This window comes from Ictalurus furcatus, chromosome 10, assembly GCF_023375685.1.
Source record: "Ictalurus furcatus strain D&B chromosome 10, Billie_1.0, whole genome shotgun sequence".
NCBI lineage: Eukaryota > Metazoa > Chordata > Actinopteri > Siluriformes > Ictaluridae > Ictalurus > Ictalurus furcatus.
In genome coordinates this window covers 26,431,079-26,681,007 of record NC_071264.1, presented here as the reverse complement: position 1 = coordinate 26,681,007, position 249,929 = coordinate 26,431,079, and the positions used below count along the sequence as shown (strand labels likewise).

General features: G+C 40.0%; 10 protein-coding genes, 9 non-coding genes and 1 pseudogene across 26 annotated transcripts in view; 13 read left to right on the top strand and 7 right to left on the bottom strand.

Moving 5' to 3' along the window:
• LOC128613982 (sulfotransferase 6B1) overlaps positions 1 to 4,279 on the top strand; it is a 6,387-nt gene extending 2,108 nt beyond the window's left edge. The window contains exons 3-7 of the mRNA XM_053635197.1: positions 1,139 to 1,228; positions 1,560 to 1,686; positions 1,789 to 1,883; positions 2,152 to 2,308; positions 3,773 to 4,279. Coding sequence (XP_053491172.1) covers positions 1,139 to 1,228; positions 1,560 to 1,686; positions 1,789 to 1,883; positions 2,152 to 2,308; positions 3,773 to 3,900 — 597 coding nt within the window. The 3' untranslated portion in view covers positions 3,901 to 4,279. The remainder of the gene's footprint in view (positions 1 to 1,138; positions 1,229 to 1,559; positions 1,687 to 1,788; positions 1,884 to 2,151; positions 2,309 to 3,772) is intronic.
• Positions 4,280 to 7,612: 3,333 nt separating this feature from the next.
• LOC128613741 (sulfotransferase 6B1) lies at positions 7,613 to 15,555 on the top strand. Its single transcript, XM_053634804.1, has 7 exons — positions 7,613 to 8,100; positions 9,754 to 9,860; positions 12,445 to 12,534; positions 12,878 to 13,004; positions 13,107 to 13,201; positions 13,653 to 13,809; positions 14,801 to 15,555. The coding sequence occupies exons 1-7, from the start codon at positions 7,905 to 7,907 to the stop codon at positions 14,926 to 14,928; spliced, it is 900 nt and encodes a 299-aa protein (XP_053490779.1). The 5' UTR covers positions 7,613 to 7,904; the 3' UTR covers positions 14,929 to 15,555.
• Positions 15,556 to 16,588: 1,033 nt separating this feature from the next.
• LOC128613740 (zinc finger protein 143) lies at positions 16,589 to 25,297 on the top strand. Of its 2 annotated transcripts, none has more exons than XM_053634803.1 (16): positions 16,589 to 16,861; positions 17,865 to 17,965; positions 18,056 to 18,133; positions 18,240 to 18,323; positions 18,422 to 18,550; positions 19,803 to 19,996; positions 20,082 to 20,141; positions 20,211 to 20,324; positions 20,431 to 20,506; positions 22,056 to 22,181; positions 22,287 to 22,466; positions 22,565 to 22,789; positions 23,308 to 23,429; positions 23,538 to 23,660; positions 23,796 to 23,900; positions 25,057 to 25,297. In XM_053634803.1, the coding sequence occupies exons 2-16, from the start codon at positions 17,872 to 17,874 to the stop codon at positions 25,138 to 25,140; spliced, it is 1,794 nt and encodes a 597-aa protein (XP_053490778.1). In that variant the 5' UTR covers positions 16,589 to 16,861; positions 17,865 to 17,871; the 3' UTR covers positions 25,141 to 25,297. The 2 variants fall into 2 exon arrangements, with proteins under 2 accessions (XP_053490778.1, XP_053490777.1); XM_053634802.1 differs by having other exon boundaries at positions 16,592 to 16,861; positions 23,305 to 23,429.
• Positions 25,298 to 26,551: 1,254 nt separating this feature from the next.
• On the top strand, positions 26,552 to 32,589 carry LOC128613323 (wee1-like protein kinase). The gene is made up of 10 exons (XM_053633988.1): positions 26,552 to 27,329; positions 27,455 to 27,621; positions 28,309 to 28,351; positions 28,549 to 28,718; positions 29,931 to 30,199; positions 30,282 to 30,362; positions 30,442 to 30,527; positions 30,601 to 30,771; positions 31,317 to 31,462; positions 31,556 to 32,589. The coding sequence occupies exons 1-10, from the start codon at positions 27,015 to 27,017 to the stop codon at positions 31,704 to 31,706; spliced, it is 1,599 nt and encodes a 532-aa protein (XP_053489963.1). The 5' UTR covers positions 26,552 to 27,014; the 3' UTR covers positions 31,707 to 32,589.
• A 2,817-nt stretch (positions 32,590 to 35,406) lies between these two features.
• On the top strand, positions 35,407 to 40,879 carry LOC128613322 (zona pellucida sperm-binding protein 4-like). The gene is made up of 8 exons (XM_053633986.1): positions 35,407 to 35,482; positions 36,003 to 36,121; positions 36,199 to 36,400; positions 36,943 to 37,115; positions 37,198 to 37,295; positions 37,381 to 37,517; positions 37,710 to 37,887; positions 38,443 to 40,879. Exons 1-8 carry the CDS (start codon positions 35,407 to 35,409, stop codon positions 38,684 to 38,686), a joined length of 1,227 nt encoding a protein of 408 aa, XP_053489961.1. The 3' UTR covers positions 38,687 to 40,879.
• Positions 40,880 to 41,250: 371 nt separating this feature from the next.
• On the top strand, positions 41,251 to 42,355 carry LOC128614144 (tubulin beta chain-like; annotated as a pseudogene).
• A 2,857-nt stretch (positions 42,356 to 45,212) lies between these two features.
• On the bottom strand, positions 45,213 to 45,305 carry trnai-uau (transfer RNA isoleucine (anticodon UAU)). The gene is given in 2 exon segments: positions 45,213 to 45,248; positions 45,268 to 45,305. It is a non-coding gene; the product is annotated as a tRNA-Ile (tRNA).
• Positions 45,306 to 47,028: 1,723 nt separating this feature from the next.
• On the bottom strand, positions 47,029 to 47,121 carry trnai-uau (transfer RNA isoleucine (anticodon UAU)). The gene is given in 2 exon segments: positions 47,029 to 47,064; positions 47,084 to 47,121. It is a non-coding gene; the product is annotated as a tRNA-Ile (tRNA).
• Positions 47,122 to 47,430: 309 nt separating this feature from the next.
• trnai-uau (transfer RNA isoleucine (anticodon UAU)) lies at positions 47,431 to 47,523 on the bottom strand. The gene is given in 2 exon segments: positions 47,431 to 47,466; positions 47,486 to 47,523. It is a non-coding gene; the product is annotated as a tRNA-Ile (tRNA).
• Positions 47,524 to 48,222: 699 nt separating this feature from the next.
• trnai-uau (transfer RNA isoleucine (anticodon UAU)) lies at positions 48,223 to 48,315 on the bottom strand. Its single transcript is given in 2 exon segments — positions 48,223 to 48,258; positions 48,278 to 48,315. It is a non-coding gene; the product is annotated as a tRNA-Ile (tRNA).
• A 1,378-nt stretch (positions 48,316 to 49,693) lies between these two features.
• On the bottom strand, positions 49,694 to 49,786 carry trnai-uau (transfer RNA isoleucine (anticodon UAU)). Its single transcript is given in 2 exon segments — positions 49,694 to 49,729; positions 49,749 to 49,786. It is a non-coding gene; the product is annotated as a tRNA-Ile (tRNA).
• Positions 49,787 to 50,472: 686 nt separating this feature from the next.
• rxfp3.3a2 (relaxin family peptide receptor 3.3a2) lies at positions 50,473 to 52,075 on the bottom strand. Its single transcript, XM_053634801.1, has one exon. The coding sequence runs from the start codon at positions 51,843 to 51,845 to the stop codon at positions 50,727 to 50,729; it is 1,119 nt and encodes a 372-aa protein (XP_053490776.1). The 5' UTR covers positions 51,846 to 52,075; the 3' UTR covers positions 50,473 to 50,726.
• Positions 52,076 to 58,552: 6,477 nt separating this feature from the next.
• LOC128613446 (A disintegrin and metalloproteinase with thrombospondin motifs 7) lies at positions 58,553 to 140,089 on the top strand. The gene is made up of 24 exons (XM_053634197.1): positions 58,553 to 59,333; positions 61,047 to 61,405; positions 63,070 to 63,247; positions 63,439 to 63,626; positions 66,193 to 66,276; positions 66,792 to 66,916; positions 68,641 to 68,790; positions 76,015 to 76,158; positions 79,595 to 79,739; positions 84,957 to 85,049; positions 85,228 to 85,373; positions 87,445 to 87,614; positions 89,361 to 89,494; positions 91,501 to 91,621; positions 91,851 to 92,095; positions 95,312 to 95,459; positions 103,909 to 104,035; positions 104,757 to 104,970; positions 106,301 to 107,647; positions 108,245 to 108,397; positions 109,367 to 109,540; positions 110,308 to 110,454; positions 115,830 to 115,995; positions 136,581 to 140,089. Exons 1-24 carry the CDS (start codon positions 59,225 to 59,227, stop codon positions 136,727 to 136,729), a joined length of 5,016 nt encoding a protein of 1,671 aa, XP_053490172.1. The 5' UTR covers positions 58,553 to 59,224; the 3' UTR covers positions 136,730 to 140,089.
• On the top strand, positions 72,320 to 72,412 carry trnai-uau (transfer RNA isoleucine (anticodon UAU)). Its single transcript is given in 2 exon segments — positions 72,320 to 72,357; positions 72,377 to 72,412. It is a non-coding gene; the product is annotated as a tRNA-Ile (tRNA).
• Positions 73,202 to 73,294, top strand: trnai-uau (transfer RNA isoleucine (anticodon UAU)). The gene is given in 2 exon segments: positions 73,202 to 73,239; positions 73,259 to 73,294. It is a non-coding gene; the product is annotated as a tRNA-Ile (tRNA).
• Positions 74,369 to 74,461, top strand: trnai-uau (transfer RNA isoleucine (anticodon UAU)). Its single transcript is given in 2 exon segments — positions 74,369 to 74,406; positions 74,426 to 74,461. It is a non-coding gene; the product is annotated as a tRNA-Ile (tRNA).
• A 6,040-nt stretch (positions 140,090 to 146,129) lies between the features above and the next one.
• On the bottom strand, positions 146,130 to 146,222 carry trnai-uau (transfer RNA isoleucine (anticodon UAU)). Its single transcript is given in 2 exon segments — positions 146,130 to 146,165; positions 146,185 to 146,222. It is a non-coding gene; the product is annotated as a tRNA-Ile (tRNA).
• Positions 146,223 to 147,077: 855 nt separating this feature from the next.
• chrna7a (cholinergic receptor, nicotinic, alpha 7a (neuronal)) lies at positions 147,078 to 167,563 on the top strand. Its single transcript, XM_053635387.1, has 10 exons — positions 147,078 to 147,345; positions 150,611 to 150,750; positions 152,978 to 153,022; positions 154,708 to 154,817; positions 157,049 to 157,128; positions 158,302 to 158,469; positions 160,413 to 160,607; positions 163,951 to 164,037; positions 164,438 to 164,547; positions 165,775 to 167,563. Exons 1-10 carry the CDS (start codon positions 147,291 to 147,293, stop codon positions 166,258 to 166,260), a joined length of 1,476 nt encoding a protein of 491 aa, XP_053491362.1. The 5' UTR covers positions 147,078 to 147,290; the 3' UTR covers positions 166,261 to 167,563.
• A 1,598-nt stretch (positions 167,564 to 169,161) lies between these two features.
• trip4 (thyroid hormone receptor interactor 4) lies at positions 169,162 to 238,243 on the top strand. Its single transcript, XM_053634114.1, has 13 exons — positions 169,162 to 169,913; positions 172,160 to 172,326; positions 172,408 to 172,535; positions 172,620 to 172,841; positions 178,565 to 178,643; positions 178,763 to 178,880; positions 180,313 to 180,528; positions 181,141 to 181,267; positions 181,486 to 181,664; positions 183,173 to 183,297; positions 183,604 to 183,695; positions 200,960 to 201,062; positions 237,481 to 238,243. Exons 1-13 carry the CDS (start codon positions 169,834 to 169,836, stop codon positions 237,537 to 237,539), a joined length of 1,695 nt encoding a protein of 564 aa, XP_053490089.1. The 5' UTR covers positions 169,162 to 169,833; the 3' UTR covers positions 237,540 to 238,243.
• A 4,938-nt stretch (positions 238,244 to 243,181) lies between these two features.
• LOC128613426 (zinc finger protein 609) overlaps positions 243,182 to 249,929 on the top strand; it is a 72,650-nt gene continuing 65,902 nt past the window's right edge. For all 7 annotated transcript variants that reach the window (XR_008386881.1, XR_008386880.1, XR_008386879.1 and 4 more), the window contains exon 1: positions 243,182 to 244,046. The gene's annotated coding sequence lies outside the window, so the exon portion shown is untranslated. The remainder of the gene's footprint in view (positions 244,047 to 249,929) is intronic.

The following is a 249,929-nucleotide window of genomic DNA, read 5'->3' as shown; positions in this document are numbered from 1 at the left end:
TCTCAGAGTACTAACAATGAACACGTCATTAGGAATAAATAACAATTAAACAATGAACTCCAAACAAATTATAAAATTGGGAATGTTAGCTTGCTTAGTATCAAACAAAGCTAATTTTATTATTTTCACATAGCAGTTAGCATAATGTTAGCTCACTTATTAGCAAACATGCTAATTTTAGTATTTGCACGCATTGGTTAGCATAATGTTAGCTCAGACAACAGCAAACAGGAAATCTTTAAAGATTAAGGTTAAAGAACTTAGGTTAAATGAAGTGTCACTATCCTTTGTGTATTCTGCAAAAGCAGTGAAATGAAACGTTTTAGTGAAAATAGTACTAACTGCTGCACATACAACATTACTTATGGTAATACCGTTTAAAAAAGTACAGTGGCATCGGCGGTATTTTGAAGCTTTAGTATAGCGATACCTCCATAATACTGGTATACCGTGTAACCCTAGTTTGGAGATCAGGATTACTGTAAAAGGAATAAATATAAGAAAAAGAGTAATTGGTTTAGCTCTGAAGCTAAGGAAGTTGTTTGCCTTTACTGTGGCAGAAAATCAGTCAGCTGTTTAAAGTTTCGTGACTTGAAAGTATGTAGTCACAGTTAAAACAATTATTAAATACACGAGCTGTTCATGGGCACACGTGTACATAGTGTATGAATGGGTGTGTGAATGTGTATGTGATTGTGTCCTGCGATGGATTGGCACCCTGTCCAGGGTATACTCCGCCTTGTGCCCGATGCTCCCTGGGATAGGCTCCAGGTTCCCCCGTGACCCTGAAGAAGGATAAGCGCTATAGAACATGGATGGATGGATGGACAAGCTGTTCGTTTTAAGTTGTATTCCAACCTTGGAATATCGGTAATGAAATATTGTCTATTCAACACACCAAATGTCGCTTTTTCTCTACATTTGTTTTTCCTGAGAACCTTGCAAACTGATGACTTAAGCGCTAGCTAAAAATGCTTGTGTAACATCTAGCCTGGTCGCTTCCCACAGGATTACATGTAAAACATGTGCTGGTGCCAAGAATGAAAGCAGCCTTGTAGCTTTTTTCCTCTACTCTCAGGGATAAAGTGGTACCAAATTGTTTGACTTTCATTTTTTTTTCCAATGTTTGTCTTTGCAGAGTGCAGCCCAGATGCCATCCCGGCGTTTTTTTGCGACTCATTTGCATCCTGATTACATCCCTCTTTCATTTAAGACCAATAAAACAAAGGTCAGTGTGAGAGCACTTTGCAGCTTGTGACAGATCACATGACACCGCTTTCACTCTGGCATTGTTATGCTAATAGCAGTTCCACCCAATATTAAATCCTTAACTCTCAGCTTATTATAAAAGCACACTATTTTACTAACTATCATGAATTATTCAGTAACTACACAGAAACTAATACACATATGAGGTTATATCAGTGATGAATCAGCCATGTAATAGAGCCTATGGTTAGTTTTCAGATAATTTAAGCAATTCAGTTCCAGGGACCCAGGTAATGTCGTGTCTTGGATTTTGTATATTTTCTTCACCTTCACCCCCAAAATGTTTTCAGATGTTGGTGGTGTTTCGAAACCCCAAAGACACCGTCGTCTCTTATTACCATTTCATGAACAAAAACCCAGTGCTGCCCAAAGCCGAGTCCTGGGATAAATTCTTCTCTGACTTCATGTCCGGTGAAGGTGAGATAAATGCTCTAGAGCTCCTGAGTTCAATCATACTGTTTACTTTTTTAAAGATAACTGAGTATAGACGTCTCACACTGACCCCATTTTCTCACACAGTGGGCTGGGGTTCATATTTTGACCACGCCCTGGCCTGGGAGAAACACATGGACAACCCTAATGTGTTGATTGTGACCTACGAGGAGTTAAAGGAGGTAAAATAAAAGTATATATGTCTTGATCCAAGCTGGCCATTCTTGTGTTTTAGCATATCAGATGAAAAATAATTTGTGTTCAAAATTCAATTCAATATTATTTTACATATATGAAGTTCAGAGTTCACGAGTTCATATTTTCCTTATTCAATATATGTAATGTGCCTGGACTTTAAAGTAATAATGAACTACTCATATTTATCACCTGTAGCAGCAAATAATACGGAAATGCTTTACTACAACAACACTGTTTTTGAACTTTTATCAGAACCTTAATGAGGGTGTAAAGAAAATCACAGACTTCTTCAGCTTCCGTCTGACAGATGAACAGGTCATGGTGATTGCCGGAGAGAGCACATTCAGTGCCATGCAGTCAAGCTCTATATCTTCTCATGGAAAGTTTGGCAACGTCTTTTTCCGAAAAGGTAATTAAGCTGAGCATTAATGGTGGGTTTGGGGATGGGTTCATCTACAGGGTCTTGGTTCTTCTTGCAAATTAGTGACACCCACAAAACATCCTAACAGACAAACCTCACAGAGAGCTGAAAACATCAGTTGTGAAAGCCTACAGCTGGTAGGCAAGAAAACATGATTCAATGTGCCACAGTAAAGCACTGGGAGACAGCCAGGAATCAAGAGAGCAAAATTCTGGATGGGAGGGATGGCATACTCTCCCATATCTCTCCCAGCGACACTAACCATTCGTGGGTGTCTGTGAGATCATGTATGTGGAAGAGGGTGAACAGCGCATTTCTTCAAGTGTGTTACTCTGCCTTGTTATGAAGCAGTTCAAATAGATGTATAGGTTGGCTTCGCATGTTTTATAGGAAGCAGATGTTGGCCCCACCCTCCTCATGCTGTTAACGTGTTATCTAGTGGGTGGGAATTGGCAAGACCAAATTAGGGAGAAAATAGAAATAGAACATTTGATTGAAACAAACTAAAAGCCATATTAAGTTGATGTTTGGGATGGCCCAGTATGGAGGAACTGTCATGATGATCTTTTATGAACATAATCATAGTGCATTTATTATACAAAACAATGCTATTTGACACACGCATAAATATTTGGACATTGGCAAAGTTTTTTAAAAAATGTTTTAGTTGTCTACTACAGTATATTGGAGTTAGTGAATGGTCAAGTTGTACCAGAATGATGGAAAGAGAAGAGTATGGAGAAGGAAAGGAACTGCTCATGATCCCAAGCATAACACCTCATCTTATGGTGTGGGTGTGTACGGCTGCCAAACCCATTGGATTGGAACTTCAAAAATAACCAAGGACTTTTTTTAAGGCAAAGGAGTGGAATATTCTGCAGTGACCAAGTCAATCACCTGACCTGAATCCAATTGATCATGAATTTCATTTGCTGAAGGCAAGCCTGAAGGCAAAATGCCCCAAGAACAAGCAGGAACTGAATCCAGCTACAGTAAAGTTCTGGCAGAGCATCATCAGGGAGGAGACTTGATTGTAACTGACTGCAAAGAATTTGCAACCAACTATTAGAAATGACAGTTTAATTTATGATTGTTTTATGTTTGTCCAATTACATTTGGTCCCTTAAAAAGAAGGAGGCCAGTTATAAAAATTGCTGTATTATTTAATTTCAGCTCCATCATACTGTGGTAGACGGCTAAAATAACTTTGTACAAGTACTTATCTACCTGACTGTATATAATTAAATATTTCAGAGGGGTTCGAATCTGAAATATCCCTTAGCTACGCCTCTGTGATAGGCTGCTTCATGACATCATTTATTCAAATAAAGTGGTACTAGTAAAACGGGTTTTTGGTATATTACCAGTGCAGAATCAACGACCGGGTATCCAGGTATCCAGAAGCAAAGACCAGGTCTCCAAATGTTAATCTTTGCTAATTCTGTTTAACAGGTGAGGTAGGAGACTGGAAGAACCACTTCAGCGAGGCTCAGAGTAAGCAGATGGATGAAGAGTTCAAGAAGAAACTATCAGGAACCAAACTGGCAGCCAAACTTAAATACGAGCAGTACTGTCAGTGATCTGAAATAATAAACACTCTGAAATCACAACAGTGATTTTTAGGCATAAATAATTAACACATTGCACTTTGAGCTCACATACAGTATATTAATTAATTTAAACTCCAATATACTGTGGTAGATAGCTAAAATGACAATAACTCAATAGTTTGCACAGTGACTTAGGACTGTCACTGTCCTAATCTTTATGTACCTGACTGTGTATAAGATGGTTATCACATCTGGACCACTCCATGCTATATATACACCATTATCCTGATTTTTATTGTTGCTTCTTCCAGTCCAACATGGCTGACAGTGACAGATGCAGCATGTCTCAGGCATTTCTGTCTACATTTTCTACAGAAATACTCAACTCAAATAAAAAAAGACTGTAGCAGAGATGTTCATTTTTTCCAAATAAGACATTGAAATAATAATAATAGTATTTGTTAAAAATATAAAAGATATTGGCACTGCACAGACAATGAAATTTAGTGTTAATTAAATGTAGTATTATATAAATACCTCTCTTTTTTTTTTTTTTAAATCATTTTGGGTACTTACTTTTTTTTTTAAAGCCCCATTTTACTTTTACTTGATGCCTGCTAACTTAAATTTTTAATATAGGTGATATATAATTTGCATACCATTTTCTGATTAATAAAATAATCTAAACTATGAATATGTGTTATAATAAGTTTAGTAAAGTAAAAGTACAATAAAGAATCACACACCGATTTTGGTAATTAACCGAAGAATATGAGCGAACATTAACTAACAATAGCTAACGATAGATGATAGCTGTGGTAATATAAACTAGCTTGTATGATACATAACTTAACTGTCTGTCATGATACAAATTAGCTAAAGAAACACAGAATGTAGCTGATGACAGACAGATGTTTGTAGATATACTATATGTGGAAATCACACACATTTCAGATATGAGCAAAGGTTTTTTCCAAGATATGCTGTGAATATGTGACACAAGTGTGAAAAATAAAACCACATGCCATACCTGTGAAAAATTAACTTAAAAATATAATAAATGTGGTAGTTTTAGGTTATTGCTACAGATTTTCTGATACCAACACTGAAACCCATCTGATGTTGTATTCTGTATCAATCCTAACAAATGAAAACCCAGTCACGTCTCTTTCATCTGCTGAAAATCTATACCTTTCGTACAGATGGTCATTGGGAAAAGCCAACACGAACACTAAAGGGTTAACTTTGATTTGTCAGATCACACTTTGCTCACAGCTGATTGGTTCAATTTAGGTTTGAGTTCTTACCCAGAATAAAACGTGAATAAAGGTTAGCCATTGAGCATGAGTTACCATGGTGATGAAACCCAGTAAAAACCAATCCACCTTGTTGAGACCGAAAAACCAGAGGTTTGCTCAAACTAATCTCAAACTTACCTGGGTAGCCACCGAAAGCGGCTTCGTGAAACGGGCCTCAAGAGTAGATGTTCAGAGCTATTTACTGTTTAAACAATCAATCCAACAGGACACGTCTGGGTAACAAGGAACACCTGTTACATGTTCCAATATTTTTGCTTGCCTACAAATTGCGTGATCTAATACCAAATGTGCCATACCGTTTAACACATCTACATATAAATACCATGTAATAAAAGCTGAAATTCGACCCTCTCTTCTCATATTCATCTTTTGATCTCAAACCCAGATGTCTTCAGGCTACAGAAGAAAAAACAACGAATTGGCCTTGCCGTTCCTATAGTTTCAGAGGGTACTGTATATTGTGTTTTTATAGATCAGCTTTTTTAATGTGGTGAATAAAAATGAGGAGATTTTCCTTTTAAAATGTGAGTTTAAAGTCAAAAGTATTAAGTAAAAAGAAAAGCTCATAAGCAGTTACTTGAACTTTACAGTACACTCAAGTACAATATCAATATAAAAAGTCCATTAAAATGTGCATGCACACAAGAAACTTTTTTCCTCAGATGTTTTTTTTTTTTTTTTGCGTATGAGAAGCATTAAGCTGTCTAAGTGTAACTTAAAAGAATGTGAGAAATTAGGTCTCATGCATGCACGTTACTTTTTTTTTGGTGTAGTATCTCTGGAATCTGGAGGACCTACACAAGTTGGAACTTCCATGACCTCGGGCACTGAGTCAACCTTGGGTCAATTTGTAATCCAAACCAGCTTCCTTTTACCTTGTATACCACTGATTAAACTTTATGTGCATTACTAGACAGAATGTATAGCGCTGTAGACACACCCACATCTATTGTGTTGAAATTTCTGTTACCGTCATATGACACAGCAATAAGCCAGAAGAAACAAACACACTGTGGTAAAGATTACACGCAATTACCTAAACGAGTGAGTTATATAAGCATGTCTGGGTGGACGTGATGATGAAAGCAAGCTGGAACGTGGTCATGCAGGTGTCAGTGAGAAGGAGAAACGATCTTAATAGACTTAAAGCAACATTAAATGTTAAGACATAAACCAGCTTATCAATATGATGCCTTTATCTCATGCACCATCACTATCTTAATAAAATGTCCAGTGTTTAGTTCAAGAAATACTCTAACTGTTTTTCAACTTAATCTCTACCTACTGTAGCTGTAGTGTATGTTCAATTTCCATGAACAAGAAATTTATTATGTTTCTCAGTACAGAGAAGGGGGAAAAAACTCTGTTTACGTACGGATATTGAGCTTGTCGATAAGGGTTTACAATACACAGTTGAGTAATGTAAAATTCAAAATTATAGCCATTACACTGGAACAATACAACGTGTCAGGATGAGTTACACCAAAACTGTTATTATAAACTCTTAACGTTTCAACACTAAAGCAATACATTACAGAGTACAGTAGTTCCGTTCACTTTACCCTTTCCTGCAGGGTTTGTTGAATTCATACGCCTCACACATCCCACATCTACACTGGTAATATTGGCGTCTATTGGCAGTACCACAAACTCTCCCCCTGAAAAAAAAAAAGGTCATTCTTTTTAAAGGATGCATTTTACAGATGCAGAGCTTCATTTGCAAACGAAGATTCATTTATACATTTACTGATGGACTTCAACAGCTTTAAGGGAGTAAACTGGTTTTTATTGTTCTGCTCTCACTACAAGCAAATGCATTTTAATTCTTGGCTGTGGTAATCACACATGTAGTATGGATAGGATAAAAGTATTAAATAAAGTATTCCTTTAATATAATAGGGTCACAGTTTGTGCTTAATAATCCATCCATCTTCTATAACGCTTATCCTTTTCAGGGTCATGGGGAAACCTGGAGCCTATCCCAGGGAACATCAGGCACAAGGCAGGGTACACCCTGGACAGGGTGCCAATCCATCACAGGGCACACAATCACCTAAACATTCACACACTATGGACACGCCAATCAGCCTACTATGCATGTCTTTGGACTGGTGGAGGAAACCGGAGTAACCGGAGGAAACCCCACAGCACGGGGAGAACATGCAAACTCCGCACACACAGGGCCACGGTGGGAATCAAACCCCCGACCCTGGAGGTGTGAGGCAAAAGGGCTAACCACTAAGCCACCATGCGCCCTATGTGCGCCCTATGTATAAAAAATATTATATGACACTTTAAGCTTACATTAACAATAATAATAATAATAATAATAATAATAAGAGGAATAAGAAAAATAATAATAACAATTATTATTATTATTATTAGTAGTAGTAGTAGTAGTAGTATTTTTATTTTATTTATTTATTTTGTTTTATTATTATTAGTACCTAATTAGTGCCTGGACTCCTTACAATGCATACTGCATCTGAAAACCATGTAATCATGATTCTAAGATCTATGAATAGGTAACACCCAAACAACTCTCTCTCACGCGAGCCCTTCCTACACACTCACACAAGCACACGCACGCACACGCGCGCGCACACACGCGCGCACACACTCACACAGGCGCACGCACACACACACACTTCCTCTCACACCACTCTACAGGCAGCAGTAGAAGGAGAAATCAGTGCCTTCAGCAGCAAGGACAAGATGTCTGGTCAGACTTTTGAGGAAACCATAAAGTCCACCTTGGAGCATAGCATGAAAACGAAGGATGAGGAGAAGCTTTACAAGCGAAATGGGATCCTCTACTCCACGATCATGAGCCCACCGGAGAACCTGGATGCCTTGAAGGACCTGGAGGCCAGGGAGGATGATGTCATGCTGGTGGCATACCCCAAATGTGGTGAGTAAGACCTGATTTTGGATAAAATGCAACTGCAATCTCAACTGTTGCATGTTTTTTTGCTTTCTTCTCAGCTGTTTCTGCAACTCTAAAAAGTCTCATTCAGTGCTGCAGTGTAAGCAGGGCCGATCAATCCATTAGGCATCCCAGGAAGCCCCCTAGGGCATCATCCCACTGAATCCGATTAACATTTCCAAGCCACATTTCACGTTCCCCACGTCTCTTATTACCCTAGAAAAGTTTGTTCGGTTAAATTGGTTTGTTGGCGCCCCCTAGTGCCGATAAGCGGCAGTGTATGCAAGGCTGTATTAGGCCTAAGTGCACCACCACACTCATCATTGGTGGGGTTTTTCTGGGTTTCAAAAAAAATTTTTTTAAAAGTACATCACCATTGGTGTGACTGTGAAGTGTGTGTGTGTGTGTGTGTGCGAGTGTCAGTGATGATTTAGTTTTTTTACGGCATTATGGACAATAATGATCATGGCATAATTTCTGCTGCTGATGTATTAATGGCAGTAGCAATCAGGACTGTTAGTTGAAATGCAAAATGAAGCGAAAGAAACCATAGGGAGCTCAATTTCGAAAAAAGAAAGAAAAAAAGCGGCAAAGAGTGAACAAAACAAAACAAAAGTAAGTATGGACTTAAATTTGTGCCAAAACTAAAGAAATAAATATACCATTACGCAAACAAACACAATCTGCTTTGCAAAGGAAAACTCAACTCTCAAACAAACAGAAAGCGATTTCCTCGCAACTGCGTCGGCGCAGATTTTCTCACAAATGCGTCGGCGCAGATTTTCTCAGAAATGCGTCGGCGCAAATTTTCTCACAAATGCGTCGGCGCAAATTTTCTCACAAATGCAGCCAAGAAACTTCCTCTTCCAAACCAACAGATGGCGCTATCGGTCAATTTACACTAGTCTCCCGCGAGAAGCATTATAACACGCATTACATTACATCGCAGTGTTTTTAGTATTTGTGAGAAAATCGCTTTCTGTTTGTTTGAGAGTCGAGTTTTCCTTTGCAAAGCAGATTGTGTTTGTTTGTGAAATTGTATATTTATTTGTTTAATTTTGCCACATATTTAACTCCATAAGTAAGCTTATTACATTTTCTATATCATTTGTCATTTTTGTGGTGTTAAATTATTTAGATAATGGATTTACAATGAAGACCGTGATTGGTTGGTTAATGGTTAAGCACACCACAGACTGATTTTTGCTTCCATAATAAGATGCTGTTATAGATGTGCAGTATCTGAATGTTATAATTCATTATAACGTCATGTTACGTTCAGTCGACGAAGTGGGCTAGGCACTGAATGTAAGGAAAAGGGTATATAAATAATATAAATGATAAAAGGATAAGGATCAAGTTACATGGTACAGGCCATAGTTTAGAGTTCCATTGTGAAGCAATTTTAGCAGTACTAAAATTTTAGCTTGCAGTGTTGCACTTAACTGAAAAGTTCCCGGGTTTCCAGGAAGTTGTGTAACCCTCACAGTGACATGCATGTGTTCGTTCTTTGTGTCAACACAGCTGATTAATCACTGTTTACGTCTCATGTACACACACAAAAAAGAAAATGAAAGACTTAATACCAACTGCAAACAGAGTAATCTCTGAGCTCTGTTTTTTTTTTTTTTGTTCCAGGCTGTAACTGGATGGTGGGAGTGTTGAGGAAAATTATGACTACATGTGGATACACTATCCCTGACAGGCCCCCTCTGATCGAGTTCCACTCTCCAGATGCACAGAAGGTCTTGTATTGTTCCAGATTCCTCAAAGCATTCTGAGGTTAAGGGGACAAAACATCCCTTAGATACAGGACGCTTTTGTGTTCTCTTCAATTAGTATATAACATTGGGCAAACTGATATGTGGCTGCTTTCCCTATTTTTTGGAGCATCTTTTGTGCTGATATGAAAAAAACAACTGCATTCAATGTGCACTCTGTAACCATGACAACCATCTTACTGTTACATAACGAGACTTGGACAGGGAGTAAGCACAGGAGGGAAGTCTTTATTTGACACTTAAGCAGAGGACAAGGAACGGAAACACTAATCGAACTAAGGCCTGAACACTCCTTAAACTAATACATGAAGGTTCTTTAATCCAAGACATGAACCCTCCTTCAACTAAGACATGAACGTTCCTTAAACTATGGTAGGAAACACTCATCTAACTTAGGCATGGCATGAACACTCTTAACTGAGGCATGGCATGAACACTCTTAACTGAGGCATGGCATATACACTCAACTATGGCATGACATGAACACTCAACTATGGCATGGCATAAACACACAACTAGGGCATGACATGAACACTCAACTATGGCATGACATGAACACTCAACTATGGCATGGCATGACATGAACACTCAACTATGGCATGGCATGAACACTCAACTTGCTTGGCTTGGTGTTGCTTTGCTGCAACTCTTTAGCTTTGTCTCTCTTAGTCCAGTCCCGATTCGCGTGGGTAGATTCCGTTTAGTTCAAGTTAATGCCGCCCGAGGTGCGCAGCAACACGAGGCGTTTAAATAACTAACATGATTAATCTAAACCAAAGACACCTGGGTTAAATCAAGGACATCCTCAAACAGAAAGTAGAACTCGGGCAGGAAGCGAATGAAAACAAAGAGTCACGTGAGCCGCATAGCAACCGCGCCACAGTGCCATCTGCCGGCGGTGGCATAACAGAACCCCCCTCCAATGAGGTCCGGGGCCGCCATGAAAGCTGACACTCGCTGCCACGATGGGGCTGGAACGCTGGGCGCCGCCCACGACGGGGCTGGAACGCTGGGCGGAGTCCCCAGCGGGGCTGGAACTTGGAGGGACTGGATCTGGACTGGAACTTGGAGGGACTGGACCTGGACTGGAACTTGCAGGGACTGGACCTCCTGATTGGCCATCCTGGCTGTCCTGATTGGCTTGAGTGTGGTTGAGCCGAGCTGTACAATGAGGTTGTGGTTGATTGAGGGACAGGCTGGGATGATGAGAAGCTCAGATTTTGCCAGGTTGAGCTTAAGGTGATGTTCCCTCATCTAGACTGAGATGTACGACAGGCAAGCAGAGATACGTGCAGAGACAGATGGATCGTCAGGCTGGAAGGACAAACAGAGCTGGGTGTCATCAGCATAGCAGTGGTATGAGTAGCCATGAGACTCAATCACCTGCCCCAGAGATGTAGTGTAGATAGAAAAGAGCAGTGGACCCAGAACTGACCCCTGTGGAACGCCAGTTGTGAGTTTTGAATTTCAGAAATACCTCCTCTCCACGATACCTTGAAGGATCTGTCTGAGAGATAGGATTCCACCCAGCGCAGAACCGTACTGGTGATGCCCAGGCTAGAGAGAGTTGAGAAGAGGATCTGATGGTTCACAGTGTCGAAAGCAGCAGAGAGGTTGAGTACGATGAGGACAGATGATCTGGAAGTTGCTCTTGCTAGTTGTAAGGCTTCAGTGATGGAAAGCAGAGCAGTCTCCGTGGAGTGATTGCTCTTGAAGCCAGGCTGCTTGGTGTCCAGGAGGTTGTTCTGTGTGAGAAAATTGGAGAGTTGATTAAAAACGGCTGTTTCAAGAGTTTTGGAAAGAAAAGGGAGGAGGGAAACAGGTCTGTAGTTGTCAACCGCAGCAGGGTTAAGTGATGGTTTTTGAAGCAGTGGGGTAACCTAGGCCTGCTTAAATGAGGTAGGGTATGTGCCAGTAGAGAGAGATGTGTTAAAGATGTGTGTGAGTGCAGGTAATAGTGTGGGAGAGATGGACTGAAGAATTTTTCTTAGTGTTTACGTTCTAGTTTATTAAGTTCTGATAATCCTGATTTCTAGTGTGTCTACTCCTCATGTTTGTCCCTTAAGTCTGTCCCTTAAGTCTGTGTTGTCTTCAATAAAGAAGTTATATATGTACATCCGCCATCATGGGCTCTCTGAGGTCTCCCTTGTGACAGGTAGTGAGAGCATAATATTGAACATTTCGCTCGCTACGTTTTTATGATTATTATTTATTTAATTTTTTTTTACAATATTTGCCCTAGCTTGCTCTTTATACTGGATTAATTATTATCAGTAATGAAACTGAAATAAAGATTGGTTTAAATGTTGGAAATGAGGCGGTTGTTTGCCTTTATTGTCACTTTGGAGGCTGAAAATCCAGACTATTTGAGTGGCTTGTGTGACTTAAAAATTTTAAATACATGTTCTGTTTATGTTTATATTCCAACCTTGGAATATTGGCAGTCAAATATTTTCTTTTCAACATCTCCTTACATTCTCTCACTAACCAGACTCATTTTTCCACCAGCACTTTGTCCTCCATGTTAGTTTTTCTTTTTCCTTTGCAGATTGCAGCCGAGACACCATCGAGGCGATTGTTTGCGACTCATTTGCACCCTGATGACATCCCTGTTTCATTTACGACCAATAAAACAAAGGTCAGTGTGAGAGAATTTTGGAGCATGTGACAGATTACATGACTCTGCTTTCACTGTGGCGTTGTAATGGAGGCTCCACCTAACATTCAACCCTTAAGTCTCAGCTTATTATTCAGTGAATCACCTCAAAGCACATGATAACATGAATTATTCAGTAACTACTCTGAAACTAATGTACATACGCCTTTACGTGAGTGGAAAAAATTGTTTTAAGTGCATGCTTACTTTAAGATCAATATACTTCAAAAAATAAATCAAGCACTTTAGTTCAGTCAGGGACTCATGGAAATGCTGTTTCATAGATTTTGTATATTTTCTTTACCTTAACCGAAAATGTTTTCAGATGTTGGTGGTGTTTCGAAACCCCAAAGACACTGCCGTCTCTTATTACCATTTCATGAACAACAACCCAGTGCTGCCCAAAGCTGAGTCCTGGGACAAATTCTTCTCTGACTTCATGTCCGGTGAAGGTGAGATAAATGCTCTAGAGCTCCTGAGTTCGATCATACCGTTTACTTTTTTAAAGATAATTGAATATAGATGTCTCACACTGACCCCATTTTCTCACACAGTGGGCTGGGGTTCATATTTTGACCACGCCCTGGCCTGGGAGAAACACATGGATGACCCTAATGTATTGATTATGACCTATGAGGAACTAAAAGAGGTAAAAAAATAATAATAATAAAAAAAACTGGCTATGCTTGTGTTTTAGCCTATCAGGTGATAATTAATTATCATACTTACACCAGGCATTTTCAGTGATCTGAAGCTGGAGTGTAAATGAGTGGTTTACTAGTGGGCAGTGGTGGGTCAATGGTTAAGGCTCTGGGTTACTGATCTGAATGTTGGGGGTTCAAGCCCCAGCTTGATGGCTGTTTGGCCCTTGAGCAAGGCCCTTAACCCTGTTTGCTTCAGGGGTGCTGTATCATGGTTGACGTTGCACTCTGACCCCAGCTTCCTAACAAGCTGGGATATCTCACTGTGCTGTAAACAAATAAAGGCTCTTATTATAATAATGAACTTGTCTCATTTGTCCATCTATAGCATTAAATAATACAAAAAAACTTTTCTACAATAACACTATTTAAAAAGAAATTTTTTTAAACCTTTCTCAGAACCTGCTGGAAGGTGTAAAGAAAATCACAGCCTTCTTCAGCTTCCCTCTGACGGATGAACAGGTCAAGGTGATTGCCGGAGAGAGCACATTCAGTGCCATGCAGTCGAGCTCCAAAACGTCTCATGGAAAATTTGCCAGCATCATTTTCCGAAAAGGTAATTAAGCTGAGCATTAATGACGAGTTTGCATGTGTTAGAGAGCTGCTAACAGTAATTCTGCTTCATCACACCAACCCATTGTTGATTGTTTTCCTACAACAGCATGAACCAAACATCTTATTCTGTAACTATCTGCTTTATAAATTAGTCAAATCTGACTCATGGTGTAGGTCATAGTTCTTGTACTGGACCATGCTTCTTCCTGACCAGATTTTATTATTTCATCCTTACATGTTTATTTTGATAAATATCCGCTCTAAATTACTTAACACGTTCACAGCTCAATTGATTTACATTTACTGACAGCCACAAATTTATGAAAGAGTGCCTCCTAAGTGTGATCTAAGTAAATCTTCTAGTAATCCAATTGAAACATTGCAATGTGTCAGCTACCACAGACACACTACATTTTCCTCCTTTTATAGGGTGCCATTACTTTCAATCAACATAAATACTCCCAACAGAAAAGCATTCTCCCTAGCAAGAGAATCAAGAGAACAAAATTGGCCATGCTCACTTGGTAGGAGGGACGGCATACTCTCTCTCCGCTATCAATCACAGCTACACTCATAAATCACAGGTGTCTGTGAGCTTATGTAGGCAGAAGAGGGCAGATAGCGCTTTCCTCCATGTGTGTGTTATGTTGTCCTGTGATGCAGCATGAGCAGCAGTTTGAAAAAGACATGTAGTGTGGCTTCACGTGCCTCAGAGGAAGCATGTGTTTGCCCCACCCTTCCTGTGTCAGTGCGTTCGGTTGTGGATGGGAAATGGCAATTGGGTGTTTAAATGTGATTAACCAAACAAAACAAAAGAGAAATGTTCATTTGACATTTGGAACCGTTAAATATGGTGAAATACCCGCTTCACTATACCTCTGGGTTACCGGTACCGTATAAATATTTCTTTGTCACAATTTATTACCAATATAGCATCAACTGAGGACCCGATATCCACATTTTAATGTTTGCTCATTCTGTTTGTTTAACAGGTGAGGTAGGAGACTGGAAGAACCACTTCAGTGAGGCTCAGAGTAAGCAGATGGATGAAGAGTTCAAGAAGAAACTATCAGGAACCAAACTAGGAGCCAAGCTTAAATACGAGCAGTACTGTCAGTAGTCTGAAATATTCAACACTGGGGAAAAAGGACTGTTTTTTTTTAACATGTTTTTTTAACAGTGATTTTGCATAAATAATTATTACTTGGTTACTAATTATGTTTACAAAATATGAATCTTTATTACTGCTAATTAAAGGCTTTACCACTAGATGGTGCAGCAGCTCATGGCTCATGTTCATCTCTTCTTCTTAGATGCTGTCACTCAAAAAAATAAGAAAAAATCCTCTCCCCACAAATACAGTTTGTTTACAGTTCACAGCACACTCATACTCCGTTTCAGAGTAGCCTGAGAATATTAATTATTACAAAAGCCCAGAGCTATAAATTAATGTCATCATGGAGAGCCTTCCTCTTTCTGTCTCCATTCTCAAGAATGAAAAAATAAATGGATTGTGTAAAAATCGCACAGAAAAATGAATTGGGTAAAAATCACGTGAAAAATGCATTGTGAAAAATTAATTGTGGAAAATCACACATGAAAATAAATTAATCATGTAAAAATTAATGAACTGTGTAAAAATCAAGTGAAAAACGGATTGTGAAAAATCATATGAAAAATGAATTGTGTAAAATCACACATGAAAATAAATTAATCATGTAAAAATAAATGAATTGTGTAAAAATCACGTGGAAATAAATAAATTGTGTCAAATTACGTGAAAAACGGATTGTGAAAAATCACGTGAAAATGAATTGTGAAAATCACACATGAAAATAAATTATCCATCCATCCATCCATCCATCTTCTACCGCTTACTCCTTCTTCAGGGTCGCGGGGGAACCCGGAGCCTATCCCAGGGAGCATCGGGCACAAGGCGGGGTACACCCTGGACAGGGTGCCAGTCCATCGCAGGGCACACTCACATACACACTCACACACCCATTCATACACTACGGACACTTTAGACACGCCAATCAGCCTACCATGCATGTCTTTGGACTGGGGGAGGAAACTGGAGTACCCGGAGGAAACCCCCGCAGCACGGGGAGAACATGCAAACTCCGCACACACAGGGCCACGGTGGGAATCGAACCCCGGACCATGGAGGTGTGAGGCGAACGTGCTAACGAAAATAATCATGTAAAAATTAATGAATTGTGTAAAAATCACATGAAAATAAATGAATAGTAGATAATAAAATAAATAAATGTAGAATTAAAACATATAAATAAAAATTTTAAATATTCCGATATCATGACAAATTTGAATGACCGAGGAGGTTGTGGCTGGAATTTGGACTTTATTTGGAATTTAAAAAAAAAAACTAACTTCAAAAGCTCAAACTAACTTCAAGCTAGATTTAAGTTAGTTACTAAATAGTTGGTAGTAGTCACTAAATATGCACTTTCAGCTAGGAATTTTCTTTCTTACTTTAACATCAACTAAAAAGTCTGATATCATGAAAATGTTTGCAAATTTGAGCGAACGAGAACAGTGTGGTTGAAATTTGCTTCATTTCATACAAATAAAGTCGTAAGTAAAAGTACAAACGCAAACACCGCCACCAAAACTCTAACCTTAACCTCCATAACTACTCTTATAAGACAGTGAGAAAGGAAGGTTCAACTTAAGAATTAGATTTACAATTTATCTCATTTATACGAAGGAAAAAAAGGAAAAGAAATGTGCTTCTTTTTTTTGTGGTAACAGTTTGAGGAAGAACCATATATGAGTGTGATACTTATCTGTTTATTGTTTTATTACTTATGTATATTGTCCACTGGGCGTGCTTGTCCTCCGTGTGTATAGGGGGCGCTGTGTGACTCCTGAAGCGGTTAATAAGGCGCTATTAGGTGTCAAAAAGAAGAAGTTCAGTGTTTTTCCTCCCCAGTGCACGAGAGGTGGATTAATCCGAGAAACATTAGGAGCTAGAATTCGGAGCTGGATAATTTCACACATGCGTCCTGCAGTAGAGAAATATACCGTTAAAGGTTCGCATGAAATATGTTTAGGTGTTGTTGTTTTTGGTCAGAATATGGATTAAATTGGGGAGTTGTAGCTAACTGCTGTAAGGTCCTGAGCTGACCGCAAACTCCAGGTTTTGTCAGTAAAGTGCACATCAGTAACTATAGTAACCGAAGATAATGTTTTCACTGAGCTGCGGTTTAGTAGAGGAGTGATGTGGATGTAGATGTGGATGAAGCCGGTACACAGTGAGGATCTGCGCTCAGTGTTAGCTAGCTCTTAAAGTGTTTACAGCAGCAACTTACTATCTGTCTGTTTCTGTCTATCTGTCTGTCTCTCTCTTTATCTGTTCATCTCCATCCATCCATCTGTCTGTCTGTATATCTATCTATCGATCTATCTGTGTCTGTCTCTGTATCTGTCCATCTCTATCCATCTGTCTCTGTATATCTATCTATCGATCTAGCTGTGTCTGTATTTATCCATCCATCTGTCTGTATATCGATCTATCTTTGTGTATGTCTGTCTGTCTATCTGTCTGTCTATCTATCTGTATATCTATCTATCTGTCTGTATGCCTGTCTGTCTGTCTCGATCTATCTATCTATATTTCTGTCTCTGTATCTATTCAGCTATCCATCTCTGTCCATCAGTCTGTGTCTCTCTCTCTCTATCTATCTGTCTATCTGTCTGTCTGTCTCATCTATCCGTGACTGTCTATCTGTTTATCGATCTATCTAGCTATTTGTCTCTGTTTGTTATCTATCCATGTCTGTCTGTCTGTCCATCTGTCGGTCTGTCTGTTTGTCTATCTGTCTGTCCATCAGTCTCTATCTATCTATCTATCTATCCATCCATCCATCTATCTAATGATAGTGCAGCTCAACAATATTGCAATTGATTGTTTAATGAATTAAGCATACTAATTGAAATGTATCTGTCTCTATATACTATACACTTCAGTTATACCCTCTCTCTCACTCTCTCTCTTTGTATATCTCTCTCTCTCTCTCTCTCTCTCTCTCTCAGTGGGACTATGCTGCTGGCTACAGTAAACCAGGGTGGAGCAGAATTCCCACATGGGCGAGGTGATGCTCAGAACTTCACTCTGTGCCTCGGTGACATTTCAGGTCAGTAGTGAACCTTCAGGACGTTTATTCTGACCGAGTTCTGTGGCTGTGCTTTGACCTCATCAAGGTTTTTTGCTGCTTATTTCACAGACGATCAGTACGCGGATAGCTTAGAGGCTGTGACTCTCGCAGATGGCTCGACTGCATATATTCAGCATAATACTCCAGGTACTGAAGCTTGGTCAGCTTTAGGTAGCACAGCTGAAGTCAGACGCTCAGTAAAATGAACCAGAAAGTGTGTTTTAAATCCATAATGTTTTTCTCTTTGCCTAAGATGGGAGTGTACTGGAGGGGCAGGTCATCCAACTGGATGATGGTACTACTGCTTACATTCAGCATATTTCTGTACAGAATGGAGGTATGTGTGTAACACATGCTTTAAGATTTGTGTCTAAATCTGTAGTTGTTTAGCATCATTTCCTAATGCTCATACATTTCCTTCCTCCTTGTTCCTAGATGGGCCCAATGGATGGTCAGGTTCTGCTACGAGTGACGTCATGGAAGGTGAGAGCCTGAATCTGGAGGCTGGACAGGCCGTGCAGCTGGAGGATGGAAGCACTGCTTACTTACATCAAATACCAAAAGGTATTTCTCAGAGCCAGAATGTTCTTAGACGCCGAGTCAGACATTTCCTAGACAGAGTCAAAATTTTCCTCAGCAGTGAGTCAGAATTTTCCTCAGTAGTGAGTCAGAATTTTCCCAGGCTCTGAGTCAGAATTTTCCTGAGCAGTGAGTCAGAATTTTCCCAGGCTCTGAGTCAGAATTTTCCTCAGCAGTGAGTCAGAATTTTCCCAGGCTCTGAGTCAGAATTTTCCTCAGTTAGTGGGTCAGAATTTTACCAGGCTCTGAGTCAGAATTTTCCTCAGTTAGTGGGTCAGAATTTTCCCAGGCTCTGAGTCAGAATTTTCCTCAGCAGTGAGTCAGAATTTTTCCGGGCTCTGAGTCAGAATTTTCCTCAGTTAGTGGGTCAGAATTTTACCAGGCTCTGAGTCAGAATTTTCCTCAGCAGTGAGTCAGAATTTTTCCAGGCTCTGAGTCAGAATTTTTATAAAGGCAGAATTGAGTCAGAATTGTAGATGACAAGTCTGAATTTTCCTAGGCACCTGAAACAGAGTTTTCCTAGATGTTGAGTCAGAATTTACCTCGCCGCTGCGTCAGAATTTTCTCTACGCTGTGTCAGAATTTTCCTAGAGGCCGAGTTAGACTTTTTGCAACACTGAGTCAGAATTTTTCTTGACCCTGAGTCAGAGATCCCAGATTCCCAGATGCTGAGTTTGAATTTTCCTAAACACAGAGTCAGATTCTTCTTGGTGCTGAGTGAGAATTATCCTACATACTGAGTCTGAATTTTCCTTGACGTCTAGTCAGAATGTTCCTTGACGGTGAATCAGAATTTTCGTTGTTGCTGAGTCCGATATTATTTAAAAAAAAACAACAACATTTTGATCAACCTTGAGTCAGAATTTTTCCAGATGCTGAGTCCAAATTTTCCTTGAAACGGAGTAAAAAATTTTCTACACGCTGACTTTGAATTTCCTACATGGCAAGTCAGAATTTTTTTTGAGGCTCAGAGTCAGAATTGTCCTTGATGCAGATGCTGAGTCAGAATTTTCTAGACAGAAGTTTCCTTGAGAGTGAACTTTCCTCCACACTGATTCTGAATGTTGTGAGATCCTGAGTCAGACTTTTCCTATACAGAGTGAACATTTTTTATTAGACGGCGATTCAGAAATTTCAGAATTGCAAAAGTCTCACAGTGAAACTTAGCAGAAGAAGACACCGAGCAGACAAACTGTTTTCAATTATCGCAACGGCGTGATCTGTGTCCCGTTTTCAGAGGTGTATGATTCCCCTGCGCTCCAGGCAGTACAGCTAGAGGACGGCTCCACCGCCTTCATTCAGCATGCGCTGCAGATGTCGCAGCCAGATACGATTCTGGCCATCCAGGAAAGTGACACAGTGTCTGATCTGTCTCTCGAGGGAATCGCAGATCCTGGGACTGTCACTGTGCTGGAACAGTACACCGCTAAGGTAACAATTAACACATGATTGAAAATGATGAAATGAAAGAATGAATCTCTCAGTGCTCTACTGAAATGTGTCCTTGTCTTTACAGATAAAAGAAATGAAACCTTATGCAAGCACTGGCTTACTCACAAATGAAAACGTAGTACAGGTATGTGAAGTTATTTTTTTTTAAATATGAAATGTAAACATGTTTATATAAAACCTTCTCTTTCTTTAGATTGTTTTTCCGAGTCAGGATGGCCATCGCAGTGTACAGCAGCCTGAGGAGAAATCGTTTCAGTGCAGCTATGAAGGATGTGGCAAACTTTACACCACTGCATATCACCTCAAGGTGTGGGTGTGTGTGTGTGTGTGTGTGTGTGGATCTTTAATAAATAAAACGTGTCGTTCTTTAATAAATAACACATTTGAACCAAAGTCTACTTGTGTTTCATCAGGTACATGGAAGAGTACACACAGGTGACAAGCCTTACTGCTGTGACAAACCTGGCTGTGAAAAAAAGTTTGCAACAGGTAACATCCTGCAATTTTTAGGATCGTATATCCCCAGAAGTATATTCCCATTGATATTTTACATTTTATTAGTACACCTGGGTGACTTGGAACAGGAAATTGTTCCACCATGACTTTCTGTTTCACAGGGGTATAAAAATGAGGTAATACATAGGCCAACTTCCCTTGATCATTCATAACAATGGCTAAGAGCAAGGAATATAGCTGTTATGTGCAGCAAAAGGTTGTTGAGCTTCACAAAATGGGAAGTGTCTATAAGAAAATAGCACAAGCATTGAAAATGCCCATTTTCACCATCAGTACAATAATTAAGAAGTTCCAGTCAACTGGAAATGTTATGAATCAACCTGGAATTGCACGTGTGTCTATATTGTCTCAACGCACTGTGAAGAGGACGGTTCGAGTGGTTAAAAAATCTCCAAGGATCACAGCTGGAGAATTGTAGAAGTTGGTTGCGTCTTGGGGTCAGAGAGTCTCCGAAACTACAATCCGAAGTCACCTACATCACCACAAGTTGTTTGGAAGGGTTTCAAGAAAAAAGCTTCTACTCTCATCCAAAAGCAAACTCGAGCATCTTCAGTTTGCCAGACACTACTGGAACTTCAAATGGGATCGGGTTCTATGGTCAGATGAAACCAAAATAGAGGTGGTTTTGGCGCACACAGAGAGATAGCCATATGGAAAAGTACCTCGTGTCCACGGTTAAATATGGTGGTGGCTGTTTTTCTGACAGGACCTGGACATTTTGTTAGGATACATGACATCATGGACTCTATCAATATCAACAGATATTAAATGAAAATTTGACTGCCTCTGCCAGAAAGCTTCAAATGGGCCGGTGTTGGATCTTCCAGCAGGACAATGATCCAAATCATACATCAAAATCAACACAAAAATGGTTTACTGACCACAAAATCAAGGTCCTGCCATAACCATCCCAGTCCCCTGACTTGAAAACCATAGAAAACCTGTGGGCTGAACTGAAGAGGAGAGTCCTCCAGCGTGATTTGAAGGAAATTTGAAGGATCTGGAGAGATTTTGTATGGAGGAATGGTCTCGGATCCCTTGCCATGTATTCTCCAACCTCATCAGACATTATAGGAGAAGACTCAGAGCTGTTATCTTGACAAAGGGAGCTAGCACAAAGTATTGACTAAAAGGGTGCCAATAATTGTTGCATACCTATATTTAACGAAGATATATTTTTTGGATAAACCCGTGCTTTGTTTGCAATTGTTTGATATCCATGAGAGCAGAGAATGTTTGTGAATTTTTTTTTTTTAAACAAACGATCTAAAGATTAAACAACAAAGACAATTTTTCACAGCCTTCTTTGCTCATATTTACCAAGGGTGCCAATATTAGTGAAGGGCACTGTGTATATAATCAGAATCCGATCATTCCAGATGAGTTAAACGTGCTGTGAAAATTATGTGTCATTATCAGTACATTAGCAGTTTCATTTCTATTACATTAATTATACATTAATAATAATCATGTTAAAATGACAGTACAGTATGGTCAAATCTGTAAATGTGGTGTTATTTAGGTCATGGCTTGAAAAGTCACACAAGGACACACACTGGTGAAAAACCCTACTGCTGCACAGAAGTGAACTGCAGAAAATCCTTCAAGAACTCAGGAGATCTCCAAAAGCACATCCGAATCCACACTGGTACGATTATCGCATTATAATTATAATATATTCTGGCGTGTGGTTTGTTTCTGTTTCTGATATTTATATTAGATTAATGAGTGTAGCTGAACTTGGACCTTTCAGGAGAAAAGCCCTTCCTTTGTCCGTATGAAGGCTGCGGGCGGTCTTTTAGGACCTCCAACATTTGCAAGGTGCACATGCGCACGCACACCGGCGAGAAGCCGTACCACTGCTCCGAGCCAGGCTGCAACCGGGCCTTCGCCAGTGCGACCAATTACAAAAACCACACCAGGATCCACACTGGTATTCTAGCTTTTAGATTCAGATCTAAAAAACATACACCATTCTAATTCTCCCCATCAAAAAGCTTCAAATATTATTACCCGTTTTTTTGTCCTCAGGCGAAAGACCATACGTTTGCACCATTCCTGGCTGTGACAAGCGTTTCACCGAGTACTCGAGTCTGTACAAGCATCAAGTGGTTCACACGCCCTGTAAACCCTACGAGTGCAGCCACTGTGGGAAAACCTACAAGCAGATCTCCACACTGGCCCTGCACAAGCGCACAGCACACAACGACTCTGAGCCCATCGAGGAAGAGCACGAGGACTTCGAGCCTCCTATAGGTCAGCAGTATTAAACTGAATTTGTATAATGTAGAACAATTTTGACACTGCAGCGCGGAAACACTTAAATAACTACTAACCCCATTTCCAGAAAAGTTGGGATATTTTCTGAAATGCAATCTCTGCAACTGTTTGTCTAATAGAGTTATTTTTTTTATTGATTTGCCATGGCTGTCTTGATTAGCTAAATAACAGGGCCAGCATCAGCCAATCAGCTTTCACCAGTCGACAGGGCTAGCATTTAGCACTTGATGGTGCTTGGACCCCACAGTTCGCAACCCGCAGCCATATTTTGGTCGGTTTCAAAGCACAGCCTGATGGGCGTTCAAAGTGCATGTAAAGGCGTTTAAATTACACAGAGATGAGACGGACACGGTGATCGAGAGTCTGGCGTGACTTGTTCAAGATCAGTAAACAACCATCACGTAAATCCTGTATCTGTACGATAAACCTATAACAGATTTCTAAGTAAGTTGTTGTGAAAATCACTCCATTTATTTACACTCTTCACCCAGAAGCCATCGACGATCCCTGCATGAACGGTACTTCGGCAGAGAGTGTTGCACCCTGCTCAGATATGACCTCTGACCTCACAGCGCAGGAGCAGGTCACCCTGGTCACACCAGATGACGCTCATCAGGTTTGAGTTTGTATTTATTAGTCGTTTATGTTTTAAGGTAGCTTTGCTGGTTAACTGTTACGTGAGGTTCGGGTTTGTCGCTAAAGACTGCGAAACCTGTCGTTACAGGCGGCTGGCAATACAATCACCATGGTAACGCAAGATGGCAACTTGCTCACGCTCCCAGCCAGTGAGTCTGTACTGTCATCTGCTGAAGTCACCATGGTAACCGCTGATGGCACAGAGGGACAGGTGGGCGTGGTCATTCACACAAAGTAGTATTAATAACGTTCATTATGAAGTGAAAATTGATTTCCATTTTTTGTCCTCCTGATTTTATATATTATTCTAATTACCTGCTGCGTCCGGTGTGTGTATTGTCTGCAGATGACCATTGTGTCACCAGCTTCTTTACAGACCAAACAGGAAGCAATGCTTCCACACTCAGTTACCCTTCTGGCCACTTCTAACGGAAAACAAGTTGCTGTTGAGGTAAGATTACTTCACTGTTTGCTGACACCATGCATTAATGTTGTCATAGTCCATTCCATGATAAGGAGCTTCTTTATCTCTCTCTCCTTTTTTAAATTTTTTTTATATATATATATTTTATAACAGGTCATGGATTATCAAACGTTTAAGGCAAACCCCTACATGTGAATAGGGTCTTTTTTCTTTTTTTTTTCTTTTTAAAACAATACATATCACAGTTTTGCCACTGGATTGCTGATATGCTTACAGGTAGTTTTCATCCCCAACAAATGCATCCTTTTATATGCAAATGAGGGTGTTTTAAATATGCATAAACCTGCATACATTATAACATTGAGAAAATCTACTCTTTGGATGACATTAGAGTTAAAAAAAAAAAAATTCTGGAATGTCTTTTAATTTAATTATTGTTTAATCAAGAAAGTGCCGTGCACTGTTGAATAATAATAAAAAAAAACGAACATGTATTTTCACACTAGTAAATGTTGTTAATACGTTTAATAAAAGAAACTGCTATTATATCATCATGATATTTAATATTTATAGCAGGAAACTTTTCAGGGATATATAACATCATGAGTTAGTGTGCAGTGGGCGGAGCTTAACGCCTTGAACTTTCAGCTCAAGATTGGATTAAGAAACGGTGAAATAAAGAGTTTTTGTTGTTCTGTTGAGTTTTTTTGGACATTTTTTTTATTAATAAAGCTTAAGAGAAGATGCGTTATAGATGTAATTTATCCAGACACATTCTTTCTACATATAACGTCTTGTCTTGAGACGTGACATCAGTGAAGAGGACATTTTGTTTGTCCCTGCTTAAAGATTAATCATGATAACTTATTGAAGTTAGAAGTATGATGTGATCATTGATGTATTTCTCACTTAACATTAGCACCTATTTAAGGTGTGAAGTGATTTTATTTAGAGTTGAAACAGAACAGTTTTTCAATTCACACGTAATCAAGGTCATCATTAAAGCTGTTGACCTTCTAAGGCCATCCTGGGGTTCAGAAGGTGTCCACAAAAACATGTTGAGTCATGTAGGAATTGTGAAGCGGTATAGTTGATATATCTCTTCTGGTTTCATTGTGGGGTTTTTTTGTTTGTTTGTTTTGTTATTTATTATCTTCAATTTGGGACGTGTTCTTCCATGCAGCTCTGTGATCAGTTGACGCTGGAGGAAGCTCTGAGAATCGCATCAACTATACAACAAGGATCCACGGCAGAGCTGGAACATTAATTAAAATACTACAGTTTGTGTGCTAATTTAGCTCAAATGTTTAACCGTGGGTTATTTCCTAGATCTTCCTGTTTACATTCATATTTTTGATAATGTATGTATGAAAGATCAGAAAGGCTGTGTGCTTTCAAATAAAGAACTGTATTAAACACGTGAATCCGTTGCTTCTGTCGTGCAAATATGGAGATCTATTTTCAGGTGGAAGTCTATTCAAAAGTAATGTTTTGTCAGATAACAGACTGATTAGATGAAGAGAGCAGTCAAGACATGTCCGGGCGTTATTACCTAAATGAAGAAAATTTAAAAACATTTTTTTGCATTGAAACAACCTTACAACAAATAAAACTATAGACGGATTTTGATTTGTGTTTTCACGTGGCTTTATCATTGAAAAAAATGGTCAAGCAATTGATTTGTGTGGTTATTAATGACAATTTCTAGTTGCAAAAATAGTAAGAGCTTCTCTGAAATACACTTGATGAGATTTTACGCTCTCTTTATGTTTATCTTTTTGATCTCTTTCTAATTTTAGTTAAGAAAGAAAATAGGGACTTAATGAACTGATGCATAGAGCAGGGCCTGAAGAAATAAATTTATGAAGAAATAAAAAGTCAGATGCAAATTATTCATACATAAGTTTTTAAAATTAACAAGCTGCAAAACAAAAAAATTAAGATAAAAAATGAAGCAATTAATAATAAATATAATTATTTCATGTCTGAAAGAATTACACCAAATATACACATTTCCCATAATTGATTTATTTTTACTTTAATGTGTGTTTTTTTTTTTGTTTTTTGTTTTTTTTTGAATATCTGTTTAAGATATTTGTGTGTAAATGCAGTAATAAAGCAAAAGATAGTCATACACTACCGGTCAAAAGTTTAGACACACTTAGGCTATTGTTTATATTTATTTCCCCCCACATATTAAAATAATAATAAAGTCATCAAAACTTTGGAGTAACACAAAGGGAACTATGGGAAGTATGTTGTGATAAAAAAAAAAATCCAAAATAAATCAAAATAATTTAATATTTTGTCATCTTCAAAGTAGACACGCTTTTCACCTAGAATTTCCAGAAATGTATTCTTGGCGTTTTCTCGTCCGATTTCTTGAGGAATTTCCTTGAGATGATTTTTAAACAGTATTAAAGGGGTTCCCACCGACGCTGGACAGTTATTGGCTGCTTTGCGGAATATTTCGCTCCGAGTCATCCGTTTAAAACAATATTTTTTTGTAAATAAAATGTTAGTTTTCAAATGAAAGAAATGAATACGTTGGCACGTTTATATTTTTGTCTACGACACCGATTTCAAACATTTAATCACACACCTTCAGATCAAAAGCTTTTTAAGATCATGGAAACGTTTCAGTCGAGTGTCCACAAACTTTTGACCGGTAGTGTATATCTTATATTGAAGTTAAATCATTTTTGATCATGTTGCTCTGTAATACTTTTTTTTAAACCAAATATTTATACAATATTTGTAATTTATATCATTTATATATTTACAATTGAATTTATAATTGGATTGTTTTTATCCAATTGTTTTCCTGATGCCACGTCATTATGTATAATCATGTCTTTGTATAGTTGATTGTTCTCTGATGCACTATTGTGGTCACGTGATTGCCCCGCCCACTACCTGTATCCTTTTTAAAAGCACGCCGCATTTCAAATTCACCGTCAGTGCAGAGAGTGAGTACTGTAAGTATCCAGCGTGGTGAGCTTGGTGCAACATTTTTGGGGAAACACATTGTGAGGAAAGGTAGTGTTGACTTCTTGTACACTCATTTAATTTATATTCTTCTTTTCCTAAGAATGGAGGATTTTATATCTTAAATTAGACTCTTTTTTCCCCCTATTACAGATGCCCAGGATGAGACAAGTTCGCCAGCGGTTGAATTTCACTGCCCTCGATGAGGAGAGCGGCTGCAGAGGAACCGAAGACGAGCTGAGATTTTTGCCATGCCACACGACGTGTGAAGAGTTTCTCAGGAGCAGTCCTGAATGCTCAGAATATGAAAGGAACCTTGATGAAGACTTTCAGAGCTCGGTACAATCTCTTGCACTGTCCCCTGCTTACCCGAGACACGTGGAGACTCTGAGAAGTTCATCAGATATCTCACACAGAGACACGTCTCCATCACTGCAGTGTCTCACCTCCATCAGAACATCTTACAGTGTAATAAACAGCCTACATGCTACTATTCTCTGCACATATTCTGTTTGTGTGTGTGTGTGTGTGTGACATGGTTATAGCTAGGCTATTATTCATTCCTGGATATTTTCTTGGATTTTGTGTTTCAGTTGAAAAGAGATCAGTCAGTGCAGAAGAAAGAAAGCCTTCATTCATCCATCACTCCAAAATCCGAGCTAAAGAGACAGGGGATTAATATAAACCCGTTCACTCCAGACTCGCTTCTCATCCAGACTGTGAGCGCAAAGAGAAACCGCGCCGGAGTACATCAGAAAGAGTAAGTGTGCTGTGTGTTCACTTAGATTTACAGGAAACTGTAATAAAGTAGATTCACAGAGTGCAGAGCGGGGATGTCTCAAACGTTTTGCAGCCAAGGAATCCTGTAAATAAATAAAAAATAATAATAAAAACTTCAACATACACCTCATTTGTTTTTGCAAACATAGTCCAACTATTTAAATGTTAGGCACATTATTTAAAGGTGTACAATACATAAATTGTGGCTATACTCTCAGAAAAAGGAAAAAAGATTCTAATCTGTACCTTTCCTCGTCGTGCATTTAACTTGCGTACCTTTCACCTTTTGTAGCCATCTTTCACTTGGCTTCATTAAGGTCCACAATTGGACCATAATAACCTTTAAAGCTTTAAAAATGATCACTCTAGTGACAGGAAACGGTACAGGTTAGGACCATTTTTCTGAAAGTTCTGAACTTTCCATCCTTTTGTCTTTTTCCGCCCTTTTAAAAAAAAAAAAAAAAAAAGACTCTTAAACTGACTGTCCATGACTGTGGACGCTATGCATGAAAAGGTTAAGCAGCTGTTTGTCATTTATCAAACCAAAAATAATTGTAATAACTTCTTGTAAATAATGTCTTCCTTGAGAAGACTGGGAACTTTTTACTTCTACAGTATTCGCATTGATATGTAATGTAATTGTTGATTTTTACATTTTTTTTTACAGCTCATGCGAGGACTTTGAAGAGGAATTCATTCCTCCATTAAAGGTAAATGCTTTACACCAACACTAAATTTCAGCACAGTTTGTTGATTCAAACATCTGGTGATGTTATAATACATAATGTTAGATAGAAGAAATCACCAAACACTCTCGAGTCCCTCCAGGACCACCGGCTTTTCCCAAATATCTTTTGTTCTGTCTGTTATTTATTAGATTGTATCTACCTTTTTTTTTAATTTACAGAGAAAGAGCGTTGTGGTGCGTCCGACATCTCGCTATAGATCGGAATTCTACGAATTGGAGAAAATCGGCTCTGGAGAGTTTGGGGCTGTTTTCAAGTGTGTGAAAAGACTTGACGGGTGCATCTACGCCATCAAGCGCTCCAAGAGCCCATTAGCGGGTTCTGTGGATGAGTAAGTATCATTTCAGAGTTCTGTGCTCCTGGTGTGCCTGTGTTCACAAAACATTGGGAGTCTTGATCCTCATCCAAGTACACTCCTGGGCAAAAAAAACCCCAAATGGGTCAAGCCCGAATTGGCAAAATATGAAGCTTTTAATAGTCTTAAGAACAAATCATTGATCAGGAAATTAGCAAGAATTAAACAAATAGATGAAGTAATTTAGTATGCGATATCTTTCCCCTTTGATTTCTTTTCAATGTTTAAGCCTTGTGGGTAAACTTGAGGACAACGTTTTATTTTAATTTTATTTTCTACTTTATTTTCATTTTGTATGCCCAGACATGTTAGTTTGAATTTTACATCAAACATTTTAATCATTATCATGATTTTACCTTTGTGTAAAAGAAGACTTCAGTGATGTATGTTTTGGATCATTGTCCTGCTGGAAGATCCAACCACGGCCCATTTGAAGCTTTCTGGCAAAGGCGGTCAGGTTTTCATTTAATATCTGTTGATATTTGATAGAGTCCATGATGCCATGTATCCTAACAAAATGTCCAGGTCCTCTGGCATAAAAACAGACCTAAAACATTAAAGATCCACCTCCATATTTAACCGTGGACATGAGGTACTTTTCCATATGGCTACCTCTCTGTGTGTGCCAAAACCACCTCTGGTGTTTATTACCAAAAAGCTCTATTATGGTTTCATTTGACCATAGAACCCGATCCCATTTGAAGTTCCAGTAGTGTCTGGCAAACTGAAGATGCTCGAGTTTGTTTTTGGATAAGAGTAGAGGGTTTTTTCTTGAAACCCTTCCAAACAACTTGTAGTGATGTAGGTGACTTCAGATTGTATTTTTGGAGACTTTCTGACCCTAAGACGCAACTAATTTATACACTTCTCCAGCTGTGATCCTTGCAGACTTTTTTGGCCACTCAAACCGTCCTCTTCACAGTGCGTTGTAAGATCACATAGTAAGATTACATTTTAGGGAATATTTTTAACCTGAAGTGCATGTGGAATTGTCAGAATTTGTAATTAACCAATATATTATTATTAATTGCTTGTACTCAAGGCCCTATAAGTACAAAGCAGAACTGTTAGTGACGTTGGTGTATTATTAACTGGTAGTATTCTGGTAGGATATTTTCTCCACTTTTTACTGAAACCATCTTACTGAATACGCATGAATTAACCAATGAAACGCGGTTCTCCTGACAGACAAAACGCTCTACGTGAGGTATACGCCCATGCCGTCTTGGGACAGCACCCCCATGTGGTGAGGTATTACTCTGCATGGTCGGAAGATGAACACATGCTGATCCAGAATGAGTACTGCGACGGCGGAACGCTCGAGCAGCTCATCACGGAGAACCGGAGAACGCAGAAGTTCCTCTCTGAAGCTCGGTTGAAGGATTTGCTCCTGCAGGTGTCCCGGGGTTTGAAGTACATCCACTCTGCTTCTCTTGCTCATATGGACATCAAACCAAGTAGGTCAGACAGATCTAATAACGTAGTCCTGGTTTATCCGGCGTATTTTATTCTAAAGCATCATGTCCTCTCTGTTTGCAGGTAATATATTTTTATCGAGGAGAGCGGCTGTTCATCATGCAGATGTCCATGGATCAAGTGCAGATGTCGTGTACAAAATAGGTTTGTGACAAAGTATGCACTTCCTGCTGCAGTTTGCAAAATTTCTGATTATAATAACAACACTTCTTTCCTTCTTTAGGAGATCTTAGTCATGTGACTCATGTGAACAGACCAAGAGTGGAAGACAGATCCAGCAGATTTTTAGCCAATGAGATCCTGCAAGAGGTAAGACATTACTCCTCTATGCTAATTGATCTTTCTATATACACTCGATGAACTAAGCATGCCGGTCTTTCAGGACTACAGGAATCTACCTAAAGCAGATGTTTTCGCACTGGCACTCACAGTGCTAACTGCCTGTGGGGCAAAAGCGCTCCTGAGGAATGGGGAAATGTGGCACGCAATACTCAGAGGGAAACTTCCAACTGCAGCTCGGGTGCTGTCGGAAGAATTTCAACAACTTCTTAAGGTTTGTTACGTCTAGATGAGTCTCTGATAAGCATGACACATGTGAGGTTTCTTGAATTTAGCAGTTGTGAGCAGATTTCCAACACGAGACTGTGGTCAAAATGTGTCAATTAGTTTCCTATAACAGCAGGTCTGGCAGGATTATATAAATACATTAGCGTTTCTATAGTAACAGCTTCAAATCGTTGAAACGGTAAGCAGATGTTTATTTAACATTTATAAGTTAAGGAGTCTCCAGTGTCAGCACTTGTGAGACTTATTAACTTCACAAGAGAGAAAAAGAGACGCTGGTGATGGGACAGCTGTTTCTAGCTGCTTTAATGAAACTTTCACAGACATTAATTGTAACTATGAAAGGATAAAAATTACGACTTTCATTTATGATTTTTTTTTTTTTAAATACAATTGTTAGCAATTGTTGTGGTATTAGAGGAATAAAACACTTCAGGAATAATCGACTTTGGGCTAGTAACAGTAACTCTACTGTGTCACACCACCTCGTCTGCGATTATTTTCTTTTTAAATATTTGTACGTATTTATCGCAGCTCATGATTCATCCGGACCCCGTGAGCAGACCTTCGTCCTCAGCCCTGAGTAAACACGCCGTCCTCCAGCCTGCCTCCAAACTGAGTGCTGACAGCCTGCGCGAGCAGCTTCATGCACAGAAGTTCAGAAACGCACTGCTACTGAAGTAAGGGCTGCACTTATAGAGGTGTAAACTTAACCAGGCTTCGACGTGCTTTCTTAACTCACTTTGCTTGTGTGTTGTTGTTTTTTTGTCTAGAGAGCTGAAAGAGATCCAGTCGTCCACAGCAGCTGCAGAACCGAGCGTCTCTTACAGCACCGTGACCTGCTCCAGTGGAAACAAGTACGACACATCGTCCAGACTGCTCGGGAAAAAGATCAACCGCTCAGTTAGTTTAACCATGTTCTGATCCGGACCGTTTTATTTTTGGAAAAACACATACATTTGGACCCTTCAAGTTGTAAAAAGTAAATGATATCTTAGTTTACATGAAATTTATGGAAATATGTTCATAATTGTATTGCTACACCATATGGCCAAAAATTTGTGGACACCTGACTTTTAAACTCGTATGAGCTTGTTGAACGTCCCATTCCAGATTTAGTCCTCCTTTGCTGTTATAATAAGCTCCACTCTTCTGAGAAGGCTTTCCACTAGATTTTGGAGCGTGGCTGTGGGGATTTGTGTTCATTCAGCCACAAGAGCGTTAGTGAGATCAGGTATTGATGTTGGGACGTCGAGGAGGCCCTGTTTCATTTCATCCCAAAGGTGTTCAGTCTGGTTGAAGTCAGGGCTCTGTGCAGGACACTCCAATTCTTCCAGTCCAACCTTAACACAGCATGTCCTCATGGAGCTCCTCGCTTTGTGCACAGGGGGTGTCGTCATGCTGGAACAGATTTGGGCCTGCCTCTTAAGCTGCTGCATACAGAGACATGGTACACTTTGTGGCACACGTTTGGGGAAGACCCATATACAGTATGGGTGTGATGGTCAGGTGTCCACATACTTTTGGCCATGTAGATGATATATTCTTAGATATATGGTTAAAATATATGCGAGTTATCTGTATTATGTTACAGATTTTAAATGTATGAGTTTCCTGTATTACAGATTTAAACTGATGTGATTTTCATAGTGTGATGAAGAAGCACTTGAACAAATAAATTGTTGCACAACCTGCTGCTGAGTTATTATTATTATTTTGTAAAATTTGCACAGCCTGTCGATAGACACTCCTACAGTGCGACGGTAATTTTATCTGTGCATAATTGCTGCATATTTTGATTGACAGTTACAGTATAGTTTCACTGTACTGTTATTTCACATAATAATGGTCAGCTTGCACACGTCAGCACCTGTTTATCCGTTACCTTTCGAACCCCTGTGGTTGCTTTACAAAGTATGCAAAAGAAAGTAACACCAATTAAAATTTACGCTCACCGTCCACTTTATTAGGAACACCTGCACATTTAATCAGCCAATCATGTTGCAGCAGTGCAATGCATAAAATCATACAGACACATGTTCACATCAAACATCAATACAGGAGGGAAAATATGTGATCTCTGTAACTTGGCATGCCAAACGTGGCATGGTTGTTGGTGGCAGTTTGGCTGGTTCGGGTATTTCCGAAACTGCATATCTCTTTGGAATTTCACTCACAACAGTCTCCTGTATCTGCATGATGATGTTGTTGTTTGCATTGCACTGCTGCCACATGATTAGATAAGTGCATGGATGAGCAGGTGTTCCTAATAAAGTGGACGGTGAGTGTATATGGAGATACTGTGCACAGGATGAGTGGGGAAAATGGGGAAATCTTAACAGATGTCTATTACTGTACAAGACAGAGAGTGTACCTGAAGATCTTATACAATAAAGTCATTCCACTGTTCACCAGAATCTGTCACTGCCTTAACTGTGTATTATATGCCATAGTATAACACTGTATTAAATATAGTCTACTTGGTAATAAGGACTGACCACAGGTGTTCCTTGGGAAGGTGAGGATATTTCCCAAGGTCCAGAGTATACAGGGGAAAATACATTAAGCTGTCAAGAATATATACTGTCAGGGTACGTACTTATGTGCCAAAAAATATGTACTTGTGCCCCTACCTGATAGAGCGGAAATTCTTAAATAAGGTTCACTAATCCTGGCGTGTTATATATTGACTTGCTTGAGTATAGAAAATGCAGCTCATGGACCACTCCAGGGATTATTGGGCAGTAAGGCATCTTTCTATTTGGCATGTTGCTCTGCTGCCCCCATGTGGTGTAATATTGAACATTCATCACTTTTTAAAAAGAAATGTCAAAATGTATTTTAGTGTAATACATTCATTCATTCAGTCATCCTACCCCAGTGAGCCTACCCTAGGAACACTGGGTGTGAGGATAAAATACACCCTGTATTGGATGCCAGTCCAGCACAGGTCACCATGCATACACATTCACGTATCCATTCACTCCTAGAGGCAATTAAGCGTAGCCAGTCCACATACTGGCAGGTTTTTGGAGGTAGGAGAAAACCAGAGACCCTGGAGGAAACCGATGGGGAAAGATGTGAAACTGTAGACAGACAGTAAACCAAGCTCAGATTTAACTTGGGGATATAAGATCTATATATTGTATCCCCAATATATCTACATATTAAATAAAATAGCCAAAATGTTACAACTAACTCCATGGGTATCATACTACGTTTATCATGCAGAAAAAAACCTCTTATTTAGTTGTACAGTTTTTGCACCAGCTGAATTTTTCTTTGCTAAAAACCAGTTCTTCATGGATGTATAAACGTTGGGCAAGAGAGAGAGAGAGAATTTATTTAGAAATTATAGGAAATTTGTTTCCACTGTGGGTGTGTAGAAAAACAAACACAACAACACCATACATATTAACCATCGTAAACAATCACAGGCATAGAGGGGAGAAGGGAACAAAAAGAAAACATCAGGATCATACAACAAATGCCCGAGCATAAGATGGCATCACAATGGCTAATTAGCTATGTGTTTAACGCTTGTATTGCCATAGGAACAAAACTCCTACCATAGTTGGCCTTTCTGCACATGGGTAGTCTATACCTGTGGCCAGAAGGAAGGGGGTTAAAATATTGATAAAGTGGGTGGTCTGGATCATTTAAAATTTGATGTGCCTTCCGGAACATATATGAAACGACACAGTCCGATAAATTGGGGGTGGGAATACCAATAATTTTTCCTCGCTAAATTAGTTATCTTCAAGAGTTTGTTCTTATTGGTAACTGTTAGCATATGAAAAAACAAAATGGCACCATATATAAGAACCGGCTCAATAATACTTTGATACAGAAGAAGAAGCAGACTAGGCTGAACAGACAGATATTTAAGTTTACGAATAACTTGTTAGTCTCTGTTGACAGAACTTGTTAATACATAGAGTGTGCTGATTGAACCATCTCTCTGCTAATGATAATACTGGAAGGATGGGTCAGTGTTTTGGAAGAGCTAAAAACCAGTTCCTTAGTCTTTTGGATATTAAGGTGGAGAAAGTTATCACACCATGTACTAAAATGTGCTATGGAGCGTTGATAGTCCAAAAAAAGACTCATTGTCCTTATTAAGCAATGCAAGAATGTCAGTATCATCTGCCTATTTAAAGTAATGAGTGGTGGTGACTGGACTCTGACAGTCATTTGTATAGAGAAGTGAATTAAGTACACACCCCTGAGGGGCGCCAGTGTTGAGAACAGTAATGGGCGATAATGCATTGTCCACCTTTACCACTTGTGGTCTTTAGAAAGGAAATTATAAATCCACTGTACTAGTGGCGATTGAATTTGCAGACACTGTAGTTTCTTGATTAGCTGATGATGCTGAATTGACAAAAAGGCGGAGCTAAAGTCAATGAAAAGAAGTCTGGCATAATTTCCAGGAATATCCAGGTGTTGAAGAAGACCGTGGAAGAGACAAGCCACTGTATCCTCTGTACCTCTCTTTTTTTGTAGATACGTCGGGTTTTTCCACAAGAAACACTTTGGCATAGGATATACCTGTGTGTTCTGGCTCCTAGCTCCTTTGGAAGCTTCCTCGCGGTGCAATTAGAGAATTGAGATATCCTTCAAGATGGTTGACTTCGATCGATTTCCTGGTCACGGGCTGGAGGACGGAGGAGCGAAGAAACGAGAAAGCATCAATTTGTGTACTGAGAAGTCCCCTTAAGCTTCAGCCTTGTCAGTTAGGGACTGGAGCTAATTTGTGACAGGTGTACCCGATCCCAACGAGTCACCTGACTTCTTAAATACACGGGTGGCAGACAGTAGTTTCTGTATGGTGCATGGATTAGTTGGAACATGGCTGTGAAAGCAGTCTTAATTTTGCTGGCCTGCTGCATTGAGTTGGTTATGGTGCAATCTTTTAAGGATGGTAGTTTCATGACTGAGTCTTTTGATTATGTTTCCCAAAATAATGAAGACTTTAGAGAAGGCCATGTGTTTGTGCAGTCTGCAAACTCTGATCAGGAAGCTTGGCTCAGACAGCCCCAGAAGTATTCTGTCTTTTGTGGTAAAGATGCTGTCGAAGTAGTTTTGCCCTCTGGTCCTCTTTCTGAGGTGAAGGTTTTGGGTATGTCTGCTGTCTGGTTACTTTGTGTTTTTTCTTGTCTTTATCTGTTGAGCATATTGTGGAATCTTTTCTTGTATCTTTTCTGATCTTTATGCCAGGGTCAACCATTGTGGACCCGGTTCTAGAGGCAACAAAAGAATGTGGCTACTCTCTGACAAAGGAACAGGGGAACAATGTTCTTCATGTCACCTTCTCTGGCTGTCATGTCACTGTTGAGGTGGGCATTAATGTGTGCTTTGTGTCTTGTAGTGTAGAATCTATTATTTGCCACATTTCCCTTGTCTCTGTTTCCAGGAGGGTAGATATACTCTGTGGCTGCTGTACCGTAACAATCTGCAACCTGCTGAGGTTGTTGCCGTGTCCTGTGATGCTGACTCTGACATGGCCTTGCAAAAACTCAGGCTCCGTCGTTCAGATGACCAAGATGACTGTCCCCCAGCTCCAATGCCACCTATGACACCATATCAAAAGCTGCCTCAGAACTACACACGAGGGGGTGAGCAAGTAATGCTCACTTCTGTTGCTGCTTGACACCTGTATTAATTTAACTAGCTTCAACACTTGCTGTAGCTTGTCTTTATTTGAATATCCTTAATGGGTGAGCACTATTTGTCCTGCTTACTGGGCATAATTTGAATGTACCATTATATTGTGGAATTAAATGCAAGGATGTTTACTTGTAGTCTCCAAATAACAATGTGATTGTTCTGTTTATTTGTACAAGCTGCTTGTGTAACCTGTGCTTTATTTGGCTGTACAGTGCCTGTGTTGCTGCAGCATCAAGCTCATGTATGCAAATTGAAATGACATGCCTTTACATTATAGGCTGTGACATTCCTACTAGCCAAAGATTGCCCTGTGGCCCTTCTGGAACTACAGCTTCTGAGTGCATGGCCAAAGGATGCTGTGTGAATGTGACTGATTCCTCCTGTTACTACCCAATGGATAGTAGGTTGCTGTGCATTGACTCACTTGACCAACAGAAGTGCTTGTCTTGTGGTCTTACATGTGCTTTCTTTCTTCCCTCTGTCTGTTAAGGATGTACAGCTGATGGGCAGTTTGTGTTTACTATTTACTCTAATGTCACAACTATCCCTGTGAGCCCCAAAAGTTTGTATGTGGCATCCAAGAACCCCTGTAAACCTGCCCATGCTACTGATGAATTTGCCACCTTCAAGTTCTCAGTGACTGACTGTGGAACAAAGACATATGTGAGTTTTGTTGGTTTAATGCCTATATCTGATGCAGTTTGGTGAAGGCCTATCTAAGGACTTTTTTCTATATAATTCCCAGAGTATTGGCGATACCACCATTTACATGGCTGAAGTACGGCCAGCCATCAGGGCACTTAACATGAAATATGGAGTCATCACCAGAGATCACCCTGTCAGGTGGGTATTTTTGTGCTTTTGAAGCTTTTGCACATAGTTTAGCTTGTTTTTAGTTGTAATGTCATGGTTGTGCCATGTCCTTTAGGCTGATGGTTGAGTGTAGGTACTCAAAGGTGAGTCCAACAATGAGGGCAAGTACTGGCTACATGGTGATGAACCCAACTGTGCCAGCCTCTGTGAACTCTGGTGGACTACATGGTGTTCAGCTCAGGATTGCAGAAGGTATGGGTTTACTTGCAATGCTTAATTTGGTTTCCCTATATTTTGCTTGTATTTCTCACTTGTAAGTCACTTTGGATAAAAGCATCTGCTAAGTGAATAAATGTAATGTAAATGCTCAAGGAACTTTGTTCATGAAGGACTCATTGCTTGTGCAGTCTTGGCCACTGACTAACTCTTTCCTTCCACCCCCAGATGAGACCTTCTCTTCATTCTCTCCACGTGGTCATCTGCCATTGAAGGTTCTCCTGGGTAGACCATTGTACCTGGAGGTGCGATTAAATTCCCCCAAACCTGAGGCCACATTGCTTGTAAATTACTGTGTGGCCTACACGCGTTCTGCAACGAATGCCTTGGTTCTGCTCTATGAAGGGTAAGTTGGGGGGGTGTAGAGTAATGCATCATGGATGCTTTAATTGTTCTATTTGGTATGGTTCAGTGTTAAGACCTTGATTGTAAGGCCACATTGCCTTCAGTGGGAGGAGTGGGTACACATGTAAGGAAGAGAATGGGCAAGTTTTAAGCATGGAGAGGACAACTTTATGCTTGAATAGCTTTAAAAAAGGACAATGGAGGACTGGGTCTATGCTAGTGTGCATTTGTATTGATGAATGGACTTCCAACTCTTCCGTGATGCACAATTGCATGCTTTTGATCATGGTTATTGACTTGCGTTTATTCTTTTAGCAGATGCTTTTATCCAAAGTGACTTGCAAATAAGGAAGTATAAGCAAAAGCTGTTCAGTTAGTTTTGACTTGTACAAAATATTGCCTGTAGTTTGAAGGTGGCTTTTGCTTGCATCTATAATGGTGCAGTAATACAGATAAATTACACAACTGTCTATATGCAAGGAACAAATGCCACTACAAATGGCATTCCTGTCTCACCTCTATGGACCAACTGTCTGAGGACTTGCTTTCTCTGCAGGTGTCCCAACCCTGATCTTTCCTCTGCACAGTCTTCATTGCTCCGTGTGCTGGACTTGCCACAGACTCCTTACCAGCGTCGCTTTGTGGTGACTGCCTTCCAGTTCATGAATGTCACAACCCAAAAATACATCAATGAGGAGGTGCAGTATGTCTTGGAGGTTTCTTCAGCTGTCTATAACTTTGTTAAATTGTGCACTGAAATTTCCCTTCTCTCAATAGATTTACTTCATGTGCTCCACTGAAGTGTGTATGCCTTCTGAGACTCCATGTCGCAAGACATGCTTTGATGGGAAGGTATGTTGTACATTTACTTGTAATGTAGTCAAGGAAGTGTATTTCACCAAATTGGTTTGGCAACCATTGCTGTCATGAACTAGAGTGGCTAAAATAACACCACTTTACTACTTCCTAACCAAACTGGAAAAGGACACTGGTGCCTTTTCCCCATGGGTGAAATAATTATTAATCTAGCCTTTGTACCACTTATGATTGCCATAGATGCATGCCAGACTGAAAGCCTGGGCTGTATGTGCATGACTGCATTCTGCTTCTGACTTTGAACCTGCCACTCAGTGGTAATTCTGTGGTGAATGTATTGCATATGAACCCTAATACTCACTTTTTTTTTTCTTTTCTTTCTAGCCGTAACAGCTTCTTTCCAGTCAAAGGTGGACACGGCTTTCAATATTCTCACTAAAGCTTAATCTTTTTAAACCTCTCTTGTATGCCTTTTTACTTGTGTGACCTGCCCTTGATCATTTTGCCTGTTGTGGTAAAGCTTTGAGCTGCGCTTCAAGAAGTTCTACTCATGTTAAAGCTAGGCAGTTTTCTAATCTTAGACCTTTCTATGTGGCTTGTGGAGATTTGGTTTGGTTGCTTGATGCAACATTAAGACTAGAGATACACCAATTATTCAGAGTGATATCAACTGATTCTGTTAGTTCTGCTTCTTATACATTCTTTTAAATTAATGATTTAAAATTCTGAAAGAAATGAAGATAACTTTTTATTATTCTCCATTTCAACAAATTGTTTCACAGTAACTGGTCTCATAAACAGAAAAGACATTACTCAAGTTAACATTAACACAAACTAAATTATGAAGATTAAGGTAAGATTTCATAATGTTATTAATTCATATTAACTTTAGCTGACCTAAAAAAAAAAAAAAACAAACCCTGTTAGTCTCACATTCACTCACCACAAACAAAAGCATTTCTAGTTCATCACTGACATCAAACTGGTAATGTATATTTTAAAAATTATATATTAACTGGATATGAAATACTACTCTGCAAATTTTTATGTACAATATTTGTGAACTCCTCCTCAATGTAAATCTTTCAGTGGTGTACTGGTCCTTTAATTCAGTGGGGGTGGGGGGTGTCACATTACCTTTTCTGGTAATGTGGCATAATAAGATGGCGTATCACTTCAACTATGTGCTTTTTAATAACAGCAATGTAAGCCCACATGCAACAACACACATTCCTCTGACTTCCTGTGTTACCTCTCAAGTGTCCCCAGATCTACATTGCATGTGCAAACAGTTACACCACATCTCTCCCTTCTAAGTTTTCCAAAACAGTGATCATGAACATGGCTCTAATCTCAGCCCTTAAGCCATTCATTTCAGAACATTACCCCTTTTTGCTTAAAAGAAAACTGTACCTTTTTCGCAACACTTCTGGCACTTCCACAAAGTTTTTTTTTTTTTGTTTGTTTGTTTTTGAATGTCCATTTTTCAGCTTCTTTTTTTCTTTTAACTTTTTTTTCCTCTTTTCTACAAGTTTAATTGATACGGTTTCACCACTTCATGGCCGGTTCTGGTTCTGACTGTAGAGGAAGCTGGATCAGGTCCAGGTGTTTGTTTTTCAGGGGAAGACACAGCTGTGTGTGTCGGTGTAGGCATCTGAGTGTCCTGTGCGCTCATGGGTTTGTCCATGGGGATAAGGTGATGACAGTTCCACCGAACAGTCCCATGAGGCACTTCCACCAGGTATGACTGGTGTGTTGAGTGTTTCCCCCATCACAGTCCCTGTTACTTTAGCATCAGTCACCCACACTTGTTCTCACAGTGAGATGTTTCTGAGCTCGTGTGCTCGGTGACACTTGTTGGAGCATTTTAAGTCTGCACTTCATGAAACGACTAGTGCGCTGTCGGGGAACGATGGGTTCAGTAGAGATGAGAGTTGGTACAGTAGAATGGAGTTGGTGTCCCATTAGCAGTAGAGCTGGACTGAAGCCGTTGTGAAGTGGGTTGACACAATATGCCAACGAGGCCAGATACGGATCTGCAGCCTTTTTGAGGTTTTTGATAGTTTGCACTGCCCGCTCCGCCTCTCCATTGCTTTGGGGGTATCTTCGACTGCTGGTCACATGCTTGCATCATACAGATTCAGCGAAGGCTGACATGCGACTCCCTGAGAACTGCAGCCCATTATCAGTCATTAGGATCTCAGGACCCCCAGGGCGTGCAAACAGAGATTTTAGATGGGCCAAAATGTTGGTAGTTTTTGTAATGCTGAGGTTTGCTAAATCAATATACCTTGAGTAATAGTCTACTACCAGCAGCTAGGTTTTCCCCTTTAGTGTGAACAGACCCACCCCTAGTTTTTGCCAGGGTCTCTCTAGGAGGTCTGTTTGAATCAGTGGCTCCGTTTGGTTCGTACGTTCTTTAATGCATGTTCTATAGTTCAAAACAAGCTCGTTCAGTTGCTGGCTCAAACCAGGCCACCACACGCTCTGCCGTGCATGAGCTCTACGTTTTACCACACCTTGATGCCCCTTGTGCAGCTTGCTGAGGATGTCATTTCTTAGGGCTGCTGGGATGACCAGCCTTGTCCCTTTTAACAAAAGCCCGTCTTAAACTGGGAGGAAGGCTCGTTCTGCCCAGTGCAGTTTTTGAGTATCCCGACCACATCATGAGCACGTTCAGTGTTGTGCCAGCTCCTAAAGTCTGAGACACTGTGGTGGAGCCCTACAACGCCACTCTGTCTGTGCACCAACTGGTGGAGAACACTGATGAGACGTTCTGCATCGACAATGAAGCACTTTATGACATCTGTTTCCACACTTTAAAGCTCACAACTCCCACTTATGGTGATCTCAACCATCTTGTTTCTGCCACCATGAGTGGTGTAACCACCTGCCTCCGTTTTCCTGGGCAGCTCAACGCTGACCTGCAAAAACTGTCAATATGGTGCCCTTCCCTCGTCTGCAGTTTTTCATACCTGGTTTTGCCCCACTCACCAGCAGGGGGAGCCAGCAGTACCGTGCACTCACCGTGCCTGAACTAACACAATAGATGTTTGATGTCAAGAATATGACGGCGGCGTGTGATCCACGCCATGGCCGCTACCTGACTGTGGCTGCTATCTTCTGGGGCCGCATGTCTATGAAAGAGGTGGATGAGCAGATGCTCAATGTGCAAAACAGCAGCTATTTTGTGGAATGGATCCCCAACAATGTCAAAACAGCTGTATGTGACATCCCACCACGAGGGCTTAAGATGACTGCCACCTTCATTGGCAACAGCACAGCCATCCAGGAGCTGTTCAAGCGCATCTCTGAGCAGTTCACAGCCATGTTCAGGAGAAAGGCCTTCCTGCATTGGTACACAGGAGAAGGAATGGATGAGATGGCGTTCACTGAGGCAGAGAGCAACATGAATGACCTTGTGTCTGAGTACCAGCAGTACCAGGATGCCATAGCTGAAGAGGAGGGTGAGTTTGATGAATAGGCAGAACTGGAATTGGCATAATGATGTGTTAATCTTTCACATGTTCATATTTTCACAATTTCTGTCTTTCTGTTCCTTGAAATCGATGTAAAGTTCAGTTAACAGCTCCACCTTTTGTACTTTCTAATAAATGTTTAATTTGGGCAGCTTGGCTCGTTCTTTGCTCATTTTTAATTAAATCATCCAGCAACTTGGAGTTCAGTGTCCTTTTAGTTCTCATGTAGGTGCACAGAATTATGAATATTTACATTTTTTGCCTTGACTAAATTCTAACCTCAGATATGATTTTTACATAAAGCAAAAATATTCAAATAAAATTTTGTTGTGAAATTGGGTGTTAAACCAAAATGAGATCAAGTGTGTTGATTTCTTGTACTGCTTAATTGAACAAACCTGGTCACATAGTGGGGGGTGGTGGGGATCTATGTGAATACAGCAAGAAGCTTCATCAGCTATACATAATCTTTATTTCCCATAGTTTTATATAAATGTGAAGTCAGGTTCTGCCGTAGTGTGTAGAGAAATTAAGTTCAATTTTTATTTATTTAGTTTGTCCTTGATATTGTTAAATGAAAATGCTCTCTTCATTATGAATAATGATTACCCTGACCCTGTGTAGGATAAACAATTTGGAAAATGGATGTATAATTATTACTTGTAATGAGTTTGTGTTAGACATTATACATAGCAATAATACAATGATAACTTTTTTTTAATTATTATTATTATTATTATTATTATTATTATTAATTCAAATAATAGAAATTTTAAGGGGGGGGGGGGGGCAAGCTGGGTGGAAGAACATACCACCATTAAATTTAGCCTACAAATTGTAAAAACAGGAATAAAACACAAATCGATTAATTTCTTGTCAAAAATGCTCTGTAGCCTTTCAGGGCCACATGTCTTATAACAGATTGGCTATACCTAAACATGCACACTACAGTACTAACTAGTATTTTAAAATGGTATATAACCTATAGCATAATTTTTCAGAATTGTTTAGGAAGTTAGTAGGCACATTAGGTGTATTTCTCCAGCAGATGGGGCTATTGTTTTAATCTTGTACTACTACCTGAGCTTTTTTAGAGGGTCTAAAAATTAGAACGTATGAAGACTAGGCAGGAAATATAAGCCAAGACACATTCTTTATTAATGTACATTTTAAGTGTGAAATATTTTAAGAAGAGAAACAACGGTAATGTGTAACACATGGAGTCATCATAATATCTTTTAGTCATTAAGAGACATTAAATCACTGTCATAAATTGATCCGTGAATATATTTCAGTTTCATACAGGGATTACAGAAAAGTTCTCAGTTTGCAATAACATAATTTTCAGTGAAAAGTGTTAACCTTTTTTTTTTTTTGTTCATTTGTTTTGTTTTTGATAGCAGCTGTTCATGCTATGCTGGTTCAGCATTGTAGTAACTCTAGGGGGATCCGCAACATCATGGGGGACAAATGGGTCATTTATCCCAGACATGTAAATTGGGGGCCTAGGGGATCAACTGATATGGAATAAGAGTATCTGATCAAAATATGTTGGTGAAAATGTACAGTACTGTGCAAAGGTATAGGCACCCCTTTTTTTTTAGTACAAACTTTGTTGCAGATTTTTATTTTATGACTTCTTCATTATTGAGTCAGTACAAAAACATTTTAGATTTCAAAACATGAAATTAAATGAAGGGTCATCACACCAAATATTGAGTTTGTCTAATTTATTACTGTTTACTGCTCTTTATAGTATATTTATTGAAGTAGAAACATTTAATTTCATTATTTTTGAAAGCATCTTTACAGCAATTCTTTGCAAGATTTTTGCACAGTACTGTATGTTTTATTACCTGGCTGTCAGTGTTCTAGTTTAAAAAAAAAAATAACGAGTGTAATAGGAAAGATGATTGAATGGCTAGTATTCATTTAGGAGCAAGATGCTCTAATTCGGGCATAGAGCTGAGTAGCTGATGGTTAAGGGCCTTGTTCAAGGGATGGACAATGTTTCAAACATCCATGATATTTGCACTGTGAAACTTTACACTATCTCGTACAGAATCATGTCTGCTTCACCAACATTGCTTCATTATAAAATAATGAATGAAAATAAAATATAATATAAATATAATATATATAATAATAATATAATATAAAATAAAGTCTGTGCTCCAGGTAAGGCTCGAACTCACAGCCTCAGCATTGCTTCACCAGTACTGCTGTATAAGTGCCACATCTAATCCAGGGGTGTTAAACTCATTTTATTTCAGGGGCCACATACAGCCTAATTAGATGTCAATTGGGCCAGGCCAGTAAAATCATAGCATAATTACCTATAAATAACAATAAGTCCATGTTTTTCCCTTTGTTTTCATGCAAAGAAGAAGTACAAATACATTAGGAAAATATTCATATTTAATGAAATATCCTTTTACAAAACATATCATGAACAACCTCAGATTTCTTAAGACAAACATGTGCAATTTGCTTCTGATTATCATTTACATGTGTGCATTACAACTGGTCACAGTGTAATAACAAACAGCAGAAGGCGTAGTGCTACCATCTGCTGTTCAATTTGAGTCCCCGGGTTGTGCTCTGACTAAAACAGTGCTCCCCTAGCGGATAATTTAGGAATAGCATTTTATTAAAAATTTCTAGTTCGTGTCTTTTATGCATTTTTTCACTTTGAAAATTCATCCTGCGGGCCGGATTGAACTCCCTAGAGGGCCGGTTTTTAGCGTACATCTGACACCCCTGCGCTATCCGATTGCACCACTGGAGCCCTGACAGGTATTGATTCTGACTAATTGTGTGGGTTTCATCCAGGTTGTCTGGTTTCTTCCGACTTCCCAAAAATAAACTCTATATTGGTTGTAGGTGTGAAATAATGTTGTCAACAATTCTTAGTCTTAGTCCTGTGTCAAACGTCCTTGATAGTTTTTTTTAACCATATTTAGTAGAGCTTTTTCTGTTGTGGTTTTTTTTTTTTAACTCTAGCTTTAGTTGACTAAAACTCTGGACATTTTGCTCCAGGTGAGGCTTGAACTCACAACCTCGGCATTGCTTCATCTGTACTGCTGCATAAGTACCGTGCGCTGACCACTTGTGCCACTGGAGCCCTGATTTATTGTGATTCTGATGAATTGATTGGGTTTCATCCAGGTTGTCTGGTTTCCTCAGACGTACCAGAAACAAGCACTATATTCATTGTAGGTGTGAATTAATGTTAATTTTGTCAGCAATTCTTAGTCTTAGTCCTGTGTCAAATTTCCTTGATAGTTTTTATCGTATTTAGTCGACCTAATTCTGTTTTTTAGTCAAGTTTTAGTTGAATAAAAGTCTGGGCATTTTGTTATATTGTCTGTATGGTGTATTTATTGTTCTCTTTATTGAACCACATGTCTTCGGAACAACTGCATCTCATTTCCCTGCACTTTTTTACCTGCTGCTAATGGGCATGTGACAAACAAATCTCGAATCTCTCAGAATGTCATTCACACATTTGTTCACACCTAATTAAGAACATAACTGTAGATTGTGCACTAATGTTCAGAAAAGACATGGCTGTGTTTCATGTGTTTCCTCCAGGTTCTCTGCTTTCCTCTCTCCTACCAAAAACACGCAGGTAGGTAGATTCAGAGTGCTAAAATTGCCCCACAGGTGTGAAAGATTGTGTTTTATTGTGTGTCCCTGCCTCACGGCTAGAGTTCCCAGGATCCACCACAAACAGAACCAGCATAAAGTGATTAATGAACATATAATTCTTCCAACTCACAACTCAGCACACTACATCCATAATCATTAAGAGAGTTTGTGCTCTTTATATGCATATTGCAGTATAATCTGGCCACACTGAAAGTTTGCAGTGTGTGCTTAAATTCTTGCTCCAGGTGAGGCTCAAACTCACAACCTCAGCATTGCTTCACCTGTACTTCCTTATGAGTACCATGCACTGACCAATTGCACAACTGGAGCCCTGATTGTGGGTGAGGCTCATGGATTGTGTGGGTTTCATCCAGGTTGCCTGGTTTCCTCAGCTTGGGTTTCCTCAGGTTGACAGGGTACGCTGGCACGTCTTCCTGCCTCTCCTGTCACTGTTTTGTTTGTTTTAGTTTGTTTATTGAACTCATATTGTTTTAAATAACAAAAAGTTATTTAAGTCATATTGTTCTCAGTGCCCCTACGGTTACAATATGGTGGTGCCATTTTATATACTTTGGACTGTTGTTTTTACTTTGGCATGTTTTTGGCAGGTGGGAGGAAACCAGAGAACCCTGAATTGTATAGTTAGATCCTGGGACTCTGGAGCTGGTTGTGCTCTTTATATTCATATTGAAGTATGATTCTGGCTACACTGAAAGTCATGCTTTGTTAAGAGTATGGCTGTAGGCTGCTCTTAAAGTCTGTCCTCCATTACCACTCCAGGCTTGTACTTCACCTGTACTGCTGTAAGTGCCACACTCATGTCCCACTCAGTCACTTCACGCACTTTTAGTAAGTGATTTATCTTGATCAGGGCTTGTGGTGGACCAAAAACCTTTGCCTGAAACATTAGGTATGAGGTGGGGATACACTCTGGAAGCAATACACACACATTCACACCCAAGTTATTTTATTTTAGTCAATCCAGCTGCTGGCATGTTTTTGGGAGGTAGGAAGAAACTGTGGTTAATGAACATATATTTCTTCCAACTCACAAACCAGCACACTACATTCATAATCATTAAGCAAATTTGTGTTCTTTATTTGCTGTGGGGGCTGTGTTTAAAATCTGTAAATTAGTAATCTGAGTAAATTATCTTGGCACATTCACATATGGAGATGTTTGCTTTAAAAAGGTGTGCTCCAGGTGAGGCTCGAACTCACAACCTCGGCATTGCTTCACCTGTACTGCTGTATAAGTACCACACGCTGACCGATTGCGCCACTGGAGCCATAAAAGAGAGAGTATGATGAAGCCAGTGTCTCCTCCAAACAATATGTTTTCTTGACTATCAGGTCAGGAACATTCATGAATTATGTGTGACACAAAGCAAACACTGTTCTTTCATGCTTATTTTCCATATCACCACCCTCAACCCTCTCACTCCTAGCTTTTTACACATTCACATGCAAGTTATTTTATTTTAGCCAATCCAGCTGCTGGCATGTTTTTGGGAGGTAGGAAGAAACTGTGGTTTGAACTCATATATTGCAGAATAATCTGGCCACCCTGAAAGTTTGGAAGCGGTGTTTAAAACCAATGCTCCAGGTGAGGCTCGAACTCACGACCTCGGCATTGCTTCACCTGTACTGCTGTATAAGTACCACACGCTGACCGATTGCGCCACTGGAGCCCTGAATGATGATGAGGCTCATAAATTGTGTGGGTTTCATCCAGGTTGTCTGGTTTCCTCATACTGGGTTTCCTCAGGTTGACAGGGTACGCTGGCGCGTCTTCCTGCCTCTCCTGTCACCTGTTGGAGTGTTGGACTGTTGTTTTTACTTTGACATGTTTTACTCTGGCATGTTTTTGGCAGGTGGGAGGAAACCAGAGAACCCTGAATTGTATAGTTAGATCCTGGGACTCTGGAGTTGGTTGTGCTCTTTATATTCATATTGACATATGATTCTGGCTACGCTGAAAGTCATGCTTTGGTAAGAGTATGGCTGTAGGCTGCTCTTAAAGTCTGTCCTCCATTATCACTCCAGGCTTGTACTTCACCTGTACTGCTGTATAAGTACCGCACTCATGTCCCACTCTGTCACTTCATGCCCTTTTAGTAAGTGATTTATCTTGATCAGGGCTTGTGGTGGACCAAGAACCTTTTCCAGAAACACTAGGTGTGAGGTGGGGATACACCCTGGAAGCAACGCACACATGTTCACACCCAAGTTATTTTATTTTAGTCAATCCAGCTACTGGCATGTTTTTGGGACGGAACTGTGGTTATTGAACGTGTAATTCTTCCAACTCACAATCCAGCAAACTACATTCATAATCATTAAGCAAATTTGTGTTCTTTATTTGCTGTGGGGGCTGTGTTTAAAATCTGTGCTCCAGGTGAGGTTTGAACTCACAACCTCGGCATTGCTTCACCTGTACTGCTGTATAAGTACCGTGCGCTGACCGATTGCGCCAGTGGAGCCACAAGAGACAGGGTATGATGAAGCCAGTATATCCTCCAAACAATATGTTTTCGTGACTATCAGGTCAGGAACATTCATGAATTATGTGTGACACAAAACAAACACTGTTCTTTCATGCTTATTTTCCATATCACCACCCTCAACCCTCTCACTCCTAGCTTTTTACACATTCACACCCAAGTTATTTTATTTTAGCCAATCCAGCTACTGGCATGTTTTTGGGAGGTAGGAAGAAACTGTGGTTTCAACTCACATATTGCAGTATAATCTGACCACAATGAAAGTTTGGAAGCAGTGTTTAAAACCAATACTCCAGGTGATGCTCAAACTCACAACCTCAGCATTGCTTCACCTGTACTGCTGTATAAGTACCACATGCTGACTGATTACGCCACTGGAGCCACAGTCCTAACATAGCTGCTGGAGCCACCATAATCCCGACTGGGCTCTACGCAAACCGAAGATGACTGAATGAACGAACTGACATGCAATTTCAAAAAAAATTGTCATTGTTTCCAACTGCATTTTTGTTTTATTTATTCAAAGTATTTATTTTTGCTATGTTTTAGAATTTATGTTGACTCTGCCCTTTAAAAAAAAAAGTTTATTTTGATTTATTTCCTTTCTAAAGCATTTACTGCTTCTTTTATAGATTTTTCAATATAATGTATTTTAAGCAGATGTGTGTAGCCCACATAACTTTGACATGTACGTGTACGCAGGCGGTCGACGCATGCGCATTACGACAACTTGCACTACCCCTCCTGGCCTACAAGAGTCAGTACAGAGCAGTAAAGCAGGTCTTCTGGTGTGAAGGACGACAACGAAGAAGTATCAAAACAACACGAAGATCAATGCTTGGGCGATCTCTCGCCACGATTAGCACCCAGGTACAAAATCTTATACTCTTTAAGGCTAGAATTATACAAATGCGGGTACTTTCTAACCTGCACTCGTTTCCATCTTTTCCGTTTATTCTGTTTTTTCTTCGACTACTTTGAGAATCAATGGCCTTGGGTCACTGTTGCCACCTTGTGGAAGAATTAAATAGTGCAAAAGAATTAACTGCACATGTGCGGTTAGAAAAATCGGCCGGCGCGTACAGTATGCAGTACTCTGCTGACGAGGAAAATTTGCGTCACGTGTACTGTACGCTGTTCCTAAAAAGGTACGCGTAAAAAGAGAAGCATACTTTCAGCTTAACATACCAATATTTGCAAATCTTTCACCTGTAAACTCAATTTTAGCATATCTTTAGTAAGATCTTTATCCTGGTCAGGATGGATACAGGGACCATCCCACCATACACACACCTTCACACCCATGAGTAAATTATCTTGGCACATTCACATATGGAGATATTTGCTTTAAAAGGTGTGCTCCAGGTGAGGCTCGAACTCACAACCTCGGCATTGCTTCACCTGTACTGCTGTATAAGTACCGCGCGCTAACCGATTGCGCCACTAGAGCTGTCTGTCAATATTGTTGGGACAGATGGGACATATGCTGGATCCACCAGAATCCTGACTGGGCTCTATGCGATCCGAAGATGACTGAATGAATGAATTTCTTAATTACTGATCTTCTTTGTTGTTTCATTTGGTGTCGGCCAAAGTCCACCCATTATTTCATAGAATAAATTCTTGGAAACAAACTTTATTCAAATACACTTCTTTGTGAATGCTTGGAATTTTGCATCCATCCACCCATCCATTTTCCACACCGCTTATCCTGCACAAGGTCACGCTGGAGTCTGGAGTCTTTCCCAGAGAACTCTGGACACAAGGCAGGGGACAACCCTGGAGCTGTGCGACAGGAAAGGGTTTTTTCCACCTCTCTGAGGTGACAACTTGGATTTACAGAATGTCTGATTTATTCTTATTATGGGCACATGCACTAATATCAGCTGTGCATTGGCTTTACAGAGGTTTCGTCAAAATGGCATCCTGTTCTATCCATTTGGCACCGCACATGCGTGTTTGTAAACAAATGTTTATCACCATGTCTGTTCTCAGACATGCATGAATGCTGTTTCTGTCTGTCTCTTCTTCACACACACACACACACACACACACACACACACACGCAAGGGCGTTTTCATTTTAGTCATCTTTAACAAAAGAAACATGAAACCAGTGATACAAAACATTGTTTAGTATTTATTTTCTTGTATTTACATGTCAAGAGTGTTGAAACGCCTGGTGCATGTATTTAAGCGGCTCAGTTCACTATTAATGGACTTCAATTAAATTCAGCTCATACGTGTTGAAGACTGACCTTCCCCACGGGTCTCTTTTGCGCACCACCTACTCAGCTTTTCTAATCTCTCCAAATGCGCGTTATTCATACGAAGAACTGTATTTGGAGCTGATAAGATATTTCACACAGTCAAATCCCAATCAAATCGCATTTAAACGGATTCTCGGTCCACGGCACCCCCGGAGCCGCGCGCTTTCGTGCCAGCAGGCGAGGAAACTCTCCAGAACAGGTTCCTCAGCATCTTCCTGAACTCTCTTCGCATTAAGCAATACAACACCGGGTTTAAACAGCTGTTCGCGTGAGCGAGGCAAACAGTCAGCGGGAACACGTACGTGTGGATCATGTAGTACGTCTTGTCCCAGCGCACCGCGTTAAATTTCACGAGCACTCCCCACAGCGTGATGGCGTGATTCGGCATCCAGCAGATGAAGAACGAAAGGACCACGACGAGCACGGATTTGGTGACTTTTGATCGTCTCTTCGGGCGGCTGCTGTTCGCGCCGATCCTGCGGCGCACGAAGCGCAAAAGTAGCGCGTTGCAGATGGACAGCGTGATCATGGGCAAGATGAAGGCGAGCACGACTTTCTGGAGGTGATAGAGCGCGAGCCAGTGGTGGCCGTCGGGAAAGCGGAGGAGGCACAGCCTCTCACCGGCGACCACTGTCACCGTGGAGAAGGCGGCCGTGGGCGCCGTGGCGATGCTCGCGAGAACCCAGAGCGCCGCGCACACGCGCTTGACCGATGTGAACCTGCGCCGCGCGCCGCTGCTTCTCACACAGCACGCCACCGACCAGTACCGACTCACGCTCATGGCCGTGAGGAAGAACACGCTGGCGTACATGTTCATCACGGTGACGGACAGCACGATCTTGCACATGGCGTTACCGAAGGGCCAGCTGAAATCCAGCGCCGCGTCCGCAGCCCAGAACGGCAGCGTGAGCACGAACTGGAAGTCGGTCACGGCTAAGTTGACGACGAAAAAGTTGATCGCGGATCTCTTCCTCCTACTCTCCCCTAGCTTCGTCTTCATCAGGAAGAACACCAGCAGGTTGCCGACCAGACCCACGGCGCACACCGCCACGTAAACCGACGAAATGATGATCCTCAGGATAAGATTTCCGTCAGCGCTCAGGTCGATGTCCTCCAGAGTGCTGAACTTGTGCAGGTGTGTTACACTCTTGTTCGGTGTCAGCCACCCGCTGAGGTTCAAAATCTCCCCCATGCTTTCCGAGAAAAGCGCAGGTGCCTTGTGCAACCTCGCACCTTCCATTGCACGCGTAATTCACCGATTATACAACTTACATCATTTCTTCCTTTTATTTTATTTGTATTATTTCGTACCAGTGCCTCTCCGTGACTCTCAGCACAGCGTCTGACAGCTGATCTCCAGCTTTTATACAATCGCGCGCGCTCGCTGATTCCCTCCCTCAAAGCGCGTGGAGTGGGCAAACCCTTGTGATTGACAGTTCACTGTGCTAATGATTGATAAGACCGAGCTGCAAAAACCCTACTTACTCATAATGTTTGTTTATTTATTTATTTATTTATTCGTTTATGCATTCAGCATTCTTTGCTTTTCCAGCATCTTCTGCATAATTGACCCCTTTCCAACAGTGACTGTGTTGAAATCAATCTTTTCACACTGAGGACGACTGAGGGACTCGTACACAACTATTACAAAAGGGACAAACATTCAGTGATGCTCCAAAAGACAACAGGATACATTAAGAGCCAGTGGGGTGTAAATTTTTGAACAGGATACATTAAGAGCCAGGGGGGTGTAAACTTTTGAACAGGATACATTAAGAGCCAGGGGGGTGTAAACTTTTGAACAGGATTATCGGTGTTAATTGTTATTATTTTGTCTTCTGGGAACCATGTAAATATCTTGTGTAGCCTCTGCAGGGCAGTATTAAATGAAACAAATAAGACCTTTAAACAAAATAATAACAACTGTGTGTACGAGTCCCTCGGTTGTCCTCAGTGTGTAAAGATGGATCAACATCATATAGTCGCTGTTGGAAAGAGGTCAAATATGCAGAAGATGCTGGAAAAGTAAAGAATGTGCAGGACCTGGAGGACTGTTCTGAAGAACAGTGGGCAGTTTAACTGCTCAGGATAAACAAGGGACTCATGAAGAACTCTCACAGAACATAAACACAGTCGCTGATCGTCCAGGTAACGACATTATTATGTATAATCGAGTATTAAGAATCGAGCGTGTGTAAACTTTTGAACTGGTTCATTTGTGTAAATTCAGTCATTATTGTGTTTTGTGGACTCTATGTAAACATCTGTTATGTGAAATAGCTTATTCAGGGCAGTACTAAATAAAAAAAACAAAAAACAACAGAGACCCTCTTTTTTTAAATTAACATTTTGCAGATTATTTGCAGATTGCAGGATGTTGTCCAAAAGTTGGCATATACTGTATACCAATAAAATCTTTAGTGTGCTAGGTTTCACGGAACAAAAATTAGTCCAAAAGTTTGCATCTTTCTTTATGTATGTGATTCAATTTAAGCAGCAGTGGTAGCTGACGCTGGATTACTTTTGGGTTTTGTATTCAAATCCTTGCATTACCAATCTGTCACAGTTGCGCCCTGGAGTAAAACCCATAACCCTCAACTGCTCAGCTATATCCTAAATTCTCATTCGCTTTGAAGAAAAAATGTCAGGTGAGCATAACTCTTCTCTAAAAATAGTCACCCTGCCTTTTCCAGGAAATAGAAATCTTTGAAACTTTGTCTGCTCACAGCTCCAAGGTCTACGGTTCGATAGATTGCTGAATCCATCCTGAATTGTCTCTAAATGTCAACGTGTGTGTGCGTGGTGCCATCCTGTCTGGGGTGTAGTCCCACCTTACATCCAATGTCCTTGAACGTCTTTGTCTAAAGATCAGTCGTACAATAGAAATTAAAGTATTTTTCTATTGTACGTTCTAACGTACATAATTTTCAATTGAAAAAAAAAAACATCATCAACTCTACATCAAATCTTTCCTCAAGCAGGGAGCACAGCAAGTTCCTTTGTCAAGTGTATGGAGGTCATCATTTTAAAAGAAACTGCAATCTACTAAGAAATGTCCTGTAATGAAGATCACAGTGAGGAGCAATCATATGTCCATTTTTTTTCATCACACGTGTAGCATGTCATGTATGCATAGATTCTTTTATCTAGCTTTATTTATTTATTTATTTATTTATTTATTTAAATAGAAACCTCAATTACCAGGGACTAAATGTATGATGCTGATCATATGTTGTCATGAGCACTCTAGTACCTAAGGCTAGTTTGAAAGAAGTACAGATACACTTATAAGATAAGATAAGATAAGATAAGATAAAACATTATTGATCCCACACTGGGGAAATTCCCTCATTACAGCAGTTCAATTACACACACAAAAAAAAAAACAGATAAAGAATACACATTAAATAGGAATAGAATTTAAAAAAAAATGTCTATATAATAGGAATAGAAAACTAAGAATAATAATAGTAAAAATAATAGTAATGGTAATATGTACACTATGAACACCTCAATGTATGTACAGATGAATACAAATATGAGTATATACAGATGGGTACCACCGCGTTTATATACAGATGTGATAAATACAGATATATATATATAGATGTGATAAATGGATTATTGCACAGTTAACAGTAGAGGTTGAGTAACAAATAGTAATAAGTGAATAATAATAAGTTCATATTGCAGAATTATTGTGAACGTGTTGGCTGATGATGTAAAAACAACTAGCAGTGCTACATTATATTGTTTTTTTGCATCAAAGAGTCTGACTGCAGTAGGGATGAAGGACCTGCGGTAACGTTCCTTCTTACACTGACGGTGCAGCAGTCTGCTGCTGAAGGCGTTCCTCAGGGACCCCGATGTCTCATACAGGGGGTGAGAGGAATTGCCCATGTGTAGGAAAATGTCTGCATTGTTTTTGTCAGTATAAACGTAGCAATAAGACTTTGACTATTCCTCTCTCTCTCTCTCTCTCTCTCTCTCTCTCTCTCTCTCTCTCTCTCTCTCTTTATTTTTCTATACATTAATCTGTGCTTACATTCAAAATAAAAACCATGATAGTCAGGCCGAGTCACTGGACACATCTGTAAACCCTGTAAGCCAGCAAGCGATCTTCTAAAAATCAGATGGGATTGAAGCCAACCCATATGGTACCTGGCAAAATATGAAAGATGTAGTATTGAAACTAAAGGATTTAAGGACAATGAGAAACAGACATATGAGTGAAGGTCAGGTATTACATTCAAAGCACAGATTCAAGTTTGAGGATTCAAGGATTGAGTGAGTAGCAGATATAGAAGTGAAGGCCATTGCATTAGCACAGTTAATACACTTGAAGCACAGATTCAGGTCCTTTATTAAATTAATTCCAGCCAAACAATGCTGGATTCTACTAGGAAAACAGTTATTGAGGATGTGACATTAGATCTGGACACATTAACAGGCCAATAAGTGTGCACTGAAGTGTGGACGCATGCCATAAGCGGGACTGGAGTCATTTCAGCAGGATGGATGAAGAGGAGCCAGAAATATTTACAATATACAACGAAATACCGTGCAACCTTCACGAGTTGCATGTTAAAAAAAAAACAGCACTGTGGAAGAACAAGTCTGTCATTTCTACATGCTTTTCTAGCACTAGCGCTTCACAAGTTGTTCACCTTGTCGGTCATTATGCGGTCTGATGACTCGCCCATCCAGTCCTGATCAGACATGGGAGTTTGTAGCTTTTGGTTATAATTCTAACATAGTTAGTGATATCTTGAACCTATAATTGGTAGATGCATATGGGGGGGCACAGTGGCTTATTGTGGTTAGCGTGTTTGTCTTGCACCTCCAGTGTTGGGAGGTCGATTCCCTCCTCCACCTTGTGTACATGGAGCTTGCATGTTCTCCCTGTGCTTCGGGGGTTTCTTCCGGATACCCTGGTTTCCTCTTCCTGTCCAAAGACATGCCTTGTAGGCTGATTGGCATCTCTAAATTGTCCGTAGTGTGCGATTGTGCCCTGTGATGGGTTGGCACCTCTTCCAGGGTGTCCTCCGCCTTGCACCCAGAGTCTCCTGTGATAGGCTCCAGGCTTCCCGTGACCCTGTGTAGGATGAGCAGTACAGAAAATTGATGGATGGATGGTATGACAAAGATTTTTTTAAACATTTGAAAACACGTTGCCAGTGTCTTTAATGGCTCTATGAAGGTCCTACAAGAGTGTGTTTCTCTATCAAACTAAAACCCAGTTAAATAACTGTTTTCTAAGCATGTACAATCAACTGGGATGGGATTTTTTTTTTTTTTTTTTAAAGAATTTGCTTTTAAGAAACAGTTGCCTATGTATATAATGACTAGCTATATTTTCTACCAAGTCTCATTCAAATTGATAAATGTGGCTTGGAGAAACCTCCTGAAATGTCATGCACACATTGAAGTTTTATTTAACTTAAACATAAATCAGACTTAATTAAAATATATAAAGCCTAAAGTATGCTTGGGATTAAAGACCATTAATAGCAGAGAAGCGTTAGTATTATTTTGGAAATGACAAATTTAGGCATATGATCCCCAGGCTTCATGTGAATGAATGGCACTGTAGTAATGTGGTTTATCATGGAGGCTTATCATGTGTGTCTAGATTTCTTTGTCTCTTTGGGACACGGTCCTCCCACACACTCCAGTGGAGGAAAAAAAAATTTGATCATGGACTGAGAGCAGCAGAAGTAGTCAGATTGTGTTGCCAGATTTGATGGTATCCCATATTAATCTAATTGTATACCTATTGAACTGGGAAACAATGCTAGATGTTGGGATTCCTAATATGGGGAACTGTGTATTTGTTAAGTATATAATTCATATATAAATTATATACATTTTGAAATCTCTTTAAAGTATGGATTTTGTCAATGCCATTATACTGGTATGGAACCATTTTATGTGAGAAAGCAACGTATTGCACATAATTCTCACAGAAAAAGAAAAAAACCCATTACTTTTTAGTGTTCACACTGACAACAATTCATGTGATATCAACTGTCTGATATCAGTCTTCCAGAATATTTACTCATCTTTTAAGTGCTGTCATTGGTCAGTCAGTAATAAAATGCATATTCTGAATTCTCTATGGCTGCACTGAATCTACCCTTAATTATAAGCTTTATAACTATGTGTAATAAAGCTTATAATTAAGGGTAGATAAATATGTTTTTTTTATTATCTTTAGCTTAAATAATCATTTTAAACAATGCATAGCACCAGCTATTAAAACATACCGATTTCTAACAGCTAAAGTCCCACTTCTTCCGTGAGCACTTAACTAACCCCTAAAATGCCAACCCCACATTATTTAAAAAAAAAAATAAAAATAACAAAAGTAAAAAAAATGTACTCTGGCTCTTACACCTCTACTCTGTGCACTTTGCTTCTCTAGAACTCAATTAATTCAATTCAATTCAATTCAATTTTATTTGTAAAGCATTTTTTTACAATGGACGTTGTTTCAAAGCAACTTTATAGAAACATATAAACACAGGATACAGATTTTAAATGTGCAAATTTATCCCAATTGGGCAAGCCGGTGGCAACGGTGGCGAGGAAAAACTCCCTAAGATGTTAAGAGGAAGAAAACCTCGAGAGGAACCAGATTCAGAAGGGAACCCATCCTCATCTGGGTAACAATGGATAGCGTAAAATGAAGTCTGTTTGGCCTTAGAAGCAACCGTAGTCCCAGCAGTCAGGAATTGGAGTAGATGAGAGCTCCATCCAGAGGTAGGGCATCCTAAGGGATCAGGCAGGTCATTATAAATCTTGTATGGTGCACTACTTGTATTGTTCTCCACTTGATATATCGCTTTGCTTGTATTTCCTCATTTGTAAGTCACGTTGGATAAGTGTCTGCTAAATGAATAAATGTAAATATTACCAAAATAGCATACTAAAGTGTGCACCTGTATTTGTTTAAATTAACATATTATTAAAAATAATGTGGTTAGCAAAGATGCTCAGTTTCACTCAGAAACATTGGAGCTGCTTGCTATATTGTGATTGGCTCATGTGGTTTCTTTCACAATGAAAAAAATATATAATTGGTTTGGATAGATTAAAGTGCAATGTTGGAACCATTTTGCTTATGTTCAGCATTGGATTTATTCCATTTGTCTGCTTTCTTGCTTTTATTTGATGTAATTGGAATGGGAAAAGTTAGCCATTAACTAGCTAGATAGTATCTAAGTGCCTAAGTGTTAGGCTAACTGGTGTTAAAGGGGTCATATGATGCCTTTTAAACATTTTTAAAAGTTCATTATTTTGTTTATTGGGTGAAATAGAATAGATTTACATGCTTTTATGCTTAAACACATTATTTTTCACATACAGTACAATATTTCATTACCTCTATTCCCAGGCTTCATGAAACGCTCCGACTGAGTTCCGGTTTCTCCAAAGCACCACCTTCCGAAAAGGTTAGAGTGGCAGCTGACCCGCTGCATTGTGATTGGTCAAAAACCTCAAACGTGTGTCGGAAATGTAACATCCCTTACCATAATGGTGAGCTTGCAAATTCCCCAAAGAATCAAACCCCTGACCCTGGAGGTGTGAGGCGAACACGCTAACCACTAAGCCACTGTGAGCCCCCCTTTGTAACTTCGCTGATCTTATACATGCACAAACAGATACACTACACACTAAAAATAGGAAAACTTTCAGAAACATCATGTGACCCCTTTAAGTTGCTAACCTGTTAGTACTAGCTATGAGAACATTAGCCTGTTCAGTTTAAAGATAATCACTGCTCAAAATGTCAGATCACCTGCAGTTCTTTTCAGAACTATAGAAATTCAGATGAACAATTTTTCCCAAAGAGAAAGAGTTCACATCTTTCACAATACTAAGTAGCTAATGGTCTAATGGTCATTTTTCAGATTTAAGGAGATATTTTGGCATGTCATCAGTGTTTTTGGACTTGGGGAGGAAACCAGAGTATTTGCGGCAGGGAGAACACTCAAGCTCACAGAGTGGAGGTGGGAATGGGACCCTCGACTCTGAAGGTGCGAGGCAAGCGTGGTAACCACTATGCCACCGTTCCCCCCTGTTTAACTGCAATTAATTCTATAAACAACACATCACATTATACTGTAATACAATCCGTTATCGTAAACATGTTAAACTATACCGTGATATAAATTAGTGGTGATATACCGCGCAGTCGCAGTATGCTATGTTTAAATCGTGCCAATCTGGCAACCCTGACAGGGCTGGGACAAAAGCGCCTTGGGATTGGAACTGAAATTTGGCAAAGTTGCAGATAGGGATGGTTCATAGCGAATCTGGGCGGGTTTGAAATCGCTACTGGGTTGGAAATTTTGTAGATTCAATCTGGCAACCTCTGCCCCAGCCCTTGAGTCAGGACTCCCGCTGCTGGCTCTGGCTCGGGTTCCTCGGGATGGCTCGCGCTGATGAGAGCTGGAAAGTTTCGGCGTAAAGAGCGCCGCATCCTGCGCTATGGCTTCACCCAGCCTGCGTCCTCGGTTAACGCACACAGGTTTACTGCGAAATGGAAGTTGTTTAAAATGACTTTCCGTGTATGAAGAAGACGGCTTAGGTGCACGAGCTTGCTCAGATTTGAGGATGCACTGGAAGCGGGTATTTTGCGCGTTTGGGTCGGCCTTCTTACTCCCAGCTGTACTTCTGACCCTTGTAGAGAGCGCAGAACCCGATGTGCTGAGTGAAATCACAGGTGAGTTGGAGTAGCATAACAGCTTTTGACCATGAATGAATGTGTTTCTGCAGGGAATCAGTCCTGCTGTCATGCGCTGAACTGAACTGCTTCTGCAAGCGCAAAAAGCTTTTGCTGTCTTTCATAGAGTATATATGTTTTCATAGAGTATATATGTTTTCATAGAGTATATATGCTTTCATAGAGTATATATGTTTCCATAGAGTGTATATGCTTTCATAGAGTAGATATGTTTTCATAGAGTAGGCCTATGTATGCTTTCATATAGTATATATGTTTTCATACAGTATATAAGTTTTCATAGAGTAGGCCTATATATGCTTTCATAGAGTATATATGTCGTCATAGAGTATATATTCTTTCATAGAGTATATATGCTTTCATAGAGTATATATGTTTTCATAGAGTATATATTCTTTCATAGAGTATATATGTGTTCATAGAGTATATATGTTTTCATAGAGTAGGCCTATATATGTTTTCATAGAGTATATATGTTTTCATAGAGTATATATGCTTTCATAGAGTATGTTTTCATAGAGTATATATGTTTTCATAGAGTAGGCCTATATATATTTTCATAGAGTATATATGTTTTCATAGAGTATATATGTTTTCAGTTCCCTTGCAGAGATCTTGGAAAACATCAACTTTGTAATGCATAAGAAACCACTCTGCAAAAACAAACAAACAAACAAAAAAAACAACAACTATTAGTTTATTTTTGATCAGTTAATAGGCTGTGAATTCATTATGTGATGCTCCGTGCTTTCATTGATTTCTTCATAGTGCAGCTGAGTGCAAAAGTTTACACCTCGATTGCTTCTGGATGAAACAGGGTTTATAATAACGCGTAACATCTATTTTTCATAGATGTTTTTCATCTATGAAAAATAGATGTTACGCGTTATTATAAAGGATAAATTAATCGATAAATAAAGACTTTTCCAGAACTATTTTGAAGAATTAGGACAGGCAGGTTTGATCAGAAGGAAATGGGGGTGAAATCTAAAAGCAAGAGCACTCAAAACCTGTTTAGAGAGTACAAAAGAAGGAGATTACGAACGCCAAATGTTGGGCCGAAACTTTATTCACCGATGTTAATATCATATTTAGGAAGGAAGATGTCAAATTTAAAATGATTTTTGCTATGGACATCTTAGCACAGTTAGACAATGTGACCATCTTTGTCTTATCTATGGCATGAATTAATAGTCTTCATTTTTTGTCACATTTCTTTTTAAACAGCCAACCTTCCAAAGTTAAACACCTTTGAGGTCAAATGAAATGTTATAAAACTAGCGTTTGTGTGCTGTTTCCTGTCTGATGGCCTAGATCGCCACACTGTGGTTGGTTCTGGAGAGGAAACTTGCTTGTCCTCTGTTGCTCTCTGCTGGTTCATGACATCTGGGTCAAAATTAGAACAATGCTCTCAGTTGAAAGAGTTTTATATACAATGGAAGATTCTGCCTAAGCCTCCTGAGAAATGCATGAATAAACATGATGTCTTGAAGCCCCATATGCTTAGGTTGTTTTTTTTTTTTTTTAAAGTTAGCATTGTTTCAGGCAGAAATGTTTTGTTTGCGTGTAGATGAAAGCAATACCGCTGTATCGCTGGAAAATAGAACATGCATACAGTACTCATTAATTCTTACAGTAACATAAGGCGAGTTCTGTAATAACAAATCATAACCATCTGGATGTCTTCTGCAGGTAGCTCTCCTCTCCAGTACGAGATTGTTCACCCACAGAGAGTGGATTCAGATGGAGCTTTTATCTCGAACCTCGTGTCCTACCGTGTGAGTCGAGTCCGACGGAGGCAGACTGTGGACAGCATCGAAAGCCTGCCTCATGTTTTCTACCATTTACAATACAATGGCGAGGACTTGCTTTTCAACCTCACCCTGAACCCATATCTGCTAGCTCCTGGTTTTCTTACAGAACGGCGGTACGGTGGCCTCCAGAGCTCCACGTTACATTCTCCCGGCAATTCTCTGTGCTACTTCCTTGGAGAAGTTTGGAGTGAATCAGCTGCCAAAGGTCAAGCAGCTGTGAGCACCTGTGATGGCTTGGTATGCGAGCTGGATCAAATATGACAGGGTGATGTTTAATAAGGGAATAGCATACATTCTCATGTCATGAACATAGCTATGGGATTGCCCCTTGTTCCTTTAGATTTCTACAAAATAAGGAACCTAGGCAGCTCCTTCTGTAATAGAAACTATAAACCCTCATTTATCACTCATAATAACCACTTAAACCACAGTGCTGTTGAGTTCTCTATTCTGATTGGTCGAAAAATGCAGGGTGGGATTGACCAAAGGTGACTTTTACGTGAGGAGACGTTTATGTAGCATTTATGGAAGGACTCTCCAGTGTCAGTCGGTATCAGAGGTAAAATCGTAACTAAAGAGAAAGTTTTGCAGAGAGATTAAAGAGAGTTTATAGCTGATATAACGTAAGTGAGAACAGGAACTACCTGGCATTCCATAACATGAAATGTAATTATAAATGGATCAAATTTGATTATTTTCCTAAAACAGCATGCCCCATTATGTTTTATTTCGACTTACATGTACTACTGTGATATGCACCGCAAGGAAGAAAGGTTTTTAAATAGCTTATATTAATATTTTTGGACATTTCATGAAGCGGGTTCTAAAATGAGAAAGTTTTTATTATTTGTGACTTTTTATGTCATTGGAAAAAATTCATGCGGTAGCTACTTGAAAAGAACGTCCTGTTAACATCCTGAAACACTTTTCTCAGCATCATTTGTATAATCAGGTATTGATTCCTTTAGTGGTTTGATATTAAAATCAATTTTTTTTGCAGATATTGACTATTAAATCGTGAACATGTCTTGTGAGCACGTACCATAAATATCTCTTGCCTTTGCCTTTAACAACTTAGTTTTATTTTATTGGAACAACCTAAATCTAATCTAATCCTAAATCTTAATCAGACTAATTATACACATTAGGCACCACATATTTATGTTGTACAGTTAATCCTAGCACCACTTGAGTCCTTCATTTATTTATAAGCTTAATGGTTTTACCCTCCATAATGCACTCTTTTAGAGTCACATTAGAGTCATACTAAACAAGAGGACCAGTTCATAAGCTCTACAAACATCTCCATTTCCCTATTTAATTGCTCTTCGATATCACAGTAGGTGTTCCATGTGTATAAAAACCTTTGCCAGACAGTGTTTATTTACCATATAGCTACCATTTACCAAGTGCTAGCACTTTTTATTTATCTTAGGGTTAACTAGTTGACCCAACGAATGCCTTGTTAATAAAGCACTCGTTTAGAGTGTCATTAGGACTGGATAGCTTCCTTGAATACGAAGATTCAGATGTTTTTTGGAACTATTCCTTACTTTACTATACCTTTTCTAATTGTCCATTTTGTATATACATTTTTTGTTTTTATCTGTGATACTAAAAGGGATTCAACTGTAACCAAAGTAGTAAAACTTTTGACAGGCAGTGTAGCAACTTTGTGTGTTGCCTGTTTGAATGTAATGTGTAATTCTTGAGTTTATTATATGGCTTGGTTCTTTGTGAACAAGCTCAAAATAGAAACAACACTACAACCTCAGTTTCCCCCCCCCCCCCCTCGTGTCCTTTATATAGCCCGAGGGAAAGTCCAAGCAGGGAGGATATGCCTTGGATTGGTGAGGCTTGTAATTAGTGTCAGTTTGGGCTGACCTTGGCGTTTTCTGTAGACAGGGCTGTTTAAACTCTCAGAGGAGGAATTCTTCATCAGGCCGCTGGAGCAGACACACAGATCAGAAGCACCACAGGCTCATGTCATTTACAAGCGACATACTACTGAGCACAGCAGCCAGCTGGTGCAGCCTTTATACGAAGGGAAAACATCCAACGGGACCTGTGGAGTCAAAGGTGAAAGACCAGGACTACTTCAACTACTGTAGATTTATCAGTTACAACCAAATGGTATGGATTTGTAAAGTGACATCCATCCACCTGTATAGCTTCATCCATAGAGATAAGATTGCGCCGAATGCTGATAAAGCCTAAAAGTGTACTGATTAATAGTAGAGAGATACTGATTGAGATGTTTACTCTGTCAGATGTTCAGGGAAGAGCACATCGAGTAGAGAGACAGCGAGAACGCTGGGAGAAACGGCATCACCGGAGGAGACGGCGCTCCATCAGCAGGGAGAAATGGGTGGAGACTCTTGTGGTAGCCGACCCAAAAATGGTGGAGTACTATGGCAAGAACGGAGCGGAGAGCTACGTCCTAGCAGTCATGAACATTGTGAGTATATCCATAATCCGTTCATTACAACTGTTTGCAGTCGGATTTCAGACTCCCATCTCCTTTTTTTATTTTACAGTCTTAAAACTTTTCTTACTTTTATACCTGTACAAATTTGAATGGGGAATAACTTTAGACAGTGCTTACAGTCAAGTGCAAATGTTTGGATACCCTTGGGACAAAATTTAGCTGGCTTAAGGCTGGGTAAGAATAGCCCGATTTTGATTTTGTAGACAAAAATCGCAAGTTGAAAAAGAATCGGTCCTAGAACGCATACTGTGATGAGCTGAACAGCAGTGACCAAAGACAGCTGACGAAAAAGTTCTAGCAGTTTAAAAAATTTTTTTTATTAAAATCTCAAAGTGTGAGCACTGCTACGATGCTTGTCTAAAATCCACCAATAGGAGGACACCATAGGATTATGCAAAATTCACACGACCGCTACAAATATAGTAGTGGCTATGTGGAAACATAAATGAACCATGTTGTGAGGGCCTGAATGCTTTGGTACCTTTTTCCAGATGGCAGGAGGGTGAAGAGTGTATGTGAGGGGTGTGTGAGGGGTATGTGAGGGGTGTGTGGGGTCATCCACAATGCTGGTGGCTTTGTGGTTGCAGCATGTGGTGTAAATGTCTATGATGGAGGGAAGAGAGACCCTGATGATCTTCTCAGCTGTCCTCACTATCCTCTGCAGGGCTTTGTGATCTGATAAGGTGCCATTTCTGAACCAGATAGTGATTCAGCCGCTTTGGATGCTCTCAATACTTCCTCTGTAGAACGTTGTGAGGATTAGGGGTGAGAGATGGGCTTTTTTCAGCCTTCACAGAAAGTAGAGACACTGCTGGGCTTTCTTGTCTCTAGCATCCTTATTTAATTTAACTCTATTTTTCTGTGAAATGTTTTCCATGATTTGGATTGATGTCTTCATGCAAATAAATCTGTAGACCATTTTGAAATTCTTTTTAATTGCGGATAAATTATAAAGTAGACCTTCCGTTTTTGAAAATCAATCTTTCACGTGAAGCTCAGCTTCCAGACCACTTATTTTTTTAACATAACTATCCAAAAGTGCAGTTTTTGTTGGCTTTCATGACCATTTCAAGTTTTTTCCTCATGTTCCTAACACCAGAAATCTGTGAACTCTGCAGAAGGCTATGGGCTGCTCTGAGATATCTTTCCTCCTGTTGGACTGGATCCAAGTCATCTGACTTGACTATAATACAGCTGCAGACCCTTAGACACATTTACTTTTTAGACACATTTACGCTTAGGAGTTCTTTCGCCTGGCTGAGCTGCTGCTACTGAGATCCGTGTTAAAGGAAAAGACACTTGGTTGTGTTGGACAGGCTTGTTGTAAAGAGGAAACGTTCTGTTTCCGCAGTTTAATGTGAATCAGCTTTTTAAAACGATCCTTCTTCCTTTGTACGTTGTTCCTTTGAGTGTGTCTGACTGATGTGCGTTAATGTCCGACGTCTTGAGTGAGAAAGACTGATTTGACAAATGACTTTCCTCCTTTTTAGCCAAGAAGAAAAGTTGAATATTTCCCAGGTAGTTGAGGCTGAAAAGTGAACAAAGAACAAAGCCTGTATGACTTTTTTATTTGCTCTGCTATGGGTTTCTCTCTCTTTTTGTTTTTTTTTTTGCATGGAAAACCCTCCAGTCTTTGCAGCCTGGAATGTTCTTAGAGACAAGAGAGAATGAATGAGAGCTTTATATCTTGGAATAAGAGAATGACGTGACAGAGACAACAGCAAAAAATTCCTAATCTTAGATAATAGCTAGGAATTCAACAGACAGGACAGTGCATTCAGGATTTGTTTTTTGTTTTTTTTTTGCCTAATAAGTAGGCATATGTTTCCTATTACCAAAGAATTTCATATTCATTGTTTTTCTGCTGACAAACTGGAGATTATAATTTACAGGCTACAGAATCAATAGGAAATGATTATAAATAAACCCTGCTGTTTCCTGACAGCATCATCTCAACCATGTCTTTCAGACTGTGCTCGCGTTTTAGTGACCTGAGCTGAATTCAGAGTCACCCTCACATAGATGGCAGCCTGTTATCGACCAGCAGCAGACATATGCCTCCTTAGCCTCTACTGATTTCTGTGTCTTTCAGCCAATTTGCACATTTAATGAGCCTGACCCTGGTGTTAACAGATACTCTCAGGAGTATGGTTTTAAGCTCCTTAAGGGTAATTAGCTGAAATAATCATGCTTTTAGACATTGTTTACTAGCACAATGCAAATCAAACTTGACTGTGAAAGCAGCGCTCCATAGACGCCAAAGCTAAGCACCCATCCACCATCTTAGACACTCTGAGGACAAGTGGTTGATATTCTGTTATTGGAATTCATTAGTCTATTGTTAGTAACATTTTTACCTGTTATTATGACGTTAAAGTATTTTAGTTTCTTTATTGACTCACAACTTTTGACTATCTGATGCGGCAGACTTTACTCCAGACGTGTCAAAATATTCCAGCCAAAGTGTATGAAGTGCCATTTTTGCATTGATTCTTTATCTATATTTATGAGTCACTCTGCTGTTTTTTTTTTGCAGGTTGCAGGGCTGTTTCGGGACCCGAGCATTGGAAATGCCATCAATATCGTTGTTGTGCGTCTCATTCTACTAGAACAAGATGAGGTGAGCCAGCCAGTAAATCGAGAGCCAGCCAGAAAATAAAGGAGCTACTTAGTACTCGTTACTGGTGGATTTACAGTAGTGGGTACATTTAATACTACAAAATGATGTTTACTTTTCTACCATAGTGCCATCAGTATTGTGGGTTTTGTGTCTCATTCTGCTAGAACAAGGTAACGTGAGCCAGCCAGTAAATAGAGAGCCAGCCTGTAAATAAAACGTTAGCCAGTAGTGATAATTTGGATTGGATTTACAGTAGTGCGTACATTTAAAACTGCAAAATAATGGTTGTGTTTCTACATTATAATGCTGTTAGTAGTGTGATTGTGCATCTATGTTTATGGTTCAGTCACATGTTTTCCATGAGTTGTCTAGTTGCTTTTTGAGATAGTGAAAATACTTGGAGCCACAGATCTCTCTCTCGCTCTCTAGGATTTGCAGTATCAAGTGCTTTAATTGCTTTAATAGATTGATTGCTATTGTTGTTTTTTTTGTATTTCTTGTTATGTTGCAATCAGGAAGACTTGAAAATCACTCACCATGCAGACAACAGCCTCAGCAGCTTCTGCAAATGGCAAAAGCACTTGAATATAAAGGGAGACGAACATCCAGTCCATCATGATGTAGCTGTTCTACTTACAAGGTGCTTATATAAATATATCGGTATTGCGTTATAGTAACTGACATTGTTTAACAGATTAGTTGACATGCCATTAACATTAATACACCATTAGGAACATTAAGAAAGTCATTGAAAAGTCCACAATAACCAACATGAACAACACATTAATGAACATGTTTGCAACTCTTAACGGGAAGAATGTTAAAATTTACACCTGGAGACCAGAGTTCAGTAAGCTATCATCATTTACTAACATACCATAATTGGTGTTATTGCTCATTTATATGAACTTGGATATGTCAATGATTAAGTAAGCAGTCAGTGCAGGTATATTTCATTAACATTTAAATAAACATTAGTTAACACACATGCAAAGTTTGTTACTTTGTTAACATTGGTGACATTCATGGTTTGTTCATGTTAACTAATGCAGAAAATGATGTTAGTCAAGGGAACCTTAATGTAAAGCAGATGTATTTAAATTGTGGGCATAAAGACAAAAAAAAATCAATATTTAAATGATTGTATCAGACCCGCCAACCATTACTTATTTATACTTTAACATCGGAGTAAGCTAGAATGAGTTATAACTCAATAATACGCCGCAAAAAAAAAGCCGTCTACTTTTACTCATAATAAAAACAGCAGGTGAGCCAATCGATAAATAAATCAGGAATGATTGACAGTCCTGTCCCCTTCCCTGTCTCACTTCAAGAATCTTTTGGTTTGTGTTCTTGTAAGATAAGGCCTTACATTTTTTTTTTTTTTAAAGGGGAAGAAGTCTTATGTAAAGCATTACTAATATATAAATGATAAATATATAAAATTATTGGTGACTTATGAATGGAATCATGACACAGTGCATAAAAAAAGGAAAAGTGTAGTTCTATAAATAAATAAATAAATAGTTTATAATTCAGCTGCAGAATCATAACCTTAGTATTGACTGATTCAGTGATGAATGTTGCTTTGCCTTGTACCTCAATATATAGTGCAGTATTATATGACCACTGTTGTTTTTCAGCTTTTTGTGTGAAATGCGCTGTGCATGTAAAGGGTGCACCTTTTTTTCCCTTCTTTTTTTGAGATACAGTGGCAGGGGTGGACATGTCATAAATCCAGTGTGCTGCCCAGTCCCATGTTTGGTTGCTATTTATTTATTTGGAAACTAAATAATGTATGGCAGATTAGTTATCTACTTAAGTGCGTTTATATAGACTAAGGGAAACTAAATTTTGTATAAAAATTATACTCTTCTAACAAAGTTTCTAATGTTGGGCATCATGTTTATGCCCTTGACAAAAAAGTTAGCAAGAAGCTGACCAGTGTTTTGGCTGTGGTGTTCTGTCCTCACGTGTCAAGTAAAACATGGCTATCATCTTTGTTTACTTATAGCAGGAGAGTTATTAGACAGCTACTGTATTACAAGTATTACAAGTACTGAATAAAAACTTTTTTTTGTAAAAGTCAGCAACAACTACTTTTTCTGGTTGTTAAAAAATAGTCTCTAATGCATCATGTGATATACTATGATACTATGATTATATTTTCTGCCTTTCAGCAAAGTTCTGAGCTATTTCTGCTCATAAGTTGTTGCACTTGCTCTGCACAGCAGTAAGAGGAATAAAGAGAATGCCAGACTCTTCAGTGTTTGGGGAATGAAACATGGCCAGGCGGTTAGATGAGCTCTTGGAGACGTTTCTGTACTTAATATAGGCATGAGTAACACTTTCTCTTTGGCACAGGAAAGACATTTGCGCTTCTACCAACAAGCCATGTGAGACGCTGGGGCTCTCTCATGTGGCGGGAATGTGTCAACCTCATCGCAGCTGCAGCATTAACGAGGACACGGGTCTGCCGCTGGCCTTCACCGTAGCACACGAGCTGGGACATAAGTAAGTCATCCACCAACAGTGCTACTATAATCCTCAGGTTTCATCATTAATCCCTGTTCTGTTTGGGTCAGGATGAGCCGAGGTACGTTTTTAATCAAAGTGGAACAGTACTGAAAATGATTTCTTTTTTGTGCATGGCTCTATTTTTCTGAGCAAGAACATTTTTGAATACAGGTTATTTTTAGTAGAAATGGATTTGAAATGGCTGTAGCTGAACTTCAGCAAGAGTGACTTGTGAGTAGTCATATACTTATACACTGATCAGCCGTGGCATTAAAACAACCTGCATAATATTGTGTAGGTCCACCTTGTACCACCAAAACAGCTCTGATCCATCAAACCATGGACTCCACAAGACCTCTGAAGGTGTGCTGTGGTATCTGACACTAATAAGTTATCAGTAGATCCTTTAAGTCCTGTAAGTTGTGAGGTGGGGCCTCCATGGATCGGACTTGTTTGTCCAGCTCATCCCACAGATGATCATTCGGATTGAGATCTGGGGAATTTGGAGGCCGGGTCAACACCTTGAACTCTTTGTCATGTTCCTCAAACCATTCCTGAACAATTTTTGCAGTGTGTCAGGGAGCATTATCCTGCTGAAAGACGCCACAGACATTAGGGAATACCATTGCCATGAAGGTGTGTACTTGGTCTGAAACAGTGTTTAGGTAGGTGGTACGTGTCAAAGTAACATCCACATGAATGCCAGGACCCAAGGTTTCCCAGGAGAACATTGCCCAGAGCATCACACTTCCTTCCTTCTTCCCATAGTGCATCCTGGAGCCATCTCTTCCCCAGGTAAGCGACACACACACATGATGTCCACATGATGTAAAAGAAAACGTGATTCATCAGACCAGGCCACCTTCTTCTTTAGCTCCATGGTCCAGTTCTGATTCTCACATGCCCATTGTAGGTGCTTTCAGCATGGGCACTCTGACCGGTCTGTGGATACACTGCCCCATATGCAGTAATATGCACTTTTGTTAGGTACTAACCACTGCATACCAGGAACACCCCACCAGACCCAGGACCCACCCCAGGAGATGCTCTGACTCAGTTGTCTAGCCATCACAATCTAGCCCTTGTCAAAATCGCTCAGATCCTTACGCTTGCCCACTTTTCTTGCTTCAGACACATCAACTTTGAGAACTAACTGTTTGCTTGCTGCCTAATATATCCCAGCCCTTGACGGGTGCCATTGTAATGAGATAATCAATGTTACTCGCTTCACCTCTCAGTGATTTTATAGTGATTATAGGAAAGTAATCAACTTTAAGGTGGTAACAGTATCGCCGTTTTGTGTGGGCCACATTACCACTATGGTGGTGATTATTTTGTAAGAGCACATCCTTGGTGTTGTATAGTGCTTTCGCAGGGCTCCTGTGGTTCAATCGGTCAGAGCGCTGTACTTATACAGCAGTACAAGTGAAGCAATGCTGAGGTTGTGAGTTTGAGCCTCACCTGGAGCACAGATTTTAAGTTCATCTTACAACCTTAGTCATTCCAATGGTCAATTTTCAGTGTAGCTGGAATTATACTTGGAGATCATGTGTTGACTTGTGATAGATCATTGGTTGCTCAGTGGTTAAGACTGTGGTTTACTTTGTCTGAGGGTTGGTGGTTCAAGCCGCAAAACTGACATGTTGTACCTAATTTACACTTAGCTGCTCCAGGTGAACTCTATCATTTCTGACCTAACAACTTGGGCTATATGATATACTGAAGATACAACTTTACATCCTCTAACTGTTACAAAGCTCTGGCACTGGAGACTCCTTCCATAAATGTTACATAAACATCTCCTCACAGCAAACGTCACCATGTCAACAGTTAGACGTTTTTAATCCTTTTATGTGGCGCGTCCTCCATACAAGTTCAATAGAAGCATAAGCTATTACTATAGAAACAATAGCATATTAGAACAGTACATTAATATAAACCTGTGATTTGCTGTTATAACAAAAATATACAGCTTCCAACCAATCAATATCAAGAATTCAACAGTATTGTTGCATAACCAATTTTAACACCATATACCTTGTTTGATGTGGATAGCTGTTAAAAAAAGTCTTAACTCGCTAGCAGATATTAGCTTCTTTCAATCGAATAGCATGTCTGCTTCCATAAATTCTGTTTATATTATTAATGCCCTCATTCTAATACATTAACGTACACATGGACTTTGTTTCATTTAGCTGTTACCAGGGAATAGCATTAGCATAACAGAGATAAAACGATTACAGTGAAGTGTAATGTAGCAGGCCTAAAGAGATTACTGTGAAGAGTGTAAAATGTGATTATCCTGCTTTGATTATTCTCATTCGTGTACACTGAAAGTACAGTGGGCGTTGTATTGGGCCGAGCACTCTGATTAAGCATCATAAACAAGCCTGGGTTGAAGGTAATGTCAAGGGACTTTAATGAATTGCAGATTACCTGTCTGTATGCTAATGAGGAGCGGTGTAGGTATTGGTGTCGGAGTCAGTACCACCTCACCCATCACACAAACGAGGTTTTAAAAGCAAAATCGCAGCGCATCTGTATGCATGAGAAACATCGTAAAGAGATGTGGTCTTCATCAAAGATGAATGTGGTCTTCATCAAAGGAATCCTGTTATGTTTGATTATGTGTTGCGAGGCACTTTGGAGGCTCATGTGTTATTTGTTTCCCTGTAATGCCTTTGATAATTGCTTTGGGTAACACCTATTATGACTATAATTATCATGGAATTTTTTTGAAAACACAAGACATGTAAATTACAATTAATATTTGCATCAATCATAATAGTTCATCTGGAAAAAAAACTGAGCTGCATCACAGGAAACATGGCATATTGGCATCTTCTTTAAAAAAAAACAACAAATATGGCTTGTACATCTTATTAGAATACTTTCATACATGTTTACACCACGGTGCTGCTGAATTCTGAAATCTGATGAGAAGGCATTGATTTATTTTCTGTAACATTAGTGCAGAATGTAAGGTAAATTCCAGGTATATCAGTGCACACATTCTAATAACCTACGTTATTGTTTCTATAGTAACAACTTGTGCACTGACTTGCATGGCGGACGTTCCACATAAACACATTAACAAGGTGTGTATTTGTTAACGTGGTGATATTTTCTGTAAGGTGAAGTATATGTAACATTTTTGGAAGGAGTCTCCGGTGTCAGCGCTTTGTTACAGTCAGAGGTAAACGTTTGAAAGTCTTCGGGATGATGGACTACATTTTTTGTTTGTTTATCTTCAAGAGAGTGAGAAAAAAAGAGACTTGTGAGGAAAGGACTAAAAAAGTAATTAAACAGAACGACGTGCCTTTCTTTAATAAATGATTTATTGGCAATTTACTGTGGAATATGAGGAACAAAACACTTCAAGACATTCTATTATAGGAAAGTTTTTTATATTATAATCAACTTTAGTGTGGTAATAGTATCGCCGTATTATGTTGGCCACATCTTCACAGTGGTGGTGATTTTTCTGTAAGAGCACATCCTTGGTGTTGTATACTGTTTTTACATAGCTCCAGTGGCGCAATCGGTCAGCGCGCGGTACTTATACAGCAGTACAGGTGAAGCCATGCCGAGGTTGTGAGTTCAAACCTCACCTGGAGCATGGATTTTAAACACAGCCTCCAAACTTTCAGTGTGGCCAGATTATACTGCAATATGCATATAAAGAGCACAAGCTCTCTTAATGATTATGGATGGACTTTACTAGATTGTCAGTTGGAAACGGCAGTTTCTTCCTACCTCCCAAAAACATGCCAGTAGTTGTATTGGCTAAAATAAAATAACTTGGGTGTGAATGTGTGTGCATTGCTAAGTGTGAGGTGTATCCCCACTTCACACTTAGTGTTCCTGGCAAAGGTTCTTGGTCCACCACAAGCCCTGATCAAGATAAATCACTTACTAAAAGTGCGTGGTGGGACATGAGTGCGGTACTTATACAGCAGTACAGGTGAAGTACAAGCCTGGAGTGGTAATGGAGGACAGTCTTTAAGAGCAGCCTACAGCCATACTCTTACCAAAGCATGACTTTCAGTGTAGCCAGAATCATACTTCAATATGAATATAAAGAGCACAACCAGCTCCAGAGTCCCAGGCTCAACCAATACAATTCAGAATTCTCTGGTTTCCTCGCATCTGCCAAAAACATGCCAGAGTAAAAACAACAGTCCAAAGTATGTAAAATGGCACCACCACATCGTAACCGTAGGGGCACTGAGAACAATATTATTTAAAGCAATATGACTTAAATAACCAAACTAAAACAAACAAAACGGTGACAGGAGAGGCAGGAAGACGCGCCAGCGTACCCTGTCAACCTGAGGAAACCCAATCTGAGGAAACCAGACAACCTGGATGAAACCCAAACAATTCATCAGACTAACCCTCAATCAGGGCTCCAGTGGCGCAATTGGTCAGCGTGTGGTACTTATACAGCAGTACAGGTGAAGCAATGCTGAGGTTGTGAGTTCGAGCCTCACCTGGAGCATGGGTTTTAAACACCGCTTCCATTCACTGTGACCTGATTGTACTGCAATATGCATATAAAGAGCACAAACTCTCTTAATGATTATGAATGTATTGTGCTGGAAGAATTATATGTTCATTAACAACAGTTTCTTCTTACCTCCCAAAAACATGCCAGTAGCTGTATTGGCTAAAATAACTGAGGTATGAATGTGTACCTAATGTGTACCATGGCAATACTGAGCTTTTGAGTTCAAGCCTCACCTGGAGCATAGATTTTAAGAGCCGCCTACGACCACGCTCTTACTAAAGGATGACTTTCAGTGTGGCCAGAATCATACTTCAATATGAATATAAAGAGCTCAACCAATACAATTCAGGGATCTCTGATTTCCACCCACTTGCCAAAAACATGCCAGTAGCTGGATTGGCTAAAATAACAGGTATGAATGTGTACCTAATGTGTACCATACATAGAGATATGTAATGTTTATTTAATGATATTCAAGAAAACATATTGTTTGGACATGAAATAAGTTTTTAAGTTCTTTGTCCGATACCAGTCAAAGAACCAGAATATTGTTTGGAGTAGATATGAAATAAGTGTAATGTTATTAAATATTATAAAGGTATTTATATGTTTATATTACATTTACCCATACTGTCCCACTCCCAAAACAAACAAACAAAAAACCTCCCCAACTAGAGTCCCCCAGTGTATCTTGGCCATTTCCACCAGTATTAAACAATAATAAACTTATGGTCTAAATATATCTACAGTTTCCAGTGACTAAAATTTCAGCAGTTTTCAGTGACTAAAACTAGACTAAAATGCTAATGGTTTTCTTTGACTTAGATAAGACTAAAATGCCCAGACTTTTAGTCAAGTAAAACTAGACTAAAAACAGAATAAAATTGACTAAACATGCTAAAAACTATCAAGGATATTTGACACAGGACTAAGACTAAGAATTGCTGACAACATTAACATTATTTCACACCTACAATCAATATAGAGCCTGTTTCTGGGAAGTCTGAAGATACTAGACAACCTGGATGAGACCCGCACAATTAATCGGAATCACCATCAATCAGGGCTCCAGTGGCGCAATCGGTCAGCGCACGGTACTTATATAGCAGTACAGTTGAACCAATGCCGAGGTTGTGAGTTCAAGCCTCACCTGGAGCATGGATTTTAGAGTATCTTACAACCTTAGTCATTCCAATGGTCAATTTTTGGACCTAGTTTACACTTAGCTGCTCCAGGTGAACTCTATCATCTCTGACCTAACAAGTTGGGCTATATGATATACTGTTTATTTACTTGTTTTGGATTGAATTGGAGCAAAATGTATAATTAAAACTATTACATGGTTGTAAAAAAAACAAAACAATAGTAGACTATATATATATACTTAATTATGACTGCACTTTAAAAGCAAAATATATTAAAAATACGTCTAATATTTATTTAGTTCTCCTCCTATTGCCCAAGAGCCACCGGTCTAGAAGTGTAAGCCTGCTTTGTATGCACAACATAAATCTGCCACATTGCCAAACAGTGTACAACTTTTTAAACAGAACAGAAAAGGTGATCTCTTGACCCGCATCTTAAACACTTTACGAGTGCACCACTCAGGAACTGTGGGGGGGTTTTTCACATCTTTTCATGTTTTGTCTTTTCTTCTCTGGTTAGTCTCACAAGTAAAGTCCGGTCATGTCAGGTTATATAGAATATATATATAGAACATGCCTTAAGGGTGAAACATTTGTTGATCCTTGTATGAGCTTTATTTTTGCAGCTGATCAGTCATGCAGTCAAGTCATAGCCTTATACTGCAGAATGTTCACTCTACCCTGTATGTACACTACAGCTGTGTGTATAAAAGACATAGACAGTGATTGTAAATCTTCTGAGATTGAGAGACCTTTAATCATCTTTTACATTTGTACAATAATGAGACATGATGAGCCAAACATTATGTCACGCTATCCTGAGAATACAACCCCACTTGGGACAGTATGGAAAATGCAAATATATATATATATATATATATATATATATATATATATATATATATATAAAATCTCATTAATTCAGTAGTGTAAATACATGCAGTAACCTTTAAACAGCAGTACTTCAGCCTGGCATTACAGTGTGTTGCATAAGTATTCGCCCCTCGGGATATTTCCACATTTTGTGTCTACTTCTCAGTTCTTTAATTGGCAGAAACTTTATTTTTTTCAGTAGTGATATCAGGCTAAATATTTAAACTCTGACCATTTTCTTTCAAAAACCTGCTCCATAAATTTCGAGAAAAAACTCCTTATAATGTATCCTTGCTCACTTGATTATTTTGTATATGGAATAAGTATTTTGAATATATTAATGCAATTAGGAACTTTCATGTTTTTTTAAAAAACATTTTTGGCAAGATTTTTTTTGACTTCTGGGAAATATTGATTATGTGGTGCAGACTAGTGCCATAAAAGCTGAACTAAATGCTTTTTATTTTTAGCTTGTATCAATACAAAAGTCCAGGGAGGATGAATGAACACCTTATACCCAATCAGATTTTGTTTAACATTAATGAAAGGAAAGTCCAGTGTCAATGTTTGTTAGCCGTCTAACTTAAAGCTATTCTTGTTGACCATTTTATGATAAAAGTGTCTAGAATTGTATAAGGATTCCTTTATTCATTGCTCTGGCATATTGTCATCACCTAATCTGTTGTGCTGCAGCTTCGGGATTGAACACGATGGCAACAGCAATGACTGCGAGCCAATTGGGAAAAGGCCGTTTGTCATGTCTCCTCAGCTCCTGTATGGAACATCTCCACCCAACTGGTCGCGGTGCAGCCGCCAGTACATCACACGCTTTCTGGAGTGAGTATCACGCTGCCTGATTTCTCATCTCTCCCACTCTCTATAAATATCATTCTTCTCCTTAGCAATCAGTCAGATTTTCCGCTCTCTTCCATGAAGTAAAGTGCCTTTCTTCAGCTCAGATGTGGGTATAAAAATCTTGACTTGAGATGGTCTGATTACAGGGTTTCGGATAGGATGTTACACAGTAGGATGTAATTCATCTGATTGAGTTTTGGAGCATGTGGAGCAAAATGACTTTGCCAGGACTTCTTGTGTGGGTGTAAAAGCATCATCTTGAGGCGCACTGAATATGTTCTGTTTACTGTGAGTCACCCATTGGATTTGTTTTTGGGTTTATAGACAAATTTTGGCGTGGACCAAGTTAGCCTCGTCTATAATTGACTCTGCCAGAGAAGGTGCAAACAGCTCCGATTTCACCAAGCGACAACATGGCTGTGTTGTTTCTCCTGTCAGTTTTGCTCCACCAGCTGGAGTGCATTAATCATAGGTCAGCATAGGTCAGACTGGAGGAAGGTGAGATACATGAGTTAGTATTTTACACAGCAGCCAGTGACCTGGGACTGAACCAGGCTGGATCATTATACCAAAGTCATGCTGGCTGATCAGTTCACTGTTTTTGTTCACTACAGCTGGATCAGATCCTGTTTCCCACAGTCTTCAGTTTATTCACTATGGCTAGGATTTTTTTTTAGCAAAAGAAGCTGAAGTGATTATTTAGATTGTTAAGCCGGTTAATTAGTACTGAATTAGCTTGTGAATGCTTGTGTAGACAGATTTGACAGAAGCTGAGCATGTATTCATGAGCATGACTCATTAAATCACAGCGCTGTTGAATTCTCAAATCTGATTGTTCAGAAGGTGTTGATTAATTTTCTATAATAGCACCTTTAACACCTTTAATATTAATGTGCTCATTCTAATCCATTATGGTTTCTATAGTAACAGCTCATTCATGGGGTCACGTATGGCGAATGTTCGGCATAATCTAAGCGTAATAATAAACGGATTAAAAACAATTGCAAATTAAATCACTGGTTTATATTAAATGTAACTATAAATGGATACAAATGATAATGTTTAGATGTTGAACACAGTGAAATGTAACACTAACTTGCTTCATGGGCTTTATACAGAGTTCAGTTGTGTACTTTCCTATGTACTTGTATCCTTTGTACATAGGATATAATAGTGAAATTTCACACATCGCTATTCAGACTTCAGACCTAAGTATGTGCTATTCACATAGTTGAACAAGAACTCCACATGTGGGGTGGAGTTTGCCTAAAAGAGAGCCATCTCTCAGTTACACTTCTACTCAAGAAACATCTGAACTAGCCGTAACAACATCAGCTGTGAACAGGGCTTTCAAAGAGGTATACACAGGTGGTTTGATTAACTAAGTGGGGCTTCCAGAAAGTCAGCCTATAGCATGTGTGTAACCCGACTCTGATTACGTGTAACTTTCCGTGCAGGAATATTGACGTGACTTTTGGACTTAAGTCATCAACTTGGAATACTCCCCCTTTTGGTTTATTATGTTTCTATAACCGCACACCATGTTGTATCCCTTGTACATACAGATGTGTGACAAATTAAAGGAAAACCCACCAAAAAGTGTACCAAGCCACCTCGAGCCACCAGATCAGCTTGATGCTCCTTAGCTTTGATTCCACAAGTCTCTGGAACTGTACTAGAACAATGAGCAACCATTCTTCCAAAAGATATTCCCTCAGATGGTGTTTTAATGATGGTGCTAGAGAATGCTGTCTAAGATGTCGCTCCAAAATCTCACGCAGATGTTCAATTGATGAGTGTGAAGGCCATAGCATAGGGTTTACTTCATTTTGATCCTCATCAAGCCATTCAGTGAGTCCTCATAACCTATGGATGGGGGCAGATCCATCCTGGAAGTGACCACTCCCACTTCCCCCTCTAAAGGGACAAGTGGACTCAAACCATGGCATTAATTAATAAATGCTCCCTAGGGCATAACAGAGCCACTGTTTTGTTTAGTTTTTTTCCTTTAAATTGACACTCTCTATGAGAGCACGGTGCAGAATTCTTTGGAAAGCAGTCAGTACATGTGTCGTGCATTACATCATATTAATGCTCGATCAGGTGGTAAGATGCAGAGCCAGCAAGTAAGCACATTTTGAAAGATATCTAACTCACTCGAATTTCCAAGGAACTTCCAGTATAAATGAGATGATGAAGAGGCCAGGGACTTAATAAGCATTTATACTTCTGGGAATACTTGTACGCCAAATGCAAATTATCTATGGATGATTGAAGAGAGTTTATACATGGCAGCTTATTCATGATACAGTATCCAAAGCCTGTTACTCTTGACAGGCCTGAAGGCTTTCCCAGGTCTTTGGCTTCATGCCACATCCTCCCCCAGGACATGGCATTTATGATGAAATCTCCCTCCCTTCATCCTTTCTCAAATGAAAGAACAGCACAGAGTACAATGTGCTATTGTAGCTTGCTGATAAATGCTTAGAAGAGGCTGTAGTGGAGATCGGATTTACAGTAGACACTGGTGTTTAATATGTTGGTGGAATGATGGAAGATTGAAGCCCTTGGGGTCAAATTGCCAGGTGTCTGGACATGGCTCCTGCTGAAGAGCCAAAATACAGTGATGTATAGACTTGATTTGAAACCATTCCAATCTAATTTATTTATGATTTGGCTAGTCAAACACCCATTGATTAAATCTGCATGTGTTTACTGGTCTCATACGTAATGACAGAGTTTTACTCTGCCTCTGAAATGTGTATTTGGCCCTTGCTGCAGCACCGTATGGCCTTTCCAGATGATCTGATCAACATTCAGCTCAGGGAAGTCCTTCCTTCTTATTAATTTCCCAGCTGCTTCGGTCTTCATGGTATAAATATGAATTTTTCACCTATTTTCTCTTTTTTTATGAGCTGTGTTTTTTTTTTTTGCAATTTGTATTACTATAATTCTAACATTGCACCATTCCAGAGGTGGTTTTTTTTTAAATACAAGACTTTAATTAATTCTCTAACCACTCTGAATAATTTAGTTCTCATCTCTCGAAATAAAAACAAGAATCTTTTTTTTTTTTTTTTTTTTTTTTTTTTACCAACAGGAAGCAATTTATTCTTCAATTGCAAGTGCCTATGGGTTTTGAGAGCTTGCCTTGCCAACCATTAAAAAAAAAACTTTGTATGCAAATGAATGGCGTATTAATTAGTCTAAAATGAGATCACCACAAGAGAGTGAATCATGAAGACATTAATGTCTCCACTGATTAAGTTGGGTTGGAGTTTTTAAGGAAATGCAGCACCGAGTTTGTCGTATGGAGCACATACACAGCTTAGTTGTAACACAGGAGCTGGTTATAACAAATATAACCCATAGTGCTATCAATGTATGTGGATGAAGTGTGTGTTTTCCTGCTTAACAGTCGAGGCTGGGGCTGGTGTCTGGATGACCCTCCTGGCAGAAACGAGCTGGCCGCTCAGTCTGTGCTACCTGGCGTTCTCTACAGCGCCACCCACCAGTGCCGCCTCCAGTATGGCTCCAGCTCGCAGCTCTGCGATGACATGGACGTAAGACGTAGATTTTCTCTTCACTTTTCACACCCACACGGCCTCGGTGAACCCTGTGCACAGCTGCTCGATACATAACAGTCTGCTGGTGCAAAACAAAATCTGATATTCATAGTGATGGTTTTGCAGCAGAGATGTGGAACCACAATGTGCATTATACCGTATGAATTGTGGTGGACATCCTTTGAGCAGGCCTAATTGGGTGAAAAATGTAAAAACAGCAGTAATAGCCTAATCGAATTCATGCCTCGGTAGCTCTTAGCGCCATATTAATAGTTGGAAACAAGGTCCAAATTCTATGTCAGTATTTACACAGGAAAAGTTACACGTATTCAGAATAGGGTTATATAGCTTAATTTGTTTGGCTTTCCTTTCAGATTATGCACATTTCCAGGGTGGTGTGCAGCATCAGGGCAATTGCATAATTTGCAGGGGGTCCATGTTGGCAGGTTTGACCATCAATTGAAAACTCTTTATGACTATGGAGGTCCAGGTTTGTAGTCATTCAGTCAGGTTTTCTACTGTTTCGGAATCACAGACAGACACAGAGACTAATTAAAGGTGTCTGTGCTAGCTTTGGGTTCTATTGCCTTTTTTTAACATCCTGCTCACAGCGTTTGGGGCCTTTATTTGTCACATATACATTGCGGCACAATGAAATCCATTCTTGACATATCCAAGCTTGTTAGGAAGCAGGAGTTAGAGCTCAGGGTCAGCCATGATACAGCACCCCTGGAGCAGATATGGTCAAGGGCCTTGCTGGCAGCTTGGAAGTGCTGGGGCTTGAACCCCCTGACCTTCTGAGCAGCAACTGTTGAGCCACCACTGCACATGGTTTGCTGCTTAACCTTAGGACCCTAATCAGTGTGCATAAATACATTTACCTACTTTGGCGGACACTTTTATCCAAAGGACACAGTTGCATAGTTGAAGGTTAGGAGTCTTTACTCAAGGGCCAAACTGTGGCAGTTAGGTAGTGATTTAAACTCATAACCTTTTGATTAGTACGCAAGTTTTATTTACTGAGCTACATCAGGTTGAAACACAATGCTAGCTCTAGCCTGTCACACAACAGCCACCAAGGCTAGGGGCTTAAGGATGAGGGTGAAGTGCTTCCTCCCAGACACACTTGCTTTCCTTGCAACTATTGCTGATAATACACATAAACACAGGGCAGCTGAATACATTCGGAGGAAAGAGCTAACTTCCTTCTTGTAGTGCCATCTCTCCCACCCAGAGAGTAGGGCCAAATCCTAGCACTGCTAAGCTGCCATGGTTGAATGCTTGAACGAGACCCTTAACCCTCAAATTCTCAGTTGTATCCTGTCTCAATTGTAAGTCGCTTGGGATAAAATCATGAACCAAAAGAGCAAAAGTTCTCTTAAACCACTGATGGATGGCTGTGGCGTTAAAACCTCCCAGTGGTGTTGTGAACTCATTTCTGTTGCCCCATTTGGGGGCCTGATACTCTAAAATGACATGTTTGTGGGAATTACTAATTCAACCTTCAGACTGGTCAGACAGGACTTTATTGGCCTTTATCAAAAAATACTGAGGAAAATCTGTACTAAAAGTAAAAGAAAAGGCAAACGTTTGTACATGAGCTAAGTCCGAGATGATATTGTTGATCCTTTTATTAATGACACCTTCAATATATATTGTGACAGAGCAGAAGTAGCAACACATGCTAGTGGTTAAAGATGATGGGACAATTTGTTTTAGCTGGAATCAGGAAGTTTTTCTTAGCTCACTAGAGAACGACTGAGCCGTACTCATTTATCACCCATGGTGTTCCTCTAATTCAGTGTTTACTCATAACTGAGACTGAATAAACTCACAGCATGTCTTTGGCTGCAAAACCATTACTCCTTAATGGCTGCCATGACTGACAGGAGCCTGTGGATAGATTCAGATGATTTAAGACATCCTGCTGATAATTTAATACATCTTGAGCTCATTAGGAACTAGATGCACCACAGAGCTGTCTCGTGATGTGAAAATGGAAAGGGTAGAGCAGCGATACACAAGCCTGCAGATTTGGCAGGAAGAGAACTGAACCAGGACCACACACATCTCTTCTGCCTGACAGGAAGTCTCTGTATACGTTTATATAGATGACGTAATTTTCTCAGCATGATATGGTTTTTAAGATCTCCTTTTTACCTTCCCAAGCATGGTTTTAGCCAAGACCAGATTGTCTTAAAATTACAGTAGTAAAAAAAATAACAATAAACACTAATAAATCATAAACCTTTTCAGAAATCCTGAATTTATGTTAAAGCCACAAGCAGAAAATGGCTCAAATTGGGTGTTTATAATTAGGACTGATTGTGGAATTGCAAAAAAAAAAAAAAAAAAACGAAAAAAAAGGGCATCAGATCCCAGTCAGTGTTTACAACCAAGATGTTCTGAGATGTCGCACAGCATTACCGGTGTGAGCTTCACAACATGTAACAGATTTTTTGTGACAGTTGATGGCCCTGACTGATTGTGCTTTTGGCATTTAACAAGCGTCTTCCAATCATTTGTCAAAATGTCACAAACAGCATGCTCTTATCTACTCTGACCTCATTCTGAAAACTGTCTTGAGCTCAGCACCCTTATCTGAGATGTTAGGCCGTTGTAGGGTGCCAGATTATTTTATAAATTAATCGTACAGTGTCTTAGACGCCAACCCTTATCTCCTGAAGCTCAATGAAGAAATGTAGAATGTAGTTAGGTCGTCTGGTTGATGTATGCTGTCTGGTATGGATCGTGTTACAGCAGCAGTGCTAATTTGCCTCAGTTATTCCAACATAGTGCACTGACATGAAATTGTGTCACATTGACTGACAATAAGAAAAAAATTATAACATTAATTTGCATGTTGTAATATATATATTATAAGTTTTGAATTAACTAGTATAACGTTTCTAGTGTTGGAAGAAGTAGCAAATAAAATATACAGCATCACAGTTACAGTTGAACTAAGAAGCAAGTGAACAGAAGAAGCAAGTGTATGTGTCATGTCACAGCAAACCTGTGACTACACTTCCCATCCTGCACTCTATAAACATGGCCGCCATGGACTGCAATTCCCAGAACACTCACATTCATTCAATCAAGCACACCTGCATCCAACTCACAGCACTCACGACCACAGTATAAAGAGACTGTTTGACTTTGCGAAGTATTGAGTGTTATCACCGTACCAAGCGTTTGTACCCTGTTCCTCGTTTTGTTTCATGTACACAGATCTTTCTTCTTGTTTCTCATTCTTGCCTTGCGCAGTTTATGTCTGTTTGCCAATCACCTGACCCATTGCCTGTTTCTTGACCCTCTGGACTCAAATGCTAATAAGACAATGTGCTTTTCATCATGTTTTTGCAATTCATTTCCCATGTGAATGGAAATAATTTTCGTTCAAATTCAATAGGAACTTGCATCACAACAGTGAACAGTCTCTGTCAAAGTTCAAATGTAAAAGTACTGTGTGTTTGACATGTCATTTTCAGGTCATATTCTAAATGTTATAAAAAGCAATCTATTCACTTATTTAGTTCAGTTTAGCATCCTTATGTTAGGTCGACCAAAAATGAAGCGCATCTATAACCTTGCATTTGCATTTTCACTGTCAACAAGTGACTTTGTCAATCAAACGCCGTGGGCGCAACTTTGATAGGGGTATTTTGGTGAAGAACAATGTGTACAGAAGCTTTTTTTTTTTTTACAGATGTCTACAGAGGCTTATTTTATTTGCAGATATTTACAGAGGCCTATTTTTCAAGCCCATTTTCCTGGTATGTCACTCCATGTAATCCTGACAAGCCTTACAAAAAGGCCATTTGCAAAAATGGACAGAAGTCTGATGGAATAGGAGAGAGCATATTTATTGCACTGGAACACAGATTTGAGCGCTGTTATCAGAAATACAACAGTGCGTTGAAGTGCAGAGCTCGAGGGAACCTGGCACTGCTGCCTCACATAGAGAGACAGATCCTGATGTGCTATCAAGGCTGCGTCTTGAGGCCCACTTATGCAGAGAGCCCTTGCAGCTTGACAGAATGCAGCTCGGAGTGGAAAGAAGGAGCATAGCACTTCAGCGGCTATTGATTTTCTCTTGGTGTTCAGGCTGTCTTGGCAAAATGAAAGTAGGAGCTTCAGCACAATTCAGCTGCACGACTGTACTATCCATGTAACTGTACTGTATATCTGTCCATGTGAGTGGCTGGGCTATCCACAATGTACCGATTTCACTGATAAGCTCTTGTACGTGTTTAAGCTGCAGTACTGGCTGAAGTGTCTGCCATAGACGTTAGATCAATGCCTCTGGTAGAGAAACTTGTCTCATTAATAGTATAGTCTAATAAAACTTTGCTGTGTGTACAGCTCGAATAAAGCTAATGTAAACCATGTGATGCACTGGTGAGTGATGCACTTGCTACTGGCCATTAAGGAAATACTGCCTGCACCAAGAGGTGCAATGGGCACTGACAGATTTTTGGTTGTTGGAGCATAAGAACAGGAATGTTCAATAATAAACCACTAGTTTGCTATTACTTTTAGAATATGCCAGAATCGTACCTGTTAGGACACTGAAAATGAAATGTCAAACAGTTCTTGCCTTTAAATTTGACAGAAACTGTTCAGTGCTTTTCCACAAATATGCAAATACATGTTTTTCTATTGAAACTGAATTAGATTTTAAATTATGATAATGCACATTTGAATGGCAAATGCATGGTTTAATGCACATTTCCTAATGGATTGGAAAAGAGTCCAGAAAATTGCTGTGATGCTGTATATTTATAGTTAATGTATCGATAAAAGTTTAGCTGTCCATGTCTCTTCATTAATAATAGCTCTCTACCTATGTTCTACTTTCAGTAAATAGATACAAATTTTTCTGACACTATAAAAGTTGCGACTCTTTTAAAACCTGATATAGTATACAAGATAGTAATCATCTAAAACAGATACGATGTAGAAAATAATTTTTTTTTTCATTTTCAGTAAGTCGTAGAACCTCAGGTATATACATAATTCATGTATATGATTCCATTTTGCATCAACAAATGTGAACAAGTTTCTTGTCCCACACTACTACATATTCCTCACACACATTAAAGAGCATTATGAGTATTTTGTACTATCCAGGATGGATAATGTGCACACTAAGCTACTACTCCAGCAATAAGTATTGACTATTGACTCAGTATTTTTCCTTGCTTCGGGTAGGACGTCTGCAGCACTCTGTGGTGCACTGTGGCCTCCACGTGTCACTCAAAACTGGATGGAGCAGTGGATGGCACCAAGTGTGGTGAAAACAAAGTAAGCCCCTGTGTGTGTTTTCTTTTCCCAGCATGAGCCTCACTTGCTTTTTCTCTCATGATGTAAACAGATTGCTATGCTCAACAGCTGTGTTCAGGTTTTGTTGCACTTCCTCCTGCATGGTCTGTGTTGCTATGTTGGCTGACTGTGTGTGGTGGTGTTTTGTTTTTTTTGTCAGTGGTGTTTGAACGGCGATTGTGTACCAGCTGCATATCAGCCGGAGAAAGTGAACGGTGGATGGGAGCCATGGAGCGAGTGGTCACCCTGCACCAGGACATGTGGTGCAGGAGTGCAGAACTCGCACAGAGACTGTATCAATCCCACGTACGTGAGTCGCCCTCATATATGCTTTAGAATTAATTTCAGGTGGTTTAAACTGCATGTGAGCTACACATTACCAAAAGTCAAGAGTTTGGACACACTAGATATAGAATATAGATATATTTTTCTTTGTCTTATTCAACGAAAACATCATGACAAAAGCTTTTGATATGAATCTGTTTCTCTGGCAAATTTATTTTGCTGGCTTTTTTATTTCAAATTAAATTGTTTCCCCAATCAAGTAGTTTTCATTTAGAACTTTTTTGAGAACTTTAAGAAAGTTGGGCGAAGCTCCTCATGAACCTGGTTGAGTGTATAAATCTTCATAAGTAATGCTGTTTGAAATATAAAATGACAGTGACAGTTATAAAATAATTTTTAAGTTTTAAAATAATAAGTTTTTTTTTGTGCATATACTTCTACTGCAAATGTCAGGGGCACTTTCACTTTCTCACATAACACACATAACCAATAAGTATACAAATAGAAGAAATGTCTGTAAACTTTGTTTCCTTATATGGTAACACTTTACAATAACAGTATATAAATTATCATGAACTAATACCTGAATTAATACTTACTGAAATATGAACTAGTGATAAGTTAAGGCATGTACTAATCATGAACTAACGTGCGATGAAGAGGATCAACATGTAAGTTATGAAAGTAATCCAGCACCATCCAATGATATATGTGATGTTTGAAATGATGCACATTTAATTCATATTCTTTCTTCCAGAGCATGATTGATTTAATGAACCCCAACGTGTTAATTAATATGTTAACTAACAAACATGTATTGACATGTACTTAAGGTGGTCGTTATTCACTCAAGAATTTACAAGACTCACGTTGTAGTTAAAGTTAGGTCTTCATTAGTTTGTGATTAGTACTGTACATGCCTTAACTCATCATTAGTTCATATTTAAGTAAGGATTAATTCAGGTATGAGTGCTTATTAGTGTTAGTGATTGTTCATGTACTGTTATTGTGGCGGCTGTGGCTCAGGTGGTAGAGCGGGTTGTCCACTAAATGTAGGGTTGGCGGTTTGATTTCTGGCCCACATGACTCCACATGCCGAAGTGTCCTTGGGCAAGACACCGAACCCCAAGTTGCTCCCAATGGCAAGTTAGCACCTTGCATGGCAGCTCTGCTATCACTGCTGTGTGTGTGCATGGGTGAATGAGACACAGTGTAAAGCGCTTTGGATAAAAGCTCTATATAAGTGTGCCGTTTAGTTCAGTGTATTGTAAAGCGTTCCTGATTATATCATATTCGATGCATAACTTTTTCGTTTTTATGAATTAGTTTTTACCTGTTATTAAAAAAAAGGCATATACATATGTAAATATTAAAATTGCACACCATTTATTTTTTTTAAAATTGTACTTAGAAGACATAATATGTGCATGTTCACTTAAACACGACACGTTTGAGCTCAAGCTTGTGCACGTCTCCAGTAAACAATGAAGAGAGTTGTTTTTATATTGTGCTCTATGCTCTATGAGATAGACTGCATAGCATGGGAGACAGCGAGGTTAAATGGTTTGCATTTTTTCCCTAACCGGTCATTTCTTCACTGATAAGATTGTGTCTAGGCATGTGTTAATGTGTTCAAAGGTTTCTGCTGTTTTTCAGTGTAATGCATGGTAATTGCGGTGGATAGTACAATAGTATTAACATCACTTATGGCCCATTTCTCTTAATACCAGACGGCTTCCACCCAAAATCATAAGCTCCTTGAGGATCTCAAGCGTAAATTATTAAAGCTTAGAGAAACTTTGTATTTTGGGTTTTGTCTTTAAAACATGGTCCAGCTAGAGCATCTGTGGCTTTCAATAGGGAGAAAGAAATCAGTAATAACGGCATGTGTCGCATCTGTCTGGAGGTCTATTCATTCATCAAAATAAACCTGATTAAAGTGCATTCAAGTTATCACAGTCTGTTCATCTTAGGTAATGTGTGAAACAGCTCCTATTTTGTGTAGCACTCGCAGTAGTAATGTCACTTCTTTCACTGCAAGTGCAAACACAATCTCAGTACAGTGAGATCTCTTTTCTTTTGTGTCCTTCAGCCCAAAGAATGGAGGGAGATACTGCCTCGGGGAGCGCCGCAGATACAAGATCTGTAACCAAGAGCCATGCGCTCAAGGCCAACCCAGTTTCAGATCTATCCAGTGCAGCAAGTTTAACAGCATCCCGTATAAGGGCAAATTCTACCAATGGGTGCACGTCAATAACCGAAGTGAGCATTATGTTGGTACATGCATGGATTGTGCTTAATAGCTTATTGAACAGCATGAACAACACGATTTCATTATGGACATTATTGGTAGGATGGTATATCATTATATTCTGAAACCACAAACATTATGCTAATGATCTCATTTAAAAACCGCAACAACATCTGCCATTTTCTGTGAAATGTGAAGTCATATGCAGATACAATGATATATTTTTAAAAAAATCAGAGATGGTGACTCATCAAGTGTCATTTGATTCCTTAATTTGCTGACTTCTTATTGCTGACCTGTGACTTTAGATTACATGCAGAAAAATATCAGATGTCGTATAAACAAGTTTCTAATTACTAGATTGAATTATGCAGAGTGGGCCTGGATCAATTCACATAGTATTAGCATAAACCAATTATATTATGAACTATAACTGTATAACTAAAATGTGTGTGGTAGATTAGTGTAGCGGTAATGCAGCTGTTGCAGAATGATAATGACCTGTTTTTGAGCCCCAGTTCAAGTGAGAATGTGGAGTTAAATTCAATTCAGGGCTTTGAAAATACATGATCAACTCATGTTGTGTATATATAAAAACAAATTATGTTGATGTTACTCAATTCAATCACGTGGATCCGCTGTATGAATTTGAATGAGGTGAATTCAAAGAGCTTTTTTTTAATGTACTCTGGACTCAGCTTGAACTGTAGAGTTAGGGACTCTGGAATCAACTTGAACTGTAGAGTCAGGGACTCGGGACTCAATTTGAACTGTAGAGTCAGTGACTGTGGACTCAGCTTGAACTGTAGAGTCAGGGACTGTGGACTCAGCTTGAACTGTAGAGTCAGGGATTCTGGAATCAACTTGAGTTGTAGAGTCAGGGACTCGGGACTCAACTTGAACTGTAGAGTCAGGGACTCTGGAATCAACTTGAATTGTAGAGTCAGGGACTCGGGACTCAACTTGAACTGTAGAGTCAGGTACTCTGGAATCAACTTGAGTTGTAGAGTCAGGGACCCGGGACTCAACTTGAACTGTAGAGTCAGGGACTCTGTACAGTTATGGACAGTTATGGACTCTTGACTCAACTTAAACTGTAGAGTCAAGGACTCTGGACTCAACTTGAACTGTAGAGTCAAGGACTCTGGACTCAACTTGAACTGTAGAGTCTGGGACTCTGGAATCAACTTGAATTGTAGAGTCAGGGACTCGGGACTCAACTTGAACTGTAGAGTCAGGGACTCTGTACAGTTATGGACAATTATAGACTCTTGACTCAACTTAAACTGTAGAGTCAGGGACTCTGGACTCAGCTTGAATTGTAGAGTCAGGGACTCTGGACTCAACTTGAACTGTAGAGTTAGGGACTCTGGACTCAACTCAGTTCAGACCTTGTGTCTTGGACTCAGTACGACCTTGTGTCTTGGACTCAGTTTGGACCTTGTGTCTTGGACTCAGTATGACCTTGTGTCTTGGACTCAGTTTGGACCTTGTGTCTTGTGTCTTGGAACTCTGGACTCAATTTGAGCATTACGGCTTGGGATTCTGGACCCACTTCTCATAGTGGACAACCTGTGACATGACTCAAACCCATAAAAACATATGAAGTTTGTTGAAAACCATGATGTTGTACATTATGAATGATTAAATGCAAAACTTCTTTTTATTTTATTTAAAGCAGTTTAATGTTTCTGTGTGCAATGTTACAGCTTGTAACATGCAAATGTGGTACAACACAAATCTTGCCTTTTTTTCAGTAAATCCATGTGAACTGCACTGCCGCCCAGTGAACGAGTATTTCTTACATAAGATGCTGGATGCAGTAATTGATGGAACCCGGTGCTACGAGGGTAGCCAGAGTCGAGACATGTGCATTGATGGAATCTGTAAGGTCAGTCGAACCTTTGACTGGTAATTCAAGAAAAATCTCCAATCTTATCTTTGGAAACTTTCATTGCGCAAAAAGGACTGCAAGAAGCACAAGAAACAACCATTGCGAAAGAGATTTTACACTGCCTTACAAAAGCCCAGCATGGTATTATTCACAAAATTGTCTGCTTTGGTTCTGACCACACAATGTTTCATCCCATTGTGCAATTACTTTTGTTTTATTCTCACATGCTCTCAGCCTACTTATAATGTCAACACTGACATTATAAATATGTTTTATTGATTTTTTTTTTTTTATAATGCACTCAGTAATAAATTATTTTTATTTTCAAGTGACATATCTTGCCACTGCACATCTGGATAAGGGAACAATATCTTCTGCTGGTGCAGTGTGTAGTGTAAAAGACTTTGTCTGACTTGAATTCCATTTCCTTATACAGGCACTCAGACTTTTTACCATCAAGGGCTGCTTTTTTGAGAGTACAAACATGCACAAACTGCTGAGAAGTATGACTGTGGGCACTTTGAAATTCTGCTTGTATTGAAAGAGCTCTCCTGAAACTAGCTGTGAGATGTTGGCTTTCCGGTTCAGTCTGTCAAGTGCAATGTGCATATTCTGACAAGAATATATAGTCAGCTTCAGAATTAATGGCACCATTGGTATATTGTGTAAAGGTTATATTCTGGAATTATTTCCTCTTTATTGCCTTTAGGATGCCCAGATGCCCATAAGCCAGGGATTCAACAAGTGACAATACCAAGATGTCTGAATTTCAGTTATAATTTAAATAAGAATTTCCCTAATCCAAACTGTAGACATATAATAAGTTTATATTATGCTTCAATAAGATGAGCCAACTATAGAATACCTGTCTGAAAGTGTTAGTGTTATATTGTGCATGCTGGATGTAGTGCTAGTTCAATCTTCCCAATTAGATAAACCATGGTTACCTAATTTAGGCTGCAACTGGACACAGTATAAAGTTTTGGCCTTTACAAGACCAAGCTGTCAAGACAATTATAGAAAAATAACAACTTCTACGTAGAATGATAGCTAAATAAGTAACATTACATCTTCCAAACCGAGTGCCCACTCTTAGCTATTTGCTTTCTTGCCAAAATGATGTTACTTTAATGGTATTAGCATTACTTTACCTTATTTATGGCTTAGCCTAGAGAATGTAGCATCCCAAGTGAAGCATGTGCTCATTTATATTTTCCTTTTTCCTACCCTGTTTCACTAGATTATATAGAGGTGACAAAAATATGAGGTGACACAATAATTTGTGTAATAGTATCCAAAACTTTCAACCATGAGTTTGTCCATAACTAACATTAGCAATGTTTGCAAGTCAGCTTGCTAACAGCTAGTAAACTAGCTCACCTTTGCCACAATGAAACAAGTAGCATTTGAGTATCTTTCAGAGTCTTGATTTGCATTGTCATGTTTTTGGAAATATATTTAACCCAACCTGTCAAATTATACCACAATCAAAAATATATTGTTCATGAATAACATTAGTTAAGTTAGCTAACTGTATATCTTAGCATGGATGTTCTTGCAGATAAACCTTTCTGGGTATCATTTCGTTCTCGTCCTTTTAATACAAAAGTACTGAGAAATTCAGTTCTAAATAAATAAATTTAAAAAAACGTGCCTTTAGCCTTTTATTTAAACAACAGGACCATTTAATAAATACAATTCCATATGAAAATCTGTCATCAGAATCAGCCACTCAGAAGGAATTAACCATTACATTTTTGAGTTCATGGTCATTATCTTTCAGTATTGCTATATCGTCATGGTTCTAAGACACCAGAGATCCTATATAAACTGTGCATATAAACAAGTTTTTTTTCAAGGTAAAAGTAAAAATCAAATGCAAATAGTAGAAGTCTGCACAAAGTCATATTTATAGCATTTTAAAATGATTGCATAGCAAGTGATAGTGGTTTCTAAATACTCCGTATAAACTTGCTTTAAAATGATTGACCTGTGTGTTGTAGAGTATTGGCTGTGATTATGAGATCGACTCCGATGCAATTGAGGATCATTGTGGAGTTTGTCATGGCAACGGATCCACTTGTGAAACCGTGAAGAAGACATTTGAGGAGAGTGAAGGCCTGGGTATGGCAAGAATTTTAAATCATTAAAATCTCACTAACGGCCTTTTGAATTGAACATAACATAAATCCTCAAATTGTAAGAATATGGAATTTCTGTTAGTATCCTGTATGTCATGATACAATTCCTGTACGATCTCTGTCTCTGTTTTTAGAGAACAGACTTTTAGTACTGAGGTTAAGTTTTAATAATAAATTGTGTGTGTGTGCGTGTGCGGGTGTGTTTGGCGCAGGCTATGTAGACATTGGCTTAATTCCAGAAGGAGCACGGGACATTCGCATCGAGGAGGTGGCTGAATCTGGGAACTTTCTGGCTTTACGCAGCAACAACCCAGAAAAGTATTTTCTGAATGGTGATTGGACAATCCAGTGGACCGGAGAGTACAAGGCAGCAGGGACGGTGTTCATGTACGAGAGAACAGGCCAGTTGGAGAACCTGACTTCCCCCGGACCAACTATGGAGCCTGTGTGGATTCAGGTACTCAGATCTTCTGAAAAAAAAATGCAAACATTTTTTGATCAAATAACAGGTGTTTTGATTTACACTCACTGAGCATTTTATTAAACAAATACTGGGTGGGGCTCTCAAAACAGCCTCAATTCTTCATGACATGGATTCCACAAGATGTTGGAAACATTCCTTTGTGATTCTGGTCCATGTTGACGAATGAATCCTACAATTCCTGCAGCTTTTTCAGGTGCACTTTCACCCTGCGAATCTCCCGTTCTACCACATCCCAAAGGTGTTCTATCGGATTCTGATCCGGTGACTGGGAAGACCACTGAAGAACACTGTACTCTCTGTCATGTTCCTGAAACCAGTTTGAGATGATTTGCTTTGTGACATGGTGCATTATCATGATTCAAGTAGCCATTAGAAGATGGTAAATTGTGGACATGAAGGGATGCACATGGTCAGCACTCATTCAAGCAATGATTAATTGGTATTAATGCACCCAAACTGTGCCATGAAACATTCCCCCACACCATTACACAACCTCCACAGCCTGGACTGTTGACACAAGGCACGTTAGGGTCAAGGATTTGTGCTTTGGCGCCAGATTCTGACCCGGCCATCCGTGTGCCTCAGCAAAAATCAAGATTTATCAGACCAGGCTACGTTTTTCCAGTCTTACCTGACCAGTATTGGTGAGCCTGTGCCCAATGCAGCCTCAGCTTTTTGTTCTTGGCTGACAGAAGTAGAACCTGACATGATCTTCTGCTGTTGTAGCCCATCCACCTCAAGGTTCTATGTGATGTGCATTCTGAGATGCTTTTCTGCTCACCACAATTGGTTATCTGAATTACTGTAGCATTTTCTGTCGCCTCGAACCAGTCCGGCCATTCTCCGTTGACTTCTCTCATCATTAAGGCGTTTCCATCCACAAAACTGCCGCTCACTGGATGTTTTTTCTTTATTGCACCATTCTGAGTAAATGCAAGAGACTGTTGTGCAGTAAAATCCCAGAACATCAGCAGTTATAGAAATATTCATACCAGCCGTTCAGGCACCAACTATCACGCCAAGGTTAAAATCACTGAGATAATACTTTTTCTCCATTCAGATAGTTGATGTAAACATTACCTGAAGTTGCTGGCTCATATCTGCATGATTTTATACATTGCACTGCTGCTACATGATGTGCTGATTAGAAAATTGCTTGAATGACGAAGTGTACAAGTGTTCCTAATAAAGTGCTCAGTGAGTGTATAAAAGAATGAGATGGAGCGCATTGATGTAAATACTTTATACTTTTATCTAAACTCTATTTACTGCATAAATGATCTTTTAGAAAGAAGTACATCCATTATTTTTTTAATATTATATAATCTTTTAAAAGATTATATTTTTTAAATGTCTACTGTGAACTGTGCAATATTCCATTTGTCACTTACCTGTATATAAACAAGGTGTTACTCATCTGTATATATTCATATTCGTATTCATCTGTACATACATTGAGGTGTTCATAGTGTACATATTAACATTATTATTATTTTTTTTACTACTATTATTCTTATTTTTCTATTCCTAGTATATATATATATATATATATATATATATATATATATATATATATAATATATATATATATATAGATAGATAGATAGATATTTTTTTTCTATTCTATTCCTATTCAATTAGTATTATTTCTTATCTGTTTTTTTTGTGTAATTGAGCTGCTGTAACGAGGGAATTTCCCCAATGTGGGATCAATCAAGTTTTATCTTATCTTATCTTATCTTAAATATTAAATCATGTATCTCGTAAAGCTTATCAGCCTTTAAGGGAGGAAAATCCACGATGTAAAATATGCACTAGTAATGTGAATATTAATGTGCGTTTTTAATTATTCTATGGAGTCTTATTTTGCTAAAATACTATGAAAGCTTGTATTGGGATACACATTGGGGTTTTCTAGCAAGTTAAGTCTTGTTCTGATTTAAGTAAAGGAAAAACATGAGCAAGACACGTAAAAGTAGGGTTGATATCATTTTAACATTTTTTTTATTATTATTTTTGTTCATATACAGCTTGTTTACTCCATGGAATAGAAAAAAAAGTTGACCACATTTTTGGATTTTATTGTTTCATAGGCAGCTGCTTCTTATAAACAAATATAGATATTGTGGAGTATATAGAGTGTGGAGTAGAAGCCTGCAATGCATATACGATTTATGATTCATCTCTGTATGATCCGTGCCTCCTTCACCTTCACAGTGTGCAGTGTTTCTTAGCACTGAACATGATTGATAATATTTTTATCTTTCATCAATGACTGAACTCCCACTGCTTTAGATGTATTTGAAGGCTCTGGGAATTTTTTCTCTTGTCATAATCACTGATGTTTTTTTTGTTGTTGTTGTTGTTGTTGTTGTTGTTTGTTTGGCACCATGCAAGATATTCTGAGAATCTCCAAAACAGTATGAGTAATCTTAGTAGATTTCTATCTTCAGAACGTTAAACAATTCTGAGTTATAGGGAAAAGATATAAGTGTCAAAAGAGGTCTTTAATTTAAGCCAGACTGCTGTGTTCCAGCCACATGAAAGTGCAGACAGGATTCATTAGCGCTGCAGGCCAGACCGGGGGAGATGAGCAGGGACCATGTCTTAAAGGGCTTCTTCACACAGAGGAGGTATCCGCAAAAGCTTGGCAAGCAGCCTGTGTGTGTGGGAGAGAGTGTCTTTGTCTGACATATGAGCCCTGACACCACAGTAATTATCCCTGCTTCTTCTGTACGTGCTCAGGGATCCTGAGTGCTTCAGATTAGCTTCCCTCCTGTGCTTTCAAACAATTAATGGGCTTTTGAGATCCCAGCATGCTGGAGTGGTTTGTTTTGAACATCTTGTGTGACGTTTTTAATCTCTGGTCAAGATTGCGCCTTTTTGCTGTCTGAAGAAAATGGCATGCACTCGAACAACTGCTGTAAACACCAGGCATTCCTGTGGCTTCATAATCTATTTGTCACTCACTTTGACTTGAATTACAGTTTTCACTCAGGGGCATGAGGCTGTGGTAGCGTCAGCTCGGAGCAGGATCGTCTCCCAGTCCTCCTCCGCACCGTGTGGAGGAACAGGAATGCCTGGTGTTTACATTGACCTGGTTTTGTGTTGTATTGAGGCCTGTGTTTGTTTGTGCTTGCATATGTTTTGGCTTGACGCACAATGTAATCTTGCGTCTCTGTTCTCCAGCTGCTCTTTCAGGAGACTAACCCAGGCGTGAGGTACCAGTACACCATCAGTAGAGATGTGCTGACTGAGTCCAGCAACAGAAGCCCTGTCTCTGATTTCCAGTGGAAGCGTGGAGCATGGACCGAGTGCAGTGCCACATGTGGAACAGGTCAAATATTTAAGCCATTGTTCTCATGCAACCAGACTTACACAGGAATATTATATTCAGAGTTGCTCCTAGTATTGATCATAAGCATTACTCAGACAGTTATATACTATTTGTGCACAGAGTCGATGACTAAAGCTCACTTCGATGTTCATGAGGAAGTTCTGTGTATTCAGACACAGTTTATGTACACACTTAAATCGATTTTCTAGATGGCCCAATCAGATGAATAAAATCCCCTGTGTGTAGTTCACATCTCCAAGGCTGCCAGATTTTTATTGAGCGTTGCTGTCTGAGACGTTTTTTTTTTTTTTCCATTAGTGTATATACTACCACCTTTAAACATAAACACTTGTCTTCGAGCCCCAAAATGATCAAGAATAGTAAATGGCGACTGAAGAAGCAGATAAAGGTAATGACAATTAAATAAGAAAAGAAAGAATAATATGACGATGTATAACATAACATTAAAACCACCTGCTTAATATCGTGTAGGTTCCTCTTGTTCCGCCAAAACAGCTCTGACTCATCGCAGCCTGGACTCCACCAGACCTCTGTAGGTGTGCTGTGGTATCTGGCACAAAGACATTAGCAGTAGATCCTTTAAGTCTTGGAAGTTGTGAGGTGGGGCCTCCGTGGATCGGACTTCTTTGTCCAACACTTCCCACAGATGCTCAATCGGATTAAGAGCTGGGGATTTTGGAGGCCGGGTCAACTCCTTGAACTCTTTGTCATGTTCTGACACAATTTTTGCAGTGTGTCAGGGAGCATTATCCTGCTGAAAGAGGCCGTTGACATTAGGGAATACTGTTGCCATGAAGGATTGTACTTGGTCTGCAGCAATGTTTAGGTAGGTGGTACGTGTCAAAGTAACATCCACATGAATGCCAGGACCCAATGTTTCCCAGCAGAACATTGCCCAGAGCATCACACTGCCTCTGCCGGCTTGCCTTCTTCCCATAGTACATCCTGGTGCCATCTCTTCCTCAGGTAAGCGACGCACACACACCCGGCCATCCACGTGATTTAAAAAAAAAAACGTGATTCATCGGACCAGGCCACCACTTTTCATTGCTCCATGGTCCAGTTCTGATGCTCACGTGCCCATTGTAGGCAGTGGACTGCATGGGCACTCTGACCGAACTGCGGCTACGTAGCCCCATAGACAGTAAGCTGTGATGCACTGTATTCTCTGGCACCTTTCCATCAGAGCCAGCATTAACTTTTTCAGCAGTGTGTGCTACAGTAGCTCTTCTGTGGGATTGGACCAGACGGGCTAGCCTTCGCTTCCCACATGCATCAGTGAGTCTTGGGCGTCCATGACCCTGTCACCAGTTCACAGGTTGTCCTTCCTTGGACCACTTTTGGTAGGGACTAACCACTGCATACTGGGAACACCCCACAAGAACTTTATGCTCTTCTTTTAATATGTGTTGTTGAGGTTTGGTGAATGAGTGTTGTGTTCATCATTTCTGTAGTGAAGTTTGGAAAAAAAAAAAAGGTCCTGATGTGAAAGCAGAATGAATCTCAAATAAAAGAATAACAAAAGAATGGATAAGAGTAATGCATGAACTCTTGTGATGTTTGAATCAATACACAAGAAAATGCGACATGATTTCCTGTTGTTTCGGAGACGTCATTGATTTGACTTGTTAGTTTAGTCTGAATAAATTTAATTGGATGCAGATGTCTCGCTGTGGCGAGACGTGACAGTAGCCACAACTGGATGTGATTCAATTTAAGCCACCAGTGGCATGTCTTTTATTTATTTATTTGTTAATTTTATTCCATTTCATTCCCAGCATCAAACAGACTGGTGCTTAATTGGGAGAGACTCATCAGACAAGAGGATTGACAAGCTGGATGATCAGACCGCTGTTGAATGATTAGCAGGAAATTGAGTTTGAGTGGTTGAACAAATGAGAAATAGGGGAGAAAAATATGGGAGAAAAAGCTGCGCTGGTATTTTATAAGCTAATTAACACCTGATTTTTTTTGTAGCTGCAGTACTGAGGATTTTTTGGTTGAAAATGAAACAAAAATCATTCTTGTGTCAGGGGAGTTTGACAATGACAATGACAATGCTTTGACATTAATTAAAAGTCAGAGCTGTCCGGTTTGATTTGGAAGAAGATTTCATTATGCATATGTAATGCTCCATCATGGATACATCCCACATCATCGTATTTCATCCTTAGAAAGAATTCAGACTTCACACAGAGCTAGTGGTAACAAGCTAGCCAGCTGATTTTACCTAGATAAGTGAAAGGCAGTCTAAACTGAATTGGACAAAAAGCCTCAGCATACTTAATACAGAGACAATGTTTGGATGGCTTCCACAAAACATGATGTAATTGCAAACAAGACGGACATTGTGTGAAGGTTTCGTTAACCTTCTCACGCACCTGGGAGAACTCCACGGAAGGCTGTGGTTCACGACCAAGACTCTGATTGGTTGTTACAAACAATGTCAGCCCAACCAGTTCAATCCAAAATGGATGTCTTTTGAGGTTTTTTTTTCCTTCAGAATTTCTGAAATTGTCATGAAATTTCACCAGTGCCACGTGCAGTACTGGATCATTCATACTTAATAAACAACGGAGCGGCTGTGGTTCAGGTGGTAGAGCGGGTTGCCCACTAATCATAGGGTTGGCGGTTCGATTCCTGGCCCATGTGACTCCACATGCTGAAGTGTCCTTGGGCTAGACATTGATCCCCAAGTTGCTCCCGATGGCAAGTTAGCGCCTTGCATGGCAGGTCTGCTACCATTGGTGTGTGTGAGTGCGTATGGGTGAATGAGAACCAGTGTAAAGCGCTTTGGATCAAAGCGCTATATAAGTGCGAGCTTATATATATATGCAAGCTTGTAATCTCTTCATGGTGGTTTTTGGTCATCTTTGCAGATTCTGTTTCCACATTAAATATGCTGAATCTTTAAATGTATGCTTACACCTCAAGGTCAAGGATCAAGATGCCCATCAGGGTGCAGACCAACCTTTTCCCTTTCTTGTGTTGTAACTAGCTAGCAAACGTTAGCTGGATAGCTTGGTCAATTCTATCAGAACGCACTTCTAGACTCTAAAACCCCAGCTACTATATCCAGCCAGTTGCCATTTTAGATAAAAAAGTAATTTGTGACTACACCACACCACACTGTCGTTAATTATTTTCCTATAACAGCATGCCCTATCAATTTTTATCTCTCACTTCTAACATCAACTGCTATAAAATGGAAAACTTGCAGTAAAAATACAAATTAATCTCTGGGGAATATTTTTAAAGAATATTACACTATCTATATTATATACTATATTACATCTGTCTACACTGTGGCTTGAGCTTTAATTAGTACCTGACAAGAACAGCATGCTATTTCCTCCTGTTTTTTTGAAGACTACTGCTGTTATACCCGGCTGCTAATCATGTCCTTCAGCTCCTTATTTACACACACAGCAGTGGCCTCACGTGTCAAGTGGTGGACACTTGAGCATCTTCAAAAGAGGTTTAAAGTGGTCCAGCTAGTATATACTGTAGATTATGTGTTGAGTGTGCCTGGCTTGTGTCTTATTAATCATATAAGTCATATAACAAGCAATCAGTGTTGATATTACGTAAGTGACACTTCACTCAATGGTGGGTCATCTTCACATCATGAGATGTGAAACTCAGGTGTTATGTATTTGGTCAGTCAAGACAAGTTTGATGTTGAAATGTTGCCTCGCTTGTTTTTCACCGAAAAATCATAATAATCCGCGTGTATTATTGGCTAATTAATATCTTGCAGAACTTTATACTAAAATCATCAAAGCTTGTCTCGCTTCTCTCACTTCATATCCTTTTAACATACACAGCCTTTTGTTCTTTATATATTAAGTTTCTGTTATCTATAATTCAGTAATTCCCTACTGGATAAATCTTCTCATTAGTAGTGTGCTGAACTTATTAAGTCTGATCTTACTGCACAAGAAATAATGCAGAAAATGGCCACTTCTCTAGTCTGATTAAAAGCACTATAGGGACATGTTCTTGTAAACCAGATGAAAATGAAAAAGTACGAATCAGTGGTTCAGTGTTCTCAGAAATAGGATTATTTACTCCTTTGGATTCTCAATGGGGTGTCAATGGGGATTCATCGGCCGTCATGGAAACTCATGCGATACACATGAGGTTCTGAGGTGCATTCATGGGAACGTATGGAGTACATACAGTATAGGACCCAATGAAAATTTGTAGTATTCCCACTTAGCCTGCCGAGGATGACACGTAAAGCCTAGACTCACATGGAGCTACAGTATGTGACACAACCCTATATCCTTCTCAGAAAACACTTAAAATGTCACGAAAGACCAATTAAAATCTATTATTTATCTTATAAACCTTTTCCTATGAGACTCATAACACATTCCGCATCTGACAGAAGAATGTACTGTGGTATTTCACATTAATGGTTAACCCATAAAATAAATAAATCAGACCATATTGCAATGGGTAACCCATAAAGATCCAATTGAACTCTTTAAAATCTCTTATGCCATAGCACTGTTGAATTCTCGGCTCTGTATGGTCAGAAAATGTTGATTAATTTTCCATAACGGCAGCTATGACAATAGGCTTATAGGGGCTTTTCGATTTCTCTTTAACCTGAGCTACATTTTTTTAAAAAATCTTATTAACTTAAGAGAGACAAAAGAGTGGCTGCTGATGGAGCGACTGTTTATAATTGTTACAAAGTATGTGATTCCAGAAACAACGTAACTATAAATGGATAAAAAAAAAAAGTATGTGTTGCTCTTTAATAAATAAACAGTGTTTAGCATTAGTAAATTTCTGTGCTATAAGAGTAATAAAACACTTTGGGATATTTTGTTATAGGAAAATAATTAAGTTTGGTGTGGTTATCATAACTCTTTCATTGATTATTTGACAATAACAGCTTGTCCTGGAGTGTCTATATTAAGCATAGAGCATGTCAAAGTACTTTTAAAGTAAGAACAACCTTCGTATGTACTGTATACATGATAAATAAGGAATGAAACATGACAGGGCGTGCTGTTAGAGGAAAGCAATCCACAAGGTTAACCCCCTAAAGTGGATTCTTTTCCTTTAACAAAACATTGGTTTATTGTCTTTACACATCAGCAATTTTCCAGTAAGAAAAATGAGCTTATTTTTTTAATGAACAAAATGAAGCGCTTTTTATCTATTTATAGTTACGTTTAATGTTGTCTGTGAAACAAGTTAGTTCCTATTATCCTGTAGCTATAACCAGTTGTTCCCTCTCCAACCTCTGTTTCTTCTCTCTCTTAAAGTTAATAAGACAAAAAAAAAATTGTCATGTTACTAAGAAACCGGGAAGCATAAACTTTTCTGTCCTGCTGTTTTGAAGACATTCTCATTGTTGGAAACTTACTGACTATTACAAAAAGCCTCTTTCCGTAAATGTTAAATAAACCTCTCTATTCAAAATCTTCACCACTTTTAATGACGCTACATTTTTTGTTGTTAAATAACAGCAAATTTTTATACTTTTTTTTTCGATTAACCTTTTTAAAAATTTTGTAGCTCGTCCGCCCTACAAGTCTTTGTGAATGAATTGTTACTGTACGAAGGATAATGTATAGGAACTAGTACAAACCTGTCATTTGAATTACAGACTGTACTGCTGTCAAGGCCATACTGTTATAGAGTTGAGGCATCATAAGTGATATAAGTTTTTATTCACTTTGCAAAAACATATTTTTGGTAGTAGTTGGCATATCAGGGTTTTTTTTTTAATAGTAATGTGTATTGTGTCCATATATAATAGATGCTACAAACCTTTACGCTCTAAATATGCAAAGGCATGTGTGGTAGTTTTCAGTCCAACATTCTGCACAGTTTAATGTTTTCCTGGTTCTACTTCACCTCAATGCAGAATGAGACATGTTAGTGTAAAGCACTGTAGACTGTGGGCTGGTCAGAAACTTGAGCTGAAAACCCATTACTTTATCATACATCTATTCTGGCCTTTGGGAAAAGGCCATTTTCCTGTTCAGGACATAATCACTCTTTTTCTTCTGCAGTCTTGGAAACTTTATGAGTTGCTGAAACAGAAAAATGACATAATTCTTTTGTGTTTGATGTCCTCAGTAAGTCCATAATAGGTTACAAATAATATTATGAGCATTTTATGAATCATATTGTACAAGATTTTAAAGCATGAACGTACATACATTTAATACCGAATGTCCACACACACTTGCATATGGGCTATGGGAAAAAGGTCTGTTGTTGTTCATTGGAAGTTTCAATCAAAAGGTCTCTTTCTCTGAAAGAAGCCACTTCTTGACCATGTTCATTCCAGAGAATCCAGATGAAACCCTGGTTTGGGCCCCTTACTTCCATGGAAGGGAAATTGTAATGCTACAGCATACAAAGACATCCTAGACAATTGTGTGCTTCCAATATTGTGGCAACAGTTTGGGGAAGAACCACATGGTCAGTGTCCACATACTTTTGGCTGTGCAACTTTCAGAAAAGTTTCCAAATAAATCGCTTTTTGAAAATCTAGGACCCTTAACTCTCAGAGGAAGCCTTGAGGAGCCATTTTTACCAATTTAGATAGATAGATAGACAGACAGATAGATAGACAGACAGACAGACAGACAGACAGATAGACAGATAGATAGACAGATAGATAGATAGATAGTTAGTTAGTTAGTTCATCTGTCCTCACTGTGGGTGTGTAGAAAAACATAAACACAACAACACCATACATATTAACCATGAAAATAGTCATATACATAGAGGGGAGAAGGGAACAAAAAGAAAACATCCGGATCATACAAATGCCCGAGCATAAGATGGCATCAAAATGGCTGATTAGCTATGTGTTTAACGCTTGTATTGCCATAGGAACAAAACTCCTACCATAGCTGGCCTTTCTACACATGGGTAGTCTATACCTGTGGCCAGAAGGAAGGGGGTTGAAATATTGATAAAGTGGGTGGTCTGGATCATTTAAAATTTTCTGTGCCTTCCGGAGCATATATGAAATGACACAGTCCGATAAATTAGGGGTGGGAATACCAATAATTTTTCTCGCTAAATTAGTTATCTTCAAGAGTTTGTTCTACCAGATTGGATGATTTTTTAAAAAAGTTTTGTTTTGCCATTGTTTACCTACCTAGCAGCAGTCTTGTGATTCCTGTGGACTGCATTACGATTTTTCTAGTCTTGAATTTGCTCTTAAATTCTTTCAGACTCTCTGTTGAGAGTTTATCATGTCTCATTTCTGCCGAAGTAATTTTGTCTGTCAGATGAATTATGAGACTTCACAGTATTCAGCTCTATTTTAATGTAGGAGGTTGGCTTCTGGTGCTGCTTTCTTGAACTCACTGTTTAATTCACTAGCCGGATGACTTTCACTGTTCATCACTCAAGTCGTGTATGACTGTCCTCCATAGGGCCAGCTTTTGGTGGTTCTGCAGATGATGGTAGTGGCTGATCTGTGACTCACATGTTCTAGAGCACTGGTTCTTCACTTTTTTGTGAGTGCAAACTTGGACTTGGTTAGAGGATGCGAGGTGGTCCTGTCATGACTCAGTACGGCTGAGGAGAAGACACAAACTGTTTTTGACCATAATACTGGCCGTATACTTGTTTTTCAGGTACAACAGCGATGAAAAAACAGCCTCACAGTGATAAGTCAATGTGAATGGGAGTTTTTTTTTTCAATGTCATGTCACCACGTTCTCGGTATTCTGCATGCGCGGATATCCAAAAATCCACCAGTGGCTTCACTGTGAACCTCTGTGTACAATCATTTAAAAAAAAAGTTTTCCCGCGACCCTCCTGTTACCGCTTTCCGACCCCCCTGGGGGATTGTGACCCCCAGCTAAAAGACTCGCTGTTCTAGAGCAATGTGTAGATGTACGAGTGGTTGATGTGGCTGAAAGTTGGGTCTTGCTAGTTTTTCGTTCCTTACGGAGCAGCCACATTTTCTATGTGGATGTCTTGTTCATGTAGCGTCGCTCCCTGTTGGATGGATTTCTTCCAGGCTAGAGGCAACTTATTCCCATTGCTTCAGGTGGTGTATGAGGTTGTTTTATGTTCTCATGGACATAGCTGTCCTTCCTTTAAGTCATGGTACAGATCACATCAATGCATGCTGACACTACTTCATGAGACCTACTATAGCAAAACAATCTCTGAGATTCTTACGGTCCACCTGTCTCGGCTGGATTCTTCAGACTGCACTCGTCTTTAGGGTATAGACTTTACAGCTCTACTGCTGATAAATGCTACATTGCTCATTATCTAAAGCTCTATTGGGCATTCAGAATATGATTTACCAGACTATCCAGACTAAATGCATTCATGGAACCACAGAACAGCATTTATCAGACAAACCATGATTTTGAAAGCTTTATTTACTGCCGTTCACATTACAGAAAAATTGGATTTGTTCCAGGTGTCAAGAGACAGGTTGTGCATTGTGTCGAGCGGACGTTTGGAATTGTGGAGAAGCATTACTGTGACGCGTCCACTCAGCCAGACGAGAATCGAGTAACCTGCAATGCTGGATTATGCCTGGCCACGTGAGTACACTCATGTCCACAGATGGTACCTTTGTTCTTTCTCTGTCTTTATCTTCTAACAGTATCTTTAAATTGAAAGAGGGGGGAAAAAATCATTACACAATGATTAAAATTTTTCACTCAGTTGAAGTTGGAAACTACTCGGTGTTTCTTACAAAACTTATTAACATCCGCAAAAAGAATCCACATTGCACTCAGTCTCCAGCAACTATAATGTTGCGTTGACCAAATATGAGGTTACACATATGTAACATCCATTCCGATATAAAAGATGCAGTAATGTCAGCCAATGCAGGAAGAATTTCCATGCTGGCATTCTCCCCAGGGAAAGCGTCACCCCAAAACTACTAATTTTGGGGTGCCAATAATCAGTGTTTTTCAGAAAATATTGCACTAATTATGAATATAAATAGTGTCTTAAAATTAAACTATACAGTAACTCAATCCTGTATGTTTTAAGCCCAAAATATCACTCGTTGCATGTTCTATTCATTTTCCCTCATTTTTCATCTACATTAGTAATTCTGGAGTGTACGCTTGGAGTGTATAATATCATAACCAAGCATAAAGATGAGCAGATGAGCATCTTTGGCTGACAAAATTCCAATCATGAGCTCAGAAACTTAACCACTGCCCTACTTCTCATGATGCTTAGAAGCAGCGGATGGATTTTAAGGTTTCTCTTGGCTCAACAGGGTTTCGAATTGCTCTGATATTGCAGATGGTGGACTGGAGAATGGCAGAAGTGCTCAACAAGCTGTGGGGGATCAGGCCTGGCCAAGAGAACAGTGATGTGTATTCGGAGTTTAGGAATGGATAAACACGAAGCCCTTCTGCCATCTGAATGCCAGCACTTGCCTAGGCCTGAGCCAATCTCCCACTGCAACACACACATTTCCTGTCCTGCTGACTGGACTACAGGAAACTGGTCAGAGGTAAGATTTCATCTGGTGTAGGGAGGTGTGATAGGTTTTCTGGAATTAGATTGAGTTTTCGCTCTATGCCAAGTGGTGTTCTTGAGCGGTGCAACAGCCATCCTTGGCCAAGAGAGTCCAAGAGAGCAAAATTGGCTGTGCTTTCTTGGTGGGAGGGGGGGCATACTTTCTCCCCTGTAAATCACATTGAAATTAGCCAATCATGGGCGTTTGTGAGTTCATGTATGCGGAAAAGGGTAGGTAGCGCTTTCCTGTGACTGTGATGCAACAGTTCTAAAAGATGTTTTTTGGCTGGCTTCAATTGACTTGAAGGAAGTACATGTTAGTCTTTTTAGTGGATGGAAATTGGCCAAGACCAAATTAAGGGGGTGAATGCAACAAATCTGACAGTATTTACATGCATGTCATGAGGCAATCAGTAATTCAATTTCTTTTCGTAATTACTCATTGCAGAGGTATGTAGAGTAGCCAAAAATATGTTATTGAAGTTGTTCAGCCACATAGCATGCAGAAATATAGATTTTTGTTTAACACCATGCTCAAACACAGTTGGGCTATTTATGTTCTCTACACATGGTATAACATAATGGCATTTTTCTAACCACATAGTTCATTATATGCCCATAGAATGACCTTTGGTATTTAGATACAGAAAAAAGTAGTCGTCATAATGAATCATGATTGTGATCACATTGAATATTCTGTATCCTTTAAACACACTTCAGCCTGTATTCCCTACAACTGTAGCGCAATGATCAAAATCCCTCCTATCTGGTGTCACGCAGAACAGGATGGGTTCCCTTTCGAGTCCGGTTCTTCTCAAGGTTTCTTCCGCATGCTGTCACAATGAGCCTTTTTTGCCACTGTCTGGATTTTTGCGTGGATTTTAGTGTAAAAATATGCTCTTCACATAAAATCGAATGATCTGAATAAAAAAGGGATGAACATAAACTAATGTAATGAAGTCAAAGTACACTTTTTAAAGCAACCTTTAAAGTACTTTTAATGGCCAAGCTGAATTTCTACAACACAAAAGCAGAGAAGGATCAGTTTGAGAGGAACAGTCTGATTGCAATTTGAGGAATCAGCCTAAAGCACAATTTTTTACAAAGCACCCACTGTTTTACTTCAGCATCCCCTGACCCTCTTTTATTATATCCATGACTATGAGTGACATTTAGCTGTATGCTTCGCTCCCACAAATGAATTTACTCGGGTCAAAAAGCTATTTTGAATAGGAAATAACTTTAGATCCTTTAGATCCATGAGTGAAATAGTATTAGTCCCTTGACTGTTATTTGACTGATCTCAGTGTGTCTGTGATCTGCAGTGCTCTGTGAGCTGCTCGACTGGCGTGCAGACACGTGAGGTGACGTGTAGTTGGAACACCATGGTTGACTGTGATCCTCGAGCCAAGCCTGCTTCTTTCAAGTCATGCAACGTTCAAGATTGCCCCACAAACACGGAGAGTGACTGGTCTGGAAGTGGCTCGTCGAGCAGAGAAGTTTTCAACGAGATAAACCCGATACTTAAACACAACCACTTACCAAAAACAGCCAAGGAAACAACAAAAGTTCAGCCACGAGGAGGTGATACTCTCAACAGCATAATCGAGGGCGACTTCTCGTTTCACAATAAAATTGAAACGGACATGTCAATCAAAAACCACGTTGTAGTGGATGACTTTTACTATGATTACAACTTCATAAAGTTTCACGAGGATCTCTCATATGATTTCGACGGGGCATCAGATTACTCAGGAATTCATTTGAAGCAGGAACCCAAACCCAGTCTTAACACAGTTTACAGGGAAGGAGCAAATCCTTCCACAGCTACCTCATTTGCAAGCCATACTATGGTCCCACCAACTGCCTCCACTTCCGAGAGCCCTTGTTTTGATCAACCGGATGAGAGCGTCTCAGAAGAAGATCTAGTTCTTTCAGAGGACTACTTGCTACCTGTTGGTACAACAGCCAAGCCACGCTCTACCATCACCCGATTCTCTCAGAAATGGAAGGACTTAGAGGTCCCAACTCAGGACTTTGACACTATACAGAGCCTGTTACCAACGGATGAGGTACCAGCTGAGGGAATTCTAACATCAGATGATGCCATATCAAACATTAATACAAGATCTGAGCCTGATAATGATTATTACAGAGAGATTCAGACAGACAATAATGCAACTGAGATGCCTGGAAGTCAAAAATACAATAAGGATGTGACAAAAAGTGATGGAGAGGGTGAGGACTTGCTTGGTCAAGGGGGTACAAACCAACAGGAAGAGCCAACATGGCAAGATCTCCATGCTCATGAGGATACATATAAGTGGAATATGGTTCAGACTGTGTTACCACTAAGTACAACCGTGGAACCATTGACTTCCCGATTGAATGTTGACATTGGTACAAAGGTTGAAACGCCCATGGAACCAGGTTCAAACCTAGTGTACAGGAGGATCACAACTCCGGCCCCTTTGCCTGCCTGGACAGAGATCAGTTACAATAAGTTCACTGCTCCTTCATTGCCATGGTTCAAAGAATACACATCCCCTGTTCCCTCAGCGTATCCATCTCAAGGTCCTAACAGTCAGCCTCAAGCCACCACTGAGCCTGTTATAGTCCCCCTCCTCCCATCTGCCTCAAATGCCTTCTGGATCACCAGCAACTGGAGCTCTGTGAGTAGTCCATCCCTTCATAATTTTGGACCTGAAATGCTGAGTATCTAAACTTGAAAATATCCTAACTCATAAGGAGATAAGTGAACTATTCATATTATTCTAATCCCAGTTATTGTCATAATGGACTACAGGCCATGTCTATGTAAGGAATAAAACATGACAGGTATTATAAGAATACATAACACAGTTACTGATTATTTTCAACATCAACACATCCAAAAATGTTTTGCTCATTTCATACCATAGCCATTTTATGTATTTAGGGAAGACATGTTGTACTTTTCATTCATTTATAGTTATGGTTAATGCTGTGAAACAAAGTCAGTCATTCCCTGACTTTCTCTTGGTGTTAATAAGCTTGCTTGTTACCGCAGTCTCCTCTATCATTAGACTTACCTCTGTTACAACGTGTTATAAGCTCTGACACTAGAGACTCCTTTGTTAAATAAAGTTTGCCTTCTGACCAATCAGAATCGAGAATTCAGCAAGGCTGTAGTACTTCCTATAGATCATGCAAATACTTGAAGGAAGGCCATATGGTTTTGCATTACGTCATCTTATTTAGGATTTACCCACAATGCTCTTGTGTTGCAGTGTTCCACCAGCTGTGGGCTTGGTGCCATTTGGAGGTCGGTGCACTGCAGCACCGGGAATGACTCTGACTGTGATATGGCGAAGAGGCCATTACCGGCGCGACGCTGCCACCTCAGGCCATGTGCCATATGGAAGGCAGGAGAGTGGAGCAAGGTGAGGTTACGTACAAGTATAGTGCATTTCTGAACCACAGCGATGTCTGATAATGCTGTGCGGATTGTGATCCTCCTGTAATAAATGGAGTTTCTGTCCATCTGGTTTATATAAATTTGAATACTTAAAAAAATGATGCAGGTGATCTTGTATTATGTGTTTTTAATATACAAATTTACATAAACCAGATGGACAGAAACTCCATTTATTACAGCAGGATCACAATCCGTACAGCATTATCAAACATCGCTGTGGTTCAGAAATAAATAAATAAATAGTTGGGGGGGGTTTAATTGCTGCTAAATTACTGATTTACCAACAAAGCCAGCATGGCACCAAGGCACAGATAGATAATGATGACACGTATTATTGCATCTTGTCACACCCTATTTAGTGTGTTTGCATCACTTGACTGAAACACAAAACGATTTGCTTTTTTGCTGCCATTCCATAAATATAACTACAATTTGTGAAACCCTAGAATGAAAACATACCTACAGACACTAGAACAGAATCTGTCAACTGTCAGTGGATCAGAGACATTTCAAAAGGCATATCACAAGCCAATTTGGCACAAATTGATTACCCTAGTGTGTTCACCTGTTCTGTGTCTCGCCTTGATTAGTTTGGTTATTTCTGTGCTCTTTGTTTCTGTTACAAATTGTGAATTCTTAATGTACTTTTTGAATTCTGTGGTTCTGTGAGTTCTGGTTCTGACTCTCACTTCTTGTTTGTGTGCTGATTTATAGATGATCCTGTGTTAAGCCTGCCTGATTGTATTTTGATCAATACTATAGATACTGATTGCGATTTTTGGATTCACCACACTGCACCGATGTGTTGCTCATGAAACCATCATACCAATTTATACCATCTACTAGAAATCCTTACAGAAGCAATACTGTGAAGACCTGACCGAGAATAGAGCCTATTTGATTGCAAAAAGAATATGTTGTCTTATATTGACAGTGCTCGAAGAACTGTGGAGGAGGCCTGAAGGTGCGAGAGATCCAGTGTTACGACATGCGGGATCAGAGGCCACTGAGGCCTTTCCACTGCCAGGCCACTTCTCTGAGACCTCTCACCCACCTGTCCTGCAACATCCAGCTCTGTCTAGACTGGTACACCTCCTCATGGGGACAGGTGAGACATAATTCTTGCCCCTTTTCAAGTCAAGTCTTTTCCCATCTCCCTTCTGCTGTCCACCAAAAGTACTTCTCTGAGGCGGGTAATGCTTAAAATAACAGTCAAGTCAGGAGCAGGTAGATATCCACCTTATTCTTTGCCTAAGTTTGTGACACGATGTTGAATAACATATCTGTGATGATGTTTAATGAGTAATTGTTAGTGCAGGAAGATAATAGAGCTAATTTCCATCCCAAGATTAAGTCTATGTCAATTTGAGCAGAGGAAATGAGGTTAATGCTGAGAACCACTGTTTGTGCTCATACCCCACAGGTATCATATAATTATTTAACTAGGTCATTATTTTATATTTAAAGCATTTGGCAGGCACCGTTATCCGGAGCAACGTACATTTATCTCTGTTATAGAACCAAGCAGTTGGGGGGCCGTGCTCAAGGGCCCAGCAGTGACAGTGCTGTGATTTGAACTCATGACCTTCCAATTAGGAGGCCAACATCTTAACCACTGAACTACAACCACCATGTTATTATTAATTATCATGCACACTCTAACCAAGGACATGGGTTAACAAGGGGGGAAAAAAGGTCAAATTTGCTTTCAGGTTGTCTAATCTAACTTGTATATAAGCTTGCTCAACACTGGAGATTGTACAATGTGTCATTGTACATCATTTGCAATGCTCAGATCTTAAATCTACACCTGTTTCTGCACATCATTGATGAATAAAGGCCACGCCCTCCTGCTGCTTTGTTTGTTCCCACAAGTGTTCAGAGCTGTGTGGTGGAGGAGAGCAGCAGAGAATGGTCACGTGTCCTGAAGAAGGGAATTGTGATGAGGCACAGAGGCCGAGTTCAATTCAGCAATGCAACACCCAGCCCTGTGCACAGTGGGTCACTGGCTCCTGGGGTCAGGTGAGCATCATGTCACCACTCTATTATGTATTTGCTTTTTGCAGCTGCTGGTTTTAAAGACACATTAGAGAATCAGATCAAGGTTCTGCACTGTTTCTAGGTCTCTATTTAAATCAAAGCAAATGTATGATATTGACCATGTTAAGTGCTTTGTACGGAAGGTCAGATTTTCCTCATGTCTAATCTCTTCTATCGAAGCATGTGTTCAAACGACACGCCGAAGGATTTGATCTAAAATGGATCGTAATGCTGTGGATAAGTCCATGCCAGCCCGAGTGCACACAAAAGGGGGACGTACCAAATACTAACAAACTCTGAAATTCATGTAAATAGTTCAAAGATTCACTTTTCAGTCAAGTTGTTGTCAAAAATATAATTTGGAATAAAAGTTGTTGTAGAAAAGAATGCGACATAGAGACATTTTCACTAGTGGTCATTTTCACTGGGTGGGTTGCACCAATAAGGCTTAAGCTTAGATCTAGATTAAATCAAGGTTTATCTAATAATTCTGTTGCACCAAACTTTAAAACTTGTTTAAAATAAGCAGGCTTACATTTAAAACCATCATGTTAATCCTGGATTTAATTTCACAATAAACCTGGATTAACTATAATCTTGTTGCTCCATCACTGTAAACTCAGATTTTAAATTTTTTGTATTAGAATTTTTAAATTTTCTCAGCCTGTATCGGTTATGCGAATGAGCGGTTAATAATGGCGAATTAGAATTTTTTTTTTTTTTCATTCAAAGTTTAAAGTTCACGACCCCTTTGTAGTCACTCCAGAGGAAGTGAAAGAGTTACAGTGTTGCTGTGTAGTTACACTGGAGAATTCATATATTTCCACGTTTATGAAATCTGCACGCACTGCCGCGATGTTGTCAACGGCGAATCCGTCATGATGGAGAAAATGAATCGTAGATGGACGTTTTAATCGCAGGTTAGAATTCTAATCCCCGATTTGTTCATCTGTGTTTAAAATTAATTTCCACCAAGGGAAAGTCTTCAGGACAGAGGGTTTTGTGCATTGTGGTTTCTCTATAACATGACAGGATGCATTTTGCCTTTTTTTTTTTTTTTTGTCTTATTAACTTCAAGAGAGCGAAAAAAGATATAAGTTTAAGAGAATGAAGTTATAACAGGAACTAACTTGTTATGTGGATGTTCCATAACATTACATGTAACTTTGAAGAGATAAAAAGTATTAGGTCCCATTCTTTAATAAAGGTTCTGTTCTATAAGAGGAAAAAAAAAATGCTGTTATTAGAAAGTAATCAACTTTGTGGTGGTAATAGTAGCATTGCTTTTGGTGTCGTTGATTATTTATTAGAAGAGCACACCTATCATTGCTTATAGAAGCACTTTTAGAATGTATGTTAATTCGCTTTAAACTAGAGATTTAGTAACGCAGTCTTACCAGGACAGCCGAGTCAAGTTACATGTTTACAGAGCTGTTAAGTCTGGAATAAGAAACATTCGATTTTGTGGTGAAACCAAAACCAGAGTTTACTGAAGAGATGACAGCGCAGACAAACCAAGACCATCCCAGCTATAGTACACAAGCACATCTACCTCACTATGTTCCAGGCAGCTTTGCTAACCTGAAACGAACAATGTTTGATTTGTAGTCGTGTATTTTTATTTGAAATGTGCTTAATTATGAACGAATGACTGGAAATTGTTTGACCATTTCTGTTGAGTCTATAGAGCCTGCCGTTATGTGATTAGCTGTCATGTGATTAGCAGTTAGCGCTAGGCATCAAGGCTTTAAGCACTAGGCATCTACAGTAGGCAATTGTGATTTAATTGAGCCAGTGTGATAAACTGATGCGAATTACAAACTGACAACTACCTAGCAATCTTTTGATAGCTTTCAGGACCTAATGTTATTCAACTCCTTCTAGTTAGAAATGTAGCTGCGGTTTTTTTCTTCAAACTTTTTCATTAAGTCCAAAGTCTTGTAACAAATATTCAATTTACAAGTTGATCGGTATTACAGGAAAAAAAACCAACAAAAAAAAACGTTCTGTTCATGTTTGTGTGTGTGTGTACTGCTTTTAACAATCGGTTTTTGTGAATACCTGGAACGTGCTGGAAAAATATGTCAGTTTCACTTCAGAATATCTGAACAAATCCTGTATTTAGTATCTGGAAACCAGGTCCAGTTTCTACTGACTCAACTGATACCAAACTCGGATCAGGTTTACGAGGTGTTCAATTTCGAGGTGTTCTTGTTTGAGTTTCAGTCTGGATTCTGTCCAAACATCTTAAACACTTGCAAAATTTTACGCTTGAAATATTTGAAACACATTTAAATGTTTCTTAATTGTGTGTTTGTGGAAATTATGGTTTTTGATTCTGAGCTCTAGTAATTCTAGCACGTACAACACTGAGCTAAAGCCCAGGATTTCAACCAAGGCATGAGGATGAAATGTTTTGCAGTGAAACCCGTAGACCTTCCGATTTGCCCTTTCTGAATGTATGGAAGCTTTTCCATTTGCTCTGGGCAACACTGTTTTTGCATGTTCATTTGCATTCCCCAAATACTTTTACCTGGGTATGACTGTTCTTCTGATTCTTCAGATTGGCAATGTTTTCCCCAAAGATGCTATCAAGGTGGAGGAGTTTGTCCATCGTCAACTCTGCTAGCTACTTTAGCTAGTTGCTATTCTACACATAGCATAACCTTTACCTTTACATTTATTTTAGTGTAGACGTGTGGCCAAAAGATTCATGTATTTTTATTATTTTAAAATCACGACTTGTTTCACTGTTTTACTTCTTTTAAAATCAGAGGATAGAGATCTGTGGATTAATGTACAATCATTTAAAGGGAGAATCAAGATGCATTTAAGAATGTGTATGTTTTTTTGTTTGTTTTTTTTTGTTTTTTTTAAATCCCTAAATTCAAACTTGTTTTTCTGCTTGCACACCCTTCAACAATACAACTCGGCATGTTGACTGAGTCAGAGGCATGGAAAACATTGCTCCTTACTAAAGTAGTAAATAGTGTGGGAGATGAGAGTCTGGCGCTCTGAGTCTGGCGGATTGTTCCATCTGGAATTAAATGCTGTAGTGTCTTTTAGTAATTGTTTATTGGACTGGACAGTTATTCCCAAGACTGTTGACCTTCTTTTAAGGAAGTTGTTGAAACACTGTCTGAATTCCAAAAAAAAAAAAAGGGCGTACTGTAGATAGAAAATCTGTTAGTTGGTAAATTCCCATAAATAAACACTGGACTTGAATGATAATGCAACATGATGTGTAAATTGCTGCTAAATCTCAGAGACTTACCCACCATCCCACCATAATTCCATGACGTACTTCAGCCTTCTGTTATGTAAACAGACTTGTAAAACCCTCAGTGCTGAATGAACAATTAGTGTTATGTGGCAGGCGTCTAGACTTTAAATCTACACTGTAGGCATATTCAGAGAGTTCACTGATAGAGTTAGAGTTATAGAGTCGTTCCAGTCCTTGACAGATAGCTTACATAACTTTTACCCCATTTCCCTGGAGAGGTTATGAAAGAAGCGGAGCATTTCTGTGCCATGGATCAGTAGAGAACTCGTCTTTATGAGTGTGTGCAGTCTGGCTTAATGTCTTTGTAGTTTAGCAGTTTGAAGATGCCATTAGTGGCTTAATGACTTTCTGATTCATGGTGCCTTCTCAATAGATTTTCCTCATCTATGTGGACTTTCTAACTCTAATAGCACTGCCTTTGGCCATGTCCTCCTTTCTGCATACATTTTATCTGCTTCGTGTTTATGCAAGTCAAGTCAAGTCAAGTGGGTTTTTATTGTCATGCCTCTATATCTTGTATACATTGGAACGAAATGGCGTTTCTTCAGGACCATGGTGCAACACAGAACAGTACGCAAGACTACATAAAGTGCAAATACACAACAGTGTGAGACGAGTGCAAAACAATAAATGCACAGAGCAAAACAATAAATACACAGGATAGTAAATACACAGGACAATAGATATAGATGCACGTGGACTTGTTTATAAATGAATTAGCTGCATAAGCTTCCAGTGTGCTGCCCAGTCCTTAATGACCAGGTGGTAGTGGTAGTAATTACGTATAATGAGCTAGTTAGCTAGATACAAATGAGTACAAGATCTTGTAGCATAGTGGTGATGTAGCACATTGTGTTTGTCCCCTTGATAAACAGTCAGCAAGTCACTGACGAATGTTTTAGATGGCCATGGGTGACAGTGGCAAAGAAGATCTCAGGAAAGCAGAAAGCAGGAAAAATGAGCAAGTGTCCCATCATGTGGACGGCCGGGTGCATGTGCGTCGCTTACCTGGGGAACAGATGGCACCAGGATGCAGTAAGCGAAGAAGGCAAGCCAGCGCAGGCAGTGTGATGCTCTGGGCAATGTTCTGCTGGGAAACCTTGGGTCCTGGCATTCACGTGGATGTTATTTTGACACGTACCACCTACCTAAACGTTTTTGCAGACCAAGTACACCCTTTCACAACAGTACACCCTAATGGCAGTGGACTCTTTTAACAGCATAATGCATCCTGCCACACTGCACAAATTGTTCAGGAACGGTTTGAGGAACATGACAAAAAGTTCAAGGTGTTGACTCGACCTCCAAATTCCCCAGATCACAATCGGATCATGCATCTGTGGGACGTGCTGGACAAACAAAAGTCCGATCCATGGAGGCCCCACCTCACAACTTAGAGGACGTAAAGGATCTACTGCTCACGTTTTGGTGCCAGATACCACAGCACACCTTCAGTGGTCTTGTGGAGTCGATGAGTCCGAGCTGTTTTGATGGCACAAGGAGGACCTACACAATATTAAGCAGGTGGATCTAATGTTATGGCTGATCAGTGTATATTTACTTATATGACCATTTTGTACCAAGTTCAGTTTGTTCAGTACAAACATCTGGCACAAATACACAGTGTGGCATAAGAGCTGTATTTCAAGCTTTGCAAAAAATACTGAGGCAGAGAGATGCTCTGAAGTCAAATCTGAGCAATCAAGTTTGGTGAGTCATGGTGGGTGTTGATTACACTCTGTAACAAAACCAGGCTTTAATTCAGAGAGCTGCGTTTAATCCCTCTCCATGTCATCGTCCCTCTGGAGATTTCCGTGCTCCGGCTTCTATCATGCGGTGAGTACACACACCATTCAGCACGAACCAGGTTGCATAGTTGCATAGATACGCTGTGTGTGTGTGTGGGAACTTCAGCTTTTAATTAGACCTGCTCTTTGATCAGTGCAAAATCCTCCCTCAGGGAAACTTGTCATGTGGATATATTTTATGTAACAATCATTTTCGATGCTTAAAAATATTATTAATAGATCCATGCAAATTGGTTAACAATAAAGTGTGTGCTGTGTTTTGGCAGTGCTCAGTGTCCTGCGGTGGAGGCGTACAGCACCGTCTGGTCAAGTGTGTGAACACACAGGCAGAGGAGGAAGAGGAGAAGGACAAGGAAGCCCAGTGTGATCACGAGCCCTGGCCAGAGAACACCCGCCAGTGTAACCTTCAGGACTGCGATAGCGCCTCGTCTGGTGAGCGATGCACTGTATTATCAGCTAGCTATAAAATCATTACACCCAACTCAGTACATTCAGTCAATGCTATTATGGGTCTTTTTATATTAATAACAGTTAGAAATGTTATTGTGTTCACGGGTACTTTAATGAAGTAGCACGCATATATTTATTTTTTGCATACCTCATTTCCCTTCTATGTTTTTTAATACCTACGGAGGTTACAGTTTCCAGAAGTTATCACTGATCCATATTTCCGTTGAAGCAAAATACCTCCATGCAGCTTTCATTTACATTTAAAGCAGGCGGTAATAATACAGTGACATACCGTGGTCTACTTTTACCTAACCGCTCTGTGTGAAATGATTGCATTTTAATGGAATGCAAATCATCAGACAGCGGAGCAAAAACCAATTTAGCAAATCAGGAAATAGCTGAACTGTTTCTAATATAATTCAGTTCATTTACACTGTTTCAATACAGCACTCATTACGCTGATGGAATTTTTATTAGAAAGTTGAACGTTACAATGATTACAATCAACAAAGTTTCTGAGTCTACAGAAAGCTTTTAAGGTAAATGAAAGGCCGTTGGGCCGTTAGGATAAATGTCTGGTGCTGCACTTGGCCCACAGTCATCTCAGGCTGTCATCACAGGCAGTGGGCAAACCTTGGAGTGCTTTGAAAAGTCGTACTGTATTTTGTTTTGCGTACTCTGGAAGGCTTTTAACGTTATACGGACACACAAACTGCTTCTAGCTTTTTTCCTCCTGTTATCTGTAAATGCCATCTGAAGCTACTTTGACAAATACCTGTGACATCACCAGACGCTGGGATCCTTCCTTGTATTTCCTCTTGACTGCAGCTGTCATCATTTCCTGCTTGTTCTTGGGGTGTTTTACGTGCAGTTTTGTCTACAGCAAGTGCTTATTTGGAGTCGGGTCAGGTGATTGACTTGGCCATTACAGAACGTTCCACTACTTTGACTTAAAAACGTTTATCGACGTATATGTCGGGTCATCGTTCATCTGCACTGTGAAGCACCGCTTAATGAGTTCTGATGCATTTTGGCTTAAGCAGATAATATAGCCCTATACATTTCCGAATACGTCTGGGTGCTTATGTCAGCAGTCACATCAGCTATAAATACAAGGGAACTAGTTCCACTGGTAGCCATACATTCCCATGCTATGAGATAAGGCGGTATGCTTTTGATCATGAGCCGTTCATTCATCATCTAGATAAAGATGGGTTCCCTTTTGAGTTTGGTTCTTCCTTATATCATCTCAGATATAAGATGTGTTTGACTACATCTGGTCTTGTTTCTGAGGCTTACCAATGATTTACATCTTGTACTTATGCACATCTGTACATAGGTACAGCTTGCACATCTTGAACTTATACAAGATTTACATCTTCCATCCATCTTCTATACCACTTATCCTTTTCAGGGTCACGGGGAACCTGGAGCCTATCCCAGGGAGCATCAAGGCTGTCCACACTCTGGACAGGGTGCCAGTCCATCGCAGGGCACAATCACATATACACTCACGCATCCATTCATACACTACGGACACTTTAGACATGCCAATCAGCCTACCGTGCATGTCTTTGGACTGGGGGAGGAAGCCGGAGTAAACCCCCGCAGGAGAACATGCAAACTCCACACACACAGGGCTACGGTGGGACTCGAACCCCCGACCCTGGAGGTATGAGGCGAACGTGCTAACCACTAATTTAGCCCAATTTACATCTTGTACTTGTACCGCATATGCTTACCTCCTGAAGGGTGTTCTTGATCTGGCCAATTTGTGTGACCCTGGTGTTCCTGAGCTCACTAGTACGTTTCTTTCTTTTTAAAAAAAATACCATACCTAATGTTTTTGTTATCTCTCAGATGGGTTTGTTTAGATGTTTCAGCCTAATGATGGCTTGCTTCACTGGTAGCGACAGTTTTGGCCTTTGAAATGCAAATGCCACACTTGAAATCAACTCTAGATCTTTTATCTGCTTACTTGTAAGTGAAATAATGAGAGAATAACACAGACCTGGCCATGGCACAGCCGAGTAGTTCCCAGAGTTGTCCAATTACTTTTGGTCCCTTAAAAAACGAAGGGGACCACATATGAAAAGTGCACCACTTAATCAATTTGGATGTAAATACCCTTAAATTAAAGCTGAAAGTCTTAAGTTCCGCTTCACTATACTGTGGTAGACAGCTAAAATAACTAACTTGGTCAATGTGTAAATATTTATGGGCCAGACTGTATAGGTTTTCCCAGGCTGCCACACACACACACAGACATTGTAGCCATTTATAGTAACAATTTATACAGAACCGATGCGTTCCATTTTGCCTTTGGTTTAATTAAATAATCTGTCTCAGCTGTCGCTGATTCATGTGGTGTTTTCACTCTTCGGTGAGTCAATAGCTATAATGGACACTGCTGTGTGAGCCCAAAACACTGCTCGTCATATACTCCGAGACGGTCATGGGGAAAAAAGTCATTCAGAAATCTGAAAAGAATCTGCAACCCTTTCACAGGTTCACAGAATAGAAGCAAGTCCAAGCGGCCAGTTTATGATTTGGGACTCCTTGCTACAGCTATACAGGAGAAAACTATGCTTTTGGCTTTTTTTTTTTATCTAAAGCCAAAACCAAACATGAACAAAATTCACCCAGTGGAAAGGGCAATTCACTGAACAGGAAAGTGCACTGGAGATGAAAGATGCTGTTTTTTTACTTTTACTTTTTGGCAACTTTACGTGAACTTTGACCTGTGAGTTCAAAAAACTGTCTATAGAAAACAACAGGGTGACTATTTTTCATTTCTGTGTCGACAGACAGGTGGCTCAATCATAAAAATGTAGCTTACATCTGCTGTACGTCAGCATTTAAAACTTCATATCACATAGGCGTACTTTATCATTTTCTTTTTCATTTATCGACCTATGGGGGCACGGTTAGCACGTTTGACTTGCACTTCCAGGGTTGGGGGTTCGAATCCCGCATCTGCCCTGTGTGCCCGTGTTCTCCCTGTGTTTCGGGGGTTTCATCTGTGCACTCCAGTTTCCTCCACCAGTCCAAAGATATGCGTTGTAGTCTGATTGGCATTTCTAAATTGTCTGTAGTGTGTGTGTGTGTGTGTGTGTGATTGTGCCGTGCAATGGGCTGGAACCTAATCCAGGGTGTCCACTGCCTTGTGCGCAGAGTTCCCTGGGATACCCTCCAGTCTCTCCCTCAACCTTGTGTAGGATAAGCGGTATGGAAAATGGATGGATATTGATCTATATTGTGTTCCTATGTTATTTGATTTGTTTGTTTTCTTTTCATTCAAGTAATAAAAGTGGATTCCTGTTCTTGGCTGAGAGGAGCTGAACCTCAAGGTTGAATGTGTTTTGCATGCTTTTCTACTCGTCACAGTTGTAAAGAGCGGTTATTTGAGTACTGTAGACTTCCTGTCAGCTCAAACCAGTTTGCCCATTCTCCCCTGACCTTTCTCATCAACAAGGTGTTTCCACAAGCAAAACCACCGCTCACTGTATGTATGTTGTTTTTTGACACCTTTCTATGTAAAGGTTGTGTGTGGAAAAACCCAGCAGTTTCAGAAATACTCACCCCCTCCCCGTTTATGTTTGTTGTGAATATGAACTGATGCTCTTAGTCTATATCTGCATGCTTTGCACTTGTATATGTATTGAGCTCCTGCCTCATGATTGGCTGATTGGATAATCACATGAATGAGCTGACCAGTGTTCTTAATAAAGGGTCCATGAGCATATACTTCTCATTCATACTTAATTATTATGTGCGACATTGGGCATGGAGAGCACTTGGACTTTTCAAGCACTTACAGTATGTTCATTTTGTAACTACTGTTTAAAATAAGCTTATACACTCCTCTGCTCGTTGCTTATAGACCCAAATATTTCAGTTCAACACCACATATCTGATCAGTTATGCTGTTGGCATCCCATCCACTGAAATGCTCTAGGGGTTTTTGTGGTAAAATTCAGTTGTTGTTTTTTTCATTCCTGCTAGGAGTTTCTTGTTAACAAAGTTGGCACTTTTGTAAATAATACAAATCCCTGCTGCATTCCTCTACCAGACACCATCAGCAAGTGTGCCTCACAACATGCAGATGTCTCGACATGGCTGTTATTCCTGCAAGCCCTGAGAAAAATTGGTTTGTCTCTGTGTGATAGAGCTGTGATGCTGTGTGTGTATATATACTTTACGTTCCACACAAGCTTTGCGTAAGATCAGTAATCAGTGCCTATTCATGTGATAATTCTCCAGGGTTCATTTTAAACTGATTATTATCATTTTTTCTATCCCCCCCAAAATGTTTACTTTCTAAAATTAATTTTGATATTTACTGTGCAGATCTTTCTAGTAAAGTGATGGTAGTAAGTAGCATTATTTTTCATTGGTTGCCATGGTAATGAGTCTTTATTGGTTATATATACACATTAGAGCACAGTGAAATTCTTCTCTTCACCTACCCCAGCATGGGGTCAGCCATGATACAGCATACAGAGAGGGTTAAGGGCCTTGTTCAAGGGCCCAACAGTAGCAGCTTGGTAGTTCTGGGGCTTGAACCCCCAACCTTCCAATCAGTGACCCAGAACCATAACCGCTAAGCCACTACTTCCCCATGTTTGTCCATTCATAACTGTTTCTCCCACCAGACTTGAACAAATCATTGGCTGAGATGATATCTGTATAAAAAGAAATCCAACTGATAAACTAAATGAGAGATGATCAAATAAATGATTAAATGAATATTATAGAGCTCGAATTTAAAGTTCTGTTTTTTAATACCGTTGCTGTTGCGCCTTCTTTGTCTCCGTCGCTTCGTTTGAATCAATAAACGAATCATTTTGCTATTCTTTAACATACAGCGGAGGTCCTGTGTAGAGTGTAATGTCTTAAACAGTTTTGATCACACTTGTACAGCTGGGCCACAGATTTCAGTTTTAACTTGGCAGCATTGTTTATATTTTCCATAGGAATGCTGAATGATTAATTAGAACCACCTAAGAAATCAGTCTCCATTATCTTTCCTCATTGCCACAGAGATGATTACTTCAGGTGGCAAAGACAGACAGGTGGTCAGGCAAAAATCCCAAATCAGCCCAGATCAAAAACCATGAACGAGAACGCTGAGACAAAGGTTTGGTACATCAGATGTAAAAACCCAGGGCTGAGTAGATACTTCTCAAAAAAAAAACTGAGCATATGGTAATTGAGTCCAGGCGTGTGTACCAGATCAGTAATCTGGTGGCTGTGGATGTGACATTAAACGAGATGTTTGGGTGTTTGTAGTACGTGGCAGACATATTTTTAGGCCACGTGATGGAGTTCGACGCTGACAGATTTTTTGCACACCACTGCCATTTCAGTTATTTTTCTGGCTGTGTTTAGACTTGCTCAGAAACGTTATATCTCCTGACATCTGATTATTTCATAGTAAACATAAAGAATGACTCGTTCTGGCTCCAGAGTTGCACTTACTGAAACCTGTAATTAGGCAACCATTTAAGCGGCCTAATTTTTGCAGCACAAACGTGCATTTAAACAGACAGTTAAACCCAGTATTCAAGAAGTGACTTGTAACATCCTATAACAGCTCAACGTCCGGTTGATTTTTCTTTTAAATATACAAACGGTTGACAGATGAAAAGAAAATGGCGGCTCATGTCATGCTGTGATTGACATTTATTTATATTGCTGGCCATGATTTGGAATACAAACTTCACAATCAATACAATGTTTTTTTTTCTGACTGATTGCATTTATCATATGCAGAAACAGTCCTGATGGGTGTGGCCTCTTCCGGAATACCCCCCCATCCATATGGCACGATGGTTTACTGTATGTTTTTGATGAGGATGAAAATGATGCAACTCATACAGTATTTTATGGCATTCACACTTAGCAGATCTCAGTTCAAATGAACACTTATGAGGGATTTTGGAGCGACGTGTTAGACAGTGCTGTCCACCACCACCATCATCAAAACACCAACTGAAGGAATATTTTTAAAGGAATGCTCTTCATCACTGCAGTAGGAGAATTGGATATCTCCTATTGACAAATAAACAAAAAAAAAATCATCATGATTATGTTTTTAAGAGTATTTTTAATGGTCAAAATGTTAGGAACAGTGAAAAAAAAATCTAAATACTGCAAATTAAATAGCACAGCAGACATTTTAAGCGAATATTTTTGAAGTGTCCAAAACCTTCACCCCAAAAAGGCTGCAAAAACCAAGGCAGTGGTGGCTTGGTGGTTAAGGCTCTGGATTACTGATCAGAAGGTCGTGGGTTCAAGCCCTAGCACTGCCAAGCTGCCACTGTTGGGTCCTTAAGCAAGGCCCTTAACCCTCTCTGCTCCAGCAGTGCTGAATCATGGCTGACCCTGTGTGATGACCCCAGCTTCCTCACATGCTGGAGTATGTGAAGAAAAGAGTTTCACAGTGCTGTAATGTGATTAATAAGGACTCGTTATCATATGTCACACTTGCTGAGGAATCACTATTTCGAACATTTACTCACACCTTGCGTTTAGGCCATTTTGAATGAAGTATCATCATTACGTGCAAGCTGTACAGCCTCACATCCTTTATAGATAGTGAAGGAAACACTTCCATAAAATATATTCACAGGAGCTTTGTAGTATTGTCTAATTTCCTGAAGTGATGCATACCCATTGTTTCATGCATCTGCCCGGAAGCCTGTTTCCTTTCCTTTTGTTAATACTCGATGAGTGTATACACTTTTTTTTTTTTTTTTTTTTTTTTTCTTTTACACTTTTTTCTGATAAAGACGGTGTTTTTCCCCTATGGCTATTAAAAGCACTGTTTTTCTCTTATTCGATAACAGTCGTCAAGCTGGACGTATACTTAAGAAGCCACATCTTGACGCTGTGATCTTTCTAATTTACATCTTATATTCAGCACACAATTTCTATCTAAGGTTTTACAGAAATATATTACCCACCAGCTCTGTTCATTTTTTATTTATTTATTTATTTTAAATCAGGAATAAAAGACTTGTGGTCATGCTGTTATAGGAAAATAATGTACAACATTATAGATTATAGGAAATACTATGTACAACAATGTGGTGTGATGCAAACCGACATGAAGTAGAACTCATAACAGTTCATATACTGTATAACCTTGGGCTTTTATTTAGGAGTTGTTATATCAATATTAATGTGTTTGGCATCTGCAATTTTGGAGCTTATTTTGTGTTTCAAACGGAGTAGAGTGATGCAATAACGATTCCTTTGAGAGATGCCGGCCTGTACTTGTCACACACTTCACGGAAACCGACCCTACAGTGAAGGGCTATCTCTGGAATGACAAATAGTCACTGTTCACTTCCTAACAATGTTTTTGTCAGTGCTATTTGAGTAATAGCCTCCTTAGAGGATCCAGATTACATTCTGATGTTGATGTAGATTTTTTTTATTATTTTAAAATTTATTTTCTTACCTTATCAATCTCATAAGGCACCAATCTGCCCTTTCCAGCCTATTTCAATTTTAATGTCCAGTTCTGATGGGAAACGTAATACAAGGCCAAGAATAAACACAAGGGGAACTTCATATATCCTGCTGGTTCGGCCTTTCCTACAGGATGTGTGTGAGAGGGTGTATGTTTGGGGGGGAGGGGGATGGGTGGATGGGGTGCACAAGAGCTGCAGATAAATGACCTGTGTGGATGGCTGAGGGTCAAAGGACTTTGTTGTGGAATAAATGATGCAAATGCAGGAAGTGTGTTGTGTGTTTATGTGCATTTTAAGTGAAAATCTCGTTCACACACTCCAGTACTTTCCTACATCCACAGCTATCATTCTCCTTCCTGCAAGGACAGGAGGATTCAAAGGTATACTATTCTGTCAAAAGACAAATATCATCTACCTTGTACAATTATCTTTGTTTTTTTCCCTCATCACATTTGAATGAAGCATTAGCATAAAGCCCTTGTGCATCTAATATGGACCCTTCTTTCTTTCTTTCTTTCTTTCTTTCCTTCTTTGGTAATACTTCACATCAGAGAGTGTTTAATGGTACAGTGTCATAGTTTCAACATTTACAACACTACACAAGTACTCTGGACATTCTTAAAAAGAAAAACACCGAAACGTGTGAAAAGTTTGTAATTGTCGCAAAGCAAGGAATAAAACACTTGTTCTAGAAAAATCATCAACAAGTTACTGTTACCCCAAAGTTGATGGTTTTCCTATTACACCACTTCCTGAGTTGTATTACTCTTATACTGCAGAGTTCACCAAAGCTGCACATTTTTATTGATTAATGGACATTATGCAGTATCTTCCTTTTTATCCATTTATATTTGAATGAAAACAAGTTCGTTTCTGTTGTCTTTTACACTGACCAGCCATAACATTAAAACCACTGACAGGTGAAGTTGATTATCTCGTTAAAAGGCGTGGGATACATTAGGCAGCAAGTGAACAGTCAGTTCTTGAAGTTGATGTGTTGGAAGCAGGAAAAATGGGCAAGTGTAAGGATCTGAAAGACTTGACAATATCTGACAAGGACCAAATTGTGATGTCTAGACGACTGGGTCTGAGCATCTCCAAAACGGGAGGTCTTGTGGGGTGTTCCCAGTATGCAGTGGTTAATACCTACCAAAAGTGGTCCAAGGAAGGACAACTGGAGAACCTGTGACAGGGTCATGGACGCCCAAGACTCATTGATGCTTGTCGAGAGCTCGCACTAGCCCGTCTGGTCCGATCCCAAAGGAGAGCTACTAGAGGGCAAATTGCTGAAAAATTTAATACTGGCTATGATAGTAAGGTGTCAGATCACACAGTGCAACATGGCTTATTGTGTACCGGGCAGTGTAGCCACAGACCGGTCAGTGTGCCCATCCTGTCCACCTCCAATGGGCACGTGAGCATCAGAACTGGACCATGGAGCAATGGAAGAAGGTGGCCTGGTCTGATGAATCACGTTCTCTGTTACATCATGTGGACGGCCGGGTGCATGTGCATCATCAGGGGTATAACCCAGCCTGGGCATTATGGGCTGTAGCCCTGAAGATTTTTTCTTTAGCCCTAACTAATTCTGTACTGGGAAACGAAGACGGCAGTGTTATAATCTTCAGTGCACGGAGTGTTGTATTTTATCTTCAGTGAGCTGAGGCAAGACTAATCAGACAGGGTTTACAGGAAATACTCGTGTCTTATTGGCTGACAGGTCTCAAGTCTGCCAAACGCTAGCTCAGTCAGTCAGTGTGAGTGGAACATGCATATACACCGAGCTACACAAGATTCAGCAGGTGGATTTAATGTTATGGCTGATCGGTGTATGTTGTTACATCTATAAAGAGTCATTGCCTCATCATCCTCTCTTTATTCTCTCTCTCTCTCTCTTTCTTGAATTTAAGACAAAACAAACACAGCTTAGGTTACAGTTTTCGTCCACTAACGTTATCGCTGATGCAAACGGTAGATATATTATAGTTGCTGGTACTCTAATGCAAAGACAGGTATTGTATACGCTCCCAACTTAGATGAATTTTTTAAATTTTTTTATTTTATTTTATTTTATTTTATTATTATTTTTATATATATATAAATGGCATCCCTTTATTGTATACTTTATGGAGTTACAGACACTTCCCACTTAAATTTTTGTGCCTGTTCTTGGGTTTTATAATATTTATATAACCAGCGACAGTTATTGAGTAGCCATGAGGGGGCGGGGGTGGGTGGTTTTTTTTTGTTTGTTTGTTTGTTTGTTTGTTTTTTTCTTCTTCTCAATGAAATATTTGGGAAAGGGAAGGGAGGAGAGAAGAGAAAAAGTAAATGAATCTTATGAAAATGAATAAATAAATTAAACGAGAAAAATAAACACAGCTTGCCATATTCCAGAGAAACCTCAAAGCACAAAGACCTCTGTCATGGGGAAAATGTACTGTTACTTTTATATAAATACGCGGGAAAACAGACTGATGAGTAAGCAGGACAGGCTCGAAATGCACGCACAGAGGCACAGACGAGATTCAGCTAGAGGAGATTAACTAACAGTACAAGTACGTATACACTAAAGTAAATGAGGCTAATGAGGGACAGATGAGGAGGTCAGATGATGGAAATCTTTGTTTTTCCTTTTCTTTCCTTATGCTTTATTCCTGTATTGTTTTTTCTTTCTTTCTGTGCCTGCTCTTTTTCTTTTTACTGACTTTCTTTCTTTCCTTTTTTCTTTCTTTCTTTCTTTCTTTCTTTCTTGGTCATTCATGCCTGTTCTCTATTTTTCTTTCAATCTTTCTTTCTTTCTTTCTTGGTCATTCTCTCCTGTTCTCTATTTTTCTTTCTTTCTTTCTTTCTTTCTTTCTTTCTTTCTTTCTTGGCCATTCTCTCATGTTGTCTATTTTTCTTCCTTTCTTTCTTTCTTGTTCATTTTTGCTATTTCTTTCTTTCTTTTCATCCTGTTTTCCCTTTCCTTTCTTTGTTTTATTCCTGTCTTCTTCTTTCTCTCTGTCAAGCCTGCACATTACTTTTTTCCTTTTCTTCCTTTTATTTAGTATCTTTCATGTATTTCTTTCTTTCGTTCGTTCGTTCTCGGTTTATTTCCTCGCTTTCCTTTCTTTTTGCAGTCTTGCTAATTTTTTTTTTATTTCCCTTCCTTTTTATCTTTTTCTTTCCTTTTGTTTTATGTCTCTTCTTTTTCTCTCTGCCATGCCTGCTTTTTTCTTTCTTTCCCTTTCTAAGTTTCATTTCTTATTTTTCATGTCTTTCTTTCTTTCCTTCTTTCTTTCTTTCTTTCTTTCCTTCTTTCTTTCTTTCTTTCTTTCACAATGTCTATTCCTTTCAAAAAGTTCAGTTTGGTTTTGTTGTTTAATATCGAAGGCTTCAAAACACTCAGCAAGCAATGAAGGTTTTTATGTATTAGTTAAAAAAAATAATAAATACTTTTTTTTTTTTAAAGGAAGATAGTTCAAGAAAAGAAGTTACTCTAGACTGAAAGGACTAACTCAATATCGAGTTTTGGTTCTTAACAGATGATAATGATCACTTTATAGTCGGCGCTTCAGTGTGTTATGTTTAATAACTATTAGAATTTTATAAATGCATGGTATCACAGGAATAAAGATGAAAGAATGTGGTATGGGAATAGGGATATTGAGGCATATCTCACTTTCATAAAAGAATGGCATTTTCAAGCAGCTACAGATTTGTTTCAGTTTTTAATGTCCTCCTGCTAAAAAAACACACATTTCCATCCGTCGGTGTGTATGCGGCTCTTGTTGAGACTTTACGATTAATCCACTTCTTTCATATCTCCACATCTGCGGACTTTCATCAGCATCCTGTACTGAAATAGATCTGACAGCTCACAATAGATCGGTCCCAGCCGCAGGAGGCCACGTCCCAGAGTGTGTGTCACTGGGCAGGAAGGGGTGAATCGTGGGAGCTCGATATAGCTGTGACCCCGACCCTGACCCCGACCCCGACCCCTCCTCTCTGTCAGCGTGTGTGTAGTGCATGACCTGGCAACATGGGAAAATTACACCGAGTTTCAAGTCTTGACATGAATGAATCCTTCTGTCGGCGGCGTTAGAAGTTACACATGGAGGAACTCTTTAACTATAAATAAGCCTTAATGACTTTCTAAAGATGTTTTTTTTTCCTCTGGAAATATAACACCTCTGGAAAACAGCTGTCTATTTTTGATTGAAAAGAGAAATACATATTACATACATATTAATACATTCTTCCATTTGTATTTATCTATACCCCCTTTAGAGTGCGTAGATGAACATTTCTGAACTTGTCTTTTCTCAGCGTTCTACATTTCATCAGCATTCCTACTCTACTGTCTCCTACATCAGTTATTCAAATGCAGCACAAACCATGACCTCTGTGATTTCTACAAACCTCCAGACATGCAGCCCGCTCTGCTCCTGCTTCTGTTCCTGCTTCTGTTCCTGACGTATTACTGCGTTTTTAACTCCGGCCGTCAGTTCCACAACTCTTTCAGAACTACCATTTATATTCCTTCTTTCTTTCTTTCCTGCTCATTCTCGCTCTTTCTTTTTCTTTCTCTTTCTGTTTTTTTTTTCATTTTATTTCTTTTTTATTCCTTCTTTCCTTTTACTTTCTTTCTTTCCTGTTCATTCTTGTTCTTTATTTTTCTCTCTTCCTGTTTTTACCTTTTCTTTCTTTCTTTCTTTCTTCCTTTCTCTTTTTCTTTTTACTTTGTTTTTTTCTTTTTTCTTTCTTTCTTTCTTGTTCATTCTTGTTCTTTATTTTTCTCATGTTTTTTTCCTTTTCTTTCTTTTTTCTCTCTTTCTTCGTTTCTATTTATTTTCTTTTTACTTTGTTTTTCTTTCTTTCTTTCTTTCTTGTTCATTCTTGTTCTTTAGTTTTCTCATGTTTTTTTCCTTTTCTTTCTTTTTTCTCTCTCTTTCTTCGTTTCTATTTATTTTCTTTTTACTTTGTTTTTCTTTCTTTCTTTCTTTCTTGTTCATTCTTGTTCTTTAGTTTTCTCATGTTTTTTTCCTTTTCTTTCTTTTTTCTCTCTCTTTCTTCGTTTCTATTTATTTTCTTTTTACTTTGTTTTTCTTTCTTGTTCATTCTTGTTCTTTATTTTTATTTCTCTTCCTGTTTTTCCTTTTCTTTCTCTCTCTCATTATTTTTCTTTACTTTTTGTTTTCCCTTTTCTTTCTTGTTCTTTATTTTTCTTTCTCTTCCTGTTTTCCTTTTCTTCCCTTTTCTTTCTTTCTCTCATTATTTTTCTTTTTACTGTGCTTTTCCTTTCTTTCATTCGTTCTTGTTCATTCTTGTTCTTTATTTTTCTCTCTTCCTGTTTTTTTTTCTTTTTCTTTCTTTTTTTCTCTCTCTCTTTCTTCCTTTCTATTTATTTTCTTTTTACTTTCTGTTTTTCTTCTCTTTTTTTTTTTTCCTTTCCTTACACAACACTTTAAAGCATACTGTTATAGAACAATAGTCAACAGCAGGGTGGAGTTACGCAGCACATCACAGAGCAGTGTTACTGTCTATACCCTGAGTGGACGATTATTTTTCAAAAACAAGATCAGGCAGCGGTTAACAATGAATAATATTGTAACCCGAACTGCTGGCCATCTCTGTGTCAGAAATAAAAAGGAATGATGGGGTGTGGTGTTATAGGGAAATACAACAGCGCTGTAATAAGTGGAATATCCTGAGCTTTGCAGGGATTTTGAGACACTTGATTGAAAAATAAATCCCTGCTCAGAGAAAAATTCACCTTATCAACAATGACATGAACATAAACAGGAACTTTTGTGTATTTGTTGATACGGTGAAGTTTTTGGTGAGGAGATGATGTTTATTTAGCATGTTTGGAAGAAGACTCCAGTGCCAGTGTCTTAATAACTTCAAAAGAAAGAGACCGGTATAAGAGGAATAAAACACGTCTGAATGTGCGGTTCTAGGAAAATAATCGCCGACACGGTGCTGCGATGCAGCCTGATGCAAAGCGTAATTACTGTTACTGTGTTTTATTTCTTACTTAACTTCCATACATGCAAAGCTGATGCGTTTTGTTCCGAATTTCCTTCCTCGTGTACATTTTTGTAGATTTTATCTTTACTAATTCCTCTTTACATCTCAGCTTTATCGCTGGTAGCAAATTGCTTGCTTGTCATTATCAGTAAATCCCCCTCATTAAAATATTGGCATACTTTCATCTACAGAGCAATTACCAGTCTAATCTTGCATTATCACTGCTTTCCATCTCGGCTAGTTATAGGGTCACTATCATGAAGCCTGAACTTGCGATGATGCTCCATGACTATCAGAACTTTTTTCATTTTTCTTTCTTTTTTTTTTATTTTATTTTTTTTACTGAAGACAGGTTACTATTTCTCTCAAACTTTTTAAGTTGCACTTGAATGTGCTTGTATTCTTAGTATTTATGCTTTACAGGAATATGTCAGGCCAGGTCTCTTCCACAAAAGACCTCTGGATGTAGTGCTAAATGTACAGATTAAACAAACACAACCTTCTTTTTTTCTTCCGAGCGCTTTGCCAGAAACCGCCAGTGTAGTGAGCTGAGGTGGAATGCAGTTCACTTCAGGTCTTGCAGCTGGAGTTTGGCCCTCTTTGTGTAGCGAGGTCACTGCTGAGGGTCCAGCAAACTTCTAGACTGTTTCAGTCTGCGTAATACATCAGTTTGCAAACCTTACCCAGAATTGTCATGCGTTTCAGAAGAAAGTGTTGCAATCCCCGCTCTCTGCTGTCTCTGAGGTTTTTTCCTTTCTGATCATTTAGATTCTAATACAGATACTACATCATCCTGCATGCAGGTAGAACGTGGAGATTCACCTCCAACACATTCCACCTACTGAAATCAGTTCAAACTGGTGCTATGATGATAAAAATGTGTAGGATTTTATGTGAAAAGATTCCTTTCAGGAGTTATATTGTATGGAATAACCTGAAATTGTGCCAGAAAGGGTGTGTATTGTTATGAAAAATAAGCAACGGCTCGGTGGTGTTATGTGTCCTACGTAAAGTGGAGTTATTGTTGCTGTTGATTGTTTTATTACAGCATGCTCTGAAGTGTTTTATTCCTCTTAAACTACAGCAATTTGCCAGAGCTAGAGCTTTTTAAATTCTTTAAAGAACAATGTGTCATACTTTCTCTCCATTTATAATTACACTTCCAGTTAAATATCCTGTTATCGCTTACATTATAACAGCTATAGACATTCTCTCGTCTTCAGTTTCAGAACTCCTTGTACCTCGAGTTTCAGACCATGCCTTAGTGTAGGACAGCTCTTGTGCTTCACATTTCTGCAGAAAAAAGGTCTTTTTTTTTACGCGTAATGCCCTTCAAAATGATTTCTTTAAGACGTCCTCTCACAGCTGAAGCATCGAATGTTCTTTTTCTTTCTTTCTTGGTCATTCTTGCTCTTTCTTTTTCCGTCTCTTCTGTTTTTCCTTTTCGTTCCTTTTTATTCCTTTCTTTCTGTCCTTTTCTTTCTTTCTTGGTCATTCTTGTGCTTTCTTTTTTCTTTCTCTTCCTGTTTTTCTTTTTCTTTCCTTTTTATTTCTTTCTTTCTATCTATCTTGGCCATTCTTGCTCTTTTTTCTTCCTGTTTTTCCTTTTCTTTCTTTCTTTCTTTTTTCTATTTCTATTTCCTTTCTTACTGTCATTCTTGCTTTTTCTTTCTTTCTTATCATCCTGTTTTTTCCTTTCCTTGTTTTATTGTTGTCTTCTTTATTCTGTCTGTCATGCCAGCTATAACAGCTATAAACAGATATTCTCTCACCAGCCCCTCTCTCTCTCTCTCTCTCTCTCTCTCTCTCTGTGTGTGTGAAGGTTAATGACATTTTGTCCTTTTACAACAAAAGAAAACCCAGAAAGCAGAAAGACCTCTATCCTCAAGAAATTCCCATCGCAGAAAACTAAAAGTTACAGCTTTTCTGATACTGGAGACTCCTTCCATAAATGCTCAATAGAACGTCACCATATCAACAGTTACACATGTGTGTAAGCTGTTACTATAAGAAACAACAACATTTCATATCACATTTCTATGATAGAAAATTCATAATTCAACAGCACTGTGGTAAGAAACCATATTTTTGCTGTTTCCTCAGTGGGTTCATGAATAACAAATGGAAAAGATTTCTTTAATTTTACAATTTCACATCCACTGATAATTCTGTCACACCACTAAGAAAGTAATGAAGATTCAAAAACCCTGTGCCCTCGTCTGTCCTGCTCTGCAAGGGACACACACACACATAACGTGTTATTCCTTTTTATTTATCTCCAGGTGTAGAGAACCTTCAGTTTTACATGTTACACATGTATTAACACAGGAACATACCTGAGGCATAAACTGACTTTTAATTTCTGCATATATATATATATATATATAAAATGAGACAGAGAGTAGGTTCCTCTTGTGTCGCCAAAGCAGCTCTGACCCATCTCAGCATGGACTCCACAAGACCTCTGAAGGTGTGCTGTGGTATCTGGCACCTAGATGTTAGCAGCAGGTCCTTTAAGTCCTGTAAGTTGTGAGGTGGGACCTCCATGGATTGGACTTGTTTGTCCAGCACATCCCACAGACGCTTGATCGGATTGAGATCTGGGGAATTTGGAGGCCGGGTCAACACCTTGAACTCTTTGTCATGTTCATCAAATGATTCCTGCACAATTTTTACAGTGTGTCCGGGCGCATTATCCTGCTGAAAGACACCACTGAGATTAGGGAATACTGTTGCCATGAAGGTGTGTACTTGGTCTGCAGCAATGTTTAGGTAGGTGGTACGTGTCAAAGTAACATCCACATAAATGGCGGGACATAAGGTTTCCCAGCAGAACATTGCCCAGAGTGTCACACTGCCTCAGCTGACTTCCCTTCTTCCCATAGTACATCCTGGTGCCATCTCTTCCCCAGGTAAGCGAGGCGCACACACGGCCGTTCTCATGATATAAAAGAAACTGTGATTCATCAGACCAGGCCACCTTCTTCCATTGCTCCATGGTCCGGTTCTGGCATTCACGTCAGAGTGAGCCTGGTGCCGATTCACCAGTTGTCCTTCCTTGGACCACTTTTGGTAGGTACTAACCACTGCATACAGGAACACCCCACAAGACCTGCCGTTTTGGAGATGCCCTGACCCAGTCGTCTAACCATCACAATTTGGCCCTAGTCAAAGTCTCTCACATCCTTACGCTTGCCCAGTTTTCCTGCTTCCAACATATCAACTGTTATAGGGTGGTTGTGTACACACTCTGCCAACACACCTATATTTTCAAACACCATGTAAAAGTGAATTTTGCATAATAGGTCCCCTTTAAATGAAAAGTGTTTTTTACCTTGCAGTTGAGAAATTTTACTTCTCTTGTATGTGTGTGTGTGTGGGAGTTTCTGAAAATTGAAAAATTGAATGTGCTTTGATGAAATGTTCATGAAATGAACTTTTGTGTATTGCTGCATGTTTGTATAGAGAGATGTGAAGCCGTTTAGAATTTTTTAAAGGTTTGAAAGGAGAGTGAATAATGTTTGACAGCAACTGAAAAAAAATTTAAAAAACTGTAATAAAAGCTGAGGGTTAATGACTGCCTTCCATTCATGGTATGGTGAAAAGAACACAAGGAAACAAAGTAAAGGGAGGTCAGTAGCTCCTTTTGCTTTCAGGAGGCAAATTGTTTTGCTGCTGTTGTCCTCAACGTCCTTGACCTGTCAGCCATCTTCAGCAATCACACGTTCACAAATCAACTCTCCTGTCCTCATGAGCCTTGGGAACATGGCACATCATGGTGGTGGTTTGCTTCTTACCTGATCATATCAAGTGACATGGAGGGGATCCTCCACAGGTGTCCCACAAGGCTCAGTGCTGGGTCCTCTTCTGTTCTCCCTCTATACCTCTCTCTCACTCTCTTAATGAGGTTATATCCTCATGTGGATTTTTTCATACACCTGCTATGCGGATGACACGCAACTCGTCGCCTCTTTTCCACCCTCAGTGACTTATGCTTTTGCTTGAAAATCAGCATGTCTGGAAGACATCTCGTCCTGGATGGCAGCTCAGCAGCTGAAACTGTATCGCAGCAATACTGATCTGCTGTGTAACCCTGGAGATAGTCCCACATCAAGATCTTTGACTCTCCCTTGACAACTCTCAGATCACACCCTCTGATAGTGGGGGTAATTTGGACAAACAACTTTGCTTCTCTATTTACATTTCTAAGCTCAAATGATCATGCAGGTTTTTCCATTACAACATCAGGAGGATCCATCCTTTCCTGTCCACAAGTGCTTTTTCAGTCTCTTGTCATTTTGAGATGGGACTACTGCAACTCGCTCCCTACAGGTCTGACTGCACGCAGGATCTGTCTCTTGCAAAATATCCAGAAGACGGCTGCTGCCTGAATCAAATTTAAAACACTCATGCTTGCCTACAATTTCATTTAATATTTAACCATCAGACCCTTGCATCTGATCCAGAATGAATTTGATTTCAAGACTTGTTTTCCAGGGGCACGGTGGCTTAGAGATTAGCACGGTTGCCTCGCATCTCCGGGGTCCGATTCCCATCTCCGCCATATGTGTGCGGAGTTTGCATGTTCTCCCCGTGCTTCGGGGGTTTTCTCCCCCAGTCCAAATGTACTGTAGGCTGATTGGCATCTCTAAATTGTCCATAGTGTGTGTGATTGTGGACTATGATCGATTATCACCCAGTCCAAGGGTGGCCCCTGCCTTGTGCCTCAAGTTCCCTGGGATAGGCTCCAGGCTCCCCTTGACCCTGTGTAGGATAAGTGGTACAGAAAATGGATGGATGGATGACTTGTTTTCCACCTCTTCAAGTTCTCCTGCATCACTCCACTGCTGTGTTCCCTCCTCTGGCTTCCTGTAGCTGCCCGCATTAGATTTAAACCACTCGCGTATACCTACATAGCCAAAAACAGCCCAGCAGCCGTATACCCAGTACAAGAAAGCCATCCATTAAGACTTTTCTCTGTCCTGACATCCAGGTGATAGAATGAACTTCCCCTGGCTGTCCAAACAGTTTAGTCACTGGTGGGTTTCAGATGAAGGTGCAATTTGTGCGAATTTGCAGTTATGTGACAGGCACTTTTCAGAAGAGTGTTTTATCAGCTTGGCTGTTCAATGCCAGAGTGTCATTACCTCAGACTAACCGAAAACAAAATTCTGTCTTTGTACACCTTTGGCGTTTCTCCAGCAGTAAAGGTCGGTAATATCGTTTGATCAAATACAGTACTATTAAAATGAATTCTAAGCCTACCATTCAGGCATCATCAGCAACGCTTGTTGAAGTTGACGTCAGCTCAAACATGTATGGCATAACTCGCACATTAAAAATGAAAAAAAAAAATAATAATAAAATAAAAAAAACACATGGCATATTATTGTTTATGATATGGGCCTGGTTCAAGTGGACAGGCATGTTTTGGACCGGTCCCACCGGACCCTTCAGCCGAAGCCCAAGCCTGGTGAACGACCACGAGCTATTGTGTGCAGATTCCACTATCACAGTGACTGTGTTGACATTTTAGGCCGTGCGAGAGAGCTCCAGCGGATTAAAGTGAGGGATTTGACCATCTCCGTTTTCCCTGACTACACAGCCAAGACAGCCCGGGCTCGGGCCGCATTTAACGAGGTTCGGCGTCAACTTCGTGGTATTGAGGGCGCTCGCTATGGAATACTTCACCCAGCTCGGCTTCGCATTACATATAACGGTGTTCAGAAGGACTTTATTTCAGCGGAGGAAGCAGGAGACTATGTTAATCTCTTGATATCGGGGTGAACTGCATCATCTACACAGCGGAGTCTTTATCGCTCTTCTATTATTTTTATTTTTTGCCCTCGGCCTTCCAGCTCTACAGAATTCGGATTTTTATTGAAGATATTGTCGTTGCATTACTCCACCTAGATTTTGTGGACTCACTCCTCTTAAAATTTACTTCTGTATTAATGTGCTTCTCTGTTTTGATGCTCTGACCGGGTTAGAGTTTCTGTTTATTTAATTTTATTAGTGTTATCTCCTCGGCTTTACGTGCTACACTGTTATATTATTTGTTACAAGTCTTTAAAAGGTAAGGACATTTATATTTATTATTGTGTGCAGACTGTTTATCAGTCTTGGTAATTTTGTTGGTTAGTTCCGCTTACTCTCCGAGTTGTTTTCACATTGTGGACAACGTTCGGTTTTTGTAGGATACACTGTCTCATTTGTTTATGGAGACTTTGGGTGTGGGGGTGTTTGGAGGATTGTGAGAGTAAGCAGAACATGCCAATGCTTTGAAAGATGTGAATTGGAACAGAGTAATGTTATTTAATTGCGAATCTGTTTTTAGAGGATTTAAACCTAACATGGTGAACAAATTATATTATAGAATTCAGGCAATTTTACTGGGGTTATCTCATACAGTGTAGCAAGTAATGATCTGGAAAGACCTTTGTAATATCACAGTCTAAAACTGGATTTAAAGAGAAGCAAATTAGTAAATGAATCACATGTAAATGAGTCATACGTAAATGAATCACATGAAAATGTAACACTTGAAATTAATCTCATGAATATGAATCTCATGAAAATGAATCACGTGTAAATGAATCACATGTAAATGAATCACATGTAAAAGAATCACATGTAAATGAATCACATGTAAATGAACCATATGAAAATGAATAAATAAATTAAAGACAAGTGGACAGGCATGGGTGAAGATAGTGGTGGTGAGAAATCATCCACTGTTCAAAAAAGGTTTGTTAAACTCTTTGATGTTCTTCATATTTATTTAAGCTGCTGTCAGATTTGGTCGGGGTGGCTGTTGTGGAAATCAGCCAAGCACTTCAACACGTCATCATTCTGACTTCCTGTTCCAAAAGGAAATATTTTAACATAGGGAATCAAAACACAGCTCGCAAGCCATTACATGGTGACTTGATCATCGGCAGTGCAGTGACCTGATTGACTTATTCTAGGTCTTATAATCATGGTAGCCATATTTATAGTTATTTTTTCAGCAGCAGTGCTGTACTCAGCAGTACTCAATCGGATTCTAACCGTTTCCTTTGTGTTTTCCAGGTGAGGAGTGTTTACGCGATCGTCTGACGTTCCGCTTCTGCCAGAAGCTCCAGTGGATCGGCCAATGTCACCAACCTACTGTTCGATCACAGTGCTGCAAAACCTGTGAGCATGGAGGCCGTGGTAATGAGCGAGCCACCCGCCGCTGAGACAGGAGGAGGATCTGGGAGAACTTTTTTACACATGGGGAATATTGACTTTCTTTTTAGAAAAAAAAAACACACACACACACTCCTACACACACCGAATCTTGGACAAGCCTTGACAAAAGCTTTGTTTCCTCTGACCTGCAGAATCCTGCAGAGGTACCAAGGCTTTATCCTTGATTCTGTAGCAGTAAATCAAGACTACGTAGATGTTGTAGCACTTGTCTGAGTTTTTAGCCTTAATGAAGCACCTCAGATGAATAACACAGTGTTTAGTAGCATTGATTAACTAATTCTAGACATTCAAATTCACATTAGCATATTGAAAACCTTCATAGACAGCAGACATGGAGGATTTCACATACCACCGGGATACTGAGTAAAGATAAGGAAGTGCCGAATTTGCATCGTCATCTATCCTGTAGCAATAATTCACTCGTTCTTCGATCTTTTTAGATTAATTCATCTTTATTTTCAGTTGAACATACATAACCCAAGCAATAGCAAGTAATTATGCCATTTTTTCCCACTATCTTATTGTTTTTTTACTCATAAACTTACAATAAGGACATTCATGAATTTCTGTCTAGCATTCTAGATAAGCATGTAGTTCTGTTTCATTAAACTTCTTTCTTATAAGATGAGCTGCAAGCTCAAACAATGCTTTCTACTGATCGCAGCTATTATCTAATCAATGTATAAACCTAGAGGAAGTGTAAAGAAAAAGTGCTGCCGAAAAAACAACTGGTGCTATGGGCCGCTTCACGGCCCAAACTCAAATCAGGGGTTTGTGGGCCGGTGTCTTCGTCTACTTGAAAAAAAAGGATCTGATATGACTGTGTGTTAAAAAGCATTCAGTTTTACATTGGTACTAAATATCAATTGGGAAAATGATGCCTATGCGAATTGTATGTCATTGCATTGTTTTGGGAAATTAGTTCTAAATGTTAAAAGAGCATTAGTGTGTTTTTGGTCTTGAAAGTCACATTTGTGAAATTTGCAATCCTCAGGTGAATTTATCCATCCTTGCATCCATCTTCTATAGCACTTATCCTACAGGGTTGCAGGGAACCTGGAGCCTATCCCAGGGAGCATTGGGCAGGGTGCCAATCCATCATCGCAGGGCACACTCACACACCCACTCATACACTGATTGGACATGCCAATCAGCCTACCAATGTCCAACGTCTTTGGACTGGGGGAGGAAACCGGAGTGCCCAGACGAAACCCCCGTGCTTCAGGGGTTTCGTCCGGGTACACGCAAACTCCGCAGCAGCAGGAATCGAACCCCCAACCCAGGAGGTGTGAGGCGATCGTGCAAACCACTAAGCCATAGTGTGCCCAGGTGAATTTATCATCCCACTTTTTTTACATTGCAGTATTATTTATGTATTGTATAGTATGCATCAGTTAGATAGGAAAGCTTGACATTATCTCACCACGTACAAGCCTATTTCAAAACAGTCAGATCTTTAAGGCAAGACACTACAGGTAGAAATGAACGTTTCGGTCATGCCAATCATTTTCCAGATTTCTGAATAAATTGTATAAAATGTGCACTCTTAAACTGTGGTAATACAAATGTCAAAACAACCGAAAAATGTTTATTTCACTGTTTCAGTCCGCTCCACCATGTCTGATCGGAAACTTATCTGCCTTACCTTAACAAAGGCCTTAAGCTCCACCCACTCCACAATTACGTTGTCATATATCCTAGAAAAGCTTGTTTCCTCATATGTCATTTGATGATATTAACCTTAGGAAATCACACTTGTTTGTGTGCAAATACATGAAATCACATTTATTTATTAATGTCTTTCCCCTCGAAATATTTTTTTTTTTCCTATATTCAGAACCAAAAATAACTCGCATTCATATAAATGTACTTGTTCCCCTAATTAAAAACTTATTACGGAGGATTTTCCCCAGATGTTCATAACTGTTGGATTTTGTAAGTGATTTATATGTAATTTTATACTGAAAATGGCATTAAAGGAACAATTTTAAATCAATACATTGTACTTTTTTTATATAATAATAAATAAATGATATTACAACAAACTGTTATGTAAAAGCCCCACTGAAGAGTGTGTTCATAATGAAATGAACGTTTTAATATTAACATCATCCAAAGACAAGATTTTGGGTTTTATAAACTATGCAAATGTATATGTGTATTTAATTAGATTAAGCCTCATTTTCATAAATACATGCAAAGTGTTGAATATAATCTAATACAAAATATTTTAAAAATACTTGTAAGCACGAAACTACATCTATTGTTTGTAATAATCATCATCATCATCATCTTAATAATAATAATAATAATAATAATAATACTTATGAACTATTCATCTGTAGTGTCTTGCCTTTGTGGTAATTTCATGGTAATTATGTTTTTTTATTATTATTATTATATTGTATTTGCAGCACTCACACCTCTGATGCTATTCACAGAGGCTGCAATAAGCTTTTTTTTTTTGTCTTTGATCCTTATGTCTGTTGGGATTGGGTTTTGTTTGTTTGTTTGTTTGTTTTTCCTCTCAGCTTTTAATCATCATTATGCTTGATGCATAATTACCACACATTTGCTAAGATTTAGTTGTACTCTTCTGGGAGTCTTTGAGACCAGAACTTGTCATAACCAGTGAGAACAATTAACACACACACACACACACACACACACACAAAAAAAAATAATTATACATGTATACACCAAAGAACTGTCTTGAATACTATCTATAATTGATCATTATAGCTCTGCTTTACTGTAGTATTTTTATATCTTTAAATTGGAACGTGTCATGGTATAGTTCACATTTTTTGCGTGATATTTTCATACGAACTCATGGCCTTATCAGCTTCAAAGTGTTTTTGCTCATGCTGTTCCAGACCTCAGATCCCCTAAAGAGAGAAGTCTGGCCTTAAGGAAAAACCACTAATGATGTTTCCTTTAGAGATAGAACTGCTCAGTGCTGTGACTTACATCTCAGCTTATGTTATGCTCATGAATTTGAATCAACATGTACTGAAGTAAGACATATTCATCTTGGACTTGTATTATTGGCATCGGGATATAACGTGTTTTTTTTAATTATTATTATTTTTAAATCTGGTTATTAAAGAACCTACCTGGTTAATAAATGTCTTAAAACTGACCTGTAAATGATGCAAATCTTTCCTTTTTTCTTGATACACATTAGATGTTGTATTTTGACCATTTTGCCATCGTCCGTTTTCTTTTTATTTGGAGGTGGTACAAAAACTCATGACTCCTTTTGTTTCCTTTTGTGCATTTTGAGCCAAAAATGTTTCATTTAACAGTTAATAAAATCAACAACTTTGGAACTTTACTTTGGCAATTTACTCTTTTCTCTTTCCTTCTAAATGCGTAGTATATCACCAATTTATTTTAAAAAAATATTATTAATAATAATAATAATAATAAGTTGAAAATGCTATACTCACCAAATACAAGTCAGCAAAAATTGGTGGCTTGGCAGTTGAGGCTCTGGGTTACTGATCAGAAGGGTGGGGGTTCAAGCCCAGGCACTGCCAAGCTGCCACTGTTGGGCCCTTGAGCAAGGCCCGTAACCCTCTCTGCTCCAGGGGTGCTGTGTTATGGCTGACCCTGCGCTCTGACCCCAACTTCCTAACATGCTGGGGTATGTGAAGAAAAAAGAATTTCACTGTGCTGTAATGTGTATGTGATTAATAAAGACTCATTATCCATTCAATCTAAACCCACTGCACCACTGTTAGGAGGTAGTCAAATTGCACTGTGGGTATTGTAGGACACAGTTAACTAAAGTGAGATGAAAGAAGTTTAAAATTAAAAAAAAAAGTCAAATAAACCTTGGACAGAATTGAAAATCACAGCTTAAGTATAAAGATTAATATGCAAGCATTTCAGGGTGGATTTCCTTTCTTTAGGATTTCCCCCAGAGAGGCAACCGTAAGCTGCGGGTCAGGATTCTGGATTTCTCTCAAAGGGTTTCTGTCATGCATCCCTTCCAAACAATTTTTTAAACTAAGCTGTGTTTAGTGATATTTGTGATTTTTAAATCTCCAATTTCCTTAACAGTGCACATTCAGTACATGAGACAACAGTGAACTAAAGGGGAACGTGTATCTTGTTTTTGTGTGTTATAAAAGATCAGTTGTTCATTTATCACCATGAATTCATTTCACCATGAATTCTGCTAGAGGCTTCAAGGTCTGGAGAAGTGAAACAGCGCCACCTTGTGGAAAACTATAGCTGTTTTTGTCACAATTGCTTCAGAGAAGGATTTTTGTTGTTGTATTTCTGGCTCTGAGTTTGCAGCTCATTATGACATTGCTTAGGGGGTTGTATTATTTTTCATCTGTCTGTCAGGGTGTTCAAGCATTCCAGCTGTTTGGACAAGATAGTTGAAAAAAATTAAATGAACTAAAATGTCTTTCATTAGTAGTCAAACGCTATTAAATGTGAAATTGTGAATCATATCCCTCATATTTAAAGCATATATACACAGAATTTTTGTACTGAATAACCCAAACCCCTGATATATACATATAATATATAATATATATACAAAGTCAGGTCCATTAGTATTTGAACAACATTAGTAACAACATTTTTGTAATTTTGCCCTCTGTATGCTGCCACCATAGATTTGAAACTAAACAATCAAGATGGGATTGAAGTGTAGACATTCAGCTTTAATTCAAGGGGTTTAGCAACAATATTGCATTAACCGTTTAGGAATTACAGCCTTTTACTTTTTACAGAGTCCCTCCAGTTTCACAGGCTCAAACGTAATCGGACAAACCAACATAATCATAAATATTAGGATTGTTTTTATACTTGGATGCAAATCCTTTGCAGTCAATGACTGCCTGAAATCTGGAACCCATGGACATCATCAAATGCTGAGTTTCCTGCCTCGAGACGCTTTGCCAGGCCTTTACTGCAGCCGTGTTCGGTTGCTGCTTGTTTGTGGGTCTTTCTGCCTTCAGTTTTGTCTTCAGTAAGTGAAAAGCATGCTCAAGTAGGTTAAAGTCTTTGCACAGGTTGTGGGTCATTATCCATCTGTACTGTGGAGCACTGTCCAATCAGTTTTGCAGCATTTGACTGAATCTGAATAGAAATTATAGCTCTATACACTTCAGAATTCATCCTGCTATGTCTATCAGCAGTCACATGATCAATAAACATCCAGTGACCCGGTTCCATTGGCAGCCGTACTTGCCCATGCCATAACACTGCCTCCACCATGTTTTTCAGATGATGTGGTATGCTTTGGAACACGAGACCTTCTTTACCTTCTCCATACTCTTCTCTTCACATCATTCTGGTACAAGTTTTTTTTTTGTTTTTTTTTTAGCAAAGTCTAATCTGGCCTTTCTGTTCTTGAATGTTACCAGTGGTTTGCATCTTGAGGTAAATCATCTGTATTTACATCCCTGAAGGCGTCCCTTGATTGTATACTTAGACAATGATACGCCTATCTCCTCCAGAGTGTTCTTGACTTGGATAGATGTTGTGAATGGGTTTTTCTTCAACAAGGAAAGAAATCTGAGGTCATCTACTTTAGTTGTCTTCTGTGGTCTTCCAGGCCTTTTATTGTTGCTGAGCTCGCCAGTGCATTCCTTCTTTTTAAGAATGTACCAAATTGTTGATTTGGCCACTCCTAAAGTTTCTGCTGTTTCCCTGATAGGTCTGTTTTGTTTTTTCAGCCTAACGATGGCTTCCTTCACTTGCATCGACACCTCTTTGGATCTCATATTGAGAGTTCCCATGAACAGCTATCAAGTGCAAATTCAACACTTGGAATCAACTCCAGAACTTTTATCTCCTTAATTTGTCGTGAAATAACCAGGAAACAGGAAATGCCTGGCCTTGAAACTGCTTATCAGTCAACTGTCTGATTACTTTTGAGCCTGTAAAAATTGAGGGACTGTAATAAATGGCTGTAATTCCTAAACAGTTAATACAAAATTATTGTTAAACCCCTATATTACTACAATTACGGACTGTAGCACGTGTGCTACTATCCAAACTGTATTGCTCCCTTCTACTCTGTCCATCAGTGGAATGGAATTTGGGTGGTGTTCATTCTCAGCACAGCAGTGACACTGACATTGTAGTTAGTGTGTGTGTGTGTGTGTGTGTGTGTGTGTCTGGTATGAGTGTATCAGGAGCAACATCATTGAGTATCTGCCATAAAAGTCCCTGTGAAAGCTGTTACTGAAAGAAATGATAACATTATAACATATTGTCTTTTTCATTTTAAAAAATCTGCCAGGTACTGCACATCAAGACATTTTTAATTTCATAATTTGTTTTGAGACAGTGTAATCCATTCATGGCTTCCTTTGTTTCCTCAGCCACCAGATGGCACATTGTATTTGAAATGCAGCAAGACATTTAGCTGCTCCATTACACAGTGCCTGTGCAGAGTTATGAGGCAGAACCTGGCTGAGTTTATAGATGATAAAGTCAAAAGCATCAGATTTCATAAATAAATCCTGCTGCAAGGTCCAGTAAACAACACTAAGTAATAAGTAATGCAATATCTAGCACTAGGGCTATCTGACATCTGGCTGCAGAAGGGATTTGTCTAGCTTTACAAGCTTGCATAAGATATGTATTGGGAAATTGCTGTGTGTCACATTATATTGACAGTAAGATGGAGGGTTACGCTTACAATCTCTTAGTCAGAGGAGACGATCAATAATGGACGTCATGCGCAATACGACTCAGGGTGAAACATTGACCATGCCTGTGCATTTATAAACCGTGTCTTTGCATATTCATTCAAAGATCGAGCTAGAGTTTGCTACTTTTGCTGGCGTTACTGTTTAACTTCATGCAAGCTCTAGATTTTATTAACCCCATTATGCTCAACTGTTGATACTGTAATTTATACCTTATTAAATAGTTTATTAATTTATTCAATGAATACATAGAATAGAATAGAAAAGAATAGACGATAAAGGCTATAGAATAGAATAGAGAATAGAATAGAAGAAACATGCATAAGATTACTTCAGAATACATGATAAAGGCATCAGAACAGAATAGAATGACGTAGAATAGAATGGACGATAAAGGCATGAGATGGCATCAGAATAGAATAGATGATAAAGGCATTAGAATAGAATTGAATTGACTAGAATAGAATAGATGATGCAGGCATGAGATGAATAGAATAGAGTAGAATAGAATAGAATGCATCTATAGATGATAAAGGCATCAGAATAGAACAGAATAGATTATAAAGGCATCAGAATAGAACAGAATAGATGATAAAGGCATCAGAATAGAATAGAATAGAATAGAGTAGAATAGAATTGATGATAAAGGCATCAGAATAAAAAAGATAGTAAAGGCAACAGATGACCTCAGAATAGAATAGAATAGAATAGAATAGAATAGAACAGAATAGATGATAAAGGCATGAGATGAATAGAATAGAGTAGAATAGAATAGAATGCATCTATAGATGATAAAGGCATCAGAATAGAATAGAATTGAATAGAATAGAATAGATGATAAAGGCATTAGATGGCATCAGAATAGAATAGAATAGAATAAAATAGAATAGAGTAGAATAGACTTGATGATAAAGGCATCAGAATAAAAAAGATGGTAACAGATGACCTCAGAATAGAATAGAATAGAACAGAATAGAATAGAATAGATGATAAAGGTGAGATGAATAGAATAGAGTAGAATAGAATAGAATGCATCTATAGATGTTAAAGGCATCAGAATAGAATAGATGATAAAGGCATTATTGCATCAGAATAGAATAGAATAGAGTAGAATAGTATTGATGATAAAGGCATCAGATTAAAAAAGATGGTAAAGGCAACAGATGACCTCAGAATAGAATAGAATAGAATAGAACAGAATAGAATAGATGATAAAGGCATCAGAACAGAGTAGAATAGAATAGAACAGAATGATAAGAAAAAAATCTGACATGATTTAAATGTATGACAAAAACACATTTTTAAAATGTTTAAAATAAAGACAATATATTTTACACTTGATGTCCCCTACCTAATCTGCGTATACAATTCAAAATATTAAACAGATTTGATGATGATGATGCTGATGCTGATGATGATCCCCAGTGTGTTTTATAGAATGATATGAAAGCAATCTAAAACCTTCCCCATCTCTTTCCCCTAAACATAAACCGTGAGTGTTCGTCCCTATGTGTTTTTCCTGCAGCTGTTCTCAGGTGGTGATATATGCTGAGTGTTCGGTCCATCTGGTGCTGTGAGAGTGATTATTACTTGGCTTTCTGTAGGGCCCTGTAAACACCTCACTGTGCTGAAACGTGCGCTCTCATTCTCCAGGTTCACACGACTCGATACACAGCTTTAGCTGAGGAAGGCCAGTCCGTGCAGTCAGGCTGGAGGCCAAGTCTCTGCCTCGCTCTCAATCACACAGCACATGAGTTGCAAGAGCTCCAACAGCATCACTGTAAAACACACTGGGAGAGCAGCAAAACACTGAGCTAGGACTTTTAGTTTCCTCTATTCATATAGGATACTCCTGAATATAAGCGTTCTTAATGGGATTGTCATCGTGGGATTCAGGATGCACTCGTTTACACAAAAATCTCTAACTGTGTAGATACACTAAAATTGTGTGAACCAAAGGACCGCGAATACTAGTAATTAAAGAGTTATTGAAGCTGCTGCGTGACGTGAATATGAATTAAAATCAAGTGATTTCTTGTACGCACTGTTGGGGAAAATGGTCCTTTAATGGGTTTTTGGATGCATAGTGGTTCTAGATCTCTACAGGGGTTCAACGTGGAAACTTATCTGAAAGGGAAACGAGAATACAACAAACCTAAAAAGTATACGAGACTTAACCTGTTTTAATAAGAGCATAGCTATGCCAATCATAAAATTACCCAAAATAAAATATCCATCCATCTATCCATCTTCTATACCGCTTATCCTTCCTTCAGGGTCACAGGGAAACCTGGAGCCTATCCCAGGGAGCATGGGGCACAAGGTGGGGTACACCTTGGACAGGGTGCCAATCACATACACATTCACACACCCATTCATACACTACGGACACTTTGGACATGCCAATCAGCCTACCATGCATGTCTTTGGACTGGGGGAGGACAAAATAAAATATATATAAGTGTATTTGTTTGCATGATATGACATCAGTATAGAATGGAAGACAAATAACCAATATACAGTAATAAATTAGAGTACATGAGATGAAATCAGACTCAAAGAGAAAAAATTAGAATAGACATAGATACAGGCTTGCTCAGGGAGCCAAGAGAGGCAGCTTGGCAGTGCTGGGGCTTCAACACCCCCCCTCCTTTTGATCAGTAAACCTGTAGTGTTGAAAATCCATGCTACTGCCCAAAATCCATGCTCCAGGTGAGGTTTGAACTCACAACCTCGGCATTGCTTCACTCGTACTGCTGTATAAGTACCGTGCGCTAACCGATTGCGCCACTGGAGCTGCATGCTCATGGAGTGTATCCCTGCTCAGTTGAAGTTGATACAATAAACTTGCAGGACATAATATTCAGAAGATCAGAGAGTCTTTACAATGAGCTCTGAGAGATTAAATAGTCTCAGGTGGGTGATAAGGTAATACGGATTCTATACTTTTATATCAATCAGCATAATGTCCTCTTTGGGGGATTTAATTGAAATGGGGTCCGTTTTGGAAACTAATCATGGTTTCAAACAGGATTCCTTAAATAAATGAAAAACAATAGTGGAATTCATAGGGAACCAAAAAGAGAAGAGTAGTTTTATAAAATTCTACATAAACAGTGCACATTAAAGGAAAACTCCTCCCTGAAACATATAAAAATGTATTGATATATCCCTGATGTTTTTTATTGATTCTGGTGTTAATTACATTTACAGAAATTGGCAGACACCCTCATCCAGAGTGAACATTTATCCAACCAGAATGTTTATCATGCAACGATGCAGTTGCAGCACTGGGATTTGAACTCATAACCATCTAATCAGAAGGCCAACAGCTTACCCACTGAGCTACAACTGCCCTTAAGCAAGGCCTTTAACCCTCTCTGCAGCCAAGGATGCTGTATCATGGCAGACCCTGTGCTCTGACCCCAACCTCCTACATGCCGAGGTATGTGAAGAAAAGAATTTCACTGTGCGTATGTAGGTGTGACAAATAAAGTCTCATTATCCGTCACAAAAAGGGGAGGAGCCGGATCCTAACCGAGAAAGATAGGGTAGTGCTGGGTTGCCAGATTGAAAATTTTAGATAGTTTGCTTTGTATAAATCACACTGGAATAAAAGACAAAAATCCCCAGTAAATCAGACCTAAATCTCAACGGGCCAATCTGTCCCTGTTTATATTGAATTTTGGGGGATTTAAATTGATACTGGAGGTAAGAGCTCCAATCTGGCAACCGCATAGGCTTCTATCTCTCCTTACACACCGCATACACACCGCATTTACGAGCATTTCCACCCCTGTAGCAGAAGCGGGTCCGACTCGGGATATTTCCCAGTCCTGATTTCTGTCTTATTTTCCAGGATAAAATGGGAATTTTCGGTTTTGCGCTTTGTTTAGCAGTCACTGCATGTTTGTGGAGGGGTGAGTAATCAAACGCATGTTGGATTAAATATTACACAGCAGGGTGAAAAAAAATAAAAATAAAAAAAGGGCATATTAACACTACATAATGAAACTGTTTAATCCATTAATGCATGAAGGTGTCTGATGTTGCAGTCTTTATTTAGCTCTGAACTGCACACTAATGCAATCTCAATCAGAGATTTTTTATTCTTCTTTTATTCTCCAAACACTCCAAAACTTTGGACTGAAACGTATTTTGTGCTCCTGTAGTAGATTTGAGTCTTATTTGTTATATCTGATGATAAGAGTACTTCTATGGCTGTATTACAGGCTTGCTGTTTCATTAAGCTTCAGGCCACTTATGAAGAAGCACTTAAGGCTGATTGAATTGTTTCTGCATTAACTTTAGCTGGCAAATTCAATGATCATTTGTTTGTTTGTTTGTTTGTTTGTTTTATTGAAGACAATTGTCTATGTGTCCAGTGAACATTTGCATTAATTTTCTGTCCTGTTTAATTTCATCAGGACGTGTACATCATAAGTGTAGGCACTAATGTACACTATGTAGGCTACTGTATTTAATGAAAAATGATCAAATGTATACAAAACTATAACCCCAAGTATATGAGAAAATGAACACACAAGCCTCCGAGATCTGATCTGAAGGAGTCGGTGTAAGAAAAGTTAGAATAGATACAGTATGTCGATCAAATGGGATAAGATGTCAGAATCACCAAAAAAGCTTGTAAATGTAAGCTCCATTTAAATGGGGTGTGCTAACTTTTGCACTTGACTGTATAAGTGTGTGTGAGCGTATGAAAATCATGAATCGGTTTTATGCTATATTGTGATATAATATTAACGTGAGTGCATTCTTAGACTCTTCAAATGCTGCGTTGGTTTCGTATCAAATCCATACGTGCCTCCAGAGAGCTCAAAACTGCTATGTTTTCATCACAGCTCACTAAAAAAGAATATATATATATATATATATTTTTTTTATCCTGGACATGTCTTTGACATTTCAGTCTACTTTGTTGGTGTATAAAAAGATTTAAGCTTGAAATGTTACAATTACGGATTGAAGTTGATTTTACGCTTGCAGTATTTCCAGCTTTGTTAAATACAGTATATGTGAATTGCCTTTAAATTGTTGTGAAGAAATATAGAACAGAATGTTTGCTCTCATTTGCTTGCATTTATTGCGTTTCTCCTCGGTGGAAGATTCTGTTTTAGGTCTTTAATCACAACATAGAATTTATTTTTTCCTCCTGAGGGATTGTGGATGGTACTCCATTCCGTTTTTGTTCATCTGACTAACCTTAAATTTAATTTGCAATTACAGCTGATGCTTTCTCTCCATATACGGAGCCTGCGCTTCTCTCAACGCATCACATCTATCTTACCATCTCTGGATGAATCACATAATGCATTAAAAGGCTTGATCTCATAGCCTCACAGATGGTTGGGAGCGAAAGTTGATTATGAATGGTTAAACTCTTCTGGGAATAATACCTGACACAAAGCAAGTCTTCATCTCGCCAGTATTTTGACTACAAATGTCCCCTTGTGTAAAAGAACTCATGAGAACCACATGGCCTCTTGAACTTTTGCTGAGAAAAAAGAGGGAATATTTAATTACAGGTGCATTTAGATGGGAAAACAAGTTTTGCAGAGTATTGTTGATGTGTGACAGTGCATCACAGATTTTTGATAAGCCTTAATGGGATTTTGTCGTGATTTGCCTTTTCAGTAACACTCAGGGTGTGCTGTTATAGGAAAATAATCAACGATGGAGTGGTGTGATGTGGCTTGATGTGAAGCAGTTAATAAAACAGTGCGTCCCTAAGTGTTTTATTCCTCTTAGACCACAGCAGTTTGCTTCACATAATGAACGACATGTTGCACTTTTAACCATTTATCGTTACATTTCATTTTGTGGAATGTCTGTGAAACAAGTTATTTCCTGTTGTCATGTAATCCACGTCATGGGGGTTTAGGACGGATGCAAGTGCAGTTAAAGACTTTTATTAGAGCGAGACAGGCATACAAATCCAAAACGTAAGACAACAGCGTGGTCAGAAACATGTAAAAGGTCAGGCAATCGGCAAACGGGCATAAACAGGGCATGGCAAAACACAAAACGAGAAACAAAGTCAATAAACATGAATCGAGAACGAGAACTATGAACGACCGCTTGGTAAAGAGATAAACTCAATACTACGCAAAGTGCTACGAGACATGAGAGGTTTAAATGATAAACGTAATCATGGGTTAAACACAGGACAGCTGAAACCAACGATGACACACGTTCGGGAAACAACCAATGACAAAACATGGGCGGAGACAGAATATAGCCATAACAAAAGCACGTGTCCAAGGTAAACAAAGTCAGTGTCATTGAAGACCGAAAAGCGTGCGTTCGCTAAGAGTTCGCGCACGAGCTTGCGCTTCGGTTTTCCGAGCACGCTGTAATACTGCAGCGGTGACTCAAGGGGAAATCGTGACACCTGTTATCACTCACATTATCGCAGCTATAAAACAGTCATTCCCTAACCAGCCTCTCTTTTTTCCTCTCTGTTGATGATAAAATAACATTTTTAATGCAGCTTGTTGTGTTACCGAGAAACCCCAACGTACAAAGTTATCTTTCCTGAAGACTTTCTCATGGCGGAAAACTTACCGTTACAAAAATATGACACTGGAGACTCCTTCTATAAATAAATAAATCTCCTCACAGAAAACTTTACAATATTAACAACTATTCCATATATATAATAGCAAATATTACTACAGAAATGATAATATTAGAATGAGCACATCAATGTAAACCTGCGACTGGAGTTACATAGCTGCGAGAGCTGAAAAATTCATCAAAAGCACTGAATTGGACAAAAACATTGATCCCAAATACAAAGGTCATTTAACTGGTTAAAAAGTGGAAAGTGATGTTTATCTGCATCTGTTGAAGTTTACTTTTAGAGATCAGTGTGTTTATGTGACAGCTGGTAGTAAATTATCAGACTCCAAGACTGATAGAGCTTCAAGCCCTGAAACCGAGCAGAAAGTCACTGATTAGAGTTTCGAATCGATACGCTTACATCCGAATGAGCTGCTCAAGCTGTTCGAGTTGATTTGCAAGCACTTCTCATTTGCTTCCCGATGCTGAAGACTTTCACTGCGTGCACACGTGCAGCCCAGATTGCTTCTCTCAGGTCGAAAGAGCTCTCTCAGGTCGAAAGAGTTTCACTTCGTTAACTGATTAACTCTGTCGTCCTTACAGCGTCCATTCAAGGAGAGCATCAGAGGAGGCTGTATCGAGACCTCATGAAGGATTACAACCCTCTAGAGAGACCCGTGTTTAACGACACCCAGACGCTCACCGTAAACTTCAGCTTCAGCTTGATGCAGATCATGGATGTGGTAAGAGAAGTTGGAAAGGATCAAATTCATGCCGTTAGGGTGGAGTTGAGGTATAAGTGTCAGGCTGTACCTTGTACATGGAGTAAAAGTCTACTGACGGCTTTACTTGTAACATATTCATACATCAACGTGTCATGTGAATTGGGTTATAATACGGTTCAGTAACGAATAAGGAGCTATGCAGGGACTGAGCAGGAATGAATGATTAGCGCTATATCAACGCGTACCTCGCTATTGTTAACTACTAATGAATACTCAGTAATTACTCCGTAAGTAATAATGGTTTGGAACTCCATTATGAACTAAGCAATAGTTACTGAGACATATATCTCCCGGAGAGCTATTAGCTCTTTTAAATTACTATTGATTCATTCCTAATCACATCAGCTCCTCAAATGCTATCTTATCTAGCTAAATATTGAAAAACTACTCCAACACTTCAATAAGTAAAGGTCAACACAGCCCTTATTCACCAACGTCGTTTACCTTTACTTTAGATGCATAATTGTAATATCATTACAAATACCACGCCGCTAACAAATCAGCTAACCTTAGTCTAAATATTAGTGTGTGGTGGGCGTTCTGGTGCACTACAGCTGCCGTCGCATCATCCAGGTGGATGCTACACACTAGTGGTGGTTGGGTGGGGGGGGTTGAGGAGACCCCCCCCACCCAACCCCCATACTATGTAAAATGCTTTGAGTGTCTGGAAAAGCGCTATATAAATGTAACTGTAAACGTAGACCAAATATTATGTTATGTAAATTGGTAGCTAGAAGTGGTCACAAATGGTAGCCTTTATAATTGTGTTGTGTTGTTATTGTGCGATAGAAGCAGACCTACAGGATGAGGAATTAGCAATGGCTAAATTGGGTGCGAATATGTACAGTACTGTGCAAAAGTTTTAGGCACATGCAAAGAAATGCTGTAGGGCAAAGATGCCTTCAAAAATAATTAAATGAAATGTTTGTACATTTTAAAAAATAGATACGGTAAAGAGCAGTAAACAGTAATAAATGAAACAAAGTCAGTATTTTGTGTGACAGAAAAAATCAAATTAAAATAGTAGTCTCAGGTAGATTTTCTACGGTGTTATTAGGAAATGAGCTGTAAGTGTTAATGAGCATCTTGCAGGACCAGTCACGGTTCTTCTGGAGACTTTGACTGTCGCACTCGCTTCTTATTTTTGCAGCAAAACCCAGCAGCCTTCATTGTGTTTTTTGCCTGAAGCGTGTCCCTTACGTAATATACTGCTTTCTTTACTGACCTACAAACATTTTGTGCTAACAAAGTTTGTACTAAAAAAAAAAATAGGGTGCCTAAAACGTTTGCACAGTACTGTACGTTTAATAGCATCTAAAAGATTTGTTAATGTCTTTCGAGTATGTAGAAGGAATGACTTGATTATATACAAGTGTCAACATAAAGAACACGCTTTCTAAATCGTTCTGCATAATTTAGATCATGTCCTGTATAGTACAAAGCTGAGATTCTGAGATTGTTATGTCACAAATATTACAACTAAGATTATAAAATGACCAAAACTTTTACCCCTAGAACTATCTTGCTAAGCTAGCTAGATTAACTAGCTATGTATGACAGATAATGGAGTGTTGTTTGTTATGGAAATGTTACATTTTGACAGGTTCGACTGCTGTTAATTAAATCCCTGAGAAAACGATGAAGCAATTCAGACTGATATTGGTTCAGTGATAGTTTATTAGCGTCCCCATGTCCACTAGTACGTCCTTTCATGGCCACCAGTGACAGTCTACTAGTGGTTAGCTAGCAATTTAGTTATATTAGGGTATTTGGGATGGTGGTAAGGAGGGTCTTGCTTTTTTAATGATCCCTCCATTTCACAGTGAAGGTTTGTCTAATAGTGTATCTGACCTTGGACTGAATTTTAAGCCTACACCGCAGGCTTATCAGATTCAGCGTCCAGATTCAGCAAAAACATCAGTGCGTTTAGAGTTTAAAACTAACCTTGTCTGATTGTTTAAGCGATAAGAAACCTGATGTATTGCACATCCCTTTTTCCTAACCATAAAAGAGACCTGGACTGTAGGGATCATAATCTGTAAAAGATTTTAAGCTTGTTATAAAAGGTTGTGTTCTTTAATATACCATCTTTTTTTTTGTTGTTTTTTTTTTGTTTGTTTTTTGTCTAATGGATATCATTGATTTTCTTTGTTTCACAATTTTATTCTTCTCTCCATGTGCACAGGATGAGAAGAATCAAGTTCTCACAACAAATATATGGCTACAGCTGGTGAGATGAATTCTTTTACACTTCATGTCGCAGGACGCACCTACAGCTCTCTCTTTTTTTTTAAAACACGCCACATCGCATGTCTTCGGAGGACAATAAGAACTTTGTCAGCAATATATAAAGTTACCTTTTTATGGACTATGGAAGGCACTCTCAAGAGAGGGCTTTAGAGAGAGAGAAGAAAAGGAGGAATATAGAAGATAAAAAATATTCAACTAATCATAAAATAACAACAAATGAAAACTAAACACAGTTTGACAACAGAATAGGAAGGAATACGGGGGAGACATTTTTTTCAAAAGAGAAGAAAAACAAACCAATACAATGGGGAGGAAAGTTCTAGCGAGTGAAAGAGAATGAATAGAAAAAAAATGTATGTTACATGCAAAAGTGAGCGTTCATACACACCCTACATTTGCGTAATTAATCGGGACACTTTTTGTGTACGCTAAAATGTTCAGGTATCTGGAAGTTTCTCCAATTTCATTTTTAAATTGTGAAATTGATGCCCACTGTCACGTAAAGGAGGCGCGGACAGAAGCAAGTGCAGGCTATGAACTTTAATCCAAAAACAACAAGTCCAAAGGGTAATTCCAAATTCCACAACATTAAATACCACAACACTGAATACTGCTGTACCAGCCTGCTGTGCAACTAAACACTCTATTGGTTTAAATTCTACGTGATTAGTGCATTCGATTAGAAATGAAAAGATGTCTAAAATGTAAAAAAATAAAAATAATAATAATAAACAAGTTGCTATTAACATTTCACAGCACTACCTCAAGCTGTTTACTTCCTCACCATGAGACGTGCAGTACAGTGCACGCTATGTTCTCTATCCATCAACCTGAAGTGTTTCGGATCCCCGGTGTAAGAAACAAACCAGGCTTGTGGATGGCTTTGACCTTTATCCGAGCACACGGCGTAATTTTCTGCCTGTGCTTCTATAATTGCATTTGGATGTGCACTTTTAAAACCTCACATGCATCTTCTTTAAGGGACACTATAATACAGTTTAGAGCCTAACGAGAAAGAGTGTGCTTTATGGACTTGCTCGTCATGTTTATAGTTCTGTTAGACAAAGTTTTTGCATTAGTTACTGCTGGTTAGTTCTGAATGATACTGACAGGCTACACGTAAAGAATAAAACACCACATGATGTGATGTTATAAGAAAATAATGATGGGGTGGTGTGATGCAGGCCAGTACAAAGCAGATTACTGTTACCACCCCAAAATGTCATATAGTATATAATTCAAATATAAAAGAGTATATAATTCCTATAATCAAACACAAAAAGTTTAAATAAAGGACAATGCATCCTACTTCATACTTCTTTATCTGGTTATCGTTACATTTAGTTATATTTTATAGCAGCTATAATGTGCATTATACTCTGTACTTATGATGTCATATATATTAATTATTGTGCTTTATTTTATACTTATTATTATTATTATTTTCTCTTATCTGTGAATGCTTTTATTTCTATTATTTGCCTATTTTACCATTTTATTTTGTCAATTTTTTTTGAGCTGCATTTTAAATATTAAATGTACGTACTCTATATATGCAAACAAAAGTTTTATTAATATAACTGTCATTTTCCTACATTAATATGATATTCATTATGTTTCAGTTCAGCATTCGGAAGATATATTTGTGTTGTTGTTCTTTAACAGTACTGGTTCGATCATTACCTTAAATGGAACGTCTCCGAATATCCCGGCGTGACGAGCGTCCGATTTCCTGATAGCCAGATTTGGAAGCCTGACATCTTGCTTTATAACAGGTCTGTAAAACATGTCGGTCTTTGCAATCCCAGAAGTCCTGACCTTTATCTTTATCTGTTTATCTGAAAGAGTTGAATGGTGTTTGACTGGAGGCCGACCTCACAGAATGGTGTCAGGGTTTATAATGTTGCTGGGAAATGAGCTGGAAAGAAGTGCAAGGACACAAAGTCTCTGCGCCGTGGTGAAGAAAACAAGGAATTAGCCTCATTTGTCAATGTCTTTTGAAAGGAATCCTCCCCAGAGGAGCTGATTATGTTTTGTTGTATTCCTGCGCACCATGTGGAAATTAATTTTTCAAGGATGAACTCGCCTTCACCTTGTCCTCTATGCTGAAGCGTTCAGCAATTAATAAAAATGAGAGTAACTGCAATGCCCAAGGTAGCAGGATGAGTAACAAGATCACACTTCATATTACTTATACAGGATTATACAGTCGAGTGCAAATGGTTTTTTCATCCTGTATGATTTTTGAATATTGAAAAAAAAAATTATCCACCAAAATGTATGCTTCCAAAAAGATCAAAGCCGTTCTAGTATTTATAATGAACGAACACACTTACAATGAGTGAAACTTCACAACTAGATGAAGGAACATAGGGAGAATGTCAAGACGAATTGATCGAGGGAGGAACACAGAACAGGTGCACACAATAGGTAACAAGACCAATGACAAGACAGGACCAAAATACAGAATACAGTGTGAGAGCAATGCATGGTTCGGTTCAAACAATGACAGTATGTATGGGTGGGCATCATAACGGCAGTGAAAAATAAATCCATAATATCTCCGAGACAGTCTATTACTGCATCGATGCGGCGTGGCATGGATGCAGTCAGCCTGTGGCACTGCTGAAGTGTTCTGGAAGCCCAGGTCGCTTTGATAGCGGCCTTCAGCTCGTCTGTATTGTTGGGTCTGGTGTCTCTCATAGATTCTCTATGGGGTTCAGGTCAGGCGAGTCGGCTGGCCAGTCAAGCACAGTAACGCCACGGTCAGCAACCCAGTTACTAGTAGTTTTGGCACTGTGGGCAGGTGTAGAGTCCTGCTGGAAAAGGAAATCAGCGTCTCCATAAAGCTCGTCATTAGACGGAAGCATGAAGTTCTCTAAAATCTCCTGGTAGACGCTGCATCGACTCTCCACTTGAGAAAACACAGTGTTCCAACACCGGCAGATGACATGGCAACCCAAATCATCACTGACTGTGGAAACTTCACACTGGACTTCAAGCAACTTGGATTCTGTTCCTCTCCACTCTTCCTCCAGACTCTGGAACCTTGATTTCCAAATGAAATGCAACATTTACTTTCATCTTCCCCATGACTGTGGTTGTGTACTGAACCAGACTGGGAGATTAAAGGCTCAGGAAACCTTTGCAGGTGTTTTGAGTTAATTATCTGATTAGAGCTCTTCTTAGGTCAACCTTTCCAAGGATATAAATATAATGAGCTCCAAGGATATAAATACATAAATATAAAGTTTCATTTTTGGCATCCACATCAGATTATTTGCTCTTAACAAATCTCTTAAAATGGATGATTTTGAATTTTTATAGGACCAAGTACCATTAACATTTGCAAGAAAAATACACAGAATTGTATTAAGAAGCGAGAAGCGAGGCTGGGGCTGATTTCTTTCTAGCCCAGTCTGTAGATTCATGCAGTCTGGGACAGTCGTGTCAGGTGAGTACACAGAATGACACGTTCCCCTGGATTTGATCCCCATTTGGGCTGATATTTTTCAGCCTGCTTTGCTGGCACATCTGTAATACAGTTATGCGTGTAATGAACGAAAATGAGGTGAATTATTTATTCTTTAATATATTTTTTTCCCCAAAATGCATTTGGAGTCTAAACACACATTGTCAAATCAGATTACTCATTACACAAAAGGACAGATGACAGAACTGTGAGTTCAGTCGGGGGGTTTTTTTGGTTTGTTTGTTTGTTTGTTTTTAATGAAGTTTACTTTATGTTTCGGAAGAAACTGTAGGGCATTACGGACAAAAAAATTAACAATCACGAATGCAGCTGTCTGTTTGTCTTTAATTGTGTGTGTGAGATAGTTTGTACCAGTATTATGTCATTGTGATATAATGCGTTGCACAACCCTAATAGTTGTTGGTCTACTGATAGATATTAGAATTTAGAGCCTCCTGACTAATATCACAAATAGTCTTTACTGCTAATAAGTTACTTATTGTGCTAATAACACACTCTTTGTGTGTTCCACAGTGCTGATGAGCGATTTGACGCCACCTTTCACACCAACGTGCTAGTCAGCCCCAACGGCGCCTGCCAATACTTACCACCAGGTACTGTAAAGCTTTATTTAACTTTCATTATAGATCACTTCTAAAATCTAGAAAGTTATGAGGTGTGACTGCAATGAGTAGATTGCAGATAAGCGTGAAAGCACGGCACTAAAGGATTTGTTCATGGAATTTGACGGATCAGCGTTGATCTCTCACACAGCTCTGCAGCAGATCCTGATTGATCGTGACGTTACTATATCACTCCGTGTGAGAGAAGACCTGTCTTCTCGCTTGCTTTGCTCTTCCATGCCACTTGGACCAAGTTGAACTCAGCGCTCCTGAAGATAAATCAATGTGTGCAAGAATTCATGAATCAGAAATGAGTTATTTTGTTAATTATGTGATAGCAAATGGCCTTCTCATGTATGTATGGGCTTTTTCAGAGATCCCTGCTTTAAAACAGAAAGAGGTTGGAGTCTGAGCAAGGTGGGATTTATGCGTGTTTTCCCACCATCAATAAATTGAATTTACGACCATCTCTGGTCTGGTTTAACTCATGTTTGTGATATTTCTCCTCTCTGTAAATCCCCGGGAGTTCTCTGCATCTGTGTTAATTGAATCATCACTTATTTTCCCCTCGTGATAAAACTCACACTATATTATACAGTATATTAACTCATATTTACTTATATTACTTATTTTATCACTTATACAAATTTGCATTTAAAGGGGCGGTTTGTATTTTTTTTAGAGCCTGTGAGGTGAATTGCAGTTGAACTGAAAATATCTACTATCCCTTCATGCCAAACCACCACACCCAAGTCTGCATGGATTATGAAGGGCGGTGGTAATTTCAGGGCCGGAAAAATGTAAACAGGAGCTTCAAACAAACAACTTCTTACTAACCAGATCCATTATATCCATTGGCGATACTGAAAAATCATTGTTTCTTTGAAATTTTATTAGGTTACTGCAATTCTAGATACATTTCCATCTAGATAAAATGTAGCTTTTTATTTGTACCTGAAAGCTGTAATAATTAAACCACAGATTAGCAATTTCTATGACATTTATACATAAACAACGAATAATTCTTGGACAATTCTTTACAAATACAGATCGATACTTAAAAGTTAGCATTTTTTTGGGCCTTCAGATTCGAGATTGGTTCAGTTAGGTGGCCTGTTGTTAAGCAAGAGTTCTTCTGCAGTCACCTTGCATCCATGTTCACAGGCATCTTTAAGAGCACATGCCACATCGACGTGCGCTGGTTTCCCTTTGATGTTCAGCGGTGTGACCTGAAGTTCGGCTCATGGACGTACGGCGGCTGGTCTCTGGACCTGCAGATGATTGAGGCTGACATCACAGACTACATAGCCAATGGGGAATGGGACCTTGTAGGTAAGTTGATAAATCTGTATCAGCATTTACATTTTACTAAAAATGCAACAATAAAAATGGGTAGCGCATTTGCCTCGCACCTTCAGGGTTGGGGGTACGAATCCCATCTCTGCCCTGTGTGCTACAGAGGCTCCTCCGGGCACTCCGGTCTCCTCCCCCAGTCCAAAGACATGCGCTCTAGGCTGATTGGTATTTCCAAATTGTCCGTGGTGTGCGAATGTGTGTTTGTAAAGATGTTTTATGGGTCTAACATCTATAACAAGTAGAGATGCACCGATGTATTGGCCAATAATCGGTACTGGACAGTAAAGGCTATTTTTCACACTATGGGCCAACGGCCAATAGTTTAAAAACATCCGATGATCAGGGCCGATTATATCCTGTCAATCAAAAGAGGGCGGGAAAACACATCAATTTCGTGCTGTGTGTAAAGATGTCGTCTCTTGCGTGGAATGACGACAAAACTGTAGTCTGTAATCAATGTAATATCCGCACTGATAAAATCTTACACCAGAAGTGAGCAGTGGGAAGCGGGAGTTTCGGCGTCGAGTCTAAATTTTTTTTGTTGCTGCGCTGCTCGCGCCGAATTAAAGTGCCAGTACACTGATGAAAGATTTAAATGAAGATGAGTTGACAAATATATTTGTAGAGTAGTATATTTCATATCCAGTTAATGTTAATATATAAAAAAGTGTATATTATATATTACCAGTGTGATGTTCAGTGATGAAGTAGAAATGCTTGTGTTTGTGGTGAGTGAATGTGAGACTAACAGGAGGGTTTTTTATAATTCAGTCAATGTTAATATGAATTAATAATATTCAATAAGTTAATAATCTTACTTTAATCTTCAGAATTGAGCTCATGTGTTCATGTTCATTAGAGTAATGTGTGTTCTGTTGATGAGACCAGTTACTGTGAAACAACTTGTTGAAATGGAGAGAATAAAGTTTTTATTTGCATTTCTTTCAGAATTGTGGAATTAATTATTATTAATTATAATTATTCATTTAAAAGAAGGCATAAAAGGCAGAACTATAGGTATCGGTTATTGGTATCGGCCGATATCACTGTGAATAATCGGTTATCGGTATCGGCTGAGAAATTTAGTATCGGTGCATCTCTAATAACAGGGGCTCTCAGCTCCCAGTGCGACGAGCACTGTTTGTTTTGAGTTGGTCTGCACTTATATAGCGCTTTTATCCAAAGCCCTTTACACTGTGGCTCATTCACACACACACTCACACACCAATGGTAGCAGAGCTGCCATGCAAGGCGCTAACTTGCCATCGGATCACCAACCCTACGATTAATGGACACCCCGCTCTACCACCTGAACCACAGCCACCCATTTGCATTTGTTTTGGTCCTGTCTCTACCCCTGTTGCGTCATTGGTCTGTTATTTACTTGTTCTTAGTTCTGTGTTTGTTGCAAAGTCTTGTCAATTGTACGCATGCGTTTCTAGTTCCATGAGTAATATTTCCTATTTTTCACTCTTGGCTGTTTTCCTGGGTTTTGAACTGTCACGTCCATGCCGGAATCAGCACCCAACTACGCTACAAATGACACCACATAGCCTACAAACATGGCCGCCGAGGACTCCAGCTCCCATCACACACGGCCCCTCTCATGTGATTACTGATCACACACAACAGTATATAAGGACTGATGGAATGATACCAAAATAATTTAGCCTTGTTGCTCCCTCCATCCTGAAAGAGACCACACCCATCAGGATAGAAATGTTTATCAATCATAGGATGAAGGTAATCAATGAGAAGATTGATTCACAGACACTTCTCTCTAAGGGAACAAGTGGAGCCAATCCATGCCAGCAAAATTCCCCCAAAGCGTAACAGAGCCACTTGGTTTTCCCTTAATTTGTCTCCTCTATGTAAGATTGTTTTGCCAAAATATTCCACGTTTTCATACTGTTGTTCAGAGGTTCCAGGCCACAGGAATGAAAGGTTCTACGACTGCTGTAAAGAACCTTACCCGGATGTGACGTTCACGGTTGTGATGCGCAGACGGACGCTGTACTACGGTCTAAACCTGCTCATCCCATGTGTCCTCATCTCCACACTGGCTCTGCTCGTGTTCCTCCTGCCTGCAGATTCAGGCGAGAAGATCTCCCTCGGTGAGTCAAATCTGCACCGTGAAGCAGCTTTCTCATGACTTCGTGATCCAGAAAAACCAATAATAATAACATTGTGGCAGAAATATTATATTTTCACAACCAAAAGGCCATGTTAACACAAATCATCACAAAATGTCAAGGTGTTTTTTAGATTCAGCAAGTGTGAAATATCAAGAGGGCTTAAGGTCAACTTTCGTTGTGTATATATAAGAAACATTCATGAAAAAAGAGTTGTTAGGGTGCAGCTCAAGTACAATACAAGTTCATCCAAGTTGACTTCAAGTGTATTAATGTATGTTTGGAGAGATGTACTGTAGCGTGCGGGCTGCAAGTGTGTACACTCAGCGTGTTGTTTAGCAGCGCTAATCTTAATATCACTGTTATAATTTGTAGCGACGGTCAAATCAGAATCAGGCAGCAACAAAAAGGATAATCCACAATTCAAAAATGAAAACACAAGTAAGGTAAAAAAAAAAACCAAAAAAACCCCAAACAACAGGAAACACGGAATCAAAGAACAATACTTGATAATGCACACTTACATCACAATGAGAGAAATGTACATAAGAGAATATACTGACAAACTGATGAAGAGATTAACACAGAACAGGTGCACACATTAGGTAACAGACCATGTGTAAACAAAAGCACATAGCATCAACTCAAAACAACACATTAGAGCAGTGCATGATGAGTAATTAGTCTTTATTGGTCATAGCACAGTGAAATTCTTTTCTTCGCATGCTCCAACATGCCAGGAAGTTGGGGTCAGAGCATAGGATCACCATGATACGGCGCCCCTGGAGCAGAGAGGGTTAAGGGCCTTGCTCAAGGGTCCAACAGTCCCAGCATGGCAGCGCCAGGGTTTGAACCCTGACCTTCCGATCAGTAACCCAGAGTAACCCTTAACCTAAGCCCCTATGATGTAAATCAAGATGTAGATGTAGATTACCTTCTATGTACTAATAATAGTATGGTTATGAAACTTATTTCTAATTATAAATATTTCTAACAACTATTTTGAAACAATATATTGTCGATGCATTCTGGTATGTGGTTCTCTCCCGATTCAGATAAACAGGAAACGTTGCCAAGATGGCCGCTGAGTGGACAGACCTTACTAAGAGAACATCGAAGTAACATCTTAAACAAGTTTAATACAGACCTTTCATACTGTAAAACATGAAAAGATCTAGCTAGCTTGTCTAGCTCACTCAGCTAGTTTTGAAATGCACATATCTCAGACATTGCACATATCAGACATATATATAAATATATATCAAATAAAAGTATTAGGATTTAATTCTATTCAAAAAAAGGTACCATTATAGTGAACCGTGTACTCAAGTACTGTAACAAAAGTAAATGTATGTAATTTGTTACTTTCCACCCCGATAACATTAAGAACAATACAACTGACCAGTGCACCTTTAAAGCTAATGAGCCGATGAGCTTTAAGATTATTCACCGGGTCCATCTGTTTGTCGCACCCTTATAGATGTGAGAACTTTTTCCGGTTTAGTTTGCTCATTTCCATGTACCGCTTCTGCTCTTTTTTTGCTGACGTTTTTAAATGCTATAAACATCACAGGCGACATGTGGAACTGCCTCCGAAGCAAGCACAGTGCATGACAATTTATGCAGTCGGCCCCACCAGCCGAGATAAATGATCAGCAGTGAGATTGATAGTCGAGTCAGACATCTCCTCTGTGATCGATGTAGGTGGATAGCTCTGCATGCCAAACACCTTTCTTTTCAGTACCCTTAGTCGGAGCCCCAGCACAGCGACCTGTGGGGCAGACTCCAGGAGGCCGAGTCTGACGTCGTAGTCGAGCCTAGATTATTTTTTCCATTCTATCAACCCTTGAATTGTATTAGTGTGGTGGTCTGTCTGCCAGAATGATGTCGTGCTCCGAGAAATTCACTGGCAACGGCTTCCAGAATCAATACAGGGAATTTCAAAGCTTAATAGTGGAGTTGAATTGTGTGTCTGGTGCTTTTGGGGCCTCGTCTGTCTTAAATGTATCTATGTGTAAGAGTATGGGTTGATTTTTTTGGTGGCTTGTCTATAGATGTAGAGTATGTGGGGCATTTACTGTATATCAGCCATTCAACAACTCTTAATCATTTACAGCTCCATACGTTCTGAACTCCAGTAAAATACAAATTTGCTATTTTGAGTGACCTGTGATTTAAGAACAAAGCAACAAAAAACGTTGCTGTTTTACAGATATAAGTCAATGTTCCATGGATCTGGTCACCTTTGTAGATGTTGTGCAATCATAGGGGGGCGTGCTCACGTCCTCATTCGGCTCTTAAAAATAAAGGTTCTTCAATGGTTCTTTACAGCACCATAGTTTCTGCAAAGAACCTTCTTCTTGTTAAGAACCATTTTTCATTGTATAGGGTTCTTGGTTCTTTGGAGATTAAAGAAGTTCTTTATGTTTCATTATAAGTTCTTCAGAGCAGTGTATTGGTTCTTTAAGGTATCATCCCTTAACAGGTTAAAGTGAACACTATAAAGTTTTTTTGTGGTAGTGGAAAAGGTTCTCCTCCATCATTCTTAAGAACCTTTCTTTGTTTTTGTTTTTTTACAGAACTTATGATAACATGGTTCCTTGTGGCACTGCTATGAAGAAGCATTTGTGGGTTCTTTAATGCACCAGTAAATAGATAGTTCTCTAAAATACTTGAGAGTAAAAGTTCTTTGTGCAACTTAAAAGGGTTCTCCTATGGCATCGGGCTGAAAACCCCTTTTTGGTTGTAATTGGAACCTTTATTTTTAAGACTGAAGAGTTATTAATGTTATAACAATTGAAACTACAACAAGCGCTAATAAAGGCCCACTGGGGCAGGAATTACGCTGCCCTATGTTCTCTCTCTCTCTCTCTCTCTCTCTCTCTGACTGTTTTGTCTATAAGGGGCAGGATCAGCAGAGAGGACATGCACTAATAAAGGCCCACTGGGGCAGGAATTACACTGCCCTATGTTCTCTCTCTCTCTCTCTCTCTCTCTCTCTCTCTCTCTCTCTCTCTGACTGTTTTGTCTATGAGGGGCAGGATCAGCAGAGAGGACAATTAATAATATTACCTTTTCTGTGTTTGTCTCGCACCAGCAACCACACCTGCAGTATCAATCACAGTTGAATTTCTTCTTTAAAAATCCGTTTGATCTTACACTATCAAAATGAACAAAAAGTCCATAGTTTCCCATCATTTTCCTTGATTAGACAGGATGTGATCAGCAAGTTTAATCTGCCCTTTTATCCAGCTAGCTACGTAACTAGCTAGGCTGTTAATGTGTCTTTCGAGTGCTGATGTGTAACGAGTGTTTCCGTTCCCAGGCATCACAGTTTTGCTCTCACTGACTGTCTTCATGCTCCTGGTGGCCGAAATCATGCCTGCGACATCCGACTCAGTGCCTTTAATCGGTAAGTCTGATACAGTGAGGTAATTATTTACAGCTAAAAGGAAACATGCTAACTGAAACAAGTCTAATTCCAAGCATGTCTTATATCAGCGACCGCATAGAAGTTAAATAAAACATGGATTTACTTGGATGCTGACTTACACACCTCACTCTGGTACTTACAACCATTCCTAATAGTCTCTCTGTAGTTATTGAATCATTTATAGGAGTTAGAATTTAGTCTGCAGTTGAATAAGTGAATAATAGTCTGAATAATAGTAAGGGATGTTTAAGATGACTGTGTGGTTACAGTGAGTGGACCTACTCTGCCAACATGGAGGATGTTGAGGATTTACCATAGAAAGTGTGACTGTTCAGAGAGGATGTTTCTGAATTAGTGCCTCTGTTTTCTTTCTCTCAAGCTCAGTATTTTGCCACTACCATGGTGATCGTCGGGTTGTCGGTGATAGCCACAGTTTGGGTCCTACAGTACCACTACCATGATCCTGATGGAGGAAAAATGCCAAGATGGGTGTGCTGCTTTCTCAAATACTACTACTACTACTACTACTACTACTACTAATAATAATAATAATAATAATAGCATTTTATATTTAATTTATATAGTTCTTAATAATAACCCAAATACATTAAGAATGAGTAAATATACACAGATATAAACAGTGTTGAGGAAAAACATATATTTGTCAAGGACAGATTTTTTTTTTTCCAGAAATCTCTTCATACTGAATCATATATAATTTTATAGCATGTAAAAACTTAACCTGTGAAAATAAATGATTGGTGTAAAAACATCTGAAAATAAATGAATCATGTGGGGGAAAAATTAAAATGGCATGAATAAATGAATCATTTGGGGAAAAACAATAAGATAAATAAAATCGTGAAAAATCATGGGGAAATAAATGTGATAATAAATTAATGTGAAAATCATGTGAAAAATCAGGTGGGAAAAAATTGTGCGATAAATTAACCATGTGGGGAAAAACATGAAAATAAATGAATAACTTGGGGGGAAATCATGTGAAAATAAATGAATCACTTGGGGGGAAATCATGTGAAAGTAAATGAATCATGGGGAAAAATAATGTGAAAATAAATTAATCATTTTGGGAAAAATTTAAGTGCAAATAAATGAATCATTTTGGGGGAAAAGGTGATAAATTAATGAATCATTTGGGGTGGAAATCATGGGAAATAAATGAATCATTTTGGGGAAAAAGGTGATAAATTAATGAATCATTTGGGTGGAAATCATGGGAAATAAATGAATCATTTTGAGGAAAAAGGAGATAAATTAAAGAATCATTTGTGGTGGAAATCATGGGAAATAAATGAATCATTTTGGGGAAAAAGGTGATAAATTAATGAATCATTTGGGGTGGAAATCACCTGAAATAAATGAGTCATTTTGAGGAAAAAGGTGATAAATTACAGAATCATTTGTGGTGGAAATCATGGGAAATAAATGAATCATTTTGGGGAAAAAGGTGATAAATTAATGAATCATTTGTGGTGGAAATCACCTGAAATAACTTAATCATTTTTGGGGGAAAGGGGATAAATTAATGAATCATGGGGAAAAATAATATGAAAATAAATGAATAATTTGGGAAATAAATAACATGAAATGAAATGAATCATGCAGAAATAAAATATATGAATAATGTGATCATTCCCATGTGAAATCTGTGTGAATGTTCTGTAAGGGAATGTTTTCCTGTTATCATTCCTCTAGACACGTGTGGTGCTGGTGAACTGGTGTGCGTGGTTCTTGCGGATGAAAAGGCCAGGCGAGGAGCGAGTGCGCTCAGCGTGCCACGACAAACGTCCGCGCAGCAGCGTCTCCAGCGTGGAACCGACCAACGGGAACGTTCTCTACATGGGCCTGCGTGGTATGGAGAGCCTGCCCTGTGCCACGTCGCCTGACTCGGGGGTGGTGTGTGCTCGTCTTATGGGTATGTCCGATGAGGCTCCATCAGTGAGCAGCGGGCAGGGAGACACGGAGCTGTCCAAGATCCTGGACGAGGTGCGTTATATTTCCAAGAGATTCCATGACCAGGATGAACAGGAGTCTTTGTGCAGCGAGTGGAAGTTCGCCGCCTCGGTTATCGACCGCTTGTGTCTCATGGCCTTTTCCATGTTCACTGTCCTCTGCACCATCGGCATCCTCATGTCAGCTCCTAATTTTGTCGAAGCCATTTCCAAAGACTTCTTCACTTAAACGCTGTGGGTGTGTGTCGTTTTTCCTGCAGCTTTTTTGCAGCGTTTCTTGCAAGTCAGAGGTGTAGTTCAGTCAAAATTAAAAAATGGACACATTTTTTCCTTCAATAAATATAAACTAAATCAGCTAGGACATATCTTCTCGTACTTTGTTCTCTAAACTTGTCTTGGCTGATTGACTACATTTATGTAAATGTAGTCTTTTTTAGCTGAAACGTTTAAAGCAAGTGAGTAATAAAGAGTAGAAATGACTTGACTTGACAGTTGTCTGGTGTTTTGTAGTTAAAACACAAATAATCTCTGTTATTATTCTCAGTTTATAAAGTGTGCAGTATATTCGTAACTATTCATATAATCAATTATAATCACAATAGCCTTCACACAGTAGCTGGACTGTAACCTGATACACAATGATAAAGCTCTGCTTTTATTTTCTTTTTAATGTCTTTTCATTTAAGTAAAGAAATCAGCAATATTTCAATTTATTTCCATGTATCGTCTAGAGTGATCACTGTTTCCTTGTATCTGATGTGGATGGTGTGTCTAATTTTGCACATTTTCAAACTTTATGCCAGCAAACACTGCTAGGAAAAGCAGATATACTGTAAGTCATCATTAAGCTGCATAGGTCTGAGATTCCTTTTTTTTTTTCTTTTCATTTTATTCAAACTTTTTTTTTTTTTCAAAGTTGCCTTTATGATATGGAGTGACAAATAAACATATTTTTCTATATCCTAGAAAAATAAAGAGTGCCCATGGTCATGCTTCTTGATTCTTTGAGCTGATCGAAGGAATGATAACATGGATGTGCACGGAAATGTACTACCTACAAATGATAGACACAATACACACACTTCTTTTTGATAACTTTCGAAAGTTTCCTACGAGCGTGGGACCTGCTGCTGGAAAATTTGAACTGCATTAGGTGCGGAATTCGGTTTTAACTACGAGTTCTGCTTCGGCTTTGGGTAAATTCCACACACAGAAGAAAAATTATTCAAAGAGGGTTCCTTAATAACCTAATAACAACATGTGCAACAGCAAATCATGAACAAATGTAGTCTATAGGTCTTATTATGAGGTGATAATGGAAACTAAATTGTTTCCACGATGTGCGTTAAGTAAGAAATAAAAGAAAAAGAAAATAATCAACAATGGCATGGCGTGGCGTGATGTGGCCTAATAAACTGAAGTTGATTACTTTTCGGTAACAACACATGCCATCCCGAAGTCTTATATACTTCCTGCTACAGCAATCATGCTATTACAACTATTACAGTTTTTCGTTTATTAAAGAATTTGTCTTTTTTTCTCAGAGAAACCATAAAGCGCAAACTGAAGTCTGTCCTGAAGAATTTCCTGTAACGGAAAAGTAGGAAAGTTGAAAAATTAAAAATGCTGACACTGGAGACTTCTTCTGTAAATGCTAGATATCTATATTTACTGTCCCTGCTGGAAACAAAACCCAATAGAAACCCTCACAGAATTTGTAATAGTTTTAATGGTTATAATGGGATTTGTATTGGTTTTAATGGAAATTGTAATGGTCCCTGTGAGTCTCTACTTTGTAATTTGTTGCCTTCTATTGGTGGCATGTTATGTCTAGTGGATACCATTAAGGACCAATAATGGTAATGGAAATATGTCCTAGTATGTATCCATTCGTAAACCATTTGGTAATGGTTTTAATGGTTAACAGCTTAAGGTTTGTAGTGGAAACCATTAGAATTTCTGTGATGGGGTATGTATCAATATTTCAAACAACACAACAAACTGTTCTTTTCCCCCCAATTATATTTTACAGTAAAAGACCCAAAGTTTAAACACAAGGCTCAATGAACTGATCTCCCAGCATGCAGGCTTCCAGTAATACCACTATGCCATCTGGTGACCGACTGTGATAATAAATCATGGATTTTATTACAAGGGATTATTTTAGATATAAGTGTGTCCATTCATTTATTGATATGTTCATTGTCTGTAACTGCTTATCCAAATCAGGGTCACCGTGGATCCCTGGGAGTTTAAATCATGGATGAGAGACACCAATCCATCACAGGACACACCTGGGCTCATGGTACTGTCTGTTACTATTGCTGCATCTCAGCTCGCCTACTATCCGTCCTAAATAGTATCCGAGATTAGAATTAGAATTAATCTGTCCCAAGTCGTAGCATATTGAAATGAGTATCCAAAAGGTACCTGGATGGTCTACTGTTTCCAGGAGATATTCGAAGTGTGGCTCTGTGGACACTTTTTCATGTGGAAAAATAAATCAAGGGAATTGTATATTAAAGTATATATTATAAATTCTATCAGGAATAATGAATGAAGAAAAGCTGAAATGAAATGAGGAGTTTGTTTTGACTTGAAAGAGACTTGAAAGAGATGGATGGATGGATGGATGGATTGATGGAGAGATATGTAGATGGATGTATAGATGGAATCCAAAGTAGACTTGAGAGAGATGGATGGATGAATGGATGGATGGATACGTAGATGGGTGTATAGATGGAATCCAAAGTAGACTTGAGAGACAGGGATGAATGGATGGATACGTAGATGGGTGCATAGATGGAATCCAAAGTAGACTTGAGAGAGATGGATGGATATGTAGATGGATGTATATATGGAATCCAAAGTACACAAGAGTAAATGTGGGTGTGCATGGTGCCTGTTATGGACTGGCATCCCATTCAGGGTGTATTCCAAGCTCCCATTCCTAGGATAGAGATTAAAGAAAAACCTACATGTTCAAAATGTAATCGACAAATTACTAAAATCATGAAAAATGAAAACATTTAAGCAGAGCGGGTTTAAACATTTAAACCCCTGCTGAAACAAAACCTGATAGAGACCCTCAGAATGGTTATAATGGTTTGAACGGAAACTGTAGTGGTCCACATGGGTCTCTGCTGTTAATTTGTTGCCTTCTGCTGATGGCATGTTATGTCTAGTGGATACCATTAAGGACCAATAATGGTAATGGTAATGGTAATAGTTTTAATGGTCAGTTGATGGTTTGTGATGGTATTTGTAGTGGAAGCCATTAGAATTTCTGTGATTTTCCCCCCCAGCAGGGACACATATTATATGTCCAGCTCAGTGTATTCATTGTCTGCGTTTTGGTAGATTGCATAGTTCTAAGTCAATGGGATACATTTTTACTGGTATTTATTCATTATTTTTAAACAAATTTTTATTATTAGTGATAGCATGCGTCACCAAAATGGCTAATGTTACTTATGCTAATTCATCTGTGACTACATCTCTAACCTCTTCCTACTATACATGTTTACTTGGCAGTGTTTTTTTTTTTTTTTTAAATCAATGTACTGCTTTTGTATTAATTCCCACAAACATTATGAGTTTATGTCTATCTATCTATCTATCTATCTATCTATCTATCTATCTATTTATTTATTTATTATAAACAGTTTATAACGTCATAATGAAACTTTTATTTTGAAGCACGAGGCTCACGTCAAACTACTACTGCTAGCTAGCTGCTGAGTGAAACTGCTGGCTAGTTGCGTCTTGTAAAACTAGAAGATTCTCCACAAAATTACTCATAATGTCGGAATCTTTACATCGCTGGTGTGTGCAGGAGTTACACAGCCAGTTTGGCCTGGAAGCGAGTGATGACATTGTTCAGTGAGTAGCTACTCTGTGAAATGCTAACTTAGCCTATTTCCGTAGAAAACTGGCCCAGAATTCAAGCCTGATATCTGTTAGCTACACTGTTAGCTACACTGTTAGCTTGAGCAAGCCGTCAGAACAGCTTCTGTATGTAAACCCATAATATGAGCTGCAGCAGTGTTTCACTGCTCTGCTTATATCGTGCTAGCTAGTTGTGTTTGTAGTAAAAGAAATGTCACGGTTCGTTTATAACTAGCACATTAATAAAGGAACGTGTTAGTTTATTGGATTAGATTAGATTAGATTAGTCACAGTAACGCTGAGTGCATTAGTGTGTGGAAGTGTCCAAATATCTTCCTGCTTCAAGTGTCCAAATATCTTCCTGCTTCATGTGTCCAAATATCTTCCTGCTTCATGTGTCTAAAGATTTACCTGTTTACCTGTCTGTCTCTCTTTCTGTCTCTACATCTCTGTGTTTACCTGTCTGTCTCTCTTTCTGTCTCTACATCTCTGTGTTTACCTGTCTGTCTTTCTTTCTGTCTCTACATCTGTGTTTACCTGTCTGTCTTTCTTTCTGTCTCTACATCTCTGTGTTTACCTGTCTGTCTCTCTTTCTGTCTCTACATATGTGTTTACCTGTCTGTCTCTCTTTCTGTCTCAACATCTGTTTACCTGTCTGTCTCTCTTTCTGTCTCAACATCTGTGTTTACCTGTCTGTCTCTCTTTCTGTCTCTACATCTGTGTTTACCTGTCTGTCTCTCTTTCTGTCTCTACATCTGTGTTTACCTGTCTGTCTCTCTTTCTGTCTCTACATCTGTGTGTTTACCTGTCTGTCTTTCTTTCTCTACATCTGTGTGTTTACCTGTCTGTCTCTCTTTCTGTCTCTACATCTGTGTTTACCTGTCTGTCTCTCTTTCTGTCTCTACATCTCTGTGTTTACCTGTCTGTCTCTCTTTCTGTCTCTACATTTCTGTGTTTACCTGTCTGTCTCTCTTTCTGTCTCTACATCTCTGTGTTTACCTGTCTGTCTCTCTTTCTGTCTCTACATCTCTGTGTTTACCTGTCTGTCTTTCTTTCTGTCTCTACATCTGTGTTTACCTGTCTGTCTTTCTTTCTGTCTCTACATCTCTGTGTTTACCTGTCTGTCTCTCTTTCTGTCTCTACATATGTGTTTACCTGTCTGTCTCTCTTTCTGTCTCAACATCTGTTTACCTGTCTGTCTCTCTTTCTGTCTCAACATCTGTGTTTACCTGTCTGTCTCTCTTTCTGTCTCTACATCTGTGTTTACCTGTCTGTCTCTCTTTCTGTCTCAACATCTGTGTTTACCTGTCTGTCTCTCTTTCTGTCTCTACATCTGTGTTTACCTGTCTGTCTCTCTTTCTGTCTCAACATCTGTGTTTACCTGTCTGTCTCTCTTTCTGTCTCTACATCTCTGTGTTTACCTGTCTGTCTCTCTTTCTGTCTCTGCATCTCTCTGTGTTTACTTGTCTGTCCCTACATCTCTCTCTCTGTGTTTACCTGTCTGTCTCTCTTTGTCTCTACATCTCTCTCTGTGTTTACCTGTCTGTCTCTCTTTCCGTCTCTACATCTCTCTGTCTTTACCTGTCTGTCCCTACATCTCTCTCTCTCTCTCTCTCTCTCTCTGTTTACCTGTCTGTCTCTTGTTCCATCTCCACATCTCTCTCTGTTTACCTGTCTGTCTCTCCTGTCTTCCTCTCTGTCTGTCTCCCTCTCTTTCTGTCTCTACATCTCTCTCTGTTTACCTGTCTGTCTCTCTTTCCATCTCTACATCTCTCTCTGTTTACTTGTCTGTCTCTCTTTCTCTGTCTCTACATCTCTCTCTGTTTACCTGTCTGTTTCTGTCTCTACATCTCTCTCTGTTTACCTGTCTGTTTCTCTGTCTCTACATCTCTCTCTGTTTACCTGTCTGTTTCTCTGTCTCTACATCTCTCTCTGTTTACCTGTCTGTTTCTCTGTCTCTACATCTCTCTCTGTGCTTACCTGTCTGTCTCTCCTCTGTCTTCCTCTGTCTGTCTCTTTGTCATTTACCTGTCTGTGTCTCTTTTCTCTGTCTTCCTCTCTTTTCCCGTGTCTATTTCTCATTCTCTGTTTGTCTCACTCTCTGTTTTTCTCCATCTGTCTGTCTCTGGCTCTCTCCATATGTCTGTATCTCTGTTTCTACCCCCCCCCCCCACCCCCCCTTGCTGCTTAGTCAGTTGGATGTTAATCTGTCTAACTGCTCAGTGTTTGTTGTGTTTCAGGTACATCCTGTCCATCAGTGATGAGGATGAGTTTGTGGAGTATGTCGGTGATCTTCTGCAGGGAACAGAAGGGAAGAAGAAGGAGTTTGTTGACGAGCTGCTGGAGAGATGGCGACGCTGTCAGAAACAGCAGGACAGAGACACGGACCTGATCCTCACCAGAACAGGTGTGTGAGATGGCTTTCATTCACCTTCATGATGTTCTTTGATCAACGTTTGTTTGTTTTTAACACAAACTGCTTCTACAGAGGGTCCAGACACAACAAAAGACACTCAGAAGAAAAAACGGAAAGGACGGAACAAACAAGAGGTGTTCTCGATCAGTCCGGCTGAACCCGAGCCGGAGATTGTAAAAACTCCCATCGACCTGATGAAGGTGTGTGTCGTGACTTTAAACCCCGGCTTTGTTTGTTTTCTTCGATATGAAACCTCAGGTTAGCATTGTGTTTATTTTTTGTAGGCACAAGAGAACAGCAGCAGCTCTTCCTCCACTAAGAAGAAGAACAAATTTGTGAATTTATACGCCAAAGAGGGTCAGGATAGACTCGCTGTCCTGCTGCCTGGACGTCATTCCTGCGACTGCTTAGCTCAGAAACACAAACTGATTAACAACTGCCTGACCTGTGGCCGGATCGTGTGTGAACAGGAGGGCTCTGGCCCGTGTTTCTTCTGCGGCAGTCTGGTGCGTATCGACACGCCTGGTCAGGTCTTTGTGTTGAGTTTCAGTTTCAGTATCGACTTTACTATGGCCACACTTCTGTCCATTTTTAGGAAAGTTTACACTGTAAATGATCTCCATGATCTCACTTGAGAGCTTTACTCTAATGTGTTGGGGGCCGTTTTGGTAAAGATCATTTATATGATATGAGTTATATGACGTGAACATACATTTATATGATATACGACTTTAATAATACAACATCTAAAGATTCTAAATGTATATTTGTTTAATTCTGAACGGCTTTTCAAATTTATGAATATTGAATCAGAAATAAAAGACTGTTTGCTGGTCACATTAAGTGGATTTTGGAATCCACCATAGATTTGAGAGAGATGGATGGATGGAGGGATACGTGGTTGGATGTATAGCTGGAATCCAAAGTAGACTTGAGAGAGATGGATGGATGGAGGGATACGTAGATGGTTATATAGCTGGAATCCAAAGTAGACTTTGAGAGAGATGGATGGATGGAGGGATACGTAGACGGATGTATAGCTGGAATCCAAAGTAGACTTGAGAGAAAGGGATGGATGGATGGATGGGGAGATACATAGATGGATGTATAGATGGAATCCAAAGTAAACTTGAAAGAGATGGATGAATGAATGGGTACTTAGATAGTAGGATAGATGGAATCCAAAGTACACTTGTGAGAGATGGATGGATGGATGGATGAATGGATACTTAGATGGATGGATAGATGGAATCCAAAGTAGACTTGAGAGAGATGGATGGATGGATACCAGGAATGGAACAATGCATCACGATGCAAAAATAACGACGTGCATCATGGAAACGTCCGATCCAGATAATCAGCATTCTATTAATTCTGCATCTAATGCAGTTGCACTGTTTGAACACCAGAGTTCCCAATCTGTGCAAACCATAGAGTTCTAAAATATATAGAGCACGCTGGGCCTGATAGCGCCGGATCACAACGGCCGACACAAATTATGCGGTTACACAACGACGTTATAGAAGTTAAAAAGAGCTCTGCAGTAGCTTTCAAATGACATCAGCCACATGCCGCTGCGATCTGCAGTGCCCGAGAGAGAGAGAGGTGTGGAGGTCGGTCATTTTAGCCGACTTTGGAGCTCTGTTTCAAGTTAAAATGAAGCCTCTGGCGCTGCTACGGAGCTCATTATGTTTCAGTCGATCGTTTTCCCTGGATCAGAGACTTTTATTTTGTTTATCTGGAGAATTTATCGATTTATTTATTTATTTTTAAGATGTAGTGAACCTGAACAATTTTAAACCTCTGTTTGTAGCTGTAGTTTCATACAGAAAAAATGCACATTGTTTTACGTTGTGTATATAATTCAGAAATAATCATAATAATAATAAAAAAAAAAGAGTTTCAAAGAGTCTTTTCAGTTATAATTTTTCTACATTTCAATTTTGTTCAAAATATTTTGATAATCGAATCGTGACTGAAGTGTATCGTTACATCCCTAATGGGTACTTGGACAGATAGATAAGTAGAACCTCTGACTGCAACCAAATAGACAGTTAAACTATGTAAGTTAAGCTTGTGATTTAATGCACACGAGTTGAAATTGAATGCTGGCCAGTAGGGTTGCACGGTATACCGGTACTATGGTAGTATCGCCATACTAAAGCTTCAAAATACTGCCGATGCCACTGTATTTTTTTTAAACGGTTGTATCGTCAATACAGTAGTACCGTAATTAATGTTGTATGTGCGAAAGTTAATACTATTTTCGCTAAAATGACACATCTTCGAATACACAAAGGTTAGTGACACTTCATTCAGTGTGTTCAGTGTAAATACTCAAATCAGGAGTTGTACAAGGTGCTTGAATCTGGCTTTTTGAACTTGAAGTACTGGAAAAGCTTGAAAATAGCCATTCTTTTAATCTAGTGCTGCTTAAAACGTGCTTAAATTATTAAAAAGTCAATAAAAACAAAATTGCTAAATAACTTTAAAGTGTTTATTTTCGATAGAACATGAGTACAATCCTTTCGCTTAAAATATGACCCCCCCACCCACCCACTACAGCTGCTCCTCTCGCTATTTTCTCACTCATTTTGACAGAGTCAGCCCCGTTCCACTTCTCAGACTCTTTTAGCGAGTTTTTATTCCCTCAAAAAGCACCTAACGACAAAGCTAGTGAAATTTTGGGCAAACTTTAGCTACTTTCCGTAGAAGAGAGTGGCCAGTACTGCCTTGCGAGCATGAGGTCCTGCTTTCCCCCTGGAGAAACACCTCTCTCTGTGGCTACTCTGTTCATTGAGGGGCAGAAAGAGAGGAGCAACACATTCATCGACTTCTAACTTTGTCTCTGAGTGAATCATTTTACGTACAGCCGAAATCACGGCACAGCCGTTGTCTTTAACTTATGTGTGTGGTGGTTTTGTCAGAGGACCTCGTGATTATACTGTCCAATCAGGATTTTAGCAGTGCAGAGTGAAAGCAGTGGGAGTGAATGCTGGTTAACATGTAGTCTTAATGGAACGCGTTTCAGTCACTATTTCATACTCCTTCCGTTGTCTGACAGCAGAAAAATACGTAAATGTGAACAGCTTTGTTGGGACACGGCTGTATTAAAATACAGCATGTGAGCACAGCACATCCCTTATGTAGTCCTTGAAAACAAAAAAATAGTGCGTGAAAAGTCCTTGAAAGTCCTGGAACTTGATTATAAAGCGCTACGAATTCCACCGCTCTAGGGAACAATAGATGAAATATGTGGCATGTTGGGAAAACCCGAGAGCAGTCGTACAATTGGCAAGCATGTAATCACCAATCTTCATTTCTTCATCAATCACCAGTTCTTCATTCTCATTAATAAAGTATTGAGATGAAAATCTGGTGTGTCTGTTTTTGTTTATATCTATTTCTGTAAATTTGGTTCATTTTGTAGATTTGTATTATGGATTAACACAATATTGCGTGGTATCGTGATACTACTTGGTATCGTGATACTTCAGCTGGTGTAGTATCGTAAGATATGTTTACGGTATCGTGACAACCCTACTGGCCAGTGCTGGATCGGTTAATTTATAAATGAAGATAGCTAAGCTACGTGTTACTCTACAGCAGGTGTAAAAGGATAGGACAGAAGGATAGAAAGGCAAATAGTGCTCCTTCTGACATGACGGTAAACTCAGGGAGGTAAAATCAATAATATAGATCCATTCGGTGCCAAAGGCACTTATTCATTTACATTTATTTTATAAAATACATAATTATGAAGATTTGGAAGATATTTTGTCTTTCTCTTTGTTTGTTTGTTTGTATTCTTCAGATTAGTGTTCTCGCTGTCAACCAGTAATCTGGAGTCAGCTTTGCGCCAACCAACCGACAGGAAAGCAATTAGCTACGTTCAGCTAAGCTCACCAATACCACAGTCGATTGTATTTAATTGAGGAAGTCAAAGTCCATTCCAATACAGCTGTAATCCAAATGAAATCAGTTGCGTCCCTGTTAAAACCCCTCACACACTGGTTCTCCAGACCGAACCAATTAGAGGTGGGAAATATAAGCTAGAGTACTAGAGGTGGGAAATATAAGCAAGTATTTATATCATGATATTTATGAACCTTTGGATGATAAAAGTTCTAAAACGTATTTTATGGAAATCTAATTCTTGTAGGGAAAAAGGGTAGTTTCCTACGACTTGTAGAAATGTCACTTTTACATAATCTACAGAGGAGATTTAATGTTCATTTCAAATCTGTTAATCCAATTTAATACAGTTTAGTAGGAGTTATCTTAAAACGCGTAAAAACCTTCAAACTAACATACAGAATTGAAATAGTGGCGATTGGAGCTCAGCTTAACCCTTTTCGAATGGAAGTAGGTAGGCGATTAAAATAATATTAAAGGTAAATGAAATAATTAAAGGTGCTTCCGGTGAAATCGGCATCCCTTTTCCTTTTCGTCTGAGGAGCTTTCATATTTTAAGCCGAATGTTCTATTCCTGAAAAGTATCATGTTCGTTGATGTTGCTAACTCTACTGTAGCAACCTTTCGAACTAGGAAGTGGAATTTTACGCGACGAACACAAACGAGCGGCGTGATGCACAGTGAAATGTCCCGGTGCGGTTATACTAAATATAGGCACTCTGGTAACGCCGCTCAACCAATCAAATTAGTGGACTGTTGTATAATCGTGATACTTCAGCTGGTATAGTATCTTAAGATATGTTTACAGAATCGTGACGATCCTACTGGCCAGTGCTGGGTCAGTTACTTTACAGTTACAGTACTTTACAGTTACAGTACTTTACAGTTATAGTTACAGTTACAGTACTTTAGTTATAGTTACAGTACTTTAGTTACAGTACTTTACAGTTACAGTACTTCACAGTTATAGTTACAGTACTTTAGTTACAGTACTTTACAGTTACAGTACTTTACAGTTATAGTTACAGTACTTTAGTTACAGTACTTTACAGTTACAGTACTTCACAGTTATAGTTACAGTACTTTAGTTACAGTACTTTACAGTTATAGTTACAGTACTTTAGTTACAGTACTTTACAGTTACAGTACTTTACAGTTATAGTTACAGTACTTTAGTTACAGTACTTTACAGTTACAGTACTTTACAGTTATAGTTACAGTACTTTAGTTACAGTACTTTACAGTTACAGTACTTTACAGTTATAGTTACAGTACTTTCATTTACAGTACTTTACATTTACAGTACTTTACAGTTACAGTACTTTAGTTATAGTTACAGTACTTTACAGTTACAGTACTTTACAGTTATAGTTACAGTACTTTACAGTTACAGTACTTTACAGTTATAGTTACAGTACTTTAGTTACAGTTACAGTACTTTACTGTTACAGTACTTTACTGTTATAGTTACAGTACTTTAGTTACATTTACAGTACTTTACAGTTACAGTACTTTAAAGTTACAGTTACAGTACTTTACAGTTATAGTTACAGTACTTTAGTTACAGTTACAGTACTTTACAGTTACAGTACTTTAGTTACAGTACTTTAGTTACAGTACTTTACAGTACTTTAGTTATAGTTACAGTACTTTAGTTACAGTACTTTACAGTTATAGTTAAGGTACTTTAGTTATAGTTACAGTACTTTAGTTACAGTACTTTACAGTTAATAATACTTTACAGTTATAGTTACAGCGGCTGTGACTCAGGTGGTAGAGCGGGTCGTCCACTAATCATAGGGTTGGCGGTTCGATTCTCGGACCACGTGACTCCACATGCCGAAGTGTCCTTGGGCAAGACGCTGAACCCCAAATTGCTCCCGATGGCAAGTTAGCACCTTGCATGGCAGCTCTGCTACCATTGGTGTGTGAGTGTGTGTGTGTGTGAATGGGTGAATGATACACGGTGTAAAGCGCTTTGGATAAAAGCGCTATATAAGTGCAGACCATTTACTATATAATTTAATTTAACAGTAATGATGATTATGAGATAACTGCAAATCTTGCTTGTTTTAAATGTCACTGAAATGTAAAAGGTGACCTTGAAAATGTAACGGTTAATCTCCTGACAGTACTGACAGTCAGTGAAATTTGGGTCTGAATTTTACACAGAAATTTGATGTTACACAAACCAGAGTATGTCCTATTTAGATGCAATAATAATAGACTCTTTGTCTCTGTTTTTAAATGATTTTTTTTTTAGATAGACAGTTTCCTGTGCAGTTTCTTATAATGTCCTGTATTTTGAAATCAGGTGTGTACTTCAGAAGAGCAAGAGATTTTGCAGCGGGACTCGAACAAAAGTCAGAAACTCCGTAAGAAACTCATGGGAGGTGAGTAAAAACAAAATCTTAATAAGGAGTGATCTCTGATTCAGCGGTTTGTTTCCTCTTCCTTCACGTTACCCAGCGAGGCTGTCAAGGCTCTGTGTGTATCTCTTTAAACATGACAGATCACATCGTATCTGAGGGAGATCAAGACTTCCTTCCCCACCAGGAGGCCAGGATGAAGGCAGGCTTGGAGAAAGCCATTCAGCACAAAGATAAACTGCTGGAGTTTGACAAGAACAGGTAGACTTCTCTAAACCCACAGCGCGCTCCGTTTATCTGTGTGTCAGCACTGGAGTATTACATACTCCAGATGAAATTTTGATGGGAATGGATTTATCAGTAGTTAGAAACCTTCCACTTTTCATGTGCTTGTACGTGCCTCAGAAGGAACGTAAGGAAAGGTGATTCAAGTCTGCGAAAAGGTTTTCATGCGAGTGGAGAAGTTTGTGGATTGATAAAGGGGAGATGTAGTAAAGGGTGATGCAAGCATGTCGTATGTAATAATAAATGATGTAGTGAATATACAGTAACTTTGAGAGAGGCACCATATTATACAGTGCCCTCCACTAATATTGGCACCCTTGGTAAATATGAGCAGAGAAAGCTGTGAAAAATTGTCTTTATTTTTTAACCTTTTGATCTTTTTGTTAAAAAAAATTTACAAAAAAATGCTCTGATGGATATCAAACAATTGCAAGCAAAACTCAGGTTTATCGAAAGAATGTCTCGTTGTTAAATATAGGTGTGCCACAATTATTGGCACGCCTATGAGTACATATGAGGAAAAATATATTTGAAGTATATTCCCATTGATGTGTAAAATTTTTCTGGAGTGTGTTGCAGTCATCAGATTTGAAATGAGTGTATATTTTCAAAAATAAATTACATTCACAAAGCAGAACATCAAATAACGGGTTAATAATGTGTTTTCAATATAATACAGGGTGAACTGAATCTTCCAACGACTCTTTTTGTTTGTTTTTTTTGCATTTTCCATACACACACACACACACACACACACACACACACACACACACACACAGTAGGACCCCGGTATCAGCATGGGCTTGGTTCAAAGCCCTAGAACAATTATAATAATAAAAGTTATGTAAATGTGGTCAGCATGCAATTTTAATTATGAACGTTTACTGTATTTCTGGAATTTTCTGTTTAATTTTTTCGAAGCACGATGTGAAACAGCAGAAATGCGGGGTTTACTGTATATATTATTTTTCAAAAATTTATAATAGTCTTGCGTGCGTTAGTGTGGCAGCAGAAAAACAATAGACTTCCAGCCTTTTATTCTTTTAGCCTCTATATTATAGGCAAATTACGGTTGAATTCTGATTTTTTTTTTTTTTTTAATTTCTTGTTTTACTGTTTATTGTTCAATATAGGAATTGTTTTCTTACTTGGAAGCATTATTCATTGCTTCTTTTTTTTAAAGCATCTTCACCATGTTTAGTTGTCCGAAACAGTACGACTTTAACGTCGGCTTTCCACGTAACAGTTTAAGACACTTTATAAGCATGATTTCCTCCGATATTTTGACCTGTCAGTAGATCAGTCAGGACCTAGTTAATGGAAACACACCTTCACCTTTTCTTTTGCTGATGTTTGTAAAGTTTCTTCCACTCCGCTTGACGTTATTTCCATCACGCATTTTCATCAGCGTTCGCCGAACTCAGGTGTTGGACGACGAGTCCGATTATTTCGCCGCCGACTCCAACCAGTGGCTGTCCCCGGTGGAGCGCGAGACACTACGCAAGCGGGCGGAGGAGCTCCGGGAGCTTCGGCACGCCTCCCACAAAGACCGTAAGATCACGCTCGACTTCGCCGGTAGACGAGTTCTGGAGGAAGGAGAAAACCTGACGCAGTATTACAACAAGTAAGAACTTTCTGTAATCACGACGATCAAAACAGTGCGGAGAATCCAACGTAAAAGCCGCAAAGGGAAATTCCAAGATCTCTTATCTCTAGGCCTGGTTCATTTGTGTTAAGGAATGTTATGTTGAAGAATCTGATCAGTAGTGATCTCTTTTATTCGCTGTTAGAAACTCAGCAGTTATGTATTTTACTGAAACCTTCATTTGAAAGCTGTTTGTCACCGATCGCTAACATGAGCGTAAAGTATTTAACCTGCTTACATTTTAAAACATTGGAAGATGCATAGTGTGTTTTTAATTCTGTACCATATATCTTTTGCCATCATGCACTTATAATGAGCTTAAGCGTAATGATTATGATGTACCTTGTAAAATGAAAGTGTACCTTGTAAAAAACCTTTGCCGCATTTCCATATTATCTGTAATAACCTGGTGTTTTTTTATTTTATATATATATATAAACCATTTTAACGTGTACCTTGTAAAATGTTCACGAGTCAGAAACATTTATAGTGTCATGATTAACCGAGCGGAACTGCTGAAGGAAGCACGGTAGAGGAGGAATCTGTTGCTAATGTGCCTGATGAACTGGGGTTTATGCATGACCGCGTTAGGTACGATGAGACCGTCAAGGCCATCAACACCGGGACCCTCATCCAAACCCCGAAGAGCTCGGCTCCAGCTGGCCGTCAACACCTCAGGGAGCTCGTCAACCCAAATATTCAGCAGGCTGCACCTCAGGTGAGTGGCGTCTCAAATTGAGCAGAATATTCCAATGATTCCTGATTAGCTTCGTGTGTTCCTAAGTGGGACATTTTTAGTCTTTTTTTTTTTTTTTGGACAGTGAGAGTTTAAATTCTGGGCCTTGGGAATGCATTTTTTTTTTTCTTGAATTGTCTATAAGATTATAAATAACTCCGGGTGTTTTTTGCATGTGTTTGTGTGCATGTATGGTGCAGTGGGTGGATGTAGGCGGCGGCAGTGCCTCTCGCAGAGCTACATCGGCAGACGTCGAGCAGAAAGCAGAGCGCTCTCGACTGAGGATTCAGGACCGGGAGTTGCAGGAAATGGCGGACGGAGGCTGGTGTCTCAGCATGCACCAGCCCTGGGCCTCACTTCTTACCTGCGGCATAAAGAGGTAATCATCCTCTAAGACGTACCGGAGTCGATCATTTTATACCACAATGAGTGAATCTGATCATTCAGAAGGTGTTAGCAGCACAGATAGAATACAACAGTTGCCAGGAGTGTTAAGTATTTTGTGGCTGTGAAATAGCTCTCCAGAAATAAATCTTCCTTCAATCAAGCTTGTTTCTGGTCACTTGGTTAAAGCGTATTATTGCTGCCCTGGCAAGCTACATGTTTAGATTGGATTCCTTGTAATCCACTTTGGATAAAAGCTTCTACCAAAAGAATAGCAAAGCTAAAGCTGAAATGTATCCTTCCTCATTGGCGTACAACATAAACACACACACACACACACACACACAGGCTAGCTGTGTTTGCATTCTGCGATTCATCTAAATCCAACTCGCGGTCTATCCATTCTGTTCTTCATCGTTTGTGTTTCTTCCGCTCAATAAGCAATGGTTTGGCACGAAAAACGGCTCTTTCTTTGTGAACTGCTCCATCGACGTGAATAGAAAAAGAATAGTCGTGTTCTGTGCCTCTACATCCAGCACATCCGGCTCGACAGAGGTTATAATCTGGTTTATAAATGAATTTTTCTAAATTAAAATCGTCAAATGGAACGTAATTGAAACGAAAGGTTTGTAAAAAGTGCTAATCTCAGTTATTCCACTAGGGGGCAAAAATAAACAGCGCAATAAACTCGCAACCATCAACTCCGCTACGGATGAAATGCGCTAAATATGTCATTCTTAATTAGCAGGCAAAAGACTGCCGCTGTAACCACGTCTCTTTCTGAAAGAACTAATCTAGAGGTTTCACAGCAACAGGGTGAATATTTATGCGCTCACAACCTTTCAGGTTTTTTGTATTAGTTTTTTTGGGTTTTTTTTTTTTTTTTTTTTTTGTAAATAATCCAAATGAGGTTTTCATTTCAGTTCCTGGTTATAGAACTACAAAATGTGGGGAAATTTGGAAATAAGGGTTTTTTTTTTTTGTAACAAATTGTTCGTCTGTTTTGTAGCAGATATATAGATTATGGTGCAATCCACCAATCAGAAACATATCTGATATCAGGTCATTTAAATCGCCTCGCGTCTAAATGCTCACATCCCATTCTCCTGTTAGTTCAGAAGGGATCGGCATTGTAATGAGACGATTATCATTTGACGCTTGAACTACACGGGAATCACGGGGCACAGGAATTGTACATCTAGGCCGGGGGTGTCTAATCTTATCCGGGAAAAAGGGCCGGTGTGGGTGCAGATTTTCAGTCCAACCAAGCAGAAGACACACCTCAATCTATTGAAAGCCAAGATCAGCTGATTAAACAGGTGGAATCAGGTGTTGCTCCTGCTCGGTTGGAATGAAAACCTGCACCCACACCCACCGGCCCTTTCCGGATAAGATTGGACACCCCTGATCTAGGCCCATAGTGAAAATGTGTAATATTACCTGAAACGCTGTTTGAAGCTGAAGCGTTTTTTTTTTTTTTTTTTTTTTTGCGGTGATGTGCAGAGTGGAGGGCAGGACGTGGTACACCTCACACAGAGGCCGTCTGTGGATCGCCGCTGCAGCCAAAAAGCCCACGCCTCAGGAGATTGCACAGGTGGAGGCCATGTATCGGCAGATCTGCAAACAAGGTGTGTTGTGACACTGATCAGATCTCGTCAGATTCCATATAAAAAGGTGTCAGTTTTGTGAATGTGTCACATAACAAGATTTACTGCAGTGCAGCGTGATGAACTCGGCCAGTCGGGTCCACTCTAACTGAACACAGTAAAACCGCACAATATGCAGGCAGGATTATAACTCTTAACCCTGAGCCAGGGTGTCTACAGTCTGGCTTTTTCACTGCTTGTATTTCTCAGTGATGAACTAAAACTAAACGTGTGTTGTTGTTTTTTTTTTTTTAAACTGTTCCACTGAAGCTTTTTTCAATTCCCCAGATCTGCACTTTCCTAAAGACTATCCTACAGGCTGCCTGCTCGGCTGTGTCAACATGACAGACTGCCTCTCCCAGGAGCAGTTCAGGGAGCAGGTTAGTGTCTGTGTGTGTGTCTGTGTGTGTGTCTGTGTGTGTGTCTGTGTGTGTGTGTCTGTGTGTGTGTGTCTGTGTGTGTGTGTCTGTGTGTGCTTCTCTTTCTTTCTTTCTTTCTCTCTTTCTCTCTCTCATTCTCTCTCCCTAGTAGATTGATATAGATATGTGTGTATGTAAACATAAATAAATAAATAAATCTTTCGTAAATATGAGCAAAGAAGGCTGTGATTTTTTGTTCACAAAAAAGACCTTTGTTCACAAAATTGTTCATTTTTGTTCACAAAATTCACAAAAATACTCTGCTCTCATTGATATCAAACAATTGCAAACAAAATACAGGTTTATAAAAAAAAAATATCTTTGTTAAATATAGGTGTGCAGCAGTTATTGGCACCCTTTTAGTCAATACTTTGTGCTCCCTCACTTTGGCAAGATAACAGCTCTGAGTCTTCTCCTATAATGCCTGATGAGGTTGGAGAATACATGGGAAGGGATCTGAGACCGTTCCTCCATACAGAATCTCTCCAGATCCTTCAAATTTCGAGGTCCACGCAGGTGGACTCTCCTCTTCAGTTCACCCCACAGGTTTTCTCTGGATTTCAGGTCAGGGGACTGGGATGGCCATGGCAGGACCTTGATTTTGTGGTCAGTAAACCATTTTTGTGTTGATTTTGATGTATGTTTTGGATCATTGTCCTGCTGGAAGATCCAACCACGGCAAATTTTAAGCTTTCTGGCAGAGGCAGTCAGGTTTATCTGTTGATATTTGATAGAGTCCATGATGCCATGTATCCTAACAAAATGTCCAGGTCCTCTGGCAGAAAAACAGCCCCAAAACATTAAAGATCCACCTCCATATTTAACCGTGGGCATGAGGTACGTTTCCATATGGCTACCGCTCTGTGTACCAAAACCACCTATGGTGTTTATTGCCAAAAAGCTCTATTTTGGTTTCATCTGACCATAGAACCCGATCCCATTTGAAGTTCCAGTGGTGTCTGGCAAACTGAAGACGCTCGAGTTTGCTTTTGGATGAGTGTAGAGGCTTTCTTCTTGAAATCCTTACAAACAACTTGTGGTGATGTAGGTGACTTCGGATTGTAGTTTTGGAGACTTTTTGACCCCAAGACGCAACTAACATCTGCAATTCTGCAGCTGTGATCCTTGGAGATTTTTTGGCCACTCGAACCATCCTCTTCACAGTGCTTTGAGACGATATAGACACACGTCCTGTTCCAGGTCGATTCATAACATTTCCAGTTGACTGGAACTTCTTAATTATTTCCCTGATGGTGGAAATGGACATTTTCAATGCTTGTGCTATTTTCTTATAGACACTTCCCATTTTGTGAAGCTCAACAACCTTTTGCCGCACATCACAGCTATATTCCTTAATCTTACCCATTGTTATGAATGACTAAGGGAATTTGACCTATGTATTACCTCATTTTTATACCCCTTTGAAACAGGAAGTCATGGTTCAACAATTTCCTGTTCTTAGTCACCCAGGTGTACAAAAAAAAAGAAGCAAAATATCAATGAGAATATACTTCAAATATATTTTTCTCATGTGAATTATATATAGGGTGCCAATAATTGTTGCACCTATATGTTGTTAAACTATATTTAGCAAAGATATTTTTATTTTGGATAAACCTGTGTTTTGTTTGCAATTGTTTGATATCCATGAGGGCAGAGTATTTTTGTGGATTTTTGGAACGAACGATCAAAAGGTTAAAAAAAATCAAGACAATTTTTCACAGCCTTCTTTGCTCATATTTACCAAGGGTGCCAATATTAGTGGAGGACACTGAATCTGTCCATCATATATGTGCCTCTTGAAAGGTCACTGCTTTAACCCTGAACGGTAAAAGTGCTTGTATGAAGCAGCACACAAGCGAACACGTCTTCTTTCGGCTGTGCCCGAGCTCTCCCTGCTGTCTTCTCATGTAGCCTGCAGCAGACTTCCTGCCTCATTTCCTGCTCTCCCTCTGTGAAATGGAGGTGTAATTGCTGCTGCGGTGTCTGTGCTTGGCATCGGAATCAGCCATCTCTGTCTCTATCTGTTTTCCTCTATCCGTCTCTCTTTATCCCCCCCCCCCCCTCCCTCGGTCTGAAGATGCCGACTTGGGTCGAGTGCCCTTTCACTGGATGAGTGAAAATAATATTGATTTCTGGCATTCGCAAAACGTGACGCTCGTTTTACGTTCCTTCAGGGTTTCACTCTTGTCATGTGGAGCTTTTCAGGATTATTTTTTAGGAGTCTAGCCAGCAGAGGGCGCGATGCACCGTCTCCTTGGCCGTCTCCAGAACACCTCGTCTGCCATTTTGACTGCAGTCACACCGAAGCAGCCCATCTGAATATTTCACCTCGAACCCATTACATTCAGCGTCTGTACCTCTTCTTGACTGATTTGAAGTTTTTTTTTGAGCAGAGGTTCTTCTTCTGTATTGTGTCCGTGCCACAAGCAGAGGGAATTTAAAGGAGATTAAGTCTCGGGGCAGCATGGCAACCCAGCCTTGTCCTTGATTAATTATAAATCAATGAAGTCCAGTGCTGCTCTGGGGCCTCTAATGTTTTCCCTTTCATCCGTAGTAAATGTCTCGGATTTTTTATTTATTTATTTTTTTGTCTACGGAAACCTCTGCGAGTTCACGACCAGAGCGAAAAACATACAGCAGCTGACATTAAAGCTTGTGTAGACTATTTGATGCTACATCTGCTCTTAGTCCGAAAGGTGCCAGATGGATTCCCCTGTCGGTCTTCAAATAGCAAATGGCAAATTCATCCGTATTTGATCGAAAGGGAAGTTCTCTTTTCACGCGAATGAAATTGCCAGTGATCAATCGTTGGGGGTCTTTTGTTTCTTTCTGAAAGCTCGGCGCTATTTATGTGCGAGCCAATCTCCGTGTCCAAGCGCAAGAACGTCCCTTTTGTCTGTCTGTTTGTTTTATCCGGGAGCCCAGATCGGCAGTGCAAACATCTGTGAGTGCCACTGCCAGTGTTCCCACAACCTCTTAGTCACATTAGCTTTAATGAGATATTGACATAGACACTGTTGTCTAAATTATGTACACTCATTTTCTGCTGATGTATAAATAGCGCTGATGAAACGTAATTGCTCCCTTTTTCTGTCACGCCGAGTGTGATTATGCGATGACGGCAATGGAGGAGCTTCTTGGATTTTTAAAAAAAAAAATTAATTTTTGCACTTGTTCTTTCAAGGTCTTCTTATGCGGAGGAAAGGGGTGGTGGGGGGGAATAAAAATGACTCCCTGAACTGCTTTTCATCCCATGGGCCTCCTGTCTGGCTCTGGTAATAACAGTGGAATCTGAGCTGGAATGCTCTTTGCTTGTGTTTGTTCAGTGCTTGGTTTTTGTTGTATTTTTTTGTTTTGTTTCCCCCCCCCAATTCCTGGGCTTTTTTCCACTGATCCTTTAGAGAGTCATAAAAGCCGGCGTGGATGTACGGTCTGCCGCGCGCGCCTTTTCATCCGTAGCTAGAGGACAAGCAGCTCGGAGACCGGCCTTAAATCCAGTCTGAAAGGGGGCTGATGGAGAGGGGTGGGGTTGGGGGTGGTGGGGGAGAGAACCAGAGGAGCAGAGCATAAATAAAGGCTCCAATAAAGCCTCTGCGAGGAGCATGGATCCCTCCATCCTGTCCTCCCCCTCCCCGAATGAGAATGAGAGCCTCGCTTCCCCACCCACTCAAAGAAGAAAAGCTCGGCTGAGCTGGGAACAGCCGTGCACAGCCCCTCAGGGAGGGAGGAGGGGAGCTGGGGGTGGGTTTTTTTGGGGATGGGGCTTAAACACACACACACACACACACCATATCCCATCTGTTTAGAGGTACTTTAACAGTCGTGCTGCGTTTATTACCGAGCGCTAAGATATTGATCCGCTCCACCATGCCTTGGATTAGTGTGGAAAGCCTCCATCCTCTGTCCTTGTGCCGTTTCTTTCCTTTCCTTCAAGGAATAATGAAATCAAACAACACAGGTTGTTGACTCGTATACTTCACACGTACCTCAAAAACCAAGCACGACACTTTTCAATCTTCTAATAGGTCACGAAATGTAAATGTCGCTCTCAAGGCCATGATTTACATCTATTACACTGTTAAACCTTTTTTTTTTTTTTTTTTTTTTTTTTTTGCACCATGTTGCAGGAGATTATTGTTTTCTGTCCAACACCTCAAGCGCAAAGCAAACAAGCTGCCTGTCTGCCAAACCCGCAAAAATAATCCAGTCCTCCAACCATCATCCCACCCCCCCATCCTCCTCTTTCATTTTCAAACGGGGACACGCCATTCTTCCCGACGTCTCGCGCCTGCCTGTTCGGCTGCGCCTGATTATATTGATCCCGACCTAGAATGGAACCTTCATATGTTTGTCAGTCCGAAGTCGTTCAGCAGCCTGCCGTGTCAGGGTGATTACAGACACGTCCATTCTTCTGTCACTACGGCTCTTTCTTAGCCAGCCAGATATCGGGGGGGGAGGAGTCATTTCCCCATGACTGTAGCTGAATGCTGTATCGATCTGTATCGACTAATCACGGGTGGGATGCAGGGCCGCGGCGTCTCGTTGACATCGCGAGCGTTTCTAAGCGTGTATGCTTTCAGAAATCCATCTTCAAACTTGTGTGCATAGGGACTGGTGTTAATCCTTAGAACCTTAGTTTGTTTAGAGCTGTTTACATCGGTGCGAGGTTAATTTTCGATGAATGTCTTGGCGTTTTTCAGGCATAAAATCAGCATTTCTCAAAAGCTAATAAATACGCTTAACAAAAATATCAACATCTACAGTTTAAATGTGGCGTTTACGAAGTGCGACAAATTTCATTCCTCAGGCTGTGAGGATTAACGACCATACCGTCGAGGCATCTCTTATTAATTATACCCTCCTCATTTTTGGCAGCACTCCTCTCCGGACACTTTATGTTCAGTGTCTCACAGTCCGGACCAGGCGGGATCCTCTGTCTCCTCCAGACCCAGTGGCGGGATTTAGTGCGGGCTAAAGGGCCAGCTGATGTCTGTGTTTCCTTGTGTGGTAATGTGATATTTATATTCCGAAAAGATTCCCTCTAGAGGGAGATGCACACAGAGTTGCCACGCTGGAGCAGCGCCAAGCTGAGACAGCCCTATTTTTTATTTTGTTCCCCCCACCAGAACCATCTTCTCACACTCTCTGCCTCTGTATGCGAGGCATGAAACAGATTACCCTCCCCCCACTCACTCACACACTCACTCACATACATACATATACACAGGACTGCTTTCCCTGCCGGGCGTTTTGCCATGGTGGAGAGGTCAGACAGCATGTGATTCTGCAGCACTGTGTAGAATACAACCGGCAGGGTCTTGACTCACTCACAGTGTGACTAGCCGAACCAGCTACACGTCACCAGAGGCCTGAAAATAAATTAGGCCATCTTCCAGGCTGCGTGACTACAAGTAAAAGGTGGCACAGGATGTATAACGTATGGTGGGATAACCATACAAGTCGAGCACTATCAGTATATAGCTTTCGGTATATCAGCAGCAGAAAAAGTTAATTGATGTAGTTAGGGAAACTTCTAGAACAGTTATTGAAATGATCTCAAAACGATCTAAATGCCAACTTTCACTTAGTGTTTCACACAGGTATGCTAACTTTTCAAGGGACTCATTTTAAGGCAACGGCCACACGTGGAAATGGTGCGTAATATCATCTGTCACTATATAAGGATGGAATAAAACGCTCGGGAGGGGTGCGGGTGGGGAAGTGTGGAGTAACCACCTCGCAGTCGATTGCTTTCCAATATCAGCATGCCCCGAAGTGTTTGATTCCTCTTACACCACAGCAATTTCTCATCGAATTAATAAACAACACGTCGTAAACGTTATCCGTTCACCGTCACGTTTAACGTCGCGGAACGTCCGGAAAACAAGTTCGATCCTCTTTACGCTTCAGCCGTAAGCGTTTGTTCCCTCACCAGAACCTTGTGCGAACAAGTCAACGACTTGAACAACGTGTGCGAAGTCCTTCGTCCTGAAGCGTTTCCCGTGGAGGAAAACTGACACTGGCACTGGAGACTCCTTCCATAAATGTTTAAATAAACGTCTCCTTATAGAAATCAGACGGTTTCAATGATTAAACTTTCTTCCTTTGTTAAATTCACCGCACATTTTCATTCTGTTGATTATCTGGCACGTGTCGAGTTTGAGCCGTACAAGTCTCTACGGATGGAGCTGTTAACATAATAGAATTCAATTCAGTTTTTTATTTGCATAGCGCTTTTTACAATGGACGTTGTCTCAAAGCAGCTTTACAGAAACATATGAACACAGGGTACGGATTTTAAGTGTGTGGATTTATTCCTATTGGGATAAAACTCCATAAGATGATATGAGGAAGAAACCTTGAGAGGAACCAGACTCAGGAGGGAACCCATCCTCATCGGGATAGTGTGAAAGTAAAGGAAAGTTCATTATGGTTTATCCATGCAGTCTTTGTTGAACTAGTCCACTGTTCACTAAAGGAGACCTGAGTGCGAAACTGCATGTGGTAATTGCAGTCCCAAGGTCATCGCTGCAACCGCAGTCCCAGCAACCACGGCGAGAACGTCCACGTGGAATTGAGGTCCAAAACAATTTCATGGTACTTCAAGCGGTATCATCCTCACCAATCTCCAGGCTGTAGCCTCCAGTTGATGAGAGCTCCATCCAGAGCTAGGGCATCAGGATGGATCAGGCAGGTCTAGAGAGCAGAAAGGGTCAGGATCACTGGCATGTCCTCGACAGAAGGAGAGAGGGAGCACGAGAGTGTGTTAATATTAATTACAGCCCGTATTACTCTGCTTTTATAGAAAATTAATCAACCAATCCGAAGTATAAATCTCCTTATCAGACTGCGTCTCACGACCCGGCTCTAATTCACACCGGGCATGTAACACCGACTCAAACGTGCTCTTTTCAGCCGTCTTTTCACCGTGGCAGTACCCGAGGGAATAAAACAGTAATCGTTGCTTTGTATTATCGCAGCATACGAACCGTATGATCTGTTTGCATGTATTGACACGATACTTGTAAGATAATGTCTTCATTTGCAAACTGGTGAGCGTACTGGATCGTTTAAAACATCGAGGGGGTGAGTATTTTTCATGCTAACAGCATGGTCAAAATGCTTGTTCTAAAAGATGTAGGGAAAGGCAGAACTGGAGGTCTTTTTGTATGGTATCCTGGGTGCAAAATAAACATTAGTAAGCTTAGAAGGTCAATTAATAGCAAAGCCGCCGAGTGCGTCTGTGTGTTTTATTGGTCACTTACTGCCACTTTAATAATATTGTCAATGCCTTTCTGTTAGTGCTAAATGGAGAACTGTAAATGTTTTATTGAGGTCATCGAAAGCCATGAATATTTACTCAGTGTTTTTGCTTCGCTCTTACCAAGGATACATTTTGCACCTTTAATTGAACACGCCAGCGTTTTTTTTTTCCCCCCCAACCTAATCTCCATCCTACGGGTTTTCTCCTTCCGTCGCATACGGTTGATTTGACACGTTTGCCAGTATTGAGAACGCAACGGAAAGACCAATTGTGCGCCGTCATTTTTTATTTATTTATTTTTTAAATAAGTGACTGAATACATTCAAAACTAGAGAGAAAGTCTTACCAAAGCTGTTCTGATGAAGTTTTATCCTACTAAAGAGTAAAGCTGTACAGTAAAAAGCGTTTGTGGTGTCCATGTGCCATGGTTTCTTCTATCTGAAGAAAAATTCCCATCTCTCAAAGGAGTGGTGCAATAGAGAAGCGTTTCAGAAACGGATTCACCCGGCGATCATGAGTTTGAATACTGATCATGGCACAGCCATCCGTGGCCGGGTGTCAAGAGAGCAACATTGGCGATAGGAGGGATGGCGATACAAGCTCTCCTGTCAATCACAGTGATACTAAACAATCGTAGGTATCTGTGAGCTCGTGTATGCGGAAGATGGCGGATATCACTTTCCTCCTGTTTGAAAAGATACCAATGGCCGTCTTCTAAATGTCTTGGAGGAAACCTGTTAGCATTCACTCTCTCTAACTAGTAGCTGTTGTATGATCAGGGAGAACTGGCATGTGGGTGGGATTTGGCAAACGGAGAAAATAGAGGAAAATCCCCCCCCCAAAAATCAAAAAAAGGTTGCAATATAGCAATGTAGCGCTTGGTGTACATCTTGGACTGAAGAATTCCTGAAAGTGTGCTGCAAAAATATGTTTCATATAAATGTTTACTGACTGCCCTAACAATAGACGTTTTTTTTTTTTTCCTTCAGTACAAGGAAATGTGTCTGTATTTGTCCATGGAAAATCGTACACATGCAACAAATGTAGTAAGTGGAGATCGGGTTGAAATGCGCTGGACTATTCTTCTGAAACGATCACATTGATTTGCTTATCCTTCCCATTTATTTTCTATGGGTTTCACTGGGTTCTCAAAGTCTACTGGACACTGCGCTGTCCTTTTATCCCTCCCGGATACACGGCTTCTCAATATGACGGTCGGGAAATCGTTTAAAGGGGCAGAACCTCGAAACCAACCGCCGATCATTGAAACAGTAACAGACGTGACCGGCATCTCACGTTTAAACATATCGGCGCTAGTCAGACTGTATCTTCTTCAGTGAAATGGAGCAGTTAGCAGTCTGTACAAGATTTCACTGAGGTTTTTTTTTTTTTTTTTTGCGGTTGTTGCAGCCAGAAATGCTCGATGTTGCTGCAGGTTTATTTATTTATTTATTTATATTTTCAAACAATTTTTTTTTAAAAACCCATTTGTGACCCAACTTGCAGAGTTTTTTGTGCTTTTTTTTTTGTTGTTGTTGCAGAAAATTCCTCGAATAGTGAAGTTACAGTCGCACAAAATAGTTTTGCGCGGTCTTTCGCAGCGATGTCTGTTAGTAAACGAGAACGTTTAGCTGTTCCCCTGTTCGACGCACGGAAATCGAAGAGGGCTTTGGCTGAATGTGTGCCGTGATGATGTCACATGACGAGTCGTGGCCCGAAAATCGTTCGCTCGATTTTACGATAATTTCTGCAAACGCAAAATCGCAAAGTTTTTGAGGGACTGCATCATGAAGAGAGACTGAGAATTAGACCAACAGATGAAACGGATAAAATTACAGCACACTGTTACGTACTTCAATAACACACCTGTGCTTCCCCTATTTTAGAAACCACTACCGCCGCCGATTGTAAACGATAGCATTAATACATTGTGACTAAACCACGTTTCAACCTGTACAACATCTACTATTATTAGTATTATTATTATTATTATTATTATTATTATTATTATTGATTAAATATTTTCCAGTAATAGAAACATGCACATTGCTGAATTGGAGATTATTTGGGACATGCATGTTTGTTGCATATCTGTACTGAGAGAAATCACATAAAGACCACAAAAGGAAAGGGTTTTATATGGAACTTGTTAGTGTGGCAAACAAAATCTTCAGCTTTAAATTCAGATGTGTTCAGAAATGTGTTTTAATCTTTTCCAGTATTCCTGGAACCTCAACATGGAACGTTTAATCATTAACATACAGCGCTCTGGCATTTTTACGTGCTTGTGCAGCTCCTGTGTTCTTCCATTCAAGCCCCTGGGGTAGACTGACGGTTCTACAAAATGACTAAATATGCACTCATTCGTCAAATGCCTGTGGTGGCCAACAGCATGACATTACAGCGTTAGTTCAGAAATGTCCATTTTTTTTTTTCTTTTTCTTTTAACGTAATCACTGCTGTCAGACCTGATGATTTTCAGACTCGCAGGTTTCAACGCGCAGTTTAAGCGTATCTTACTGGCACAAAATTACAGCGTCGTCGTAGTGCAGTGAACTATGAAGTGCCTTCATTTAAGTAGAACGTTACTCATAGGTTCTTCACAGACGCACGGAACACAGTCATTGCGCATAACAGAAGTACGGATTTTATTTGTAGCTTACGTTCTACGATCCCACAGACTACTTCACATTCATATTGATGCATTTAAGTGCAACGTCTTTATCAGACGTTTCATCAAGGTCATCTCGTCTATGACCTAGATTCATTCGCTGATAAAAACAAAAACAAAACACCCTTCTTCCAAGAGCGTATGACGGTTTGCTCGGAAAGGAAGCGCTCACGCACGCTTTGTTCCTCCGCCGTTTAATAAGCGAATGATTCATCTTCGTGAATTGAAGTTTTTAGAATAGGTTACAATCTGCTTAAAGATTTCTTCTCGTACAGCGTAGAAGTGGTCTAATTTGGGTTTAATATATGATCGGTCGTACACGATTAGCCGTTTTTAAGGTGGCACACGTCGTTAGACGCTAATAATTGTAATAATCAACAGACACAACAGCTGTCACTATTGGGAAGATGTTTTTCTATATTATATTATATTATAATCAAAATATGTGCATTATTGCAAGGGAAAGGTTTTTAAATGCAGGGGCAGATGCTGCCAGTCGCCGCAGGAGGTTAATTACATTGGTTAGAATTGTGTATTGGCCATTTTCTTAAAAGACAAGGCTGTAATTGGGGTAAATTGACATGACAGGACAGTTCCATGCCTGTACTATCAGAAATCACATTACAAAATCCCAGCACCAGTTATTTTTTTTTTGCTAATTAATTTGTTAATTCCCACCCACTAGCTAGTTCTCCCCATGACGTGGCCGCTACCGATCAGGGAGGGTGAAGACCAGCACATGCTTCCTCCAGAACTGCCCCCCCCCTTTTTTTTTTTTTTTTTTGCATTGAATCTTGTGTAACATCAGAGGGCACCTGAACCCACACTTGAACTCTTGACCACGGATGAACTCCCAATCTCCAGACGATAGGGCAAACAAAATTTTTTATTCATCATCCATCTTCAGTAATCACAACATCCTGGTCAGGGTCGCACCGGAACGCTAGCTGGGAATACGCCAGTCTGTCATTGTATGGCGCACTATGCACACAAACATCCGCTCATTCGTTCACAGCTAGGGGACAATAGCCGGTTTTCAGGAGGTGTGAGGAAACCAGAGGACCTCAGGAAACCCATATGGACACAGGAAGAACAATGCAAATCTCCTCACAGATAGTAATCCGAGCTCTGGAATCAAACTGGAGGTGTGAGCTTGTGGTGCTATGAGCTGTGCCACTCCATTTTTAAAAAAAAATAATAATAGTAATTATAAAATCTTGACCAAACTGAGTCATTTCTTCCGTTAAAATGAATAATAATTTGTGAATATTCCAAAAAGGACATTTGAATTCCGAAAAGAAGTTTGTTTCAACACTTCTTTTAAAGGTCATCCCTTGCAGGGTATCTGACATGACATGGCCAAAGCTTACACGCATGAACGCTCTACTCTTCTTCTTTCTGCAAAAACTCTCTCATTTCTTAGTTGTTATTAATGTCTATGCATGTGTTCTACATTGCATTTATCTTGGGTTGCTCGTATTATTTAATGTGGTCCTTGTGAATGTCCTTGGGCTTTGGTCGTATCTAAATGAATCGTTTTTATTAGATATAAAATCCGAGAGGAAAGCTGTGTCGGCTGTCTAATTGACCCCTGTAGAGAAATTCCTCCACTCCCTGCCACTCTGTCATCTTGGCCAGTTTTTACTTTGCTCGGCCTAATTAACCAAGGCGATGTGGAGTCCAGCAGCCGTTTGGGGAGTCCTGGTGAACTGCTGAAGTGTTGTTCCACCATGGCCCTGTCCTCCACTCCACAACTCCATCATTAGTGGCAGTCCCAATGGTACTCCCACTGCTAATGTGGCGGAGTGTGTCATCCGCCAAGGCTAGCTTCTTGCTGTAGAAAGCAGCGAGCTGTCAGTCAGAGCTCGGAACAGGCTGTGCGGGTTTCACCTCGTCAACCACGGCATCCATCTTCCTGACAGGCTGAGTAGAGAGTCCTGCTGGGCCAGGGCGTACAAACTCAATCGTGCTTCCCTGGATCCGCACGTCCCTCTCAGCCAAGTCCACGTTCTCTGATCAGACAGAGAAAGCTCTGCTTTCATCTTTCCCACCATTTCATGTTTGGAAGATGAGTCTGCAAACGTAGCGTTTTAAGATATCAGGATAGAGATATTATTGTGTACAAGATCCTACCGCTTGGCAGACTTCAAGCGTTCCCCAAGACTGTTGTATTCTAACTCTTGGAATGCAGAGCCTTCACTTGTGTTTGCTTCTCTCTCCCAGCCTTGTTCTTGTTAATGAGGTGAAGAAGGGTAGGGTGGGGGATGTAGATAGAAAGCATCCTGCCCCAGCCACTCGCTCTCCCTTGTGTAAGGCTTTGTGGGAGCGACCAGCAGTTCACTGGGGGGCAACGGCTTCCAACCGAGCTGAATGAACACAGATGGGCCGTGTTCCAGGGCCGCAATCAAAGCAAACATTCACCCTGGCCCACCGACACGCTCATAAACATGGCTCTTATTTCACATTGGGGGTTCAGGGTTAAAAAAAAAAAGAAAAAAAAAAAGACCCTGCGATTGCGACCCTGAAATCACCCCACCACCACCACCACCACTTTTGAGCACAGTATTTATTGGCCGAGGCTGTGCTGAAAAGCTAAGGTGAGATTTGTGCAGCTGATGAGAGTTATTTAAAACATGCATCACGTTCGAATCCGAGGTTTCCGTCAAGCCTTTGATATCCAGATGGAGCGCATAGGCTTTGATAATCCCCAGGGGAGCACTTGCGCGTTTGTGATTTTCATCGAGTTTCAGCGTGGAGCTCTTCAAAAGGCCGACGGTCGGCTTTGTCGCCGCAGCCAGCCTTGTTTCAAGAACAAGTCGAGATGTTATTTTTGTCAATTATGTTCGTTTCACTCAGTATGATCTCATAATCCACTCGAATAGAAAGCCACTCAGATTTTACACAAAGAGGCTTAGCCAGGCACATCAGCTTTCATTGACTGTTAACTCTCGTTTTGTACACGGCTGAACACCAGATTAACTTTAACAGCCATTTCTAACGGAGGGAACGTCAGGCGTGACAGACAGAACCAGATGGAAGGTGAGAACTTTTCCAGAAGCACAGTAGGTTGTTTTGTCTAAAGTTTGTCTCGGGCCACCTTTGAGGAGGTCTTGTTTGTGGCAAGAGGTGAGGTCATGCATACACAAAACTCCATTGGCTGGAACTGAGGAAAACATTTGGCATATTCGATGCTAACCACCAAAATAAATGACCTCATAAAGTCGTCATTTTTTCCCCCCTCTCTATTTTTGTTTTTCTTTTTTCTCTTTCTTTCTTAACCACTATTCTCTCTCACTGCAAGTTGAGTATGAAGGGTTCAATTCAACCAGCTATTCAGTTTGATTATGGGCTGCCGCTTCTTCTTATTATTATATTATTAAATTTTTTTACAGTGGGGATTCAATGACTCTCTCTCTCTCTCTCTCTCTCTGTCTTTTTTTTTTTATTTTAATTTTTTATTTTATTTTATTTTTTTTACATTTTTTTAATCGAACCCAGTACCTGTGAGCTCCAGCTGTTCCTGGAGGTTTTGCATGGTTGCCTCTGTGCACATGGGAGCTTTTCAGTATGCATTAAGCCATGGTTCTGCAGGCAGATTGACTGACACAGTGGCAGCCTCTGAGCCTCTAATAGCTGGACATGTATTTCCTCGTGACTGAGGAATAAATTATGTAAACTTGCCAGTGCCAGTGTTGGACAGTGTTGTATAATTAATGCGCACTCCAACTTGACACCAGTTCTTTCTGTATGTGAAGGAGGCGCTTGAAATATTAATTACGGCAGGACTTTTCTAACGGAGAAAAAAAACCCAGCATGGTAGCTTGAAGCACTATATCAAGTCAGTAATGAAATACAAAAGAGGAGTGCTGTTATTGGAAAATCATCAATGCCAGGGTGATGTGATGCCACTCTTTTACCTCCCCAGTGCTCTGGCTTGTTTTATTCCTCTAATACCACAGCAGTTTCTCAACAATGACCATTTTTAACTTCTTAAAGAGCGTCATGTTGAATTTTTAACCATTTGTAGGTACGTTTCATGCTATCGAGCATCCACAAGACACTTCGAGTTAGTTCCTGTTACGTTATTACTGATGTCATAACAGCTAAAACCCTGTCTTGAAGACTTGCCCATGGTTATAAACTTGCTGATTTGTTACAAAGCACTGACACTGGAGACTCCTTCCATAAACGGATACTTACTTAGACAGCTCCTTACGGTTATACGTCAACATGCTTGGTAAAATCTGTTTCATTTTAGGTGACTTCGCTGTAACTTATTAAAACAAGTGCATTCATTGAAACCTGGGATTTGAATTACAGCTACTGGCTGAGCTTTTGACCAATCAGATTTGAGAACTCTACAGCGCTGTGGTGTCATGGATATATATTCTGTAACTGGGGATTTAATTATCGATTCAGTCGATTGGTTAAAATAATGACTTCTAGACTGGTTTGTCGGAGCACTGGTGCAATGCGTGATGTGTGCCTTTAGTGAAAGAAGTTGCTTTTTTTTTTTTTTTTTTTCTTTCATGTCTATTCTTTATAAGCCGGATGGTTTTGTTACTGTAGAATAATAGCAGAGAGAGAGGTCATATATCCAGTAGCAATTTCTTTTTCATTATTAAGTGTCCCAGCTGGAACGCCAGCCAGGCGTTTGCTTTCACTGCAGCTCCCATGTGCCCTCTGGCTTGCAGGATATCACCTGCTCGAATTCTTTATTTTCTCCTCCACCCTCATTCATGCTCTCTTGTGTTTACACATGAATGATTTGCATGCAGCCTGTGCGATCCTGTAATGAACACTGTCGCGGCGTGTTATTTTGGAAACAGGCCTCTTCATCTCGACTGTATGTCAGTGCAGGACTTTGTGTCTTTTCTTCCGAAGAAAAGAGAGAAAAACCTCCCACATGCTTGTGTAAGAGGATCTGATCCGCTTTCTTTTTCCCCATTACGAACAACTTACTGACTGAGCCCTTTTTGTTTTTTAGCTTAACCCCCCTTTGCGCTCTCTCTCTCTCTCTCTCTCTCTCTCTCTCTCTCCTTTTCTTCTCCACGCAGACATATAGACCAAGCTCCCTCAGAATCAGGAAGTTAGTGCCAATGAAGCCCTTTTTATTTGGCTGAGATTGAGTGCAGCCAAGCGGGCCGGCTGCCACACAGCCACATTAGCACCGCGCCACGGCAGGAGGAGATTGCTCGTCTCGCCTCCTAATTGTGGACAGCAGCTGAAAAGCTGTGGCTCGGCGCGGGGAACAGGGCAGCCGTCCTCGGATTCATCATTCCCCCGCCTGGTTAAGGTTCTGAGCCGCCTTTGTTTTGCAGGGACACGGGTGGGCCATGACTCTCTAGTCCCATGGTGTTTCTGGCACAAGGGTCACTCTCTCAGCCTGCCACACTTCAGCACGGACAATACGAATCTCTCATCGCTGTTCTTTATTGCCGTGACATGCTGCCAACAACCCAGGCCACAGAATAAAATAAGGTGCTTTCACTTATCTGGCACCTTGTCAGCAGATTGTTGCAGCTGCCTTTTATCCTTGTTTTCGCCCGCTGACTTGTTTTTCAGTCTGTGTCCAATGTTAGCGGGGAAAGTGTGTGGGCTGAGGGAAACGCTCTTTAGCTCAGATTGCATCTGACCATCCCGCCATCCTACTTTCATTGGGCCTCACTTAGCAAACTGGACCTGTACGGATTTATTCGTAAATCGTTCGCAGGAGAAATGCGGTTTTCACGGAAATCCAGGAGAAATGTTCGCGTCTAAGGAGACTCACTCATGTGAACCTGCTTCCAAAAGCAATCCAAAACAAGTGCGTAAATTAAGACAAATAATACTAGTCTTTCAATCAGGGGGGGAAAAAAAAAAAATTAACGGCGCCCTATAAAAGGAGGAGGAGTTAGTCTGCAGGGTCTGTGGTAGCTGATGTGGCTGAGCTGCATTATTTGAAGATTTGGAAGAGCACACACCATTTCGTCGCACTGTGAGCTTTGCCTTATACAGAGTTTTATGAGCGACGCTGAACGTAAATCTGCTGTCCCAGGTGATCAGCATATCTACGCGAGTATGAAAAAGATCAGCACTATGGAAACTTTTTTTTTTTTTTTTTTTTGTGAATCTGGCTGGGATTTTTAACTTGGATTGCACTACCAACAGTAAACGACTGATCTGTGTGTGCCTAAAGCGAACGTGAAATATTCCAGGCTTTTTCAATTATCATGTAATTGGAGCAATCACACAGAGATATGGATTTAGGGCAGTTAAATTCCACAGCTCTAAATCCTAATTACACAGGCGAGGATGGAAAGCAGAGCCTTAACTGACAAATTGTCCGATTTATTCAGAGTATGCATGGGATTTTTAAAATATTTTTCCCCCCCTTTCTATCCTAGCCAAATACTTAGTCCTGCGTTGTTAGGTTTTAACCACGACCCCCTTCCTCAAGCATTAACTGCATTTTGATTTGAGATTAATATGGAGTATCAATCAAGTCAGTGGTTTATGGCAAATGAGGGGATTGAGGCAGAGCCACCGGATTCAATAAAAAGGAGGCTATAAAGGAGTAGCCGGTCTCTCTGTTGTTAAAGCCTGATGCTCCATTATTCTCACTGAGCCATCGAGCAGTCTGTCACCCTTTAAATAGGCCTCAGCCTACACGCACACACACACACCCACACACACTATGCGCTTTTGTTCTGTCTTTCCTCAGAATTTCTGCCAGCTCAGATTAACCTTATCAAACCCTGGAGTATTCCAAACGCTTGCTTATCTACAGGCCAGGCAAGAATGTATAAACCAGAGATTTCACTAACAGGAATTTAGCACGGCTGCCATGTTTTTTTTTTTTTTTTTTTAAGAGGGAGAAACCTGTTTGGCAGGCGATGTCTGTTTCCTCCGGCTTGCATTGTAATAAGCAATCGTACTGTAATGGTATAACAATACCGAAACAGTTTGTTCAGTTATAAGAAGCCATCACAGCTACACGAACAGCATGAATAGTGCAAGTAAAAGCCCTGAACCATTTTTTCAGCTCCCTTTTTAGAGACCACAGGAGGGGGGGTATAAGGGGGGGTTGTGTTTCCTGACTGCCGAGATGCAATCACAGCACCATCTGATAGCGGAGAGGAAATAAGATGACCCACAGCGCTACCCCGACAGATTAGATAGATGTCACCTTTCTCATGAAAGTGTCAGTCAATTTCGAACTGTGCCGCGTGCTTTCTATCAATTACGACACTTGAAAAGCCTTTCCTTCCTGAACCAGCCTCATTGTTTCTTTCTCTCTCTCTGCAGTATCCTCACATCAGCGACGAGTCCGCCTCTCCATTCGTCTTCATTTGCACCAACCCCCAGGAGCTGCTGGTGAAATTCCCCATGAAAGGGAAACACAAGATCTGTAAGTCCCGCCTGTGCCTTTCATTTGATGACTCGTTCGGTCTCACCCCGAGTCCAATACGCCATTATTCTCCGTTCGCATTCACATAAACATGCACTCGTGCTCGCACACAAGCTCGAGAGTATTGCGAAGGCCCATCTGTTAATGTAAGATACTGCTGAGCTCCTGCCCAGGGGAGCAGGCAGGGTTTAGCTGCAGTCTTCTCAGGATGGATTGGAACCACAGCGAACATCACCTTCGGTGAAATTCACATAAGCTTGTTGCTGTACCGCCGTGCGGCGTATTAGAGCCGTTATTGAAGCGTCACACTTTTTAATATTGAATAAATTAAACACCCCGGAGTGTCGAGTGCTGTTTTCACATATGTGTGGTTTTTCTTGGTAATGTGTCAGCGATTAGCTGTTAAGATATTACATACAGTTAAACAGCGTGAAGGGTCCATATGATACCAGGAATGGTTTTAGTCGTGGAAAATGATCATCATTCCGAATTAACCCTAAAGCAACCGATTCAAAGGGCAGAGCTGTAGAAATGCGACATGGACTGAGCAAAAAGAGAACATAAATACTGGATGTTATAAAAACTAGTTTATTTATTTAGTCATCTAATCGTTGATTTAGTGCCGGCTCTATGTTCTCTGTGCTCCAAGTGATTTTGGGGATTTCTATACACCTGGCATATTTCTGACCAGAGTTTTATGAGTGCTTGTTTTATTATGTTTTAATATATTTAAAAAATATATTTTCCCCGTATTCATATGCCAATGTTTCCACTTTAACCGTATTTCCAATCTTTTAGTCTTTTTATCTTTAAAAACAGGTGGAGATTCTGTTCTTTCCACTGATGTGCTCTTTTTTTTTTTCTGTACACTTGCTTTGTTTATTATATCGTTCTTAAAAGGCTGAGGTGGTTGTTGTTTTTTTTTTTTTTTCTTCAGCTCACAAGTGCATATTTAATTGTAGCGACTCAAAGTGTTCGCTGTAGTCAAACACTCGAAGAACAGATTGGGTGTGAAGTGGTTGTGGATAACGATGGTAATCATTCACACCTTTACCCCTGCTAACAGCTCGGAGTTAGTTTTCAACCGGAGCCTAAGGTTCTTTAATATGAGTGGAGCTCCTTTCAAAGCGTAAGGTAAGTGGTAGTGCTGACTTGTACACGGGCGGAGTCGAGCCAAATGTCCAGTCCAGTTCTTGGTTCTGCAGAGAGGACTATTTCGCTGTTTGCACCTCTGGGTAAGCTGTGTGTTATATGCGTACACATGTTGAATTTGATTACACTACTTGCCCATGCAAGTTGACTTCAAACATATGGGCGGCGCTAAAATCGCCGCATCCCTCGGTAAAGAAGCGATCGTTATAGAATCGTAATCATTAAGGCGTCTTGCCAGAATCACTTTTCTTCCAATTCTTCCGATCGGCGATATTCCCTCTTTTGGCAACATCACTATTTTATCATACAGTTTAATGCTTTAGATAGGCTTGTGTGATTTATTGCATTTTCCTTTCTCTTGATTTTCCGTTTCAAAATATCACTAATGATGTAATCGCACAGAAATTATGGCCTATAAAAACTTTTTCTGTCTTCTTACTTTTTTTTTTTTCTTTCTTTTCTATTTTGGTGAAAACCCAAAAGTGCTATGTTTGACTATTCTGATCTTAAATATTTCTGTGGCATCCCTGTACTTGTTGATCTCCATTTACCTTGACCGAAAGTCAGGGAGAGCATTCTTTTTAGACATAACCCTGTATTTGTCTCATATACTGGACATTACAGTACAGTGAAATTCTTATCTTCACATATCCCAGGTTGGTAGGAAGTTACGGATGACAGTCATGTTGTGGTGCCCGTGGACGTTAAGGTTAAAGGCCTTGCTCAAGGGCTCAGCTTAGTGGTGCTGGGGCTTGAACTCTGGACCTTCTCATCAGTAACCCAGAGCCAACACGGCCTACTGAGCAAGTGAAATTGGGGTTTCCAGGAAGCGTTCGTTAATCATGGAGAAACATTTTCGCAGATCAGTCCAGATTATTATGTGGATCACCTCCCATTTTACTGTGGTGAAAAATATTGCTCTTTTGGCTTATTTTTGAGTGGTAAGGACTGAGGTCAGATATGAAAACCTGTGGGGTCCCCTGGGATCACCCAGTTAGTTCAAATCCAATGGTTCGTGCGTCGTTCTTCTAAAAGGGGCATACTCTCATACAGTTACGGTTTTGGTAGATGAAATAATTTTGCTCTGCTATTGAGGAAAGAGAATTAAATTGGCTTGGGTTTCATCCTAACTGGAATACTATTTGGTCTTAGTTAAAAACAACTTCAAAAAATCGAGCTTCATTTTAAATGCATACGTTGGGCATATTCTACACCAAATTTACGACATATTAAAGGGTTAGGGTTATGCTACTGGAACTTACTTGCATATGTAGTTAAATCAACCAATTTGGGGAATGTGTATTGTTGGTATTGTCAGATCTGATAAGAACACCCTTAGGGAAAAATCCCTGTCTGTGTTTATTAGGCGATGACAGCTCTTTTACCTTCACACAGACTCAAGAGTGGATATAGTCACCGGCATAACAGCTGCAAAAAAAAAAAAAAAAAAAAAAGAGGCTATTTTACACAAATTCATGTCTCAGTTTGCTCGGCTTTTTATTTTATTGAGACATACACTACCGCTCAAAAGTTTATACACTCCCCCCACACACACGTTTTAGAATAATAATAATAAACAGTGATGGGGAAGTGGTGGCTTAAAGTGGTTAAAGGCTCTGGGTTACTGATCAGAAGGTCAGGGGTTCAAGCCCCAGCCAAGCTACCACTGTTGGGCCCTTGGGCAAGGCCCTTAACCCTCAATTGCTCAGTTGTAAAAATGAGATAAATGTAAGTTGCTCTGGATAAGGGCGCCTGCCAAATTCCGTAAATGTAAAACTCTGGAGTAAGACAAATGGAACTATGGGAATTATGTTGTGATAAAAAATAATTTAGTATTTTAGCATCTTCAAAGTCGACGCGCTTTTCGCCTAGAATTTCCAGAAATGTATTCTTGGCATTTTCTCACCCGATTTCTTGAGGAATTTCCCTGAGATGCTTTTTAAACAGTATTAAAGGAGTTCCCACCGACGCTGGACTCTTATCGGCTGCTTTTCGGAATATTTCGCTCCGAGTCGTCCGTTTAAAAATAATAATCTTTTGTAAATAAAATGTTCGTTTTCTAATGAAAGAAACGAATACGTCGGCACGATTATATTTTTGTCTACAACACCGATTTCAAACATTTAATCACACACCTTCAGATCGAAAGGTTTTTCAGAGCATGAGAAACATTTCAGTCGAGTGTCCACAAACTTTTGACCGGTAGTGTCGTTTCATTAGAACGAATGAAAAGGCCAAGGCAGCTGCAGTGAGGAGCATGGATACAAGGATTGCATTGATTCTGAAGGACCTTACCAGTGACCCCTGAAATGTATGGCTTATGTAAGCCACCCTGTATGCTGTGTTTTTACATCTCCCCCCCCCCCATTTGGTTTCAGGTGAATTTTTTTCAATTACTTACCTGCAGTAATGATCTCATGTGATTTTACATTTCCAACACATCATCCAAGTAAAATCCACCATTTTGAATTTGTCTAAAGCCAGTATGACTTCCTATTCACGTTGTTTGTTCTCTACATAGGGTGTGACATAACGACGGTGTTCTACAGGCGCAATGTAAAATGGCTTTTGAAATTTATCGTATTATAACGTCGTCCGTTGAAGCTACTACGCTAATAGAAAAATGCTAATAGATCCTGGGGCTCTATATGGAATCCAACTGGTAACGTGTACACTACCGTCATCCGATCTATCATTTTATTTTTCTCTCTTTGCCAGTCACTAAGTATTATTTCGTACTGTCCTGAAGAAATACTCGCACGTAATGGCCTAAAATGAATTACGATCATTTATATGCCGTTATGCTGCGTTTCCTGTGTTTCCAGTCTGCCATAATACCAAAAGTTTAAGTGCATATTTTGCAGAGCTGCTTTGTCGGAGATGATGATGCGCCAAGAAACTTGGCTGTGAACCAGGTTATTACAGGCATGGCACCCTTCAGCAAGACACTTAATCCAAAGCCGGTGCCGGTCGGCTGCGCGTGCAGCTGACATCTGTAATTCAATTTGGGGTGAAAGTGTCAGCTAAATTATATAATAATACAGAGAGTGGTGCATTATCCTGGAAATGAGGTACTTCATAGAACCGCTGTATTTTTTTTTTATTTTATTTTTCTCTCCTGAGAATATACTCGAGATTCACATTCTGACACTTAATTCACAAATTTGCCTTCACTTTATTGGCTTTTCTTCTTCACTTGCTTCTAATTAATTAGCATGGTGTTGCATGGTGTCCTTGAATGGCAGGCCTACAGTATTTAAGCGTATTACTGTTCACGTTCGTTACTTTCACTTCACACCGACTTTAAGTGACGTTTGGACGTTAGATTTTCCGAACCTCGGTTTTGTGAAGCAGTAGGAAATGTGAGGGAGAGGTTGTGGTCTCTTTGGTCAAATAAAAGTGTAGAAAAAAACTGATTATCATTTATCATTGGAGCGGTGTCATCCTCTGACATGTGCTCTTTTTTTTGGAGGGGGGGGGAATCTTATTTTTAGCAATGTTATTAAATCAAATTTGTCTTACGTAAGCATTAAGGATGTGATTGTTTTGGGGGCGGGGGGAGGGCATACAAAATGACTCTTGATCAAAGTGTATAACTTTTTATTTTAATTTTTTTATGCCTTTATATGGTCTTATTACCGTTACATTGCTATAATATGTATTTCGGGACACTTTCACGTATGCAGATTTTAGTGAAATGGACTAAATGTTCGGTATTTATCTACTGTAATAGCTTACAGTAACTTACTTAAACGTCCTGAATATTTGGACCAACAAACAAAAGAGGAAAAATTCGGTCTGCAGCACACGAAACTATCATTTATATAATTATCTACTCAACTTATTTAGAGCCGGCTCCATGTTCTCTGTGCTTGAGAGATGTGCTTTTGTTTACGTTTTCCAACCATTGAATGTGTTTTGCAAGTACGTTTTTGAGTACGCCCTACACACCCCTTACAAACTATTATCGTTGTTGTGTTTTTTTGGTTTGTTTAATTATGTGCGGTACCAAACCACACAGTGTTTGACTCAATCAGTGGCGTGTCTGAAAGTGGTCTCGAAAGCATATTTTTCTTATATACTGTTTATATATCGAATGAAAGTTATGTGCTTGTATCTGTTGTCTGTTGACCTGCAAACCATGTCATAAACCGAGTTATGGGCACCAGGTCAGCAGGTATTACAGTAAAAGCTATCTATTAAAGAGTCCTGCTGAGGCTTATGTAAGTAAAGGACACAAAAAGAAAGCCTCAACACAATCCAACCCCTTTGACACGGCAAGCGCTCTCCATTTTCCACCTGCTTTTCATATCACTAATGGGGCTTTCTCTGTCCATTTTGACCTCGTGTCTAGCCCGCTTCACCCCATTCATTCTCATTCTCTCCTAAGCCGCCTGCGCTCTCCAGAGACGTGACCTCTGGGAACCTCAGCCAGGCTGTGCGGGGAGGAATGAGATGTGCAGCGATAACCCGGCAGGCCAGTTACGGTCATGCAGGAACCGCAGTCGTGTCCTGCCCTCTGTCCATTCCTCTTCAGTTTAGCCAACATTAGGGTCAGGATATGTTATCCGTGCTGGCGCTCTGACTCGAGCCGGGCTCTTCAGCTCATAAAAACCGAGCAGGCAGGAAGTATGGATTGGCAATCAAAGAGGGGGGATGCTTACGGTCTCGGAGCCAGGCTGGGATTATTATCGAAGGAGGTCTACATGAAAGTCCCATCTGCAAGTCCATAGCGGAAATCCATCAGGCGCTGGAGCTCTTTGCTGCCTGAATTGTTGACATTTAGGAGTGCAAAAGCCCGGCGCTCTGAAAATGAAATTCCCATTCAGCGGCTAATAAGAGCCTATTAAAGGCTCCGCAAGCACCCGGGCTTTTGCTTACGAGGCTCCCATATCTCTTTTATTCTGTCATCTCATCCGCTCAGCTGAAGGTCACCCCTGGCCATTCGCCACCACAGCAGACATCCTGACAAGTGGCTCCAGCCATGTGTGAATATTGCAAGCTCAGGTCAGCGATTCTGCTGCATTCTAGTTTTTCAAAAGCTGCATTTCTTCCTTCCTTCCTTCCTTCCTCTTTTATTGGAATCGATGTCGCTGCCATGTCCGAGCGAGCGCGCCCTGTGATATAACATACACGTTTATAACAGGACATCCCTGATGTCTAGAGCACAGCTGCTACATTTCCATCTACAAGGCTGACACGATGCTGTTTTCCAGCTGTTTTACGTGAATGTCTGCTTTTAAACTCATGCCAAAAGGATTTCTTTATGCTAATTTGGCCCTGCTTTCCAGAAAAGTCTGGATGAAAGCCTTTTTTTTTTTTTTGCGTAGGCGTAGCATTTTGTTGAATCTTTCTGCTTTGTTTTTTTTTTTTCTTTTTTCTTTTTTTTTTTTTTGCAGCACATATCTGTGATCAGTAAGCACCAGAAGCTAGAAATAGTAGTAATATTCTTACAGCACAGAGCAAATACGTTCGTTACAAATAACTCCGCCGAGATGTTGTTTAAGGAGCCGAGATCGAAGGAAGTCCATTTGTCACGGCACTCCGCACAACCTCGAGAGCTACGGCTTTCCGATTACGAAATGAAAGAACTCTGAGAAACGCGTTTTTGTTGTCAGAGGGCACGTATTCATCTTTTAATACACTTACTGGATAGCAAAGTTTTTTGACCACCTTGGCTCTTTCCATTTTTTTTTTTTTTTTCTCCCCTTTCCATAGTGGCCTTGTTTCTTGTCTTCTACCTTTTCTGCCTCCAAACTCATCCGTAGGGAGTGTAAAAAGAAAGAGAGAGAGAGAGCGCTTGTGATTTATTCATGGCTTCCTTTTTTATATTCATGTATTTTCCAGGGCTATCTGGGTGCAGGGGAATTTTCGGCTCCACCAGCTGCCAGGCTGCTAGACAGAAATCAGGTTTCAGCTCTATTGAGCCTAGTGGCAGAGCAAGGCAGGGGGGCGGCGGGCTTTATATATTGCCCAGGAAATGTGCAGCAGACTTCAGAGGTGACAGGCTGTGTTTATTAGAGATCTGTCACACAGCTAATGGGCAGCCAGGAGCAGGCTGGCGCACTAATGTGGAAGAGCAGCAAGCAGGGATTGAAGGGAGGGGAAAGGGCTTCCTGCCTGCTTTCGACCTTTCCTCCAGCACCACTGACACTGATCCCCGCAAGAAGGGGAAACGCACGTCATTTTAACATCACCACGAGTTTTATGACGCAATAAGCAGGTGGCGAGTGAAATGGAATCATAACGCGACTGCGGCGGCGATGTAATTTCGGATTGATTTCCCAAATGAATTTGCTACGGTGTTCTGCTCGGCGTGTAACATTTCCATCTCGGTATCGGACAATCGATTAGTTCCGCATGGGAAAGGAAACAGCATAACCATTTTTCCAAAGCCGTTCACCATGTCCTTAAAACAATCCTATAAGACTTTAATGGCTAAGTACTTTTCCGGACCTCTACGGAACTGATGGATTTATCATATGGCGCACTTGCCGTGCTTGATAAAGGTATTAAGAGCAGTAGTTTAGATCAGACAGAAATGTATGAGGTAGGCTGCCGAGAAGTATGAGCTAGTTAGCTAGGTAAGTGCATTAATACTGACACTAATGAGTATATAAATTCCCATGTAGGGGACAAGTGATTTTTCCTAGTCCTTATTCCTTTCAACGAAATTGTCTGCTTTTAAACCGATCATAGTTACATTTAATGTTGTGGAACGTCCACGGGACAAATTAGCTCTTGTTATCACTTGCGTTATATACGTTGTATAATCAGCCATTCCTTTTTAGAGGGGGGATAAAAATGCAACCCACGACGTCACCTGTCCTGAAGAATTTCACGTATTGTAAAACTTACTGACTGTTAGAAAGAAAGGTCTGACAGTGGAGACTCCTTCCATGAATGTTGATGTTAAATAAGCGTTTCGTTCAAGAAAGCTTCACCATGTCAACATTTTTCTTTGTTAGATAACATGTATGGAGGAGGCTCCACATAAACAGATTAACAAGTCCATACAAGAAACGCTAAAATAATAGAATGAGTGGTTAAGACTGAGCGGAAGGTCGTGAGGTCAAATCCCAGCACTGCCAAGCGGTCACTGCTGGGCCCTTGAGCAAGGCCCTGAACCCTCAAGTGCTCAGTTGTATAAATGTAAGTGGCTCTGGGTAAGGGCATCTGCCAAATGCTGTAAATGTAAACGTACTATAAACCTGTGGGCCAATCAGATTCATGAATTCAACAGCACTGTGGTATAAATATACATACCAAATAAAAACGTCAATAAACATAAAAACAATATTGTCGTGCGAAAGTCAATATTGTGTAGGGTTGGGGTTTTTTTTTTTTTTTTTCTTCTGGTTGTTGTACAAAAGAAGAAAAAAAAACCCCACTGGAGACTACTAGCCTGCTGAGCCAACTTGTCTCCCTGACAACTATGAATAAAATCTAATAGAGAACATGTAATCTCATGTAATGTCCCGAGACTCGTGCTACTAATTTGTCCCACCGTATGTGCAGATGGAGCAAAAGAAAAGAAGGTTTGTGTAGACGGAGGACAAGTTAGGAAAAGCGAGGGTTCGACGTGTCGGGGAACTCGACGCAAATAACGCTGTGGAGGTCCTGTGTGGTCGAGCAACGATCCAAGAATGCGGTTGACATTTTGCTTGCGAACTGAAGCAGACCATGACTTATCTCCTTATTACAAGTGCGGGTCAGACCACCGGAGTATGTAAATAAATAATGCAAGGAGACCTTGAGTGGCGGCATCTCCTGCGCTCCTCAGTGTCAGATGTGTGGCGTGACATGAGCTGGCCTTCCATTCATTATCAGTAATGAGGGGATACGCTTAAAGACTCGGGCTCCAGAGAGACTAAGATTATACTGTGTAGAGAGAGGAGTGTAAGAGATGAGCTTTCATGCCAGGGGCTGTGTGTTGAATGCCAGCTACAGTCATGTGAAAAAATAAGTACACCTCATGGAAATTGTTGTTGTTGGTTTTGTTTTTTTGGGTTTGTTTGGGTTTTTTTTTTTTTTGACATATTTGGACAAGCAAACATTTTATTCTCTTGAAACATTGCCTAATAATAAATGGACATTTTGTAGTAATTTTCACCATTTAAATGAACAAAAAGCCAAATCAGTCACATGGAAAAAAAGTAAGTACACCCCTACATTTATCACACCTACAAATCCATAAAATTAGAATCAGGTGTTGAAGAATGGGTGTCAGTGATTAGAACCTGTTTAGGGAGTGCAGGTGGAACCGGTCTTATTTATACTCCTCTCATATCTAGTGTCTGGTGATTCCTTTGTTATTGAGGTGTGTGGTGTCGTCATGCCAAGAGTTCTGTAACGCCTTAAGAAAAAGGTACATGGACAATTGTGCAAAACGCCTACAAGAAGTTATTTCTACTAAAGGGGGGCGATACTAGCTTCCGAGGCCAAGGGTGTACTTACTTTTTCCACAGAAGTTGCTGTTGAATAAATGATTGAAAAAGCTCATTTTCCATGTGGTTCTGTTCAAGTATATCGACTTTAGTAATAGGCACTGTTTCAAATACGATAAAATGTTTGCTTGACCAAATATGTAAAAAAAAAAAAATAATAAAAAAAAGCGCCAAGAATTTCCATGGGGTGTACTTATTTTTTTTTCCACATGACTGTACCACATTAGTATCTGTGGCTTAATTTTACTGCTGTGCTGCAAATCCTAGATGACCGTGTTTGAATTTCAATTACGGCATATCAGCGTAATGAGGCACCTATCTTTACTAGGTTGGGAGTATTTTTTTCCCCACTCTGTTTGTTTTTAGGCTCACTGCTCTTCAAAACTTTGTTACTGGAAGCGAGGAGCTCTCGACTCGCTGGCCTGAGCCTGTGCCAAGATGGCCACTTAAGCTCTGATTAAAAATTAATGCTCGAGTGAGAGAGAGGCAGATAGAAAAGAGGTGGAGAGGGGGGAGGTGGCGATTATGCGATGGGAAGAGCGGCAGAACACATGGAGCCTAGCTGTTAGGCTCTGGTTTCACTTAAAGCCTGTTTACGCTTTAGGCTTTTGAAGGAGTACATTGCAGGATCACGCGACATGCAATACTATCCCTGATGTTCAGTGTACATGGAATTACTAACAGCACGGCGCATTTTGTCATCGAAATTGGCTCGGAAAGACATTTTCCATCCTCGGTCCGAAGTCAGACACGCTGTTGTACTAACACGACATCCAGGAATCGTGTATTTAATTTTAGGGCACAATAGAAAGCTCTGTTATCGGTCCTTATTTACTCTGCAACAAAACACACCAAAGCCTCGACTTTGCCTCTAACCTCCTCCTCCTCGTCCTCCTCCACAAAAGCAAGGAGCGAGAAGAAATACGGGACTTTGTATGACCCCCCACCATCTTCTTTAGAAAGAATTCAATAACAAATCATCTTTCATTGATGGGCCGAATGTGCGAAGCAGAGGTCAAGTCTGTAGCAAAAGCTTCCCGGCATGCGTGTGAACCATGGCATTGTGCAGGATCGCTGGGATGAATCACCAACATGAATGAGGGGGGTTGGGGGTTCCCTTTACGCTACTTTTCCTGTTTCGGTGGGTGTGAAAGGCCCTTTAGAGGCCCTTTAGAGAGTCCTCAAAGCTGTGTTGTGCTCGCCTCTCTCCATGCCCACCATGAATATTGCATTAACACATTCCCCCGCCGTACACAGGCAGAGCAGACTCGCTCCCACTGCGAGCATACTCCTGTGTGCAACGTGAGGCTTTCACACATCGCGCCTGGTCTTCGTTTAGCATCCGCCAGGCTTGTAACCTGCCAGCAACAACAAGCCTATATAATGTCTGTTAACTGTGGCAGGATGCTGTGGCGTTAGCACATTGCACTGATTTTACACCATGCCACATATTGCTCTGTGCCCCAGGCGATGTTTAAAGCTTGTGACAGGAAATGAAGCTTAAAAGGAGAAGGAGCACTGTTTTTAGGGTTGAAGTAACCTCATTGTGTTGTCTTACGAGATCAAATTTCAAATCTTGCTGATAATGAAGTGGAAATGACTACTTTCGTTGATGTTGGGGAAAAAAAGACAAGAGGTGTTTTCAAGCTTTGTGCGAATACTCAAGTCCGCACCCAGGACTGGTTCTGGGCTTGGTTGGGGGAGGGGCTGATAATTGCAGGTTTGCTCGTGTAAAGTTTCTTCCGAACCACGGATCGATTGAGCAATTCCATGTGTCACGTTTGTGCGAAGGTTTGCAAACTGGTAGGCAGTAGGTTCATCCGTTTCCCTTTGGTACCAACACTCAGCTGGCAAAGATCAACGGATGCATGACATGCCATCATGCCGGAATTCCTACAAACCAGGAAACGTTATTGTATAATAAGACTTTTAGCCAAGCATGCTGGAGCGAGACGCGTGTTTTACAGAATGTTCTCGGTAAGCTAATTACGTTGCCCCAATCCTGTGAAAGTCTGGGTTTCTAAATCAGTAAGGCATCCCATCTCCTCCACTGACCTCCTTCATAATAACCCTTTCCTTGCTATCACGAAACTTGAACAGGAAATAGACTGACAAGTTGAACCAATCATGTTGGTTGGCATGCAGTGACGAGAACAGATAACTTCCATACCTTGATGCAGCCGCGAATCCCAGACTAGCATTTTCAAGCCTACCCAGGGATCGGTTCTCTGGACTGCTCCTGAGATCGAAATCCGCGTTCTCATTTCACCAAACAGACCGAACCTTCAGGAAGCACGTCCCTATAGAGAATTGGGAGCAGTGGAGCAATTTATCAACTCTGGTGATAGGGTTGCTCTGAACTCCACTGATGCTATACATAGAGAGCTCCATTTTCCTCCCATTTATGAGATGATGGTGATCTTCAGCTTGATTAATGAGTCGAGCGACATCAGCATGGGCCCGATCAATTTTCATTGCTTTACACTCGTTAGCGTGAATACAGGTCATGCCCAGATCCCGACTCGGAGATTCAAGCACCTCCTGCTCCCTCCTAGCTCTTGATGAGGTAATCTTTGGTGGCTTACCTTCTCCCTTGTCTTTTATTACACAGCAATTTTCTGTCCATTAACAGTGGTATAGTGCACTAGACATCTCTGAGCAGTGGACACTTGCTAGCATGGACAGGAGAAGAAGAAGCACTCTTTCCCTCAAGAGACAGACGAGCAGGGTAAATTCTGCCGCCTCTCTGTTTATTATGGTGTAATCTTTTTTGACATGCTTTGTCATGTGCTGTCCTTTGCAGAAAATCAAGCTGAGGCTGCAGTTGGAGGAAAACTCCATCCTGAACGCCTTGCACGTGATTCTTCATGATTAACATCCGATCTTCAGAGGCGTCCAGGATTTGTTTCGTATCGATCATTTGGTTTAAACTTCTTTCATCAACACATATTTTCACTTAACGGTTTCCTACATTACGGTTTCCACAGTGATGTTTGACTACCTCTTGATGGTGGTGCTGGTGGGATTTAGCCTCTGTCTAAAGAGAGCCATGCAGCAGCACTTTAGATCTTTAGTCTTCCCAGTTCCGTCAGTACACTCTGCTCAAACAGATCAAAGCTTTCATGCTAATACCACCGTCAACACCGTCACGCCAGTCGTCTCCTAGATCGCTAACCGGCTGAGCCGATACTTTGTTGTAACTTGGGGAAGTGGGAAGTGGTAGCTCAGTAGTTAAGACATTGGACTACTGATCGGATGGTTGTGAGTTCAAATCCCAGCACCAACAAACTGCCCCTGCTGGGCCCTTGAGCAAGGCCCTTAACCCTCAACTGCTCAGATGTATAAAAAAAAAAATTAGATGAATGTAAGTCGCTCAGGAGAAGGGCATCTGCCAAATACCAGAAATGAAATGAAATGAAACGTATAGCCGCATTGCATTCTGGAACTGTGAGTCCAGCATTTACGTCAACGTCTCTACTAGAGATCTAACCTAGATTAGTTGTTAATGACTTTGAACGTAGCTGGAAAATGACGAGTGAGAAAAGAAGCCCTCATTTTATACGAGCTAACCTGACCATTATCGCTTATGTTTTGAGATCGTTGAAGTCTTTTTTTTCTTTTCTTTTCTTTTTCTTGCATTAAACAACATTGTAACTGTGCTATGTAAGGGGAATAATACAAATACATCAGCAACCAAGATGTTAGCCCTTGAATCGCTAAACACGGTTTCGATTAAACATTTACTGCTTACAGGAGGGGTAGCAGTGAAGGTTAGGCGAAGCTCCATCCTGATTTCCCTACTATCCTCTCTCCTCGGTTGCTTGGCAGCCAGCCAAAAGCCTGGGCTGTTATGGGATGTGTTGCTTTGTGCAAGGTTTCAGCTATGGCAGGAATTTCCCCTGAAGTCTGCTGCAGTCAGTCCCAACGTGGCAGCCCCATGCCTTTAATTAAGCTCCCACCCTCACAGAGAATCCACTTCCAGCCACTTCGGACTCGCAGTTTGAACGTAGCTGCAGACCTGGTCTCACGTCCCTGTTAAGCAATGAATCCATGAAGACGCAGCCCCTGGTCGCGACTGCAGTAATTAGAGAGCAGTTGGGTTTATATTTGGAAATGCATGTCTGCTTGTTGCTGGAGAGAGAGAGAGAGAGAGAGAGAGAGAGAGGCTGAAAATCCGCTGCAGCTGCATCGGTTGTTTTGTTGGCGCTTATTCTAACGGCGTAAAGGCAAATGAACGAATGATTGGATATCAATTAAAAGAAGGGTAAAAGATGCTACATTGGTTTACACTGGTCTGGCTATAACTCAGTGAGGAAATAATCCAAAATAATATCATTGTAATCCTAGGGAGGAAAACCCCTGGGTTGTACCACAGATTGTTGGTCAATAATGAATACAAATTGTGATCATTGGTGAACTGCTGTGGTGTAAAAGGAATAAAGCGCTTTGGGATGTGGTGTTCTCACTTCAAGGTGGTAAGAGTAGCACCAATTGGCATCACACTACACCATCGTTGATTATTTTCCTATAACAGCACACCTCATCCTGTATTATTCCTCAAGTATGCTACACTATTACACCTTTATATGCCTTGTCACTTGTGTAAATCATGATTGATTGAGCTCCCAGTGTATTCTGAAAGACTCACACACACACACACACACACACACACACACACACACACACACACACAGACACATTTATCTCCAGATCTCTGCCTTGAAGAATTTCGAGATGAAAAAACAAAACAGTACTCAATGCCTCATTGTGCGGGGTTGTTTTTTTTTTTTTTCTTTTTCCAAACCCGCTGTATAATTAGCCAGCGCGTTATTATTTTTTCCCCCCCTCCTCACTCATTTTCATTCTAAACTTGCCATTGTGGGGTTTTTTTTCCCCCTAATAACCATGTTTACTATTTACACTGGGAGTTCAGAGCACATCCACCTCCGTCGAGGGTCAAAGCTCCCAGCGGGTTAATCCACAGCCTGATCTGCTTGGCTCTGCTGTCTTTGTGCCACGGAGCGGGAGGATGGAAGACGGAGGACTGGAAGGGGGGAGGGGATCAGCCGAGCTCTCATAAACACTCCGCTCACACTCCTCTCCCCTATCCCCATGTATGGACTAGTCTTTTCTCTGCAAAGGAGGCCCGCCGAGCTCGTGTTTACGCTTTAACATCTATACGGGTACATAAGGCAGAAAACACATTGTCAGGGTTTTTTCTTTTCTTTTCTTTTTTTTTTTTTTTTTTTTTGGGAAGTGCTTCAAAATGTCAAACCGTATCACCCAAATTCCAATGACAATTCCAGTTTTACAGTTTGCATAGAGGATTAATAAAGAGCGAAGCAAATCTCCATGGCAACACGTCTATCCACGTTTCTTTCGGCGCAACCTCACTCTCTTTGACGTGTTTGCTCTCAGCTGCTTCTGAGGTGAGCGCCGTGCTCCACAGATGGACTCCGTGAGCGTTAATGTGTTGTGGCGTGAGATTGGCAGGCGTCCAGGAGCCGCTCATCGAGGCAGAGCCGAGCTCACTCTGCCTCACGTCACTGTTTATTCTTCACCGCAGTGCAGCCGAGCACCTGAGCTCGATTCTAGAAAAGTGCGCTTACACTCGACTCCAGCTGATCCTTTCCAGTCTCCTTTCTCTACTCTTCATTCATCGTCCATTACTTTCTCAAATACACCTCCCTTTAAAAAAAAAAAAAAAAAAAGACCAAAAACGCTTATCTTTCTTACCCCGGCTCCCATTTTGATAATTATCACGAGCAGCATTTAATTCTGCTCTCTCTCTCTCTCTGCAAGGAGCCCTAGAGGAGCCGATCTGACCTAGTTTCTGTGTGAGCCCACATTCAGAGAGGCTAAAACCATGTTTCCTGCGTCTTTGTTATGCCTTGTTAGCAAACAAGCAACTGTGTTTTGCTCCTCTGATGAGCTGAAAGGCAGAACATTCTTTATTTAATCCACTCTGTAGTGAGAGTACTCTGGTGACGGTATGTGGATATGAATATAAAATATGCAGAATTTGTTTTTTTTACAGAACAAATATGACACTCATTAGTTCTTTAATTAACGAATTCTCATTAATCTTTCAAAAATAAATAGTTTGGAACATGTATTGAATATTAGGCATGGATAATTTAATGATAAATTCAATAACGTAAAAGCTCCAGTGTGCGTCCTAGTCCCATGTTTTGGTTGCCCTGAACTAATATTTCGCAAGCTAGTTACAGTAGTGCTTGAAGGTTTGTCTGCATGAATATGACCTAAAACATCCCTTATTTTAGGTCATGTTTAGTTTTTAGGCCTTCTGGGTTCTTTTGTGACCTCACAGACTATTACACGTCTTGCTCTTGAATTGATCTGTGGATTGGTGGAGTCCAAACTCTCTAGAGATGGTTTTGTAAACTTTTCCAAGCTGAAGATCATCATCAAGTCTCTTTCTGATGTCCTCAGAAATCTCCTTTGTTCGTGCCATGATACACCTCCACAAATGTGTTGTGAAGATCAGACTTTGATAGATCCCTGTTCTTTGACTAAAACAGGGCGCTCACTCAGACCTGATCGCCATCAGGGTTTGAAAACATCTGCCTCTAATTTCACCTTCAAATTAAACTGCTAATCCTAGAGGTGCACATACTTTTGCCACTCACAGATATGTAATATTGGATCATTTTCCTCAATTACTAAATGACCAGGTATAATATTTTTGCCTCATTTGTTTTAATTTGGTTCTCTCTGTCTGCTTTTAGGACTGGAGTGAAAATCGGATGATATTTGTGCAGATATATAGAAAATTCCAAAGGGTTCACAAACTTTCAAGCACCACTGTAGCTATTTAAGTGCACTAATAAAGACTAAGTGAAACCGACATGTTTATTGTTATCTAATTTAGCACCTGGTGTTTGCGACCACGACAAAAAGTCATCGGACGTTTCCGGTTAGAGGCGTTCTGATGCGTTTTCTTCTCGTATCACGAGTAAAAAACATTATACGAGTAGCTTGTTTATTTTCTCTCCTTATGTCTAATTGATATGCAATTAACTGTGACCGCACGTAGGATGTAGGAGAGTTGCTCACTGTTTCACACCTGCGTGATTCCGAAAGAGATCAGCTCTTTCCGCTAATTAATCCACCTAGTAAGAAGCAGCATCTCGATCACGCTTGGGCTGATGTGTGTAGTGCAGCAGGTTGTGCGATTCGAAGTCAAGTTTAAGTCATCGCTACAAACTAAATTGTTTATCGATACCTCAATATGGGGTTTTTTTTTTGTGTGTGTGTGTTTTTTTTCTTTTTTCTTTTTCTGTTCATTGCACTTACATGTCCAACGAGTAACTATGAATACAAAAACAAATAGCCTGGAAAGGAGACTGATTTGTCAAACCCTGGATATATCGTGTATTAGATTTAGCAACCGAGAATATCATACGAAATATGAAAATCAGCTCGCAATATTGATTATCCCTTTCAACATTTTGTTCATTTAAATGCAGTTGGACATCTTTAAAGGTGAGAAACAAAATGATTTAGAATCTTACCACGGTTAATCTGATTAAACTGCTGGGTGTCTACATTTTCTGTGCTGAATCACCACTGATGACGATCGCGTCCAGAGATGGCGAGGCTGATTAGGAAAAAGGACTCGCCATCAACTTGGGTATCCAAAAGAATCCATTTGGGATCTGATTTGAAAAGCATTGTTTCACTTAACTCTCAAGCCTAGACTGAAAACTATTCAGTTCGCCAACAACTCCAGTCATTATAATTCATTAAAGCCAGAACTTGTTCTGAATCCCGCTTCACTATCGGCTAATCGTGATCTGGTTGACGGTAGAATATTTTTTTTGACTATTCGCTTTGGATGACGAATATGAATACATCACTCCTAGCACCTGATTAACCAATACCATAAAAGCGGTATGCACACAGTCGTCTGGCTTTGGCGGGATTGTTCAGCACGGCCGGTCAAACGTACTCGTGAAAGGCATGGATCCACGTTGCTAATTCCATCAGTTATACACGGCACAGCTAACGCAGGATCGCTGTCAGAGCAGCTTTTAAAGCCATTTACTTCCCTTTACTCTGAAGGACATCCAACCCTCCCCCCAGCATAATGTCTTTCTCGCATATAATGACACAACCCTCTGTTAAAACAGTCACAGCATTACGTACAAAAAAAAAAAAAATCAATCTATCCTGATGGCTGATAGGTAGTTCCCTTTGTCGCTCTTAGCTGGAAATTGGAAGCAGGGCAGGATAATTGATTAAGCATCGGGCCGCTTTTACAGATGATGGATTCCAGGAGTCGAACTGCTTACTTCTCGTTTCTAAGGTGGCGAGGCGTTGGGGTATCGGTCATTTTCACCAAGCACTTGTAGATGTAAAGGATTTGTGAACCCCATGCCGCCGGAGGCGTGCGAAGCTGATCTGTTTCCAAACAGCCCTGAGAATTCGATGTTCCAGAGAGCACAAGAATGCCCCCCTCCCCCCCCCCCCTCCCTCCTGCACCTTCACCCCTCGCTGCGGTTGTGATAAGATGAAAGGTTTGGATGACAGTTTTGCGTGTTGGCAGTCGTAATCTGAGCTGGGATTGCAGCCGCTCCTGTTTGGCCATTAGCGCGGACTCGGTACTGAGTAGTCAGTAATTTCCTGTTGATACGGCGAGACATGGATTGAATTGTTAACGTTAATGTTTTAGCGTATATCACGACAGAAAACCATTTATCATCGCCCACTACCTCCACCGAGGGTTATTAGCTTATATGTGTGTGAGAGAGAGAGTGTGAGTGTTTGCTCAGATCAGAGGCACAGAGTCCCTGAGAGCTCCTACAGGGAGATGTCAGATAGAACCAACCAGCTGCGCATGGCTTCTGGCCACGTGTGCGGCTCAATTTCCATTTTTATTAACAATCCCGTTCCCTCTTTCAGCTAGACGGATGGACGGGGGCCGACGGATCAATGTCACTCTCCCCTGCAGCATGCCATAGTGTGTGTGTGAGAGTGAGAGACTATGTGTATGTGTATGTGAGTGCATGCCTAACTGCTTCTTGCCCTTTCCTACACTGCTTTGCCCAGAGGGAGTGACACACTGAGTGATTTCTGTGTGCTATCTCTCCATGCTTCTTATTCCAGGGAAAGCAGTGTTTGTCAGTGCTACACTGTAGCGGGTGCTTGTTTTTTGTTTGTTTGTTGTTGTTTTTTTAGCCCCCCTTCCCGGCTAGACCAAGAGCTAGAGCTAGAAGTGGCTTGTTCGCAGAGTCATTGCATTAATGTTGAGCGAGTTGTAATTCTCAGAAATCTCAGCACAAAGAAGCAGCAAGCGCATAGAGGGAAGGGAGGGGGTAGAGCACAAGTGTGCAAATGGGAGTCTCTTCCCTGCTGGGTTTGATTCATGTTTGCATATACAATCGAGAGGCCCTGATAGCTGGTATCCCACGAGCGATTTCCCTCCGACACGTCCAAACAGAGCGGCAGATCAAACTGCAACGGGTTCAGCAAGATTCACGAGTTAAGAGCCAGCGGGGCTTTGCGCACCGCTCTCCGAGACATCACAGACTCTCTCCTGAGATTGAGCTGTGAAAGAGGGCTGCTGCTGAATGCTAAGTGTGTTCGGCAAGTCCACTCCTTGCCTGAGAGGAAAGAATCATTTTTAAAAAACTGACACGCTGCTCAATTTCCTGCCCATCAACAGTTACATTCTACGATTTCCATCTGCATGTGTTGATGCGTCGGGATTGTCATTATTTTCCTGCCATAGTTGTCCACCCTGCAATCTGCTTGCTCATTCGTTCATACGCGCACGCGTTCACAGATGTCTCCGTTTGCCCTTCCAGCAGGGGAGCTTGAGCCGGACTTCCCCCTAGAGAGCAGCTGATCGTTAAGCAAGCGCTGCCTTGAGAGGGCCGAGCACACAGGAGCACCTTGTGACCTCTGACTCTCTGGAGAGGGGTTACCGAGAGTCAGGCAGAGAGAAAGAGCGAGTGAAAGAGAGTGCCGCTGGCTCTGGAGCTTTAAGATTCTCTGCGAGCTGTCATCACTGACACATTTCTCCCTCTGCTCTGCTGCACAGATATGCAAATCCGGCCTCTTCAAAATGCAGCACACTAGATCAGCCTCAATTTATTCCTCTGCCTCTCTCTTGTGCTGTCTCAGTCGCTCACTCGTTCGCTCGCTCGCTCGCCCGCCCCCACCCCTCTCCATTTTCCTGCTAAACCTCCAGTGTTCCTAGCTCTGGTGCTAATGAAGATTTTCTCCTCCCGCCTCTCCGTCTTTATAGTCGAAGAATAGAATAAAGAGCTAAGCGGTATGCGAGTGCGGGGGAGCGGCCATGTACTCGAGTGTTCTCATTAATGAATGATAATGGAGCCATCATATCTTGTGTATAGAGGACTGTGACTAATTGCGTGTCGCTGTTCTCACCCGACCATCCGCACAGTCTAAACTCCAGCGTCGCAACCAAACGTTTCGTTGGCGAAACCTTCTCACCGAGATGTCCGGTTTGCAAACACTCGCTTAAACGATTCTGAAAGGAATGCTTGCCATAGCTATGTAGCGATCATGCCCAGTTCTCCTGACAGCATCCAACTTGCTAGTTAGCAAAAAATGATGATGGACAATAACGGACGTTACTGATCACGTGATCCAGAGCGATGTATGTATTTAAAATCCATATTGCTATAAATCTGAATAAATCACATAAGCACTGCCCATGCATGAGGGTTTCGAGGCGATTAGGCCGAAGAAAGATTTGTAGCAAAGTTATTGATTCAGTCATATGCGCATGTCGATGGTTATCTGCTTGGGTTCTCGAGAATAAGCTGTGCTGCTCTGCATGGTACCATTCGAGTACAGAGCCATCCGTCGCTCCAGCAGTAACTCGGTTTCACTCCAGGCTCTTTGTCTGACAGAGAGCCAGAGTGATTAATTCGCTCACAGGGAACAGTTGCAGGAATTATTAATGGCCGCAGCATTAATCTATTTTCTCTGTTTAGCCCATTAGAACGGGCCACCCTGACTCGGAGCAGAGTCGGCGGACACGGCAAGCCTCCTTTCAGTCTCGCTGGCAAATCCCCCACATCCTCAGTCCCCACTTCAGCAAACCCCCCAAACTCTGGATGGCAGGTGGAATTGGTTAGTGTCATAGTGCATTAGGGGTATGGCTGTAACCTCACCGTGCCCTCCTGTTTCAAGGGTGGTGGGGGTGTAAAAACCGTACAGTGTACCGTGGAGTTGTTGAGTTTCAGCTTTTTAAAAAAAATCACACAGCTTGTGGGAAGCCTGAGAGCTTTGGTTTCAGTCCATCCCTGCAGCAAGAGGAATCTGGTCTGACTAAAACCAGCCAGGACTCTCGGTTCCTACCAGGAGATTTGAGCTCATTGAACAGACTGCATTGAGGGAGCAGGGAGCGTCTGCAAGCATTCAGCAAGGCTCCACATGAAGTGCTCTAATCATTAAGGCACTCGCAAGCTAGATGGAGAAAAGCTGAATCAAGCCTCGAGGGTCAGCAGATCTGCTTTTGCGCGGCTGAGCGTTATCCATGTCTGAGTCTGCAGTTCGCCTGGGGGATAGGAGTAGAGCAGTGTGAACGATTCACGGTGCACCTAACCACAGATAGACAAATATAGCGGTTTTGTGGGTATATCACGGTATCTGCAAACACCTTAACAAGTAGGACTATAGAAATACAATTATCTATATTTTATTTTATTTATATCTTGTAGCATATTTCATCTCTAATAGTATTAACAGTGTTGGCTGGTGGTGAAAGAAGGGAGAGCTAAAATCTAATACATATCAATAGCTCGACAATTAAACTGTTAGGGTTGACCATTACAATATAAGCTGAGGTCTTATTGATAATAATAATAATAATATTGTTACTACTTCTACTACTACTACTGCTACTACTACCGCTACTATTACTGCTACTGCTGCTACTACTACTTCTACTATTACTGCTGCTACTACTACCACTACTACTACTAGTGCTACTGCTACCACTACTACTACTAGTACTACTGCTACTACTACCACTACTACTTCTACTACTGCTACTACTACTACTACTTCTACTACTACTACTGCTGCTACTGCTACTACTACTACTACTGCTACTGCTGCTACTACTTCTACTACTACTGCTGCTACTACTACTGCTACTTCTACTTCTACTACTACTGCTGCTACTGCTACTACTACTACTACTACTACTACTGCTTCTACTACTATTACTGCTGCTACTACTACTACTGCTACTACTACTGCTACTACTACTACTGCTGCTACTACTGCTACTACTGCTGCTGCTACTACTACTACTTCTACTACTACTGCTGCTACTTCTACTTCTACTACTGCTGCTGCTACTACTACTACTGCTGCTACTACTACTACTTCTACTACTACTGCTGCTACTGCTACTACTACTGCTGCTACTACTACTATTACTGCTGCTACTACTACTACTGCTGCTACTACTACTATTACTGCTGCTACTACTACCACTACTACTTCTACTTATACTACTGCTACTGCTACTACTACTACTGCTGCTACTACTACTACTTCTACTACTACTGCTGCTACTGCTACTACTACTACTGCTGCTACTACTACCACTACTACTTCTACTGCTGCTGCTGCTACTACTACTACTACTACTACTACTGCTACTACTACCACTACTACTTCTACTGCTGCTACTACTACTACTACTACTACTACTACTATTACTACTGCTGCTACTACTACTATTGCTGCTACTACTACTACTGCTGCTACTACTACTACTGCTGCTGCTACTTCTACAACTACCACTACTGCTACTATTACAACTGCTATTACAGCTGCTACTACTACTACTGCTACTACAACTACTACTACTGCTACTAGTACAACTGGTATCACAGCTGCTACTACTACTGCTTCTACTATTACAACTGTTACTCTATATATATATATATATATATATATATATATATATATATATATATATATATATATATATATATATATATACATATACATATAACTCATGTTATAATTATTTTTCATTCTTTCTGATTTATGAGACGTTAAAATGAAATAAGATGCAAGCCTGAAATTTGCAGACTATTTATTCCAGAGAGTGTGGGGCTAATCTGAGATGGTTGGTCGGCAGGCCTCAATCTCCATGTGATTTCACAAGGATTGACCCTTTTCTATAGAAAGTACCATTTCTAGGGCCTGTAAATCCCATTATCTGAAAACTGACTTCTGAAAGGTGACTAGAACACCAGATCAGTGTGGAATTTTTAAAACCTTTGAATACTTAAGTATTCAAAAAATTGAAATGGTGTTAAAAATATCCGTTCTGACAGCACACACATGGTTTGTGATTGCATTTATACTATGTATACACCAACCAACAGCGATAACTGTATAGAACAATCTCCGATTTTCTCATTATGCTTTGCAGTCCCACTACTAGCTGACATGTTTCATGCATCAGCAAGTAGACAGCACCGTCGTACAAACACGGTAAATCTTGTCCAAGCTGCACTCAATCTCTCTGTTCTTATTACGTTATAATTCCCAGTCATTTGGCTGAACTTAACTCATAAACATGGCTAATACCACTCCAAAGTAATCACAGGGTTACAGCTGTCTGAGCATATTACAGCCTGAGACTGAGTGCCTCTCTCCTTCCTCCGTCCTTCACCGCGCACGTCTGCCGCGACTGGCTTTAGTGAACTGACATGACGTGACAATGTAATAAAAACTGCCGAGTGCTCTCCCCACATCCCTCCCCCTCCCCCCTCTCCGAACGCAGCTATTGCATTGTAGCTCTGCTCAGCCTCATATCATCACTCTGAGGCCTGTCATAATGGTATGGAACTGATCTTTACTGTGTGTGAATGCAACTGCTCATTTAAATTGGCAATGTGGATTTGAATTATGCATAAGTGTGTCACGGTGTAATGATGAACTGGAGGGTTAGAAATAAGGAGTAGGATACTGAATGGTGTTTCCCCACCCCCACCGGAGGCTGTATGCCATGATACGGGTTTTACACAATGTTAAATGGGTTCAACTGCTCAACAAGGGTAGCTGGAAGGATAATACAGGTTCTTAGACCATAACTTTCGACTTTGTTATTCTATAACACCCAGTGTTACGAAACATCAGGCATTCAACAAGCATTTCCCAATCATAGATTCAAGAAATATATATACCTAACTCCTAATTATAGCTAAAACCTAGAGGAAAAAAAAAGTCACTTTTTCTTTTTTAATCAGAACTGTGTGGGAGTGTCCGAATGATTGCCAGCGACAAGAGTTTCTGAAGTGCTAGTGCTGGAAAAGCGTGTATGAATGATGGCTGCGTTTTCACTTTTGTTTTTAACCGAAAAATCATGATGTCGCATGATGTGTTGGTGTATTTTGTACGCATTTCCAGCGGCATGGTGATGTGGAAAGAGGCTAAATCAGGTAAGATTGTGGTTTACTTTACTGCTTCTGCTTCTATGTCCTTTAAGTGAACATTCCCTTCATTTATTTTAATTTAGATTTAGTGCTTAACATTTAAGTTGCAATGTTCAGCGAAGCAAACCGGCACAAAGCTACTCCTCCTCCTCCTCCTCCTCCTCCTTCGCACAAGGAGTTGTGGGTAGTATTCGCTGAAAGAAGTATCCACGGGTCCACACTAAAGGAAACAGTAGGCCATCCGGGTACCTTTTGGGATACTCATTTCAATATACTGCGATTCGGGACACGCTAATCTTAATCTTGGACACTATTGGGCGGCTGTGGCTCAGGTGGTAGAGCGGGTCGTCCACTAATCGTAGGGTTGGTGGTCCGATTCCCGGCCCACGTGACTCCACATGCCGAAGTGTCCTTGGGCAAGACGCTGAACCCCAAGTTGCTCCCGATGGCAAGTTAGCGCCTTGCATAGCAGCTCCGCTACCATTGGTGTGTGAGTGTCTGTGTGAATGGGCGAATGAGACACAGTGTAAAGCACTTTGGATAAAAGTGCTATATAAGTGCAGACCATTCTACTTTAAAAAGCTACATTGATCTGAGCATGGCACTGCAGTGTGCGCAAGCAATAATAAATTGCGTTTAACTTGAGCTTTACTGTCTTCTCAGTTAGCCGCGTACTATCCCGTGGCAGCTAGAGGCTTAACGTTTCCGGGCGAAGCTCGGCAAGATCAGATTGACTGTTGCGATTTTTCTAACTCAGGACAGTGCTCAAGGTAGAAATAACAATGAATATAAAATAAGATTGTAACATGCTTTGTGCTTTTGTGCAAGGCTGAGAGAGCAGGAACGAAGTCACTAGTTCGATTTTTGTGGTTAACGCTGCGTTCATGCCGTGTCGGAATTGTCGGTATTACCGTAATTACTAAATGACAACCCGGATGTTCTACTTGGCGCTGTTCACGTCCTTAGACTCGGAATTATGCGAGTTGTTATACGGAATTATTTCCATACGGCCAAATGTATCCGTGTGACATGATGTTGACTGCTGCAAAATGCGTAATTAGACATTAACAATAGTCAATTATACAAATTATTCAACAAATATTACAAGATAACTACTTAACTAGAACGTAATTAAAGTCTTGTATAGTAGCACTACTTGAATTGTTCTCCACTCGATATATCGCTTTGCTTGTATTTCCTCATTTGTCTGCTAAATGAATAAATGTAAACTACATTTTACTGCTGACGTTGCAGCGTCCGAGTCCGAGCGCTCTGAAAACTCCTAGTTTACAAGTCGTAATTACGAGGTCTACGAGGACATGAAGTCGGAATCTCGTAATTACGACATGGCGTGAACGCCGCTTAAGACAAAGCAGAGTAAGCAGATGGTTAATTCCAGTTGGTAGACTTGACTTCGTATCTACCAAATATAGTCCCGCCCAAGTCAAATCGACTAGAAGAGCATGCGTCCGGCCAGAAAAGAGATCAGGAGTTCGAATCCTGACGATGCCAGGAGCCAAGGGAGCAAAACTGTCCATGCTGTCTGAGTGGGAGGGATGGCAGGCTCTCTCTCCCCATCAATCACAGTGACACTAGCCAATCATGAGGTTATGTATGCGGAAGAGGGTAGATAGCGCTTCGAAAAGACGTTAGTAGTCGGCTTCCCTTGTCTCGGAGGAAGCCTGCGTTAGCCAGTGGTACCTGTTGCATGAAATCTCTTAACTGAAAACTTTCTTTTGCAGTCTTTGGAAACTAATCATGAAAAGCACTTGACAGGCATGAAGCTTTAGCAAAGATTCCAAACTCCTTGGCTTATTCCTCAGTTGATAATCATTAAAACATATTAAAGAGTAGCTACAGTAAAGAATAGGAAAAGGGCGTACTGTGTGGAATGTAAATCTGAAGCCATGAGGCATTTTCAAGCATGTTGTTTACCCAGTGATGCACACATTTACGATGAGTCGTTATTAGTCACGTATACATTACAGCACAGTGAAATTCTTTTCTTCGCATACCCCAGCATCTTAGGAGGTCGGGGTCAGAGTGCAGGGTCAGTCATGATACAGCGCACCTGGAGCAGAGAGGGTTAAGGGCCTTGCTCAAGGGCCCAACAGAGGCAGCTTGGTAACCCCCGACCTTCCAATCAGTAACCCAGAGCCTTAACCGTCAAGCCACCACATTTATTCTTACTGATGCTCAAAGGAGCATAAAAAAGGAGCTTAAACCAAGCATTTTCGTGGTGTGTAGTGTTGTGTAGCACAGCATTGTATCTCTCAGCCTCAGCGATTTGGCAGAAGTTTATATTGTTGTGTTTTCTCGCATCAGTGCCCTGGCACTACACTGCACACGGAGGTGGTACAGCTTTTCTGAAGTGAAACGCAAGCACTACCGTACATATTCCAGTTAAAAGCAAAGAGTTTAACTGCTACATGGTTATCTCACGACTTTTAAACGGACACTTTGTACCGTACACAGTTTTATTTCAGTGTGTCATAATGGGTTTGTTAGCTATTTGGCACAAATTCTAAATGTCAAGACATTGATTAGGAGCAGCCGGGTGTAACAGTTTAATGGAAAGGAGCAGGTAATCATTTATTATTTGTAGCACTAACTCTCCGGAGAGGATATTTGGAACCGGTGGCTCATGATTACTATTACACACCGAGGAAAAAACGGAACTAGCTGCGCAAGATTACAAACCTGACCGAATGATTTTTACATCATTATTAGCCTTTTAAGCATCTGTATGAACCCAGTATTAAGTCCGCGTTATGTAAGACCTCCTTTCACATCCTTTGGGAAGCCAAACACGTCATCGGTTCATCGTGCTTGATCTATAGGCTAATAAATACCGTAGATTAGGTGTGCTAGCTAGCTTTAGTAGTGTAGCCGTTGTGTTGATCACACTGGATGTGGAAGAAGATTTCTCTATATTAAAGACGACAGTTTTATTGAAAACATATTTAAAAAAGCGTAGTGACTACAGGAAAGGATTTTAAAATGGTACATTTAGCACAATGGATTTTTTCCCCCTCTGTTTCATGGTTTAAATAAAGCTTCGTGTCATGCCTTAAAACATGGCTTATTGCTTTGATGAAACAGTGCCAACATGATATAATAAAAGGAACTCCTTCAATAAACAATTTAATTTATTATGTATAATATTTGCAATAAACAATTCTTCAGCCATGCGATACCATTCATTAAGAGGAAGATCTTGTTGCTAAGCAACATTGACAGGCAAAGATTAAGCTGTTCCATGGATAGAGCAATGGTTTAATGATCAGGGCGACCGATTATTCATAGAAATATGATCTGATGATATGATCAAATCCAGTGTAGAGTAAATAGTTTAATTTGTTTTTCCTGATATTCATAATAAACTATTCTTCCACTTCCAAAACCAGGAACTAATTAACGGTATAATCGGTTTATTGGTATAAAACCTGGAGTTTAATTATGGTGTGTGTGTGTGTGTATTGTGTTTAGTGTATATTGTGTGTATCGGTTTTTAGAACCGAAACGATCCGTTATGATTCATTTATGTAGACTTGAAATAAAACTTCATCATTAAAATGCGATGTTTTTCAATTTGGCTGGAAGTTACTTAGCGAATCCATGTATAAGGGCTGGGCGATTATATCGATATAATATCTATATCGTGATAAATGATTATGCGATGCACTTTTCTGAGATATCGTTGGTATGGTGATGTGTTGTTGTTTTGTTTTTTTTGTTTTTTTACATTTTTAATCATTACAAATTAAGCGGTACTGAACAGATGCCATTTATTCGACGTAATTTATTCCGAACTTAATCTTCTGTGTCTTTGTAGGAATTAAAGAAGCGTATCGTCAGACTCAGTTTAACGGGTTTTTGTTTATTTTACTACTGTTTTGCAGACAGTTTGTTAGCTAAATGATATGTCGTGATGCGCATCGAGTATCGTAGAAACGTCCTCAATTATCGCGATATGATATTTTTTGTCATGTCGCCCAGCCCTATCGTGTATCGTGGAAACTACGTACACTTTCGATTGTTTTCACAAGGTTGCGAAAACGATTTGCCGTTCCAGTTATGTTTGAAACACTTTGGCTAGTGAGCAAGCTAGTTTTAAAAAAAAAAATTAAAAAAATCACTCTCTTTACCTTTCCCTAAAGACCTGTCTTTAAAATGCATGCCTACTTTCAAGATGTGTCACCAGATGAGGAAGTGACAAAAGGTAATGCTGTAAGATTTGAGTGCACTTGATTACGTCATCAAGTATTAAGTGTCTGTGGTTTTATATTAGCGATCGCGTATTAAAGAGCGCTTTATTTTCTTTCTCCTCTCGTCTCCAGACAATTGAGAATACATCGTTGCGTTTCATTCATGGCTCTGCCTTTATTAATGTTTCTCATTTATATTCCATGGACATCTCTAATTATAGATCGTTAGATTTTATTGGCGTCTCACGGCGAACAAGCGTCTCAATGGCTCTCCATTTCCATATGCAAAACCGTACGTCCATCTACGCACCCACCCTCCTGCGTCAAAAGCGCTATTGTGTGCCGCTCGCTTGTTGGAGAAAAGCAAAGGAGCTCCGTGTGAACCGCAGGCCAGGACGCGAGGAGGGGGAGGGGGAAGGAAGAGAAGGCAAGGCGAGGTTGATGATGAAGTAGCAGCAGTGCCGTGGACACACTGCGCCCATTATTGGCCCGGCTCCCTAGCTGCACTGTGGGTAATAAACTGCTCGGCAGCAGCCCCCCAAACAGAGCAGCAATCAATGAGAAATTATCTCGCCAGATCGATATTCCAGGCTCTTAGAAGTTGCCTCAGCAGCCTGTGCGGACTCTGAACGCTGGAACTCGCTCACCATCCCCATTCGCACGGCTCAGCTTTTGAGCGCTCGTCCGTCCGTAATATGCAGTTGTCATCATCTTAATATCGCACGCTTATTGCATCCACTGGCGTGCTCTTTCATCTCCAGGGCTCGAGCTATATTAAAAAGAACGATTCCGTCTCGGCATAGCAACACCCTCAACAATGACGCGTGCACTTATGGAAAGACGGATTCCTCGAACGAGCGTGTCTGATTTGTTTGCCCTGCAAACATATCTGACTTATTCTGTCATATCTGGCAGCTCGAGATCCTCTCACGTGTTCGCCAGTATACTTTGAAAATCTTGACAGATCTGTCGGAGGAGAGTGCTCTCGGACAGCTTGTTTACGTTCTCGTTTCCCCCGAGCTCAGCCTTAATGAGACAAGACAGATAAAAAGAAAACAGCTGATGAGAGCTGCTGCGTTTAACTTACATCATGCTCTCAGACTCCAGCCCTGACTGCGTAATTACGCCTGTCAGTGCCAACTGTTCACTTTTGAAGCCAGAGGAGGCAGGGTGCATTAGCTGTATGCTTTTTGCATGACGTTCTTCATCAGGAAGAAATTCCTAATCCGACGAGTCATGTTTTTCACTGATGTAATTCTGCTATAGTGGTGATTTGAGGACACTTAAAAAAAAATTAAATAAATATTTGCATTCCCAACAGAAGCTAACCTTCTACCGTCCATTCAGCAATAACATTCGCTAGTGAGCAAGCTAGTAAAAATCCATCGCTTTCTTTATTTCCATCCACTTTCACAGATCGACAAATATACATATCCGTATCTGTATTCGGATTCATGCTGCGTTCGACTAACGCTTGTAACTCAGCACTTCTGACCTCCGACTAGGAAAAAACAAACAAACGCCCCGTCAACTCAGAAAGTCAGGACGGTCTCCTAAACCCTGAGTTCAGCAAGTGAAATCAAAATGGCTGCTCTCGACGTCAAGAATAAACAAAGTAACCCCTCTTTACTTTTGAATACTGTGTATACTAGCATTTGCTTTAGATCAGCTAACATACAGTGGTGGGAAAAAAAACAAAACAAAACAAGACCATGGACACCTTCATGTTCTGCTTTTATTAACAAAAATCAAGCCAGCTGCTGTTTGAGGAGTATTTTTTCCTCCTCAAACATCTGTATAGTCAGTGTTATTTTGTATATTTTATATATTGTGTATATATATATATATATATACAGTGTAACTTTTTTTAAAGGTAAGAAGTGCTACTTTAAGGTTAACAGCTACTTCGGGGTTGGGAACGAAGTTGTGACCTTCATTAAAACCCGAAGTGGGCGTGGTCTAAACCAGAAGGGTTTTTTTTTTCGTTTGTTTGTTTTTTTTTAAACAAATGTAGTTGATGCTATTAAAATATGTTTGTATGTAAACAAACTAGCAGCCAAATTTAAACCACTGCAACCCTGACCAGGCAGTTACTAAGGATCACCGCACGCTAATGTTAAGGAAAGTAGTCTTTCATATGACCACTCATCTGCATGAAATTAAAAAGCTAGGGTTAGAGCAAGGCAAGGGTTGTCTTTGTTTGTTTGTTTGTTTTGGATCCCAGTCCCGATGCACACCTATAATTTTAACCAGATGCCATGTTAACCATTTTCTCAAGCTTTCTTTAATAATGAAAAGAAAAAAAAAAACGAATAGTGCTCCTCCTATTCATATCTGTATTTGTTTAGAAAAGATTCAATACACATACACACACACACACACACACACACACACACACACACACACAACTAAAGAAGTTGTGTGTGTGTGTGTGTGTGTGTGTGTGTGTGTGTATTCCAGCATTGCCATAGATGGATGCAACCTGGAGGTTGTGGAGAGCTTCACCTACCTCGGGTCGACTATATCCTGTTCACTCTCCATCGATGCAGAGGTAAATCGTAGGATTGCCAAGGGTGCAGGAGTCATGGCCAGACTAAATCACAGGATGTGGCAAAACTCCAAACTTACTGTGAAAACCAAGCTGAGTGTCTATCAGGCCTGTGTTTTAAGCACACTCCTCTACGGTAGTGAGACTTGGACAACCTACACTAGGCATGAAAGGAAGCTCAACAGCTTTCACCCGAGGTGCCTGCGACGCATCCTCCATGTACAGTGGCAGGACAGGGTACCCGATACAGAAGTTCTGGAACGCGCCAACACGAGCAGCATGTTTGCCATCCTCTGTGAGAAGCGTCTCCATTGGCTTGGCCACGTTAGAAGAATGGATCCAGGTCGCATTCCCAAAGATCTTCTGTATGGTGAGCCGGCTGAGGGTTCACGGCTAACTGGACACCTCCAACTGCGATTCAAAGATCTCTGCAAGGAGGACATGAGATTATGCGGCATCAACCCTAGTTCGTGGGAATCCAGCGCTGAAGACCGTACAGCCTGACGTTTTGCCGTTAGACCGGGCACTCGGAAAGCGGAGAAGGACAGGTTTAAGCACCTTGCTGACAAGAGAGACAGGAGGAAGGCGCGGCAATTTCAGCCACAGCACGCCACTCAATTTGTCTTGTACAACCACTCGAGAAGGCGCAAAAAAATTCGCCCGAAACGGATGCTACACCATCGTCTCCCGAAGACTGAAGGATGCCAGTTGTGTGTGTGTGTATATGTATATGTATATATATATATACACACACATATATATATATATATATATATATATATATATATATATATATATATATATATATATATATATATATACACACACACACACACACATATATATATATATATATATATATATATATATATATATATATATATATATATATGCGTTTGTGTGTGTGTGTGTGTGTGTGTGTATATAAATATATATAAAATATATTTATATAAAATATATCATTTTTTTTTCTTCTTTTCTTTTTTCAATATATAATTGTAGCCTTAAAAGTGCACCTTAAAAGCTTTTCACCGGGAATCTGAAGTGATGCTGATGCTTGCTCATAATCCTGTAATGTTATTGATTCAATCCATCGTCCGTGATGGCGTACCATGCTTCGGGCCACCATTATGTCGTTTTTCCATCCTAAGGAGGGAGAAAAAAAAAAAACCTTAAGGGTTAATCCCAAGCTGGCCACCTGACGACACACGAGGATCCCAGTACAGCTCACATTAACTAGCCTTTGTGCTCTGGAGCTGAAATGCCTCCAGGGTCTTTAAGGTTAACAGCTAGATAACAACCCTGAGCTTTTTTCGGTTAATTGCGATTCAGGATTTGGTCTGAGTAACTAAACGCATGGAGAGCTTGTTTGCCTGACACAGTTGGATATTGGTAAATTGGAACTCTTTATCTGTCTCGGGGATCGATCTAGGCAGTAATAGCATCTTACATTTCTCTGTCGGAGGAAATTAGTTTCCCAGGCTGGTACCATTTAACTCTGGGGGAGTAAAAGATTGATACGCGTGTCGAATTTGTTGGTTGTTACTTTTACATGTGATGTGAAATCTTATAAGCTGTAGTTCATCATGTATTGACTCTCATCGTGTAAACGCTTGATGATTGTGTGTGAGCAAGCGGCACTTTAGGCACTTCTACCACAGTGCTGTTGAATGCTCAAATCTGATTGGTCAGGAGGTGTTGATTCGTTTTCTATAACAGCAGCTCCGACAGTAGGTTTATATTAATTCGCTCATTCTAGTTAGATACAGGCTACTAATTATATACAGATTTTTATTTTTATTTTTTTGAAAAAAACATGTTCTTTAACAAAGAAAATCTCTGTAATTTAACATTTATGGATGGAGCCTCCAGTGAAATTTCATGGTGGTAATAGTAACTCCAAACCACTCTATCTTTCTTTGTTTCCCTATATCAGCACACAACTTCTTTTTTTTATTAGATAGTTTGCTAGTTATGAAATCAGAATAGGCATCTTTTTTTTTTTTTTTTAAATCTTAATACAGTTTCCACACTCATGGAAATGATTATTTTCCAGACCTGGGATTTGCAAAATGTCAAATATTTTTGAGACAAGTCATGGGATCTTTCATTCATCATAAAACAACAACAAAAAAAAAAGACATAAAATGTGCAGGAGGTTGTTTAGAGCCAAAGCAGGGTCTTTAATGAATAAAATAATAAAATAATAAAATATAAAAATTTAATGACAATGTTTAAATAAAAATGGGTGGAAAGTTCAGAAAAACGAGACTAGGCAAGCCATTGGTTGTGTAGCTTTTGTCACACAATTGTCAACAGCATTTCAACAACAGCGAGGCAGTTTGGGACATTGATGAAGAGAGACATCCTTGAAACCTAATTTAGAGTTTTGGGCAATGCTCTATGTTTTTAAAGAGGTGCTGTGTTAATTAAGCACAGAACACGTATTCATACAGTATAAATAAACAGTAGAACAGTCGAGATAAATACGGCCAATACGTGGCTATACACGTACATCCTCATGTCCCTCCATTAATTACAAGCTATTGGCTACAGTAATATTTCAAGCCTGGACATTAGCTAGATGAATAGATAGCACAGATCACGCATTCATGTAAGTAAACGACATGACGGTCAAGATACAAATGCATTCCTGCCACAGTACATCCTCGCACCCCTTCATTTAACATGAATTATTAGCTTCAATAATGTTTGAAGCAAGGACACGCACCTCCATGAAATGACACAATTTTAATTAACCTAATTAACACCCCCCCCCAACTTACACAGAGGTGAGATAGTTTACAAATCTCTCCAACTTTCGCAAAATACACAAAGATGAACTGTTTTATAAATCTCTCCAACTTTCACAAAATACACAGCGGTGAGCTAGTTTACAAATATGTCCAACTTTCGCAAAATACACAGCGGTGAGCTAGTTTAGAAATATGTCCAACTTTCGCAAAATACACAGCGGTGAGCTAGTTTAGAAATATGTCCAACTTTCGCAAAATACACAGCGGTGAGCTAGTTTACAAATATGTCCAACTTTCGCAAAATACGCAGCGGTGAGCTAGTTTACAAATATGTCCAACTTTCACAAAATACGCAGCGGTGAGCTAGTTTAAAAATCTCTCCAACTTTCGCAAAATACACAGAGGTGAGCTAGTTTAAAAATCTCTCCAACTACCTCAAAATCGCAGAGGTGAGCTAGTTTACAAATATGTCCAACTTTCACAAAATACGCAGAGGTGAGCTAGTTTAAAAATCTCTCCACCCTTCGCAAAATACACTGCAGTGAGCTTGTTTGCAAATATGTCCAACTTTCGCAAAATACACAGAGGGGAGCTAGTTTACAAATCTCTCCAACTTTCACAAAATATGTAGAGGTGAGCTAGTTTACAAATCTCTCCAACTTTCGCAAAACACACAAAGATGAACTATTTTATAAATCTCGCAGAGGTGAGCTAGTTTACAAATCTCTCCAACTTTCGCAAAATACGCAGAGGTGAACTAGTTTACAAATCTCTCCAACTTTCGCAAAATACACAGAGGTGAGCTAGTTAAAAAATCTCTCCAACTACCTCAAAATCGCAGAGGTGAGCTAGTTTACAAATATGTCCAACTTTCACAAAATATGTAGAGGTGAGCTAGTTTACAAATCTCTCCAACTTTCGCAAAATACACAAAGATGAACTGTTTTATAAATCTCTCCAACTTTCACAAAATACACAGCGGTGAGCTAGTTTAGAAATATGTCCAACTTTCGCAAAATACACAGCGGTGAGCTAGTTTACAAATATGTCCAACTTTCGCAAAATATGCAGAGGTGAGCTAGTTTACAAATATGTCCAACTTTCACAAAATACGCAGAGGTGAGCTAGTTTACAAATATGTCCAACTTTCACAAAATACGCAGAGGTGAGCTAGTTTACAAATATGTCCAACTTTCACAAAATACGCAGAGGTGAACTAGTTTACAAATATGTCCAACTTTCACAAAATACGCAGAGGTGAACTAGTTTACAAATATGTCCAACTTTCACAAAATACGCAGCGGTGAGCTAGTTTACAAATCTCTCCAACTACCTCAAAATCGCAGAGGTGAGCTAGTTTACAAATATGTCCAACTTTCACAAAATACGTAGAGGTGAACTATTTTATAAATCTCTCCACCCTTCGCAAAATACACTGCAGTGAGCTTGTTTACAAATATGTCCAACTTTCGCAAAATACACAGAGGGGAGCTAGTTTCCAAATATGTCCAACTTTCACAAAATACGCAGCGGTGAGCTAGTTTAAAAATCTCTCCAACTTTCGCAAAATACACAGAGGTGAGCTAGTTTAAAAATCTCTCCAACTACCTCAAAATCGCAGAGGTGAGCTAGTTTACAAATATGTCCAACTTTCACAAAATACGCAGAGGTGAGCTAGTTTACAAATATGTCCAACTTTCACAAAATACGCAGCGGTGAGCTAGTTTACAAATATGTCCAACTTTCACAAAATACGCAGAGGTGAGCTAGTTTAAAAATCTCTCCAACTTTCGCAAAATACACAGAGGTGAGCTAGTTTAAAAATCTCTCCAACTACCTCAAAATCGCAGAGGTGAGCTAGTTTACAAATATGTCCAACTTTCACAAAATACGCAGAGGTGAGCTAGTTTAAAAATCTCTCCAACTTTCGCAAAATACACAGAGGTGAGCTAGTTTAAAAATCTCTCCAACTACCTCAAAATCGCAGCGGTGAGCTAGTTTACAAATATGTCCAACTTTCACAAAATACGTAGAGGTGAGCTAGTTTATAAATCTCTCCACCCTTCGCAAAATACACTGCAGTGAGCTTGTTTGCAAATATGTCCAACTTTCGCAAAATACACAGAGGGGAGCTAGTTTCCAAATATGTCCAACTTTCACAAAATATGTAGAGGTGAGCTAGTTTACAAATCTCTCCAACTTTCGCAAAACACACAAAGATGAACTATTTTATAAATCTCTCAAACTTTAGCAGAATACACAGAGGTGAGCTAGTTTACAAATATGTCCAACTTTCACAAAATACACAGCGGTGAGCTAGTTTACAAATCTCTCCAACTTTCGCAAAATACCTAGACGTGAGCTAGTTTGGGAACAAACTCGGCAGATGCATGCACAACACAGAATATCCCTGCTATCGCTCACGGTTTGCTAGCTGTGGGTACCTAGATTGAAATTTGGAATAGCTAGATTCCTCATGCATGTGCTTTTGAGCAGTGAGCGAGTCAGTTAGTAAAAAAAAAACAAAAAAAAACACTCTGGCTTGAGCATTAGCTAAAATATAAAATGTTTTACAGATAATGTTGTACTCGATTGTAAAAAGTTTGCTTTAAAAGACAAACGGAAAACAACGTGGTGGAAATTTCATTTAAAATCCGTGGTTCAATTGTGTGGGAACTCTATTATGCAGATATATTGAAAAAATGCTAACAATGTGCTGACCTGCTCATTTTTAAAGGAAAGATTGTTCTAGTTCTCTCTAGTCTCTTCATTTCTGCAGCTTTTTTGTTTGACACTGAAGCTTGATCCGTCACTAACCTTCCCCTCCCCCACCCCGTCTCTTACACAGGGAAGCTGGAGAGTCAGATTCACCAAAGTGCCAAGAGGGGGTTAATGCAGCCAGCCTGACCTCCACAAAGCCACGCCGGGCCACGAGGACCCGAACTTCCAGCCAATAGAAGAGTGGAGCTGGCCGTGTCACACTACAGTGCCATTCATCATGGGACACTGTTTCCAACGGGACAAAGCGACACTCTGCGTTTTCTCTTGAAACTTTGGCTTGACTTATTTAAAAAAAAAAAAAAAAATGTCAATTAAAATGAGGTGAAATCATTGCTCATTTTGTTCCAGTTCTTTACACCACATAATACAGAAATTCCGGCGGGTGGGTGGAGCGAATGCGAGCCGCTCGGCTGAGCACGGAATGTCCTGCTTAGCAAAGAGCCGATTGTGCTGCAGAGCCGTATCGGAGCTGCCCTTCTCATTCGGACCACAATGGCTGTCACAGACAGAAACACTTAGGGTTTTTTTTTTCTTTTTCCCCCCTCTCCGCTCTCCTTAAAGTGATTGAGGAGCCTCTTCGTGACACGAGCACCTCGGCACCAGAAAGAGCAAACAACTGTGCCAAACGACTCGCCTTAATGGCAGCCTTCAAGAAGGGAACAATGGCACAAAAGCACAAGCTGTGAGGGTTTTTGTTTTGTTTTGTTTTCCCCTTAAACCACAATTATCCAAAAATTAAGGGTTGGCTTATGTATATTAACTCCGAACATAACTGTTTAGAGTTTGGCTTATAAATAAACTTCTTTATCAAAATAGAGAGATAAAAACTACCTTTCCGTTTCAAACGCAAGTAGATTTTTCCATCCATCCATCCATCCATCCATTTTCCATACTGCTTATCCTACACAAGGAGCGCACACATTCGCACGCTACATCCAATTTGGAAATCCCAGTCAATCTACAATGCACGTCTTCAGACTTGAGGAGGAAACCCCCGAAACACAGAGCGAACATCCAAGCTCCGCGCACACAGGCGGAAACGGGATTCGAACCCCCAACCCTGGAGGTGCGAGGCAAATGTTCTCAAGTGCGCTCGGAGAACTCGTGAAAAGACGCTCAAATGAACACCGGTTCATTTGAATCTCATGAGTAAGGAACAAACCACAGCAGGGTGTGCTGCGACAGGAAAATAATCAGTGACGGACTGGTGTGAAGCAGCCATACGTTTTTTTTTGTTGTTGTTTTGTTTTGTTTTTCTCTCGTACCATAGCAATTCACCAACCATTACCATTTGTAATGTTTTAATAAACGTGTCATACTTTTTTTATCCAATTATAGTTGCGTTTAACCAAGTTAGTTCCTGCTAAACGGACCTTTTATATACAGTACAGCAATGCTGAGCTTTTCTTGTCGGTTCACTTGAGCACGTGGGACTTCAGTCAACCTTTGTCCTGAGTGTAGTCTTACATGCTGTTACAAAATAAACTCGTTTAAACTGGCTATTAGAAAATGAACTCGTTTAACCTCGCTGTTACGAAATAAATGGGGGGGCGGGGGGGGAACCCCTTACGTTTCAAAGCAATAAAAATGACGCTCGCCTGGTTCGAGTCTGACAAATAAGGAAACAAAACACAACAGGGAGTGAGTGATGTTATATGAAAGTAACCAGTGGTGCTCTGAGTCAAACCACCCTGACAACCAATAACAGGACATCCTGAAGCCTTTCTCTTAAACGACGTCGATTTACCGACGATTCCAATTTTGAACGTATTAATACGCACGACGTCCGTTTTATCCACTCGCGTACGGTTCCGTCCACCGGTCGACGCTCTACAGCAGCGTGCAGCAACGACGAGCTTTTCTTATTGCTCCCACAAGCAGGAAATGAAACTGATTGTTGAATTCAATCACAAGGTCGTCGGTGAGAGTTTATCTGATAGAAAGATTAGAAAGAAACTCATCCGAAAGGTGTTTCTTTTTTTTTTTTTTTTTTAATCACTTCCCAAATGAAGAAATCTTCATTTTCACATTAAATAAGGAAACCTCTCTCCTGCCTTCGAGCCACCTAATCAGACACGACCATCGCCACCACCTACCCAGCTCAGGAGCTCTTCTTGTATCTCAACACAAAAGCTCTTTTTAAAGATGGCCTGAAAGGAACTTTCAAAAAAAAACGGTTTCACAAAGAGCTTCATGAGCTGTGGGTGTGCTTCGCTGCAGTCGGCGACGCGATCCTCAGGCCAGGTTTTAAATTCGACTTGGACTTTTTATTAACACATTCCTGGGCTTGGTTAAACAAACAGCGTGGGCCATTAAATGCGTGATTCAACTGTGTGAAGGAGCTAACTAGCTTGTGAATAGGGCTCGCTCTTTGCATGTGAATGAGGGGGCCGTTTGAGAGAAAGCTCGAGGTTAGGGCTGGAACAGGAGCACCAGGGGAGACTCTTCCTGTTCTTACTCAGCTGTTAGTATTTCCACCCTTTCGTCTGTGATCCTTAATTTAAAAAGATTTTTTTTTAAGTGAGAAGACCTGACGAATGGTCTGAGAACAACATATCAGAAGAGGTGTATAAAATTCCACACACGTTGTTGTCGATCATGTATAGAAGTTAGAAGTGGCTGTGTGCCTGCGAGCATAAATCATATTTTTCCCAACCGATGTTGCCTTCTGGCAACGTTATCGGCAATAAATGTCACCCTCTCTTCATTTCCACTGAAATTTACTCCAGTAAAACTGCATTCAAGCACAAGATCTTTTATATATATATATATATATATATATATATATATATATATATATATATATATATATATATATATATATTTTAAACTCCCTTCAAATAACTTGCTCTGCACTTTTCATATTCCTTTATGAGGTATAGCAGACATTTATTGTGCAAAAGTCACAGCTATATATTAGCCCGGATTGCAGTTGTAAGCACTTTTGCTTCACTTCTTATTAACCGTCGTGTTCCTGAACTCTAAAACTGCTGGGGAGTTTGGTTTGTGTCCGGTGACTGATGACGGGTGTTAGCTCCTAACAGGGTGAGCGAGGGGGTGATATTTTTTAGGAAGTCTCTTCGTTGAAACCAGGCCTGCAGATAATTAAGCATGACACGTCGTTTCACTCGAGCACTCGGGACTTCCGAGTTTAGATTTGGTCAACCCTTGGCCTGTTGTTAGCTATTACGGAATAAACTCGTTGATCACAATGTAAAAACAAAAAAAAAATACCCCAAAGCTTTTTCAGCTCAATGTGTGGTTTTTTTGTCACATGATTGAGAAGAAAAATGCGCATAAGAACAACAATCAAATGAAGCGTGGCTGATTTGAGCCTGATTTTAAAACAAAACCAAAAAAACACACACACACACACACACGACAGGGTGTGCAGTTAGAGGAAAATAATCAACTAGAAAGTTGTGTGATGTGGCCAGATGCAAACTGTGGTTACTGTTAACACTTCAAAGCTGAATATATTTCAATAACAGCATGTCTGGATAGTGTTTTATTCCTCTAATACCACAGTGTCATACTTATCCATTTATAGATACGTTTAAAGTCAATTCCTGTTATCGCTTACAAATGTCTAGCAGACATTCTCTCACCTCTCGCTCGCTCTCTCTCTCTCTCTCGCTCGAAAATAATAAGACACACACACACACACAAAAAAAAAAAAACGATTAACTTCTCATATTACCAAGAAACCAGATCCTCTGTCCTGAAGACTTTCGGAAAACAAAGTTACAGCTTTACCACTGACTGTTACAAAGCTCTGACACTGCAGACTCCTTCCGTGAATGCTAGATAATCATTTCCTTACAGAAAACTTCCCCATATGAACAATTCAAACGTCCCTGTGGGAGTTGTTACTATAGAAACCGTAACATTATTAGATTAGATCGAGCACGTCGATATAAATCGGTGATTTGCAGCTGAAGCTTGAGTCAGAATTGAGAAGTCACCAGAACGTTGTTATAACACCGAATTTGACACGTGTTGGTGTAAAGTCTCTGTGTTATTGTATTCGTGCTAACACCCTGCCCCTTTCACTCTGCTCGTGTACGTGAGAAGGCCGTGCTGAAGCTCTCGGATTTAGCGCCATGGGAAATTTCTCTCCACGTGCTTGCTTTAAAGGCCGATGGAGTGAGTTGGAGTTTTGGTTGCCATTACAGGATAGTTTCTACATTGCTGTCGTTTATGTACACATGTGGCTTTATAGCAGGACTACAGCAAGAGGAATGCAAAAGAGGCCAAATAAACTTCTAGGGAAAAGCCGACGTGCTTAGGAGGCTTTTAACTCGCTATGCACATCTTACACTGCAGAGCTTCTTGATGAACATGCCCCGTGGGGGTGCGAAATTGTAGTCCGCGGAGTTGTGGGTTGCAAACTCGTACTCGTCTACAAAAGGAATAAAATGCGGGCATATCTGGAAACAGAACCGCAATCCATCCGTCCATGCACATATCGGCTGTTTCTCAGGTGGTAGAGCGGGTTGTGCACTAATCGTACGGTTGGCGGTTCGGTTCCCGGCCCACGTGACTCCACATACCGAAGTGTCCTTGGGCAAGATGCTGAACCCCAAGATGCTCCCGCTGGCAAGTTAGCGCCTTGCATACCATTGGTGTGTGTGTGTGTGAACGGGTGAATGAGACACAGTGTAAAGTTCTTTGGATAAAAGCGCTATATAAGTGCTGACCATTTACCATCCATCTGTTTTCTGTACAGCTTATCCGCTTATGCGTATGGGCATTGTTTGGCAGTGATTTTGGAGACCGTTCTGGATGCGGTTCTCTGTATAGTTTGTGTGGATGTTGTAGTGGAAATTACTTACTTCCTAATCAGTATATTAGTTTGAATTTACATTTGAGGTTTGAGTAGTTTCATATCATTTTTTTTTTTCGTGGCATCCTCCTCCTCCTCCTCCTCCTCAGCTGGACGCTCTAGCTGTCGATCCGAATCTCACTAGCCAACGAGAGTAAATTGCTGTTAAGCCATACCCACATGCCAGAATGTCAAACTTAAGCTTCTGGTATACTTCGTTTTTTTTATGCGTACGCTAACGTACGCATAGCCTTTCAAAGTATACTCCATCTGACGTGTACGTGTACACATGCGCATTACGACAACTTGCACTACCCCTCCTGGCCTATAAGAGTCAGTACAGAGCAGTAAAGCAGGTTTTCTGGTGTGAAGGACGACAACGAAGAAGAACAATGCTCGAGGGGATCTCTCACCACGATTAGCACCCATATACAAATCCTTATACTCTTTAAGGCTAGAATTATACAAATGCGGATACTTTCTAACCTGCTCTCATTTCCGTCTCTTCCGTTTATTCTATTTATCTTCGACTACCTTGAGAATCAACAGCCCTGGGTCACTGTTGCCACCTTGTGGAAGAACTAAATAGTGCAAACAAAGTGTGCGCGGTTATAAAAATCGTTCCTAGCGCACGCGTAAAAAGTGAAGCATACTTTCTGCTGTAAACATGCGGAGCGTAAACGAAATGTTTGAAACTCGTAAACGAGAACTCTGTCAGCGCGTTCATTAACCACGATTAGCGAAAACAAAGCTTAGTAAACTGTTAATGAAGAACGCTGGTTATTTGAACACCAGGTTAAACTTTTTTCACTCTTTTCCGTTTCAGAGACTTTTTCTTCTTTCTCATTGTATATTTTTGTTCGTTTCCAGAAAAGTAACATTCAATATTCTTGGCAACCCCCCCCCCCCCCCCCCCCCCCAAAAAAATAATTCGCCGTTCACTTCAGCCTGTACAGTGACACAGAGACAACATGTAGCCTACATGTCCATAAGTAATTCATCTACAGTTGAGTTTCGGGTCAGGGTTACAACATCCAGTACGTAGCGGATCTAATCTAATACGTCATCACGCTGCAGGCTGCCCTGAGATCACACTCTGTAAGGATCTTGTATGCGCGATCCAGTTTCCGGTTCTTATCTCGCGCCGCTCCACAATCCGCGCGGAAGCTTCTTGTCCTGGATTTCATGGCGGCGCTCGCGCTGCCGTTTTGGTTACATTGTATCGCCGAGCGCTCGAGAGGGAAGGAGAGAGAGAACGGAGACCGGGAAAGATACATAGATTCTACAAAAATATATACATTTCGAGAGAGGAAGAAAGATAGAGAGAGATAGATGTATAGCGGAAAAGACAGAGTGATAGATGAAGATAGAGGACATGGATTAATATAGTTTGAGAAAGAAACCGACGCGGCACGATGTGGGATTTATTTAATCCGAGGATGAAAGGGAATGCTGTGATTCCGGTGTGAGCTCGAGCCGCGCGGCGCCGTTTTCCGTTTCGTGTGAACGGTGAGGATCCTGAAGAGCGCCATGGCTGCGGTCCAGCGGCTCTCCGGCCTCCCCTTCCTCCCCGCCGTCCCCGCCGTCCCCGTCCTCCCCTTCCTCTGACTGCTGCTGCTGGATGTGTGTTCTGGAGTACCGACGCGCCTCGTGCTGCCCGGGGGATTCCTCTTATTATTACTATTATTATTATTATTATTATTTTCTTTTATTATTATTATTATTTAAAGCCACATTTTGTCCCTTTACCATCATCTATGGAATGTACACAAGTGTTACAATCTGGATAGGAGTTTATTATGACCGGGGTGAGTCCTCTTTCTGACTCTAATCATCATAATGTGTGTGTGTGTGTGTGTCTCTCTCTCTCTCTCTCTTTCGCTCTCTCTCTCTCTCTCTCTCTCTCTCTCCTTGGTTGTGCTCCTGGAATGCCTGTTATGTATTTCTCACTGACCTGCTTGATAAAGGCAGGCTAACTCTCAGCTCTCAGCACGCTCGCTATCTGTCTATTTATCTGTCTATCTGTTTGTCTATCTGTCTGTCTATCTGTCTATCTACCAACCCACCTCCCGAGCTAGCATGCTAACTCGCTAGCTAGCTCTTTTAGCAAGGCAGCTAAGTCTATCTGGTTAGTCCACTACCGTTGGCTTCTTTTGCACATGTTGCCTGTCTTACTACAGGTTTCACTTTCGAAGACTTTATTTCTAATTAAAAAAAACAAAAACAACAAACTAAAACAACAAACTTCTTTGTAGATAGAAATGAGTTTTTAAAAAGAGTCAAGGAAGGTCACGAGAATGTAACAGACGAAGTATTTCTGTTTTATTACGAAGTGTTTTGCGTTTTTTTTTTTTGGCTAGCTAGCTGGTTGTTAGCATTATGGACCACTTGCTACAACAATAAAGGAGCTAGCTAAAAATTATATATACATATATATACATATACACATATATATACATTTTTTAGCTAGCTCCTTTATTGTTGTAGCAAGTGGTCCATCTAATATGTGTGTGTGTATGTGTGTATATATATATATATATATATATATATATATATATATATATATATATATATATATGAGAGAGAGAGAGAGATATCTCCAAATCTTGGAGATTATGTCTGGAAATATAATATAACCATAGCTAGTTGTGAATATAATAAAATCCATGTTTCTTTGTTTATTATTATTATTATTATTATTATTATTATAATAAACTCTATCCTGTGACGTCCAATATAACCAAGTTAGTTACTAGTCACACAACCCACTTTATTTATTCCACTTCTAACTTTAAAGACTTCAGTTCATTTATTCACCTCCAGAGCTTTTATTCTACAGGATATCCAAGAGTACTAGTTAAGTACTAGTGAACTAGTTTGTGACCACTTTTTCCTCCTCATGTGGTTAATAAACCTGATGCAATACCTCAGTAAGATGAGCAGCCAGACTGAACTAGTAACCCGACCTGTGGCGTTAAAAACTCGTTTCCAGACCATCTGCTGACTGATTTTTATTCCCCATTTCTTTTTTTACGAAACCGTCCCCTTGGTTTGGTTTGTTTTGTTTTGAGTAAAACGAACATTTGAAACTACACCGTGGTGATTTCCACTAGTCCTGACCTACACCCTCGATTAATCAGATATCGATACTACGCTTCCGGTGGTAATATTCCCGGTATGATACCGTAGTCTAAGAATAATCGCATTTTCATTGAATCGTGACCATTTTAACTAGACAAAAATGAGGGAAAATTAAATAAAATGAAAAGGAAATCTTTGTGTAAAATGAAACAAAAAAAAAAGATCAAAGCCTGTAATGGTTCTTCTTTCTTAGAAATACATTTCCCCTTAAAATCTTCTACAGTAGACCTGAGTACTTCAGATTTATTCTGATTCTCTATTCAGATTATATCCATTTGCAGGAGCATTTATACGAGAAATACGGTATTAATCAGTCTGTACAGGATTTAGCAAAAAAAAAGCGAGTGTTTTTGTGATTGTTGCATGCCTTGATATTGCTGTGCCTTAGTTCAGAAGACTACTCGAATTGATGAAATTGTTTCGAAATTGTCTTTCACAGGGATGTTCGTCAGTAAATGAGACCTTTTAGCTGTAGTCATGTTCGACGCACGTGAATCAAAGAGGGCTTCGGCTGAACGCACGTTTTGTTGACGTCATGTGACACGTCACGTGACGCGTCTCGGCCCAAACCTGCGGAAAATCTGCGGTAAATTCGAAAATTTGTAAGCTCCTCCGAATATCGCGGAGTTTGCTTGGTTTTGCGTTCGTTTCTCGAGAAATGCCAGAGGGACGGATTCATGACAATCCAGTTAGTTCAGAAAAACGTTCGTATCCTGTGTTCGTTCTTGGTTTGTGTAGATTTACGTATAAGGAGACTCACTAATGTAAACCTCGATGATTGTTCTGGTTCAAATCGTATAATTGGCGATGATGCGCTGCGATTTTATATACAATATTACACTGTCAAGTTTGAAAGAAAGAAAAAGCATTCCTAAAAAAGGAATCCATGAATTAAAACAAATAAGACTAGCCATTCATATAGGACTGAAGTAATGGCACCCTATAACAAGGACGCGTTGTCGTGTGTCTATGGGAGCCGACGTGCCACAATGGCTGGGTTGTTATGTTGTCTTTTATGGAGTTTTGTAGGCGTGGCTAAAAGCAGCAAAGTGGGCATCTCGCACATAGAACGAGGACAAGCGTGGCGGAAGGCGGAGTTTAGATTATGAATCCTGCGTGTATTGGTGTTTGCATGTTCACTGGAATTTTAATTTTTGAATAAAATTAAAATTCTGGTATAGTTTAGTATTTGATGGTGGTCAGGGTTCGGTTTTAATTTTTTGGATCAACGTTTGCATTTGCACTGCTCTCAAGACTGCTGATGTGAACACAGACAATCAGTACGTTTTAACATCGTGTGGGAGTTTTCACCACATTGTGCAACAGGACACGTACACACACGGCAGTGCTCAACCGTTTCACGGCAAACAAGGGAGCACGGCTGCGTCGGAAACCGCGAACTTACCTACTGTGTAGTAGGAGAAATACATGTATCTCTATATACTATACAGTAGGAGAAATACATGTATGTCTATATACTATACAGTAGGAGAAATACATGTATCTCTATATACTATACAGTAGGAGAAATACACACATCTCTATATACTATACAGTAGGGGAAATACATGTATCTCTATATATTATACAGTAGGAGAAATAGATGTATCTCTATATATTATATAGTAGGAGAAATAGATGTATCTCTATATATTATACAGTAGGAGAAATAGATGTATCTCTATATATTATATAGTAGGAGAAATACATGTATCTCTATATACTATATAGTAGGAGAAATACATGCATCTCTATATACTATATAGTAGGAGAAATACATGCATCTCTATATACTATACAGTAGGAGAAATACATGTATCTCTATATACTATACAGTAGGAGAAATACATGTATCTCTATATACTATATAGTAGGAGAAATAAATGTATTTCTATATACTATACAGTAGGAGAAATACATGCATCTCTATATACTATATAGTAGGAGAAATACATGTATCTCTATATATTATACAGTAGGAGAAATACATGCATCTCTGTATACTATATAGTAGGAGAAATACATGTATCTCTATATACTATATAGTAGGAGAAATACATATATCTCTATATACTATACAGTAGGAGAAATACATGCATCTCTGTATACTATATAGTAGGAGAAATACATGTATCTCTATATACCATATAGTAGGAGAAATAAATGTATCTCTATATACTATACAGTAGGTAAGTACGCGGATTGGGACGCAGCCCACGGCTTCAAGCAGTCGTCTATTTGCACGTACAGCATGACAAATAATTAACTGCACTTGAAGCTTTCATAAAATTAAAAATTAAACACCCAAAACTGTACACGGTTCCATAACGAAGACGAACTGTATGTGGATACGTGAAATTCTGGAGGGAACGTCGGACGGCGTGGCGCGGGGACGTAATGACGTGTGCCGTTAATCCATCTATGTTCTATAACATGTAACACAGGAACATGAAAGGAATATTCTAAAAGCCACTCATGTAAACACCTTAATCACAATATTGTCTTATTCAGAATAAGGTCAATAATTACATTACTGCTCTCCATGTAAACGTAGTCAGTGTTGAATGTTAATATTTTAATATCGTCATTTATGTCATTACCGCGAAAAATACCATGAAGTATCGTGATATAGTTTTAAGTCTATATCAGCCATTCCTACCTGGGATGCACCGATATCGAGTTTCTTGTGCCGACACGGTAACCGATCATCAGCAGCTTGGTATAGCTGATAGACATACCGATATTAACAACCGACAATTTTACCTTTGTGGAATTGAACGCAAGTTTAGATTATAACCCATATATGAAGTGCAGTGAGTGTAAGACGTTAAAATCTTTAAAAGTGGAGCGTCGGTTACTTTTCCCTACGTAGCTATGAGAAAGGTCAATCAAAAATCAGACATAATGATTGTAAACGTAAGTTGCAAGTTAACGCAAGGAGGGAAAATCGTTTCATTCCATTTTATTTTCCAGCCTTCCTCTTCAAGTGTTACGTGTCTTTTTATTTGCCTGGAGCTAGTACAGGCAGTGACAGCAGCACACAAGCGTATAAGCAAAAACAAATGCGTCAATTATCGTTTGGATTTATCCCAAATTCCAATATTGGAGCGATGAGGGAGTGAGGCACCATGTCAGCATTTATCATGTTTTTATTATAACCTGTATGAGAGAGTGGTTGCATTTAGCCAAAAAAAAAACAAAAAACAATAGACCATTGTTTTATTTCGTTCTGGTTAGCACTACCAGCGTCTTCTGTGCATTTGATTGGTCTTGTATCTAATGGGAATTCGGTCATATTGTACTTCAAGTGTTTCACAGAATATAATTTATGCTACGTTCATGTTGCCTTGTAAGAGGTCATTTGCAGGTTGTAATAATGTCGTTTCCCGCCCCGGGACGTTCAGCGTGTGAAGCTGAAAGGGAAAAAGCAGAGACTATGTTTACATGGACAGCAGTGATCTAATTATTGACCTTATTCTGAATATGCTTTTAGAATACTCCTTTCATGTTCCCGTGTTACACGTTATAGAACATGGATGGATTAACGGCACACGTCATTACATCCCCGCGCCACGCCGTCCGACGTTCCCTCCAGAATTTCACATACCCACATACAGTTCGTCTTTGTTATGGTTCCGTATACAGTTTTAGGTGTTTCATTTTACGAAAGCTTCAAGTGCGGTTAATTATTTGTCGTGCTGTACATGCAAGTAGACGACTGCTTGAAGCCGTGGGCTGCGTCCCAAACCGCGTACTTACCTACTGTAAGGTAGCCGAGATACATGTATTTCTCCTACTATATAGCAGGTACGTACGAGGTTTTCGGACACAGCAGCGCTCTCTTGTTTGTCGTGAAACGGTTGAGCACTGCCGTGTGTGTACGTGTCCTGTCGCGAAATGCGGTGAAAACTCCCACACGACGTTAATAGTGTGATTACGGTGTGTACATGTCTGTAACGCACTTCCATAATGCGACTAACACAGGAATACTCCACACGTCTTAATCCGATTTGTGTTTACTTCGAGTATGACTTTAGTCGGATTAAGGTCATCAGAAATCGCTGTTTACATGCTAGTTTCTTAATCAGAGTATCGTCTTAATCAGGTTAATATCGGATTATTGTTCATCCATGTAAACGTACTGATAGACGCCTCCACACAAACGCGTGCAGTTTGCTCTGTCAGAGCACGTGAAGCTGATAAAACGCTCCTTTAACTGCACTGTTCTGGTTACAGGCCTGAATGACTAAGGATCTGTTATTCTGTAATGAACGTCCAACTTTCACGTGACGTTTTGGACTGAAAGTGCGGCACAGCAACAACAGCAGATAAACACGAGTAGCATTAGGGACAAGCTAGCCAGGTAACGTTAGAGATCACTCTTAATGTTAATGAGCAGTCAGTTGAGAGTTACTGTAACAGTAGTGATCATAGCAGGGTTAAGTAAAGTATTATAAAGCGCACCTATTATAGTTTTGAAACGTGCCTAATTTTGTTTTAAACGTCTCATACGATAGATTTACACGCATCTAAGGTCAAAAAACACTTTA

Coding starts and splice junctions, on each gene's coding strand:
- trip4 (XM_053634114.1), top strand. CDS start 169,834: ATGTCGGAATCTTTACATCGCTGGTGTGTGCAGGAGTTACACAGCCAG. Junction 180,529..181,140: donor CTGACGCAGTATTACAACAA/GTAAGAACTTTC, acceptor TGACCGCGTTAG/GTACGATGAGACCGTCAAGG. Junction 201,063..237,480: donor GAAAGGGAAACACAAGATCT/GTAAGTCCCGCC, acceptor TCTCTTACACAG/GGAAGCTGGAGAGTCAGATT.
- LOC128613322 (XM_053633986.1), top strand. CDS start 35,407: ATGGTTGACTTCGATCGATTTCCTGGTCACGGGCTGGAGGACGGAGGA. Junction 35,483..36,002: donor ACGAGAAAGCATCAATTTGT/GTACTGAGAAGT, acceptor TCTTTATGCCAG/GGTCAACCATTGTGGACCCG. Junction 36,122..36,198: donor GCTGTCATGTCACTGTTGAG/GTGGGCATTAAT, acceptor CTCTGTTTCCAG/GAGGGTAGATATACTCTGTG.
- LOC128613741 (XM_053634804.1), top strand. CDS start 7,905: ATGTCTGGTCAGACTTTTGAGGAAACCATAAAGTCCACCTTGGAGCAT. Junction 9,861..12,444: donor ACTCTCCAGATGCACAGAAG/GTCTTGTATTGT, acceptor TTTCCTTTGCAG/ATTGCAGCCGAGACACCATC. Junction 12,535..12,877: donor TTACGACCAATAAAACAAAG/GTCAGTGTGAGA, acceptor AAATGTTTTCAG/ATGTTGGTGGTGTTTCGAAA.
- LOC128613740 (XM_053634802.1), top strand. CDS start 17,872: ATGCTGCTGGCTACAGTAAACCAGGGTGGAGCAGAATTCCCACATGGG. Junction 19,997..20,081: donor TGGAACAGTACACCGCTAAG/GTAACAATTAAC, acceptor TTGTCTTTACAG/ATAAAAGAAATGAAACCTTA. Junction 22,790..23,304: donor GGACTTCGAGCCTCCTATAG/GTCAGCAGTATT, acceptor CTCTTCACCCAG/AAGCCATCGACGATCCCTGC.
- LOC128613446 (XM_053634197.1), top strand. CDS start 59,225: ATGCACTGGAAGCGGGTATTTTGCGCGTTTGGGTCGGCCTTCTTACTC. Junction 79,740..84,956: donor AGCTCTGCGATGACATGGAC/GTAAGACGTAGA, acceptor TGCTTCGGGTAG/GACGTCTGCAGCACTCTGTG. Junction 95,460..103,908: donor CAGTGCCACATGTGGAACAG/GTCAAATATTTA, acceptor GATTTGTTCCAG/GTGTCAAGAGACAGGTTGTG.
- rxfp3.3a2 (XM_053634801.1), bottom strand. CDS start 51,845: ATGGAAGGTGCGAGGTTGCACAAGGCACCTGCGCTTTTCTCGGAAAGC.
- chrna7a (XM_053635387.1), top strand. CDS start 147,291: ATGGGAATTTTCGGTTTTGCGCTTTGTTTAGCAGTCACTGCATGTTTG. Junction 150,751..152,977: donor TGATGCAGATCATGGATGTG/GTAAGAGAAGTT, acceptor CCATGTGCACAG/GATGAGAAGAATCAAGTTCT. Junction 158,470..160,412: donor TGGGGAATGGGACCTTGTAG/GTAAGTTGATAA, acceptor ACTGTTGTTCAG/AGGTTCCAGGCCACAGGAAT.
- LOC128613323 (XM_053633988.1), top strand. CDS start 27,015: ATGCCCAGGATGAGACAAGTTCGCCAGCGGTTGAATTTCACTGCCCTC. Junction 27,622..28,308: donor GCCGGAGTACATCAGAAAGA/GTAAGTGTGCTG, acceptor TTTTTTTTACAG/CTCATGCGAGGACTTTGAAG. Junction 30,772..31,316: donor AATTTCAACAACTTCTTAAG/GTTTGTTACGTC, acceptor TATTTATCGCAG/CTCATGATTCATCCGGACCC.